At 41.7% G+C, this 204,537-nt stretch overlaps 2 protein-coding genes across 2 annotated transcripts; one reads left to right on the top strand and one right to left on the bottom strand.

The window, feature by feature from the left end:
• Positions 1 to 36,759: 36,759 nt before the first annotated feature.
• Positions 36,760 to 99,339, top strand: scaf11 (SR-related CTD-associated factor 11). Its single transcript, XM_078417294.1, has 15 exons — positions 36,760 to 36,962; positions 46,597 to 46,681; positions 60,837 to 61,003; positions 63,557 to 63,634; positions 63,871 to 63,953; positions 68,122 to 68,165; positions 68,372 to 68,475; positions 70,349 to 70,452; positions 71,622 to 71,741; positions 72,668 to 72,783; positions 74,430 to 77,897; positions 83,967 to 84,322; positions 85,785 to 86,021; positions 86,312 to 86,431; positions 94,597 to 99,339. The coding sequence occupies exons 2-15, from the start codon at positions 46,624 to 46,626 to the stop codon at positions 94,741 to 94,743; spliced, it is 5,202 nt and encodes a 1,733-aa protein (XP_078273420.1). The 5' UTR covers positions 36,760 to 36,962; positions 46,597 to 46,623; the 3' UTR covers positions 94,744 to 99,339.
• A 76-nt stretch (positions 99,340 to 99,415) lies between these two features.
• On the bottom strand, positions 99,416 to 176,330 carry arid2 (AT-rich interactive domain 2). Its single transcript, XM_078417295.1, has 21 exons — positions 175,556 to 176,330; positions 175,369 to 175,462; positions 174,652 to 174,749; positions 150,834 to 150,967; positions 144,267 to 144,485; positions 139,946 to 140,013; positions 131,851 to 131,920; positions 131,334 to 131,584; positions 126,845 to 126,941; positions 126,551 to 126,760; positions 121,781 to 121,951; positions 118,432 to 118,504; positions 115,558 to 115,692; positions 114,850 to 115,025; positions 109,018 to 111,827; positions 105,577 to 105,722; positions 104,530 to 104,668; positions 104,351 to 104,439; positions 102,214 to 102,334; positions 102,019 to 102,110; positions 99,416 to 100,823 (listed from the first exon to the last, which is right to left on the bottom strand). The coding sequence occupies exons 1-21, from the start codon at positions 175,657 to 175,659 to the stop codon at positions 100,691 to 100,693; spliced, it is 5,430 nt and encodes a 1,809-aa protein (XP_078273421.1). The 5' UTR covers positions 175,660 to 176,330; the 3' UTR covers positions 99,416 to 100,690.
• Positions 176,331 to 204,537: the final 28,207 nt, after the last annotated feature.

The raw sequence follows: 204,537 nt of genomic DNA on the forward strand, positions 1-204,537 counted from the left end.
AGGAACTGCAGGTGCAGGTTTACAAGGCACAGTGCTGGAGTAACTCAGCAGATCAGGCAGCATCCCTGGAGAACATGGAAAGGCGATGCTTCAGGTCAGGACCCTTCCTCATACTCACCTTACACATCATAACCCAGTTTACACATGGATGGCTCAGTAGTGCCGTTGGTAGAGCTGCTGCCTCACGGTGCCAGAGACCCGGGTTTGATCTTTACTTCGCTTGTTGTCTGCATGGAGTTTGCATGTCCTCCCTGTGACCTCGTGGGTTTCCACCGGGTGCTCTGGTTTCCTCCCACATGCCAAAAGACATGCGGGTTTGTAGGTTCATTTGGCCTCTGCAACCTGCCCCTTGTGTGTCGGGAGTGGGTGTGGAAGTGGGATAACATAAACTAGTGTGAATGGGTGATCGATGGTCAGTGTGGACCCGATGGGCTGAAGGCCTGTTTCAATCATGTATCTTTCAATCAATCAAGCCTTTTCTGGCCATCAATTGTGCTGGTGAACATGGTGATGTAAACCAGTACCGCAGTCCACATCACTGGAGGATCCACAAGGTTAATGGTAAGTCACACGATTCAGTAAAACAGATAAAAATGTATCTTTAAGCCTTCTTTTTAATCTGCATTTTGTGTGTTCATAATGTGATGTGCCTGCTTCTCAAACAAAATAATTACGTAAGCATTCGCATTTTTACCAGCGTTTTTACCAGGTTAAATATAAATGAATTACAGGTTAAACTCTGCACCATCATTGAAAGTCCATGGTAAAATGCTTGATATTTAATTGCTTAGGGTGCCACAGTGGCGCAGCGGTAGAGTTGCTGCCTTACAGCGCCAGATATCCGGGTTTGATCCTGACTACAGGTACTTTCTGGAAGGAGTTTGTACCTTCTCTCTGTTACCGCGTGGGTTTTCTCCGGGTGCTCCGGTTTCCTCCCGCATTCCACAGACGTACAGGTTTGTCGGTTAACTGGCTTCGGTAAATTGTCCCTAGTGTGCGGGAAATGGCGTGCTTCTATGTCGTTATGGTCTCATGATCTGTGAAAATTAGACCATCACTGTCAGGTACACTTAAGTAACAAAACAATAGAGCTCAAATTCTGTGTGGTGATAGACCAGGGGAGTATTTTTAACACATGTTGCTTAACTGATGTATCAATTAGAAGCTGAAGGGTTTGGACCAAGACATAGGTCAAAGTGGAAGAGGTGGTGGGGGGAGGGGGTTAGTTGCTCGGGAAATACATTATAGTTGCAGCAGAATGGTATCATAGAAGAGGGGAAATGTTATGGTGGGCAGAGTTTAGGTTAGTTTAGTTTAGAGATACAGCATGGAAACAGGCCCTTCAGCCCACCGAGTCCACGACAACCAGCAATTACTGTACACCAGTTCTATCTTACACACTAGAGACAATTTACAGAGACCAATTTACCGACAAACCTACGAGTCTTTGGCATGTGGGAGGAAACCAGAGCACTCGGAGAAAACCCAGGTGGTCACAGGGAGAATTGACAGCACAAACTCCGTACAGACAGCACATGTAGTCAGGATTGAACTCGAGCCTCTGGCACACTGCCACTCTACTGCTCTGCCACGCTGCCCCTAGTCTGTTGCATATGTGCAAATGTTGCTCAATTCTTATCCTCGATGTCTCTTTTTTTTTTTTTTTTGCGGTTGTTAGTCCCAGCAGAATGAAAATATCACTGAAGCCACATCAGGAAATAGCTCTTTTCAAAAGACTTGATGGAACCAGAAATTGACAAAGGCAGAAATAAACAAGATGGACCACATGACTAAATTAAGATCACAGTTTAAGAATAAAGGGTAGGCCTTTTCAGACTGAGACGAGGAAAAACTTTTTCACCCAGAGAGTTGTGAGTCTGTGGAATTCTCTGCCACAGAAGTCAAGTCAAGTCAAGTCAATTTATTTGTATAGCACATTTAAAAACAACCCACGTTGACCAAAGTGCTGCACATCTGACCAGGAAAAAAAAGAAACATACAGTGGCAGGCAGCCAAAACACAACGGCGCGGCCATCTTGAACAAAATGTTAATTCAATCACCCACAGTCCAACAATAAAAGCACTAAACAGGCACCCAAAATTACCCAACCCCAAAAACCCCCCAAAACACAGTCCAACAATAAAAGCATTAAATAGGCATTCAAATCACACACCCCAAAACCCCCAAAAACACAGTCCAACAATAAAAGCATCAAACAGGCACTCAAACCACCCAACCCCAAAAACACACAAAAAAAAGAAACATCCATCAAAGAAACATCCATCACAGTGAGTCTCCTCCAGTCCTCTCTCTCCTCACTGTGATGGAAGGCCACAATGTCTTTCCCTTCTCCCGCTGTGCCTCGCCCGCAGCCAGGTTGTTGTGGTTGCAGGCCGCACCGGACGGTCCACAGCGGGCCGAGCCCAAGGCGCGTCGCGTCGCAGCCGCTCCCGCAGCCTCCGAAGACGGCCGGCTCCGCCGATGATAAGTCCGATCCGGGGCGGGCGAACACGCTGCTGCCGCTGTTGTTGCACGTCGGGGCGGTCGTGGCTCCCGACATTGAAGCCCCCGCCCAGCAGAGAAATATCCCGCGGCCATCCTAGGCCGCGCCGGACGGTGAAATGTCCGCGCCCCATGCCCCGCGATCCGGGGCGGGCGAACACGCTGCCGCTGCCGGAGCTCCCGATGTCGGCATCCACGCGGCCCGAGCCTAAGGCGAGTCGCAGCTGCTCCCGCAGCCTCCGAAGACGGCCGGCTCCGGTGGTGGTAAGTCCGATCCGCGGGCTCTGCGAACCAGAGCCCTGGAGGCCGACAGCTCCAGGAGTTGGGCCGATGGTAGGCCGCAGCAGGAACGGAGACACGGCCCAGAAAACAAAGGTCGGGTCTCCGTTCTGAAGGGACACCTATTTACAGTGTTAGTTTCCCCCTCCCCCCCACATACACACATAGTACACAAACACAAAAACACCACATCACAACTACAATTAAGACAAAAAAAAAACAACAAAAACACAAAGACAAATGGACCGCAGGTGAGCGGCAGCTGCTAGGGCAGTGCCGCCATTTTGTCACAGAAGGCAGTGGGGGCCAATTCACTGGATGTTTTCAAGAGAGAGTTTGATTTAGCTCTTGGGGCTAAAGGAATCAAGGGATATGCGGAAAAAGCAGGAACCGGGTACTGATTTTAGATGATCAGACATGATCATATTGAATGGCGGTGCTGGCTCAAAAGGCCGAATGGCCTACTCCTGCACCTATTGTCTATGTTTCTATGTTCTCTAATCATATTGGAAATCTTTTGAATGTAGTTCCTTAAAATAAGTGTCTGTCTGTTCAGAGTAAGTGCTAATGAAAGTGCAATGTTGTCAATTCAAGAGCTTTTGAGAGTTCTCAACTCTTCATGACGTGAGCCCTTTTATACAAAAAGGTATCATAGAAGTTTATAATTTCTAGCAAGTGTCAATAACACTGTGAACACAAGGGAACTGAAAGCTGCTTACAACTTTTCAAGCTCATGACTGTTTTTAGCTATACGGAAGTACACAATGATATATGTGATAGAATATGCAGGAAGTTTGATGTGTGGTGTGTTGATAAGCTTTTACCAAATTGCTTCTGAGTAAAACCATAGATTTAAAGGAAGCGGCAAGCATCCTGCAAAAAGTAAATTTTGTTTCCCAGCCAAAATAAAGACAAGCACCATTTTAATTTTATTTTATTCACAGAATAATAAGGCTGGGGAGAAAGGTACTTAGCCTCTCGAACTTGCTGAGCCACTGACATATATCATAGCTGAGCCATACTCCAAATTTGTTTGTCAGGCAGCATCTCTGGAGAGAAGGAATGGGTGACGTTTCAGGTCGAGACCCATCCTCAGACTGATGTCAGGGGAAGGGGCAGGACAAAAATAGAATGTAGTCGGAGACAGGAAGACTAGTGGGAGAACTGGAAAGGGGAGGGGATTGAGAGGGAGAGCAGGGACTATCTGAAGTCAATGTTGTTACCGCTGGGGTGTAAACTACCCATGCGAAATATGAGGTGCTGTGCCTCCAATTTGCTCTGGGCCTCATTCCGACAATGGAGGAGGCCCAGGACGGAAAGGTCAGATTGGGAATGGGAGGGGGAGTTGAAGTGCTGAGCCACCGGGAGATCAGGTTGGTTAAGATGGACTGAGCGGAGGTGTTGAGCAAATCGATCGCCGAGCCTGTGCTTGGTCTCGCAGATGTAGAGAAGTTGACACCTGGAACAGTGGATACAGTAGATGAGGTTGGAGGAGGTGCAGGTGAACCTCTGTCTCACCTGGAAAGACTGTTTGAGTCCTTGGATGAAGTCGAGGGGGGAGGTAAAGGGACAGTTATTGCAACTCTTGCAGGGGAAAGTACCTGGGGAAGGGGTGGTTTGGGTGGGAAGGGACGAGTGGACCAGGGAGTTTTGGAGGGAACGGTCTCTGCCGAAAGCAGAAAGGAGTGGAGGTGGGAAGATGTGGCCAGTAGTGGGATCCCGTTGGAGGTGGCGGAAATGTTGGAGGATAATATGTTGTATGTGACGGCTGATGGGGTGGAAGGTGAGGACAAGGGAGACTCTGTCCTTGATACGAATAGGGGGAGGGGGGGCAAGAGCGGAGCTGCGGGATATTGGGGAGACCCTAGTGAGAGCCCCCGTTTCCTAAAGAATGAGGACATCTCCGATGCCCTAGTGTGAAACACCTCATCCTGGGTGCAGATGCGGCGTAGACAGAGGAATTGGGAGTAGGGGATAGAATTTTTACAAGAAACAGGGTGGGAAGAAGTGTAATCAAGATAGCTATGGAAGTTAGTAGGTTTGTAGTAGATGTCGGTCACTAGTCTGTCTCCTGTGATGGAGAGGGTGAGATCCAGAAAAGGCAGGGAGATATCGGAGATGGTCCAAGTAAATTTAAGAGCAGGATGGAAATTAGTGGTGAAATTGATGGTCAGTGAGTTCTGCATGGGTGCAGGAGGTAGCACCTATGCAGTCCTCAATGTCATGGAGGTAGTGTTCGGGGATGGGGCCAGTGTACACCTGGAACAGGGATTGTTTGACATACCCTACAAAGAGGCAGGCATAGCAAGGGCCCATGCAGGTGCTCATAGCTACGCTTTAGATTTGGAGGGAGGAGTCGAAGGAGAAGTTGTTGAGGGTAAGGACCAGCTCTGCTAGGCGGAGGAGAAGTAGTTTGCACCCCAGTGGTATGAACATTGGCTTCTCTAACTTCAGATAGTCCCTGCTTTCCCTCTCTCTATCCCCTCCCCCTTCCCAGTTCTCCCACTAGTCTTCCTGTCTCCGACTACATCCTATCTTTGTCCCACCCCCTCCCCTGACATCAGTCTGCAGAAGGGTCTCGACCCGAAACATCAACCATTCCTTCTCTCCAGAGATGCTGCCTGACCCGCTGAGTTACTCCAGCATTTTGTGTCTACCTTTGATTTGAACCAGCATCTGCAGTGGTTTTTTTTCCTCCAAATTTGTTTGCCTGCCATTGCTCCTTGAAACCACACGTGAGTTGGTTGAGTGATAGCCAGTAGGTTTGAAGGTTTAGAAAGGTTTAGGGTTTATTGTCACATGTTCACCAGTACAGTGTCAAAGAGTCATACAGCATGGAAACACACCCTTCGGCCCAACCTGCGCACACCGACCAAGATTCCCCATCTACACTTGTCTCGCCTGCCCACATTTGGCCCATATCCGCATTGTCAAATCAAACTATGCAGGGCTACAATCGAGCCGTACACAAGTTCAAGAGATCATGCAAAGTGAAAAATACCAGATTGCAGGATATAATGTTACAGCATTATAGTGGTGGACTGAAGGGTCTGTTTCTATGCTATCTATGGCTCTACAAATATGACTCCTCGAGTAGAGATCCTCACAGAAGGTGTATTTTATACAGCTGTCTGAATTCCTTAAGCAAGGTGCTAATCATTAGGAAATACAGGGATATAGTAACAAATCATTTAAGTAATAGGGAGGAAAAATTCATTGAATGAGTCGAGTATTATATTTAGTACAGGTGGACTTGCACAGAAGGATGTCAAGGGATTTAATCCATTTTCTCTGATGACTATTAGTGCACTGTGTTGGGTTTAAGGTTTGAGGATGGAAAAATAATAATAATTTGGTTGGCATTAGGAAATTTTAGTTTCCTTTCTTTGTATGAAAATTGTTTTGTGAGGCTAATGCCTGCCATGTTGGTTCAGCTGGGAATCGGGCTATTGTTTCTCACCACGGCACTCCCTAAGAAGTCAGGGTGCATCTGTGGAGGGGAATGGGCAGATGACGTTTTGGGTCAGGACCCTTCATCAGAGTGAAACATTGTCTCTCCACTTTGCTCCACAGATGTGGCCTGACCCGCTGAGTTCCTCCAGCAATCTGCTTTCTGCTCAATATTCAAATGTCTGCCTGCAGTCTCGTGTCTCCTGTGTGACCCCCCCCTTGCTCCTCTTGCTCCTGCCGCTCCTCAGGCACCATCTCATGGACTTCAGATTCCAGCAGTGACTACTGTCTTCCATTGGCAAGATGGTATGATCAAGATGTTAATTGGTAAGATGGCAAGATGACGATAAAGTCTCCGCATCTCCATGGCAATGTAGCTCACAATGTTCCCGGACTGAGGCAAGCATTGAAATCTGGTTTTCTTGAGATCTACAATGATTTCCACTGCTATTCTGACATGAAGGTCCCTTATTGCATCTGACCTTAGCTGCTATGGTTACAGAGAACATTAGTGTGAGGAGCCAGGAGAATAGAGGGTAACCACCCCTCACGATTCCAGACCATAAAACATAGGAACATACTCAGGCTATTTGGGCCATCGAGTCTGCTTTGTTTAGTTTTTAAGTTTAGAGCGGAAACAGGCCCTTCGGCCCACCGAGTCCGCACTGACCGGCGAACCCTGTACACCAACACTATCCTACACACTAGGGACAATTTGCAATTTTGACCCAAGCCAATTCATCTACAAACCTGTATGTCTTTGGAATGTGGGAGGAAACTGGAGCTCCTGGAGAAAACCCATGTGGTCACGGGGAGAATGTCCGCACAGACAGCACGCGTAGTCAGGATTGAACCTGGGTCTCTGGCACTGTAAGGCAGCAACTCTACCACTGCGACATCATGCTGCCGTATTTCGATCGTAGCTGATTCACTTTTCCCTCTCAACCCCATTCTCCTGCCTTCTCCCCATAACCTTTGATGCCCTTATTAATCAAGAACCTATCAATCTCTGCTTTAAAAATACCTAATGACTTAGCCTCCACAACTGTCCATGGCAATGAATTCCATAGATTCACCAGTCTCTGGCTAAAGAAATTCATGCTGTCCAGACAGTGCCATCCAACGATGTTGTCTGGAAGTGCAGATTCACTCAGGAGTCCCTCACATCTGAAGGTTCCTTGTCAGGACTCCTAATATCAGCAGAATGTCAGGAAGGTAAGTCAGGGGGTATGGGGAGAAAGCAGGAACGGGGTACTGATTGAGAATGATCAGCCATGATCACATTGAATGGCGGTGCTGGCTCGAAGGGCCAAATGGCCTACTCCTGCACCTATTGTCTATTGAAGGTGGAAATGAATATATATCTTCAGAGCACTTCTGCAGTGCTGTCAGGTAGAGGCAGTTACGTCCAGCGCAATCTGGTCCAAAGAGAGGTACAAAGTGTTGGAGTCACTTAGCGGGTCAGGCAGCATCGCTGGAGAAAAAGGATAAGTGACATTTCAGGTCGGGACCCTTCTTCAGTCCAAAGGGGTGTCCTGACCCAAAAGGTCACCAACCCTTTTTCTCCAGAGATGCTGCCTGGCCGGTTGAGTTACTCCAACACCTTGTGTCTATCTTTGGTACGAACCAGCATCTGCAGTTCTTTGTTCCTACAACCTGGTCCTGGCAGTGCAAAATCCAGACCGTACACTCACTAGTCACATCTCACCCATTATATTGCCTACCCATGATCTCATTTAACTCTTTGCTAACTCCTAACTAATTTCCTAACCAGGGCATTAGATTGTCTCCAATTTCATTCCCTTCCACTGTTTTCCTACAGCTCCTCCTATTCAGCATCGGTAGATTTCCCCCCGAATAATATCAGTTGACACTTCCTTATCTGCCTCGTCAGCTATCTTGGCATGGTTTGTTAGATGTAAATTTCTCATGACTAATCCGTGTAGGTTCAGATCAGTTCCTGTTTGCCAAGTGTTCAGTCGCCCTGTCAGATGGAATCTTTGTTGAGCATTCTTCTGTTGCTTAGCAATACGAATGTAAACTCAATCATTTCCATGTTATGTCATGGAAACCGCAAGTTTATTTGGAAAGGTGTTAAAAAAATCCCAGAGTATTATAAAGGACATTTCCCACCCCGGACACTCCCTGTTTGAACTGTTACCGTCAGGCAGACGGTACAGATCTACAAGGACAAGGACAAACAGACTTAAAAATAGTTTTTACCCCACTGCTATAAAGGCACTAAATGTAGCCGCCAAGGAACGCAGGGGCGATACATAATAAGAGACTGTGAAATCGACAGAAGGATGTAGGGTTGGGTGTTTATGCGTGCTATTTTCATGATATTTATTTTAGTTGTTTATCTTTTTTAAAATATTTTACCTTGTATGTATCGTTAGCTTTTAGAAATGTTTGAATGGTGCACTGACTGGCTGACATTTTACAATTTCGTTGTACATGGCTCATGTTACAATGACAATAAAGGAACTATTCTAAATGATTGCAACTGATATTTCCCTGCCTCTGCCTGGGACCTCTGGAATTCATTGACAAAGGAAATACAGGAAGATTAAAGAGGAACACAAGCCCTTGACAGGATTTGACTTTTTTTTTAAACTTCTGCAGGTAGTGCTGCCACGCAGCTCCAGCAACCCAGGTTCGATCTTGACTGTGTGGAGTTTGCATGTTAGACAATAATAGACAATAGACAATAGGTGCAGGAGTAGGCCATTCGGCTCTTCGAGCCAGCACCGCCATTCAATGTGATCATGGCTGATCATTCTCAATCAGTACCCCGTTCCTGCTTTCTCCCCATACCCCCTGACTCCGCTATCCTTAAGAGCTCTATCTAGCTCTCTCTTGAATGTATTGAGAGAATTGGCCTCCACTGCCCTCTGAGGCAGAGAATTCCACAGATTCACAACTCTCTGACTAAAAAGGTTTTTCCTCATCTCTGTTCTAAATGGCCTACCCCTTATTCTTAAACTGTGGCCCCTGGTTCTGGACTCCCCCAACATTGGGAACATGTTTCCTGCCTCTAACGTGTCCAACCCCTTAATAATCTTATACGTTTCGATAAGATCCCCTCTCATCCTTCTAACTGTTCTCCCTGTGTCCAGATTGGTATCCCCTATCCCCAGGTACTCTGATTTCCTCCCACGGTAACTGGCTACTGCAAGTTGCCTCTTGAAGATGGGGTGGGGGGAGGGGGGGGCGGGAACTTAGGGAGGAGTTGATGGGCATGTGAGAGAGTATAGGTTTTGGGAAATGTCAAAGAATAGGACCGTTTAAAAGATTTCAGATAAACACATGGAAGTGCAAAAAGTAGAAGGATATGGATCATGCACGGGCAGATTACATCAGTTTAACCTGGCATGTTCGGCATAAACATCGTGGGCCAAAGGGTCTGTTCCTGTGGTGTCCTGTTCTATGTTCTATGTTCTATGATGGGCTTGCTTGGAGAGCCAGCATAATCTTGGTGAGCTGAATGTCATAAGAAAATATGAACTGGGAAGAAATGTCACTACCCAGCAAGCAGTGAATCTTTTGATGTCTCTGACTAAGTAGCCCGGAGAGGCTGTCACAAAGTAAATTCAAAGTGACGATTCATCCACTCTTAGATATTAATGGAATCGAGTGTGACAGGGTTGCAGTTGAAAAATACAACTGAGGTAAAATTTCAGCATGGATCGTATTTAATGGTGGAACAGGCACACGGCGCTGAAAGGCTTACTTCATTGTGGCACTGTCACGATATGATGGTGATAAACGTTTCACTCTGTGTCCAATTTAGAATATGTTCGCCATAGATCCTATATTTTCTTTTTTTTTTCCACTGAGATTCTGGGAGACATGACAAATTAATGGGGATTTTTTTCAACGCTGCTAAATCTCATCATAGCACTTGCCTTACTAAAGCTTCCTTCACCTCAAAGCCGCCTTGATCAATTGCTTCAAGTCGCTATATGAAAGAACATATTCACTATTCTGAACTAATCTTTTGTACCATTGGCTTCACTAACCTAAATAGTGACTCAACATTTGCAGAATAGCTGCTTACAATAATTTTGCAATTTAATAAATGCTTGATTTAAGAATGGTAACAGTGATCTTCTTGACTCTTTGGGATGTATTTATGAAAATATTTTTTTGCCGCACAGTGGCGCAGCTGATAGATCTGCTGCCTCACTCTGCACGGGTCTCCTCCGGGTGTTCTGTTTTCCTCCCACATCCCAAAGACGCGCGGGTTTGTAGGTTAATTGGCCTCTGTAAATCGCCCCTAGTGTGTAAAGAGTGGTTGTGAAGGTGGGATAACATAGAACTGGTGTGAACAGAGCTGTGGAGAGGGATTTCAGTCTTATCTCCTGGGTCAGGTGAGATGAAGTGCCAAAGGACTTTTTTTTTTGCAAAGCCAGGAGCGACTGGGGTCAGCAGGGCGGAGTGTGGGTGCAAAAGGATTATTCTAATGGACATGCAGAAGGAGGTCAGCAGACATTGAGTTGGAAGGACACTGAAGGGGGTGGGAGAACCAGGGGATGTGGGTTCAGGGATGGAGGGTGTTGGCAGGGATTGCCATCAGGGATTTAAGGTCAGAAGGCGATTCTAACAGACATATCAGGAGAAATGGGAATAACAGAGTGTTTGCCAGGAGAAGGTGAGAGAAATTTGTGATTGGAGGCATCATTAAACAGGGAGGGTGGCAGAGGAGAGATAAGACTTGAGTAGGATATTCCGCATGTCCCCGACAACCCTTACACCTCTTACAGATACGCCGTAGAAAACATTTTATTGAGATGCATCACAGCATGGTTTGGGAACAGCTCCATTCAAGACCGCGAGAAATTGCAGAGAATTGTGGACGCAGTCCAGAACATCACGCAAACCAACCTTCCTCCCATTGACTACATTTACATCTCACGCTGCCTCGCTAAGGCCACCAGCATAATCGAGGACAAGTCGCACCCCGGCCACGCCCTCTTCTTCCCTCTCCCATCAAGCAACAGGTGTGAAAACACATACCTGCAGATTCAGAGACAGTTTCTTCCCAGCTGTTATCAGGCAACTGGACCATCCCATCAACAACTAGAGAGCAGTCCTGAACTACTACCTACCTCATTGGAGACCCTCGGACTATCTTTGAACCGACTTTAACTGGACTTTATCTTGCACTAAACGTTATTCATGTTTTTCTCTTTATCATGTATCTGTATACTGTGGATGGCTCGATTGTAATCATGTATTATCTTTCTGCTGACTGATTAGCACGTAACAAAAGCTTTTCGCTCTACCTCGGTACACAATAAGCTAAATTAAACTAAAGATTGAAGGAGGCCAAAGAGATCTGGATGGACGGGAGATCACATAGATGATTTAGGCAGGACAGGGGCTAGGTGGCTCATAAGGTCATAAGAGATAGGAGAAGAATCAGGCCATTCGGCCCATCAAGTCTACTCTGCCATTCAATCATGGCTGATCTATCTCTCCCTCCTAACCCCATTCTTCTGCCTTCTCCCCCAAACCTCTGACACCTGTACTAATCAAGAATCTATCTATCTCTGTCTTAAAAATATCCACTGACTTGGCCTCCACAGCCTTCTGTGGCAAAGAATTCCACAGATTCACCACCCTCTAACTAAAGAAATTTCTTCTCATCTCCTTCCTAAAATAACATTCCCTAATTCTATGCCCTCTAGCCCTAACCTCACCCACTATTGGAAACATCCTCTCCACATCCACTCTATCCAAGCCTTTCACTGCTCTGTATGTATCAATGGGGTCCCCTCATCTGGTAGGTGGCTGAAAGAGATCGGAGGCCAGGATGGGTATCAGGAGGGCATCAGGTCACAGGAGGGATCTGATCTGAAGAGAGGGTGATGGGTTGGCTTGGACAGTTGCGATCAAGATCTTCTACATCTCCCAGTTTACAAACAAGCAGCCAGGAAAGCACGCACTTCTTCGTGTGGTAGCCAAAGTGTTAAAACTGGCAAAGAATGAAACCGCACAGCTTTACAACATTTATTTGAGTGTTCTACCTCTCAGGAGAGTTTCAGGCAACTGAGTTTCTGTTGAAATCTGCAGTGGATGAAATCCAGGCTGGGTTTCACTTTTAACTATTTAACTTTGCTTCCACCTGAAACTCATCACATAACTGATTAAAAATTCACCCCCTGGATTTGACTCATGTTTATAAAGTTCACTGTTATATTCCAAAGGGTTTAATTGAAACTGTTCAAAGGTTTAATGCTTTCTTTGTTGTCACCTGCACCCAGGTAGAGTGAAATACTTTTTTTTTGCCTACAGCTCAGCAAGGCTAACACCATACATGAGCACAATTCCCTGGTTAGACCAGAATGTCTAGAATGATGAGAGGGGACCTGAAAGAAACTTATAAAAAATTTAACGGATTGGGCAGGCAAAAATGTTCCCGATGTTGGGGGAGTCCAGAACTAGGGGTCTCAATTTAAGAATAAGGGGTAGGCCATTTAGGACTGAGATGAGGAAAACCTTTTTGACCCAGCGAGTTGTGAATCTGTGGAATTCTCTGCCACAGAAGGCAGTGGAGGCCAATTCACTGGATGTTTTCAAGAGAGAGTTAGATATAACTCTTAGGGCTAACGGAATCAAGGGATATGGGGAGAAAGCAGGAACGGGGTACTGATTTAGGATGATCAGCCATGATCATATTGAATGGTGTTGCTGGCTCGACAGGCTGAATGGCCTACTCCTGCACCTATTTTCTATGTTTCTATGTACAGAACAGCCTGTTAGGAAGCAAGAGGCACCATTTGGTGCCATTTAATGCTCCCAGGTGCAGCTGAACACAATGGTCTTGGTATTGAGTTGTAAAATTTCAGCTTGCATGACGTCTGATTTTGCTCCTCCTTCAGACGCTGTGTTGCTGAAACCCTCATCTCTGGCCCGGCACGTCCAGCGTGCTGACCTGTAGTTACTGCATTGACTCTCGCTTTTAAGCGGCCTTTCCCATCGGAGTGGGAATCGTCTGCCATTCATCGAACAGGCAGCCTTCGAAGGGCTGATTTTGTCCAACCAACGAAACCGTGTCGGTGGGAGGGAAGAATCTCTCTTCTTTGGCAGGCAATCGGCATTGGCAATAAATAATCCTGGGTCTTTCTGGCCCGCTAAATGGTAGGAAGATACCGGCTGAGTGAGAAGCAACAGAATCACTGCCCGGGCATCTGGGACCACAGTTCGAGGCCTTTGATAGCAAAAGTTAACAATGTTCCAAAGCAGTTTCAGTTTGACAACGTTTCACCAAGGTTGTTGTGATGAAATATCATCAATGTGATACCTCCTCGCTTCACTGACGCTGCCACTTTTTCTAGTTTTTGTTTTAAGGGCAGTACAATGGCACAAACGGTAAAGCTGCTGCCTCACAGTACCAGAAACACAGGTTCAATCCTGACCCCTGCTGAGCTCTGTGTGGAGTTTGCACCCTCTCCCTGCAACCATGTAGATTTACTCTCAGCACTCCAGTTTCCTTCCACATCCCAAAGATGTGTGGATTGGTAGGTAATTGGCCACTATTAATAGCCCATAGTCTGTAGTGGGTAGTAGATTGCGGGGAGGGGATAGAGGAGGTTGGGGGGGGGGGGGGGGGGGGAGTTGATGTGAAAGTGGCCAGAATTTAAAAATGGGATTAATGTAGAATTAGTAAATGGGGGGGGGGGGGGGGGGGGGGGTGTTAATGGTTGGCATGGACTCGATGGGCTGAAGGGCATAGGTTTTTGTGCTGTATCTCCCTGCAACTCTTACGTTAGTGCAAGTTGCAAACAGCTGGGCGCAGCGGTAGAGTTGTTGCCTTACAGTTCTAAAGACCCTGATTGGGTCCTGACCAAGGGTGTCGTCTGTATGGAGTTTGCATGTTCTCGCTATGACCACATGGGTTTTCTCCGGGTGCTCCGGTTTCCTTCCACACTCCAAAGACATGCGGGTTTGTGAGGTAATTGCCTTAAGTAAGATTGTAAATTGTCCCTAGTGTGTCGGATAGTGCTGGTACACTGGTCGGCGCAGGCAGAGTGGGCCAAAGGGCCTGTTTCTGCAGTTTATCTCTAAAAGTCTAAAGCTGTACCATCAGCTGTTCAGCCGTCTTTGCAACAATCTAGTCAGCACCTCATAAAATCATGCAACATCAGCTGGTACACATCATCAGGGCTGCAGAAACTGACAGATGTGGTATTTCCTGGAAAGTCCTCTAATGTACTTGATCCTCATTGCTATTGACATGCCATTTTGCCAACCTTAAATGTCACTGTCTTACTAAAGTCTCTGTGATTGTTTTTTTTTAAACTCTCCAAATACTTTTTTTTGTTGTTGCAGGATACGGAGCAGTTGGAAATATAGGCAAAGAAATGGCAGATGGAATTTAATCCGGACAAGTGTGAGGTTTTGCACTTTGGGAGGTAAAGCTTAAGAAAAAACTAGAGAGAAGTCAGGGACTGAGGGGGAGTGGCATATCTAGGGTATGGCAGATATGGCACGTGCCCTGGACGCCACTTGAAGGGGGGCACCATGGAGCAGTTTCTATTAAAGTCAGACAAGCCATCCTCGGATAGTGAAAAAAGAATGGGACTGTAGGGATTCTCATCCCAAACACCTGCACTGTGAGGCTGGTCATAGTCGCCCGTAACGCTGCTTCGGGAATCCCAGAGCCAAACGCTGGTCCTTGGTTAGCTAGGACATTTGAGCAGGTCGGCGGTCACCCTGGCCAGTTATTACATGCAAAATGTATTTTGTTTATGGAGGCCGATGTGAGTAGATGTAGCGGGCCTCCAGGTCAAACATAGACACAGATTGGGGCGGCGGGTGGAAACCATCTCCGTGCAGGCGTTGCCTCACCGCGTCCACCCGCTGATGGCGGCGCCGGGAAACGCGCGCCCAGAGATCCCTTGATTGTAAAAATAATCCCTTGGCTCGGCTAAAATATAAATAAAGCAGGCAAGCAAGGTCGGAGGCGGCTATCTGCTGCCATGGCCGCAAGCAATGAGTATTTAGCCTTGACCCTGGAATGATTCCGTCGGGAAATATGTCCCTTGGAGACTGAAGGTCCGGCGCTCACTGCTTCACGCACTGACCGGGCCGACGGCAGACGTCCGCTCTTGTTTCAGTCCTGCCGCTTTGGTGTTTCCCTCCACCCGCCTCTGTTATGCCTAAGGTCCCTGCTTCACAAACTCGCCATCAAAACCCTCTGCTGACGTGGCGGCCCCGGTCTCTCCGAACCACAGGCCAACTCCCCCGGGAACCCTTCCTCCGCACAGGTTAAGGCGGTTAGCCGGGTGTCAGATGTTTGGACAGGGGCACAACTTCAGTGCTTGCCATAGGCGCTATTTTCCGTAGATATGTCACTGCTGAGGGGCATTGATGTACAAAGGCATCATGAGGACTAGTCCATAACTCTCTGAAAGAGGCAACACAAATACATAAGAATGTTACACTTACTCCAGCGTTTTGTGTCACTGAGTTACTCCAGCATTTTGTGTGAGTCTTTAGAAGAGTCCCGAAACGTCACCCATTCCTTCTATCCAGAGATGCTGCCTGTCCCGTTGAGTTACGCCAGCATTTAGTGTCTATCTTGGGGTTTAAACCAACATCTGCAGTTCCTTGCTACAATAGATAAGAATGATAAAAGTTTGAGCCTTTATTGGTCAGGCATTGAATGTAAAAGTTGGCAAGTCATTTTGCTGGTTTAGGAAACTTTGGTCAGGTCACATTTGGAGTATTGTGTGCAATTCTGGGTGCTACATTATGGGAAGGATGTGGAGGCTTTGGAGAGGGTGCAGAAAAGATTCACCAGGATGTTGCCTGGATTGGAGAATGGTATCTATAAAAAGAGGCTGGTTGAGCTTGGATTATGGTGACCTGATAGAAGTATTTAAAATTATGAGAGGAGTAGATAGAATTAATAGATAGGGTAGATAGTCAGAGTGTTTCAGAGTGTCACATACTAGCTGGCATAGGTATAAGTTGAGAGGGAGAAAGATTGAAGGAGATGTGCAAGGCAAATTTATTACAGTGAGTGGTAGGTGCCAAGAATGCATTGCCAGAGGAAGTGGAGGGAGCTCATATGATAGCAACATTGAAGAGGTATTTACACAGGCACATGAACAAGCAGGTAGTGGAACGATATGAGTCATGCGCAGGCAGATGTGCGGATGGACATAAAGTGTTGGAGTAACTCAGCTGGTCAGACAGCATCTCTGGAGAAAAGGAATAGGTGACGTTTCGGGTCGACACCCTTCTTCAGACTGACAGTCAGGAGAAAGGGAAACAAGAGATATAGACGGTGATGTAGAGAGATATAAGACAAATTAATGAAAGATATGCAAAAAAGTGACGATGATCAAGGAAACAGTCCATTGTTAGCTGTGGGCTAGGTGGGTACGAGTTATACAGACAATGAAACTCATCCAGAAAGTATTTGGAGTGTGGAGGGAAACCAGAGCACCTGGAGAAAACCTATGGGGTCATAGGAAGAACTTACAAACCCCATTCAGACAGCACCCATAGTCAGGATCGAACCTGGGTCTCTGGTGCTGTAAGGCAATAACTCTACTGCTGTGCCACTGTGCCGCCCCATTGCTTGTTAACTGTTAAAATTATTTCTGGTATTACCATTGTAAGGGGTTTCTGCGCCGAGCTTTCGCCCGACCTAAGGTCCCCGTGCCTTGCTCTGATCCCTTGACCAGGCCGCGCACACTGGTTCCCCCTGAGTGGTTCGACCCACTCACCCCCTACGGTTCTAGACACTGGACTTAGATGCAGGAGCGTTTATAGTGCAGAAAAATTCAACCAGACCAGATTTGAAAACCAGGGTTTAAATGAAAAAGGCTTTTAATTAGCGCTTGGGACTATTGTCCATGAATACTTATACAGTTCTATAAGACACGTCTATAAAACACATACCGAATCACATGAATACTTATAACTATGAATCATAAAACACACACAGTTCTACAAGACATATACACGACTGTAAGATGGGGAACGTACGACACATCGCAAAATTGACCAACACACATTCCTTTACACACCCACGTTTATTCAAACCACCCTCCCCTCTACACTAAACTATGCCCAGGATATGCAGAATTGGGGTACCTGCTCACCATGGGGCTATTACTGGGGTTACTGGCTGTTCGTCTTGCAGTACTTCTTCTCGAGTTGCGTGCCGGTTCCTCTTTCTTGCACTTCGCTTCTTCTTGCCTGTCTTTTCTTCCTCCTGCATCCGTTTGACTTGCTTCCTTGCATCCGTTTTCTTGCCTGCTTGTGTTCCTTGCAGGTTTGCTTCTTAAGTTTAAAACCCAAAAGTCGTGGCCAGTTATACTATTCTGACCCGTCCTATCTCCCACCAGATCTTGGAATCTCTTTGTTTAAAAAGATATGTATGAGTTTTCTCTCTGATCTGCGCTTATGTCCGGGGATACCGGGTATTTCGTTGCGAGGTGATGGGTTTAACTGGTTTCCCATCACCTACCAGGTAGTTTTCTATGGGCTATTGTGCCCCCTTAACGAGATTAACTGTGTAGGTCGGCTTGGGGGATTGTGAGTATGCTGATGTCAGTGCCCCAGTGTCTGGACTTCGACCTGGTTTCGCAGGTTTCTGCATGGCCAATACCCATCCATTGTTCTGGCCGTGGCTTTGCAGAAACCTAGAGACTGGGCTGTAAGGTTTTTGCTCTTGTGGCAGGTCACGAGGTCCTGCGGCCATTTTAGGACCCACGGATTGTGACATCCCTTGGTAAACTGTCCGCAGCCTTTCTCCGCTATCAGCCCCAGTCTCCCGTTTAAAATGTCCAAACTGCAGCTCTTTGGTTTGGTGTTGCTTTCAGAATGAGGGAAAACTTCTCAAATCTTACACCATCAAAACACATAATTTAAAAGGCTTCCTTTTATACTTTCCACAATTTTAAACATACTTTTGCTCTTCATGCCACTCACCAAAATTTGGTGAGTTGCACTGAGCTAATTTTCTACAAAGCTCACTGGCCTTCTATTGTGCTTCATCCATGATACTTATTTCTCCTTTCAAGTTCCCTCAGTACATTATAACCTATCACATCCCAAATGTCAGACGTCATTTGGGATGAAATTATGAAGCCATTCCTTTCTTTTGTGGGGAGGTGATAGATCATAGAATCATGGTGTCATACAGTGTGGAAACAGGATCTTTGGCTCAACTTGCCTACACTGACCAACATGTCCCATCTACACAAGTCCCACCTGTTTGACCCACATCCCTCTAAACCTGTCCTATCCATGAAATCATCAGTGTCCATGAGGGCCAGTCACTCAGAATGCAATGACCATCACAAGATAGGATTGGCTTCAGCCTTTAGAGATACAGTGCGGAAAAAGGTCCTTCAGTCCACCAAGCCTGTGCCAACCAGTGATCACCCCCTACACTGCACAATCCTACACACTGGGGACATTTAAAAAAAAACTTACCAAAGCCAATTAACCTAGAAATGTGTATGTCTTTGGAATGTGGAATGTGGGAGGAAACCAAAGCAGTGGGAGAAAGTTCACGCGGCCATAGGGTGAACGTACAAACTCCATACAGATGGCACCTGTAGTCAGGATTGAACGCGGTTCTCAGGCACTGTAAGGCAGCAACTCTACCGCTGTGCCACTGTGCGGCCCTAGAGAGAGAGATCGGGGAACTTCATTGAGTGGCATATTCTGTGGTCACTACTTTCAGGGACAAAGCTAGTGAATGGCAGACTGCACCTTACTACTCTATGACTGTTACCTCAAACCCTTGCTATTCCAAAGCATTCCTAACCCTCATCTATAAAAGTCAGTCAAAACCTTTTGTCGGTGGCCCCAACTTGCACCTTCCTCACCTCTAAGCTTGCTGGCTGATATCAATCCCTCTCAAGCAATACCTTAATTTCAAAATTCACACCCATAGTTTCAAATCCTTCCATGAATTCGTCCTTATTGTCTCTAATCTCCTGCAGCACTGTGTTCCTGTTGGTTATTGCATTCCTTACTTCTGGATTCTTGCTCATCTTGGCTCTGATCACTTCATCTTGGTCAGCTTGGACCAGCTGCTGAATCCTAATGCACTCCTTCCCTGATACTTGTGTTTCTATCCCCTCCCTTAAAATGTCCCTTAAAGCCTACCTTATTGGTCATCGGCTATCTCATTAGTATCTCCACACCTAACTCCATGTCAATTGATTGTTGGATAATACTCATGTGAGACTTCCAGGTTGGTCTTCTTCTAAGTAGCCTCATTTGTTCATGCTCCACCTTCTTCCTTCACATTTCATCTCGTGACACAGAGATGCCAATAAGACAAGTGCCACCCTATTTCTTCCACCGAAGGGATTACTAATCACAAGCGTTTTCGTCAAGATATTTTGTACTACAATCCAATCGAGAATTATTTTTTTTGGAAATTGTTAACATCCACACTTGAAAATCCTTCAACATGTTCCTTTTGAAACTTCCTCTTTACGATGTCTGACCTGTTGAGCATTTCCAGCATTTTTTTTACTTTGTTTCCTTCTCAACGGCCTTCTGATGGTATATTGGACTTGGAATCCTGACACTGTAACCACATCTCAGAGCAGTTTGCAATATCAATACCAGCCTTCCCATTTAGATGCACAGATTTAAGATAAATTAACACAGGTCTGCCACCAATTTTCCGGCAGCTGGTGGTCTGGCACCTCCTTTAATCCAGACAAAATTACGGGAGCACATTTGATATCCCCTCTGGAAGTCGCCCCAAAAATGTGATGCCTTGGCCTGGTTAGGCGACTGATCTCTTCCTCATCGGGACTTCCGCGCCGATCAGTGGGTTGAATTTGCCCTCTGTGGCCAGGGCTCTGGAACTCTTGCCCGGCCAGAGCAGGCAGATCCTTCTGAGGCCAACTTTGCATTTTTTTTGTTTTTAGCTTCCCGGCGACCCAGGCTGACCTTTCCAATACTGTTAGATTCCTCTCAGAGACCTTGGCCTCTCTAGATCCGGCAAGACGGATAATCCAGAAAGGCTCTGGAACCAAGGGTACCGGAAAATTGGCGGTGGACCTGGACACTAAAGAAATTTAGAAGCAGTCTCTGCTGTTTATGTGCGTATGGCTGGAAAAAAAAGACGTGTTGAGCTACCGTAAACAAAGCTTCAGAGTAGCATTGGTGTAGGTTCTAAATGTTGGCTTCAGAAGGAAGATACATTTGGAGCTCTCAGGAATGTGTGAGCATTGGAACACAAAAATATGCAGACTCCATAAAACGAAACCACAAATTCAATGTTTTCAAAGGACAACTGTTTGGCTGAAGGGCACTGCATTTTGAGGAGGAGATTCTAATAATAAGATTGGTATCATACATCTGAAAGGGGATATTAATCTGGCCTCATGGCCACAGCACAGTCGCTCACCAGTCTGGAACCAGAGCAGGAAATACAGTAACCCAGAGATTCTGGGTGCATTTTGCCGTTAAACTATGATTATTGCACTATGATTTCAGAAACACATCTGATACTTAGGAAACATATTTAGAAACAAATGACACTTAATTGATGCTTTCTGAAAGCTTTGAATTTGAGGTTTTAGTTTAGTTAAGTTCAGAGATACAGCGCGGAAACAGGCCCTTCGGCCCACCGAGTCAGCACTGACCAGCGATCTCCGCACATTAACACTATCCTGCATAGACTAGGGACAATTTCCACTTTCCAATTTCCACTTACACCAAGCCAATTAACCTACAAACCTGTACATCTTTGGAGTGTGGGAGGAAACCGAAGATTTTGGGGAAAACCCACGCAGGTCACGGGAAGAACGTACAAACTCCGTACAGACAGCACCCGTGGTGGTGATCAAACCCGGGTCTCCAGTGCTGCAAGCACTATAAAGCACCTAAGGCAGCCTACCGCTGCCTTAGGTGATAATAGGTGATAAGTAGTTCCAGAAGAATTTTACAATATCAGTAAATCAATTAAATACTTTTGTAATTTGTAATCCACACAGAATCACTAAGCTGTGCGGAACTGCTTCCCTCTCCCCTGACTCTCAGTCTGAGGAAGGGTCTCCACCAGAAACATCAGCTATTCCTTCTCTCAAGAGATGGTGCCTGACCCATTGAGTTATTCCACCATTTTGTGTCTATCTTCGGTGTAAACCAGCATCTCCAGTTCCTTCCTAAGCGGAACATTTTATTGTTTGTTTGAAGTCCTCTCACCGCTATGATGCAAGTTAAGGAAACAAACAGCTTCATGAATTAACTAATGATAATCCCGTGAAATTTAGCAGAGCCTATCTTTATAAAGTGAACTCAAGTGCTCAAACTCGTAAAGGACATGGCTTTGAGGAGGGGAGTGGGGGAAATGTAAATGAAATGTGTGGAAAAAGTTTATAGTTTAAGGTGAATGGGAAAAGATTTAATAGGAATCTTAGGGGTAACTTTTTCACACAAAGGGGGGTGAGTGTATGGAAGAAGCTGTCAGAAGAAGTAATTGAAGTATCACAATGTTTAAGAAACAATTAGACAGGTACATGAATAGGACAGGTTTGGAGCGATATAGGCCAAATGCTGGCAGGTGAGACTAGTTTAAATGTGACATTTTAGTTGGTGTGGGCAAGTTGGGCCAAAGATATGACTCTATCACTCTATGACTGGAAGTTTTTTTAGACAGAGTGGTAGTTGCCCTGAACGTGTTGCCAGGTGTGGTAGTAGAGGCAGATATGATAGTAGAGGCAGTTTGAGGCTTTTGGATAGGCACATAAATAAACGGGGAACAGAGTGATAACAATCATGTGCAGGCAGAAGGGATTAGTTTAAGTAACCATCAATCTCAGCACAGATACCTATGGCCAAAGGCCCTGTTCATGTTATGTTCTAGGTTCTTAGCTTGAGGTTGAGTCTTAAAGCTGTTCGTTAGTGCAGCTTACAGCCTATAGACAATAGACAATAGACAATAAGTGCAGGAGTAGGCCATTCAGCCCTTCGAGCCAGCACCGCCATTCAATGCGATCATGGCTGATCACTCTCAATCAGTACCCCGTTCCTGCCTTCTCCCCATACCCCCTCACTCCGCTATCCTTAAGAGCTCTATCCAGCTCTCTCTTGAAAGCATCCAACGAACTGGCCTCCACTGCCTTCTGAGGCAGAGAATTCCACACCTTCACCACTCTCTGACTGAAAAAGTTCTTCCTCATCTCCGTTCTAAATGGCCTACCTCTTATTCTTAAACTGTGGCCCCTTGTTCTGGACTCCCCCAACATTGGGAACATGTTTCCTGCCTCTAATGTGTCCAATCCCCTAATTATCTTATATGTTTCAATAAGATCCCCCCTCATCCTTCTAAATTCCAGTGTATACAAGCCTAATTGCTCCAGCCTTTCAACATACGACAGTCCCGCCATTCCGGGAATTAACCTAGTGAACCTACGCTGCACGCCCTCAATAGCAAGAATATCCTTCCTCAAATTTGGAGACCAAAACTGCACACAGTACTCCAGGTGCGGTCTCACCAGGGCCCGGTACAACTGTAGAAGGACCTCTTTGCTCCTATACTCAACTCCTCTTGTTATGAAGGCCAACATTCCATTGGCTTTCTTCACTGCCTGCTGTACCTGCATGCTTCCTTTCAGTGACTGATGCACTAGGACACCCAGATCTCATTGAACATCCCCTCTTCCTAACTTGACACCATTCAGATAATAATCTGCCTTTCTATTCTTACTTCCAAAGTGAATAACCTCATACTTATCTACATTAAACTGCATCTGCCATGTATCCGCCCACTCACACAACCTGTCCAAGTCACTAGTGGTATGAATTTTGATTTCTCTAACTTCAAGTAACCCCGGCATTCCCTCTCTCTTTCTCTCTATCCCTCCCCCACCCAAGTCGCACCAGCTTCTCGTTTTCATCCAACAAACATCTAACAATGGCCTGTTTCCTTTATCATCGTTACTTTTTTTGCATATCTTTCATTCATTGTTCTTTATTTCTCTACTTCATTGTCCATATCTCTTGGTTCCCTATTCCCTAAAAGTCTGAAGAAGGCTCTCGACCCGAAACGTCACCCATTCCTTCTCACCAGAGATGCCGCCTGTCCCGCTGAGTTACTCCAGTCTTTTGTGTCTATTTAAGATAAGGACTTCTTTGGTAGACACACAATGCTGGAGTAACTCATCAGGACAGGCAGCATCTCTGGAGAGAAGGAATGGGTGACGTTTTGGGTCAGACTAAGGACTTCTTTGGTTTGAGTTAAAGTGGACATAACGTTATCTGGTCTCTGTCATGGTATCTAAGGCTCCTAGCTTGTTCCAGATTGGTCCCAAGTGGCTTCCTGAGTTCATTCCAGTAAAGTCCCTTGACTTTGCACCAGGCCATTAGAATAGAAACATAGAAACATAGAAAATAGGTGCAGGAGTAGGCCATTCGGCCCTTCGAGCCTGCACCGCCATTCAATATGATCATGGCTGATCATCCAACTCAGTATCCCGTACCTGCCTTATCTCCATACCCCCTGATCCCTTTAGCCACGAGGGCCACATCTAACTCCCTCTTAAATATAGCCAATGAACTGGCCTCAACTACCTTCTGTGGCAGAGAATTCCACAGATTCACCACTCTCTGTGTGGAAAAAAACCTTTCTCATCTTGGTCCTAAAAGACTTCCCCCTTATCCTTAAACTGTGACCCCTTGGTCTGGACTTCCCCAACATCGGGAACAATCTTCCTGCATCTAGCCTGTCCAACCCCTTAAGAATTGTGTAAGTTTCTATAAGATCCCCCCTCAATCTTCTAAATTCCAGCGAGTACAAGCCGAGTCTATCCAGTCTTTCTTCATATGAAAGTCCTGCCATCCCAGGAATCAATCTGGTGAACCTTCTCTGTACTCCCTCTATGGCAAGAATGTCTTTCCTCAGATTAGGAGACCAAAACTGTACGCAATACTCCAATACGCAATAATAGGTGTGGCCTATTTACAGACATCCGAAAGACAATTTTGTGCATAAGTTGGAAAGTGCACTAAGATCACGGTATATGATAACCGTACCTTCACTGCAAAGAGAGAGAGAGAAAATGAGAGGGAGAGGGGGAGAGAGAGAGAAAAAAAAGACTAGTTCTGCAATTTGTAGGAACAAACATTACATCCATCAGATTTTTCAATGTAATAATATTTGAGGAGCTCATGCATTAAGTCATGTCAATTTTTTTCTCATATGCACGAGGACAGTGCGGTACGGCTGGAATTAAAATCTTGCATCTAGCAGAATAACTGCAAATCAGAAAGTGATATGATTTATTGCCAAACTGCAAATCAGAAAGTGCTGGAGTAACGAAGAAGACTTTATTCCATGGAATAGTGGAGACCAGGCTGTGACTTAAACTCATGAGTAGCATGGATGGGATGAGTGCATGCAGCTTTATTCCCAGGTAAGGTAGATCCCAAACTAGAAGCCATAGGTTTAAGGTGAGAAGGGAAAGATTTAATCAGAACCCGAGGGGCGATATTTTTCACTCAGAAGGTGATACATTTATGGAACGAGCTGTTAGAGGAACCGTTGACCCAGGAACAATCACAGTTTAAAAGATCTTTGGACAGGTGCGTGGATAGGAAAGATTTAGAGGGATAGGGGTCAAATGCGCAAAAAATCAGATTAGGTTAGATGGGAACTTGGACTAGTTGGGCCAAAGGGCCTGTTTCCATGCTGTATACCTCTATGAATTTACTTCCAAGGCCCCACACATGTAAGTTCATAAGTGATAGGGGCAGAATTAGGCCATTCGGCACACCAAGTCTACTCCACCATTCAATCACGGCTGATCTATCTTTCCCTCTTAACCCCATTCTCCTGCCTTCTCCCCATAACCCCTGACACCCGTACTAATCAAGAATCTATCTAGCTCTGCTTCAAAAATATCCATTGATTTGACCTCCCCAGCCGTCTGTGGTAATGAATACCACATGAATTGTAGCTGTACCACATCCTGAGACTACGTCCTGGGGAAAGAAACTGCCGGTTTGTAGATCAGGCATCCTGGCCCTTTTTTTTAACTGTTACAGTTCCTTTCCACAAAATCAGCAGCTTCAACAGAGGCCCAGCATACAGCGGCACATTAGCAGGAGTCTTTATGGAAGGACAAGTCTCAATGCCACTGTATAAAATGTAACTTGGTTTTGTTACTTTGTCAGCTTTCCTCAGGGATTCTTTGCACTCTGCTGATGTTTGGCACCATCTGGTGGTAATTTAAATTAATCACAAGGTTGTCGTTCATCACAGGGCAGTCGACAACCCAAACATATGAACATTGAATTCTCTAATCTTAGGTGACCTCTAACCATACCCCTTCCCCTACCATTTCTTCCCTACACACTTCCCCCCCCCCCACCTTTTTTTCTCCCCCCCTCCCCTGTGTCCCACCTGGACTTGCACCTATTTCTCCCCTCCCCTTCCCCCTCCTCCTACATTCCTTCATCCTCGAAGGGCCAAATGGCTTCCACCTGCACCTATTTTCTATGTTTTTCTATGTTTCACAATTTGCAACTCTTCAATCCTTCTCTCTTACACCTTCTGTTTTAGTCTCTGGCCTTTCCCCCCCCCAAACTTCTACCTATCAAAACTGCCCCCTTCCCCATGTCCCCTTTCACCTACCACGTTTTGTCCCAGCTTTATTCCTCCCCCTCCCCGCACCCTTACAATCAGTCTGAAGAAGGGTTCCAACCCAAAAAGTCACCTTTCCATGTTCTTCAGAGAATCTGCCTGACTCGTTCAGTTATTCCAGCACTTTGTGTTCTTTTGCAGTTCTTTGAGTTGGCTGTACGAATCACATCTGCTTCTTTGGCATTTCGTCAGGATTAAACATTATTTTAGTTTAGAGTTACACAGTGCAAACAGGCCTTTCGGCCCACTGAGTCCATGCTGACCATCGGTCACCCCGGCACTAGTTCAATGTTATCCCACTTTTGCATCCTACACACTCGGACCAATATACAAAAGCCAATTAACCTACAAACTTACAAGTCAGGATAGGACCTAGATGTCTGGCGCTTTAAGGCAGCAACTCTATCGCTGCGCCATCGTGCCACCCTAATTAGAGATGCAGTGTGGAAACAGGCCCTTTGGCCCACGGAGTCCTCATCGACCAGCGATCCCCACACACTAACACTATCCTACACACACAAGGGACAATTTACAATTTTACCAAGCCAATTAACCACAAACCTATACGTCTTTGGAGAGTGGGAGGAAACCGGAGATCTCGGAGAAAACCCAAGCAGGTCCATATTGTACCTATTTGGCCCATATTCTTCTAAACCTTTCCTATCCATAATATTTAGAATTGTCGACAATCAAATCAACTGTTCACAGTTTTCCAACGACATATGATTGTCATAGAGATATTGGAGAGCTCCAAGTTTCTAGGCGTAAATATCATCAATAATTTGTCCTGGACCAGCCATATTGAAAATGCCTCTACTTTCTCAGAAGACCAAGGAAGTTTGGCATGTCTCCAATGAATTTTTCTACAGATACACCTAGAAAGCATCCTATCAGCCTGCATCACAGTTTGATTTAGCAATAACTCTGACCAAGGCGGTATGGTGGCGCAGTGGTAGTGTTGCTGTCTTATAACGCCAGAGAACCGGATTCAATCCTGACTATGGATGCTTGTCTGTACGGAATTTGTACGTTCTCTCCGCGACCTGCGTGGGTTTTCTCCGGGATCTCTGGTTTCCTCCTACACGCTAAAGATACATAGGTTTGAAAAGTAATTTTGTGACCATGTCCGGGAGCAGAGCAAGGACGCCCGTTGGCTGAGAAGAAAAGTAAGTGTTAATTGCAGTGGAAAAGGCAGTTTAAAAAGAGCGCCAAGAGGACACTAGTAGTCAGTTTGAAAAGTCCGGGAGCAGAGCAAGGATGCCCGTTGGCTGAGAAGAAAAGTAAGTGGCAATTGCAGTGGAAAAGGCAGATTAATAAGAGCGCATAACTCCAAGCTGGTCAGGAAGGCAGCAGAGAAGTGAGATTGGTTGATCAATTAAAGCAGACGATTGGTAAATTGGCCATTTAAGTAATTTAGTGACTGATATAAGCAAGGCTTGCACAAGAGGTGCAGCCCTGTTGAGGGAAGTGCCCTGTGAGAAAAGTGCGAGTCTTTGGCTGCGAGTCTAAGTGCCCTGTGAGAAAAGTGCGAGTCTTCGGCTGCGAGTCTTCGGCTGCGAGTCTTCGGCGAGGAGGCTGAGGTGAGGAGGTTACGCTTGTTTTTTGAGCCGGAATTGTTTTTGACACCGAAGTGATGGCGCACAAGTTGGTGCAGTGTGTTTCCTGCAGGATGTGGGAAGGTAGAGACACTGCTGGAGTTTCTGGGAGCTACACCTGCAAGAACTGTGTCCAGGTGCAGCTCCTGACTGGACGTGTGGCAGAGTTGGAAAAGCAGCTGGTTGACCTCAGGGCCATCCGGGAATGCGAGAGTTTCCTGGACAGGACGTACTGTGAGGCTGTCACGCCAAGGGTCCAGGTCGAGCGAAGGTGGGAGACCGTTTCAGGGGGGAGCGAACGTGGACTACAGGAGACCCCGGTGGCTGTGCCTATTGCAAACAGGTACACCCTATTGGGAACTGTTGGGGCAGAAGACGCTTCCAGTCCGAGCGGCAGTCGCGTTGGTGGTTCTATCCCAGGCAAGGAAACACGACCGGGGAGACCGAAGTCAGGAAGAGCCATAGTAGTCGGTGACTCCATTGTCCGAGGTACGGACAGTAGATTCTGTGGCGACAGGTGGGAGTCGAGTATGGTTTGTTGCCTCCCTGGTGCCAGGGTTCAAGACATCATGGAGCGGCTTCAGAACATTCTAGCGAGGGAAGGTGATCAACCGGAAGTAGTTGTGCATGTGGGCACAAACGACGTCGGGAGGAAGAGGAAGGAGATACTGCAGCGTGAGTTTAGGGAGTTAGGAAGAAGACTGAGAAGTAGGACGTCGAGGGTGGTTATCTCTGGACTGCTGCCTGTACCTCGTGTTGGTGAGGGCAGGAACAGAGAGATCGGGGATATGAATGTATGGCTGAGGGGCTGGTGCAGGGAGCAGGGATTTAGATTTCTGGACCACTGGGATCTCTTCTGGGGTAGGGGTGACCTGTACAAAAGGGACAGGTTACACCTTAACAGCAGGGGGACCAACATTCTGGCAGGCAGGTTTGCTAGTGCTACAAGCGTGGCTTTAAACTAAGTAGTGGGGGGGAGGGGTTGGCAAATTGGGAATATGGAGATGGAGTTAAAGGGGAAGCGAATACAGGGGAAACTGTAAAGGACTCTCGTATGAATGGGAAGGGAAGTTCTAGAAGGGATATGAGAGTAAGGTCAGGGCCAATTGTGACCGGTGTGAGAGGGGAGGTAAATACCGAAGTTAAAGTGTTGTATTTAAATGTGCGAAGTATAAGAAATAAAGTGGATGAGCTTGAGGCTCAGTTAGACATTGGCAAGTATGATGTTGTGGGAATCACTGAGACATGGCTACAAGAGGACCAGGGCTGGGAGCTGAATATTCAGGGGTACACAACGTACAGAAAAAACAGGCAGGTGGGGAGAGGGGGCGGGGTAGCTCTGTTGGTAAGGAATGATATTCACTCCCTTGCAAGGAGTGACATAGAATCAGATGTAGAATCAGTATGGATAGAGATGAGGAATTGTAAGGGTAAAAAGACCCTAATGGGAGTCATCTACAGGCCCCCAAACAGTAGCCTCGACATAGGGTGCAAGTTGAATCAAGAGCTAAAATTGGCATGTCACAAATGTAATGCTACGGTGGTCATGGGAGATTTCAACATGCAGGTAGACTGGGAAAATCAGGTTGGTAATGGACCCCAGGAAAGAGAGTTTGTGGAGTGCCTCTGAGATGGATTCTTAGAACAGCTTGTACTGGAGCATACCAGGGAGAAGGCAATTCTGGATTTAGTGTTATGTAATGAACCTGACCTGATAAGGGGACTCAAGGTAATTGAGCCATTAGGAGGCAGTGACCACAATATGATAAGTTTTACTCTACAAATGGAGAGGGAGTAGGGAAAATCGGAGGTGTCAGTATTACAGTATAGCAAAGGGGATTACAGAGGCATGAGGCAGGAGTTGGCCAAAATTGACTGGAAGGAGGCCCTAGCAGGGAAGACTGTGGAGCAGCAATGGCAGGTATTCCTGGGAATAATGCAGAAGTTGCAGGATCAATTTATCCCAAAGAGGAGGAAAGATTCTAAGGGGAGTAAGAGGCACCCGTGGCTGACAAGGGAAGTCAAGGACAACATAAAAATAAAAGGGAAGAAGTATAACATAGCAAAGAAGAGTGGGAAGCCAGAGGATTGGAACTCTTTTAAAGAGCAACAGAAGATAACTAAAAAGGCAATACGGGGAGAAAAGATGAGGTACGAGGGTAAACTAGCCAATAATATAAAGGAGGATAGTAAAAGCTTTTTTAGGTATGTGAAGAGGAAAAAATAGTCAAGGCAAATGTGGGTCCCTTGAAGACAGAAGCAGGGGAATTTATTATGGGGAACAAGGAAATGGCAGAAGAGTTGAACCAGTACTTTGGATCTGTCTTCACTGAGGAGGATACAAACAATCTCCCAGATGTTCTAGTGGCCAGAGATCCTAGGGTGACAGAGGAACTGGAGGAAATCCACATTAGGCAGGAAATTTTTTTGGGTAGACTAATGGGACTCAAGGCTGATAAATCCCCAGGGCCTGATGGTCTGCATCCCAGCTTAAGGAGGTGGCTCTAGAAATTGTGGACGCATTAGTAATTATTTTCCAATGTTCTATAGATTCCGGGTCAGTTCCTGTGGATTGGAGGGTAGCTAATGTTATCCCACTTTTCAAGAAAGGAGGGAGAGAGAAAACGGGAAATTATAGACCAGTTAGTCTGACATCAGTGGTGTGGAAGATGCTGGAGTCAATTATAAAAGACAAAATTGCGGAGCATTTGGATCGCAGTAACAGGATCGTTCCGAGTCAGCATGGATTTACGAAGGGGAAATCGTGCTTGACTAATCTACTGGAATTTTTTGAGGATGTAACTAGGAAAATTGACAGGGGAGAGCCGGTGGATGTGGTGTACCTCGACTTTCAGAAAGCCTTCGACAAGGTCCCACATAGGAGATTGGTGGGCAAAATTAGAGCACATGGTATTGGAGGTAGGGTACTGACATGGATAGAAAGTTGGTTGGCAGACAGAAAGCAAAGAGTGGGGATAAATGGGTCCTTTTCAGAATGGCAGGCAGTGACTAGTGGGGTACCGCAAGGCTCGGTGTTGGGACCGCAGCTATTTACAATATACATCAATGACTTGGATGAAGGGATTAAAAGTACCATTAGCAAATTTGCCGATGATACAAAGCTAGGTGGCAGTGTGAACTGTGAGGAAGATGCTATGAGGTTGCAAGGTGACTTGGACAGGTTGTGTGAGTGGGCAGATGCATGGCAGATGCAGTTTAATGTGGATAAGTGTGAGGTTATCCACTTTGGTGGTAAGAATAGGAAGGCAGATTATTATTTGAATGGTGTCAAGTTAGGAAAAGGGGACGTACAACGTGATCTGGGTGTCTTAGTGCATCAGTCACTGAAAGGAAGCATGCAGGTACAGCAGGCAGTGAAGAAAGCCAATGGAATGTTGGCATTCATAAAAAGAGGAGTCGAGTATAGGAGCAAAGAGGTCCTTCTGCAGTTGTACAGGGCCCTAGTGAGACCGCACCTGGAGTACTGTGTGCAGTTTTGGTCTCCAAATTTGAGGAAGGATATTATTGCTATTGAGGGCGTGCAGCGTAGGTTTACTAGGTTAATTCCCGGAATGGCGGGACTGTCATATGTTGAAAGACTGGAGCGACTAGGTTTGTATACACTGGAATTTAGAAGGATGAGAGGGGATCTTATCGAAACGTATAAGATTATTAAGGGGTTGGACATGTTAGAGGCAGGAAACATGTTCCCAATGTTGGGGGAGTCCAGAACCAGGGGCCACAGTTTAAGTACAAGGGGTAGGCCATTTAGAACAGAGATGAGGAAAAACTTTTTTAGTCAGAGAGTTGTGAATCTGTGGAATTCTCTGCTGTAAGGGGTTTCTGCGCCAAGCTTTCGCTCGACCTAAGGTCCCCGTGCCTTGCTCTGATCCCTTGACCAGGCCGTGCACACTGGTTCCCCGTGAGTGGTTCGACCCACTCACCCCTTACGGTTCTAGACACTGGACTTAGATGCAGGAGCTCTTATAGTGCAGAAAAATTCCACCAGACCAGATTTGAAAACCAGGGTTTAAATGAAAAGGCTTTTATTTAGCGCTTGGGACTATTGTCCATGAATATTTATACATTGCTATATGACATATCTATTAAACACATATTGAATCACATGAATACCTTTGACTTATGAATCACAAAACGCACAGTTCAACAAGACATATACACGAATACCTTTTTCGCTGAATTCTTAAACACACAGTTCTACAAGACATATACACGACTGTAAGATGGGGAACGTACGACACATCGCAACATTGACCAACACATATTTCAATACACACCCAACGTTTATTCAAACCACCCTCCCCTCTACACTAAACTATGTCCAGGATATGCAAGATTGGGATGCATGCTCACCATGGGGCTATTACTGGGGTTACTGGCTGTTCGTTTTTCAGTATTTCTCTTCGAGTTGCGTGCCTGTTCCTCTCTCTTGCATCCGTTCTTCTTGCCTGTCGTTTCTTCCTCCTGCATTCGTTTGACTTCCTTCTTGCGTCCGTTTCTAGGAACCCGGTTTTCTCTGCGTGTCTTGACTCCAGTTTTGACTTGACTTTAAAACCCAAAAGTAGTGGCCAGTTATACTATTTCTGACCCGTCCTATCTCCCGCCAGATCTTGGAATCTCTTTGTTCAAAAAGATATGTATGAGTTCTTTTCTGATCTGCGCTTATGTCCGGGGATACCGGGGATGGCCAGACGGTGTTAATTGGTATTTCGTTGCGAGGTGATGGGTTTAACTGGTTTCCCATCACCTACCAGGTAGTTTTCTAAGGGGTATTGTGCCCCCTTAACGAGATGAACTGTTTAGGTCGGCTTGGGGCATTGTGAGTATGCTGATGTCAGCGCCCCAGTGTCTGGACTTCGACCTGGTTTCGTAGGTTTCTGCATGGCCAATACCCATCCATTGTTCTGGCCGTGGCTTTGCAGAAACCTAGAGACTGGGTTGTAAGGTTTTTACTTTTTGTGGCTGGTCACGAGGTCCTGCGGCCATTTTAGGACCCACAGATTGTGACATCCTTTGGTAATCTGACCGCAGCCTTTCTCCGCTATAAGCCCCAGTCTCTCGTTTAAAATGTCCAAACTGCAGCTCTTTGGTTTGGTGTTGCTTTCCAAATGAGGGAAAACTTCTCAAATCTTACACTGCCTCAGAGGGCAGTGGAGGCCAATTATCTGAATACATTCAAGAGAGAGCTAGATAGAGCTCTTAAGGATAGCGGAGTCAGGGAGTATGGTGAGAAAGCAGGAACGGGGTACTGATTGAGAATGATCAGCCATGATCACTTTGAATGGCGGTGCTGGCTCGAAGGGCCGAATGGCCTATTGTCTATTGTTTGTAGATTAATTGGCTTTGTATAATTGTAAATTGTCCCTTATGTGTGCAGGATTGTGTTCGTGGGCAGGGAGCGCTGGTCGGCACGGACTCGGTGAGCCATAGGACCTGTTTCCGCACTGTATTTCTGAACTAAACTGAAAAGACTGCAAGAAAACAGAGCGTTGTGAATGTAGGCCAATCCATCTCTCAAATCATTCTTCCCCCCCCTCACCATCGACTCCATCAGCACTTCATGCTACATCGGGAAAGCTGCCAACATAATCAAGGACCAATTTCACTTCTGTCTTTCCCTTTTCTCCTCTCTTTCATTGAACAGAAGACGTCACAGCTGCGGCTTGCCTGCAGTCCGTCTGTCTTTTGTGTTTTTTGTTGTTTTTGTATGAATTTGTATGAATTGTAGTTTTAATATGGTGTAGTGTTTGTATGTTATGTGGGGGGGAGGGGGTGGGAGGGAACGGGAACTGTAAAAAATTCTCTCTCCCGAACGGAGACACGACCTTTGTTCTGTGTCGTGTCTCCGTTCCCGTTGCGGCCTACCGCCGGCCATGCACCTGGGACCACCTGGGGCCCACGGCCCGGACTCACCACCTGCAGCGCTGGCTGCCTGCGGATGCTGCGGGAGCGGCTGCGACTCGTCTCCGGAGGCTCCGGCGCGGGCCGCGTGGACGTCGGAAGCCCGCAGGCCCCTGGGTGGGGGCCGACATCGGGAGCTCCGGCAGCGGCAGAGGCAGCGTGTTCGCCCGCCCCGAATCGCGGGGCTTGGGTCGGCCCGCCGTGGACCTTTCACCGTCCGGTGTGGCCTGGAGTAGGCCGTGGACCTTTCACCGTCCAGCGGGCGCTCCAATGTCGGGAGCCCCGACCGCCCCGACGTGGCAAGTTCAACAGCCTGACCTCGGGAGAAGACGGCAGGGGAGGAGAAAAGACATTCTGGCCTTCCATCACAGTGAGAAGGGACTGGAGGAGACTCACTGTGATGGATGTTTCTTTTGTTTGGTGTTAGTGTATGATTGTATGTGTTATTGCATTTTTATTGATTATTCTTATTGGTCTTAGTGTTTCAACTGCGGGTAATGTTTCATTTCACTACACATTTATGTGTATGTGACAAATAAACGACTATTGACTATTGACTATTGAAACCTTAAAAGCTTATACCACCAAATTCAGGAACAGCTTCTTCCCTCCTGCTATGACTGCTGAATAGTCCTTCCATAAGCAAGGGTGTAATCCCAATTTTCCATGTACCTCGTGTACCGTGCACTTTTTCTCAGTAATTGTAATGCTATTATGCTGTACTATTGTATTCTGCACCCCAGTAATTTTCTCTTTACACTGCCTGTTATACCTGTGTGCAGCTTGATTTTATTCATGTGTCATATAATTTGACTGTCTTACACACAATCATAGCTTTTCACTGTATCCTGGTACATGTGACTGTAATAAACCATTACAAATATTATTAAATCAATGAATCTTACTTTTAATAAACTGCTGTCATCCCTGAGGTGGCAATTACTATAACTGATTTTTGATTGTCTATACATTGATTTGCTGTACTTTTTGTTTTCCTCGACTTTCTTACAAAAATATAACTTGATCACATAAATGCCTATTTTAAAATAGAGATTACACTTTTACAGAGCACCATTGTTAAAAAAAATCAACATTTCCATTGAAGGTAATGCTTGTGTAAATTTTGCAGCAGTGATTCACAACATTCAGATTATTAAAATGTTTAATTTGTCATTTTAAAACTTTAAGACCACACTTAGCAGAAGGAAGGCTGCACCATTGGAAGTGCTTGTTTTAAACAATGAGCATTAAACACGGCACTGTTCAAAGAGAGGGGAAGCTTTCACTTGTACACCAGCATTTTTTAATTGCAAAGTAAACACTACGAGGAAACGATTAACAGTGAGGTCTAACTTGATTTGCGTGTTAATTTATAAAATTAACAGGGAAATATAAAGGCAGCACTTTGGAATGGTTTGATGTATTCAAAGTGCTATTTTCAACAAGATTTAGATTTTTAGATTTAGAGATACAGCGCAGAAACAGACTCTTCGGCCCACCGGGTCCGCACCGCCCAGCGATCCCCGCACACTAACGCTATCCCACACCCACTAGGGACAATTTTTACATTTGCCAGCCAATTAACCTACATACCTGTACGTCTTTGGAGTGTGGGAGGAAACCGAAGATCTCGGAGAAAACCCACGCAGGTCGCGGGGACAACGTACAAACTCCGTACAGACGGCGCCCGTAGTCAGGATCGAACCTGAGTCTCCGGCGTTGCATTCGCTGTAAGGCAGTAACTCTACCGCTGTGCCGCCTGTAGATGGCAGCCTCAATGGAGGCAAGTAATGAAATGTTGCCTCCACCAGTTGCTGAATCGATATCACTAGATTTCTTTCAAATGTTCACATAGGAAATCCAATTTGCGGCCCGAGAGTGAATTGTAACATACTGAATATTGAGGAATATATTGAAAGCTCCACCCTAATCACTGATGATGATTTGTGTCCTCTTGCGTTGTAATCCTAATATCAATGGTTTTCTAAAGATTCAATTGCAATCATGCTTACTTTCCAACCTCCAGCCTGTAGAAACCATAGAAAAACTGGTGCAGGAGTAGGCCAATCGCCCCTTCGAGCCAGCACCGCCATTCAATATGATCATTGCTTGTCATCTAAAATGAATTAATGAATAAGTTTATTGGCCAAGTATGTACACATACAAAGAATGTGGTGCTCCATTCGCAAGTAACAACACGAACATACAGTAAACAATCAAGAATAAAACATTAAGAATACACATTACGGTTTAAACATGTGAGTGAAATAAACCAGAGCAAAAAGAGACTACAGACTTTGGTTATTGAGTAGAGCTACTACACACAGAAAAAAGCTGTTTTTAAGTCTCGCTGTGGCTGCTTTGACAGTCTGGAGTCGCCTACCAGAGGGAGGCGAATCAGTACCCCGTTTCTGCTTTTTCCCCATATCCCTTGATTCCTTTAGCCCTAAGAGCTATATCTAATTCTCTCTTGAATACATCCAGTGAATTGGCCTCCACTGTCTTCTGGGGCAGAGAATTCCACAGATTCACAACTCTCTGGGTGAAAACGTTTTTCCTCATCCCAGTCTTAAATGGCATAACCCTTATTTTTAAACTGTGACCCCTGGTTCTGGACTCACCCACCATCGGGAACATGTTTCCTGCATCTACCCTGGGTCCAATCCTTTAATAATTTTATATGTTTCTATAAGATCTCCTCTCATCTTTCGAAATTCCAGTGAATATTAGGCCAGTCGACCCATTCTTTCATCATATATCAGTCCCGCCATCCCGGGAATTAACCTGGTGAACCTGCGCTGCACTCCCTCAATAGCAAGAATGTCCTTCCTTAAATTAGGAGACCAAAACTGCACACAGTACTCCAGGTGAGGTCTCACCAGGGCTCTGTACAACTGCAGAAGGACCTCTTTGCTCCTTGACTCAAATCCTCTCGCAATGAAGGCCAACATGCCATTAGCTTTCTTCACTGCCTGGTATACCTAATGCTTACTTTCAGTGACTGATGTACAAGCACACCCACCCAGGTCTTGTTGCACCTCCCATTTTCCTTTAGAGTATTTGGTGCCATCAAACCGTGCTCCTGCAGTGCCTGCATTGCGCCACCCTGCGGTCGCTCAGAAACCATAGGCGGGAAAGTCCCGACAGGGCGACGGCAGCGCCGCCCGGAGGTCGGTCCGGCACTGCAGGCCGGGGAGGGGATCGCAGGTTGACGGCAGCGCCACTGCGCGGCTGGAAGAAGCACTTGTTGGGGGCGGCAGCGCCATTGCGCGGCTGGCAGGAGCATTGCGGAGGGCGGTAGCGCCACCGCGCGGATGGGAGGTGCACCGCGGGCTGCCGAGGAAGAGCCGCCGCTCCCCCTCCCCCTCCCCCACCCCCAGCGACATGTGGACGTGAGGCTCGGGCCCGGCGCTTCCGCAGTGAGAGAGCGGCTTTCTCGGGCGGCGGATTCGGACTTGTCCTCGGTCTTGGACTCGGAGCGAGTCGGCGGTGAAGCAGTTGCGGAGACGATGATCACATGAGTGGCGGGGACTGTGGTGAAGCGGAGAGAGCGCGGCCCGGCCGGACTGAGGTGGGTGTGCGGGGCCCGGGCCTTTACCAAGTGCGTGAGCGGCGACGGCGGCCTCGGGCCTGAGGCCCAGGGAGCGGGTCTGTTGTTCCCGGCGCTGCCGGGCGGGAGGGAGGGAGGCCGGCCGGGCCTCCATTTTGTATCCCGGGCCAGGGGAGATCGGCGGGCCGGCCCGATCCGAGGGGGTCGGCAGCAGAGTCCGGGAGGGAGGGAGAGAGGGAGGCAGTCAGTGCCGGCCCTGCGGACAGAGAAAGGCCGCTGTTTGATTTCAGTGGGCAGCGAGTAAACAACACCGCGAGTAATAACCGACCTCTCCGAGCGAGGAGTGAGCAATAATGTGTCGGGACTGAGTAATAATGAGTATTGTGTGCACTTCTGGTCAACACGCCGCGGGAGGTGTCCGTTAACAGTGGAGGTGTCGCCAGGACTGGAGGGTGATGTTTCTAAGCTGTGCTTGGGTTCTGTGGGGGTAAAATGAGGTTAAAGTATGTAAAATAATGTGAGGCCTGGGTAGATCAACATCTCTGACCTATTTCTCTGAGCAAATATGTCAGTCATTGGAGGAGACAGATTTAATTGGCAAAAGGGTTACAAGGGTATTTGCTAAAAGAAATCCGAGTATTGGAGGCAGAAATCCTTGTTGGGTTTTCATTATGTATCAGGATGTAACCTGTTTCCAGATATTGGGACACAGATTAACTAGCATCTACAGTTCCTTGTTTCTCTGAAAATTGGGAAATGGGATTAGTCTGGTTTTATTTTTGCCACCATAAATTGAACGGGCAAAGTGTGCCATACGTTTTAATGATTCTAAAATAATAAACAAAGATGGAGAAAATATGATCATCCTGGAGATGGGAGGTAATAAAAAAATCTGATGAGGAGAAATAACCGATTGAATGCACAATTTTAGAGTGATGTTTGATGAGGCGAATGAGTAAGTAGAGTCAACCCTCTCCTTGTAAGCAAACCCACCCATCCCAGGAATTAATCTAGTACTTCCTCCATCTTAAGTGTGTTCTTCCTTGCATTGGGAGGTCGCTCATGTACATGATATTGTAGTAACAGCAGTAAGATTGTATGCTTGCATTCAAATCTTTGTGCTGCATACCATTTTTCTTTCTAATTCCAGTCACACTTGCATTTTAACTTCCCAAATGCTTTTCAACCTTTCACTGTTATATAGCAACTCTGCGTTTCTATCTCTTCTGCAAAAATAGATTACTTTATATTTTTCCAGCTTTCCATCTACTGTATCCTTATTTCTCGACCTAAACTGCCGATATTCCTGTAGTCCGTTGTTATAGATTCTAACATTTTCCCTATTATTGATATGTGCCTAACATGTTTATTATTCCACATTTTCTTTAACCGTTTCTTAAAATGAGGTTGTATTTGCCACCTTCCATTCAAAGAGAATTGAATGGTTCAGTGGAAATCTGGAAAATGACACTTGTGTATCCAGATGTCACAACTACATCTCAAAACTTTGAAATCATCTGATTTTAGGAAATACTTTCTTTCAGTCTCAATAATTTCTGATTCTATTTTTCCCAGTTACTGGAATTTCTTTCAGCTTCTCAATGTCTCCAGATCTGTTGTTCTCACTATTTAATGAATGTTTTCTACATCTTTTGTCATTGCCTTATTTCCTAATATAATTTCTCCAGTCTCAGTCAGCTGTTGCTATTTTCTTCATAACGTAAAAGCTTATGCATGCATTTTGTGTTTCTCACTAGATTAATTTCACAGTCTACATTTCCTTTAGTTATCAGTTTTTTTGGTGCTTTGCTAAATTCTGATATTTTCCCATTCACCAGGCTGTACACGCATGTACACTCTGTGAAATGGTCTTCCATACTTTTACTGCAAATTTGTTTTCCCAAACTATGTACAAATTAAAGGACGTAAAAGCTGGAGTAACTCAGCAGGTTAGGCAGCATCCATGGAGAACATGGTTAGGTGACGTTTCAGGTCGAGACCCTTCTTTAGACTCCACCACTATTGCGCCACTACTATGTATGAATTAAAGTTCCAGTAGATACTTTGTCGTCATTGTAATGTTTGGTTCTAATTTCTTAATTTAAACTGAACCCGACATTATCACTATTGTCTGGGAGAGTTCCCAAAATGCTTTTTCTTGTTACTGTTCTTAATTTCATCCAAAGCGATTCCCCTTCTTGATTTTGCAAGCAAAAATCTTTTTCCAGTATTGCCTTTTTGTCCACTCCCATGGTCCCATTTCTAAAAGTGAAGTGTCCTGGAATATTCAACTCTTAACCTTAGACAAGGGTCCCGACCTGAAACATCGCCTATCCGTGTTCTCCGGAGATGCTGCCTGACCCGCAGCACTTTGTGTCCTTTTGTATAAACCAGTATCTGCAGTTCCTTGTTTTTTCATTGCAGCCATCACTCTTAGATTGTACCCATTTATTTATATTTGTCATCAGTGTGCCTTTCTTCCAATGAGTGCTGTGTGCATTCAGAGATGGATGGTTTAATCTGATCTTTTTTTCACTTTTCCCTGCTCTGTCTAACTAGGCATGATTGTTTTTTATCCTCTATCCCTTCCCGAAACTCTTATCATTGTTAATTTCTTTACGCAATGTTCTCTCCTTATCAGTTCCCTAACATTTTTAATTTTTGCTTACCTGAACTCTCCTCTACACTGTTTAGTTCAATTTCTCATTTATAACCCTGGTAATTTGATTTGCCAGTTCACTTGTGCCTGCAGACGTTTGTACCAGTGGAATAGCCTCCTCCTTCACTGGCATTGGTATCGATGTCCTGTGAATTGGAACTTATTTCTCCAACATCCTTGAGCCATGTATTCAACTCTCTGATGTCATTGACCTTGTGTCAGTTTAGAGCTGGCTCAGTTAACTATTCAGTGATACTTACCTTTAAAGTTCTACTTAATTTGGATCTTACCGGCTTATGCAACTTGCACCAAGTTTTGCACAGCCCTGGTCCTACCTTTGTCTCACTAACATTGTACTCTTGCTTACTGTATAGAAGGAGGCAATTCAGCCCATCATATACATGCCAGCTCCCAGCAGAGCAATTCTGTCAGTCCAGTTCCCCCTCTCCTTATTTCCCTGTAAGTCTCTGAAACCCCCATTTACTCCCCTTTGGCGTTTCTGGTGCTATATGCGCCTACGGGTAATTTACAGGAGCCAGCTAACCTTGCAACAGGTCTTTGGGAGATGGTACAAAACTGCGGTGGAAATACACTCATGACGAAAACATCCAAATCTCACATCGGGCCGCACCCAAGATCACGTTCATCTCTAGGTCCCTGGAGATGTGAGAAGAGTCAAGATTATTTTATTGTCGGATGTCCGAAAAGGAAATAATGAAATTCTTACTTGCAGCAGCACAACAGATATGTAAACATACTACTCTGTAGACATTACAATAAACAATGAAAAGAAGTTTAATATATAAAAACGAAAACAATTGCTTGCATTGTCATGTAGCTGCTCAATGATGAAGAGCGGTACAGTGGCGCAGCTGGGAGAGCTGCTGCCTCACAGCGCCAAAGATCTGGGCTCAATCCTGACTTCGGACACTGTCTGCGTGGAGTTAGCACGTTCTCACTGTGACTGTGGGTTTCTTCTGGGTGCTCCGATTTCCTCCCACATCCCAAAGACATGTGAGTTGGTAGAGTAATTGGCCTCTGTGTTTCGGGAGTGAATGAGAAAGTGAATAACATCGAGCTAGTGTGACGTGGCGCCACGTTGGTTGGCGTGGACTAGGTCTCCAAGCTGTCTCTAAACTAAGCACCATAACAATTAGCTTGAAAACTGAGAATAATAGTTGACTCAAAAGAGCGAAAGAAATGATTGACCTGGGAATGGTAATATCATCCCAGAGACTGAAAATAGAACTGAAGGTGATAAGTGACATGGGGAGTTTGGTGTAAGAGTGGGGCTGAAGATGTTGAACACTAGTTATAGGGAGATGACTATTTGTCGACCTGTGGGTTGAGTAATTGCCAGTGAGGAGTCTGAGAAATGATAATCAGGAAACTGGGCATAGTAATCGTGTTCTCTTTGGTGGTGGAATTTCCATTTTACTATTAAAAATGAAACTTGCTTTTGTTATAACTTACTTTAAATTGCAATGGGCTGTCTGCCAAAGAACATTTACAAGAAGGCTATGAAAGTGCAGATGAATAGTCTGAGTGTGGAGCACTTCCATTTAACTACCATTGATATGATGTTAGGAGTGATGTCTCTATATTCCTATTCCTGGACCATGTTACACAAAAGGATTGTGTTCCCGCAAAACATTTTAAATTAAAATACATAAAGAAGATTTTTCCTTCCAGATTAAATGTAAAAGTTCTTATTGTGTTCCAAGGGTAAACAATAATTGTTGATCAAAATTTAAATATACATTAATATAACTATCTGAAATAATAAAATACAATCTTATTAACATTTTAAAAAAAAAATTAATAGTCATGCAGTGTGGAAACGGTCCTTCGGCCCAACTTGCCCACACCAACCAACATCTCCCATTTACACTAGTTCCACCTGGCCCATATCCTCTAAACCTGTCCTATCGAAATGTTTCTGAAACATTGCGATAGTACCTGCCTCAACTACCTCCTCCAGCAGCTCGTTCCATACATCCACAACCAATTGTATGAAAAAGTCACCCCTCGGGTTCCTATTAAATCTTCCCCCACCTTAAACCTATGCCCTCTGGTTCTCTATATCCCTACTCTGGGCAAGAAACTACGTCTGCTTGATCTATTCCTCTCTTGATTTTGTATTGTAATATAAAATAAACATGCATGTTCTGCTGTTTGGGGGTACTCGCCGTGAATCGTAGAAGGTTGTGAGAGCATTGGCAGTGGACAGGGAAAGAATGTGTCCTTTTGAACAAAGAGTTACTCATGAGCTGCAGTTTTTTCTTTGAGGGTTGTAAAAAAAATTTATTTGTTTCTCAAAGGCTAGTGGAGACTGATACTTTGAATATTTTTAAAGGCAAAAATAGGTAGATTCTTAAGGGCCTGTCCTACTTAGGCGATTTTAAGGCGACTGCCGGCGACTAGGCTGTCGCCGAACGTTCGCCGGGGTGTCGCGGGCATGATCGTGAGGAGTCTTCAATGAATCACAGCGGACCTCGGCATGTCGCGGAAAAATGTTCCAGATAGAAATTTCTCTGCAGCAGCTGGCTTGCCGCTAGGTATCGTAGCTTATTGCGAGCGCTGTCGCGTGCTGTCGCCAGGTTTGCTAGGTTGTTGCAGATGCATTTAGATGCACATAATATTAAATTAAGAAAAGGCATTTGAAGATACCAGAAGATAGTTTTGTTAACCAATTTATTTACCATCAGGACATTTGACAGGTAGATTGGAGGCGACAGTTTGACGGTCAGGTAAGCGTGGGAATTTCGCGATGTTTCCGAAGATGGTGTAATCTCTTAGCCAGGTGCTAGTTTCACAAAAAAAGTGACTTGTATCGACCTGACTCGGCATTGTTGTGGTCATTGTCGTAGGGTAAAAGAAAATTTTGGCGATCTGCTACGACTTTGACAGTCGCCTTAAAAATCGCATAACTGGGACAGGGCCCTTAATTAGCAATGGGGTTAAAGGTTGTCACAGTTAGGTAGGAATATGCAGTTGAGGTTGCAATCCGATGAGTCATGTTCTTCGTGAATTGTGGAGTAGTCTTGGTGGCCACAAAGTCCTTCCCTGCTGCTAATTGGCATTGTTGAAAAGTAGTACCATTTTTGGTTGATAAATTGGTGACACGTAAGGTATGAGGCTTAGTTTTTATTTGTGTTTGAATGATGATGGTAATAAATCTGAGCTTGTTGATAGTTTGCAATGTTGAAGCTAGGGTTTTTCAAGTGACTTACTAGGTGGCTAATCAATGACGCGTAAAGGAGTCATCGGTAGAAATCTGGAGGACACTTTTTCATTTGGGTTAAACAGCATGGCAAAATGTGACATTTGGCAGAATGGCAGGCATTAACTAGTGGGGTACCTACCGCAAGGCTCGGTGCTGGGACCGCAGCTATTTACAATATACATTAATGACTTGGATGAAGGGATTAAAAGTACCATTAGCAAATTTGCGGATGATACAAAGCTGGGTCGTAGTGTGAGCTGTGAGGAAGATGCTATGAGGTTACAGGGTGACTTGGACAGGTTGTGTGAGTGAGCGGATGCATGGCAGATGCAATTTAATGTGGATAAGTGTGAGGTTATCCACTTTGGTGGTAAGAATAAGAAGGCAGATTATTATCTGAATGGTGTCAAGTTAGGAAAAGGGGACATACAATGAGATCTGGGTGTCCTAGTGCATCAGTCACTGAAAGGAAGCATGCAGGTACAGCAGGCAGTGAAGAAAGCCAAGCTAGGCTGGTATACACTTGAATTTAGAAGGACGAGAGGGGATTTTATCAAAACATATAAGATTATTAAGGGGTTGGACACGTTAGAGGCAGGAAACATGTTCCCAATGTTGGGGGAGTCCAGAACCAGGGGCCACAGTTTAAGAATAAGGGGTAGGCCATTTAGAACGGAAATGAGGAAAAACTTTTTCAGTCAGAGTTGTATATCTGTGGAATTCTCTGAATGTATGCTAGATAGAGCTCTTAAGGATAGCAGAGTCAGGGGGTATGGGGAGAAGGCAGGAACGGGGTACTGATTGAGAATGATCAGCCATGATCACATTGAATGGTGGTGATGGCTCGAAGGGCCGAATGGCCTACTCCTGCACCTATTGTCACGACATATAATGCTACAGTCCAAATTGGGATTATCATCTTTAAAGATCACTCGTGCTTGCTCAATGTGCAAGAATATCTCCAACAGCCTTTAAGTAATAATGGTGGCAGGGCTTTAATGGCTTTTCATTCCTTTTGCAATCTCTGTTGCGCCTCCATCCCCCACCAGGAAGGTCTTAAGCCCTCTGTTTCTTCCACGACCGCAGAACCAGCCAATTTCCGTCTACCAATACGCTCCTCTGCCTAGCAGAGCTGGTCCTTACCCTCAACAACTTCTCCTTCGACTACTCCCACTTCCTCCAAATCCAAGGCGTGGCGATGGGAACTGGCATGGGCCCCAGCTATGCCTGCCTCTTTGTAGGGTACGTCGAACAATCACTGTTCCAGGTGTACACTGGCTCTATCCCCGAACTCTACCTCTACATTGACGAGTACATCGGTGCTGCCTCCTGCACCCATGCAGAACTCACTGACTTCATCAACTTCACAACTAATTTCCATCCTGCACTCAAATTCACAGACCATCTCCGACATCACTCTACTGTTTCTGGATCTCACCGTCTCCATCACAGGAGACAGACTATTGACCGACATCTACTACAAACCTACTGACTCCCATAGCTATCTAGACTACACTTCTTCCCACGCTGCTTCCTGTGAAGACTTTATCCCCTACTCCCAATTCCTCCATCTACACTGCATCTGTGCCCAGGATGAGGTTTTCCATACTAGATCATCGGAGATGTCCTCATTCTTTTGGAAACAGGGGTTTCCCTCTTCCATCATAGATGAGGCTCTCACTGGGGTCTCCTCGATATCCTGCAGCTTCGCTCTTGCTCCCCCTCCCCCCATTTGCAACAAGGACAGAGCCTCCCTTGTCCTCATCTTCCACCCCATCAGCCTTTGCCGACAGCGTATAATACTCCAACACTTTCGCCACCTCCAACGGGATTCAACTATTGGCCACATCTTCCAATCTCCACCCCTTTCTGCTTTCCGCAGAGACCGTTCCCTCCGCAACTCCCTGGTCAACTCGTCCCTTCCCACCCAAACCACCTCTTCCCCAGGTACTTTCCCCTGCAATCGCAGGAGATGCCACACCTGTCCCTTTACCTCCTCCCTCGACTCTATCCAAGGACCCCAACAGTCTTTTCAGTTGAGGCAGAGGTTCACTTGCACCTCCTCCTCATTTGATAATGTGTTTTAAAAAGGTTTTCAGATTCTTATATTTGCTTATGATTGACGCACCCCCCCCCCCCTCCCATTTCCATTTCCTAGGTAACCTGTTTCAATTCCTTGGGAAAATAACTAGCCATCTCATTATCATATCTGTACCTGCTGCCTTGCCAAGACTAAAGATGGATGTTAGGCAATTGAATTGCCATTTATGAATCAGGGTGCTGGAGATGCCCAGCTGGTGACTTGGCAAATTTATGGGGGAGAAAGGCAAGTTGGGGTTTGGTTAGACTATTTGGAACTAAAAGGGATGGACATTTAACAATTGATGGTCTTGGGGAGGGGTCACCAGTAAGAAACATGAATGAACAGCTTTTGTAATGGCGTACAATTTGCTTCCCCTAACCTAATGTCCTGGTGTTGCCTGCATGAGAGAGATACTCTGCATCATCAGCTCTGCTCTGTGTCCAAGTATCTTCTCTGGGGTGTCAAGCTGTCTCAACACAAGATTCTAATGAACCGGCTGTTTTCATTTGTGTGCCACAGAAAATATCTATCAAATTGTGGCGTTACCATTTGACATAATGAAATTGCACTGCCGGTTAAATTGGTCCATTGAATTAGACTTTTTTTTCCCTGGAGTCTATGTGTCTTTCTTTAATGAGAAGCAGGGTATTTGCTAGACTTTCCTGACAGCTGGTTGCATGTGCTTGCACATTGTAAAACGGTGCTCATAAGAAATGTGCAACTGGGGTGAGGACAAAGTAATGCTTCGTTTCCAATATCATTAGGATACATTGGAGACCACTTATAATATGATTAGACTGTTGGAAGTGCTGATAGATTTACTGCACTATTTGAATGGAGCCTAGTTTCTTCCGTGTACTTGCTTTGGAATTAGTGTGGATTTTAGTTCTTTAATAGTATATTTTCTGAAAGCAAGATAGACACAAAATGCTGGAGTGATTCAGGGGGACAGGCAGCATCTCTGGAGAGAAAGAATGGGGGAAGTTTTGGGTCGTGACCTTTCAACCCAAAACGTCACCCATTCCTTCTATCCAGAGGTGGTGCCTGTCCCCCTGGTTACTCCAGCATTTTGTGTCGATCTTCGGTGTAAACCAGCATATGCAGTTCCTTCCTATAAAGATTGGATAAGCAAGGGGTATTTTCTTTGGAAAAGGAGGCTGGGGGCAGGCTTAATTGAGATGAATAAAATTATAAAGGGTCTTGATGGAGTAACTAAGAAACCCCTCTTTCCCTATCAAAGTGCCAGCACAAAAACCAGGGGCATAAATTGAAATAATTGGTAAGAGGTTTGGAAGGGAGATGAGGAAATTGTTTTAGCCAGAGGATGGTGAAAGTCTGAAAGGGTGAGACGAAAAGTCAGTTGGAGGCCCAGCATGATGCAAAAGAGATGTTACACTGCTCACTTAACATCTACTGTTGCATATTAATTTTACTTTTATTTGGCTTCCTCATCTTTCTTTGGCATCCTTTAGCTGCAAGATGATGCAGCAGCTCTGCTTCTATGCTCCAACCTTTCTTGGATTGATAATGTTCAATGGTTCGTATTGGAACCTAAAATCTCCAATACAGGTGCATTGCAGACTCAAGATTGTGCGTGTGTTCTCTCTCCAGCTCAACACTGAGAACGCTTAACTATGTATATGGTGTTTTTGTCAATAAACTTATTTGAATTTTGTTTCATTCACAGTTTTGTGCTGTCAACTCTATGTAAAAGATGGGAGACAGGAAATTAAAAGAACCTACATCGTTTTCAGATAATGAAGATTTTGAAGGTAAATTTGTACTTTATTTCATACATGATCATGTGTACAATTATAGAAATATTTATTGTGATTGCAAGGAAGCAGCAGGTTTTGTATCTACTACTATGATTACAGATTTTTAGCAACTATACTTAAAGGGCTGCATTTGTGATGTTGTAAATACATGCTGAAATGTGGGTTCATCTTCCTTGCATTACTCTTTAGCTAGCTGGTACCTTTTGGTCAATGTTTGGGCCTCGAGGTACAGATGGTAAAGATAGATTTGGTTGTCTCATCTTGTTGGCAAGATTTAAATGAACAAGTTTGCAGAAAACTATAATAGCAAGTGAAAGATTAGCTGACCAATGAATAATCACAATTCTGCTCTAATCCAGAGAACGATTAGATGCCTTGTTCTTCAGATGTGGTCGGGCTGGGGAAAGGTTGATTTTACAGTGGATTGTATGAAAAGACTATTCCGTTCTTGGTCATCTGTACTTTTTGTTGGAAGTAAATATTTGGTTAAGGATGGATCTAATGGCAATCACAGCAGAAGCCCAGAATGAACTCTAAAAATGTAAGATTTACAGACAGAATTTTAAGCACGTTGTTTTATCGATGCCCTATGTGGAGATCTGTTTTGAAGGGAAGTTGTTGACTTTTAAAGTTGATTTTGAACAATTGTGGAAGCAATCAGCAAAGAGGGGGAAATAAACATTTCACCGTTTTTATTGCTGACCTTTAAGTATCTATCATTCCTAATCTTGTTTACCAGCACTTGGTCCGTTGCTCTCTGTGTTTTGATGATTCAAGTACTCATCCATATGCTGTTTAAATGTTGAGAGTAGCTACCTCCACCACCTTAGGCTGTACTTTCCAGATTGCGTTCAACTTCTTACTCGGATCCATACACATGCACGCATACCTCTCCCCATGCGGCATTGTGTTTGGTGCAAGGCATTTCAGAATGAGTATTTGTAAAATTTAATCTCACGATGTGCCGATCCCGTGTTGTCTTGAGGTGGTACTTATTCGCCATTTTGAACCACTAATGCTTTGATGCTCCTGAGACAGGTTTAGCCAAATACATTGATTGTCACATGGAGTTACGGTAATATTGCTATTGCAGAAACAGTAGCAGATTTGCAGCTTTGTTTTCATGTTTATAGGGTTCTCAGATAAATTATGGAATTTAAAATAAAATGAAGTGGTGACAACATTGGTTCTAGAATGAATTACAGTTATGAAGAAGGATGATGTATTAGGAGAATCATTAAACTGTTTGTTCGGTCATAGAAAGTGGGTGCCATTTGTTGTCTCTCCCTCTTTGCCCTTGCATGAAAGAAGCAAGTAAAGGTTAACTGCATTTGTGAGTCCTGAGTCTTGTGTTAGGCCAGAACTTTCCCTGGAGGATATTAGTGGGTCAGATGAGTTTTTACAGCAATCTAGTAGTTTTCAAGGGCTATTGTTCCTGATACCAATGTTTTATTCAAGATTTAATCAGATGCCTTAACTTAAATTCTCCATTTGCTATGCTAGGATTTGAACTTGTGTTTCCAGATCAATAGTTCGGGCTTTTGAATGCTAGCCAGTTATTTTTGATCAATCAAAACATTTTTGCATTGCACTACTGCAGCAGAACACTAGGATGTTTTTTTCATGGCACAGTGGCGCAGCAGTAGAGTTGCTGCCTTACAGCGCCAAAGACCTGGTTTTGACCCTGACCACAGGTGCTGTCTGTACGGACTTTGTACATTCTCCCTGTGGCCACATGGGTTTCCTCCCACACTCCAAAGAAGTACAGGTTTGTGGGTTAATTGGCTTTGGTTAAAAAAATGTAAATTGCCCTTAGCGTGTAGGATAGTGTTCGTTTGCGGGGTGATTGCTGCTCAGTCAGCTGAAGAGCCTGGATTTAGTTTTTCCAGGAGATCGCATCAGGGAAGGATAGCACTTTTGTGATTGTGGCTGGACTCATTTATAATTTGATTCGATTAAGCATGAATATTTAAAAGGGCATCAGTAAAATAGGAGTAAAAGTTGTAAATTGTGGCTGGACTCATTTTACCAGACAAGCTATTTAGTAAAAGTAGACTGGAAATTCCTACTTGCGGTGGTAGGATTACTATCACTTCCTGGTGGTAATCCTGCAACATGCAGCCCAGATGGATAATTAGACAAAAACTCATGGAACCACTGAGGAGCAATGAGAGGCAATCAAGAAGGCCTTTCAGAGAGTTCAGTAAATGTATCTTCAAAGAAAATGTGGCCTTTTGTGTCCTCCTACGCAATGAAGCATCTAGAAGGTAGGATAAGACATCACAGGGGGAAAACTGGAATTTAATATCATAGAAAGACTCAAAGTATATGGAAAGTGCAGTAGTGAAATTAAAGGAAAGTTGAACAAAAGGAGAGGGCAATAAGTATTGTTGGCAAGTAAAATCACATATGATCCAAAGATATTGTGCAAAGACCAATAAGGAAAAAATAGGGTCTATTAGGGATCAAAATGTATGCATATGTTGAGGCAGATGGTGTGTGTGGGGGTCTTTAATGAATATTCTGTAGCTGTCTTTATGAACAGGGAAACGATGATATAGTTAAAAGGACATGAAATAATGGAAAGAATAAACTGGATAAAAGAAGATTGATCATGGGGCTTAGCATCTTTGAAGGAGATAAACTGACAGATCCAGATGAAATCTATTGATGGCAATTAAAAGTAGCCATGGAATTTCAGGAATCGTCGTCATCAGTAGGTCTTGGAAGATTGGACTGCTCCTCGGGTACAACATTTGCATTATGGCATGGAATCCATGGGTTCTTCATTGACCCCATCATGTGATAGGATTACTATCACTTCCTGGTGGTAGTCCTGCAACATGCAGCCCAGATGGATAATTAGACAAAAACTCATGGAACCACTGAGGAGCAAGAAACCCACACTCGAGATTCACTGACTGCATCATTACTGCAGTCTGCCATTCTTGGTATTCTAGGATGAATGGTTCACTTCCTGAACCCTAAAATCCTGTTGCATTGTTGACAAGGCTCAATTCACTCATGAATGGAGATGCCCTCCTGTTCTACTTTGATAGATCTGCTGCAACAATATTTGAGGATTATCACCCAGAACGCAGCATTGTGTTTAGTCAGCACCTTATAACTGGACACTATTTACATCCTCCCACTGAGGCTGCAGGAAATATTAAGATTGTAGAAACTAAGCAAGCTTACTTGGCAGAACTCGTAGAGCTCCATAGTCAAGGATAAAATCGGCTAGATCACAATAAATAACTGTAAAGTCACTTCTAACTTCCTAAGTCATCGCAATTATCCATCATCTGTACATCAGAAATAATTCTGACAAGGTTATTCAGCCCTCATGTCCATTCCAGTTGAAAAAGAGCTACCCAACTTAATCTCAAATTCCAGGATTTAATCCGTGCCAGCTATGGCTTTGTGTACAGATTCAGGTGCACATCTAGGCACTTCTTTAAACAGTTTGAGAATTGCAGACACTATCACCTTTTCGGGCAGCAAATTCCAGACCCCAAACATCTTCCAGGTGAAATACTTACATCATATCTCCTCTAAAACTTTAAATCCATAACCGCTTGTTTTTAGTCCTTTAGCTAAGAAAATAAGGTATTTTCTGTTTACTCTACCCGAACTCCTCACCATTCCATACAGTTCAATTAAGTCTCCCCCACCCCTCTTTGCTCCATAGAAAACCACCATGGAGTATCCAATCTTTATTCATGGATATAATTTTCCAGTCCTTGCAACATTCTTGAAAATTTCCTCCTCATCTTCTCCAGTGCAATCACATCTTTCCTTCTGTGTGATAACTGGAACTAGACACAGTGCTTAAGCTATAGTCAAATAAGCATTGTATACACTTCAAGCCTAACCTTCGTGCTTTGTATTCTATTCTCTTCTTTGATAACAAATGAAAGCATCCCAGATGCCTTTTTAACTATTCTGTTGACCTGTCTGCTATCCTCAGGGACCTTTGCACATGCCCATCAAGGGTCTTTTGCTTCTCCACACTTTTCAATATCCTCTTAATATATATTCCCATGAGTTGTTACACTTCATAAAATTTCAACCAATGGGTGTACACCATCTCTACACCCACCTCCTTTAAAACCCTCAAGTACAGTCATCGAGTCTCAATGATTTGTCCATGAGTTCCATTATTCCTTTTTATTGGGATTTTCCTCTATTTTATTTGAAATTAACCTATATTATCTTGGAGATATTTGCAATATCACTCACAGTGAAGACTGGTGCAAACATTTGATGTAATATATCTGTCATTTCCTTATTTCCAGTTGTTAATTCACCAGCTTCATTCTCTAGAGGTCTTATGTTTACTGCAGCTGCTTTCTTCCTACTTATGCATCCACAGAAACTCTTACAGCTTGTTTTCATCTCAAAATCAAATTTCACCCTTGTTTGTCTTTTGTGCTGGATCCTAAATGTTCACAATCTTCCGTCAGTCATTGCAATTTTGTGTGCCCTATTTTCAATGTAACGCTATCCTTGATGTCCTTTGTTAACTGCAGATTGAACCTATTTCTTATGTAATTCCTCTTTCTAATTGGGCTAAATTTGAGCGTTGTGCACCAGCTGTTTTAACATCTACCACTGTTCATCTGCTGGGCTGCCTTTTAGCATATTTTAAGTCTACCTTAGACAACCTCACATTCATACCATTTTAAATTCCCTTATTTAAGTTTAAGGCACCAGCTCTGCTCCTTTGGTGTTCATCCTCAAACTGCATCTAGAATTATTTCACATAGTCACTACATCCAAGAGGATTTATAGCCACAAGACCTACTAATCCTTCCTCATTGCACATGGACAAATCTAAAGTAGCTTGTTCCCAGGTGAATTCTGTAACACACTGCTCTAAGAAGGAATCTCTGACATATCTATAAATTCTACAATGCCCTTATCTCTTTGATTTGTCCAATCAGTATGTAGATTAAAATTTCCTATGATAATTGCAGGTCCCTTTAAACATTTTCTTAAAACATTCCCCATTTAATCTCTGCCTTATTAAGCAGTCACCTTTTGGAGGCCAATAGACTACTTCCATATGTGTTCTCTCCCTACAATTCATGATTTCAATCCAAAGTGATTCTATTCACTATCTCTATATCACGGCTCAATACTGCACTGATACTTTCCTTAATTAATAGAATTGCTCTTTCCTCCTTTCCCTTTTGGCCTGTTCTTTTGGATCATTTTGTATCTGAAATATTGAGCACTCCATCCTGATAACCTTGCAAGCCTTTCCTCAATATCGCTAGTAGATCATACTCGAATCATGTTTTCTGTGCAATCAACTCATCTGTCTTATCGCAAAACCTACATGATTCAAATAAAGATGATTGGGCAATGATTTTATACAGTTGTTAATAACTCAGGATTTACTCTGTGCTACAAACTTTTGTTTACATTTACCACCCCAGCCTGTCATGCTTTGCTTGTCATTTTCTCCCTTGGGGTCCTGTACCACTGCTCTTTCATTACCTGAAATATTAGATATCTTGTTCCTAGTACCCTCCTATTTAGTTTAAAACCCAGCTTACAAATCGTTTATTCCATTGCATTCCTGACTTGTGCCTTGCAGATGGCGGACAAGTTTGGGTGTCAGGAAGGTGAATCATGCCAAAGAACACCCACCTGTTCTTGCAGCCACAGTATTTATGTGCCTGGTCTACTTTGTGTTTCTGGTCGTTGGCAACTCTCACCCCCACCCCAGGATGTTGATGGCAAGGAACTAATTAATGATGATGCCATTGAATATCAAGGGTAGGTAATTAGACTTTCTCTTGTTGGAGATAGTCATTGTCTGGTATTTGTGTGGCACAAGTATTATTTGCCACTTACCAGCCCATGTCTGAATGTTGTCTAGGTCTAGCTGCATGCCGACGTGGACTGCTTCATTTGCTGAGGAGTTGCAAATGGAATTGGACATTGTGCACTCAGCGAACTTCCCCACTTCTCACCTTATGATGGAAGAAAAGGTCATTGATGAAGCAGCTGAAGATGATTGGGTCTAGGACAGCACCTTGAACTCCTGCAGGGATATCCTAGGGCTGTGATGATTGATTGACCTGCAAATACACAGTCATCCTCCTATGTGCAAGGTACGATTCCAGCCATTGGAGTGTATTCCCCTTCGATACCTTTTGACAACTGTTTACAGAGCTGCTTGATACCACAATGAATCAATTGCTGCTTTGATACAAGCCAAAAGAGATCTCCATTTAAGACACAAACGACCGCAGATGCTGGAATCTTGAGCAAAAAAAAACAAAGTGCGAGATGAACTCAGCGGGTCTGGTGGCATCTGTGGAGAGAATGGACTGACGACATTTCTGTGTGTTGTTTTTTTTTCATCCATTGATTAGACTTCTGTTGTTTGGATTGTGTTTAGGGATTTGCAGGAGACTTTTCTTGATTTTATTTAGCATGACCTTGTTACTCTTCATAGGTTTGGGAAAATTTCCAGAGACACTTACCTGAGTGAATATCCCCACTTCTCAATATCGCTGGAACAAAATGGATCTATTTTGTTGATGGCACATAGCTAAACTGCCCTTGACCATGTTAAGGCTGCTGTGGTGAATGTCAGCTTTTTTGATGAAATCTCAGTGAGGAATTTTCAGAACGGTGGATTGCTACTGTGTGTTTTATAACTGAGTAACTTGCTGGGCTGCTTCAATAGGCATTGTAAGTTTCCACATATTGGACTCCTGGAAATGTATTTAGGTCAAATCAGCTGGATGCGTCAGCTTCCCCTTCAGGAAAGACATTAATGATGCAGTGAGGATGTTTCAAAGTGATCCAGCACCTTTGATCATTTTTCTTCGTTCTGGCCCATAAATGGCTAGATTTGGTGAATTCATATTCACTAAGTTTGAATTGTATTGCTGTTTTTCTGGAGCATCATCATAACCACTACAGCACTTTTATTAAGATACTGAGCCTGACAGTGCTTAAGGATCTATAGACCTTATGTCCTTTGTTTATCTGACTGAAACACTTAAGAAAAGTTTCCTAACCGCATCATTCATTTTAAGCCACTGGTTGATTCTTGTTTTACTGTTTTTCAAACAAAATTAAATCATAAGAAGGATGTAGTTTTTTAATGTTGAATTCAGAGGTGGTAATTTAATTTATTTTCTAATTATATTTGGAGTAATTGAAAACAAGCCCTTCGGCCCACCGAATCCAAACTGACCATCCAGCACACATTTTAACCAATCTCATTTTATTCATTCTCCTCAATTGCCCCTCAATATCTACCACTCATCTACATTTCAGGGGCAATTTACAGAGCCAATTATCTGTTATTTTACATATCATATTGGCCATGGGAGGGTACCCGATCATATATTTTTTATGGCATTGTGCAATATGTATTAAAAGAGGTTTTGACTGACAGCTCAATCACAAGAGCAAGGTCATTCATTTTATGTTGACATTCCTTAAGAAATAACAATGTTTCTTTCCCTCCCAAATTTACTCAATTTCCCAATAAAAATAATCTCTTTATGATTTTACCTGACCCTGTTCCACAGTTGTAAACCTGTTCTAGTTTAAAGTTCACAGGAACAGAGCCCTGTTGTAATGTGGGAAGAACCTATAGTATATTGGTTTATGTGTATTAGCTGCCTCATCTTGCCCAACTGCCTCTTCTAGTTTCTTGTCAGTTAAATTTGATCAGTTCAGATTATATTTTTAACTTGACGAGAACAGGACGGTTCAGCACTGGAACAGGTCCTTCAGCCCATGATGTCTGTGCCGAACACGATGCCAAGTAAAGCTAATTTTCCCTGCCCACATGTGATCCATATCCCTCCATTACCTGCAGATCCATGTGCCAATCTAGAACCCTCTTAAATGCAACTGTCATCATCGTACAATATCATTATTGTATCTGCCACCACCACCGCCCTTGGCAGTGCATTCCAGGCACCCACCACTCCAAAGACACATACAGTGCCCTCAGGTTGTCCAGGCCTGGCAGAGCATCACCAGAGAAGACACCCAGCAACTGGTGATGTCCATGAATCGCAGACTTCAAGCAGTCATTGCATGCAAAGGATATGCAACAAAATACTAAACATGACTATTTTCATTTACATGACATTGCTGTGTCCCAAACATTATGGTGCCCTGAAATGGGGGGACTATGTATAAACACAGCTGTAATTTCTACATGGTGAAATCAAAATGTATAAAAATGGCCTTTATTAAAATCTGACAATGTGCACTTTAACCACATGTGATTTTTTTTTCTATTACAAATCTCAAATTGTGGAGTATAGAGCAAATATATAAATGATGGGTCTTTGTCCCAACCATTATGGAGGGCACTGTATATTTCTAAACCTGTTCCCTCTAGTCTTTGACATTTCCACCTTGGTAAAAAGGTTCTGACTGTCTCCCCTATCTATGACTAACACAATTTTATATACTCCTATCAGGTCTCCCCTTATCGTGTGACGATCCTGAAAAAACAATCCAAGTTTGTCCAACCTCTCCTTATACTCAACACCCTCTAATACAGATAGCATCCTGGTAAATCTCTACTGCACATCTAAAGCCTCCATATCCTATTGCGGCAACTAGAGCTGCACAATGCTGCCTAACCAAAATTCTATTAAGCTGCGTCATGACTTCCTGACTCATATACTCAAGGCACCGATCAATGAAGGAAAGTGTACCATTCACCTTCTTTATCACTGTATCCCTGTGCTCACTTTCAGGGAGATATGAACCTAGACCCTAAAATAGATTTGTACATCAATGCTGTTAAGGGCCTTGCCATTAGCTGTATATTCTCCCTATACATCTGACCTCCCAAAGTGCAACACCTCCCACTTGCAAAGATTAAACTCCATCAGCCAGTTCCCTACCCATATCTGAAACCTTTGACAACTGCCTTTGTGGTTCAAAACTATCCCCTTTTCTGTGTCATTTGCAAAGTTACTAACCACACCAACTACATTTACGATCAAGTTGTTTATATGTATATGACAAGCTTAACTTCTGACAAAGTCGTCATATTAAGTAGAGTGAGAGTATGTGGTGTTCATTTACTTTCAAAAAGCAAAAATGGACTGAATAAAATACCTTATGCAAGGCAACAGTCCTTGCAGTGAGAATGATTCCCTTCTGGAAGGAAATAGAGATTGGTGGTACAACCTGTGTTGGTAGCTCTTGCTTGTCATATAAATATAAACAACTTGAAAGTATTTATTCACAAAATGCTGGAGTAACTCAGCAGGTCAGGCAGCATCTCAGGAGAGAAGGAATGGGTGACGTTTCGGGTCGAGACCCTTCAGACTGATGTCAGGGGGGGCGGGACAAAGGAAGGATATAGGTGGAGACAGGAAGACAGTGGGAGATCTGGGAAGGGGGAGGGGGGGAAGAGAAGGACAGAGGAACTATCTAAAGTTGGAGAAGTCAATGTTCATACCGCTGGGCTGCAAGCTGCCCAGGCGAAATATGAGGTGCTGTTCCTCCAATTTCTGGTGGGCCTCACTATGGCACTCGAGGAGGCACTGGAGGAGGCCCATGACAGAAAGGTCAGAGTGGGAGGGTGAGTTGAAGTGCTCAGCCACCAGGAGATCAGGTTGGTTAAGGCGGACTGGGCGAAGGTGTTGAGCGAAACGATCGCCGAGCCTGCGTTTGGTTTCGCCGATGTAAAGAAGTTGACGTCTAGAGCAGCGGATGCAATAGATGAGGTTGGTGGAGGTGCCATAGATGAGGTTGGAGGAGGTTCTGTCTCACCTGGAAAGACTGATGGGTCCTTGGATGGAGTGGAGGGGGGAGGTAAAGGGACAGATGTTGCATCTCCTGCGATTGCAGGGGAAAGTGCCCGGGGATGGGGTGGTTTGAGTAGGAAGGGACGAGTGGACCAGGGAGTTATGGAGGGAACGGTCTCTGCGGAACGCAGAAAGGGGAGGGGATGGGAAGATGTGGCCAGTGGTGGGGTCCCGTTGTAGGTGACGGAAATGTTGGCGGATGATTTGTTGGATACGCTGGCTGGTGGGGTGGAAGGTGAGAACGAAGGGGATTCTGTCCTTGTTACGAATGGGGGGGGGGGGGGGGGAGCAAGAGTGGAGCTGCGGGATGTAGAAGAGACCCTAGTGAGAGTCTCATCTATAATGGAAGAGGGGAAGCCCCGTTTCCTGAAGAATGAGAACATCTCTGATGCCCTAGTGTGAAACACCTCATCCCGGGCGCAGATGCGGCATAGACGGAGGAATTGGGAGTAGGGGATAGACTTTTTGCAGGAGACAGGGTAGGAAGAAGTGTCGTCCGGATAGCTGTGCGAGTCAGTGGGTTTATAGTAGATGTCAGTCACTAGTCTGTCTCCTGTGATGGAGATGTGGTCCAGAAACGGGAAGGAGATGTCGGAGATAGTCAAGGTATATTTAAGGGCAGGATGGAAATTGGAAGTGAAGTGTATGAAGTCAGTGAGTTCTGCATGGGTACAAGAGGTAGCACCAATGCAGTCGTCGATGTAGCGGAGGTAGAGTTCGGGGATGGGGCCAGTGTACGCCCGGAACAGGGATTGTCCTCATTCTTCAGGAAACGGGGCTTCCCCTCTTCCATTATAGATGAGACTCTCACTAGGGTCTCTTCTACATCCCGCAGCTCCGCTCTTGCTCCCCCCCCCCCCCCCCCCATTCGTAACAAGGACAGAATCCCCCTCGTTCTCACCTTCCACCCCACCAGCCAGCGTATCCAACAAATCATCCGCCAACATTTCCGTCACCTACAACGGGACCCCACCACTGGCCACATCTTCCCATCCCCTCCCCTTTCTGCGTTCCGCAGAGACCGTTCCCTCCATAACTCCCTGGTCCCCTCGTCCCTTCCTACTCAAACCACCCCATCCCCGGGCACTTTCCCCTGCAATCGCAGGAGATGTGCATATAAACAACTTGATCGTCGGCCAAGTACATTTACCTTTCTGAATCCATTTTGGATACTGCCATCAAAGTTATTAGAGGAAAGGTAATTATTGAGCATATTTTTTGCTTGGTCGGTTCCACTTGTTTGCGTGGCAGTAATGCATGACCAGTAGGTCGGTAGTTGCTTTGGTTTGATTTGTTAGCTTTTTTTGAAAATTGCACAATTTGACTATTTCTAACCTCAGAATCTGAGAACTTTCATTGACAATCAGTGGTTCATAAATACCTTTCCTTATGGGATTTGTTGTGTATCCTCCAAAATAGATACTTGAAGGAAGCAATCATTATATAATAGCTTTATTATATTTTATTCCTATCTCTATTTTGTGCACATTTCATCTTTTTGGACTATTTTTTACTCTTAAACTTTTAATATTTATTACCGCTTTTGTCTCCGTTTTTCTATTCTGTCTCAATCTCTTTGCCCTGTCAGAAGGTTGGCTTTGTTGTTATTGTGTAACTGATAACAGCATATTTTTATAAATCTTGGGTATGCATTTAATACCTATACCTATACTCTGATATACTTTAAAAGGGCCTAATTAATCTCTGTTGAAATGGTGTAAATCAAATGTCGCAAGAGCTGGAGTGTTACCAACAAAATATAGGCGAACGGTATAGTTTTACAGAAGATAAACATGCCATGTATATATAATGTGGAACACGTTGCATGTGAAGGTATTGGAGGCGGGTACTCTTGCAACCATAGAGAAAACGTATCTGGGTGATCATTTTAATTGACACGGTATAGGTGTCCATGGATCATGTGCTGGTAATTGGGCTAAGTATAGATGGATACTTGATGGTCAGTGTGGGCAAGGTGATGTGAAGGCTCTGCTTCTGTGATGTATGTCTCTATGACTGTGTGAAATATATGAAATAGTTTGATGCATATTTTGTTGCCTTCAAAAAACAGTATCACATTGAACTTGATTTTTTTTATTACTAAACCCCAAACGATATCATAATATCCATTTCCTGAATATTGTAAGATCATTACAAAATCAATGTGTTTTTGTTTCACTGACATGTTGTGTCATGACAGCCATCTGTTTCTTATATCAGCTTGCACTAGGAACTATTTGCTAGTCAAGTGAATATCTGTTTGCATCCTGATAGTTGCCTTTTTGGTAGATTTATTTCTGGAATATGAAATGGGAAATTTCAAATATTTGCTGTGGACAAACAAGCAGGCATCAAAATCAGCTGCTTCCAATAATGTACTTTCTTGGTGCTATTAAAATATGCATATTAATGACAAGATACAAAATGCTGGTGTAACTCAGTGGGACAGGCAGCGTCCCTGGAGAGAAGGAATTGGTGACAATTTGGGTCGAGACCGTTCCTCAGTCTGAAGAAAGATCTCGACCCGAAACATCACCCATTCCTTCTCTCCAGAGATGGTGCCTGTCCCACTGAGTTACACCAGCATTTTGTGTCTTCTATGTAAACCAGCATCTGCAGTTCCTTCCTACATATTAATGATGTTATTGCCGTGTTTCTTTATATGTTGCAATAAATGGCCTATCTTCACTTGTGTTTTATTGCAATTTAAAAAATGGAATTTGAACATTTCAAATGATTCAGAGATTAAATTTTTTGTTAAAAATATTGCTGAAAATGCATACTGTCCCTTTCTTCTGATCTACCAAGGTATTCTCTTAAATCCTGCTCTTTCCAAACCCCATCCCCTATAACCGTGTTTCTTTCTCCATCTAATCTGTATCCAACACTTTTTCTATCATCCGTCCCTTTTAGTTCCACTTTACTCCTTATTTATCAGATTCCATAAACTAGCCTTTTTTCTCTCCACTTCACACTTCCCGGTGGTCTCTGGAGCAATCACCATCCCCCCCCCCCCCCCCCCCAGCTCCATTTCCCAATCAACCCTTCCTCACCTGGATCCACCTATCGTTGGCAGCTGTTGCCCCTCCCCTTTTCCTCGCCTCGGTATACGGGATATTTTACCTCTTTCAATCCAGATGAGCCAAAACATAGACTATGCATTTTCCTTCCACTGAGTGGAGGAAAAACTCTACTGAATTCTTCCACTGGCTTGTTTTCTTTTCTCCACTAAGTTTTTGCTTCACTCATAAAATGAATTTGGTTAAAGGTTGAGCAATTCCACAGTAGCCCACCTGTCCTACACTGTTGGCAACATCCTTCCTGCATCTAGTCCGTAAAGGTTTTTATAAATGCCAATGAGTTTCTTGCTTATTTTTCTAAACTACAAATATAAGCCCAATCGCTACAATCTCTCTTCATTTGTTCATCTTGCCAATGCAGACATTGTTGCACTCTCTTGATAGAAATAAAACAACTTTCCTCAGATTAGGAGATCAAACTGCACATGATACCTAAGATACGGCATCACAAAAGCCCATACAACTGCAGTATGACATCTTTGCTCCCGTACTCATATTTTCTCACTATGAAGAACGACACACATTTGATGTGTAAATAGCTGGGATCTAAGCACTTCCTACACACCTACCAATCACTACCTGTCTCTCAAAAAAGGACCTGTTTACAACTCTTTATTTCCTTTCTCTCATTGAAATTTATATCTGCAGCAGCAGATTATTTCCAACCCCATGTGCTTTAATTCTGCATACGAGTCTTCTATGTGGGATCTTTACAAAACTTCTTAAAGTCCAAATACACCTCATTCATTCTATAGTTTATTTTAAAAATTCCAGTAAATTAGCTATAATCCTCTGGGTTTAGAGTAGATTGTTGTGGGGTAGTAGATAGAGTCGTAGATAGTGGCAGTTGTAGATTAGAGTCATCCATGATTACATTTGTTTCAGTTTTATGCCAGCCCCTATATGATCACTACTGTTTAACCCATGGAAGGTATTTATTCACAAAATGCTGGAGTAACTCAGCAGGTCAGGCAGCATCTCAGGAGAGAAGGAATGGGTGACGTTTCGGGTCGAGGCCCTTCTTCAGACTGACCTCGACTGTTTAACCCATAATCACCTACTGCAGTCCTCTTGAAGTAGTTTTGTCAATGCATCAATGATGTCCATCCCTAAAATAATTGTATTTTTATGTTAGATGTTATTGTCCTTAAGGTAAGAGTACATGTTAAATCTTTTTTTAATATGACTTCCTTGTCTTACTGTGAATTATTATTGCACAATTGGAGTTGATCACTTTTCTAATTTTGTTAACAGGTGAAGAAAATGAACAGGAACAAGCTGATAATGGATTGTTTGTTCAAACCACTGATAAAATTGACTGGTGCCCTATCTGTCTGAACCTCTTTGTGGAACAAGAGGTGGCTGTTCCTGAGAGTTGCTCCCACGTTTTTTGCCTGAGGTGCATTCTTACATGGGCTGAAGTAAGCTAATTGTTAATTGAATAGTATTATAAATAATTTAACTTTAAGAATGTTGTTATATTTGGAAATTAATTGGAAATGTAACAGTATTGAGAAGTGTTTATGTGACTTAGTCATGCAGGGTACAACAGAGGATGTAATTATACCAGTTGAGATGTTTATACCCAAATTATTTGTTTAGCATGATGGAAAAGAAAATACAAGCAATAGATGTATTCACCAAATTTAGAATAAGTATGAATGCTAATATTCTTCACCAGAGAAGTAGGCAGTTGAAGCATTGTATATGCTAAGTTCATGTTATCCTTGATGAATAGGGACAGACAGTTACTGTGGAATACCTACAGCATGTTTCAGCATGTGTCAGAACAAACATGGTTTGCTTTTGATTTGCGGAAATTTAGAGGGAGGACATTAACTAGCTTTGAACTTACTCGACATCTATGGCAGCTGGTAGCTAGTGGCAATCAGTGAAGCAGCAATTGGCACGGTTGTCAGCATAATTACCGGAAAGTATATCACTCCTGTCCACTTAATCCTACTGCCCAGAAAATCCACCCATCCCAGGAATTGAGCAGATGAAATGTGTAAGAAGGAACTGCAGATGCTGATTTAAATCGAAGATAGACACAAAAAGCTGGAGTAACTCAGTGGGACAGGCAGCATCTCTGGAGAGAAGGAATGGGTGACGTTTCGGGTCAAGACCCTTCTTCAGACAGACGAACTATTTTTGCATTCCTGCTATCAACTTGCTTCCTTAAAGTAACATGACTGGATGGTATTGCAGGTTCAACCCACGAAGGCTGTATTTCCACACTCCTTGTTCGGCTTATTCCATCCTCGCTAGATACGGTTTTCCCTAATATGATTTACACTGGCAATATTTCGGTTATAGTTAGTGATTGAAATCTCCCACAATCACTGATGCATTGTTTTTGCACATGTTTAAATTTTTCTCCTTTTACGTGCTGGTGTTTCTTTTGGATTGTGGGGAAGCAGTAATGCACTTCCAACAGTATGATTGTTCTGAAGTTCAACTTGTATAACTCCATTTGATAATCATAAGATCATAAGTGATAGGAGTAGAATTAGGCTATTCAGCCCAAGTCTACTCCGCCATTCAATCATCTCTTCCCTCCTCACCCCATAATCCAACCAGCCTATTCCTTCATACAGCAGTAATGGTTTCTTTAACCAATATTCCCCTCTCTCTGTGTGTGGATTTCCTCAGGGAGCTCCAGTATCCTCCCACATCCCAAAGACATGCAGGTCTAGATTAATGGGACTTTGTGAAATTGTGCCTCGTGTGTCAGAAGCGGGTGCGAAAGTGGGTTCTCATAGAACTAGCATGAACGGGTGATCAATGATCAGTGTGGACTCAGTTGGCCGAAGGGCCTGTTTTCATGCTGTATCTCCAAACTAAGCTAAAGTCTTGTATCTTAAAACCCCTTGACCAGAACAGTTTCTGCTGGTCTTTCTTCCTCTCTGTGCACCATATTTCTCTAATGACTAAAATATGCTTCAATATGCATCCATTGCTATATCTTTTGCCCATCTGCCTTGTTCATTAGCAGCATTTAGACGTGTACTATTAAGTACACCAGGACAATCTCTGTTTCTTTCTCCCTCCCCCCAATCAGTCTTGCATCACTCATTTTCTACCTTGACTTGTGCTATGCAGATTATTCTTTTGGAGAGTAAGGTATGATTCATATACTCCAGAAAACCAAATGCTTGACCTCCGATAGTGATAGTATTTACACCGTTTCTCCGTTTATGTGTCTGGTGACTGATATGATGGTGGGAGATATGGCAATGGCATTCATGGTTGCTAAACTATATGAATGATGTGAATGCACTGGGGGTGCAGAGGAGATTGATCAGGATGTTGACTAGGATGGAACATTTCAGTTGGTGGACTGAGATAGTTTTCCTTGGAATGGAGGAGACTGAGGGGGGTGGTTGATATATTAAAATGCGAGAAGCTTAGATAAGGGAGAAGTCACAAACATGTCCTCTGGCATATGTACACAAAACTAGAGAGCATAGATTTAGGATAAGGGTGTAGAGATCAAAGAAAGAACGTTTACACCCTAAGGCTGGTTGGAATATGGATCATATTGCCTGAATGGGTGATTCAGGTCCTCACTACATTTAGTGAGAGTCATTAAATGACTAGGGCATAGAAGGCTACGGATCCAGTGCCGACAAATGGGATTAGTATGGATAGGTACTTGATGGTAGACGGGAAAATGGTTGGCCGCAAAGCCTGCGTCTGTGGCGACTCTATGACTAATCTAGCAATGGTGTAGAATTCTGTGGGAATGAATGGGGAAACAATACTGCAGCTGAAGTTAAAAATAAAACTGTTGGCAATTCACCATTGTCCATTCTGCAATGAAATTTTGTGATGAAAATGAGAGTTATCAGCCAATGAATCGTTTTTTTCTGTTGATTTCATTGCTTGAATATAAAAACTGGGCATACCATGGAAAACAGAAGAGTGGCTTATACAGAACTTAAATCTGCATTTTAAAAAAATCTGTTTTACAGAAACTCAGTTCCTGCCCAATAGACAGAAAACCTTTCAGTGTGGTTTACAAACAAGACAATATAAAGAGTAACACAAAGGTATGATTGATATTATTGTTGATAACTGGGTAACTGCAGATATGTTAAATATTGAGAAAAGAATGAACCCAAACATTTGGGTAAAGATATAGTTCAGTTGAGTATTATTGAAGATCCAAGAATGTTCAATCTTAAATGAACAAAAAAAATCTAATGTGTGTCATGAGACTGTGAAATAGGAAGTATATCATGTTTTATTCAAAACTAAGATTCATCTCTTTTTCTTCAAATTTCAGATTCCAGTGAAACAGTGCTTAATTAAAAATTCAAGAGAGCAGAGGGATAGCAACATTAAAGGACATTATGTTAGCGTCACAAGGTTTGTAATGGCAGAGTCTTTAGAGAAATTCCTAAAGAACCTTTTGTAGTAACTTGTTCACAATGCTCTCTGCTTGGAGAAGACTTTTTCTTTAATGGATCTGGAATATTAAACTCGTGGACATCTTATCTTGTAGGACACGCAACTTTATCAATCCTGCCTAACTCTCAACAAAGTTCACAAGAGCACAATAAAATAGATTGGGAAGTAGTCCTGCTCAAGCCAGCCCTGCCATTCAGGATTATTATGGCTGCTCTGCCCTCGCTCCCCTTTTTTTGTGCCACTTCCATGTAATCCTTAATTCTGTGATCTTTTTAAAATGTATATACCTTCCGTTTAACTGCCTCATTATTCAGCCTCCTGTCATACCCACTTAGGATTTTATGCCTCGTTGATTGCTGAGGATTTGCCAGTGGAATTAAACAGTGTGCAATCATCACAAACTTCCCAGCTTCTGTCCTTATGATGGAAGGACATAGGTGAAGGTGATTGGGTCTAGGACACCATGCTGAAGAGGTCTGGAGGTAATGTTTGGGAGCTGGGATAATTAACCTCAGACTGTTGCATCATCTACCATTTTTGTGAGGTACAATTCCAACCACGAGAATGTTCTTTGCCTACTGACCTCCGTTTCACCAAGTAATTTGATGCCCTGCTGTGTCAAATGCTGCCTGATAGTCGAAGACATATAATCTGACTTTGTCTTTGAAATGCAGCTTTTTGGTCCAGTTTTGGATCAAGATTACAAGGATGTCTGGAGCTGCGTAGTCCTGCCAAAACCAAAAATTGGGAATGTAGGTTTTTGATGAGTAAACAACATTTAATAGTTCAACAATAGTTCCATCACTTTGATAATTGAGAGTAGACTGATTATCAAATGGACTGAACCAAATGGGCTGGAGAATGGCTTTTGTGATGGCAGGGAGCTTGCATGATGCTGTCAGTTAGCTTTAGTTCACTTTGGTAGCAATAAACATCCACTTTGAATTGCATACATGAAAAAAACCATAACAAAGCATACTTTGAAAGCAACTGAAGTAACATGCTATTCCATGGATAGCAGTGAGTCTATGATAATTTATACTGGTGTTTTTTAAAACGTAATTGTTGTTTACTTAGAAAAGATCAGCATTCATAGAATTTTGACCATGGAATCTTGGCCACATACAAAAAAAAACCTCAATTCTCATAATGGAACCCTTGTAAATTGGTCACAATCTCACCTGATACCAGGACAGGCCTTATCATGGCCCTGACAACTGTCAGTTTATCAATCCCACATGTCCTAACCTAAGCCAGAGATCTTGATCCTTTCCATGGTCTCAATCAGTTAGAGGTCTCACCATTCAGTAGACCAAATGCAACATTGGTGGTAACTGGATATCTGGTCGGGGAAAATACTCGTTCAAGCGAAGACCAGTAGATTCCAATCTCCAAGTGACATGAGGCCAGTTTGATTGGAGAATTAGAAGATTTTGGAGCTTTGGCAATCAATGCAGGCCTCTTCCAGGCTGCTAACTTTCCAATGCAGGCAGATGCTTGCCCACAATATTTTGAAGTATTGTCCATCAATCCTACCCGTTGTTAGAAATAATTAAACCAAGTTAAAACATTTTTAAATTACATGCTTTTTGCCTCCTAATCCGGAGGCCTGAATCGCCTTTGAAATCAATGGAAACTGACTCTAGGTCTGACCCGCAATAGAGTCTGAGAGATAATTTTCCAAACTTATTGTTGCAGAGTTCAAATAGGACTGCCGTGTAGAATTCATTAGTAGGATACCGTGGCTCATTGAATGTTGTAATTTCATGTTCAGCGGCATATGTCCAAAACTTACTGAACTTTTTGCTTCTGAGAACCGGTGATTCTAATCTACATGTTCAGTGCGGCAAGGTTTGTCCCATTTGTAATTCTGTGCAGGTTGGGAATTGTTTCCAGAAAATAGGAATGGAATGTTAAGGCACATTGCACATCATAGTGTAATGAAACCATTGGATTTTCTATGTTGTTGGAGCTAAAAATTGTTACTTCAATTCTCTAGCATAAGGGAATTTGGCATTCTTAACAGGAATATCCACAAGTGAGTCATTTTGAAAATATAATTAACCTTTTTTTTGCATTTCCACCTAGACGTTATAAAAGATTATTATTGTTTACTGTAATTAGAAGGTTAATATTTCCTGAATCTTTTTGTGGGGGGGGGGGGGGGGGGGTAATGCTGGACCAGTGTGAGTAGTGAAAGCAATTATATGTGTCCTTAACCAATTAATTTTATAAAACATTAATAATTCACAGACATTCTGAATCAGGAGGTAGGATACTGAATTCAATATCCAACTCAATAGAGAAAATAAAATGAGAGGGAAAAAATATGGGATCAAGGAATTATAACGAACAGGAAATGACAAAGAAAGAAAGAAATTGTTTAGATTTTTAAGTTCAGGAGATTGAAGTTTCTGCTTGTTGAACTACATTTTGAACATCAAAAAGGTTGTTTGGTCCTGATTAAGACCTGTTATGTTGTTAAAAATATTTGCACTAGAGTGGAAATATCCCAAGTTTATCTAGCTGAATTTAGTGGACATCTAATATACTAAAACTCAGAAGAGTATATATGTATGTAACAGGTTTGTAACAGTGATTTCGGCAAAATGGTGAACCGTAGCGCCACAATTTTTGCACCGCCTAATCACACCGCTGGACGCTTGCCGAAAATGATTTTTTTATTTAATTTGGTCGTATGTTTTTTAAGTTACAGAGGTTTAAAAGTCAACAAAAAAAATATCTCAGTTATTTCGGCTAATTTCGGCAAAAAAGGTGAACCGTAGCGCCACGGTTTTTGCACCGCCTTAATCACGACGCTGAACGTTGCTGGAAAATGATTTTTTATTTGATTCGGTCGTGTATTTTTTAAGTTACAGAGGTTTTAGTAAAATTTAAAAAAATTCCAGCCGTTTTTTCCATGGCCTTCAGCGTGTGACGTCAAAATGCCCATGTGACAAGAGCTCGTGCAACCCCCCTCCTACTGATTTATTGAAGGCTTTCAGCTCTGTGCGTCTGGGCTCCCCTCTCCTCTCTCCCCTTGCTTCTCTCCTCTCTCCCACACCCGGGAGACCCTCTCCCCGCTATCCCCCCCCCCCCCCCCCCCCCCCGGACCGTAAGAGTGTGTCTGGGGGAGAGAATGGTGGCGGGGTCTGAGAATGGGGACTGGGGAGGGGGACAACAGGGGTCGTCCGAAGGGGGCTTGGTGGTGGGGGAAATAGGGGTACTGGGAAAAGGGGAGGTCGTGGGGAAAGGGGGGGTGTGGGGAGAGTAAGATTGGGGTTGGGGGAGGAGAGAATGGGGGGTGTGGGGACGGGCCCAACGGGTCCTCTTTGCTAGTAGATTCTAAAAATAATCAAATACATGCCATTGCATTCATTTCAATGCCAAGTCTCTTCAGTGAGAAAATGAAGAGCCGTACCAATTTACACAGGTCCTTTCACCAAAGTCATGCCAGCTTATACAGCATCTTTCTGATCTCCATGTTTAATCACAGACTTCAATTGCTTCTGTCTGATTTACACTCCAGTAACAGTACAGGTCCTCCCGGATTACAAGCGCCTAACTTTCCTAGAGTTCATACAAATGAACAAGTGTTTGGGATACTCACGGGATGGGTTTGCCAGCTGCTTCAGGTATATTCTGCCAATTGAGAACCCTGTTCTCAAGAATTCTCAAGATGTTTTCAAGAGAGAGTTAGATATAGCTCCTAGGGCTAATGGAATCAAGGGATATGGGGTGAAAGCAGGAGCAGGGGACTGATTCTGGATGATCAGCCATTATCATATTGAATGGCGCTGCTGGCTCGAAGGGCTGAATGGCCTACTCCTGCACCTATGTTCTATATTTATGAATGGTTAAGATAAACGTGCTGTTTTAATTGTAGGTCACTCTTGGTTGGCTAATGTTTTTATTTCAATATATATATATGCATCTGCATTTCCAACTTATGAACTATTTAGGTTATAAACGATTCTGAGGGATAGATCTCTGTCGTAACTGGGAGCACTTGTAAGTGCAATTAGACTCTCCATTACATTACAATCGAGCCAACTTTTTTTAAGATAATGATGATTTTATGAAAACATCTCAAAAAACCTTGTTTATTTTTCTATGACATTTTCAGAGAACATGATGGAATATGCACTTGCATAAAGGACAGATGCAAAAGTAAGTGGAAAACTAGCTTTATTTTGATAGTATATGGTAACAGAAAGTAAATAATACTTTATTTTCTCTGGAGATGACCAGACGGGAGGGGGGGGGGGCTAGAAATGGAGCATGAAATCTTTGCTCCATATGATTGAGTGTTTTGGACCAGGGAATTAAAATCAAGATTATGTGCAGCACCATTCGCAATTTTTTTAATTAAACAGGGCACCGTGATGACTGGGAACAAACTGAATTTTGTGAAAAACATAACATATCGATCATCGCCTGCAACAAAAGGAGCAGGAGTTCCCAAAAGACTAACAATAAGGTTAGTTTAAATGTTGTGTAAAGCTTTGCCAATCTGTATTGTGGAAAACTATTTTATTTGCATTGGTGTTAAACATATTTCAGATGACATGGTATAAAGCAAAACTGTTGTAGAGCATTACTTTATTTTGAAGAACCTTTTTGATATTTATTACATTTGCTGCTACATCCTAACAAGAATCTTGATTTTTTTTTTTTAATATGACAAATTAGACACATAGATACCAGCAAATGAAGCAAACAACAGTTGCATATTCCTGACTACCAATCAGCAGAACAGATGTTTCAAGCAGTCACATGGACAGTAGTAGCTGGAGGGTTAGGGATCTGAAATATCACTTTTCAATAACGTGTGCATTGGATATGTCTGTACAAATTCTGTGGCAAACATTTCCAAGTTTCATCTTTAGTTGGTACAAGGATGATGCATGCAGTTTTATCAGGATAATTACAGTTTTGATTGTCTATTAAATAATACAAAGTGGTGACAGGCAGTCACAAATGCTCATTCTAAAGCTTTGAATATAAAAATATATCAAACAATGGTCAGTACTGTGGTGCACTTTCTTAAATGCTATATCTCAACATCTTTGGTAGTTTTTATATTCAATTTTGAGATGTTACTGTGAGAATATGGGGTTGGACCATCATTCAGTTAATCACAGAAGTGATTTAATTTAGCACAAAGTAATTCATCCATGTGTTAAGTGCCAAGAGTGATTTTGTAGCTTAGTTAGAACTGCTAATTCACAGTTTCAATAACTTGGGTTCAATCCTGAACTCTGCTGCTATCAGTGTGGAGTTTCCACAATCGTCCTGCGGCTGCATGGTTTCCCCAGGCTGCTCTTGTTTTCTCCCACACCCAAAAGAAGTTTATAAAATAATCTAAATTGCCCTATTATGTTTAGGTGAGTGATAAAATCTAGTGGAGTTCATGAAACTGTGGGGAGAATAGGAAAGAGGGGAAATTGGTTGGGGAATGGAGTTACTCTGTTGGTTGGCACGGACTCGATGTGACGAGATGGCTTGTTTTGTCTCAAGGAAATATGAGCTGTGCTATTGTAGCTCTGGTGTCATGCATAAGCCTGACAAGGTAAGAACTGTTTTGTTTTTCTTGCATAGATTTGTGCATTATTTGTGTTTTTTAATATCACTCCTGAGTGTTTCACAAACTATTTCACTGATCTAAGCGTGTCATTTAAAATTGAAAGTATATATTTCTGCCATAAAGGGAAATGCCGTTTAACCCTTATGAAACATTTTGGCCCACTGTTTCCCTTGTGTTTTTGAACTGAGTATTTGATTTTTATTTTGACTCTTCTGTCAAAATGCTAATTTTAAGCCTTGATAATTTATTTAACCCTTCAATTGTTATTAATGTTCCAGTGAAAACCACTATTATTTATGGCCATTTAGAAGAAATAGGTAACAGAAAAATATTTTGCTATATTGTCACGATTTCCGATCGGAAACGGACGCATTTCCGATGACAAATAACCAGTGGTTTGATACAGATTCCGCTTTTCTTCCTGCCACCCACCATGATCTCGCAGAAAGTTGCAAGTTTACACCTGCCGACAATTGTTCATGCTGTTCACCAGCAGAAGAGCTTCCGTCCGGGTAGTGCATGCATGATGTTTCAGAGCATGTGCACTATAGGCTAGTTTGTGCTTTTTGATGTAGTTCCAGCAGCCACTAGTGGTAACAAACAGCTGAGAAATTACCCTTGCCTTATTTGAGTCTGGACTTGCCCTTCGTTTTATTTTTCAATTTAAAAAAAAATAAAACTGATGTGTGTATTTGCACATCTCATTTTAATATGTGGCAATAAAGTATCTTTTTATTTTCATAAAGTTATTCTTTTACTTTAATAGGTCAACAGAAAAAAATATCACCAGCCATGCGTGAGGAATGATCTGAACAGTTTCTCTCCACAGTATGGGAAATCGGAAATGTCCCTTTCCCAGGCTGAAAACTGGTAAATCTCAGTGCTTAACTTAAGTTTACCCAGCCCAATAATATTTCAGAACGATTGAGTGAAAGCGAATGGCCTTGCATTCCATTGATCAATTATGTTATGTTAATGGTGCCAAACTATTTTTTCAGTGCTAAGTTTGCTCTAGGTCTAATTTGCTTCATTCATACATTATAAAGTGATTTCAGAGCAACCATGCCACAGATGTGGACCTGGAGCCATATGAAGGTCCCAATTGCCTTTCATAAAATCATGAATGATGGCAATTATTAAGTAAAATAGAAAAATATGTGATTGGTGCCTTTCAACTTTGTTTAAAGTCATAATCAAAAAATATGTCATGAGAATAAAACATTTTGCATTGCTTTCCCAAGGTGAGCTGACATAGTTATTTGTGCTTTATATGTTCTGGAATAGTTTACAAATTTGACTTTGTGACGTTTGTAGATTTCGGAAACCATTTTCTTTACAAATTGGACTGGTGTATGTAGACATAATAAAGATTAAATATAATTGTGAGGTAAGGTTATATGTAAATGAAGTTAACGGGAATTTATCATTATAATTTACATGTCTGTAGAACATTTAATTAGTAAAACATCTGAAGGTGCTTTAGAAGAACAAATGGGACTAAAAAATGGTGCTCAGTAAGTGTCACAAAGTAGAAATTAATGAATAACTTGTGTGTTAAAGTGGAATTTATCATCTCCATTTGATAATGTATGTAGCACCTCTTAATCTGGTAAACTATTCAAATATACTTTTCAAGCATATTTGACAGTGGAGGCCAGTATTCAGTTTAGTAGGCACTGAAGAAAATTATGAACGAGGGAGGGATAGAAAGGGGACTAGGTTCTGGATGCAAACTCATGATGAGAGACTAAATAGCTGAGGGGACTGCTGCATATATGGCCGAATGTTGGGATGTCTACAAGACCAAAACTGGAGGAGCAGAGTTAGAAGCAAGTCCTGGAAGGGTTTGAACATAAGGAAGAAAATGATATATCAAAGTGTTGTAGGTTGTCTTATGCGGGTGGAAATTAACCATTTTCATTGAGGATCAAAAATTAAAATGGTTATATTTAGGGGGGGGAAATTATCAAATATTCCCATAAATGTTTGGGGTGGAAACATTTTGTTCTAACCTTTCAAAATGTTCTCTCTTTTTGTAGCACAGAGTTTGTTGACGTTTGTGAAATTGCACCACTAATCAGACAGAAGAGAAGAGGACCTGAGTCGCTTAGATTGCCATGGCGAAATGCATTCACTGCTCTTACAACAGAAATGTTGAGGTACTGACTCAGGATGAAGTTAATACTTAAATTTATTTATGTTTTTATATGCGTGAAGCAGTTATATAATGTCTTGGATAACAATTTTGTTCTTTCGTACTGTACGAGATAATAGCATCAATTTAAAGAACATCGATTAGTAAACACCTATGACTTATTGGGTAGGAAGGAACTGTAGATGCTGGTTTAAATCGAAGATAGGCTCAAAATGTTGGAGTAACTCAGCAGGGCAAGCAACATCTCTGGAGAGAAGGAATGGGTGATGTTTCAGATTGAGTCCCTTCATGCCTTATTGATCACAACAAACTTAATGGGCTGAATACTATTTTGCATTAATGTGTTTGAGTTAGGTTTTTGGGATGTGGCATCTAGATTCTCTTTTGTCTGGGCAGACTAATTCCCGCAAGACCTCTAACCTGGTCATTGATGTAGCAGTTCTCATGTCTACTGCCGAGTTTCTAAAGGGAAAATTGTAGTGTAGTAGAAATGTGGTCAGAAATTCTCTCATTGTTCATGTTCCTGATTGTCCATAAGTTTTGATGTGGAAAATAAGCAAGTGAATGGATTCAGGAGTGTTGTCTCTCTTCTTTACTCACCTGCATTGTACTTCTCATGACCACATTATCTGTGGGCACAGTTTTTTTTCAGCCAATTTTCGCCAAAACAATATCATTCAAATAAATTACTACGTTAGTTATCGAGCTAATGATTCAATTTGCATTATAATTCCAGTAGAGTTAGACACTAAATAGGGTTGGAAATGGATCAGTTGCCTCATGAAAACTGAACAATTTGCTTTTCTTTGTTAGAAGAATGCAATTCAACTATTTCAAATGTAGCAATTTACCTTTTTGTGCAGTATAATATTTCACTCAATGTAGAACAAGGAAGCAGAATATTTTGTTAAGATTTTTGTTCTTTTACAGGCAAGAAATCGGCTTAATTTCTGTTGGACACGATGAAGCAGACATTGCTTTACCTCTGCGAGACCTGATGTCAGGAACTCCTTTTCTATCAAACCCACTCGAGATGGGACGTTCTGGTGAGATAATTATTTCCAACTCAAAGACAGCCTCCACCTAGGTACTTTCTGATTTTAAAACCTTTATGGTTTGCATTGTTCAGCTTTTTGCTTCTTGGTTATGTACCCAAGGATGTGAGGATTTGTTAACAGCTATTTTAAATTAACTTTCCCATTTTTGTTTTTCTGCAAATTATTTTGCTTAAAATGCCATTTAAATATTTTTATTCTCAATGGCTTTAAAAAATAAAAATTATGCATGGTCCTATCTTGAATAGGTGTTTTGTAATTTCCTTTGTTCCTTATGGGTGTCAACTTTGGGAAATTATTAATGAAAGAGAAAATTACAATTTTCCCCCAAGCTTGAAAATCACGTTGGTCTTTGTAATTGTGGTTTGAATTGTATAACAATTAGATTGATAATTTAAAACCGCAGAAAACACTGGATGTTTTGCTTCTCACCAAATGGTGCAATTGAAGCAGTATTACCAGTACAATTTCAGTCTGCTAGAGTAAATAATGATCTTCACCCAGCTAAAGATTTAAACATGGAAGCAAGCTTACTGATGTTATCTTGAAAGTGATAATCTTGATGCTATTTAAATATAGTAGGCTACCTGTTCCAGTGAATTTGCAGTGGTGCGTTAAGTTGTGGAAAATGAGCGTGCTTTTCTTAAATTCTAGATAACAAACATGATTAAGTAGTATTTCCCTTTATCACACAGTGAGAAATATATTTTTACATTACCCCCCCCCCCTTGGTTGAAAGGATCTGACTTGTATTTGTACACCACCTTATCACTTCTAGCTTAATAAAAATGTTTTCCATACTGTACAATTTTTGAACTGAATGAATAAGGACAGCTTGGTGTCATGCACTGCAGGGTTTCACGTATAGGAACAAAGACTTCTGCCAAAGGTGATTAAAGGAAAGACAGGCCAGGATACAGGAAGAACTCCGATTTAAAAATTAGCACCACGTGACCCTAATCCAAATCCTAAATGCATTTTGGACTTCAATGTAACATACCTGATTGGTGTTAGAAACTATTAGAGTAGCATCCTCGAATGTGCTTGAGTATTAGTTTCCTATTTAATTCTCCATCCTTGCTATCTAGAGGAACGGGACATTAAAATTCTAAGTGAGCATGACATGTTCGAAGACAAACTGAAGAAAATAAATAGACATTACTCTTATTATTCATTGTGTAAGATTAAGATGTGTATCAAATTGGCAAATAAGGATGCTTTGCCTTTGCGTTGAGGGCCCTCTTTAGTAAGTTTAGTTTGATAGGCTTTCCTATCTGTCAGAATGTTTTTCCGAGATGAATGCTTGATAAGTTTGTGATGTTTTTGTTCTTGCAGTGAGAATATTGTCCTGCCATTATTCAAAATCTGTGTTTAAAATGAACTGATGGAGAGAAAACATCAAGCTCCATTAGCGGTGAATGTTTGCACCCTAGTTATCAGAAGCTCTTCTTAGAAAACATAGAAAAAGGAAAACTGCAGGAAAATATAAAACTAATTGAAAAATTTACTTAGAAAATAAAGAATTGGAGATATAAGCAAATGGTCTTTTGTTAAAATCTTTTAATAAATTAGTAATATTATTTGCAGTGTTTCCATCAATGGACCATTATTGATTAAGTATTTTTATATTTATCCAGTTGATTTTCCTGGCAAGAAGTGTACACTTGCAGGCACCAGAGGAGGTGGAGAGAAAAATAATAAGTCTGGCACTTCAGGTAATACAAATGCAGGCAATTCTGAATCGTCACAAGGCAGAAGAAGATCAATGCGCATCAGCAAAGCAGAAAACTTGGACAAATCTGCCAGCTCATCTCAAAGGTCCCAGTCAGGTTCTGGTACATCTGTTTCAAAAGCATCTCTGGAGTGTGCACAAACTCCACCTAAAAAGGCTGGAAAACAAAAGACCAAGAGGAAATTAGAGAATGAGCAAAGTAAGATTCCCTCTGAGAAAAAGAAAACCAGAGTCACCCGAAGTTCCTACAAGAAATCTGATTCTAGTAGTTCTGACCCAAACGATAGTCCTTTTGTCAGTGAAACGGAGCCTCAACCTCTTACACCTATCTCTACTGAAAAACAGTTGATAGCTTTAGATAATAGTAATTCAAGCCATTTATCAGCTAATGGCTGCAATGAAAATATTACTTCAATAGAGAAGGATAAAGAGGAAGAAGTTACTGAAAAAGAGCAAAGTCATGGAGAGAATACAAACCCATGTGTTGATGATGACGACTGTGTACCAATTACTGACCCAATTAATGTTGATGAAGTAGGAAATTCAAACCTTCCACCATCTACTGATGATGAAAATTTTATGGAACTTAACTCGGGAAAGTCTACAAAACAAACCGGCAAAGAAATGGTTGAAATGGAACAGTATAACTTGAAAGATCAGATGTATTCAATCAATGCAGATGTGCCCTGTACCAGTGTGTCTAATAATGATAAAGATACAGGGACCATAACATATCCTGAAAGTCCATCAATTGAAGATGATGATGAGGTAGAAAGTAAGGCACGAGCAGAAGATAAATATTCTGAGCAACATAGAGAAGCAGAATTTACTGGGAGTGTGGGAGGTCCTGAACAAGTACCTGCATGTATGGATGTTACTGAAAATCTGTCAACTGCTGAAAGTACAGGAATAAACGTTGATGCTGCCCCCTCTGAGGAAAAAATGTCATTGAAAAATACTGATGCTGAGCTGAATAGAGCTGAATGTGCAGAGGTTAAGGATGATCCAACTGAGGAAGACCATAAATCTGACTATAATAGTGATATTGATAGAGAGGTATCTGATGACATTCCTGGAAAACCCACTGGCAGTGGTGACCTGATGTATGAAATGCCTATGGAAAATATAAAACCTGAGCAGCTTAAAAATGAGGAACCTCCAGAACTTTTAGGCACTGAGAAGGAATCTGATTGTAGAAGTAGCCATCAATATGCTGAGGCACCTGGAATATTTATGGAAGATAACAGCCTGAAGCATGAAATAACCTCAGAGAATCTAGAGCAGGAGCAGTTTGACATGGATTCAATGAAAGCTTTAAATGTACCGGAAGATATGCCTGATTGTAAAATAGGTGTGGATGAGCAATTACTACTTGCAGACCAAAGCAAAGACATGGAGAATGGCGGCTTGAAGTCTGAAATAAGCCCCAGGAATATTGGATCTCAATTTGAGATGGAGCTGAGTGGAGTTTCAAGTAATCCTAATCAAGCATCTGATCCAAAGAGTGGCTTTGGTCAGCAGTCACCTGATGAAATTCTTGGAGAGACTATGGAGGGTAAATGCCTAAAAAATGAACCGTCTTCAGATGTGCCAAGCCATGTTCACGAGACTACGGAGAAGCATGAAGATAAAAAGGTTGAAACTGATTTGCTTATTGAAGGGGTGTGCAGTAGTGGTCCTGAGGACTTTAATGTTGATAACAATGAGGTTGTGGCTATGGAATGCGATTCGCCTACCAATGACTACCAAATACCTGAAACCGAATCTGAATCTAAAAAAAACTCAAAAGTAGGTGGAGACGTAAATTCTACTTTATCCTTGGGTGTAAGTCATGAGCCACCTCTGCCTGATGCTTCTGCTGAAAATATCAAAAAGGAAGGACCTTTTGAAATCGAACTTGAGAAAAAGTCAGAACAGAAAGAGAAAGATGTTCCACGTCGGAAATCTAGATTCCATGCAGCATCCATAACATGGTCTCCAGAAATGGAAAGAAAACATGAGCTGACGAGATCTAGTTCAAAGTCAGAGGGAAGGTCCATGCAAACGGCTGAAGGAAAATATATGCCCACAGCCGAAGGAAAATCCATGCCCACGCCTGAAGAAAAATCCATGCCCATGCCTGAAGAAGGCTCTGCATCCAAATCACAGAGAAGATCTAATTCACGTGGGAGATCTGGCTCCAAGTCACGGGTAAGGTCCAGGTCCCGGGGAAGATCGAGGTCCAGGTCCCGGGGAAAATCGAGGTCCAGGTCTCGGGGAGGATCATGGTCCAAGTCTCGGAGAAGATCGAGGTCCAAGTCACGTGGAAGATCAAGGTCCAGGTCTAAAATAAAGGGAAGGTCTAGATCACGGTCACAGGAAAGGTCCAGGTCCAGGGGTAGGTCCAGGTCCCACTCATGGGGAAAAGATCATCATAGTCACTCCGACAGATCTGCACATGAACAAATTCGTTCATTGGGGGATGATGGTGACCGAAATATCCAAATGTCTCCATCCCACAAGAAAAGATCCAGATCTCCAAGTAAAGAAAAAGGAAAGGATGAAACTCCAAGTGAAAGTGGGAAGAAAGAATCAGAAGCAGACAAAGGAAGAAAAAGTAGGCAGCGTTCCAGGTCAAGGTCTAGATCCAGGAAAAGATATCATTCTGGAGATAAAGAGGATAAGCCTGGGTTTTCTCCAGGAAGAAGAGACAGAAATATGGATGACAGCTGGAGAAATGCTCGGGGAAAGGATAGATTCAGAATGAATGAGTGGGATAGACCCAGGGGATTTGATAGATTCCGAAAAGATAACAGGAATAGAGAATTTCAGCAAATGGGAAGATACCCAAATGAGCAGCCAGCTACAGATATGAACGAGTATGTAGATGATAGGAACCCAGAGTGGGTAATGGAACAATTACAGCCTTCATCTGATGTTCATACAAGAGAAAATGAATACAAGGATGATGCCAAGTGGGAAGAAAATAGATACGAAAGAGATGATTCTTGGGGTAATAGGAACTTTGCGCCAGGCTGGAAGCGTGGGCGTGGGCGTGTTCGGGGAGGATCATCTCGTGGTGACCAAAGTGAAATTCCATGGCAAAACCGGAGGTCAAATTTCTCAGGCGAAGAGAATAATTCAGGGAAATACCAGGGATCTGGGCCCCGCAGGTATAATGATCAGCAACCCAACAGGTGGAGAGACGATTCAAATCTATCTTCTGACGTCCGTGACCGTTCTGGGTGGTCTTCTTTCTCAAGTTGGAATGCGAGGAAAACGCTTCCAGCAGATGTACAAAATTATTATGCAAATAGGGGAAGGCAGTCTTCAGGCACGCAGTCAAGCTGGCAAGGATCGGTGGAGGAACAGTACCAGCCTACAACAGAGCAAGGTTTGGGTTTTTTTGTTCTCATTTCTTGTTTAAGAAAAACTTTTGAGAAGACATTTTTTATGAAACACTATGTGGGAATGGCTGATGTTATAAATAAACGTTATTGAAGAACATTCTTTAAAAATGAAAATGCTAAAAAATACTCAGCAGGCCCGTTTTTCCGAAATAAAACAGAAGAACTGCTGGAGGAACTTGGGCAGTCGGGCAGCATCTGTGAGAGAAATTGACAGATGTCATTTCAAGCTTGGAGCCTTTAACTGGACTGAGAATCCAGATTAAGAGCCCAGACCCAAAACATCAACTGCCCATTTCCTTCCTGACCTGCTAAATTTCTCCAGCAGCTCTCAGATTACAGCATCTGCAATCTCTTGTGCCTCCGCATTTCCAGAATGCTTTGTTTCATTTAGGATTTCCAGTATTTGTTTTCAACTATGCAGATGCAAACTGCTGGAAATCCTAAATAAAACACCACATTCTGGAAATACTGACCTGCTGTGCATATCCAGTATTTCTTTATTTACAAGAAATGGATAATTGAAATCCAGCAATTTACTTCACTGAACATCTACATTTTTTTAATTAAAGGGTGGGTTTACTTTTTTAAATTATTTGATGATGGCAAATTATTGAAATGTGCAAACTCTTAATCAAGGAAACAATTCCATGTTCAAAATTCCCTCACTGGCAAAACAGAAGATTGCTAATTTTAGCATCTAAATACTATCTCAATTATTGTAAAGACAGGAATGCCAATTTCATAATTAGTAGAACAGCTTAATATCATGCATTCCATTCCTTTGGGGTATCAAAGAACCACAGAGTCACAATTCAAATTAAAATAAAATCCCAAAGGGCCTAGACAAAGTATATAAAGAGAAATTGTTCTTGTTGGTCAATAATAAAGAAACTGGGACATGGAATTAACTCACTATCAAAAGTCTCAAAATTGACTTGAGGAAGCCTTATTAATAGCAGGTGATGATATGTGGAGGCAAATTCAACTGTGGCATTCAAAGTGGAACAGAGCTGTGGGAAGGGGGTGAGGACCAGCTGCATTGCTCCTGCATCCAGCATGGACCTGATAAACCAAATGGTCTTCACCTATGCAGTAACCTTTTATTTTGTAATCATTAATTTATAACCATGTGTGAAATTGTATGAAGGCAGAGCTATTTCCAGAGTGCAATTTCTGAATGTTAAGCTTTGTTTGGAGTAGAATTTCTTTCTAAAGCCAGTGATACTGTTGCAATTGGGGCAACAGTAGATCTGTTGTACCTGGGACAGGTTAAGTGGCACTCTATGCCATAATAATTCTGTGATTGCATGAAAATGTCATTGGTCAAACATGAAGGAATTTAATATAAAATAGGAAATTGGAGTACATTACTCTTTAACTCTTAGGGCTTGATTCAAAAGCTGCCTGGGTTGATGGGAAGATAGTTACAGAAGGAGCCAACAAGCAACAGCTGGAACTTGTGTGACATTGTACCAGGACTCTATACACGGCATATCCAGTGGTGCTGTGTGAGAACATAAAACATAAAATAGTATAGCACAGGAACAGGCCCTTTGGCCCACAATGTCTTTGCTGGCCATAATGCCAATTTAAACTGCACATTATCTATATGACTCCATCCCCTGCCCCTTAAATGTTGCTATTATATCTGCCTGTACTATTCCAGAGTTCCTGCCATCACGTTCCGGGCACCAGCCGCTCCCCGTTTACTAGGTACCTGCCGCTCACAATTCATTGTTAATTTCTGCCTGAGACTGCTGAGATAAATGAGACATTTGCTTTACCTTCAAAGTCTGTCAATATTTTCAACTCCATCACGTAAACTCTGGAATGGTGTAATCGCCAGATAATTTTCCCAAGACCATGCCAATATTCGAATCATATTCTCTCCATGGAGTTCCATCAAGTATTATTATAATGCATCACTCTGACACTGTGCCAGATTATCTGGTTTTAGACAAACAATGAGTGCATTTTGAGATGCAAAATCTTGAAGCTGACTTGAGCACCCAGCTTTTTCGTTCATCTCTTTAGCGGTTGTATGATTTCCAGAGTATGCTCAGCATTTTCTGCCTTAACATTTCGTATTTGCAACAGCCCAGGATTTTAACGTTTCTTTTGATTGCTGTATTGTAGAATGTAATCCAAATTTTACATGTGCATATGATTACTCGTAGATAGGAGTCACAGTGAGTTGGTCATGCCTAAGGTACAGGCAGAGAATAGATGGGTGACCACCAGGAAAGGGAGTTGCCAGAGAGTGCAGGAATAGCCTGGGGCTATTCTCTTTGACAACAGGTATACTCGTTTGGATATTGTTGTGGGTGGATGATCAGTCAGTGCAGACCACTGCATTAGTGGTCCAGTCTGTGATGTCAGGCCTGGCTCTGAGGCACAGCGGGGAACTGTAAGGCCAGACAGCCATAGTGATAGGAGACTCATTAGGGACAGGCAGAAAACCGGACTCTAGGATGGTGTGTTGCCTCCCTGGTGCAAGGGTCGAGGATGTCTCCGAGCGGTTGCAAGACATTCTCAGGGGGGAAGGGCGAGCAGCTGCAATTTGTGCACATTGACACAAATGACATGGATAGGAAAAGGTTTGAGGTCCTGAGGAGTGAATATAGGGAGTTAGGCAAAAGATTCAAAAGCAGGACCCCGAGAGAGTAATCTCCGAATTACTCCTGGTGTTAGTGGAGCTCGGAATTGGAATTTAGGACAGATGAATGCAGATTTTTAGACCATTTGGGATCTCTTCTGGGGCAGAGGTTATCTGTACGAGAGGGACGGGGTACATCAGAACTGGGGTCGGGGGGGGGGAGAGCGACGACAATATCCTTAGGGAGGTTTGCTGGTACTTCTCGAGAGGGTTTAAACTAGGGAGGCGGGGGTTGGGAATTGGAGTAGTAGGTCAAAAATTGGAATGAATGAATGATGGGAAGGTAGAGGTTGGGACCAGTAAGTCTCAAGAAAGGGCAGACAGGGGCAGCTAAAGGAATGTAATGAAGCTGATGGGCTAAAGTGTGTTTCTTTCAATGCAAGGAGTATCGTGGAAAGAACTAATGAACCGAGAGCCTGGATCCATGCTTGGGACTATGATGTTGTGGCCATTGTGAAACATGACCACGGCTCAATGTTACTGGATTTCAGGTTTGATAGATAGAGAGGGAGGGAAAAGGGATGATGGAATTGCGTTACTAATCAGGGAGACAGTTGTGGCAGCATTCAGAGAAGACATACTGCAGAGTTTGTTTGAAATAAGAAAGGTGCAAGTGCGCTTAATGGAATTGTGCTATAGGCTCTACAATGATATGTGGGAGATAGAGGAACAAATATGTAGATAGCTTATCAAAAGATGCCAAAGCAACAGAGTTGGCTTAGTGGGTTACAATAGACAATAGGTGCAGGAGGAGGCCATTCGGCCCTTCGAGCCAGCACCGCTATTCAATGTGATCATGGCTGATCATTCTCAATCAGTACCCCGTTCCTGCCTTCTCCCCATACCCCCTGACTCCGCTATCCTTAAGAGCTCTATCTAACTCGCTCTTGAATACATTCAGAGAATTGACCTCCACTGCCTTCTGAGGCAGAGAATTCCACAGATTTACAACTCTCTGACTGAAAAGGTTTTTCCTCATCTCAGTTCTAAATGGCCTACCCCTTATTCTTAAACTGTGGCCCCTTGTTCTGGACACCCCCAACATTGGGAACATGTTTTCTGCCTCTAACGTGTCCAACCCCTTAATAATCTTATACGTTTAGATAAAATCTCCTCTCATCCTTCTAAATTCCAGTGGATACAAGCCTAGTCGCTCCAGTCTTTCAACATATGACAGTCCTGCCATTCCGGGAATTAACCTAGTAAACCTACGCTGCACGCCCTCAATAGCAAGAATATCCTTCCTCCAATTTGGAGATCAAAACTGCACACAGTACTCCAGGTGCGGTCTCACTAGGGCCCTGTACAACTGCAGTAGGACCTCTTTGCTCCTATACTCAAAATCCTTTAACTTTTTCTTAACTTTCCCAATATTGACTGGGTCTTGCTCAGTGCCAAAGGCGTAGATAGGGCAGAGTTTGTTAGGTTTCTTGAAGCAATATGTGGATAGTCCAACCCAAGATGGGAATATTCTGTTGGGAAATGAGCCTGACCAGGTGACTGGTGTTTCAGTGGAGGAGCATTTTGGGGATGGCCACCAGTTTTAAGATTGTTTTGAATAGGGAGAAGGCTGGATCTTACAGGAAGGAACCAAAGGGAATAAGACAAATTATAATATTATTTGGCAGGAACCCGGGAGAGTACACTGTTCATCCCGTGCATCTTAATCTTCTGAGATTAGGGACTGTGAGGTAGGCTGTGGAAGTACACAGCGGGATATAGATCAGCTCCAGCAGTAGGTAGGGAAATGGTGGTCGAAGTTTAATCCGAGCAAGTGTGAGGTGTTGTACTTTGGGAGGATGATTGCAAGGGTTAATATGCATTTAATTGCATGATTCCATACACCTTTTCTTACCTTTTTTTGTGGTAAAAAAGGTGTGTGGTATACCTGCCTTCATTGGTTGGGGCATTATTGTCAGCAGGCCATGATGCAACTTTACAGGACTTTGATTAAGCTGCATTTGGATTTTGTGTGCAGTTCCAGTCATCCCGTTACAGGTAGGATGTGGAGGCTTTGGAAAGGGTGCAGAGGAAGTTTACTGGAATAATTCCTGACTTGGATAATGTTAGATACAAGGAAAGGGTGGACAGACGTGGATAGTTTTCTCTGGAACGCTGATGATTGAAGATAGAAGTATATAATTTGTGAGACATAGAAAGGGTAGACAGGCTGAACAATTTTCCCAGAATGGAAATATCAAATACTAGAGGGCATAGCTTTAAGGTGAAAGGGGCAAAGTTTAAAGGAGACTAGACTAAGTGGACCCGTTGGGCCCAAACCTCTCCTGCATTGATACAGCACCCTTCTCCCCCCCCCCCCTCTCCTCTCCCCCCCCTCTCCTCTCCCCCCCTCTCCTCTCCCCCCCTCTCCTCTCCCCCCTCTCCCCTCCCCCCTCTCCCCTCCCCCCTCTCCTCTCCCCCCCTCTCCTCTCCCCCCCTCCCCTCTCCCCCCTCCCCTCTCCCCTCTCCCCTCTCCCTCCCTCCCCTCTCTCCCCCTCCCCTCTCCCTCTCCCCCTACCCTATCCCCTCTCCCTCCCATCCCCTCTCCCCCATCCCCTCTCCCCATCCCTCTCAACCCTCTCCTCTTCCCCTCCCCTCTTCCCCCTCCCCTCTTCCCCTCTCCTCTCCCCCCTCCACTCTTCCCCCTCCACTCTTCCCCCCCCACTCTTCCCCCCTCCACTCTTCCCCCCTCCACTCTTCCCCCCTCCACTCTTCCACCCTCCACTCTTCCCCCCTCTCCACTCCCCCCATACCCTCTTCCTCCCCCTTCCCCCACTCCATCCCCCTCAACCCCCCCTTATCCTCCCTCCCCCTCCCTCCCTAGGAGATAAATTTAAACTTTAAAATGTGAATAACTAAAAACATAACACGGATTTCAATGAATCTTCCATTAGCACAAAAGGGACGACGGTGAGTAAGGTGGGGCCTAAAATTGCCGTTCTATCGTGTGCCGTTTTGGCTGTCATTCAGGAGCAAACAAACGAGAGCTTTAGTATATAGATGGATGTGCAGGACAAGATTTTTTAATTTTTACTTGTAGAGGGTGTCGTGGGCCTGCAATGTGCTGCTTGGGATGCTGGAGAAGGCAGATAAGAGCATTTTGGATAGGTACCTGGATATGCAGGCAATGGAGGGATATGGATTATGTGCAGACAGATAAGATTTGGTCATGTTCGGGACAGGCGGGGTGAGCCGGCCGGAGGGCCTGGTCGTGTGCTGTACTGTTCTATTCTCTATATTTTCATCAAATACTGTGCTTTATTAAGTTACTGCAAATGTGTTAAGAGTATCAGAACAAAATGCTTTGATCAAGCTTCTGAATAAAATTTTACAGAATTCCTCAATGCTTCAATCAGAAAAACTTTATGACTGTATCTCTACCTTTTCTGTTGTTTAGCAGATTCATCGCAAGGGACATCAGCCTTCAGTGACCAATCAAATCAACAAATAAATGGCTCTCAACAAGCTGTTAATGTTATGCAGCCTGTTGTAGCACAAACACTGAATCCCCCACCATCCCAATCAATGAGTGTCTTTCCTTATCCATTGAATGTTCATCCTCCTTTAATGCATTTTCATAATCCCTATATCCACCCACCTCCCCCACTGAATGTGCATGCAGGAATATCGACAGTGCCACCACCAACTGCTGCAGGAAATCTCCCAAACAGCCCACCCCCACCACCACCTCCACCTCCACCCTCCCAGTCAGTGAACTACACAGTCCAGCAGCTTGACTTGACGCAACCTCAGGTAAGTTCTTGACCGGAATTGAACATGAACATAATTATCCAGCGTTTGTTTGTCTTTAGCAGAGAAATTGAGAGAAAGTGTTCAGTATGTGCCTGCAGAAACTCTCTTGGTTGGTCCCTTTAAGACTAGGTTAAAGGCTTACACTGAATACAGGACTTTTGTGCTCACTGTTACAAACATTTTCTCTTGGAAATTGGATTTTTTTTTAAACACATGTTGGGATAATATTTGCTTTTTGATATTCATTTCTCTATGCTTAATCCAGATTTCTACTGTGTTCAAGGGACTTATGTTCTAATTTACCTGTGTTCTTTGACCTATCTCATTAACCTATTGGTTTGTCCCAGCATCTTGTATGATAATCCCACAGTAAAATGAAACATTGATGAGGTATAGATTAAGCTATCTGTGGCATAATGTCATTCTTTGGAATAGTCCAGTTATACACTAGAAATATTTGCAATACATCTGTAACAAGATTTTGTCTACAAGTCCTTCATAGGGGTAAAGGGCTGCCCTGCAATAAATCTATGGTGGAAATGGATAACTGATTTGTGGTAAATGCAGAATTCCAGATATTAACACGCCTTTAACTTGCTTCTGGACAAGGATGGCACAAAATCCTCTGACTCTGATGCAAAAATATTTCTCCCCTAAGATATATAGAATGAAGTGAGTTCTGAATCAATTGTACAATTATTTTTAATTGTCCAAATTTCTTCACTGTTGACAAACTTTTTTAGTTATATTTAGGGCTGAAATTTAATTGCATGCTATGTTTAAATACTGTCTTCCTCCTTATCAAACTGTTCTGTATGGCATTGCATCCTTCAGTTTGAAATAAAAGCTGCTAATTCATGTTTGGTCATTTTCATAATAGGAAGACGAATGTTCATCTTCCAGCAGTGTTGTTGAATTTCGGGTGGTGATTTTGACTCTTCTCTCTTGAACATCTGCGATAGAGTTAAGAAGTAATTGAGGAACAGTCCATAGTTGCTGTTTTGTCAATCATTTTCTAAAAGAGAAAATTTGGAATCTATGCCAACCTAAATATTAATAACAGATGACTAGTCTGCTGCCTTAATGTCATTTCAGATTGGATAGCTTTTTTTGATGTATCAAGAGATCTGTATGAGGATCTCTGTTCAGGAATTGGGGGTGTGTAGTACATTTAATTGTATTGGATGAAACTTTGATATGCACACTGAAGTTAGTGACATGAAATCACACCTGATTTAATTGCATTATGTAGTACAGCTCCTAAATGTTGAAATGAAAGTTGCCTTCTAGATATTTTTTTACGCATTTGACAGCTAATAAGTCTTCACTAACAACTCATGCTTTTATAAAACTTTTTTTGCAGAAGTAACTATCTTATTAAATACCATCATTTTATTCAAATGTTTATTCTGCCTTTGTGGATACTAGAAATACTTGATATTTTACTTTGCTTGTGTTTTAGACCATCCCTCCTCCTAGTGGTACATCTGAAGTGGATTTGCAGACCAGTGCTGTGAGTGTGCCCATTCCAGCCGGAGGCTCAGACAAGGCAGTGCCTGTTTCACTTCCTCTCGATATTTCTTCTTCTGCCTTTCAGTCTGTCCAACAGGTCTTTGCAACTCTTTCAACTGCAAAGACTACAGTGGAAAAAGAAAGCCTAAAGGAAGAATTTGAAGTAGAAAGGCCCAGAAAGGACAAGGCAAGTCCAGAAGTAGTGAATTAATTACATTTTACCAAATTACATTTCTCTACATTTTAGAATCAGAGATCAGGAGGAGGCAGTTCAGCTTCTGTTTTTAAAAGCCATTTGAACCTGTGAACGAAATAAAGTACCTGTGCTTTATGTAATGCAGTTTCATGGTTCCTTCATCCATATTAGTTTATTGCTACTATCTGTTGTTGATTCATTGACATCTTGTTCTGGGTTTGGTGTGATACCTTGATAAAAGCTGCTTAGTATATAACATACAACTTTGTTTTCTAATACAGAAAGGTACTATTCAGGAAAGAGCTGTAGAAGAGGTAAAACTAGCCATCAAGCCTTATTACCAGAAGAAGGACATTACCAAGGATGAATACAAAGAAATAGTCCGCAAGGCAGTGGATAAGGTAGCATTTTAAAATATATTGTGACTGTGTCATGATTATGTATGGTGGTAGAAGAAGAATTAGAAAAGTACTTTAAAGAAGGAGAGACTAGATACATTTCTTGCACAGTGCTGCAAGAAATGGAACATTTGGTCATTTTTGTTTAACAATCAGTTGTTTTAGGTTGCTAGTCATGGTGTTCTAAGCCAGAGAAGACTAAGTAGGTTCAAATTATCTATCACACATATATATTTGTTCTTCCATTAAGGTTATTTAAATTCTTATTGCTGGACGTTAAATCATACAACTATTAAGATAAATTCTAAAGAGTATAATAATTGCAGTGGCGAGCACTTACAAAATATTAGATAAATGGGGACTGTCACAATAATTTATAAAGACCACACTTGAACATGATGGGATGTGCAAAAGGAAATTAGTGATTGTTCAGTGTTTGGTAAAGGGTCTGCAATGTCTTAAGTAGAGACTGTTAGATAGAAAACAACAAGAAATGGACTAAAATTTGTAAAATGTCAACTGTTGCAATTGCTTGCTGAGGATTGTTACAGCATTTGTGTCTTCAAAGTGTGAGTTTGGACATAAGAATTGAAGATAAATATTACAATTTGTAGAACTCGAGTTATGTGACATTGCAGAAATGGCAGAGAGAAACTGCAGGAAGTCAATGGGCAAGGAGGATGATCTTATATAAAAAATATACAGAAGGTGAATGTAGACCTGCATTATTGATGAAAGTGGAGATATATCATAACTAGTATAGTGCTGACAATATTGGATTAATAATCCAAAGATTTGAACAAATGAAGTAGAGACAAGTTTAAATCCCACCAGTGCCTCTGGAAAATCTGAATGTAATAATGAAATGAATCTAGAATGGTAATGATGAAACCACTGGAATGTTTATCAAAAACGTGTTATCCGGTGCTATTTAGAGAGTGGAATATCATTATTTTGGATGGTTTATATGTGACTGCAGACTTACTAATATGGTTAACTCTGAACTACATTCTGAAATGCTTTTGAAAATCTTGCAGTTCCAATTCATTTGGAAAAGATTGCTTGCCTTCATCACATAGAAATGAATGAAATAAGTTATTGCATTGGCGACTCTCAACAGATGAACCAGTCTATCGTTAGGGTGAGCAATAGCCAGTAATATTTGTGCCTCGAGTGCAGGCAATGGCCATCTCCAGCAAGGGACATTGAATGCATTGCCATTACTGAGGGCTCCATGTTGACATCCTTCAGACTAGAAAGGGTCAGACACTGGGCATCCTGCAGTGATTGACTCATCTCATCTAAGGTATTTATTCACAAAATGCTGGAGTGACTCAGCAGGTCAGGCAGCATCTCAGGAGAGAAGGAATGGGTGACGTTTCGGGTCGAGATCCTTCTTCAGACTGATGTCGGGGCGGGACAAAGGAAGGATATAGGTGGAGACAGGAAAATAGAGGGAGAACTGGGAAGGGGGAGGGGAAGAGAGGGACAGAGGAACTAAAGTTGGAGAAGTCCATGTTCATACCGCTGGGCTGCAAGCTGCCCAAGCGAAATATGAGATGTTGTTCCTCCAATTTCCGGTGGGCCTCACTATGGCACTGGAGGAGGCCCATGACAGAATGGTAAGGCTGGGAGTGGGAGGGGGAGTTGAAGTGCTCAGCCACCGGGAGATCAGGTTGATTCAGGCGGACTGAGCGAAGGTGTTGAGCGAAACGATCACCGAGTCTGCGTTTGGTTTCACCGATGTAAAGAAGTTGACATCTAGAGCAGCGGATACAATAGATGAGGTTGGAGGGGGTGCAGGTGAACCTCTGTCTCGCCTGGAAAGACTGTTTGGGTCCTTGGATGGAGTTGAGGGGGGAGGTAAAGGGACAGGTGTTGCATCTCCTGCGGTTGCAGGGGAAAGTGCCCGGGGATGGGGTGGTTTGGGGAGGAAGGGACGAGTGGACCAGGGAGTTACGGAGGGAACGGTCTCTGCGGAATGCAGAAAGGGGAGGGGATGGGAAGATGTGGCCAGTAGTGGGGTCCCGTTGGAGGATGATTTGTTGGATACGCTGGCTGATGGGGTGGAAGGTGAGAACGAGGGGGATTCTGTCCTTGTTACGAGTGGGGGGAGAGGGAGCAAGGGCGGAGCTGCGGGATGTAGAAGAGACCCTGGTGAGAGCCTCATCTATAATGGAAGAGGGGAAGCCCCGTTTCCTGAAGAATTAGGACATCTCTGATGCCCTAGTGTGAAAACACCTCATCCCGGGCGCAGATGCGGCGTAGACGGAGGAATTGGGAGTAGGGGATAGACTTTTCGCAGGAGACAGGGTGGGAAGAAATATAGTTCAAATAGCTGTGCGAGTCAGTGGGTTTATAGTAGATGTCAGTCACTAGTCTGTCTCCTGTGATGGAGATGGTGAGGTCCAGAAACGGTAGGGAGATGCCGGAGATAGTCCAAGTATATTTAAGAGCAGGATGGAAATTGGTAGTGAAATGTATGAAGTGCTCATCTCATCTGATGCCTTAAATTTGACGAGACACATGAAGTGTGTCATGGAATGTTCTCCAGATTAGTGCAGTCCCAACTGATCTCGAGAAGATTGCCATTATTCCAAAATAGAATTAGCCTGTTTATTGGTACCCTATCCCCCACCCTAAACATTAATTTCCTACTCCCCCTGCACACAGGACAGTAAACCCTCATTATTACAGACCACTTTATTATGGATGTTTGTTATAGCGGACGGACAAAGACATATAAAGAAGGGAGGGTGGGGGTAATTAGTTATTTACAATTGGAGAATTCAATGTCCATGCCATTAGGTTGTAAACTACCTAAATGGAATATGAGGTGCTGTTCCTCCAGTTTGCGTGAGGCTTCACTGGCAATGGAGGAGGCCGAGGACAGAAAGGTTGGTATGGGAAGGGGAGTTAAAATGCTTAGCAACCAGGAGATCCAGCAGGCCTTGGTGGACCAGGCACTGGTGTTCAGCGAAACAGTCGCATGGTTTACCCTTGGTCTCATCAATGTAAAGAGCACCAAATACAGTAGGCGAGATTAAACATAGAAACAAAAAATAGGTGCAGGAGGAGGCCATTCGGCCCTTCGAGCCAGCACCGCCATTCATTGTGATCCTGGCTGATCGTCCACAATCAATAACCTGTGCCTGCCTCCTCCCCATATTCCTTGATTCCACAAGCCCCTAGAGCTCTATCTAACTCTCTCTTAAATCCATCCAGTGATTTGGCCTCCACTGCCTTCTGTGGCAGAGAATTCCACAAATTCACAACTCCCTGGGTGAAAAAGTTCCTTCTCACCTCAGTTTTAAATGGCCTCCCCTTTATTCTAAGACTGTGGCCCCTGGTTCTGGACCCGCCCAACATTGGGAACATTTTTCCTGCATTTAGCTTGTGTAGTCCTAAAACATATATAATTTTATATGTTTTATAAGAGAAAAAGAGTAGCAAAGTCAAATGTGGGACACTTGAAGGCAGACACGGGTGAAATTATTATGGGTAACAAGGAAATGGCAGAAGAGTTGTACAGGTACTTCGGATCTGTCTTCACTAAGGAAGACACAAACAATCTCCCAGTTGTACAGGAGGACAGAGGGTCTAGGGGGGTAGAGGAACTGAAATAAATTTTCATTAGGCGAGAAATGGTATTGGTTAGACTAATGGGACTGAAGGGTGATAAATCCCGTGGGCCTGATGGTCTGCATCCCAGCGTCCTCGGGGAGGTGACTCTAGAAATAGTGGACGCATTGGTGATCATTTTCCAATGTTCAATAGATTCAGGATCAGTTCCTGTGGATTGGAGGATAGCTAATGTTATCCCACTTTTCAAGAAAGGAGTGAGAGGGAAAACGGGGAATTACAGACCAGTTAGCCTAACTTCGGTGGTGGGAAAGATGCTGGAGTCACTTATTAAAGAGGTAATAACGGTGCATTTGGATAGCAGTAAAATGATAAGTCCAAGTCAGCATGGATTTATGAAAGGGAAATCATGCTTGACAAATCTTCTGGAATTTTTTGAGGACGTGACAAGTAAAATGGATGAACGGGAGCCAGTGGATGTCGTGTATCCAGACTTTCAGAAAGCCTTTGATAAGGTCCCGCATGGGAGATTGGTGACTAAAATTAGAGCACATGGTATTGGGGGTAGGGTGTTGACATGGATAGAAAATTGGTTGACAGACAGGAAATAAAGAGTAGGAGTAAACGGGTCCTTTTCAGAATGGCAGGCAGTGGCGAGTGGAGTGCCGCAAGGCTCGGTGTTCGGGCCACAACTGTTTACCATATATATTAATGATTTGGAAGAGGGAATTAGAAGCAACACTCGCAAGTTTGCGGATGACACAAAGCTGGGTGGCAGTGTAAACTATGAAGAGGATGTTAGGAGGTTGCAGGGTGACCTGGACAGGTTGAGTGAGTGGGCAGATGCGTGGCAGAAGCAGTATAATATAGATAAATGTGAGGTTATCCACTTTGGCGGCAGAAACAAGGAGGCAGATTATTATGTACAGTTTTGGTCTCCTAATCTGTAGAAGGACATCCTTGTAATTGAGGCAGTGCAGTGTAGCTTCACGAGATTGATCCCTGGGATGGCGGAACTGATATATGAGGAAAGATTGAAAAGACTAGGCTTGTATTCACTGAAGGATGAGAGGGGATCTTATAAAAAATATACAAAATTATAGAATGTTCTATGTTTCTATAAGATCCTCTCTCATCCTTCTAAAGGCAGTGCATGTGAACCTCTGTCTCAGCTGGAAGGCCGATAGATGTGAGGGAGTAGGTGTAGCACAGGTGTTACAGCTCCTGTGGTTGCAACGGAAAGTACCTGGGGATGAGGTTGTTTGGATGGGAAGGTATGAGTGAACCAAGGAGTTGCAGAGGAAGTGGTCCCTGGAAAGAAGTGGGGTTGGGAAGATGTGTCTGGTGAATGACGTTGAACGTGATGGAAATGTTGGAGAATGACATGTTGGATGCGGAGGCTGATGGGGGTGTTCCGGGTGAGCCAGAGGTTCGCAAGTATCTCCTCTAACCTCGTCTACTGCATTCGGTGCTCTTGATATGGCCCAAATGTTGGCAAGACCAAGCTTGGAGTAGATGACCGTTTTCTCCATTCTATTCCATCTCTCCCTACCTCTGGCCTCACATTTCACATCTCTCCTCTCCTTGCCACACGGCATTCTGTCTCCTTTTCATCTCTGACCATTGTGCACCCGTCTGTCAATGAATCTCCCTCACCTCTATCCATCTATCACTTGCCTGGCTTTGCCCCACCCACACCTGCCTTCCAGTTTTCTCCCTCCACTGCAGTCTGAAGAAGGTTCCCAATTCTACACATCGCCTAGTCATGACCACCAGAGATGCTGCCTGACTTGATGGGTTACTCCAGTACTTGGTTTTGTCGTTCCCTCTATCTAAATGATTGAATCGGTTCAGCATGCAAAAAGGAAGAGAGCTGGTGGCAAACAAATCTAAAGGCAAACAGCTCTAAAGTATCTACCAATACTCTCCTCTGCCTAGCAGAGCTGGACCTTACCGACAACAACGTCTCCTTCGACTCCTCCCACTTCCTCCAAATCCAAGGCGTAGCTATGGGCACTCGCATGGGCCCCAGCTATGTCTGCCTCTTTGTCGGGTACGTTGAACAATCACTGTTCCAGGTGTCCACTGACCCCCATCCCCGAACTCTACCCTCACTACATTGACGACTACATTGGTACTACCTCCTGCACCCATGCAGAACTCACTGACTTCATCAACTTCACCACTAATGTCCATCCTGCACTCAAATTCACTTGGACCATCTCTGACATCTCCCTACTGTTTCTAGATGTCAACCGCTCCATCACACGAGACAGACTATTGACTGACCTCTATTACAAGCCTACTGACTCCCACAGCTATCTAGACTACACTTCTTCCCACCCTGCTTCCTGTAAAGACTCTATCCCCTTCTCCCAATTCCTCTGTCTACGCCGCATCTGCGCCCAGGATGAGGTTTTCCATACCAGGGCATCGGAGATATCCTCATTCTTTAGGAAACAGGGATTCCCCTCTTCCATGAAAGATGAGGTTCTTACTGGGGTTTCCTCGATATCCCGCAGCTCCGCTCTTGCTCCCCCTGACCCCATTCGTAACAAGGACATAGTCCCCCTTGTCCTCACCTTCTACCCCATCAGCCTTTGCAGACAGCATATAATACTCCAACATTTTCGCCACCTCCAACGGGATCCCAGTACTGGCCACATCTTCCCACCTCCACCCCTTTCTGCTTTCCGCAGAGACCGTTCCCTCCGCATCTCCCTGGTTAACTCGTCCCGTTCCACCCTGTCCCCAGGTACTTTCCCCAGCAACCGCAGGAGATACAACACCTGTCCCTTTACCTCCCCCTTCGACCTTCCAAGGGCCCAAACAGTCTTATCAGGTGAGGCAGAGATTCACTTGCACCTCCTCCAACCTCATCTACTGTATCCGCTGTTCCAGGTGTCAACTCCTGTATATCGGCGAGACCAAGTGCAGGCTCGGTGATCGTTTCACTGAACACCTCCGCTCAGTCCGTCTTAACCCACCTGATCTCCCGGTTGCTCAGCATTTCAACTTCCCCTCCCATTCCCAACCTGAGCTTTCTGTCCTGGGCCTCCTCCAGTGTCAGAGTGAGGGCCCAGCATAAATTGGAGGAACAGCACCTCATATTTCGCTTGGGTAGCTTACACCCCAGCAGTATGAACATTGGCTTCTCTAACTTCAAATAGCCCTTGCTTTCCCTCTCTCTATCCCCTCCCCTTCCCAGTTCTCCCACCAGTCTTACTGTCTCCGACTACATTCTATCTTTGTTCCGCCCACTCCCCTGACATCAGTCTGAAGAAGTGTCTCAACCCGAAACATTACCCATTCCTTCTCTCCAGAGATGCTGCCTGTCCCGTTGAGTTACTCCAGCATTTTGTGTCTACCTTCGATTTAAACCAGCATCTGCTGTTCTTTCCTACACAACTCTAAAGGAAATTCATCAACTCATTAATGCAAACTCATTAAACAGGCATTTCCTTTCAACTAACACTCTCTGCCTGGTGGAACTTGTCCATGACTTCTCTTTTGACTCAAGTGGAAGGTGTGACCACGCCTGCAATGCCTGTTTTTTTTGTTGGTTACGTTGAACAGTCCTTGTTCCAAACGTAACTATCAGCATTCCCCAGCTCTTTCTCCGCCACGTCGACAACAGCATTGAGGCTCCTCCTGCACCTGTGCAGAACCTGGTGATTTCATTAACTTTACCACTAACTTCCACCGTACCCTCAAATTCATTTTGACTATCTTTGACATCTCTCTCCCCTTCCTTCATCTCTCTGTATCCATCATATGGATAGACCAGCGACTGACATCCACAACAAACCCACTGACTCCCAGTTATGTGAACTCCACCTCCTCCCATCCTGCCTCTTGCATACTCTGCAAGGGGCCTCTATACCCCTACTCTCAATTTTGCCATCCATCCTGCATCTGCTCCCAAGATGAGACTTTCCATTCTAGACACCCAAGATGTCCTTTCTTTAGTAAACATGGTTTTCCCCTTGCTGTCATAGATGGTTCCCTGACCCGCATCTCCTCTGTGTCCCGTAGTTCTACTCTTGCACCCCCCCCCCCCAGACAGGGGGAAGGATAGAATTCCCCAGGTCCTTGCCTTTCACCCCATCAGTCTCTGCATCCAACGCATCATTCTCTGACATTTCCTCCACCTGCAACGTGATTCCATCACCATCATGCTATCCCCACCCCTTTCTACCTAATGCAGAGACCACTCCTTCCGCAACTCCTTGGTCTCTCGCTGCTCCCCCTGTGATTCCTCCTTCCCTCAAAAAAAGATCAGTCTGAAGAAGGGTCTCGATCCGAAACGTCACCCATTCCTTCTCTCCAGAGAAGCTTCCTGTCCTGAAGTTACTCCAGCATTTTGTGTCTGCATCTGATCTGACATGATTCTTTCCTGCACACTGCAGATCAAATGCTTCTGTGAATAAGAGATTTATTGGTCCTTTTATGTGCCATTCATCAAACAGAATATTTCATATTTTAATCTTTACCGTAATTTTGCTTGTAAGTTGATTGATTTCCGGCCGACCCTATTTGCAGATGTACTGAATTAATCCACTGAAATGTGTGTGTTTATTTCTAAGGTTTGCCATAGCAAGAGTGGTGAAGTAATCCCAGGAAAAGTAGCAAACTTGGTAAAAGCATACGTAGAGAAATATAAACATGCAAGGAAAGGGAACCCAAAGCAAAATCTCGAAGAATCCAGTATCATTGGGAACAAGTCTTTTTAAACGATATAAAGATATAGCAGATTGATTACCAGTGTTAACATGAACCCAAAATAGAATGATGAGTAGGAAATTTGTTTTCCATTGGTTCATATAATTTTTCCTACAGAGATTGTGGTTTTTTTTTAAACTGATGCATTTGGGACACCACAATAACATGAAATAAAAGCATGCTGTTGTTAGTTCAATGGAGTTGCAAGGATAATATGATCTGTCCTGTCCCCTCCTGTGGGCTCTCTGTAGATCAGCTGTACAAATGTGATATTTGTTTAGATGATTTCCTAATGTATCAAAATATCTTACTGATTCTTTTTTGTTAACTCTAGTTAAATGTTTTTGTAAACAGTTTGTATGCTGTACAAATGCCTCCAGGTTTAACTGGAAGCATTGGATCATGTAGTTGCACTAAAGACTGGCAACTGAGGCTGTTCAGCTATTTTAGTGCATTTAGGGTCTAAACAAAAATGATTAATTCTGCTAGGACTGTTGCTCAGTGGGAAAATGTTTGATAAAAGATTTGATTCTATAGTTTCATTTTTGAGAAAAGCAGAAAAGAATGGTTTAAAATGTGATTGGAGTATTCTGTAATACTTAACCTCCACACCAAAATAAATTTTCTGCTGCTTGTCAAAACAGTTTCTGGGTCTTGATGAACATGTATATGGGTTTAAATTTATTGAAGATCAGATGAGAAATTTGTATTTCTACTCCAGAAGTGGAATCCTTTGTAAAAGCATTTTTGTTTGATGTCCTGGTGATGGTTTTAGAGTAGTACATTCCATTAGGTACTGACGTTGTTCGGTGAACTTTAAACACAATGAATTAGTATGGCAATGAACGATTCAAATACTGGGGTTGGATCCTGTATTATAAATGCCTATATAACTTACATATTGAATGAAGCTCATTTTTTGGTATTATCAACAGCTTGAGGTCTGTATTTCTACAGCTTTCAAAACACTATTGTCAGCAGTGCTTAATTGTTTTTTATATTATAGCTGATAATCATGTAGAACAATATCACATGCCTGCTAGTTGTTGTTTAATGGAATCTTGTAATGCATCAGACTTAGTTGTTCTTCCCCTTTTTCTTTTTTTTTTGATGCCCCTCCTCTGGATTTCCTTTAAATCCTTTAGGTTATATCAAAGAACCTTTAAACCTTTCACAGCGGAACATGCTTGCATTTTGGATAAGAGGACTAGCACATTTTATATTGGCAAATTTATTGAAAAGCTTCACACTTCATTCGAAAATGTAGTAATGAAAGGAATGAGTGCGAGAAATGGTTGGTACATTTTACATATGGTGAAAGTGCAGGATTAACATTGCGAAATAGTTTTCAGCCTATTTAAAGGTATACATTCAAAGTTAAGTGTATACATTAAAAATCGCCTAATGTTAATTATTGCATGTTTGTCATTCATTAATACTCAGACTATACAAGGCAGAAAAAGGTTTAACCAGAGTCAGAGAAAATAAATGAGTTGCAAGAAGTTTGTCCTGTAACCACAAATATCAGTCTCCTCAAAAGTCTGAACTTCCAATGTTGCTTTTGTAAAAAAAACAACCCTTGACTGACAAAGCAGTTTATTTGCAATGGGGTTTGAAAATATTTATAATTCATGTGACGCTGTTATTGATCTGTTTAGTTGAAATGATTTGGAAAGCGATGGGGCCTTTAATTTTTTCTGGAATAGAATAGAAAAATGCCTCGTATTCAAAAATATTGGTTGTAATTTAATCTCTAAAATTACAGAACATCATGGTTCATTATCCATTAAAAGATTAAGAAAAATATACTTAGCTGCGGAATTATTAATGAGGGGCAGCTTTGCATTCAGTTCTCTAAACATGCATCCTTAATCCAAAATTTATTTATCTGGAAATTAAATTAATCACTTTAATCCTAATGTGTACTGTACCTTGGGACTCAAGGATTCTCCTCTCAGTGACCAGTTTATGGTGGGAGTGGAGTTATCAGTAAGATAGGAGAAATGTAATTTTGTTATTAACCTCTAAGTAAATTTTGGCTTGGTATTTGACCATTGGATAATATCAACCAGTTTCAATCCTGTCCTTATGCAAATTTTCCAACAGACTTACCAGATAGGAAACATGTTTTCCCCTGTCTGCTGCAACTAAGGTGCGTTTGGACCAATTGTTCATTCTGCTGTCAGTATAATTGAGATTATGTGGTCAACACTGATCAGAAATCAAAGTGCACCCTCTATTTAGGCAGCTCAACCTCACACCTCTCAGAAACAGACCCATGAGGGAGAGGTGCCAGTTTCCATGCTGAGGATCAGCATTTACAGGTCATTGCCACTGTTCATCTCTGCAGAATTCAGTATTAATTATCTGGAAGTGATCATTGTGTATTTTGGAATCTCAGTAATTGCTTGGTACCAAAGGCTGCTTGAGTTTGTCTATGTCGTTTGTTTTGAGGAGGAAGTGATTTGCTGTGAACTAGTTGATGACTTATGTTTATTGAGCCACAATTTTAAATTAGATGTTTCAGCATAAATCTCAGTGCTCCAAAGGGTAAAACAGCTTTGTCGCCATATGGTCAGCAATGTTGATGATATGCCCTATCCAAGACAATTTGTACAATTCTTTCCACTGGTTGTAAATGGTTTTGTAGACATAAAATCATTGTACCAACTGGTTAAAGTAAACTAAGATTAGGTCGACTGTACTGGAGTAGGTTTGTCTCACTGCTAATCAAAATCTGTTGCTCATGTGTTGACATGCATTGTGGTTTATCAGCAGCTAAAATTGCAGGTGTAAGGCTATTAATGCATCTCACATGGGTACATACCAAAGGCCACGCATCTGCTTAATATTTTGAAAACCAAGTACGAATGTAATTTTAACCTGGTGGATAGGGGCATGAATAAGCTTTAGCCCTGAGCAGATCCTAATCAGATTCACCTTTGTTTTTTGATACCTTCTCTTCATACCAATTTATGTAGAGCAGAATAAATGGAAAAAATATGCTTACATTTATCTGTGAACAAAGAATTGTTGACCCTGGCATGGTGATTTGATTTTTTTTTCAAAATGGTAGATTGGTGCAGGTATTTCAGTCTCCTGGATTGCTCAAATTAATGTATTTTACCTATTTTGTAAAATAGTTCTGTTGTGTGATGTACATAGTTTAAACTAATAAAACCCTTTTGGTTTGCATTGTAAACATTTTATTTGTAAATATTTCACTGAACCCTTTAATGCTAAGGCATTAGATCAAACAGACTTGATTCTAAGCAAGTGCTCATCTTCCCCATACATTTGGTAGGAGTGGTTAAGAGAACTCTCTGCAGCGAGTGGCAGAAGCACCTTGTGTTCAAGTTTACTATGAATGTTGTACTATTTCTGAACCTTAAAGGATTTTTAACTGCTGTGGTAATTGGAATAATATTGAAAAAACATCTGCTCATGTATAATGTTAAATAGAGTAACAAACCCTAGACTGGTATTGTCCATAGCAAAACAATATTAGTTATACTAATGAATACTGGAATGTTAACTTCAAAGAATTTTGAGCAAAAACTATCTGTAAGAGGACCTTAGTGTGTCAAGCAGCATTAATGTGGAGGGAAATGGACAGTTGACATTTTAGGTCTGAGCCCCTCAAATCTAGCAGAAAGAGGTAGGGCAAGTGTTTGTGGCTAGTGGATCATTAGCAGATGTTGGCCAGGGGAGAAGGGTGGAGAAAACATGGGTGTACCTGGTTGAATCTGTTAAGGAAAGTGAGTGAAATTAGGTTGATTTGTAAGGATGTTACTAGTAATGACATTGACATAGTTTTGATTGAGTGTATATAAATAATCAAAAGCCATCAACGGGGACACAGAAAAAAACAATTTTCAATGAATAGCAGAATGTGAGACTTGCTAACTCCGTGAGTGGTTAATACATCAATGGGACACTGATGCAACGACCTCACTGCTATAATCAGAAAAGAATACTGCCTCAACAGTACTGAGTTGTGTTGCAATTTAGTAAAGGCCTGATCTCAATCTGTGAATGCAACAAGTTGTTTACAGACCTACATTGAGCCATGTGTGACGTGCTGACTAATCCATAAATAGCTGCAAAATGTATTCTGATACACAAACAGTAACTTTCAAGCCATATTCTGTGGAGGCACCACATTTCTGTACAAGCAGAAATAGCAAGTTGGATGCTCAACCACATTGGAACCTGTGGCTTTGTGCTAGAATGAAGTTCAAGACTGTACTAAGGCCAGGCACGGACCAGTTCAAGGCCAAGGGGGAAGAGCATTGATAAATCCAATGAAGAATGCAGAACTCGCTTCACCCAATACACAGGCAGTAATATGCTAGTAAGAGTAACTAAGAATAATCAGAAACTTAATATCCCAACCAGTACATCAAGTTACATTGTCACTTGTCAATAAATATCCCCAAATAAGGGTAACAAAAGATCATAGGAATATATTTTATCTGGACCATCAGTTAAAGCTTTTCAAAGCAGAGTGAAAATAGTTCTCTTTAATTCAAGCACTCTTCATTTGTTCTAATTAACTCTTGGACAGCTTCCACTGCTAATTAAGAATGAAACAAGCAGCGACACAATTATCAGTCTTTTTTTTTTTTTACTTGTTTCACTTTCTATAAATTATACTTGAAATAAATGAGTGAAAACAAAAACAAAAGTGTCCAGTCTTTTATTTAAAACTATAAACAGTCAAAGTAATTAAAGTTATCTAATGTAAAACTGTTTGTATGTCTTTACTGCACATTCTACAGCCACAGCAAGAAATGGGAGCGTGTTCCCTCCTTTGGATGCTAATACATCAGGCAAGAGGCAGTTATGAAAATCACCTAACACACCATTCAGGACATGAACAGGTTCTGAACAGGAATGTGATATGATACAATATTGAAGATGGAAGAACAAACACTAAAATACTGCACTATAATTGTATTGGGGGAAAAAAAAATCATGGATAATGGAGAAAATACCATGCCTGCACCCAAGATAAATATAATACATGGAGAAAAGCCTGTATAAAATTCCTCATATTTAAACCAATTTACAAATACAAAAAATCCTGTACAAGCACCGAGCTTGTACAAAGTGATATCTTTCAGTGGGTCCAAGTTAGGGTAAACCAAAAATACCTTCAATAGTTTTTTCTCTACAAAATGACATGAGATATATTATTCCATACTCTTTCAACCAGCAAATGAGTTCTACAAGGTGTATAATACAAAAAAATCAGTTCCACAAAACTGTTTTTTGACTTTACAGCATTGGTACCATCACAGAATTATTTACAAAGAATTAAAGAACATTCATCCACTGCAGACAATATATCACAATTACTTACAATTGGCAGGAAAAACACAAAAAGTCCTATACCCTAACAATAATGCTGTTGTGTTTCCAGTGATTGCAGTGGCATGAAAGTTGGTTAATTTTATTCACAAATATTTACAATTGATCATATGATAATAAATAAGTGAAAATATATTGGCTCAAGTATGAAAAAACAAGCTGCTGATTTCTAAACAAGAAAGCACATCACTAGAAATAAACTGCAACCTCTCGGATGGCAGGATTACATCCAGTGTGTCAATTTCTGTTCTATTAAACCCAGCTTAGTCACGAATTCTGAAATATAAAAATGTGCTCATAGGGGGTGCAGGGTAAAAATATTTAATGCTATTATTCTGTGTAGCTCCTCTGGTTCAGAATTTATTTCCAACTTTAAATAAAAAATTGGATTCTGATCACACAGTTGGTACTCCTATTAAAAGCTTGTCAACAGTTGACTCCATTTGTGACCAGAATGTTAAGATTCTGTGCATCATGGAAAAAGATTTTTTTTTTTTAACTGTTCACACTGCTCATTTCTCATTAAGACTTCTAGCTTGCTTCAGAACCCTGTAAACGATATTTCAGAATACATATTTCACTCTTTCAAAGTTTATTTTCTGGTTGTTGTAATTGTTCTAGATGGACAAGATCAAAAAGGCATTTGGCAAGAGTGCTGGAAGCTTCCATGTTACTAAGGGCTAGTACAGACAATTGGTTCTCGTGTCTTTTTAGTAGTCTGCAGGAAAAACAAAACAAAATCATGTTTTATATATTCCTATTTTGGTTAAGCTTATTAAAATATACTGCAATGGTGTTGCTCTTCTCAGAAAGTGTCTGCCCGAAATCTTAAATGAGATTTAACACATGAAACATTAACACATTGAATGAGATATCACAACGTTTAAGAAGCATCTAATAGGTACTATCACAATGTATCAAGAAACATTTAGACAGGTATGTGAATAGGATAGGATTAGAGGGATATGGGCCAGACGCAGACAGCAGGACTAGTGTAGATGAGGCATGTTTTTTGGTGTGGGTAAATTGGGCTGAAGGACCTGATTCCATGCTGTATGACTCAATTACTCTAAACCACGCAAATCATCGATCACCCATTTACACTAGTTCTATGTTATCCCACTTCTGCATCGACTCCTGGCGCATCAGAGGTCATTTACAGAGGCCAATTAACATACAAACCCACACATCTTTGGGATGGGGGGGGGGGAAACCAGAGAACCTGGAGGAAAATCATGCAAACTTCACATAGACAGCACCCAAGGTCAGAATCGAACCCATGTCTCTGATGCTGTGAGGCGGCAGCTCTCCCAGCTGCGCCACAGTGCCATCCTAGCTTAAAGAACATCCCCATAAATTCTAAACTGCAATGAAATGAACTACCAGCAATGTGTCCAGCTTGGTCACCATCCTTATTTACCGTGCTTCTCAGAAACCAAACACATTCATTGTGTTTTACATAATCTCCCGACACATCATAATTAGGAAATTCATTGAGTAGTGTTTTCCAGGATAGTCCTCAAGCTCCATTTTTTATTAAAATGTTTCCAAATACACAGGACAAGATGTTAGAAATCCAAAGTGCCAAATGTCAATTTGCTCCCGGTGGTGATGGGAGGCTTATGCACTCACCTATGCTCATCCAATGTTGAGAAAGGCTAGGCAGACACGTCATTGGGATTACTACATCAAAATACCCTCCACAAACTACAATCTTATGGATGCTTTAAAATGTTCTTCCACGTCATCTGAGAACATTTTCTCAGATGTGAGCAGCATTAACAAATCCAACAGAAAAGAACTAATTTTTTTACACTTTTGAAACAATTACTAGACTTCTTGACTACTTTACAGAATTACTTATCTGGTCATTGCCTGCAAAAGAATTTCATACAAGCAAAAATAGTTCTTACCTGCGACCATATTCTGAATACTTAGCAACATTTTTTAAGATTAAGGCAGCTGTTAGCCGTATGTGTTTTGTAATTGGGTCTTCTTTTTCATCCTGGAATAAAAAAATAAGAAAGTTAAATGTTTTTAACTGAGAACATATGCTACCTTTTATGGGGGAAATTATGTTAATCTATAACCCAATTTATTTAACATACCATATAATCTCTAAATGCAAGATTCCTTGATCCTCTCCTCAATGCCACCAGGGCAGCACTCGGATGATTCACAATAGTCTTCTGTGCTTTAGAAGTGGAAGTAGCCCCAGCAGGTGTCTGCCTAAAGAAACAAGGCAAATTCAAAAGATGTTAAAATTTTGCATTTCTGTCTTCATGTAGAATACATCAGAACAGAAAGTGCTGGAATAACTCATCAGCTCAGGCAGCATCTCTGGAGAGCACTTTAATGATCACAATTCTATCAGTTTTAAATTATTCTGAATAGAGAGAATGCTGGACCTTGCAGGTAGGTGCTAAATTGGAGTACAGCACACTCCAATGTTTTTAGGCAGGAGTTCAGGAGGGTTCACTGGGAGCAAATGTTATTGGGCAAGGCCACATCTGACATGTAAGAGTTTAAAGGTCTGTTGATCGATTATAGATGTTCAGAACTTGTATGATCCAGTAAGGATGAGGGTTAAGAATGGCAAAGGGAACCGTAGATTACCAAAGACATGGTACATACAGTGAAAAAGAAAAAGGAAACACATGCAACCTTTAAGGGGTTGGAATCAGACAGAGCCTTTGAGGAATATAAAGGAGGAAAGAACTCTAAACAGGTAATTAGAAGGGCCAAAGGGGGCTATTTAATGGCTTTGGCAAGTGAGATTAAAGACAATCCCAAAGCTTTATATACCTATATTAAAACAAGAGGATAACCAGGGAGGAGGTTATACTGTACAAGGATAAAGGAAGGAATTTGTGCTTGCAGTATGATGGTATAGGCGAGGTATTATACAAGTACCTTGTATCTGTTTTCACCAAGGAGGACAGTGAGATCAGTGTGGAGAATACTAATACTATTAAAGAAAGTATGATATTAAGGAAGTGTTGGTGCTCTTGAACCCTGCAACCCGACAGGTTTTATCCCAGGTTAGAGAGGAGATTGTGGAAGCCTTAACGAAGATCTTCGTGTCTTGTCTAGTCACAAGCGAGGTCCCACAGGACTGGTTTTTATTCACAAAATGCTGAGGCGGGCAAAATGCCCGCCCCCCTGACATCAGTCTGAAGAAGGGTCTCGACCCGAAACGTCACCCATTCCTTCTCTCCCGAGATGCTGCCTGACCTGCTGAGTTACTCCAGCATTTTGTGAATAAAAACTTCCGATTTGTACCAGCATCTGCAGTTATCGTCTTATCCCACAGGACTGGGCAGGGGCTAATGTTCCTTTATTTAAGAAGTGAAGTAGAGAGAATGCAAGACAGTGAGCCTCACATCAGTAGTGGGGAAACTTGGTGAATTTTCTTCAGAATAGTATTTACTCCCATTTGGAAGAGAATGGGTTAATCAGGGTCAATCAACATGGTTTTGTGCAAGACAGGTCGTGTCTTACTAATTTGACCAAGTTTTTTGTGGAGATGACAAAGGGGATCAATGAGAGTTATTGTCTACATGGATTTTAGTAAGGCATTTGATAATGTTCCCCCATGGTAGGCTGGTCTAGGTAGTTAAGATGACTGGGATTTACAATGACTTGGTTGTATGGATTCAGAACTGGCTTACAGCAGGTTGTGGTGGAAGGACAATATTCAGGCTGGAGATCTGTGACTAGTGGAGTTCCGCAGGGACCTGTGCTGGGACTGCTGTTTGTGATATAAATAAATGACTACTATGTAAACGTAGATAGGGTGGTTAGTACGTCTGCAGATGACACCAACATTGGTGGGGTCAAAGATTATGAGGAAGGCTGTCAAAGTATAGATGTATAAACTAAACAGATGGTGAAGCTGAGTTACAATATGGCAGGCAGGAAAGGAAGCCCAATATTCAATAATTTTATGGAACTGGGTAAAAAGAAGTAATGGGAGAGGGCACAAGATGAGAAAAAGAAAATAAACAGGAAAACAAAATGGTTTCAGGACGAGAATAGTCGACCTTTAGGGGATGGTTGACTTGGGACCAAGAAAATGGTAGAGAAGCAGCAGTACAAGCTGATCACGCAGCTGCAGCTGGAAATATTTCAGTTTGAAGTTGCTAAAATTGGTTAAATTAGCATCCCAACTGAATTTAATACTGACAAATTGTAGAAACAAATCAAACTAAGTTTTTCCATATTTAACTAGTAGTTCCTGCTTACTTGTTAGAAGATTGGTGGTTTCCATTGTGTGATTGCTCTTCAAGCTTCTTCAGGGCTGTGAGGAGTGCTTCTTTTGTGCAATGTTTATCCTATATATAAAATTGGGCCATGTCACATAGAGCTTTATTTCCAAAACAGGAAAAGACACACGTAACAAATCTCTGACACATATTACCCACCTGTAAGTGAGTAATGAAGGAAAATCTTTGCCGTGGGAATCGTTCACATGCTTCCCACATACATACCCCAGGATACACATCTTTCCCTCCATGCTCAGTTGCTGCGTGGTAGTACACCTGGGATGGAGAATCAAACCATCTAAAAATGTAAAGGAAAACTTTTAGTTTCCCCAAAACTCAATTGTAGTGTTCCTTATTTACGTTCTGCTTCATGTTCTTCTTTTGTTTCGTAGGGCTCTTCAGTATTAAGCAGATGACAGAATTCATTGTGTCCCAGCAACATTCTGAGAGTATGATAGCATTTATTTTCTATCTAATTCCTTGATTTATACTTGATTTTCATCTATGCATGAAATGTTTTGGTAAAATAGGACAGACGATTGCAAAAACCATTATAATACAAGAAATTAAAGGTTCCAAAATATAATTGTCACTAATTGAAAGAAATGGAATCTTTCATGTTAAGTTGTGGCAATCTACCACTGAGAGCCATATCTTCAGTTGTCAAGTAGAAATAAGGAACTGCAGATTTGTTTAGTTTAGAGATACAGCGCAGAAACAGGCCCTTCGGCTCACCGAGTCCACTCCGACCATTGATCACCCACACACTAGTTCCATGTTATCCCACTTTCGCATTTTAAACACTAAGGACAATTTACGGAAGCCAATCAACCTACAAATCTTTGGAATGTGAGAGGAAACCGAAGCACCCGGAGAAAACCCATGCGGTCACAAGGAGACCGTAAAAAATATGCAGACAACACCTATATTCAGGATCGAAACTGGGTCTAAGTCAAGGGTCTAGTTTATCATAATACTGCTTTAAAATGATGCGATGACTGGTCTAGTTATCCCAAAGTTAGCAATATCACTTGGTAGACTGCCTCGGTACTGAGCTATACAACCTAGCCTTATGTATATCCAATAGAATGGTCTATGTTTTGCTAAACAAAAAATGTAAGAGCTACACTGCACACCTCTTGATAATCTGTCTTTGATGAGTAACGTATATAGAATCATCTTTTAAGCATTGAAAAAGTACATCACCTCCTGCAGGCTTGCCACAAGCACTTGAAATTCTGTCCTGGTTTTCGTGTTAACTCTCCATTTTGTTGCAGTGATGGAATTTGCGACTGAAGGGACTGGAAACTGTTTTGTTGGATTGCTGCTGGTGTTGATGCTAAAGGAGAAGACTAAAGGAACATTCATAATTTGTAAATCAAAATAGCACATTACTTCTGAAATATACAGCGAGAGTTCAATTAAGTTTGAGCAATACATTCTAAACCAGTCTAAGCAAAGATAATTTCTGCACCTTAATGATACAAGATGAAAATGTGCCATGGGAACTTCAGGCCAATTATAGCTGGAGTGGAATGTCTTATAGTGCACCCAGGTTCTCACCCAGAATGTTCCCCGAGTGTGATGAAATATGTACTTTTTAAATCTTTAACTTGAAAGTCATTGTTAAGACCAAGTAACATTTTGGATGGAAATCACTATTGTTTTTTGCAAAATAATTTAATAAGACCATTTCAATAAAACCATTTACCTCAAAAAGATTTAAAAAGTTGCAAGCCTGAATAAAGCATGAAAAAATGAAACTCGGCTCAGTAGGGTTACATTTAATCCAAACAATGGTATTATGCCTAAATTTCATAATATCATTCACTGAATTTGAATCACACGAGCGCAATATCAAAGTTCAAACTTTAAATATGGTACAAATTTAAAATTCACACCAATTTAAACATTACATTAATCTTAGTCCGGCAAATGACCAAACTCTGAAAAGAAATAGTTCTTTAAAAATTCACTTTTCATAAAGAAATGTCATGTAAAGAAAGTCACACATGCCTTGCATGTTAATAACATAAATGATTAGGGAAAGTATTGTTAATGGCCAAGCCAAAAAGCAGCAAGGGGCCTAAAAAGCAAGCCCGGATGGGAGCAATTAAAATGTGCAACAAATTATTCATGGTAGTCCTTCCTCACAGTTGTGTCAAAAGGTAAATGTGCGGAATGTCATTTTTATCTTTTTTAAAAAAAAATGAAGTCTGACATTTGGTTCTGCGCACAAATGGTTTTTGATACAGCAATTAGATAAGCAAAGATACCAATTAAAGTATACGAAACTCTTTTTAAAAAAAAGTATCATCAAGTATATATTTGTAGCATCTTAGATGAAAGAAAAGGCACTAGTAACACTATTTTGGATTGCTGCCACAAAATTGATAATGTAGCACTTTAAATATTTAAAGAGTTTTCACGTTTTCTTAAATATCACGTTAAATATATAAACATAGCACAAAAAGTAAGGAAATTTGTGTTTGGTAGATTATTTCTTTGTGGTAACAATGCTTCTTGGCAATAAATCTTATACCGTTGGATAGCCTGTTTATTTCCCTTTTAAATGGTGCCACATTTGTAAGGAACATGCATTTGTGGGATGAGCAGCAGAGCTGAGTATGTGAGTTGCGCCCATGAATAATCTGCCAAATCTTCTCTGCCAATGCCAAACAGCTTATTCTGCCATTGACTCTTGTTCGGTGTTGTTTGGTGGATTGGATGATTGAAGTCTGAAGAAAAAAGACATATTGGCAATTTAACAATTTATTCATTTAATAAACAGGAGCCTCAGTAGCGTGTGGAAGAACCATACACAGCCACAACAGCCTGGCACCTCCTCCTCATGCTGGTCACCAGCCTGGTCACACACTGTTGTGGGATGGCATCCCATTCTTCTACCAGCACTTGTCGCAAGTCAGCCAACGTGGTTGTGTTGGTCACTCTGGCACGAACAGCACGCCCAAGCTGATCCCACAAGTGTTCAATGGGGTTGAGGTCAGGACTGCTGGCAGGCCATTCCATCCTCTCCACTCCCAAATTCTGGAGGTAGTCTCTGAGAAACCCTGCTCTGTGGGGGCGAGCATTGTCATCTTGGAGGATAGAGTTCGGTCCCAGACTGTGGAGATATGGGATTGCCACTGGTTGCAGAATCTCATCTCGATATCTCTCTGCATTGAGATTGCCTCCAATGATGACAAGCCTCGTTTTTCCAGTGAGGGAGATGCCGCCCCACACCATCACACTGCCTCCACCAAAAGATGTTACTCTATCGATGCAGCAATCAGCATAGCGTTCTCCGCGTCTTCTCCACACTTTAACCCTATGATCCAACTGCCGTAGGCAGAATCTGGACTCATCGCTGAACATAACGTTCCTCCACATGTTCAGGTTCCAGTGCACGTGTTGCCGACACCAGCGCAAACGGGCCTGACGGTGAAGGGCAGTCATGGCAGGCCTCCTGGCAGCCCTACGAGACCGGAGATCGGCTGCGTGCAGTCTGTTCCGAATTGTCTGGGCAGAGAGCCGTCGGCCATATCGTCCTGCAAACCTTGACTACAAATCTGTAGAAGATAGCCTACGGTTCCTAAGTGCTGACAGGGTGAGGAAACGGTCTTCTTCGGGTGTCGTCTTCTTGGGACGCCCACTTCGCGGCCTGTCTCTGACATCCCCCATTATGTGGAACTTGGCCTTCACTTTGGAGATGGTACTAGGGCTCACTCCAAATAATGCCGCAACTTGGTTTTGCATATCACCAGCTTGAAGTTGCCCTATCGCACTGGCCCTATCCAGATCAGTCAAACGTGGCATGCCGATTCTTGGAGCAGACACCTACTGACCACTGTAGCAGGGCCCATGCTCACAGATGCTGCCAATCAGGTGCCAATCAGGCACCTGATTGTCAGCACCTGGGGGTACCAGAAGCTCAAAACAAGAGTCAATAGCAACAGCAGAATAAGCTGTTTGGCATTGGCAGAGAAGATTTGGCAAATTTTTCATGGGTGCAACCCACATACTCAGTTCTGCTGCTCATCCCACAAATGCATGTTCCTTACAAATGTGGCACCATTTAAAAGGGAAATAAACAGGCTTTCCAACGGTATAAGATTTATTGCCAAGAAGCATTGTTACAACAAAGAAATAATCTACCAAACACAAATTTCCTTACTTTTTGTGCTATGTTTATTTTGTCCTATTTATAAAAAATGAGTGAGAACATGGTAATTAAATCTAGCATGGAAAAGACAAAAATAATTTGTCTAATCTCCATAGTAGAATTTACAACTAAATGTTCAAGAATGTGATCAGAAAGCTCTGTGATATTACTTCCAGGGCATGGTGTCATTGCCTTTTGCTTGAATATTTGACAATTATCAGGAATCTTAATACCTTCAAAGCTTATACAAGTCCCATATTATTTTTAATATCTTGAATACGCTAAGTTTGAATTTCTTCAGTGACACATTTATAAATTTTACAAAAGCAATCATAAATTACAGGTGTACCAAGTCTGATTCTGAAACCAAATACAAGTTTAGAACAAATTGGGACTGGACAATCCTCGATCCATTTTTAAATTCATAAATTTGTACGTGCAAAACTAAACACAAATGTATATCAATTATTTCACACCTTGCTTACCTGATTAATTATTCCCTGTGAAAGAACAGATGGATGTTGATTTTGTTGCGTTACGCTGTCGAGTGCTACTTTAGCTATACTATTGGAATCAGCTCCAACTGGCACAGCCACCATTGTTGAACTGCAACCAGCATTGTTCGGGTCACTGATAGTTACAATCCTTACTCCCACTTTATTTGGAATTCCTGATATATTATCTTTGCATTCAGTTGACCTTTTTAAAGGTTGACATTCAGTTGAACCATTGGTTGTTGGAGTCTGATAAAGCTGGACTGAATGTACAGCTACAGGTCCAGATTGGTGCAAAGCTGGAGAGTATTGCACCTGGGCAGAGTTAGAAACTGAAGACACAGCTGAACTTGGACACTGCTGAAGCTGAGGCACCTCTGAATTTATGCCAGCTGAAATAGGTCCATTGAATAATCCTGAGTTTATACCACTGATTTGCTGGTCGATAGAGTTAGATACCACTGCAAAGTTAATGCTAGAATTTCCTACTGAAACAGGTCCATTATGCATTTTGGTCGGTTGAACACTTTTGACAGAATTTTGCTGATTACTGTCTTTATTTCCCCATTGCTCTTGTGCAACAATATCACCATTTTCCACATGTTTGGAAGCTCTATGATTTGGAATGTTTTTGCTTAAGTGTGAACCATCCCCTTTTTCAAAATCACAGATCCCATTTACCATGGGGATCTTCAAAGGGTCTTTTTTGATTTCCTGCGCCTCTGCACAGTCTACATTCAGCTTCCCATTGATTACATTTTGACTTACTCCCAACAAAGGTCCATTTGAAGCCAATGTACACTGCATGGGCTGAGACTGAGAAATCCCTGAGTTAGATGGAGGTAGACGTGGATGATCATGTTCTTTTCCATTTACAAGTTTTGCTGCCTGCATATCATTTTCTTTTAAGCCACCATTGGTTGCAGCAGCAGCACCCTCTCTGCAGGAAGGGTTCTCCATAATTTCTATTTTACGTTCATGTAGATGTAAATCTGTCGTATCTTTTGCTTCTTCCTCTTTCTGACAAATAATTTTATCACCTGTGAATACAGTTTCAGATTCTGAGGTTTTTACCTGTCCACTCAATGGCGTCACGATAGGTGAAGGGGTTTGCACTTGGAGGCCGACTCCTGCTTGTGACCCACTAACAGCAAGTCCTGCAGGGGCTATGATCTGCGTTCCACTGCAATGACTTCCAGCTGGAGTAGTAAAGGTTGTATTTGGCACAACAGTTATAGTTACCTGGTTGCCTGTTGATCCCTGGAGAAGAGCAGCAGTGTTACTAGCAGAGATCAACTGTCCCGGTAAGATCTGCATATGAGGAATTGCTACCGTCTGCACTGACCCTTGGGAGTGGATGGGACTTTGAACAAGCTGTACATTTTGCTGCCCAACTACTAACTGTTGACCTGGGGCTTGAACTCCAACATTGGCTGCCTGATTGTGAGTCACTTGGTAGAGTACCTGAGGACTAGGAGCTCTGGCAGGGGAAGGGGGTGGCATTTGAGGAGCAGGTAATATAAGTTTACCTCCAGGAGTAGGGGGTCCCCTTTTTGGAAGTAGTAACTGTTTTATTAAACTAGACTCCCCAGACAGTGGTTGATTGGAACCAGTACCTGTTTGCTGAGACTGAAGCTGCATCTGGAACTGCTTCTGGGGATGTTGTTGCTGCTGCCGTTTCACTGATAGCATCCTACTCACAGTTTGCGGCCCCTGCATTTGAGGGGTGGAAGGCTGAGTAACCAACCCCATTTGTACCTGATTGCTGTTAACAGGTACAGGAGACGGCGAGGATGAAGGGGTCACATTTGCATTCCCAGCCAGATGAATAGCCTGGCCAGCTTGAACAGAAGCTGGATTTGTCAATAATATCTGATGAATCGCAGGAGCAAAATTCTGCCCCTGTGAAGCTGGCTGACTGACAATCATATGTACATTTTGCTGGGGCTGCTGCTGCATTAGAGTAGATTGAACATGCTGTGGTGCCATGCCAGTTGGTTTTGGCGCTATGTTCTGGAAACTCATCCTAGGGACTGGAGAGCTTTGAACACCAGTAATTGCAACCACTTGACCTGTTGAGACTTGGAAATTTTGTACCGCAGAACCAGATACAATAGCAGGACTGGGAGTGGATGAATAGTGTTGAGATGTCAACAGAATGTTGTCTTGCTGGTTACTTGTTTTTGGCTGGTGACAGGATGTCTGAATAGTGTGGGGTACTGTGCCCGATAACAATTGTCCCTGTGAAACAATAACAGCGTTGGCTGATATATTTGGTACTCTGTCAATTGCTGCATGACCGTGAGAGACAGCTTGTTGTATCACAGTTACGGTTGTTGTTGCAGAGGTATTCATCTGATTAGAAGAAACAATTGGTATAGAGAGCTGGTGACCAGGAAGCTGCTGTTGAAAGAACTGTGGCTGGTGAAGTACCTGTTGAGAAGTTGTTATTGCAACTGGTGACTGTGTTGTTGCTGTGGCATGGTTTTGGATCAATGTTCCATGGGAAATGTTGGTTCCAGTCAATGAATATGGTACTGAAGCTGGGGTTTGAGTATTGAAGGTTGAAGACGGCACCACTGAACATCTTGCTGCTTCACTTTTAACTGGAGCTCTTCCTTGTATAACAGTCACAGCGGCATTTTGGTGTAATTGTGCCAGACCAGTTTGATCTTGTATTTTCGTTATAATATTCTGAGCTGGGATACTTTGTTGAAATGTATAGATTATTGGAGATCCTGGTTGAGCAGTAGAAAGGCTCGCTGCAGGGATCCGTTGAAAGTGATTTACCACTGTCTGTGCTGAAAAAGTAAAAAAACAAAATAGCTTACATGGATACCACTCAGGAATTTCCAGAACAGTCAAGTTTCGACAGAGCTTTACAGAGTAATATTCTCTTACAATTCATAGTCCTAGAATTACAGAAGCACAGACATGCCGCTTTGACCCAATTTGCCATGCCAACCAAGGTGCCTTCCTGAGCTATTCCTATCTGCTTGCATTTGGCCCACATCCCTCTAAATCTTTCCTATGTAACGAATCTGTCCAAGTGTCTTTTAAACATTATAATGATATCTGCCTTTACCATTTCCTCATTCCATGTACATACATCTTCCATGAAAGACTGCCTCTTAGGTCATCTGAAATATTTCCCGTCCCACATTAAACCAATACGGTCACATTTTAGACTCACCTACTCTGAGAAAAAGACTATGAATGTCCGTTTTATTTATACCACTCAAGATAAAGCTCTACAAGGTCACCTTTCAGCCTCCTGGACTGGAAAACAGTCCAGGCTCTACTGACCAGTATTTTCAGTCTGAAGAAGGGTCTCGACCTGAAACCCATTCCTTCTCTCCAGGGATGCTGCTTGTGCCGCTGAGTTACTCCAGCATTTTGTGTCCCTTCTGACAACTATTCTGTCCAGTCTCTTATCATATCATATATCATATCATATATATACAGCCGGAAACAGGCCTTTTCGGCCCTCCAAGTCCGTGCCGCCCAGCGATCCCCGCACATTAACACTATCCTACACCCACTAGGGACAATTTTTACATTTACCCAGCCAATTAACCTACATACCTGTACGTCTTTGGAGTGTGGGAGGAAACCGAAGATCTGGAGAAAACCCACGCAGGTCACGGGGAGAACGTACAAACTCCTTACAGTGCAGCACCCGTAGTCAGGATCGAACCTGAGTCTCCGGCGCTGCATTCGCTGTAAAGCAGCAACTCTACCGCTGCGCTACCGTGCCGCGCTGAAAACTCTCCAGTCCAGCACTATCTTTGTGAATCTGTCTGCACTATCTCTAACTTAAATCACATCCTTCCTATATAGTAAGGTGACCAGAAATGCATACAATATTCTGGGTGCAATCTCAGCAATATACTTTGTACATGACATCTCAACTCCTGCATTCAAATTAGTTTAGTTTATTCAGAAACTAATACAGCTTATCCATTATCTTTAGAATAAACCAAATATCTAGTATCTGGAAGGCCAGCTCTTCTTCAAGCAAGATCTTTCTTGTGTGAAAATCAAAAACTGCTGAAAATCAGGATGCTCAGGAAGCATTTGAAAAAATAGGACTACGGATATTGATGAAGGTTCTTTGACCTGAAATGTGAATGGTTTATCTTTCCACAGATGCTGCCTGACTTCTTGTTGCTCTTTTGTTTTATTTTATCCTGTTGCACATCGTTGCTATTGGCATCTACTCTCAGCACCATCCTAAAATGACGGTCACTATATGAATAAGTGTTTAAAAGGATAAATTCCAGTAAGAAAATTACGATACTGCAGACAAATAAAATCTTCTGATAAAGTGCTCCACGGTAATAAACCCATCAAATAGAATACCTAAAAATTGTAAAAGCCATATGTATTTTTTCAGCACACACAAACATCTGTAATTCATATGACCCCTATACATAGTAAAATGCCACAAGGCACAACACAGATTTTATTAACAAAATATGACTCTGAACCAAGTATGAAAACATTAGGGTAGATGATCAAAAGAGCTGGACTAAAGATACACATTTCAGTGTGCTCCAAAATCTGAGAGAACTTTTGAACAATGGGCCTTTGTTGTCAATGGAACAATGCAGAAATGTCAAGGAAATTGTAAAAATAATATTCATCAGCTGTGTCCTTAAAATTGTTGTCATCAAAGAAAGTAAATTATTTCTGACAGTCTTCCTTGAATTGAAATTCATGGTTATACCTGGAGGAAAAGTGGCAGACATTATTGCCTCTATTTGGGACAAGAGCATCAGGAGGGCAGGTATCTGAAGTCAAATTACAGGACCATTAATATTGTGAGCTTTCGGGATGCTTGAAAGTTAACTGTTTAGAGATACAGCATGGAAACATGCCCTTAAGCCCACTGAGTCCACGCCGACCCGAGATCACCCATTCACACTAGTTCGATGCTATCCCACTTTCTCATGCACCCCCTACACACTATGGGTAAATTACAGAGGCCAATTAACCTACAAACTGTCTCTGGGATGCAAGAGGAAATCAGAGTACCTGAAGGAAACCCACAGTCACAGGGAAATGGTGTAAACTCTACACAGGATCGAACCTGGACCTCTGGCGCTGTGAGGCAGTAGCTCCACCAGCTGAGCCACAGTGATAAGGAAAACTATACAAATCGAGAAATCTAGTAATTGCTTTTGAAAAGCACAAATGACAAAGTTTCTCCCTACTGGCACTGAGAGAAAAATAATGCATCGAGACGAATGATGAATCTTATACAGTGTAAGAGAAACCAGTTCAGGAGATCAACTTGTCTCAGCCACTTAATCTCTTCCTTTCTGGTTTGACATTAATTTTTGTTGCATCCTCGCCTTTAATGTTTAGGAACATTTTCTCTCCCATATTAAATCGGTTATAAACAACGAAGTTATCCTTGATCAGTGCTAACCATAACAAGAAAGGTTTATATTTTAGGCTGCCAACATAAAACACAAGAAAGTGAAAAATATCATGTGCTAGATTTAGCATCAGGAACTGTCTTCAAAAGCAACGTAGCCATTACCATATGGCACATTTCACATATCAGTACATTAATTTACCAACTGTACAACTTTTATTTGTTTTCTTACAAACCAAACTTTGTTACTTTCTCGACAGAAAAGATAACATTCAAATAATCTACAGAACATGTTACTGTTAACATGCTGAAATTGTGAAGCAAGACAAATCGATAAAGCATAACACTATTGTTGTTTAAAATGCTCACAGAAACATCTAATGGTGTCAGTTTTCACTAAGTTCGTTGTTACCCGTTCTAATGAATAAGTAACCTGTTACCTGATGTAGGTGGGCTTTGGGTCAGCTCTGATGTGACAGAGAGAACAGTTGGCAACTGCTGGTAGTGTATCTGCATGGGAAGCGGTGTAGCCCTTCTCTGGATGCCCACTATGCAGATTTGCGCTTGCCCATTATTTTCCTCTATTCGTTTCACTGTATGTGCTGGAAACAGAGACCTTACAAAGGAAAACAAGCCTCATTAAGCACCCACATTAGTAATTTTTAAACTATAGCTATTCAGACTTAAAGATTAACAAATGGACATTTGGGGATGTTGTAACGTGACTTCCTTGAGATACTTTTCTTCTACAGGCACAAAAACATGAATCAACAAGAGGCAGGCAGGGATTTTAATGCAACCTCAGTGCAAAGTGCAAATATCCCTTTGTAAAAATTTTTTAAAATCAGAAATACCACAAAAGACTTTTCCCAAGCTGTACATTTGTTCTTTCAAAATTCATTTCAAATTGGTAACAATGGAAACAATTACACATAGCTACCGTCAAGTGCGTGCACTCTCAGTTAGTAAATAATATATAAACTCTTAAAATTATATATATTTTTGCTATTCTTGGAATTCGAGCATCACTGCTAAAGCCAACACTTAAATGTGTGTACTTACTGTTTTATCAAATTGATTTATAAAAAAACTAAGGCGAGGCAGATTATTCTAAACAGAAAATCAATTTACTCCTTTTTTTGATTTACCTGAGACATTTGTTAAATCCTGTTGATGTCAGAATTCCACCCCGAGCCAGTTTACTGCATAGAGAAAGATACTCAGAATATAGGTCCAATCGTGAGACGGAGCCTTCTAAATAGGTCTCAAAATGTGTGCTTAACCTGTAAAAAGCAAAAGATCACAAGTTCAGTGGGTTTGTATACCAGACTTGCGTAGATAAAATGTGTAAGAAAGAACTGCAGATGCTGGTAAAAGAAGCCCAATATTTATAATCTGGATAATGTTGCCACAAAAGGCTCTTCCCAAGTAAATTACTTGATTTAAACAATTCTCTGCTGTCCTGTCCGAGAATAGAATTTTTAAACTATTGGGTGCTGCTGGACTTTTGATTGGGCAGCAATACAGAATAAGATTCCAAGTGATGACATTCATATATTAACCGATGTCCAACCACAAACCAAGACAAGAAACGTCAGCCAAAATAGTGATTGGAAATAAATTATGTTGGTGCCCAATGGTGATCTGTGCAGTACGACTGTGGCATTCATAGAACACTGCCAAATTTTGAAAAGGAATGTTTTCTGTTGTTGGCAAAGATCAATCTTCTATCCTGTGCATAAATAGTTAAATCATTAAGCAAACAACATACAACTCACTGGATTGTGGAACACATTGTCCTCTGCCATAATAGTTTGCCAAAGGTGAGTTTTAAAGGTGCCCTTACATTCATGTGATAGCACCACAGATCCTTTTCATGTTCCAATTTACTCATCTTACAGTTTGTCACGTGTATATCGCCATACTTTTGAAATTAGTCATTAGGCCTGACAGATATCCAGAGATTTGCTCTTTGGCAACTCTGTCATCCAAGTCTGTCTGACAATGCCACTGGATGCATTTTCCTTCTGTAGTAGATACACTTCTATAGATCACTGTCCAGATGGCTCTGGGCATTTTCTGAATGAGCTTCAGAATTACTTTAACTGAGGCAATAAAAAACGATAATGATACATAATCAAGATTAATTTTTAAATGACATTGGTCTGAGCAAAACCTGCATTCCAATTTTGGTGGTCGAGTGAAGTCAATGTGTGAACACATATTACTTAAAATATCAGAAAATGCTTTATTACCAATGGTATCCCATTTGGCATTACCCTGCTGAGTGCTGATACATTATATTACTCTTGATTCTAGTGTCCAAACACTCATAACTATAACTGAACAAAAGAAAAAGGCATCCACTCAGACAGTGTGCCATGATTCTGTATGAACCCCAGCTAATGTGCTGGGAACTTGGATGGTGCAAACCACAGACCTTCACTGGACCTCCCAAGCAATAAAGCACCATAGCTCAGTGTGGAGACTGCCACTCAGGGCTGGTGTTGGGCATCCAATATTGCCACTCAGTACTATGGTTGACGGGCACAGGCATGGGTGAATGTGGCTTCTTGCTCAGCACAGACAGCACCAGCTCCTTGTGTTAACAGATCCTCATAGAAAATGATGCCTCCTCTTCTCATCATCTGCCTGCACATCTCTCACCAGCTCAGAGATTTCTCTACGATGACAGGATCAGTGGCCACTGGTTGCTTATCGTCTTACCACAAAGAATAAATATCTGGACTGTGCAGAGTTCTTCAAATAACTAAAGAGAGGTATAGCAGCTTCTACTCCATTCAACTGGTGGTGATGAGGAAATAATTATATAGGATAGTCCTTTCAGGTTAAATAGAGGTTCACTTGCACCTCCTCCAACCTCATCTACTATATCCATTGTTCAAGGTGTGGACTCATACCAAACGTAGACTGGGCGATCGCTTTGCTGAACACCTTCGCTCAGGTCCTACCCGATCTCCTGGTTGCCAAACACTTTAATTTCCCTTTCCATTCCCACACTGACCTTCCTGTCCTGGGCCTCCTCCATTGTCAGAGTGAGGCCAAACACAAATTGGAGGAACAGCACATCATATTTCATTTGTGCAACATACACCCCAGTGGTATGAATATTGATTTCTCTGACTTCAAGTTACCCTTGTATTCTCCCCCTCTCCACCTCTCCCCTTTTCTCCCTGTCCATCCCTCCCCCACCCAAATCATTGTAATAGTTTCAAAGTTGTCTTGTTGAGTCTCTTGGTAACTCATTTTCACCTCGCCAACAGCTAACAATGGTCCGTTTCCTTTACCATCGTTACTTTTTTGCATTTCTTTCATTCATTTGTTTTATATCTCTCTATATCACCCTCTATATCTCTTGTTTCCCTTTCCACTGACTCTCAGTCTGAAGAAAGGTCTCGATCTGAAACATCACCTATTCTTTTTCTCCTGAGATGCCGTCTAACTCGCTGAGTTACATCAGTTTTTTGTGTCCATCTTCGGTTTAACCCAGCATCTGCAGTTCCTTCCTGCACGTGGAGCAGTAATAATGACTCTCACACTCACTGTGCTGGCTAGTATGTAGCTCTGATCCCTACGTTAGTGCTGAGCAACCACACCACTCACCCCAGCCTGCCTAACACCACCTGCCGAGGCAACCCCTACACGTCAATCTGTGAGAGATTCATTGTTGCTGCAGTGACCATGAAGGACATGGTTTTGCGCCAGGTTCCCAGCAAAGAGCAACAAGAGTCCAGAATTTTGTGCCAAATTCTCGGACAGCAGTGGGAACGGCAGAAGATTGCAAAGACTCGTCGTGCTGTGGGAAATACATCTCTGACCTCTTTTAGACATGATTCCATTAGTGCTCTCATTCCTGGGAACACATCCTGTGTGTTAATGGGTACTTGAAATGTACTAATAGAATAAAATGGGATAATTATGAAACCAACAACATTGTTTCAATTTTTCTCATCATCAGTTGAAATACATAATATTAAACTGTAATGAAAATTTACACTTACCACTGGCAGCAAAACTTGTCTCCGTCAACTTCCATTCCTGCTGGGGTTGCCACTGCAGGGCCAACTCTTGGTGCTGTGCAAGTGAGAAAGAAAGGGTCAATAATGGAGAAGACAAGGAGGTGGAATACCATATCACACAATGAAGCCATATGGGGCAGTTTGTTTAAGTGTAATTTGAACAACAGTTCATAAATTGCTATTTACCCGTTTATTTTTATACTTTCAAACTACAAAATAAAGGGAAATTACTCCTCATTGTAAGTTCTGTTCTCCAAACATAACTATGCATATAAACACTTGGGTTTACCTAACTGTTTGCATGCTGGCAGAAACTTTCAAAAGCCACCATCTACAAAGTGGCACTGCTAGAAAAGGATCTGAAGTTGCTGATTGAAGTGACGTGACATGGTCTTAGCACCAGGACGCGGTGCCGCAAGATAGCTTCTGAAAATCTCTGGCCAATTTGAGAAGACACAGGGATTGTAAACAATTAAAGAAAGAATCAGAGGTGATTCTCAGCTGGTCCACTGTTAGTTGGTCAGTGTGACACTGACAATAGTCTGTTAAGAAGTTAGCCATCACCTTGCTCTTGATGGCAAAAGGCCAGAGAGAATGAGAATCTCACAACTTCAGAAAAAAAATTGCCCCAGAATACGCAAAATTATATTCTGATGTGGGTAAAAAAAAACATTGATTGAATATTAATGGTTAAATAAATAAATTATAATTCTAAGGGATATTAAATACACCTTGGGTAGCTTTTGGTGTGGTGGGTAAAGCTGAAACAAGCCACAAAACAAATCAGTAAGAAAGTAGAGGAAGAAATAAAGGTTGGAGATGAAGGGATAGACAATGATGTTCTCTGTAAATGGTCCAGTGATTTCTTTCCAGTTTGCCAAAGACAAAAAATCTGCTATATGATAGTTGGCAACAAACTGTTGGTGTTTTGCAGTTTAAACACCATTAAAGGAATTACCAATCCTTTTCCCTCACCACTGCCTCAAACCCACTCACTCACCTACCACTACCACCATGGCCGTATCAAGAAGTTTTGTCAAGCGAGGATCAACAGATTGTGTCAAAATTCTTTGGAGAACAGAAATTACAGTGGGCAACTTCCATTTCTCCTTCAAAAGCAGACCTTCCATCCATGGAAGCTTCTAAAAGGTAGATTAACAGGGACAGAGATATGCAAATCTAAAAAAAAAGTCAAAGTATACAGCAACCACAATGAACAAATCCCTACTGCCTAGTTTAAGGCTACAATGCTTCTAAATTTTGTCATAAGTTTATATTTTCTCCCCTTACACTTTTTCAGGTCTCCCCACGCCATAGACCATTCTCCAAGTCACGAGGAAGTGTATGAACATGGCCCCGGGGAAAACATCCCTCCAAATTTTCCTTCCTCTCTGTGAGAATATGCCTGGTCTCTGCTGTTAAACAAAGAAAGATGGCAGTCATTTTCCAGCAGCCGTACCATGTTCATGTTGGTTAGGAATAAAGGCCAAATGACTGGCCTAGCATGGACCCAAATAATTTGTTGGAAGGATAAAAATTGGGGAGGTATAAAACGAAATTGATAAACAAGTTTAGAGAACATCTAGGGGCCGAACTTTAAACAGTTGCCAAAATGACATTTTCTAGCTCTCATCAAAGATGGCCTGGTATCATAGTGTTATTTTGTAAAAAAAATTGTGGGCAACAGCCATCAATTTTATACAGCTATCCATTATATAATAAAGAGGTACTAATAATGCAAGAAATGTATAATTTCCTATTAGATAAATCTCGAGTAACTATCTTGTAACTGGATAGCTTTTATGTCTTTATTTTTATACGTTATTTTTAATTCAGCTTCTCTGAGGCACGGCATTCATTTCCTCAGGTCGAACCCTTAGTAGACATGTTCAGAACTTTACTACAAAAAAGCCATCTGAAGTAAAACTTCCCCGCAAGGACATGGGATGACTTGAAGATCTTGCTGTTCACTTGGTTTGTAACAAGTGAAATGATTACATCTATTTGGAATCATTCAACAGCACAAAGTTATGATCATAAAGGAAAAAGCAGAGAAAGATGAAATGTTAGAAAGAAGAAAATGGGCTATGCAGGCTTAAAATCTAGGTCAATGGTGAGTTTAAAACCAATGCCATGCAAGGGGTCCTGTGAAGAAGATTGTGTCAACCATTCATCATTGTACAATTACAGTTAGGGAGACCCAAGTGTTTGTATGTGGAAGATATAATCTGAAAAGAAAACATTTAAATAAAAAAACATGGAAACAAAATTGTTCACACAAGATTTACGCAGGTCACACAGGCAAATTCATGTGATTTTTTAAAAAGATGCAGGGAAAGTCCTTCCCAATTTAATATTTAAAAGCAGTTTCTATTCACTTTGATATTATAAATTCAGTTAAGATATTTTCCTTCTCAGTCGTGATTGTTGGTTAACTGGGTTCCAAGATGAATTGCTGATGGTTTTTGGACAGAATTCACAAATGGCTGATACGCAGTAGAGAATGAAACACTTTTAAGGTCATGCTGTAAATGTCGGATACAATTAGACAGAGTGCATAGTCTGTCAATTCTTGCTAAGCTAACAACAATTCAGTAGTATGGGCCTGCTGCCACAAGGAAACACGGTATGTTTCTGCTTGCCCCACCATAACACTTAAATTATTTTCTCATACTGTTTTAGGAAGTGAAATAGTTGTAAAGGTTCATTTTCATCCTCAGTGATGAAAAGAATCTATTGACATATTTTTTTAAAGTCACAGGATTTTACATCCATTTGATAAATAAAATTCTGGCTTTTAATTTTCTTGCTAAGCCTTAACTGTTTGAAAGCGTTTGTTTATCTGGTACAAAGAGTATTAGTGCAGATAACATTCCAGTCATAAAGGCTGAATTAGTTTCAGTATACTCCTATGGTTATGACTGTCCATTCAATGTTCTACTGTTCTATTCTCTCAATACCACTAACAGTTCACTCAAGTCAATCATTTCAAACTCCCCCAATTTTCTCCGCTGCATATAGAATACTGCAACACATATTCAACATATCATCAACAGTTTCTGTTTAAATCATAGATCCTACAAATACTGTGTCTGTAAGTGCCCATTCACTGTACACGAGTTAGAAGATAATTTGACTGCAATGAGGCAACAGGTAACCTGATAGTCCACTCGTCAAAAAGCCATTTTCCAGCACAGACCAAAAAAAGGAATCCAAGAGTATTTCAGTACAAAATTCCAACCCAAGATTTGATTTATTACAACAAAAAATTCTGGGATTCAGATTGCCAGCCCTTGAAATGTTTTGTTTTAAATCACTGTCGATAACGTACCTGGAGTTGGTGTAATCTGGGTTGGTGCTTGTTGTGAGTGCTCCATTGCTTGTGGTCTGGTGTCAGAGATTACTTGGTGGTTGGAACTTTGATATTCTATTAGTTTGACAGTAGTAGATTTATCAGACCCAAATGACTGGATATCCACTGACACAAGACACACTAATATATCTGACAAGAAAATAAATTGCTTATCAAAAATATGCAAAAGTAAATTGAAGTTTAACTATGACCAAATAATTCAACATTTTTAATATTCAGATTTGAATTAAAGTGGTTATTAAATTCATTTGATAAACAAGGTAATGCACTCACATTGTTGAACTGATATGAAAACAGTGATTCTTTTTCTTGGAAGTGTGAAATTCAATTATATTTATCTATCTAAAAGTATAATTCCAAAGCTCATCAATTGAATTGCATTTTCAATATGAACAATAAAGAATGTATTGATTACTGTAATACTGATTTAACTTACATCATCAGATTTTTTTGGAACATTCAACTTTACGAGCAAAGTTTGCTCTGCCACACTGTTGCACGAGAATTTGGACATTTACCACAAATAAAACTTCCATTCTTATATTATGTTACCGAACAAATTTCCAGTCTTAAAGGCTGGTCTTTCTACATTGCAAATTTGTATGGCAAAAGAAAAAGTTAACTATCCATTTCTTATCCTTTGCATATTATAATCAGCATCACCTTTTGAATCTTGCATAGAACACAGTGCTGGAGTAACTCAGCGGGTCAGGCAACATCTCGGGAAAACATGGACAGACATTTCGGGTCGGGAGCTTTGTTCAGACTAATTGAAGTGGGGGGAGAGAAAGCTGTGGGGGAGTCTAGGGAAGCAAGAGCAGACATGCGGGACAGAGGTGACATGGGTGAGGAATCCATTCACAACAGTAGGGGCATTAACTACGTTTACTAAAGAAAAGGGACATTTCAGAAGTCCTAGCGTGGAAAATCGCATGTTGGGCAGATACAGCGGAGATGGCAAAAGTGAGACCAGGGTTGGGCATCCTTGCAAGAGGTAGGTGGGAGGAAGTGTAGTCAAGATATGAGCGTCGGTGGGTTTATGATAGGCATAATTTGAAAGTCTGCCACTGTGATGGAGACAGGGAGATCGAGAAAGGTGTCAGAGTTAGTCCAAATGAATTTGATGGCAAAATGGAAGTTACCAATAAAGTTGATGAAATCAATGAGTTCTGCACGAGTGCAGGAGGCAGCCCAATGCAGTGGTCGATGCAGCAGAGGACAAGTTGGGGACTGGTGCCATTGTATGGTTGGAACAAGGACTGTTCAATTTAACCAACGAAAGGCAGGCATAGCTCGGGCCCACACGAGTCCCCATTTGTTTTGAATCATTAGGGTGGATTAGTGTCATCAATTTAACAATCCATTATTTTCTTCTAATCCCTTGCCAGGGATAAACTATTTATTTTAAACAAACAACTATATTCTTCTAACATCACAAGCTGCCCAGTCTCTGACAAAGCTTTGGATCACTTAATGCACTCACAAGAACTCACACGGTCTTATTCTTCCAAATGAGGCATTTTAATGTGTTGTCCAATATTAAATTGCACAAATTAAATACAAATTTCTCATTTCCTAATCAGTCCTATCTTGATATGCTTTTTGACCTTCTACATTCCTAACTGCAAAATAACTCAATTGGTTCAATATTTCTATGATTCTGTCACCCTCATCTATTTTGCAGACTAACTTGTTGAAAATGGCATGCTAAAAATAATTAGTATTCTTACGGGGTTTTTATGTCTCAAACTATTTCTCTCTTGTAATCCAAATTTTCTCACTTCCCCCATTTATTCGCCAATTTTTTAAATAAAATCTTCAAAGTTAGTTACATTTACAAAGCACAAAGTTAAAAGCTATGATAAATTGACTTCTTGAAACTTCAGTTTCTTTGAAGTACAAAAACACGACTGAAGTACACAAAAATGGGGAAAAATGCTAATTTTAAAACATCTATACTACAGTTTATTGCCTCATTCACAAATTCAAATTAACTACTATGTCATATAGAAGTACAAAATGTTCCAAAATATACCCATTTCAGGTAAAGCATGAAAACCAACAATTACAGTTAATAAGTAAATTTAAATTAAGTTGGTTAGTTTATATGTCTCCCAGTACTACTACATACAGGGTCCTTTTGTATAAGGGGAATTTTCTATTCCCCTTTTAAATGCTCTTTTAATCTGTCCCCCTTCAACGTGAGCACAATGACACCTTCCTAATGACTCTCCATCTTAAGTCCATTTAAAATCTTTGAATTTAGAAATGTGTTTATCTCCTTTGATACGGCTAAGAGGCATATTAAAAGTTACTGCCCCACAAAATAGGAACATTTAACATGCACCGAATCACTGGGACAAAAATAATGCTCGAAATCCACAACAAAAAAAGCAAATGCTGGAACCATTCTTCAAACAGCATCAATGGAGAGAAAGAGAGAGAAAATGAGTTGACTCAAAGTTGACTGGAAAGGGTGGCGCGGTGCCCTGGCCATAGAGCTACTGCCTTACAGTTCGATCTTGACTACGGGTGCTTGTCTGTACAGAGTTTTGTGCATTCTCCCCGTGACCTGCGTGGGGTTTCTCCGAGATCTTCGGTTTCCTCCCACACTCCAAAGACGGTTAATTGGCTTTGATAAAAACGAATAAATGTAAAATTGTCCCTAGTGCGTGCAGGGTAGTGTTAATGTGGGGGATCGCTGGTTGGTGCAGACTAGGTGGGCCGAAGGGCCTGTTCCCACGCTGCATCTCTAAATTAAACTAAGACTTTCCAGGTCAAAGACCCTCCATCAGAGCTGAAAAGTGAGAAATCAAGTCGATTCCTTAATGATGGGACAGTTTTATGACCAGGCCTGGATTGAAACACACACAATTCTAACAGGGTTAGAGAAACAGAATAAGAGGATGTTTCCCCTGGATTGTGATGGGGAGTTTAGAACAAGAGGTTACAATGCGAGGACATGGGCCAAGAAATTTAGGACTGAGACAAGAAATTTCTTCACTCAGAGGCTCAGAAACCTGTGAAATACTCTACCACAGAAGTCTTTGAAGACCATGTGGATAAATATATTTAAGGAGATGGCTAGAAAAAGGGCAGCTGGAGACAACAGAAACAAATTGTTCACCAATACAACATTTGTGGACACAGAGGTTACTAGAATTATATAAATCAAGATTAAATCTCAAGGGTTTTAATGTACCCAGATGTAAGATGAGGTGCCGATCTTCCACCTGATACTGAACATCACTGGTGCAACACAAGCTGTCAAAGTGAGAGTGGATGCAAAATTAAGCTGGCTAACTGGAAGCTTTCCAGTCCAAAATTGTCAAAGTAACGATTACTTCAAAATCTGTAGACTGATATGATTCCATTTGTTTATTTTCTGTCTCCAAATATTGTTTCGTAATTGACCATTTTATTCAGCAAAGCTTCCAGGCATCTGTCACATTAATTCTCCACGTCACTCTTACCTCTTCTCCCTACATTGTTCCACAGTTCTCAACATAAGCATGGAAGAAAAAGCATCTTACCTTCCATCTGAATACGTCAAATTAAATTTCAAATTTCAACCAAGCACTCCGTTTTGTTGTCCTCTACAGGACAAACTCTCAAATGCTTCTTTTTCTTTTCTATCACCAACAGTCAGTTTTAAAATGTAATGGTTACCTTAAAAACGTTCATCTGCACCCAATCACAGGCATTGTCTCAGTTCTCTCTACTTCTCCCCTTTTCAGCAATGGATCACTTTTCCAGTCCTGTTGAATGGATCCAAAACACTGACTTCCTCTCTCTGTCGCTGCTGTCTTTTCAATATATTTTTGGTTTTGTTCCACAAAATCATCATCCAATTTGCATACGCATGGGATGTTATAATCATCATTCAGTAATTTGATGCCATGTCAGCTGTTTTTTCCGGATAGATGAACGTCACAGTGGAGCAGCAGATTGTGTAGGTGCCTCCCAGGTTTAGCCTCTGCTACTGTCCATCTGGAGTTTGCATGATATCCGTGGCTGTGCCAGTTTCACTCAGATGCTTCAGATTCTCCCACATCCCAAGAAATGCTAACTGATACACCAATTGCTTATTTATATTAGACTTTTGGCTTTAGTTTAGACTTGAGATCCTGCATGGAAACAAGCACTTTGGCCCACCGAGTCCGTGCCAACCAGCAGTCACCCCATACACTAGCACTATCCTACATACTAGACAATTTACTATTTTACAGAAGCTAATTAACCTACAAATCTGTACATCTTTGGAATGTGGGAAGAAAACGAAGCACCTGGAGAAAACCCACGTGGTCACAGGGAGAACATACAAACTCCATACAGACACTACCCATAGTCAGAATTGAACCCGGGTCTCTGATGCTGTATGGCAGCAAGTCTACCACTGCACCACTCACTTTCAGTGTGTGTGGAAAGTAGAAAACTTAGACTGGAATTAAAGGGCACATGAGAGAAAATGGGCTTATAAGTGGGAGAATAGATATGAGAATCAAGAAAAATTTGATGAGCTAAATCGCTGCTTTTTTGTTGCCAAAGATGAGGTGGTGCCACATAAACACATCATGTATTAACTCAATTTAAAAAAACATGCTGCATTTGACTTTGCTATATTCCAATCTAAAAGTATAGTAATCTTAAGATTGTGAAAGATCAAGTTCCAAGAATATTTCAATAATAAAATTCCCATTTTTACCCAATGCATTTCTTTAAACTTACCCACACTTTTTTCCACACTAACTATCTTTGCACAGGGTACTTCTCCTAGTTCAGTGAGCATGTATAGCACCTCTAATGCAGAGATTACCAACAGCATATCGGGTAAAGTTAAATGGCATATGATCTCCTTGTAGGACTCCTGATCCACATATTCACATATCAAGTCTGCATTATCTTCAGCTCTACATAGGTTCCCTAGAATTTCCATACCTGGGAATTATACAAAAAAATAGGTTTCAGGGAAACGTACAAATGCCAAAAAAAATTTATGAAACTATTATTTAAGTTGCTTACCTCTTATCTTCAAACACTTGTCACAGGAAGAGAGACATTTTGTTACTGTATGAAAAATTAGATGTGTACTTTTAAAATCAATAGGATCCAACTGAAGCTGCAGGAGAAAAACAAAAAAAGGAAGTCAAATTACTGTTAATTTTAGTTTAGCTTAGAGATACAACGTGGAAACAGGCCCTTTGGCCCACCAAGTCCACACCGACCAGTGATTCCCACACACCTACGCTGTCCTGCACACACTGGGAACAATTTACAATTATACCAAGCCAATTAACCTACAAACCTGTACGTCTTTGGAGTGTGGGAGGAAACCGGAGAACCCGGAGAAAACCTATGCAGGTCACGCGGAGAAAGTACAAACTCCGTACAGACAGCACCCGTAGCCAGGATCGAACATGGGTCTCTGGTACTGTTAGGCAGCAACTCCATCGTGTCGCCAAGAATATTAATATGCAGTAATATTAGTATGCAATCTACATTCCCATCATTGACCACCTGTTCACACAAGTTCTGTTATCCCACTTTCGATATACTATGGGCTATTTAGAGTCCAATTAGCTTACAAATTTGAAATCTCTGGGAGCACCGGGAGGAAACCGCAGCCACAGGGTGAACGTGCAATCACCACACAAACAGCACAGAGGTCAGGAACTGAACCCAGGTCTCTGGCACTGTGAGACAGCAGCTTTACCATATGTTGGATGTATGAGCTCACGCAAAGACCCATTATTTACATGATCTATTCAAACCCTCACCAATAAAAGTAGCGTTTCACTGAACAAGCAAATGGTCAGTATCTTAAGCAGTCTCATTTTTTTCAAAAGCCTTTTATTACAAACGAACAAAATGATCTTTTTTCCTTCATTTATTCTTTTGAACCAACATCTCACTAAATTCACCCACTAATTTACTTTTGCTTCTCAATTATAGAGCACTTTTTCAAATTGCTTTCATTACTTACAATACTAACCACCTCACTTGCCAACTTCACACATGCCAGATGTCCTTTTTCTCTTAGTGGGTCAGACTGGTGATCTGCCGAGTGTTCATAGCATTTTGGTTTCTTTTTTTTAAAAATTGCATCTACAGCTTTCCTTAATCTCCCCAATTTTCTGCCACATTTTTTTACTGTGTTATCACTCATGTTCACACCAATTTTCCAGCAAAAATATTTAAAAGTTAAATAATTAAGTATGTTTTTAACAGCAGATATTAATTACATGTCCCGCAATCGCATAATGTCAACCATTAGACTGCATTTTTTTAATATCACAATATATGATTCTACAATAAAACGAGACCATGGACATTATTGCTGGAAGGCTATGCCCTGCTACAGTTGAGGTAGACCTCCTAGGCTGCATGCTTTGGGATCCTAATATATTAGAATTTTACTGAAAGGCTCTATTTCTCCCCTGGTAATCACTCATTTAGATGGTGGCTTTCTCCCTTAAATTCGATTTGCAGGAATAGTCAAAAACCTTTAGAGCACAACACTATTGCCTGGCTCATTTTACTTAATCCTATTCTACGAACAATAAACAAAAATAAATCTTGGGACGGAAAACCAGTGAAAAACACCTGTTCAGCTGCCCTTATTGTTTCCAATATCTTCGCTTTTTGATCCAAGTCAAATCTTTCCCCAAAAGTCATATTTTGCTGTTTGCTTTCTGCTGGGTGACGCTGGAAACTATTCCTGTTGTGTACTACTACTCTTCATTTTCAAAGCTGATATAATCAGTTGTTCTTTCCACCATAACAGCTCACACTCTTGCTCTCTGTCCTTGACAGAGGCACAACTCCAATTACCATTTTTAAAATTTTAAGCCTTAACATCTTGTGCTATTTCCCCAAAGGTCTGCCAATTTCCAGCAACCCCATTCCTAAAGTGCTCCAAGTTTCCATTCATGCCACATGATCAAAGCAGACGTAATCAAGGTCGTAAGTTACAGTATATTCTCTAACTGCAGCCATGATACATAAGCATCTCTTATCAAAATTGGCAGAAAATAAAAACAGATGGTGAAGAGTTTCAGGTTCCAAGAATTAAATATCACCAATAATTTGTCCGGGTCCAATCATATTGATGCTATGCCCAAGAAAGCACACCAACGTTTCTACTTCCTCAGAAGACTAAGAAAATTCAGCACGTCTCAAAATACATCAATTTCTACATAGGCAAGAAACTGCAGAGTTGTGGGCACAGCCTAGTACATCACATGAACCAGACTCGCTTTCTACCTTCCTACCTCCCACTGCACCCCATCCACAAACACACATTGTATCTCTTCTACACCACGTTTCCTCTGAAAACAGCCAGCATAATCATGGAACACTCGTGTTCTGGTCTCTTTCTCACCACACTTCTTGGCAGAAGATACAAAAGCTTGAAAGCATGTACCACCAGATTCAAGAATAGATTCTTCGCTGCTGTTATCAAACTCTTGAATGGACTTCTCATAAGCCAAGGACGTATTTTGGACCTCCCAAACTATTGAGCAACTAACTCAGCTTCTTTATTCTTTTTGCACTACCTGTTGTACTCGTGTATGGTTTGATTGTTATTATGCCTGGTATGATTTACCTGGATAGCACACAGATCAAAGTTTTTCATTTTTATCTCGGCACACATGACAATAAATCTATACCAAGAACATTCACATGTCTGGAACTTTTTAATATTAAAACCACTATGCAAATAGTTTATGATAGAAGCCCAGAGCCGTCAGGCATATTTTAATTCAAATAAATGGACCTGACAGCAAGGAGAATATATCTATGAATATAGACAGCTTTATATTTATTCTCTCTGTTCACCTGATTTCTAGTCAAAACTACATTTGGCGGATAATGACTGCACAGTCACATGTTGCGTACAAGAGGCAACAAAGAAATACAGGTGGAGTAAGTGAGTAGGCAAAGATCTGACAAATAGAATACAATATGGAAAACGTGAAATTGTCCAGTTCAGCAACAAAAATTAAAATAAAAGCAGTTTCTCTAAACAGCAAGAACCAGTGCACAATTCACATGTTAAGCCAGTACATCAAAAATTTAGAAACGCTAACAGAACAAAATCCATTGTCAGGTTAATTAAATGCAAAGGTAGAGAGATGATGCTTTAATTATATATGTCATTCTTGAGACTACAGCTGGATCGCTGTATACATCTCTGGTTTCCTTTCTAAGATAAAAGTACTGGGAAAAAATTCAGAGAAGTTTTATCTGAGGAATGATTAGGAAAGGACACGATTGGCACATATGCACTGGAGTTGAGAAAAGGCACAACTTGATTCAAACCTACCTCCCAGACAAACTTTATCTTCTCTAGAAACGAGGGGCGATCCAATTGATGTTTATAAAATTGTGAAAGGCATAGATAGGACAGACAGTCATAATCTTTTTTTGAGGGTGGAAATGTCAAATACTGAGTGGCATGGCTTTAAGGTCTGAGGGAGTAAGCTTAACAAAGGTGTGCAGGACAACATGTTTTTTTAAGAAACACAGTAGTAGGTGCCTGAAATGCCTTGCCAGAGTTTGTGGTGGAAGCCGATAAGATATTGGTGTTTTAAGATGCGTTTGGATAGGCACATGAATATGCAGGTATTGGAAGAATATGGATGACATACAGATAGAAGAAATTTGTTTAATTTGGCATCATGGTTGGCAGACATAATCGCCAAAGGGCCTGTTTCTGTGTTGTACAGTTCTATGATCTATGTAGGAAGGAACTGCAGATGCTGGTTTAAACTGAAGTTAGACACAAAAAGCTGGAGTAATTCAGCAGGACAGGCAGCATCTCTGATCTGCCTATGTGTCCTGAGAGATCTTTACAGAGAGATGTAGAGAAACTGTTCCATGTTATGGGAGAATCTAGAATTGGGGCTCACGGTTTCAAATATGAAAGCACCATTTGAGACAGAGATATGTTTCTTTTTTCCCTCGGTAAGTTGAAAACCTTTGTAATACTCTTCCTCAAAGGGTAATGAAAACAACTTTTAATTATTTTTAAAGCAAAGATAGAAAGATTCCTGATAAGCAAATGTTGAAAAGTTTTCACAGGTAAGCAGATATGCAGTCTCAAGTTATAAAGCACCAGGAGTCAAATTAATTTTATGCAAGTTACTAAAGGATAAAGCAAAGCCATCGGCTGATAAGGAAAACATTCTTGTTTGATATGGGCAGGATCCAAGATATTCAATTATTGAAGATTTGAAGAAATTCGTTAGAGAAGCCTAGGCCACATACTTATTCAGTAGAAAACTACTATTTTTTCAAATTGTCTCCAACTTTCGAAAGGTTGACCATATGATGTGTAAATTATTTTAAGGCAAGAAAAGGCAAGAAAATGTACAAATGTATTATTAGGCATCCATTTTTATTCAAAAATGTGTTTTGGTATCTTCTAATTTTAAAATCATACTTGCTATGAGCATAGAGTACACACAAATGTAATAACTTAAATACAGTAGTATGAATAAGTTCATACCTCAGCTGCAACATTACCCAAAGTATCAAGCCCCAGTTGCTTGAGAGAAGCATACTGACAATGGGAACACAACAGCAGAAAGCGGATGCATGTGCGATGAGCTGCCAATAACTTCATATTTCCTTCTTCAAACGACAAATTGCGAAGGATTACTGCAATCTGAACCACCCGTTGTCCCTCAACATCATTAATGCCAAGTTTATGAGAGGAGTGGAATAAAGACATCTGGACATCCATTTCTATATCTGTACCTAAATTACAAAAAAATCAATTTCATAAAATGTTAATGTAAAAAATTACATTGGCAAAAATCTAAATTTGCATGGAAACCAACACAATGTCTTGATGATCCTTCAGTCTCTATTGGGAATAGTCGCTGATCCCAAGGGTAGTCAGCTTGCTCATTTTCTTATCACACAACCGCAAGAATATAGTTAAAATTACTACAAAAATAACCTCAATTTTGTACACAAGCTTTTGCTTCAGCTATTGAGCCTATAGAAATGGTTTCACTAACCTTGCGATCCATTGTTCCTAAAAATAATGAGCTCCCGTATTTCATTGTCTTCAATATTGTCTTGCCAAAACTATGGAAGTCAAGACACGAGGCATTTTTAATTATACTTAGCAAAGCGAGTTTCAAATTAGAATTTAATTAAACTCTATACATAGTGCAAATGCTTATAAATGGTAAGTCACAAACTTATGAGTTGTTTAAAGTATACAAAGAATACTTCAAGTCATGCTCGGGTGCTTAAAAATATTTGCTTTTGACGTTCTGGAAGCTTTCCTTTTAAAACGTACAGAAAAATCATCACGTAGAAATACAACAGTTTAATTCTGCATAACAGCAGATATTTACATTAGGAATCTAACTTTATTATGTTAACAGATGCATTTAAGATAAATCGTTAAAATTTTCTTGCAGCCCAGAGGCCTAGAAATGAAGCAATAGGGATTCAACAAATTCCTTCTAATAGGAACTACCAAAAATATGCAGCATAGCCATGGTTTCGACAATTATGTGCACAGAATATGGTACAGCACAAGGACAGGCCTTTTAGCCCATGATTTCTGTGCCAAACATGCCAAGATATACTAATCTCACCAGCCTGCATATGATCCATATTCCTCCATTCCGTGCATATCTGTGTGCCTATCTAAACGACTCTTTAACGCCACTATCGCATCTGCCTCTGTCACCACCACTGGCAGCACGCTCCAGACATCCTCCACCCCCTAAATAACAAAACCTTGCCCTGCACATCTCCTTTCATCTTTACCCCATTCGCCTTGAAGCTATTTCCTCTAGTCTTTGATATTTCTACTCTGGCAAAATGGTTTTGAACGTCTACTCGATGATTGGTAGATACGACATTGTGGGGATGACAGAGGAGTGGCTGCAGGAGGATCGGGCCTGGGAACTTAATATTCAGGGTTATACATCCTATAAAAAGGACAGGAAGGTGGGTGGAGGTGGTGGGGTAGCTCTGTTGGTGAGGGACGAAATTCAGTCCCTTGCGAGGGGTGACATAGGGACTGACGAGGTAGAGTCACTGTGGATAGAGTTGAGGAATTGTAAAGGTAAGAAGACACTAATTGGACCCCCAAATAGTAGCCCGGATGTAGGCTGTAAGTTGCAGCAGGAGTTAAAACTGGCATGTAACAAAGGTAATGCCACTGTGGTGATGGGGGATTTCAATATGCAGGTAGACTGGGGAAATCATGTTGGTTCTGGACCCCAAGAGAGTTTGTAGAGTGCCTCCGAGATAGATTCTTAGAGCAGCTTGTACTGGAGCCTAGCAGAGAAAAGGCAATTCTGGATTTAGTGTTGTCCAATGAACCAGATTTGATAAAGAGAACTCGAGCTAAAGGAACCGCTTGGAGGTAGTGATCATAATATGATTAGTTTTAATCTGCATTTTGGGAGGGAGAAGGTTAAATCGGAAGTGTCAGTGTTGCAGTTGAACAAAGGGGACTATGAAGGCATGACAGAGGAGCTCGCCAAGGTCGACTGGAAAGGGATCCTAGCATGAATGACGGTGGAATAGCAATGGCAGGAATTTCTGGGCATGATCCAGAAGATGCAGGGTCTTTTCAGTCCAAAGTGGAAGAAAGATTCTAAGGGGAGTAGGAGGCAACCATGGCTGACAAGGGAATTTAGGGATGGAATAAAACTAAAAGAAAAGATGTATAACACAGCAAAGAGTAGCAGGAAGCCAGAGGATTGGGAAACTTTCAAAGGACAACAGAAGGTAACAAAATGCGCAACACGGGCTGAAAAGATGAAGTACGAGGGGAAGCTGGCCAAGAATATAAAGAAGGACAGTAAAAGCTTCTTTATATATGTTAAGAGAAAAAGATTAGCAAAGACAAATGTGGGTCCCTTGAAAGCAGACACAGGTGAAATTATTATGGGTAACAAGGAAATGGCAGAAGAGTTGAACAGGTACTTCGGATCTGTCTTCACTAAGGAAGACACAAACAATCTCCCAGATGTACTAGAGGACAGAGGATCTAGGAGGATAGAGGAACTGAAAGAAATTGGCATTAGGCAAGAAATAGTATTGGGTAGACTGATGGGACTGAAGGTTGATAAATCCCCAGGGCCTGATGGTCTGCATCCCAGGGTACTCAGGGAGGTGGCTCTAGAAATAGTGGACGCATTGGTGATCATTTTCCAATGTTCAATAGATTCAGGATCAGTTGCTGTGGATTGGAGGATAGCTAATGTTATCCCAATTTTCAAGAAAGGAGCAAGAGAGAAAGCGGGGAATTACAGACCAGTTAGTCTGACATCGGTGGTGGGGAAGATACTGGAGTCAATTATTAAAGAGGTAATAACAGTGCATTTGGATAGCAGTAAAAGGATAAGTCCACAAAATGCTGGAGTAACTCAGCAGGTCTCGACCCGAAACTTCATCCATTCCTTCTCTCCTGAGATGCTGCCTGACCTGCTGAGTTACTCCAGCATTTTGTGAAATAAATACCTTCGATTTGTACCAGCATCTGCAGTTATTTTCTTACAAAGGATAAGTCCAAGTCAGCATGGATTTATGAAAGGGAAATCATGCTTAACTAATCTTCTGGGATTTTTTGAGGATGTGACAAGTAAAATGAATGAAGGGGAGCCAGTGGATGTAATGAATCTAGATTTTCAGAAAGCCTTTGATAAGGTCCCACACGAGAGATTGGTGAGCAAAATTAGAACACATGGTATTTGGGGTAGGGTGTTGACATGGATAGAGAATTGGTTGGCTGACAGGAAGCAAAGAGTAGGAGTAAACGGGTCCTTTTCAGAATGGCAGGCAGTGGCGACTGGAGTGCCACAAGGCTCGGTGTTGGGGCTGCAACTTTTTACCATATATATAATGATTTGGATTAAGGAATTAGAAGTAACATTAGCAAGTTTGCAGATGACACAAAGCTGGGTGGCAGTGTGAACTGCGAAGAGGATGTTAGGAGGTTGCACGGTGACCTGGACAGGTTGAGTGAGTGGGCAGATGCATGGCAGATGCAGTATAATGTAGATGAATGTGATGTTATCCACTTTGGCGGCAAAAACAAGGAGGCAGATTATTATCTCAATGGTGTCAGGTTAGGTAAGGGGGAAGTGCAGCGAGACCTGGGTGTCCTTGCACACCAGTCACTGGAAGTTGGCATGTAGGTACAGCAGGCAGTGAAGAAAGCTAATGGCATGTTGGCCTTCATAACGAGAGGATTTCAGTATAGTTTCTTCTGCAGTTATATAGGGCCCTGGTAAGACCACATCTGGAGTATTGTGTACAGTTTTGGTCTCCTAATTTGAGGAAGGACATCCTTGTAATTGCAGCGTAGGTTCACGAGATTGATCCCTGGGATGGCGGGACTGTCATATGAAGAAAGATTGAAAAGACTAGGCTTGTATTCACTGGAGTTTAGAAGGATGAGAGGGGATGAGAGACATATAAAATTATAAAAGGACTGGACAAGCTAGATGCAGGAAAATGTTCCCAATGTTGGGGGAGTCCAGAACCAGGGACCACAGTCTTAGAATAAAGGGGAGGCCATTTAAAACTGAGGCGAGAAGGAACTTTTTCACCCAGAGAGTTGTGAATTTGTGGAATTCTCTGCCACAGAGGGCAATGGAGGCCAAATCACTTGATGAATTTAAGAGAGAGCTCGATAGAGCTCGGGGGGCTAGTAAAATCAAGGGATATGGGGTGAAGGCACAGGTTACTGATTATGGATGATCAGCCATGATCACAATGAATGGCGGTGCTGGCTCGAAGGGCTGAATGGCCTCCTCCTGCACCTATTTTCTATGTTTCAATACAATACAATACAATACAAACTTTATTGTCATTGTGCAGTGTACAAGTACAGAGACAACGAAATGCAGTTAGCATCTTAACCAGAGTGCATGTACGCCTCTCATAATTTTATGTACTTCTATCAGGTCTCCCCTCAACCTTCGTCATTCCAGAAAAAACAATCTTGGTGACATCTGCAAACTTACTAATCAACCCATCTACATTTACGTCCAAGTCATTTATATCTATCACAAACAATGGAGTTCATAAGTAGAGCAGCAGAATTAGGCCATTCAGTCCATCGAGCCTACTCCGCCATTCAATCACGGTTGATCTATCTTTCCCTCTCAACCCCAGCACGGATCGCTGCAAAACTAAATTGGTCATAAACCACCAGCCTGAATTACGCCCTACCTCCCACAACCTTCTGCCTTCTACCAGTATGCCAATTCTGAATTCATACGACTAAGTCACTGTGAATCCCGTGCATCTTAATCTTTTGGATCAGCGTACCATGAAGGATTTAATCAAATACCTTAAATTATCAAAAATAAACTGCTCTAACCTCATTGATCACCTTCGCCACTTTCTAAAAAAAAACAATCAAAATAGTCAGACTTGACCTGCCGTATACAAAGCCATGCTGACTGTCCTTAACTCGACCTTGTTTCATACCTCACATACATCGTCAGACTACACGCACTATCTTTTGGACTCATTAGAAAGCTTCAATGTTTCATATTGAAATAAAATCAAAATTTCATTCACCAAGAAAGATGGATCTCAATTATCACTGCAGAGCACTAAATTGGAACTATACCCCAGCTAAATACAATCATCAGTCTGAAGGGTCTCGACCCAAAACGTCACCCACTCCTTCTCTCCTAGATGCTGCCTGACCTGCTGAGTTACTCCAGCACTTTGTGATACCTTCGATTTGAACCAGCATCTGCAGTTATTTTCCTATCCAAATACAATCTTCAAGTATTCTTCAAATTTTCAAACTTTGTAACATGGCTTAGAAACCCAAATTAATCATGCTTATTAACTTTGGACCAAATCAAGACTGGTCTTATTTGTATTGTGACTCAATTTAACAACCCGATTACAGGAAATTCTCGAAATAAACCAGTTTGAAAAGCAGAACAAAATATCCCAAATCGGAACTGACACAGTGCACAAAATCTAAAGTCAGTTGATTGTTTCAACAGAGTCAGGTAGCGATGGCCAATTTCAGATCAAATGTATATGATCAAAATTATGAGAGGCATAGATAGGGTAAACAGTCAGAACTTTTTTCCCAGGGTGGAAGTGTCCAACACAAGAGGGCATAGCTATAAGGTGAGAGGGGGAAAAGTTTAATGGAATGGCCGGGGCTATTTTATTTTTACACAGAGTAGTGGAGGCCTGGTGCGCATTGCCTAGGGTGGTGGTGGATGCAGATACGTTTGTGGCATTTAAGAGGTTTTTGGATAGGCACGTGGAGATGCAGGAAATGTGGGGGGGGATATGGATCATGTACAGATAGATCAGATCAGTTTAACTAGGCATCGTGTTTGGTACAAACATTGTGGGCCGAAGGGCTTGTTCCTGTGCTGTTCCTGTTCCTATGTGTAACCCTGTATCTCTCTGTTCTTGAATTAAACCAATTATTAATGCACATCCAACCAGATACCCAGTAACCTCATTCATGCTCTGCCATAATGACCAGAATTCAGTTATTTCTGTTGAAGAGGAATTCAAAGTAAGATTAAACAATTAAAAAGTGTCAAAGTTACTGAACTCCTAGGTGTCTGTCTATTTGAGAGAAAATGTTTTATCTGCTTATGAAAAATAACACAAAGTAAACAAGTACTGAAAGTCAGCATTCAATGATAAATATAATCCATATTCCATTACATGAAATGAAACCTAACTTCTGTTTCAAATAACCAAAAGTTTCAGATATTGAGTGACAGTAGTTTGCTAATTATTTAAATTATGGTAAAGTTGAATGAAAATATCAACCTTACCATAATTTAAATAATTAGCAATCTCTGCAACAAATACATATTTTTTAAATGACATTAAAATTTATGAGATTTTGTAGCCTTCCCACGCTTTTCTGTATTGAAGTTCATATGCCCTTTCAACAAGTTCACTAGGGTCTGTTTCGCATTGGCTTCCTCTATATTAACCCCCGTCCCTGTGGATGTACTTCTAAATTCAGAAATTGTCCTTCTGATTCCCAAGTCCAAATCATTCTGAATCAACACCTACCCATTTTTAGCAGTCTGTGTAACTACCTATAACTGCTTATTTCTGACCTGTTTTGTAGCCAGCTGACTAGTCTGATAATCCTCTACTTTGCAGTCTGTTATGCAGTAGTTTAACCAAATGCTGCAGAAAATACAAATGTATTACATCTACTACATTACATCATCCAATTTTTCTTTATCAACCAAGCATGGCCTTCCTTTTTGAAATCTATGCTTATTATTCTTTATATTATCAGTTTCTGTACTTCTGTCTGCCACATCTCAGCTTTAAGTAAGGATTCTCTAATATTTCCTATAATTAATGTCAAGCTCTTTGGTCTATAATTCTTGGAGATATATTGGGCCAATAATTTGGAAATACTTCCTTCTAATTAATTTTCACAGATTTGTAAAAGTATTTCCACCATCTCAAACACAAGTATGCAAATGTTAAATGTAGATAAAACAACATGGATTGCTAGGACAGACACAGAAAGCTACAGTAACTTAGCGGGTCAGGCAGCATCTCTGGAGAAAAGGAACAGGTGAAGTTTCAGGTCGAGACCTTTCTTCAGACCTGAATAAGGGAACAGGAGCCTGGAAAATGGAAGTCATCAAAGAGACGAAGGGCATGTGAGACATCTTGGACATACACCGGGAGCGATTGGACTAGGGGGATAGGATGGAGTCAAGGTACGTGGAACCTACCTCGGGACAGGAGCAGGCAGAAACAATGGGTCGGCCAGGGCAATTGTGTTTATGCATTTTGGGAAGAAGGTAAAAACGGGCCTGGGAGGGCTGGGGAATGATAAGGTTGGAGGCTGTGGAGTACAGACAGCCGGAAGTGATGAAATCAGAGATGGTCTGTGCGCTGATGGCCTGGTGTTCATCTGTAATTCAAGGGTAAGTAGGAAGAGGTGTCCGAGAGCTGGCGCCTGGCCTCAGCATGGTAGAGGCCATCTCGCCAGATTACCATGGCACCTTCCTTGTCGGCAGGTTTGATGATAATATCGTGGTTGCTGCAGAGTGAACAGAGGATTATACATTCAATGGGTAAGGGGTTAGAGTAGGTAAGGGGAATGGAACAGTTGATATCACGCTGGCAGTTAGAAATGAAAAGGTCTAAAGAGGGCAAATGACCGTCCACAGGAGTGGGACCCGTGGAGACGGGAGAAGGGGTCATCATTGAGTGGTGAGGATTCCTTCATAGAAAATGGCAGGTAAGCAGTGGCGACGGAAGAAAAGCTCCATGTCATGGCAGACCCGGAACGCATTGAAGTGGGGGCAGAGGTGAACGAAGGCGAGGCCTCTGTTGAGGACATACAGTTCTGTATCCCAATGAAGTCTGAAGGATCTCTAACAGAAACCTATTCCTTTTCTCCAGAGATGCTGCCTGACCCACTGAGTTACTCCAGCTTTCTGTGTCTGTCTTCGGTTTAAACCAGCATCTGCAGTTCCTCCCTACACAAAGATAACTAGGATCTGAACCTGCACAGATAGGAAATTGCCATGGCACCTCAGAAAATTGTTTGCTGCTTGAAAAGGTGACAGTGCAGTCCACTTCCATCTCAAATGCCCACCACCACCTTGATAGTTTCCAATTTACGAGCATTGATTTATTATTGTCGCAGTTACTGAGTGAAGAGCTTGGATTGTGTGCTATATGTTAAATCATGTTATACACAAGTACAATCAAGTTATACACAAGTAAAGCAGATAGTGCAAAGAGAAAAATACCAGAGTGCAGAATATAGTGTTATTGTGTTAGTTACTAAGTAAAGGTCCAAGGTCTGCAATGAGGTAGGTTGGAAGACTACAGCACATCCTACCTTATGGAAGGACCATTCAGTAGTCTGTTAATAGAGGGGAAGAAGCAGTCATGAATCTGGTGGTACATGTTTGCAAGCTTTTGTATCTTTTGCCCAACAAGAGAGGTGAGAAGGAGGAATGACCGGGGTGAAATAGTTCCTTCATTATGTGGCTGCTTTACAAGTGGAAGGTCTGAATTCAAAATGTTATTTCATGTTATAAGCTGGACATAATTTTAAATTGTTCCTGTACACATCTATTAAACATGTTTTACCTTAATAAAATTTCTGCCTGTTTTTTCCTTCCACTCTGTTCCAAATACAGAAGATAAGGTTCCCATAGCTGTGAATATAGTAATATTAGGACATGTAAGCACAAAGTATAGTTTATCATCATAGTTTAAAACTAAGAATTGTTGGCCATCCAAAAGGACTGTTCCGTTAGGTAAACTTACTTTTAAAACAAAGCAAAACCAATGCAAATTTGATATTTTTGCTGGTCAAATAACACAACTAAATGAAAATTTATCAAGGCATTCAAAGAATTTGTCACAAATATTAGCTGCAGAAAAAATCCACAAATTATGCACATTGCTACAATTTACCCAAAACATTTAAACTAATCAGTGTGTAAAGTCAAATAGTAAAATGCTATATTGCCGAATTTGCACTTCTCATGATATAACATGTCTTCAAAATAATTGGATTGTTTTGATATTTAAATAATTGGGTTGCACAATTCTCTAAATAGATCATTGGATCTATTTTCTTCACACATAAAACGTACTTAAATTACCCCAAACCAATTTGAATTTCTAAATCAAATCTGAAGTCTATAGCAGTAGCAGTTAAAGTATCAAACACAACTGAACCGAAAATAGAGACACAAAAGACAATGCAGACACTTTCTTCAAATCAAATGTGTCAGATATGGACACTCACATGATTTATCTCTTTGTTGGCTACATTAAAAACACTCTGTTCCAAATATACTCCATCATCACACCCTCAATTCTTTCTTCACTATATCGACAACTTCATTTAACACTGCCTCCTTGTCAATGTCATTAACTTGTCAATGTCATCAACTTCACCACTAACTTCCACCCTGCCCTCAAATTCACTTGGACTATTTCCACAAGTTCATAAGTTCTAGGAGAAGAATAATCTGATTCAGCCCATCAAGTCTATTCCTCCATTCAATCATGGCTGATCTATCTTTCTCTCAACCCCATTCTCCTGTCTTCGCCCCAGAACCCCTGACATCCTTGCTAATCAAAAATCTGTCAATCTCCACTTTGGAAATATAATCTCCGATACCTTTAATCATTTAATTGAACTGTCTCCACCTCATGAAACAGACTATCTGTAGACAAACCCAGACTTGGTTACCTATATTACACTTCCTCCAACAATGTCTCTTGCAAGGATCTCAGATGTCCTCTTCCCTGCAGTGAATACTCATCCTCCTGTCCCCAGACAGAATGGGTATAGAAATAACCTAGTCTCCACCTTTCACTCCACCAGCCTCTGAGTCCAAAACCTTCTCCAACATTTCCACCAGCATTAATGCAATCACACAAGTCACATCATCCCTTCCCATCCCTTCCTTCCTTCTTTCTGCAGACCACATTCTCCGTGACTCACTGGTTAATTCAACCCAACCCTCCCCTTCACCAGACACTGTCCCCAATTGATCCCATATGCAAGCCAAATCAATTCTCCGTCCCATACAACCTGGTTGCCCTTAGCTCCTCGAAGTAGTAAGGAAAATACAATTCAACATTATTTCTTCCTTTATTCCAACATGCTGTAATCATTTAGCTTGAGGTTCTTTCAATGAATTTATATTTTTAAACTTATTAAAGTCAATTTCACACAGGTTTTTAACTAAAACCACATAATTGATACCAAACTGAAAGGCAATCGATAACGCAGATATTGGCCAGAAATAGTTGTTTTCCATTCACTGTACAATAATCAAAACTAAAGAGAAATTATTTATCATGCATGATTTTGAGATAACTCAACATTTTTCACAGCCAATGAAGAATTTGCAAAGTATGGCCACATTTGTAATGTTGCAAAATAGAGGAATCACTTTGCACACAGCAAACTCCTAGAAGCAGCAACATGATGAATTTACTTTCATCTAGAAATGAACATTGGCTATGATGCCATGGAGAAAAGAGCTTCTGAAATATAAACACAATGCAGGAAACATCCGTCATATCAGGCTCCATCCATGGAAAGCAAAACAAGATTATCATCTCAGAACAAAGACCATTAGAACATGATAACCAGTAACTACTGTTTCTGTATGCAATGGCCACCCTGAGCTTCAGATTGCATGCCATTCAATTCCCCTTCCCGTCACCAAACTGACCTGGCCATCGCGACAAATGTCACTACAGAATGAAGAGGAAAATACATCGACATTCCCAACGCAAGGATTAAATCAAGGACTAGAATTGCTGAAGTTAACATAAACTAGAAAACAGTAATTGCGAATTTTTTAAAAACTAGCACTAAAGACTAAGTTCCCTGAACCCAACAAATTTTTACACATGGTATTTACAAACTGATAAAAGTGTTATGGCTTTAAATTTAACATTCCAGAGTGTTGTTTCAGGAAATCTCAGTTAGAATGAAAGAGTGCAAAATCAAATGTTACTCCAAAAGGGAACAAAACTAGAAATTATAGATCTTACTCGAGTCTATCAACTGCTGCAAGGAGATTTCTGAAATCTATAACTAAGGGTACTAGTGAACAAGCACTTACTGAATTTGGATTGATTATAGAGAAACCCAATATGGATCAGTAAAGGGCAAAGCAAGTCCTTTGTACTGAACCTGAATGAATGGGTTTCTTTCTGTAATATTAAGAATATATTCCAATACCATTTGAAAACTACTTTATTTTTAAAATGGCATCAGGAAATTTGTTATTCCCTTCCTTTCCACCACCACACCACCCTTGCAAGTCTCATCATTATATTCAATTCCCTTTACACATGAAAATATTACTGAAGATAGGAAAATAGGCAACTCCAAAAAAAGAACCAATAATCCCATTAGATACAGTGAATTCTAGCACAATTAATCCAGAAATATTAAAGTTAGTAACATGTAGGTCTGCTGCCTTGATATCAACATCCACATAAAACTGAATGCATTGATCACTAAAATATGGAAAGGAGAAAGAAACCAACAGCTGGAGGAGAAAAGTGGAGGAAGAAACTGCAGATGCAGGTTTGAATCGAAGATAGACACAAAAAGCTGGAGTAACTCAGCAGGTTAGACAGCATCTCTGGAGAAAAGGATCTGAAGAAAGGTCTCAACCCGAAACGTCACCTATTCCTTTTCTCCAGAGATGCTGTCTGACCCGCTGAGTTACTCCAGCTTTTTGTGTCTATCTTCAGCTGGAGAAGAAAATTTACACTTCACCAGCCATTTGTATAACGTTTAAATGCAAAGTGTGACAATTGTACTGCACAGTAAAACAGCACAGGATCAAGCCCTTCGGCCCACGATAGCTGTGCTAAACATGATTCCAAGTTAAACTAATTTCTGCCTGAATGTGATTCATATTCCTCCAGTCCCTGCATAACCATATGTCTACCTAATAGCCTCTTAAAAGCCACTGAAGAATCACTGGGATGTTCCTGGGATGGACATTTTCAGTTACACGGTGAGAATCTACACTGGTGCAGAGATAGAGTTGCTGCCTTACTAGGGGTGCTGTCTGTATGGAGTTTGTACATTCTCCCCATGACCACGTGGGTTTTCCTCAGTTTCCTACCACTCCAAAAACATACAGAATTGTAAGTTAATAAAATTTGTCCTGAGTGTGTAAGATAGTGCTCGTGTATGGGGATCACTGATCGGCATGGACTTGGTTGGCCAAAGGGCGTATTTTTGCCCTGTATCTCTAAAGTAAACTAAAATTGATAGGCTGAGTTTGTCAGATTGCCAAGGGTGCAGAGGCAGAAACCTGAAATAGGGCATAGATAAAGTAGACCATAGGAAACATTTCCCCATTGTAGAGAAATCTAAATCTGGAGGGCAAAAGGATGGGGGGTGAGCAGTTTAGAGGAAAAGTTTTATCCAAAGGCAGGTTGGAATACAGGATAAACTGCCCCATGGTGTGGTAGAAAGGGGTATTCTTATAACATCCAAATATATAGATAAGCAGTTAAACCACCAAGGCGTAGAAGATGACATACCAAGTGCTGGTCTGCTCCTATTCAGTATTGTTCCACAGATACAAATTAGCATTAAATATTACTTTATTAATAGGGTGATTTTGAATGTTTGTTCTAATTGTCTAATAATAGGAAATGTTGCCGATCAAAGAAAACTAAATGATCAACTATTCCAGAACAAGACATTTATACTCTTAGTGGAAGAAGCGTGCATGAATATCTCATGCATAATGTATCACCTTTCACTTTAAATTTTAAGATATACAATCATGTAGATTATGAACATTTCACACATATTACATTATGTTTAACAGTGCCATATTTGAATTTGAACAATAAAAGCAACATCAAATATCGTTAAGGTATTTCAATATTAAATAAGTTAACTTACTATCATCAAAAACTCCAGCATTTGCAAGTAGTATGGTGGTGATTCTGGGGTCCTTTTCAAGTTGCATAATGTGCTTACTCTCATTTGAGAGAAGCGTGCAAACATTAATGGCAAAATCAACTTCATTAGGGAGTCCGGACATAAGGGAAAGCACCAATTTATTGTAGATACTAACTGTGACAAACTCTGTATTAAGTCCATAGCTTTGCCGAATATAATCTAAGAGAAAGAGAGCAAAATATAAACAGTAACTTTCATAAGTTCAATATTATTGACTTGACACAAATGAATTAATATGTTAAACAGCACAAATACATTGCACCCATACATTTTAAACTGGGGGTGAGTGGGGAGGTTGGGTAATATTTAATTCAATTTTCTTTTAAAATCTATGCAATGAGTTTATAAAGTAATTAAGTAATCGCTGGTTACATTTTCACAGAATATATATTAGTTGATTATTACTAAAACTACCATATATCCAAGAAAGCCTGATGGCATACCATTATTTCAAAACTTTACCACTGAGCTTTAAAATATTAAATCGAAGGTATCACAAAATGCTGGAGTAACTCAGCAGGTCAGGCAGCATCTCTGGAGAGAAGGAATGGGTGACGTTTCTTCTATCCAGAGATGCTGCCTCTCCTATCCATTCCTTCTCTCCAGAGATGCTGCCTGACCTGCTGAGTCATTCCCGCATTTTGTGATGCCTTCGATTTGTACCAGCATCTGCAGTTATTTTCCTACATTTAAAATATTAAAGATGATTGAGATCAGAAAAAAAGCCAAACCAAAAAAACACATTGGTGATTACTACTTTCCAATTTTAAAACTGTTATTGGAAATAGTTACCCATGATATTTACAAAATATACAGAAATCTTCCAAACTTTCTATATGAAAGCACATTACTTCTTTCAATTAAGTTACTTTACAATTCTTTTTGTAAGCTTGCAATAATTTCCTGTGATGTAACAGGTATGCCTCAGCAAATGAAAATATGTTTTCATAGTGCCACTAAATGTTAACTGAAAGCACCAAAAGCACAACCAATGTATTGAATTAGCAACACCTTGCCCATACCCAAATATTTACGTGGCTAACAAAACATTTAAATTTACTTTAAAATTGAAGATTCCATCTTCAAAACATCCTACATGGCAGCCTGCAGAGAAACTTCGATATTAATTGATGGATGGACAAGAATGACTAGTTCCACATTCGTCCATCTATCATAATATATTACACAGGTAACAAGAACCATTTTATTTTCAAACCGAAAAGCAGAGAGGTCATAATTTGTTTTGTCTTTCTGCTGCCTGTAAAGTGGTTTTGCATCCCAAAGGCCAAATTAATTTGTCCACAAGAAAAGTACAACAAATTAGGTCAGACTTTAATACTGACGCACATATTTTAGGGGCGCACCAGGAATGACTATAAACAATTTGAGAACAACTATCTGCGTTGAATCTGCTTAGGTTTTCAAATTACTGACAAATTGATCAGGGCCTTTCTTAATACTCTTGGATATAAAGCAAGACCTCATCTCAATATTAAAATGAAAACTGGTGTCATTTCCAAACTGGATTAAAAAAAGAATATATTCCATTCAAATAGTTCTCAATGTCCAGAAGCTTACTTTTTTATCTCTTACACCATCCCTCAAAGTACACCTCAACCCTACTACCCAACATAAGCCTAGTAAAGGGCCTGCGCCACTTAGGCGCTTTTTTAGGCGACTGTCAAAGTCGTAGCAGATCGCCAAAACTTTCTTTTACCCTCCAATGGCCACGACAATGCTGAGTCAGGTCGATACAAGTTACTTTTTATGTGAAACTAGTGCCTGGCTAAGAGATTTACACCGTCTTCAGAAAAATCGCAAAATTCCCACGCTTACCTGACCATCAAACTGTCGCCTCCAATCTACCTGTCAAATGCCCTGATGGTAAATAAATTGGTTAAACAAAACTATCTTCTGGTATCTTCAAATGCCTTTTCTTAATTTAATATTATGTGCTTCTAAATGCATCTGCGACAACCTAGCAAACCTGGGGACAGCATGCGACAGCACCCGCAATAAGCTACGACAACTGGCGACAAGACAAGCCAGCTGTCGCCGAGAAATTTCTATCTGGAAATTTTTTCCGCGACGCGCCGAGATCTGCTCCGATTCATTGAAGACTCCTCACAATCATGTCTGCGACACCCCGGCGAACGTTCGGCAACAGCCTAGTCGCCGGCAGTCGCCTTAAAATCGCCTAAGTAGGACAGGCCCTTTAGAAAGACAAAGCCACCAGGAGGAATCAAAATACTGCATCACAAAAGAGATGGTCAAAACACAGTTTTCCAGAGAAATCCTAATTTTCAGGTCTTGATGCAAAACCTTGTACCTTGTGTTTTTACAGTTTTGGACTAGCTACCCATCCCCCTCTTGAGGGGAGGCGATCCCAATGACCTATAACCAAATCAGGTCATTGGGATGCATATTACAGGCATATCCAGTGCAACCTGGCAACAGGTATAGGGAATGTGGTGCAGGGGTTCACCAGGGGAAGGTATCCCCCAGAGGACTTGGACAAGAGCCATGATTGGGATGTTTTCATGCCAACACTAACATGGAGTGCAAGATGATGCAGTGAAAACATTATCAGGCCCATCTGACCAAATGCATGAGATGACAAATAGTATGACAAAGTCTATCTATGTGTTTCAACAGGTGTGAAGACCCAAGAAACCATGAGTTCTTCCTGAAGGACATGCATTCTTCTTTACATGTTTCAGTATCAATTCCTTCACACACAGTACCTAGTGGTATAAGCAACAGCTGTGATATGTAAAGAAAAACGCACAACCATTGCCACACCATACTTTTTCAGTCTCTTTGTCATCTCGCCATGATCCAGAAGAGGTTTGGTCTCTGCCAGTTAGGAGTAGATTGAAGTTTTAACGGGAACACTGATATGTCACCTGGGAGCAGCTTATGTCATCACAGAGCATGGAGATGCCACCCATGAACAGATAGCCATACTCAATGAACCACAAAATGGCACTGAAAAGCAGATTGGTAGCTCTCAATGAACAGACGGTTACAACCTAGGAGATACAGCTGTCCAAGAGCAAAGGAATACTGCAAGTCAGAAGCAGCTGGTCTGCAAGAACAAAAAAAAATGTGGATTGGCAGACTGCACTTCTGCTTGGGAAAATCCAACAAGTCTTGAGGGAACAGAAATTCACCTTTCTTCTGCAAAGACAGCAGAATTCCATTCTCTTTCTCCTTCTCCACTCCCATCCCACCCCACCTCACACACCTCTTATGAATAGAGAGCTGGCTCCAAAGAGTGAAAGCAAGAAGGAACAGTCACTTATTATTCAAGATCCTTCCAATAGGTCAGTTCCAGATATTAAAATAATAATAGTGCAGCTTGAAAATATTTCCACTCCACGAGGTCACAAAACCATGGTTTCTCAGACAGTAATCCCAGGGCAGCAGTCCAAAGCCAACAAAGTCCAAACCAACCCAATCAAGGGCACAATGTGGTCTGGGTCATTATAGATATCTCTGCAGGCTAAAAGGGCCTGTCTTCCAGCAGCCATACAAAGGACCCTATAAAAACCACAGGTCATTGAAACCTAAGCATGCACCTCAATCTGCTCATGCATGTATTTGCGTTCCACCTGTGCCATCTTCTATCTTTCTTCATCTATCAACACAACTGTCTCTTTCCTTCTTATTCATGTCCTCACCTGACTTGCCTTTCAATACATTACTACTGTATATGCTAAGCCCCAAGATGAGAGGATTTTCCTGCTAAGGGAGGCTCATGTATTCCTCTGAACACCAAGGGAAAGGGCTAATTGATGACCTTATTCAACATCCTAAGGGGGCTTGACAGGATTGACGGTGAGATGTTTTCATGAAGGGGAAGTCACAAACGAGAGGACTTAGTTTCTTAAAACTGATTTACACAGAAATCTTCCACAGAAATTGTCTGAAGAAGGATCCCGATCAGAAACGTCACCTATCCATATTCTCCAGAGATGTTGCCTGACCTGCTGATTTACTCCAGCACTTTGCCTTTTTTCGTAAATTAGCATCTGCGGTTGCTTGCATCTGCACTTATGTTTCTTCCCTCATATTATATATTTATGATGTGGATAGATAAATATTTGAACGATTGAGGAATTGAGAGTTAATTAGCCTTGAATGGTGACATATGGAATGGTGGGGCAGATTTCTCATTCTCCACTCTCATTTTCTGATGTTCTTGTGTGTGGTTTCGAGATATACAGCATGGAAACAGGCCCTTTAGCCCACCATGTCCACACTGACCACCAATCACCCGTTCACACTAGTTCTATGTTTATCCTACTTTCTCATTCACTCCCTATACACATGGGGCAATTTACAGAGGCCAATTAGCCTACAAAACCGCACGTCTTTGGGATGTGGAAGGAAACCCCCGTGGTCACAGGGAGAACGTGCATTCCTACAAATAGCACCCAGATCTCGGGCACTGTGAAGCAGCTGCTCAACCAACTGTGTCACTGTGTATGCTTGGGCTTCAATGACCCATTGTAATGATAGAGCTGTAGTAGCAAGTTTCACATTATCCACAGAAGGCTGGGGAGGCAGTCAGTGGATATATTTAAGGCAGAGATAGATAGATTCTTGATTAGTATGGGTGTCAGGGGTTATGGGGAGAAGGCAGGAGAATGGGGTTAGGAAGGAGAGATAGATCAGCCATGATTGAATGGTGAAGTAGACTTGATGGGCCTAATTCTACTCCTATCACTTATGATCTTATGAACAATCATTCAGTAATGGTGTCAAATTTTGATCTACCCCACAATGTAAATATGGTGCTCTATCAAAATCTTCATGTTAAAGAACTGTACCAAGTCACTTTTCACTGTTAGATAAAAAGACAAATCAGGCAGCAGGGTTTCTAAAACAAATGGTTTTAGAAAACCATTTGTAACCATTTGTAGACATAATTTGTACCATTTGTAGACAAAAACCATTTGTAGACATCTTGCAAATAGCACAACGGAACAGGATCAAATATAAGAGTTCTGAACTTCTACAGATAAAAGAACAGGATAAATCAGTGCTATAACTGACAAGCTGCTCGTCCATTAAATGGAGTAGTGCTATTGCAATTTATCAACAGCAACTGAGTTACGGACTGTAAGGGAACCCTCAACCTTGTGGACAATCGCATTTACAGTCAATATAGTCAGAAAACACCAAGGGTCCTCTATTATGCCTGGAAATCTGGGTCGACAGGGCAGCCTGAAAATAAGACTGAAACGCATGGGACTATGCAAAACTCTCCCCCCGCTAACCATTCTACTGACCTACGTACATTCCCTTGAAAATAAGGTTGAAGGCTGCTTTAATCAAAGGGCTTAACTAGCTCACCCCCAACTCTCTAGTCTCAGCCCAAGGGTTTCTCCACATAGCATGGACGAAAAGCAGCACCTAGGAAAGGAGAGGCAGAGACATCTGCCTGATATTAAACTCTTTGTGGTGTTCGGATGTGGCAGCCCTGCTCAACACCTGCTCTCCTCCCCTGGACCATCTAGTGAAATGCTATCCCTTATACCTCCTGAAGGAATTCACCTCCATCATCATGACCACTGTCTACATCCCAACCCAGGCAGACATTCTCTAGAAACGGAGGAGCGGCACCCCCTGGCCTTCGTTTTGCAAAATCAGACCACCTGGCTATGTTTCTTTCTGCATATAGGCAGCGACTGGAGGGGGCAGCTCCAGTGGTAAGGACTGCACATTTCTTGCCATTACGTCACCTTGTAAATGCAAATAAGTTTCAAAAAAATGCTTAGGGTATCACTTGGCAATATTCCAGCTAATTTCTTGCAAGATCATTGGCAAAGATGTTCTACACCATTTGCCATTAATAATTCAATGTAATTTTGAAATACTCATGGGATTTGTAAGTTGCCAAAATGTAATTGCTGGAGCATTTTGTGTGCTACTATTTTTAAATAGCATTATGGCAGACAAACAATTCATTCAAAATTAGGATGATTTGACCTATACAATGTGCATGAAAGGTGAAGCCCTACCATTTCAGTAATTTATCTGTAGCATTTCGTTTATTACATATTCATAAGGTATTTGTTGCCTACAAGTCCTCTTCAATGAGTATTTGGGATGGATTTCTTGGATGCTGTAGGACTGTAGTCATTTTCTGCAACTTGGTACTCAGCACATGGCTGTATTACCTGCTTACAAACTGACCGCGTTATGAACAATTCACAGAAATGAAATCCTGCATAACCTGGGAAATATCCTGAAATCCACAAAAGGGAAATTTCAGAAAGTATGATCCGAAATATTGCAGACTTAAAGCCTGCTTTCTCTTTCCTTTTATTATCAGTACTTGAAGATTAATTATCTTTTTAATCAGCTACAAAATAAAGTTCCATAGATTTCCAGTGATGGATGTTAAAAAAAAAAAAATCGTAAAAGCTGCAAGATTGTTATATTTCTAACTTTGATGCAGTAGCGCAAAACCAGTAATATGATTGGATTATCATTTACCTGAAAATATATGCTGCTGGTAACTGTATGACGAAGGTACCCCACCAACAGGAACTTGGCCCCGCTGACCACCTGAACCAAGCTCGTCATCGTCTTCACCAAAGTGATGTACCTTTTCATAAGCTTCAAGGTAACTGCAATACATCAAAGTATTATCAATGCAGACCAGCAAATATCATTATCATCAGCAATTAAAGATATTGATTTTACAACTTAAAACCAAGCAACACATTTGCCAGAATCAATGTTATCTTTTGCTGTCGAGATTATACCTTTAAATTAATCTGAAGAAACAGGGAATACCTCATTATTTACTACAAATTCCCTTTTGCCGTTAAGTCAACGGAGTAAATTTACAATCTTTTCTATTAACATAGTGAAAATACAATTCAGCAGAATTGGCAATATCTTATTTTAGTTTCACGAATACTAGAGAATATTTGCATTAAATAAATCTCCATCATACTATTAATGTGGATGCTTTGCTTTTACACTGAAGTTCTCAAAAAGTCATCAGACCACAACATTTAACAGGTAATGAATTACACATGGTATAAACAAACAATATTTATATTTCTTTTATGCCATGACGTGAAGGGAAAGGAAATGTAATCAATTCTGCTCATGCTTTTAAATTTAGTTCAATGTTCTATAAACAAAATTCTGGAATTGGTTAACGAGTGCTGATAGGAGACAGAATTTCTTCTTTTACAGCTGCAACCAAGATGAAGAATATGAACCGCTGAACACGCCAAACAATTTCAAATCCTAAAGTTCTATTGTAAATCAAGAACAATTGTATGTCACATGTTAGAATGATTCCATACTTTAACCACTGTGATTTTTTCTATTACAAATCTCAAATTGTGGAGCACAGAGGCAAATAAATAATTGATGCGTCTTTGTCCCAAACATTATGGAGGTCACTATAAATGTAAAATTGTTCCTAGTGTGTTTAGGGTGGTGTTAATGTGCGGGGATCGCTGGTCGGGGTGGACTCGGTGGGCCAAAAGGCCTGTTTACACGCTGTATCTCAAAACTAAACTGAACACAGACACCCAGTAATTGGGACAAGGCTTATATGCCATAAATGAATTAATACAAAGTTGTGTACAATCACTGCCAACAGCACGTCCCTCCCTACGAGCCCAATGCATTCTATACTAATTTTGACCAGAGTAACATGCTCACCGAGTCAGCAAGATCAAACGCACACCGGGCAGCTGCCTTGCCGAGCACCTACACTCTCGATCTGTGGCAATCTGGATCTCCTTGTTGCCAACCAATTTAATACCCCTTCCCATTCCCACACTGACTCATTGTCCTTGGCTTTCTCCATTGCCAGGGTGAGGCCAAACATTTTGTAGAGAAGCAAAATTGAAAGTGTTACCGATCATTTTGTGAACAAGGCCTTCACTTAGCACATTTCTCAAAATATTCTTCAACTCTCCAAGCAGCAGGCAGCCATCAGGATTAATTTACTAAGACATCAGATTTTTTTTGCTTGCTGCTGTACCATTTAATGATAAATCTTACAAACGCTGAACATAAATGTTGATATTTTAAGACAATTAATTATCAAGCTAAAACGCAACACTGTTAATGAGAAATTTACTGCTTGAACATGTAATTTTATCTAGGATTTAAGACACAAAATATTCAAATCTCTCGGTTTTTCTTGGGCCTGATGGGATTCAAACCTAATTTTTCACAAACTAACATCTGACCTATTTAGAGCGTGGTTATTTTAATCCCATTACAGGTATTGACTGATTGTTGTGATCATATTTTGTCTAACCTACATCTATTTGGATAATATTTACAGTGGCTACTGCTTAAAATTATGAAAGTTACATCACAAATGCTTCCAGAGAGTTGGAGCGATTATTTTTCTGTTATGCAACAATCAATGCTGAATGTAAAGAATGACATCAATTGAATTTTTAATGTGCAAAATGTCTGCAGATGAGCCAAAAAAACGGTGATTTATGCTGCCATTCTATTGACTGCTAAACATAAAGACACGGAACACCATTATTAAATAGCCTAAAAAAATACAAGAATAAGTTTCACATATCTTTTTACATTTGCATAGTTAAATATTTTTTAAATCTCAAGGCTGGAACAGCCAATGTCTTAGTCAGGCTTTTATAAAGATAAGAGCGATACAGCACAGAAACAGGCCCTTCAGTTCAATGTGTAGGAAGGATCTGCAGATGATGGTTTAAACCGAAGATAGACACAAAAAGCTGGAGTAACTCAGCGGGACAGGCAGCATCTCTGGAGAGAAGGAAGACCCTGACGGATCTAAAGGGTCTTAAGGGTCTGAAGAAGGGTCTCGACCCAAAACACTGCTTCATGTTACTCATGGCTGCAAAGGTAACTGCAAGTACAGGCTATATAGAAGAAACATTCCAGTGCTTGAAATTTAAGATTAACAATACATGCAGAAAGTAGGAAATTTACAAATATTTTTAAAAGACGAGGAGAATGCTGCCCAAAATTGGATTGACAGACATTGGAACTACAGTACCCATTTTTGTTACCCTTTGGGCTTTGAAAAACAGAACAGCAAAAGTGAAGTATAAGTGAAGCAAAAGTGAAGTATAATTTATAGCACACTTTAGACTGCCAAATATGGGTTGGGTTTTACTGGAAACTTCGTGATCTTTTACTAAAACAATCCCATTTTGCCAGTTGGGTGAGCTTTTATAATACAAAATAAAAAACGTTTGGTAAAATGAGCAAGTGTCAGCAAGAATACAAGTTGATTTAGACTACATGGGTATTCATCAATTTGAGTAGCTACCAAATAAATTTTAGATTTTACTGTTTTAGTTTCTAGCAGTTTAATTAAATTGCAAACTGGTATAACAGCAAAAGAAAGATACATACACACATAGAAATAAACATTTAAGAAAATTTGGATTTTCTTTTGCAAAAGCTTATTATTGTATTGTATAAACTTCAATGTCTACTCAAATTGAATTACATTTTAAACTGGTGTTAACCAAAAAATATATATACTGTTGTTTAGTAACATCTATTTCAAACTTTGTGCATACACTTTGTGTATTTCTATTTCTTCATCTTTGTGCATACACTGCACCATCCAGAGCATCCATGTGGACACTACGTGAGGATATTTCAATATGTTATAGAATTGAATAAAATGATTATCCCACTGCATTCCTTGTATATCCAAAACAGATTAATCACTGGGGTTTACCAACAATTTAGTATCTTGAAATTAGATTACTTCTGTACCTGCAACATCAACACATATTACTAATGAAAAGAATGAACAGTTGGGATCTCAATTGCAGAAGCTGCCAGACGTTGCATTAACCTGCAGGTACAACATTTCTACAAATTCTGCAATTCTGATATCAAATATATAACAAGCACATCAGCCACCTTATACCATTTGTTTTATTTTTATTAAATCAAATGTAACAACAGCAGTTATTATTCACAAAACTGAAAAAGGAAAAGAACTTACTCTATGAGTTCACAGAATAGTTCTTGCGTTGGTATTTTTTTTAAATTTCCACTGGATCCTGGGAGACTAAAGCCAGGAGAGGAGAGGTATTGGCCTTTTTTTGGCAGTCTTCTGTAAGCATTCACTGGTATGAGGTAAATCAAACACCCATTTCGTGAGTGTGCAAGAGGAGTGTCCTGCTCATCAGCTCCGCATGAAGACGTTGAGGTTTGGATTAGTGCATTCAGGATTGAGGTTTTTTTAAATGGCACAATAAATGTTGATTATTGGTAATCCTCCCTGGTCTAGATACTTGTTCTCAAGTGTGGAATTTTAAGTACACAGAAAAAAAAATTAGAGCCAAAGGCTTTCTGATTTTTTGTTTAAAACTTTTTACCAGCCATCTCTGATCTTCTCTTAACCTTGTATGTAATTTACACAAATTGCAATGCATTCATAAATTAAAGTTCCTATTGGCTGAAGAGCCTTGCTATTCAGCATGCTGCTCAGAAACATCACAAATAGTTCAGGGTGCGACATACTGGAGTTTGCACCCTAAAATTAGTCGTACCTTTGGGCTGCAGTCAGCTATTTAGTGAATCAGTGTCCTATACGTAGTACTAATCTGATTTTTTTTTCCATTTTGATGCCATCTTTATAGAAAGAGAAAAGAGAAAGTTTATCTTTCTTTATAGAAAGAAACATAGAAAAATAGGTGCAGGAGTAGGCCATTCGGCCCTTCGAGCCAGCACAGCCATTCAATATCATGGCTCATCTAAAATCAGTAGCCCGTTCCTGCTTTTCCCCATATCCCTTGATTCCTTTAGCCCCAAGAGTTAAATCTAACTAAATCTAAAGAGAAATATAATCTTTTTTGTAATTAATAGCAGATCGATCTGAAAATCTAGAACTCAAACGCTTGAATGAGGAATCAATTTATAACACGAGATTGACACCATACCTGCAAGCTTCTGGCAAATTCTAGCTATTCCGTTTTATGCTTAATGCGTTGCCCAAATTAAAGTCTAAATGGATGACAGGAAAGGTACAAAAGGATAAAAATATATTTTTAATGATTTAAATCGTGTTAAGATTCTCTCTTTTTAACAACACAATGTCAAGGAAAGATAGAACAATCTTTACTGAGTCAGAAAAGGTGTGGAAGGAAAGACTATAGATGACGAAACTATTTTACCAGCTATGCAATTTATTTCTGAAGATTACAAGAGCTTTTTATTTTAAAAAACAGGTAAATTAAAATGAGGTTTTCAAAAATTATTCAGAAACCTTTCTTCTGAATTAATAGGATAAATAGCATTTGCAGATATCTAGTGTTGGCAAATGCAATATAGTAACCTGTTCCATAATATTATAGTATTAGAATGCAATCAACTCAATGATTTTTGCATATAACAATTATAATTGCCCAATTATTTTACATTTCTTTTATGTACATATGTTAATGTGTAATAATCAATATTAAATTGTTTCAGATGAAATCATTGGTATCGGTTTATTAGTGTCATGTTATCAAGATACAGTGAAAATATTTTGTTTGCATGCTATCCAGTCAAATCACACTATACATGGGTAGAATGTAGACTAGGGGTGTCAAAGTACCTGCCCACAGGCCGGATGTGGCCCACGAAGGGGTCCAATCTGGCCCATGGGATGATTTGGGGAAAAGCCAGCACTGTTAGATTATACACATAAAGTGAGCTACATGACTGCTTAAACTCGCAGGAAATATGAATTTTGCGCAGAAGGAAATTGCAAGTCCGAGCTGCAGCTGTCACCTCCCCACTCCCCAGCTCCCGGGGGTGAGTGGAAGCTACGCCCATATCCGGCCATGCGGTGACAATGTCTCTTGACATGCTCTTCTGAAGTAGAGGCTTTGGTGCGCTTTCTTGGCCACAGTTTCAATGTGATTGATCCAGGACAAATTGTTTGTGATATTCACACCTAGAAACTCGACAAGGGATTTCTTTACTCAGAGGGTGGTGAATCTGTGGAATTCATTACCACAGCGGGCTGTGGAGGCCGTCAATGGATATTTTTAAGGAGGAGATTGATAGCTTCTTGAATAATACAGGTGTCCGGGGTTATGGGGAGAAGGCAGGAGAATAGGGTTGAGAGGAAAAGATAGATCAGCCATGGTTGAATGGTGGAGTAGACTTGATGGGCCAAATAGCCTCTGCTTCTACAACTTATGAAGTTATAAAAGAGTATATTTTTTAAATCGACTCTTTTAATATAAGATCATGTTCCCTGAGTTTCCAGAATCTGGTCACTCAGTCTCAATGACGAAAATGTATTTCTATCAAATTATGAATTATTCCTTTTTTTAAAAATCCACGGTGAAAAATGATTGTATTGATAAAAGATAATTTCTTATAAAATAGTTTAGAACAATCGCTTAAGTTAAAAATGTTCTTTTGAAGTGCTTTGGATAATTAAACTTTTTGTAAGATTTTACAGCATTATGAGACGTTTGTGAAAATTTGTTAATTGATGAACACATGCAACCTGACCTCACCAATAGTGCATTCCTAGTGTAAATTCAGTTTGCACGGTATCCATACCTACCTCTCAAATTTTCTACTTAATTTTCATATGCTTAAAAGCTTGAAGGCACAAAGATGCAAAGATGCTTGCGGCAGCTGCGCATTGGTTAATCAACATAATTTGTCTAAGTCTCATCGCAGATGTTGGATTGTTTCCTTGGGATGAAGAAAATTAGTTGAGTTGTATACAATAAAGAGGGACCAGGATAATGTAAATATGAAGGATCCACTTTCAGTAATAGTAGTAGAAGAATCAAAAGCGAGGCACAGAAAGTAATTGATATAAGTGTCAAAAGGAAGTTGAGGAAAATATCCATTTCAGTTACAGGGTGATAAGAGACAATAAAAGTTGTAACCTGCAAGGCATTGAACCAAGTGCTGTAATTGGGAGAAAGTTGAAGAGATATGAACATCTATGGACAAACGAGATTGGCTGAATAGTCTCTTGTGCTTCTACATTTCTGATGGAAAAGGGTCCCCATAGAACTTTGGGTGACTTCCTTTGGCATCCATTCTTTATTTAATGCAACCAACCAGCAGTCCCAAATATTCAAGACTCTGTCCCCAAATTTTATAACACATTGGATCAATTTCTCTCAAATGCCTTCCATAACTCAATGCTTTTCCCAATACAAAACCACATTTCAGTGCTTGCTAATCCCATAATCCACTTCGAATCTCTCTTAATTTGTGCTTTTAGAATCAGAGGCAAAACCTGCCAATGCTCCCAGAGGGACAGATTTACAATTAAACAATGTTGTTATGTTATTAAATCCACAACATTCCATAGTACCGTCGTTCATTTCTCGGGGAATCAAATTACAAGAAAATCAAAAATTATTTTTAAACCTACACAGAACTTGGCATTCTCTCTACAATTCTGGTCTTCATAATGGAAAAAGCTCTGCAAGCAAGATAAAATGATTCTATAATGATAATACCAAAATGACATGGTATAACGACTAGGGATAGCTGAACAAGTACCATCTATTTCTCGAAAGATTGTGGAGAACAACAAAGATTCTTTAAAACAGGCTTAATCAGGTGGACATTGCAAAGATACTTGTCGGGGACTGTCCCAAGAGGATATAAATATATGGCAAGCCATAAAAAAATGTCACGTTTGAAAACTTTGTTTACATAAAGTGGAACTCGCAACATACAGATTAGTAGAAGAAAATAAGACATTTACAGGGATGCTAAACAATAAGCAAATATACAATGATAGGATTAGAAGTATACTTCAGTCTGCATGAGCCATCATTAAAACATCATAGACAGAAGCTAGTCTGACTGAACTGGTTCAACATACAACCATAGAGAATGAAAGAGATGTGGAAACTGATTAAGCATAAAACTCAGCTGTTACTACTTCTTTTGAAAAACAACTAAGAGGACAAAATCTGGCCACTTAAATATTACCATCTCAATGTAATTCTCTACAATTGGCATAGTTTTATCACCCAACATGTTACCTGCAGAACCATCCCTGTATTTTTCTTATTTTTAGGCTCACGTTACAATTTCTCTACCCACCTTCCCCTGTGGTCTTTCATTAAGATTTCCAATTAATTCTCGAGTCACAACCATTCAAACTACTCAGCATTGGATATTAAAAAGAACATTTTAAAATAATGAATGACTGCTTGGATCTTTTTTAAATCAGAACCAACATCCACACTGCAGTCCATCCCCTCGTGTTGAAACACCTATAAACATGCCCTCGGATATCTTGGGCATCACTATCCCTTTCCCACCAACACGCAACCATCCAAACCCAACCCCCCCCCCCCCCCCAAACATTTTTGACTCCATCGATCATACAATCTCCGACAACCTGTGGTAAATCGAGTATCACAGTACCTTAATTGGTACGACAATAAAATACCCTTTGAACCCCTTGCCTGTTTTCCTCTTCATGCACTTTAGCTGACCTTCTCAAATTCCTGTCTACTTGTACAGCAAAACTAACCTCCCCCACTCACTTGGCACCATCCTCCTCTTTTTTCAACTCGCACCATCTTTGCCCTCTAAACTTACCCTCTCCAGTCCAGTTAGCAGCTGCCACGATTTTAAAATCTCCTTGATCAGAATAATTCCTGCAGTTTCAACTCCCCACGGAACATCAATGGAGAAGGTTTGAGGTAAATGGTAACGTCACAGTGTTCGCCGCTGTCTTCAAAGATGGCAGCTCTTGAAAATCTTCACATATTTTCAGCCTGAAGATGGGTCCTGATCCAAAATGTTACCTTTCCAAAGATGCTGCATGACCTGCTGAGTTACCCCAACACTTTGTCTCTTCCCCCCACCCCCTTTTCCATAGCAGTTTACTATCAAACAATAGTACCATAGAATCCTGGTGATCCAGCCACAAAGAGATATCAGGCTGTCTGAGCAACCGATTGCAATGAATAATTCACAAAGACAGAAACCAGAAACTAAAGAGCACTATTGTTTAGCTACTGTGTTAAATACTTCATAAATAAAGCTAAAGCTGAAATATCGAGCTAACTTTAAGAAAACTATTAAAATCATTATATTTTTTAAATGTTACAGTACTGTTAAAATGATCTGTGTAAATGCTAGTTTGCCAAAATGTAATTACAATTTACTAAACTCCCTTGCAACATTTCCAGGGCATTTCAGAGACATTGTTTTTAAAAAAACCTTGTTCCAATACTTCAGAAGTTGCCATTACTTCGGATACTAAAGGTTGACTATTTCACCATCCTTGCCACCATATAGCAGCCACCCCAAAAATCTGAGACAAGAACTCTGAAAAGGCAAGACAAGCAAATGAATAAATGGAATAAATGCACTAGCAGTGCAGTTCCCAACCTTGAAATTAGCCACTAGAAATTACCAACAATTTGCTAGGGAAAATAAAACAGAAGTAGACTGAAATTTCAAACTGGGGTTATAGACTGGAGTTAGTATTCTCCCCAGAAGAAAATTGTTTTAAAAACAAAGAAATCCATCAAGTGCCAATTCTTCCCAAAATGGAAATAGGAAACTACTTCCCACAGATGTCAGCTTGAATTCAACACCGTTTCTACTCTCAAGTGACCCAATGCAAAGAGTTTTAACTATCAACACAGCATAATGTGCTCTCACTGTAGATCTAACACATCATAAATGCAGGTTCAATTTAGTCCTGGTAATTAATGTATAGATTTAAGAATAAATGTAATTCTGTTTAAAATAATTTATTTCATATATCAAAGAATGAACCTTGTGGGTCACTGATTTTTTTCATCAAAAATTATGTTGCACACATCTTTAATGCCAAGTTTTTGATGTGGCAAATATTCCTTCCAGCACACAACAGTAATACAATAAGACCTGTTAGATTTTACTATCCATGTCAAAAATTACAACATCAGCAATCCTTCAAAAGTACTGCAATGACTATAAAGCAGTTTAGGATACTACAAGGTTGTGAAAGGCACCAAATAAATACAAGGCTCTCTTCCTAATTACATTTATCTAGATGTTCTCCAAGGCAAGAAATGATCAGTCACTGATAACTTCCAAAATATTTACTTTCAGAAAGAATGGTACTATTAAAAAATAAATGTTTAATATATCAGTATGCATGGGAAGTAGACTACTCAAGATAACAACCTGTTTCTTATGGCCATTACCTCATGGTATAAATCAGTTCTTATTTTATTTTAGTTTAGAGGTATAGAGTGGAAACAGGCCCTTTGGCCCATCGAGCCTGCGCTGGCCAACAATCACCCATGCTGAGTAACTCCAGCATCTATCACTAGTCTATCACAAGTTCTATCCTACACATTAGGGACAATTTACAGAAGCTAACTAAACTACTTACCTGTACATCTTTGGGATGTGGGAGGAAACCAGAGCACCCGGAGAAAACGCACGCTGTCGCATTGAGAATGTACAAACTCCATACAGATAGCATCTGTAGTCAGGATCAAACCCGGGTTTCTAGTACTGTAGGGCAGCAACTCTATCAGTGCACCACTGTGCCGTCCATTTTTATTAGTATTAGATGCCGGTAACGTTGGAAATGGAATACTGATGCAGCAGGTGGAGATTTCTGGAATTGGGGCCATCTTATTAGGTTGGTCCAAATGCAACTTTATACTGTATTCAGAGGAAAGGCATGAGCAAATGATTGAACAAATGATATGGGAAGAGATCCACAACTCAAGATAACTCATGATAGACACAAAATGGAGTAACTCAGCAGGTCAGGCAGCATCAACCAAAATGGTTAGATGAAGTTTTGGGTTGTGACCCTTCTTCAGACATCTCATTTCAAGGTCACTCATGTTTGCTCCCCTTGTCAAGTTTTACTTGAGTAGGATGTCAATCAACATCACCCTGAGTGATTCAACACTAAACATCGATTAATAATTGTAATGTTGCAATTGTATCAATAGAATAATGAAAACTATTTTGACCTCTCTTGATGTTCATAGCACCATAAAAATTTACAACATGCAAAAATGCACACTTAACTAAAATAACAATAACACCTGCAGTCAGAACTTCGCCTGCCCTTTTTGCTTCACAGATGTTACAGGCAAAACGGAGTTCTTCCAGCAGTTCGTTTACACTCAAGATTCCAGATTTTGCTATCCTGACTCTCCATAGCAGTCCTTCTATCTCATCACTGTGTTATATCTCATTCAAATGCTTTTTAAATCTTGCTTAACATTTTAATGCAATCCGTATAGTAACAGGTTTTGTCTGTATAATTAGTTTATTGTTCTAAACCAAAAATTACATACCAGCTGTGATATCAATGACAATATTTACATTGTATTTTATAATAAAGATATGCAAAGGCAGTTTAATATGCCAGTATCAAACACAGTTTGATATCAAGCCACAAAGAGAGATATTAGAACAGATATTCAGATTCTTGGCCAAACAGGTAGCTTAAGAATCATCTTAAAGGGAAAAAATAGTCAGTGTGTAAAGAGATTCAGGTTAAAATACTAGAGGCTGAGACCTCAGCAGCTGAAGGCACAACAGTCAATGATGGCTTAATTAAAATGTGTAGACTTGGAAAGCAGTATCACCAGATAAGATTACTGAGGTATTGAAAGGCAAGGACATAAAGGACTCAAAGTCTCTACCAAAACAACTTTCTTTGGGGGAAAAAATCCATACATTTCAGCAACTTGGGAGAGAGAAATACATTTACCAAATTTTGCTTCCATTAAGTTTTGCAAACTAAAACATAGCACAAAAAGTAAGGAAATTTGTGTTTGGTAGATTATTTCTTTGTTGTAACAATGCTTCTTGGCAATAAATCTTATACCGTTGGAAAGCCTGTTTATTTCCCTTTTAAATGGTGCCACATTTGTAAGGAACATGCATTTGTGGGATGAGCAGCAGAGCTGAGTATGTGGGTTGCGCCCATGAAAAATCTGCCAAATCTTCTCTGCCAATGCCAAACAGCTTATTCTGCCATTGACTCTTGTTCGGTGTTGTTTGGCGGATTGGATGATTGAAGTCTGAAGAAACAAGACATATTGGCAATTTAACAATTTATTCATTTAATAAACAGGAGCCTCAGTAGCGTGTGGAAGAACCATACCCCAGCCACAACAGCCTGGCACCTCCTCCTCATGCTGGTCACCAGCCTGGTCACACACTGTTGTGGGATGGCATCCCATTCTTCAACCAGCATTTGTCGCAAGTCAGCCAACGTGGTCGTGTTGGTCACTCTGGCACGAACAGCACGCCCAAGCTGATCCCACAAGTGTTCAATGGGGTTGAGGTCAGGACTGCTGGCAGGCCATTCCATCCTCTCCACTCCCAAATTCTGGAGGTAGTCTCTGAGAAACCCTGCTCTGTGGGGGCGAGCATTGTCATCTTGGAGGATAGAGTTCGGTCCCAGACTGTGGAGATATGAGATTGCCACTGGTTGCAGAATCTCATCTCGATATCTCTCTGCATTGAGATTGCCTCCAATGATGACAAGCCTCGTTTTTCCAGTGAGGGAGATGCCGCCCCACACCATCACACTGCCTCCACCAAAAGATGTTACTCTATCGATGCAGCAATCAGCATAGCGTTCTCCGCGTCTTCTCCACACTTTGATCCTATGATCCAACTGCCGTAGGCAGAATCTGGACTCATCGCTGAACATAACGTTCCTCCACATGTTCAGGTTCCAGTGCACGTGTTGCCGACACCAGCGCAAACGGGCCTGACGGTGAAGGGCAGTCATGGCAGGCCTCCTGGCAGCCCTATGAGACCGGAGATCGGCTGCGTGCAGTCTGTTCCGAATTGTCTGGGCAGAGAGCCGTCGGCCATATTGTCCTGCAAACCTTGACTGCAAATCTGTAGAAGACAGCCTATGGTTCCTAAGTGCTGACAGGGTGAGGAAACGGTCTTCTTCGGGTGTCGTCTTCTTGGGACGCCCCCACTTCGCAGCCTGTCTCTGACATCCCCCGTTATATGGAACTTGGCCTTCACTTTGGAGATGGTACTAGGGCTCACTCCAAATAATGTCGCAACTTGGTTTTGCGGAACACCAGCTTGAAGTTGCCCTATCGCACGGGCCCTATCCAGATTAGTCAAACGTGGCATGCCGATTCTTGGAGCAGACACCTACTGACCACTGTAGCAGGGCCCATGCTCACAGATGCTGCCAATCAGGTGCCAATCAAGCACCTGATTGTCAGCACCTGGGGGTACCAGAAGCTCAAAACAAGAGTCAATAGCAACAGCAGAATAAGCTGTTTGGCATTGGCAGAGACGATTTGGCAAATTTTTCATGGGCGCAACCCATATACTCAGCTCTGCTGCTCATCGCACAAATGCATGTTCCTTACAAATGTGGCACCATTTAACAGGGAAATAAACAGGCTTCCAACGGTACAAGATTTATTGCCAAGAAGCATTGTTACAACAAAGAAATAATCTACCAAACACAAATTTCCTTACTTTTTGTGCTATGTTTATGACTTGTATATGTCGACGATTAAGCAGTGAAATTCTTATATGTTATGCTGACAGTTTGTTTATGGTCAGAGGTCAAATATGACTGGTCACGTGTGTGACCTCATGAGGTCACACACTTGACTAGTCCTATTTGACCCCTGACTCTAAACAAACATTGTCAGCGTAACATACAAAAATTTCACTTGATAAACTTCGACATACAAGTCATATAAACAGTACAAAACAATATACCTGTAATGCTTTCAGGATTAGAAGATATGTATTCCACAATTTTTCACATTTTTGGTCACACACATGACTAAGAATGGCCCAGAAGAATATTCAAGACTTGCAAGACTAAGGTTTACCCTTGAATTGTGAAGGTTAGTAAAAAAAAAAAATCCACCATACTCTAATCCGTTTCAGGAATCGGCAATCTAGTTTGATGTTCCTGTATCCATTTGCTTTCCTTCATTTTTTCTCTCTTAAAGGGAGAATCAAGCCATCTTTTCTAGTTGTCAATGAGACATCAGATTAGGCATACATCACTTCCATACAATTGATTAGTTCATTAAATGGCTCTTTTTTAATGTTCCAGCTGAACAGTTTGTTGAAAATATTATGGAGCTTAAATGACGTGCTCAATTTTAATTAAGATGTGTGTTAAACACAACTCTTACAAACAGACCAGTTACTTTTAATCACTCAATTATCAAACTGGGCAGTGACGAGGCACAGAATAAAAATTCAGAAGATATCCTGATGAAACATATTTGACAGCAGATCGAATATCAGTTTAAAAATTTACTAAGAACATGCAAAAATAAGCTGTTCCATCATACAAAATATTTGATCAGGTCAGATTAGTTATTCTAATGCACTGTTTAACTGATCTTCCTCAGCTCGTGTCAATAAATTACATACTTAAAAACTACCATGTACTCGCAGAAATCATTTAAGTTTCAATTAAGTTTTTTTATTAATCAAGTAGTACTAATCCACCAGTACTTGTTATGCTTGTGCATAAGGAGACTGAGAACTACAAATTATCAATAATAAAAACAAAATATGCAACAAATATACATTAGATCAAATAGCACACGTAGAGGGTCAGAAAAAGTGTTAACATTTTACACTGATGATTTGTCAGAATATTGATCTGAAATGTTAACTGTGTTTGCGCCTACAGATGTGTGATCTCTTGGAATTTTTTTCCTTTTTTATCTTGAATTTACTGCATAAATTGACAGGTGATCTTGCTAGAAAATCCAAAAACATAATTGACTATTTATAATAGCTAACATTTTAAAACGAACATGCCCTTTTGAATGTACTTGTGTATGAAAGAACACAAGTAACTCAACTGCACTGCTTATGGCAAAACAATGAGAAATTTACCCTGACTAAAGGAACCATGTGATTTTCTGCTCGTAACCTCATTTCTGTTCCACAAAGCAGTCTTAACATCCGCGAAGGAATGGTACTTTAAACATTATTCACCAAGTTTCAATTAACTGTGAATTTTGGTATTAGTCTCCAATTTCAAACATTGGACAAAAAGGCGAGTGCTATAAAATACTCGGTGCTGAAGAACACAGATTCATGCAAACTATGACATTTTTTCAAAATTCATTTTCGGAATCAAGGAATTACAGTCAAGGTCAGCATTTATTACTCACACCTAATTGCCCTCAAAAAAAGACCTTCTTGAACCACTGCAGTCCTTCCTGCTGTTAGGTACGGAGTTCCAGGATACATAGCCAGCAATGATGAATGACCAGAGATAGATTTCTAAGTTGCAAGAAACCTGCAGGCAAAAGTGTTCCCCCATGTGCCTGCTATCCTATCCCACCCTCCATGGTGGCAGATGTCACAGGCTTGGGAGATATTGTCAGAGTAAGAAAATGACAGCTATGCATTCTGGAGCTGGTACGCACTACTGATACTGTGTGCTAATGATCGACGGAATAAAGGTTTAGTGGTTGATGGGTGCCAATCAAGCAGGCTACTTGGTGTCCTGGATATCATTTGGTTTCATGGGCTTTTTGGTACTATATTCATTAAGATAGGGAATGTTCCATCACTCTTGACTTGTCCTGCAGACAGTAGCAGAAGGCGACTCATTCGCCACAGAATAAACAGACTGTTGTGTTCTTGTAGCCATATTTATACAAGTGGTCCAGATGTGTTTTTGATCAAAGGTGACTGCAGGATATTTACGGTGATAGCAATGGCATTGAGGAACAGGATAGGAAGTTAAAACCTCTCTCACTGGAAGTTTTTATTGCCTGGCAATTTTATAGTGCACAAGTACAGTAATACCCCAAATTAGCACTCTAGATATGTTCATAGAAAATAGGGCACTAAACGAAACCAAGCTCTACAGGATCACTGTAACGTAGGATAAATGGAGATACGATCCTAACGAGTTATTTTTAATGTCAAGTCAAGTCTATTTGTCACATACACGATGTGCAGTGAAATGAAAGTGGCAATGCCTGCGAATTGTGCAAAAAAAATTACAATTACAGCATATAAATTAAAATTAATACAGAAAAGAAAATGTAGTCCCTGGAGTTATAATAGTTAACAGTCCTGATGGCCTGTGGGAAAAATCTCCGTCTGAGATGTATAGTACTGAATATTATATTGTATACAGAGTATCAGGAATAAAAAACAGTAATGCAGTATTATGTATCTTTACTAATTAATGTACAATATTGAATACTGAACTGTCTAATGACAAATTTGAAATTTGAAGAATGACAAATGTAAAACAGCAACACGTCAAGCAGCTGTAGGAAGTAGGACAGCAGAAGCTGCATCAGGGACCAGTCTGTGGGTCCTCGCATTGGGATAAGGGTCACGGCTGTGGTTCCTCATGTTTTGGCTGATTTGTGAAGAATGGATCCAGGGTTGCCTGCCTTTTCTTGAATATTCTCTCCTGAAGCAATTCTCAGTAGCAGGAAATCTTTTCCAGAATACATCACGTTACCTTGCTGCTGCGCACAGTCAGGGTCATTCTAGGTAAACCACTCCATGATTTCCATAATCTTTGCGATGCTTATACTGAGGAATTAAGTGGTAATGTTTCTATCTGCTGTTGTCTCCTTCTCTGAAGCAGGGTCGCCAGGGTCACTCTGGATGTGTGGCTGTGCAAACTCCTGCAATTCCTCAACAGTCAAGCCCTCACTATGAAACTCCAATAACTCCTCCACATATTCAATGTTGACATCCTGCATTCCTCCTTCATTGGCCAGTTGGACAATATCATTAATGACTACTGAAGGCTCCTCGTCAAATTCCAGTAAATCATTGCAGGCTTCTGGTCACAGATTCTGACAGACTCCGTTCATGCAGCGCCAAGTTATTTCATCCCTGGCCACTCTGATATTAAGGTTTTCGTGATGTGGTAGTTTTTCCAAAATTTCCTGATTTATCTTGACCATCTGTCTCCTCAACAAGTCCTCTGAAGGTGCAGCAAAGGTACGAGGCTTCAAAATTAAAAATATCATGCTAATCCATTGATTGCGGGAAGGAAGTTATGTTTGGTGGAAGATTAACCACCTCCACACAAAATACAGCTAAGAGTGTCGAGATTCTCAGGGTGCCCTGGGGCATTATCAATCACCAATGACGCTTTAGGTTCAAGGTTACTATCTTACTATCTTCACAATATCACTTCACTGCTTGGCATAAATGACACACAAACCACCGTGTGAAAATCTGACGTCAGCCAGGTCTTGTTGTTTGATTTCCAATACACAGACAAATCATTTTTTGATAAAACCCTCATTGCTCGTGGTATATCTGAGTGATAAACGAGCATCGGCTTCAGTTTTAATGTCCTGAAGCGTTACCACCGAGTAGGAGTATTAAACGATCTTTTCCAGCCTTGAACCCACAAGCACTTTTTTCCTCCCTAGGAAATAAAATTTCAGGGTGGCATTCTCTTCAGAATAGGCCTCTTTTATCAACATTGAAGATAAGCTGGGATGGGTATTGCCATGCTCAACGATTGCTTTGAGAATCTGGGGAACTTCCTTGGTTGCATGCATGTCTGCACTTGCTGCTTCACCAGAGATATGGATGCCGTGCAGTTTACAGTGTTATTTGAACCCATCAAACCAAACTCTGCCAGCTGTTAATGTTTCTAAGCTATCCCATTCTTCTTGTAGGTGTCTGAAGATGCTCCTTGATTTTTCCATGATAGGAAGATGGCATAATGGCATGTTGTGTCGTTTCATCCACCCAAATGCAAAGTGTATTTTCCATTTTCTCCTTGAACAAGTCACCTTCTTTGTTGTTAAACGTGAGGTGGCCACAGCAGAAGCTTTTATCTTATCTATAATTTTAATAATGGTTCTAATCAAGAACCATTTCGAGTTAAGATTAAAGATTTACACACATCCACCTGCTTCCAATCGCCTCAACACTGCAGTTTTATATTCAACGTGATGCTTTTCTCAGCACCTTAGATGCACGTACAGCACTTGAAATTGCAGACTGTTTTCCAGAATAACAAATTGTGCAAGACAACCAGAATGTGGGCACACTGTAGCCACATTAGTTTGAAACAACTGAAGACTGAGGAAACTGCTGGCCAGATGTGAGCGCATGTGTGATGCTTTCTGATTGGCTACATGAATACAACCAAAGATTGGTACTTGCCACGGATTGTTTGAATTTGAGAATTTTGACTGCTTTTGTGGATTTGTTTGTTGAAAAAAAACTCCAAAATGAAAGAGCTCTTTTACAAGGCAGTGCTAAACAAGGTTTACTGTAATCTGCCACTAATCACCCCCATGCCTGAATGTTGACTAAGTCTTGCAGCATGCAGACATGTGTTACTTCATTTGTTAATGAGTTGTGAATAACTTACGGTAAATTAATAAGATTACCATAAAAATCGTAAGAACATATGATAAACAATGAAAATATCAACATCACACAAATTTGATTTGTTGTAAGTTTTGTTTTGCTTAAATGTTTCGTAGCAGAGTGCTATTCTTAGTCCATGTAATAAACTAATGACCATTCCCCCAACACACTCGCATTCAGAATTATTAAAATACAATCATATACTCTTAATTGTGTTAGGTATGCTACTTGTTATATGTTTTTTTTCAATCTTGGTCTATATTTAATTTTAGAAAGCTCTGATTACAGAAATATTGTAGCTAATTCGCAATATCGAAATTCGTTGAAAATATCTGAATTGTGGGCTATTTTCTTCTGTTGATACCAACTGATAATTAACCATTTTTTTTGTAACCGGCATCTGCAGTTCCTTGTATCCACATCCTGATAATTAAGTAAATTGTGCTTCCAATAAATTTAGCTATGGACTCTAATTGTGTTAAATTTTACAAGATAGAACTACAAAAATACAGAGGACAGTTTTTTTTCTGTATAAATACATAAATGGCCTGATATTCTGGCTGATGTTGAATCTACATATCAGAGACGCAAATTCAGATTCGTATTACTTTATTGTTAGATATACAACAGCCCAATGAAATTCCTTGTTCAAATGAATTTCTGAGTAAACAGTATACCTACAGTAACAATAAAATATAATTAATGCATTGATGTGCAAAACTGTAGTGCAAACCCAAAGCAGTGGAAAAAATTTTGAATTACAGTAACAGAATAACCCAATATTGTACGTGAAAAAAGCAATTGGTTCAGTCTGACAGCATCATGGTAGAAGCTGTTCTTAAGTATGGACATCTGACTTTTCAAGATCCTGTATCTTCTCGCAGATGGTGGAAGAGCAAAAAGGGAATGGCTAGGTAGGCACGATGCAATGCATCATGAAGATGGACTGAATAGAAGGAAGTGACAAACCTGTGATGGCTGGGCTGTGTTCAACACTCTCTGCAGGTTTAGGCAGATAAGTGCAGAGCAGTTGCCAAAATAGACTGAACTGCATCCTATTAGAATACTTTCAAGAGGGCTTCTAAGGAAATCCAAAAGGATCCTTATGGACAGTGGTATCATCAGCGAACTTAATATTCAACTTGGCATTGCACATGGCCAGACTTTCATGGCTGTAAAGGGAATAGAGCAGGGGACTGATCACACAATCACAAAAGAGCACCAATATTGAGGGTCAGGGTGAAGGAAAGGTTATAACCAATATTAACCAACTGAGATCTGCTGGTCAGAATGTCAAGAAGCTAGTTGCAGATGGAAACTTCAAGGCCATGTAGTTTGGGGATGACCTTATTTGGAATTATGGTATTGAAGGCTGAGCTGCAGTCAATGAATAGCATCCTGACACAGATGTTATTGTCAAGATGAACCAGAGCTGAATTGAGTATATGATCCTCTGGGAGATGGGGGGGGGGGGGGGTCACACGATGCAAATTTACTTTATAAATCATAGTTCATCTATGATTAAATAATTTTCAAATCATCTTTTCTCCGTTAAAGTGAAGGGAGGGTAGGAGTCTTTGAAAAGATAAATTTAAATAATTATGGTGAAAATTACATAATTCTCTGCACAAAGTCTGATGCAGATCAACTGGCAACAGTGATCTTTAATACCCTTATAACAAAACATAGTTTGGTAGAACAAAACTAGAAGTAATAAAACAGTACTTGCAGCATATATCCAAAAACATTGCCCTGACTGCATGTCCATGCTACTTTACGACTTAAGATCTTAAAGTAGGGTTAGGGATCCAGCATTGATGCTTGGCCTACATAGTTTATGTAGAATTTGGAAATGATACTACATTAGATTAGGATCAACATCCATTTGTGTACCTTTGTCCATGAGATGTCACACACATGTCTGGGGACTGATGGGCTGTCAATGTGCAAAAACTGCTGTTAATGCAATACATTGATTATGCAACAAAATTTCTTAGAAGGACCATCGTCCAAATCCTTCAAGTCCCTAGGTACTGTAATTGCAAAGTGTGCAGACAATTTGAATATTCTTTTTTTCCAAATGTATTTACTGCCTTTAAACAGCTGAAGGGATTGCCTATGTCAAAATAACAAACATTATCCTATAACACTTTGAACCAAAGATACACTACACAAATCAGAGGAAATCTGTAGGAAGAAGGGTCTCCACCCGAAACGTTACCCATTCCTTCTCTCCAGAGATGCTGCCTGACCCGCTGAGTTACTCTAGCTTTTTGTGTCTAACTACACAAATCAGATGTACAACAAAGGGTATGGCCACTGATTAGAGCCTGTCTAAAGTCAGTGACGGAAACTAGTTAAAAAACGTTGTCATCTTTATGCTGATTTTCATAATGCTGCTTTACTGATGAAACTCATTAACAACACGTATCCATTTCTCAAAAATCAACCTCAAAATAAAGTTTAGCCTGAAACAGCAATTCAGCATTCTTAATTTTTTTTAAATTACCATACAAAAAACATTTTGCAAAGATCATTACTTCCACCCAGGCAGCATAAGCAAACACATTGATTAGGCTCTTCAGTCTGATAATACAATTCTTGTAATGATTTTTAAAATCCATTCTGGTGCTTTAAAATAAATTCGAATGGAACAAAAGTTTTAATGATTCCCCTCAATACAGTAAATGTAACTGACATATGAAAATTCAGTGAAATTTTGTTTATTTTAGAAGTACAGGATGGAAACAGGCCCTTTGACCCACCAAGTCTATGATTGTCGATCACCCATTCACACTAGTTCAATGTCATCCATCTTTCTCATCCACTCCCTACACATTAAGGGAATTTTACAGAGGCAGATTAACCTACCTCTGGAGGGGAGGGAGGGGGAGGGAGGGGGGGGAGGGGGAGGGAGAGGGAGAGGAGGGGGGGGGAGGGGAGGGGGGGAGGAGGGGGGAGGTGAGGGGGGAGGGAGGAGGGAGGGGGGGGAGGGAGAGGGGGGGAGGGAGAGGGGGGGAGGGAGGGAGGGAGAGAGAGGGGGGAGAGAGGGGGGAGAGGGGGGGGGAGAGAGAGGGGGGGAGGGAGAGGGGGGAGGGAGGGAGGGGGGGAGGGAGGGAGGGGGGAGGGAGGGAGGGGGGGAGGGAGAGGGGGGGAGGGAGAGGGGGGGAGGGAGAGGGGGGGAGGGAGAGGGGGGGAGGGAGAGGGGGGGAGGGAGAGGGGGGGAGGGAGAGGGGGGGAGGGAGAGGGGGGGGAGGGAGAGGGGGGGAGGGAGAGGGGGGGAGGGAGAGGGGGGGAGGGAGAGGGGGGGAGGGAGAGGGGGGGAGGGAGAGGGGGGGAGGGAGAGGGGGGGAGGGAGAGGGGGGGAGGGAGAGGGGGGGAGGGAGAGGGGGGGAGGGAGAGGGGGGGAGGGAGAGGGGGAGGGAGAGGGGGAGGGAGAGGGGGAGGGAGAGGGGGAGGGAGAGGGGGAGGGAGAGGGGGGGGGGAGAGGGGGGAGGGAGAGGGGGGAGGGAGAGGGGGAGGGAGAGGGGGAGGGAGAGGGGGGGAGGGAGAGGGGGGGAGGGAGAGGGGGGGAGGGAGAGGGGGGGAGGGAGAGGGGGGGAGGGAGAGGGGGGGAGGGAGAGGGGGGGAGGGAGAGGGGGGGAGGGAGAGGGGGGGAGGGAGAGGGGGGGAGGGAGAGGGGGGGAGGGAGAGGGGGGGAGGGAGAGGGGGGGGAGGGAGAGGGGGGGGAGGGAGGGGGGGGGAGGGAGAGGGGGGGGGAGGGAGAGGGGGGGGAGGGAGAGGGGGGGGAGGGAGAGGGGGGGAGGGAGAGGGGGGGGGGGGAGAGGGGGGGGAGGGAGAGGGGGGGGAGGGAGAGGGGGGGGAGGGAGAGGGGGGGGAGGGAGAGGGGGGGGAGGGAGAGGGGGGGGAGGGAGAGGGGGGGAGGGAGAGGGGGGGAGGGAGAGGGGGGGAGGGAGAGGGGGGGAGGGAGAGGGGGGGAGGGAGAGGGGGGGAGGGAGAGGGGGGGGAGGGAGAGGGGGGGAGGGAGAGGGGGGGAGGGAGAGGGGGGGGAGGGAGAGGGGGGGGAGGGAGAGGGGGGGGAGGGAGAGGGGGGGGAGGGAGAGGGGGGGAGGGAGAGGGGGGGAGGGAGAGGGGGGGGAGGGAGAGGGGGGGGAGGGAGAGGGGGGGGAGGGAGAGGGGGGGGAGGGAGAGGGGGGGGAGGGAGGGGGGGGGAGGGAGGGGGGGGGAGGGAGAGGGGGGAGGGAGAGGGGGGAGGGAGAGGGGGGAGGGAGAGGGGGGAGGGAGAGGGGGGAGGGAGAGGGGGGAGGGAGAGGGGGGAGGGAGAGGGGGGAGGGAGAGGGGGGAGGGAGAGGGGGGGAGGGAGAGGGGGGGAGGGAGAGGGGGGAGGGAGAGGGGGGGAGGGAGAGGGGGGGAGGGAGAGGGGGGGAGGGAGAGGGGGGGAGGGAGAGGGGGGGAGGGAGAGGGGGGGGAGGGAGAGGGGGGGGAGGGAGAGGGGGGGGAGGGAGAGGGGGGGGAGGGAGAGGGGGGGGAGGGAGAGGGGGGGGAGGGAGAGGGGGGGGAGGGAGAGGGGGGGGAGGGAGAGGGGGGGGAGGGAGAGGGGGGGGAGGGAGAGGGGGGGGAGGGAGAGGGGGGGGAGGGAGAGGGGGGGGAGGGAGAGGGGGGGGAGGGAGAGGGGGGGGAGGGAGAGGGGGGGAGGGAGAGGGGGGGGAGGGAGAGGGGGGGGAGGGAGAGGGGGGGGAGGGAGAGGGGGGGGAGGGAGAGGGGGGGAGGGAGAGGGGGGGAGGGAGAGGGGGGGAGGGAGAGGGGGGGAGGGAGAGGGGGGGGAGGGAGAGGGGGGGGAGGGAGAGGGGGGGGAGGGAGAGGGGGGGGAGGGAGAGGGGGGGGAGGGAGAGGGGGGGGAGGGAGAGGGGGGGGAGGGAGAGGGGGGGGAGGGAGAGGGGGGGGAGGGAGAGGGGGGGGAGGGAGAGGGGGGGAGGGAGGAGAGGGTGCTGCACCAATGCAGGAGAGGTTTGCACTTGGTCCAGTTTTACTTAAATCCAGTGTGCATGAAACCATTGACTGGTACTAATATTTAAATGAGTGGTACATACCTGGCTATTCAATAATCAAAGGATTCCTAAAGTACAATTTTCTCTTTTGACCTTTAAATAGAAATTGCCTCCTTCCCACCATAACTTTCTCACTACTATTTTCATCATTCAATTAGCCAATGAAAATTCTTCAAAGCCATCTACCTGTTCTACTCAGTGACTATTTTGAAGTATTTTATTACAATAAGGCTGAAAGGCAGAACAATCAGCATTGTTTTTCTCACCCCTAGAGGGGCATATCATAAATGGCCTAGTATGTCATAATGGTGCAAAATTTTGAAAATTTACACAGAATTCACAATACCAATAGAAAACATCAAAGAATTACAGCAACAAAAATATGCCACAAATACACAAGCATGATGTAATTAAGAACATCTATAAAAATAAAAGTGTTTACCTAGATTTTTTAAATAAAAATAAAAACTGACCCGTGGCTTCTTAGTTCAGCTTTGTCAATCAAATGTGCTAACAGGCAGCACCTGCATTTTTTTTGTTAATTAGGCTATTTATTTCCTTCCAGGTAGTTTGTATACTAGCTGTAAATACGACAGAACTGCACAACTCCAAACTGTTACTATAAAAGTGGGTCACACACCTGTACAACATTTTGTTCAGTATGCTCAACAAGTTTGCTCAACTCTTCAAAATACATTTGAACAACGCACAGGGTGAACCACAGATCAGACATCAATATCCTTAATGTTTCTGCATTTTAGAAATAAAAATATTACAATCACCTTTGTATTTTAAAAGAACGAAATGAGGAAAAGGCTTACAATTGTAGTTTCAGATACTGGAATCCTTTACCCTATTTTAAACAGGTATGTATACGTACTTTAAATATAAGGAATACACAATATAAACCTTACCGTAAGTAATATTGCTTTAAGGCAAATGATGCATTCGGGCAACCTTTAGGAAAGTTCAACTCCTCTATTATCTGTGACCATTTGTTCTTATCGGTTACCTGCCCCAAAAATAATAACACTGATTAATTTGCGCACACATATTATCAGATATCAAAAATACACCATCTGTTCCTTTGCCCATATTAATAACGCGACCGGCACTATTTTACACCACGAGCTCTTAAACCCCCAAATCTTGTCTACTTTACTTGTTTTCATAAGAGTACTAAAATCTAAAAGATATTACATTTTCTCCGTCCTAATCATCCTATGGGCCTAATATGAGGCCTACAATTTTTCCCTGTACCACGAAGCCTGACACGGCGAAGAAATACGAAGGTCCGTCGCACTCGATCCGTCCAGGATAAAGGCAAACAAATGGTGCGAGCCGGTCCCCTGAAGAGCATTTCCTACCCCAGGCACACTCACGATTATCGATGTTAAACATGCCCGCTAATTTTGACTTCGCTGGAGTGCGCTCAGTGAAGCAGCAGCAGCTCAGCCCCACGCACCAGGCCAGGCGAGCAGCCTTACATGCAACAAATGCCGTTCGCATCTCTCCGCCACACAACCTCTATTCTTTACAAACATAAATTAATTTAGAAAAATAATCAATAAACCGCTTTCTTCGCCCACAACTAGAGAGGAACAAAAATTTCATCCCGTAAAGACAATTACCTTGGCGAATCCACCTAGACCGGTGACTCTGGTATAGAGAACGTGAAGATCTAGCTCCTTGCCACCCACTACTGGGATCTTTTTAAAAGGCGTCCTGAAAGACAGAGGGTAATCAGCCAAGTGTTTTTCATTTCAAGGAAAAAGTTTTAGGTTCCCCCTCCGTCAGGTATACGGGGTTATTTCTTACCCTCTGTTCTGGTGAAATTGCCGCAGCTCCTCCAAGAACGCCAGTCTTTTTCTCCGCGGCTCTAAAAGGTGCAATTTCCCCGTCGAATTTGCCATCTTTTTCATTGTTATTGTGTGTATGTGTATGTGTACCAAAAAAAAAAAAAAACGAACAAAAAAAAATAAGCCTCTCAAACAAACTTCCTTCACTGTCTAAAGGAGAGTGCCATTCCACTGCCGCTCAGTCATTGATGGTGGAGCGAGTGCGAAAGTTTTAAGAAGGAACGGAAAAAAAGGAGAAAAAAAAGGAGTAACGACTCGGTTCAGGACTCTTCCGATCGCCAGATGAAGAATAAAAAAATACAGAAAAGCATAAACTTACATCTTGTTCGCTATTGTGTGGCACTCACTGTTGTGGTTTGTGTGTGTGTATATGTGTGGGTGTTTTGCTGCTGCTTTTTTGACGCTGTTACACTGGCTGCGGTGTGGTAAGCGGCTCCATGCAGTCACTCGGCTCAACACTCTCGCACAGAAAAAAGGAGGAGGGGAAAGGGGGGAGGGAAAAAAACCCACACACACGAAAGAGAGGGAGAGAGAAAGGCGCACGGAAGGATTAAAACCACCCCGGCGACGCTGGTGTTGGCGGCGGCCAAAGGCACCGAACAGCAGCGGCTCGAGCCTCCCTCCGAGAAGCGAGACAATAGCGCCTCGTCTCAAGCAAACCGGCCACCACAGCCTGGGCCCCGGGAGGGGGTGCCCCTATTCAACCATTACACGACACCCCTCCCACACCGGCCGAGTTCGCCTCGCACAAAATGGCGGCCGCTCGCATCCCGCTGCTCGGGGAGAGGGGGGGCGGGGGAAACGCATCTCGGTGTGTGTGTGTGTGTGTGGGGGTTTTTTTTTAAAAACACATATCTTTATGTATTAGCGCTTTCGATTTATATCCGAAATAGTAAAATGTCTGCGAACGGTCGAGTCCGACCGGGGACTTATTTTTTTGTCAGTAACGTCGCAGATTGCGCCGAGGAGCAGCGCCGTCGTGATTCTGGTTTGATTTAGGAAACAAACATGGTGGCTGTGGTGGAAGGACAATTCTCCCAATGTGTGTGAGAGGCTTTTTTTTTTCCCTTCGGTGAAGCAGAGTGTAAGAAGCTCAAATGAGAAAGCTGCTAGTTATGGGCATTTCCAGATGAGTGTTTGCTGCGTCCAGTTACTAAACCTGAAGGAGTGTCAGGCTGTTGTCATCACCAGTCAATGCTCCTTGCTCGCTCACGGGTATCCCAGCTCCTAAACACTTTATTGAACGTATAAATTGACTGTTGAATTATTACAATTGCACAATTGAGTCAAAATGGATCATTATTACTTTTTAAACAGTTCCACAATTGTCATAGTTTTGTTTAGTGCTTGGTGATGCTTCCCTTTTATTGTCATATAAAACTTTTATTTATTTAATTAACGTCCAGAAATTTATTTAGTATTGGTGGATGTATTAACATTCATTTAAGAATGTTTTGAATCCTCACAAATGATACTGTGAGATTTTAGCACTGCCAATAACTTGCATTTGTATAGCACCGATTGTGCCCTAAGAGAGAAAATCAAAGAATGTTTGACACAGAAGATAGACACAAAATGCTGGAGTAACTCAGCATTTCTGGATAGAAAGAATGGGTGATGTTTCGGGTCGAGACCCTTCAGTCTGAGTCAGGGGAGAGGGAGGCACAGAGATAAGGAAGGACAAGGTGTGAAAACAAGACATCAAAAGAGATGTGGTCAAGGAAAATGTGGAATAGATCACTGTTAGCTAGGAGAGGATGACAACGAAGTATACAGAGATAAAATGTGATCAGACTGATCGTAGAACTAGTAAGGGGGAGGGAGGGGGAAAGCAATGATTAGTTGAAGTTAGAGAAGTCAATATTCATGCAGCTGGAGCGTAAGCTGTCCAAGCAAAATATGAGGTTTATGGTCCAATTTATGCTGGGCCTCACTCTGAATGTGGTGGAAGCCAGGTAAATCTCTGCTCAGAGCTGAGGCATCGCCACCAAAGAGAAACCTCAAAAACACAGACAAAAAAGAGGTCATCTTGGCTGGGGATGGGCCTGGAACCGTGGTAGGTACCGAGATAGTGGATACCAAGAAAGTGATGTGATTTAAGCACAATGGTAAGAACTTTTGAGAGTTACCGATCTACAGTTATGGTGTACTGACGCACAATTTTCATTTCACAAGTTTCAATGAAACTTGATGTAAGATAGGATACAAAATGGAGAATTTTTGGTGAACTGGTTTTGTAGGAGGGACCTGAATGTTCCTCAAGTACTGAAAAGGCTTGAGTAAAACACAAAAGAGTTCAGCTTTCAAACGCATGGTATGAGGTAGTGTTGAATGTTTTACAGTATTCATCTGTAAGCCAGTACCATGTTCTTAGATAATAGTGATAGTGTGTCAATGGAAATCAGGATGCTCTGATAAGGTGAAATAAGGTGTCTCAAGAAGGGTTCCGACCCGAATCGTCGCCTATCCTTGTTCTGCATGGATGCTGCTTGACCTGCTGAGCTACTCCAGCCTTTTAACTCAATGTTTGGTATAATCAACATCTGCAATTCCTTGTTATCACATGCTCTAAAGGTAGTTCTTTACGGGAACATGACAATTGCTGTTTAGCTGAAAAGAGGAGGCATTGATGGAGATGCTGTGATTTTAATTGGATAAAAAGAAACAAAACCAGGTTGAGGCAGTTAATGAGAATGAGATGTTGAGGGAAGGTGGTGTGGTCATGTATGCCAAATGTTATAGCGCAGATGAGAAGGGGCAAAATACATCATGATTATCATCCCAAATGGGTATCACTAATGACATTCAAATAAATAATGTAGTAATAAAGAGATTCAAGCAAAGAGTTACAGGAAAAATGGTTGATGACCTGAGTTAAAGGGATATTTGTGATGCATCGTAAGTTGTAAGAAAATTGGAACCTAGATGGCTTGTTCAGATGACGAGAATGGTTTAACTGTTCTAAGTCACCCACAATATTTCACAAAATTTATTAAATTACATTAAGTTCATTTGCACATACAATTCTTGAAACTTTGTCTATTTAGGTTTATGTAAGATGGTTTCCATACCTGCACAGTGTTTTTCCAACTGGCCAGTTCAGAACAGTAAGTGACAGAATCAGAACAGTTTCATTCCCGCTGTAATCAGACTAGAACGGACCTCATATGGGGTTGAATTCCTGATCTTCCAATATACCTCGTAGTGCTCCTTGTAAACTTTCTTTATTTTGTCTGCATTTTCTCTGTAGCTGTAATACCATACTCTGTACATGGTTTACTTTCACTATTGTGCTGTCTAATGGGCTTGTGAATGGTGTGATTTGCCAGAACAAAGTTTTCACTGTATCTGTACACGTGGCAACAATGAACCAATACTAATACCCTAGCTAATTTTTCCAGTGGTTAACTAAGCCATGGACCTTGACGGTCATTGGTCCAATCCTCAATCTACTTTGAGGTAACAGACTGTAGTCAAGGTGTAAATCAGAAATATTACAATTGGGCATTTTTATGTAGAAGAAAATTGGAGTTCCCATTCTTAAACTCCTCTTTTATAACCCATGGGGGCAGTATGTTTTTGTAGGCTGTAGAGTTGGCTATAATTCAACTCCACACAAAGTTTTACCGACATTTACTGTGAATACACATAATGTGTATGAAATACTGAAGAATGTTTGTGGAATTGTACAGTAGTAAAGAATCAAAATCTATAGGAATCAAAGGAAGGAAATTTGTAGTTGGAATGAAAAAAGTATCAAGATGTTTAAATTTAAGGCTTTTTTATTGGTAATAGTTTATTATAACAAGAGCAGAGGCCTGGAGTATTTATTTACCATGGTGCTGTTTTGCATGTGCTGCTCAGAACAGAAACACATAGAATGCCAGTTGTTCAGTCCCTTTCCCATGGGAGGTAGGGAAATTAGCAGATAAGTCAGCTCGTGGGTACTCTAATGTCATTTTCCAGCAGCTGGCTTAGAAGTAACATTTGCAGTTGTCAGCCTGCCTCTTCAACAAGGGACTAATCCCCTAAACTACATTTTAAACATTTTTTCCTTTTAATAATTTTTCATGTTTACTCTGACAGAGTTTAGAGTGTGAGGAGACTATTCCAAGGGTATCAAAACCGAGGCTTATCCTCCTCTCCTTATTTTGGTACCTTTCAGAATTGGAAAGTGAAGCAAGAAACACTATGCATATTTTCCTTTGCCACTCTGTGGCTGTGAGCCTGTTCCAATGATCTGACTGTCAAATTAATATTCCAGTAACCCAGATACACTATTATTCATGCTTGAATCCATGAGTAGGCCTTTTAAAATGGTTTGCATAATTCCTGGGGAAGTCTTCAAGGTTTTCCCTAAGATATTTGTGACCGATGACCATAAATCTGACATTAATACGTTATGGACCAAATTGAACTGCCCCTTTGGATTAATTCAACTTAAAATCCTGTCCAAAAAACACCCCTTCTTTCCCATCAGCTAGGCTCATGGCAAATGACAATCTCTTTAATTTTCAGGGAGCACAACATTAGTTAGGCCACAGCTTGAATACTTTACATGGTTCTCGTCACCACGAGATGTGATTGCACTGCAGGTGATGAAGGGGAAACTTTTGGAGATGGTGCCATGTCTAGAAAATTATAGCTGAGAGGAAATATTACATAAGTAAGGTTTGTTTTCTTTGGAACAGGAGCTGTGGGGAGGAATATCTTAATTAAGATGTAAAATATTATGACGGGCGTAAATAGAGTTGGTGGAATCCAGAACTACCTACATGATAGGGTGATAAAGCCAGAATCCTGGTTAAATTTTAAAATATACTGGGGTATGAAATTAAAATATACTGGAATGTAAAATTAAATGGCCTTGATTTCCTGGGCTACAGATATAATATTGGAAGGTGGGATTACGTTGTACAACTTAATCAACTGTTATAAAATGGTTCAAATTGCCCATTTGTCATGATTCTAAACGCTCTTTAAAAGCTGTGAAATGACTAGCATAATCAAGTTCATAATCAAGATATTTATTTAATAATTTAGAAATAACCATTGTGATTCATCTTCTATGACATTAACTGTCTTTTGCTTGAGAGTTAGTTGACCACACGAACATCAGTCATTTCAAAAGAGATTTATTTAAAGTCATATAAAAGTATCCATGCTGTTCATGCTTTGCTATCCAATTTATCTAAAGGTTATTTACTATATCAATAATTCTATTAAAGAATTCATTGATATTTTAATTAGATTGCAATGTACACTGAGGTTATCTTGTTAATTCACATCACTGGCATTACCAAAGTTTTTGTTGTTAATCCCCAATTACAACCTGGCATCCATTTTATTGGGCAGTTAAGAGTGGGCCAAAATGATAGGTCTGGATTTATGTAGCCCAGAGTGGGGTTTTTTTTACAATAGATTGGCTGTTTCATTGTTGCATAACAGATGAGAGCTTTTTTTAATTCCAGGCTTATTTTGGCTACTTGCATTTTTTAATTTTCTTAAACAAAGGGAACCAATTATTCTGATGGGATTTGATCTCTTATCTGGTCTAGTTACATACACCCACATGGAGGATGGTAGCTTAAAGGTTTGTGTTATGATCCTGTTAAAGTTCCAACTCCATATCTGTACTGTCAGCAAATTTCCATAATTTGGTCATTGTACCCAAGAAAATAGATTTTCTTTAGTGGGAAGAATAATGGTTCTAGTACTGAGCTCGAGAGAACACTACCATTTACTTCGCTACATTCTAAAAATATTCATTAATTGTGTCCATTTTCTGTTCTTCAGCCAACCATCTCTGGCACAACTTGAAAGATCATGATAATTTCTGCTATATGTGTTCATGGCAGCATAACGTTTGTCTTGCATTTTCTGTTACAGTTCCACTCAATATCTGTACTATCAGCAAATTTCCATAATTTGCCTATTGTACCCCCAAAAAAAACTATGCTGAGAATAGTCCTGTAATGATAAACATGTCCAATTTTTCTGTTTATAGCCAGCCAGCTCTGATGCAACTTGTTCATTCAAGGATATTTGAAAGATTATGATTATAAATTCTGCTACATTCACGTACATTTCTCTTAGCATTCTTCGATGCTTAGCATCTGCAAGCTGTATTAGCCTTTCACTTGCCTTATCTGCTGTTAGTCTAATTAGACCGTGCACACTTTTCATGTCTACAATTTCAAACTTCCATCAATACTGAAACATTTGGAATTTTCTTCCTCCTTAGGACATACTCATTCTTTACACGGTTTATCAATTTTAATATATGCCCTTGGAGTGAGTAATTTAATATAAATTATGGTTAAACAGCACAATTTTGCACAGATTACAGCAATTTATCTTTGAGAATATTAAAAAAACATCTTAATTATAGTGAATTGATACAATTTTCAGGCCTATCTGCTTGGCACAGTTTCAGATAAAGTCTGAGGTTATCCACTTTGGATGTGGATAAATGTGAGGTTATCCACTTTGGATGTGGATAAATGTGAGGTTATCCACTTTGGCGGCAAGAACAGGAAAGCAGAGCATTACCTGAATGGTGACCGATTAGGAGAAGGGGAGATGCAACGTGACCTGGGTGTCATGGTGCACCAGTCATTGAAAGCAAGCGTACAGGTGCAGCAGGCAGTGAAGAAAGCGAATGGTATGTTGGCATTCATAGCAAGATGATTTGAGTTTAGGAGCAGGGAGGTTCTACTGCAGTTGTACAGGGCATTGGTGAGACCGCACCTGGAGTATTGTGTGCAGTTTTGCTCTCCTAATCTGAGGAAAGACGTTCTTGCCTTAGAGGGAGTACAGAGAAGGTTCACCAGATTGATCCCTGGGATGGCGGGACTTTCATATGAAGAAAGACTGGATAGACTAGGCTTGTACTCACTGGAATTTAGAAGACTGAGGGGGGATCTTATAAAAACATAAAATTCTTAAGGGGTTGGAGAGGCTAGATGCGGGAAGATTGTTCCCGATGTTGGGGGAGTCCAGAACCAGGGGTCACAGCTTAAGGATAAGGGGGAAGTCTTTTAGGACCGAGATGAGAAAACATTTCTTCACACAGAGAGTGGTGAGTCTGTGGAATTCTCTGCCACAGAAGGTAGTTGAGGCCAGTTCATTGGCTATATTTAAGAGGGAGTTAGATGTGGCCCTTGTGGCTAAAGGGATCAGGGGGTATGGAGAGAAGGCAGGTACAGGTTACTGAGCTGGATGATCAGCCATGATCATATTGAATGGCGGTGCAGGCTCGAAGGGCCGAATGGCCTACTCCTGCACCTATTTTCTATGTTTCTATGTCATATTTATAAGTCTTGCATCTAAGACAAATTTATTACACTCACAGTGTAAAATACCAGAAAGAAAGAGATATGAGCCTCCCTTGAGTCCTGGAAAATGGTAATATATAGGTGCCCTGATTTACAGCAAATAACTTGTAAGTAATGCAGTTACAATATTTGCCCTGGTGATCTTAAAGGAAAGTTAGATAAAACATGAATTCACTGCAGCAACAAAATTGCATAATGTATTTTATATGGTATATTTCATCATAAAACATTCCACAAGCAGACCCACTAAGAGCAATGATACAAGATAGCCATCGAGAAACGATTTCATAAAATACACAAGATAATCTGCCAAATGTTCCATTATGGGGTGCGATGGTTTAAAATCACATGGCTTCACTTGATTGGTTCTCCTTAAGATTCTTTCCTCTTTGACTCTAATGGAGTAAAGACTTTACTTTAGGTCATTCCTTTCAAGATTCTATGAGCAAATCTTTGAATCCTTCTCCTGTTTATTGACAAACACCTGGAATTTTGTACTTGCAGGTTAATAAAGCTGACTTCTCTCAGGCCCTGCTTCCTTATGTGGAACAACTTTTGCAAGTTCTTGGAATGATCAATTATATAAACCAAACTCATGGAATTATCCAGAAATATGGATGTTTATGAATAGGTTGCAATAAAAATAACCAATACCACCACATTAAGTTTTAGTCTTTCAATGGTACTTCATTGTCACATGTACCCAGGTACAATGAAAGTTATTTGCATAGAGTTCAGTAACAATCTTACTGTACATTAGGCACACTCATACTTCAGTACAAGTGTAAGATAATAGATTACATCTACACCTTTTAGATGCCATCTTGTACTCTTCAAGTTCAGAGCTGTTAAAAGTGTTTAAGTCTTAACTTGGCCGTAAAGGCCTGTTACCCTGGCGACAGCACTGGGTTAGAGTTGCAGGGGTTGGCCTGGCCAGCCAATGCAGTCGGTCTCCTCCAATGCTGCTCCACTACTCTTCCGCGTCTGATCCGCGCACAAGGCCATTTTGAGCAGCGCCTGATCTAATTGAGCCCACTCCACCAACACATCGATCTGGACACAGCAACCGATGAATACATTGTTCCTAGCTTCACACGTCCACCACTCTGCCTCCGTGCTCTGGGGTGCCTCCGACAGCCGACCTCGGAACACTCAGAAAGCTTCTGGGGGTACAGGAGGTGAGAACCCAGCTCGTTCACTGGCACTGTTGTTTTCCTTTGTCCGCCACTGCCATCTTGAGCAGTGATACCACAGACTTATGTAATCTCAGCAATATTTCTTGCTCTTCATAGGCATATTTATGTTCTAATCAAAAAGTTAAAAAAATAAACTAATTGCTGGAAATCTGCAATAAAAGCACTGCTGGAATTACGCAGCGTGTTAGGTCTCCGTTGTGGAGAAACAACATTTCAGATTGATGACCTTGCATCACATAAAAGATCATTAGCTTCAAGTATTAAGTTTTCCTCTGTCTAGAGAGCTAGGTAGAGCTCTTAAGGATAGCGGAGTCAGGGGGTATGGGGAGAAGGCAGGAACGGGGTACTGATTGAGAATGATCATCCATGATCACATTGAATGGCGATGCTGGCTTGAAGGGCCGAATGGCCTACTCCTGCACCTATTGTCTACACATGCTGCATGATCTATTGATATGTCCACCATTTTCCATCTTTTTGCTCCAGCCTGGTTCACTAGCTTTACTGCTAAGGTACTTCGCAGAGGCTAAAGTGACAATACCCTACAAATTATGTGGTGATACTTGTATTTGATAATGTTTGGCTGTATTACACAAAACACAACATCAGTTTCCACATTTATGCTGACAGCAGCCAGTTCTATCTGGTCTCCACCTCTCATGACCTCTACCACTTGTTCTAAATTGTCGTGATTACTTTTCTGACAACTGGTTCTGGATCAGAAAACAAAATCCTCCAATTAAGTGCTAAGACTGCAGTTATTATTTTTAATCACAGTCTTTATTGCTTAAGACTCAACACTCCACCTCTCCCTCTTTCCCTGGTGCTTTAATGTCAAAAAATCTATATTCAACCAAGGACCCAAGATGCTGATTTAATATTTTTTGTTATTCACATCTTAACCCCATCACTAGTCCTGCATGTTTCCACTTTTGTAACACCCTACCTCACTTTATTTGTAACTCAAGCTTTCATCCCTAACTTTGTTACTCTAGATTTGACTATTCCAACTTGCTCCAGGCCGGTCTACCACATTCATCCCTCTGTAAACTTGAGTGTATCCAAAATTCTGATGTTCTTAGCCTTACTGGAATCGTGTTCACTCATAATCCATTCAATATTGGCCTTGAGTTAAGCAATTTTAAAATGTTCATCCTTATTTTCTAAATTCACCATTGTTTCACTGTTGCCTATCTTGCTTCTCTCCTCTCAACTTCACCCCAAGAAATCTACTATCCTTCAATTTGAGGCCCTACAATTGTTTGATGTGTTTCCAACTACCTAGGCCTTATGCACTGGGATACCTTCCCTGGATAACTTCATTTCCTTTTGTTTTCCTTAGTGTTGATCCTTAAACCTACCATTTTGGAATGGAGGATTGGAGATTGGTTGACAATCAGGGAAGAGAGTAAAAATAAATGCATCTTTTTCAAAGTAACAGCCGGTGACCAGTTCCACGGTGATCAATGCTGAGTTCCAGCTATTCATAGTATCAATGATTGAACAAGGTGACAGAATGAAATGGTTCTGGTAATATCTAACAGCACTAAACTCGATAGGACTGATAAGGTTTCAGACACTTGAGTGGATAGACATATAGATATAGATCCACTATAATACGATAACATGCATAAATTGAGTGATTTATGGTCATATGTCCTGAAATAGAACAATAAAATTTGTTCTTGCAGCAGTACAACCGATGTATAAACAGTGCTCTGTAAACACCATAATAAACAACAAAACAAAAACAATGGCCCTAAGTCTATAGCTCAGAGCCTAGTTTGAGGTTGTGTTTAATAACCTGATGGTTGTTGGGATGAAGCTGTTCTGAACCAGGACATTATAGTTTTCAGGCACCTGCCTATACCTTCTTCCCAATGGCAGGAATGGAATGAGAGTGTGGCCAGAGTGGTGTGGGTCTCTGATGATGCCTTTTTAAGGCAGTGATTACTATAGATTCCTCTGATGGTGGGAATTTATCAACTTCAGTAGGAAAAACAAAATGAGAGAACATTATTTAAATGGTGAGAAATTGGAAAACGTTGATGTCGAAAGACCTGGTTGTTCCAGTACTCCAGTCACCAATAGCAAACAAAAAAAATAAGAGTAGCTGGAAGAACTCAGTGGGTCGGGCAACATATGTGGAGGGAAATAGATAGTTGAGACCCTTCACCTTATTTGATCTCGACTAGATACTGTTTTGAAGCTGAACCTGAGAACTGAATGTAAACAAATAATTGAATCCATGAGGTACCCTGTTCCAATCCCATAATTCATTGAAGTTTGCCTGTTGTTATTCTGCTTCTAAGAAAATTAAACATTTTTTTATATGGAGCATCACTTAATATAGTCAAGTGTTTTAAAAATCTCAATTTGAACAATAAATTAATTCCTAAAGCTACAATTTTCCAATGGTTCTTGTTAAAATAATCACAAATGGAAATGGACTGGAAGAAAAACATCTAGAGAATTTGCAAACATTACATAACTTTACTAATATTTGGAAATAATTTAACACAAGATTACAATTGACAGATCTGAGTGATTGAATATTAAAAATCTCTAGCAACAAATTCAGATTGGTGAAGGTGTGAAAATCAAATCATTTTTAAATTACTTTTTTCATCAAGCGTTGGAATGCAGATGGTAAAAATCAGTTAATGGTTGATTTTTCAAGCTATTGAAAAAAAGATTATATTGTATGCTTTTTCCTGTGGAACTAAGGAGTAAATGTTATCTCCTGTTCAAAGCACAAAGCTAAAAACTGTCATTATATCTAGCAGTGTTCCTGATAGCTCTGTTAATTTCCTGTGATCACAGGTAATGCTAAAAGATCTGTGATCTGTTGGATAGTGATCAATTCTCTTCAAATATTCTACATGATTGTAATCCTCGGAATCTTATCATAAAGGTAATGTAGAGGATGATGTAAAAGGCAGTGTAAAGGAAGCAAGGACTCTGCAGAAGGACTTGGACTGGTTTGGAGAGTGGGCAGAGAAGTGGCAGATGAAATTTAGTATAACCTAATGCGGAGTCATGCATTTTGGCAATGAGAATAAAGGCATAGCTTATTTTCTAAATGGAGAGAGAATCCAAAAATTGGAGGTGCAAAGGCAATTGGAAGTGCTGGTGCAGGACTCCCAAAAAGTTAATTTGCAAGTCAAATCAGTAGTAAGGAAGGCAAATTCGTTGCTAGCATTTATATCAAGAGGACTGGAATACAAAAACAGATGTAATGCTGAGAATCTATTGGGCGCTGGTCAGGCCGCACTTGGAGTACAGTGAGCAAATATCTGAGGAAGGATGTGCTGGCTCTGGAGAGGGTCCAGAGGAGGTTTACAAGAATGATTCCAGGAATGAGTGGATTAGCATATGATGAACGTTTGACAGCACTGGGCTTCCACACGCTGGAGTTTAGATGGTTGAGGGGGTCCTCATTGAAACTTACAGAATAACGAAAGGCATAGATAGAGTGGATGTGGAAAGGATGTTTCCACCGGTGGGAGAGTCTAGGACCAGAGGTCATAGCATCAGAATTAAAGGGCGCTCTTTTAAAAAGGTGAGGGTGAACTTCTTTAGTCAGAGGGTAGTTAATCTGTGCAACTCATTGCCACAGAGGGCTGAGGAGGCCAAGTCAGTGGATATTTTTAAGGCAGAGATAGACAAGTTCTTGATTAGAATTGGTGTCAAGGGTTATGGGAAGAAGGTAGGAAAATGGGATTAGGTGGCAGAGATCAGCCATGATTGAACGGCAGAGTAGACTCGATGGGCCGAAAGGGCTAATTCTATTCCTATAACGTGAACTTGTAATAAATTTGATTGAAGTGAGATCCTGTTGGAAGTTATCAGTCTGGAGCATGAACGTTGTGTTCGTTGATTGACGTGTAATTTGCTGCCATAAATTGTAGGAGATTTATATTTGACTGCTTGGAGTCAATCTGTTGGTTTGTATGGATCCAGCCAAGTTACAGAGCTGGTCAGGGGACTTGAGTGCATGTTAAGTACTGCCCAAGAAGAAGCATTTCTCAAGTTTCATCTTGCACTCCATCCAGAAGCAGGATGAATAATCATGCTTTGACAAAGAGTAAACAGTCCAAATATTTCATGTGTGGTGTATGTCTATGTATTTACTTACAGTGCCTTTTTAATAATAATTAGTGATTGGGGCAACAGTCACGCAATTGTATGTTTAAATCTATTGAAATTAAGGAATTTGTCCAACATTATAGAATATATCTAGTAAACTGTAGTACATTGATAACCTTCTGTCTTTTGCCGCTAGGTTTTGCTCAGTTTATTTAGAAATTGTACGTACAAACATATATTGATTCACCAAGGAAGTGTATTGTTCTGCCAATGATGCTGAATGTAAGGAGAACTGCATTTACCGACAAAGATTACTCTTTTATTGTCAGAGACTGATTGCATATGTTGAGTTCATTATTTAAGCAAGGCTGCTGTCTGGGCATTAAGCCAGGAAATCGGGCTATGATTTTGGCACAGAGCATTTGTCAGCCTGGAGTGACAAGTTCCACAAAGAATCCATCAGCTTTTCTTGATCAATGCAGGGACCTAGAAAAACCAGCTAGTTCACCAGAGTCCTGAGGCAAGATTTTCTTTTCAGGTGCTTTTATTCTGGGGCAGACAATAATAGAATAATGCAAACATTGAAGTGGTAGATGAGAAATGCAACTTCCATCTGCAGTAAAACTAGGATGGTGGATCAATTGGAAATCTTGATGTAGCATCAGCCTTTTGTGATCATTTCTACTTTTCATTGAAGGTGACCAGCCATCTTGAATTGCTTGACTGGTGGGATAACTGGCACAATGCTACAATCCCAAGATTTGAAGAACATAAGAAATACAAGCAATAATAAATGATTAAACCCCTGTGTTTACTCCATTATTTTATCTCGTGGCGTAATTAGCAAGTTTGCAGATGACACAAAAGTGGGTGGTGGTGTAGATAGTGAAGATGGTTGTCAAACATTGCAGCAGGATTTTGATCAGTTGCGCAGGTGGGCTGAGGAATGGTTGATGGAATTTAATACAGAGAAATGTAAGGTGTTGCATTTTGGGAGCTAACATGGGCAGGACCTACACGGTAGGCTTCTGGGGAGTGTTGTAGAGCAGAGGGATCTAGGAGTACAGGTACAGTGTTTGTTGAAAGTGGCATCACAGGTAGACAGGGTGGTCACAAAGGCCTTCATCAGTCAGAATATTGAGTATAGAAGTTGGGAGGTCATGTTGCAGTTATATAAGACATTGTTGAGGCCGGATTTAGAGTATTGATGTTCAGTTTTGGGCACCATGTTATAGGAAAAATGTTGTCAAATTGGAAAGGGTACAGAGAAGATTTACGAAGATGTTGCCAGGACTCGAGGAAATGTTGAGGGAATGACTAGTTTAGATTAGATACAGCATGGAAACAGGCCCGTCATCCCACCAAATCCACGCTGACCTTTCGTCCCACATCAACCCTAGTTCTGTGTCATCTCACTGTCTACACATTAGGGGAAATTTTACAGAAGCCAATTTACCTACAAACCTGCTCGTCTTTGGGATGTGGGAGGAAACCGGAGCACCCGTAGGAAACCCATGCAGTCACAGGGAGAACGTGCAAACTCCACAGACAGCACCCAAGGTCAAGATCAAACTCAGGCCTCTGGCACTATGAGGCAGCGGCTCTACCAGCTGTGCCATTCTTCCGCCCCTAAGGCAACATTTTAGGTCGGGAGCCTTCTTCAGACAGATTGTTGTAGGGATAAGAAATCTGGAAAAGTGGTGAGAGTGGACCAAAGCCTGGCAAGTGATAGATGGATGCAGAAGAGTACAATTTGATGGCAAATGGGTGGATAAAGTGATAAAGGCTAGAGATGAAAAGGAGACAAAAGATTATCAACTGATAGAAGAGGAGTGAAATGTAAAGCCAAAGGGAGGGATATAGGTTGAGGGGGGTGGGGAGAGAAGGGCAGAATATTGGGAGAGGAGGTTGCACACCAAGGTGGGGGAAGGCACAGGAAGGAGAGAGCGGGAAAGAAGGGTGTTACTTAAAATTGAAGAATACAGAGTTCACACCATTGGGTTGTAAGCTACCCAAGCGAAATATGAGGTGTTTTTCCGCCAATTTTTGGGCTCACTCTGGCAATGGAAGAAGCCCAAAGCAGAGAGATCGTTATGGGAAATGTAAGGGGAGTTAAAATGGGAAAAGTAAGGGGAGTTAAAATGGTTATCAACCAGGAGATCCACCAAGCCTTGGCGGACCGAGACCACAGTCTACTCTTGTTCTTGCCAATGTAAAGGAGACCATGTCGTGAACACCAAATCCATTTAGTCGAGGTTTGAAGAGATGCACTTGGATCTCTTTCTCATCTGGAAGGGCTGCTGGGGTCACTGGATGAAGGTGAGTTAGCAGGTGTAGGCACAGGTGTAGCATCTCTTGTGCTTGCAGGAAAGTACCTGGGGGAGGGAAGGCTTGGGTGGAATGGGATGAATGAACCAAGGAGTTGTGGAGGGAATAGTCTCCACAGAAAGGTGTCGAGATGGGAAGATGTGACTGATGGTGGGATCAAATTGAAGGGGTGCGAATGTCTGAGAGCGGAGAACTTCAAAGTGGTCATACTTTGAGGAGATTGAACAGTGGAGAAGTAAAATGGAGACACGAGGAACTTCAAATCATTGTCAGGCATGAGGGACCAAACTTAGTAGATCATCCTGGGTTTATCCTGATCTTGCTACAAAAAAGGCATGAAAGCCATAATTAGTTGAAGAATTCTAAATGGAACTGAATACCATGCACTTTTGTACCCAGTGTTGGAAGGAAGGCTAATGAGGGATGTGAAATGTTATGGAGTTATTTTGTCAATGTCCTGTTGCTGGAATGATTGCCAATCATAGCTATCTTGCTCTGTACTGGATAGGCTTCAACGAATGACTTTGAAGAACTTTCATTTTAAATCAGACTGGATAGCTCAATATTTTTTTACAACTCCTCTCTTATGTATCAAATGTGATGTTGATGAGAATATGGGGACAATAAAATGATATGGGATTACATTAGTGTAAAAGTGGGTGCTTGATGGTCAGCGTGGATTCAGTAGTCTGAAGGCATATTTCCACATTGTATCTTGCAGTGACTCTTTGTGATTTTTTCCAATTCAGTGTGTAGTATCCTATACATTGGAGAAACCAAATGTAGATTTGTGTGCCAGCTTTGCAGAACGCACTGATCAGCCTGCAGGGGCAACTGATTTTCACGTTGCCTGATACTTTAATTCTCCATCCCCATTGCCACTCTGTTTTCTGTGTATTTGGCCTCCTGCACTAATCCAATGACTCATAATAAAAGCTTGAGGAGCAGTATCTCATCTTCCATGCAGGCACATCATTGACCAATTCTGAAGAAAGGTCATCAACCTGCAATGTTAATTCATTTCTTCTCTCTCGTAGATGCTGCCTGCCCTGGTAACGCGTTTCCAGTTTTCTTGCCATGCTTTTGCTCAGTCACTCAACATAACCAATTTTGAAGCCTTTCTGCATCCTTCTCAAAATCCACAATCCCATTCAGTTTAGTGTTGTTACTTCTCCGAGGGTCACCACCTAATCGTGGTGGAGAAGCGTGTGTGTGGCAAAGATCCTGAGAGCTAAACCGTCTGGACCTATGTTCTTGGCAAGGTCACCCATGGCGAGCAGGGAGATTCCTGACAAAGTGTTGCCCAAGAACAAGACCTCAATGGAGAAACAGGCTGAGTGAGTATGGTGGCTAGCCAGTAGGTGGAGACAGGCGAGAAGGCGGAAGAAGGCAGCAGCAGGGTGAAACTCACAAGCATCATGGAGATCATGTAGTTGGACTCTGCTCTGTCTCTGTCAGCTGACTGTGCACCAGGCTCCCCACATTGAAAGATATCACACACAGGCATCCGCCTGGTGGGATAAAAGTCTGTGGCTCCTCAACCATCTCAAGTCCCACAGAAAGGACCCCCCAGGAGGACAATCATGCTCGACTTCGAGTGATCACCAATAATGAGTGTTGTTACAAGAATTTGAAATAATACATTCATAAGATCATAAGCAATAGGAGCAGAATTAGGCCATTCGGCCCATTAAGTCTACTCCGCCATTCAATCATGGCTGATCTATCTCTCCCTCCTAACCCCATTTTCCTACCTTCTCCATAACCTCGGGCACCCGTCCTAATCAAGAATCTATCTATCTTAGCCTTAAATATCTATATACTAAAACGCTCGTTTGTTTGTTTGTTTGTTCCTGAACTACACCCAAAACGTACATGATAGCATGACAATTTTAGGCCCACCTTACTCACTGTCGTCCCTTTGGTGCTAATGGTTTCATTGAAATCTGTGTTACATTTTTTAAGTTATTCACATTTTAAAGTTTAAACCCGAAACGTCACCCATTCCGTCCCTCCAGAGATCCTGCCTGTCCCACTGAATTATTCCAGCATTTGTGTGTCTATCTTCGATTTAAACCAGCATCTGCGGTTCTTTCCTACACAGAAACAGACTGCAGCTCACTGAAACCACAATCATCAAGAATCCATTTATACTCTAATCCCATTTTATTCTCTATCAACAATCCCTATATTACAGTCAGGGTGCAATGTACAGAGGCCAATTAATCTACTAACCCATACCTCTTTGAGAGTACCCAGAGAAAACCCATGCAGTCACAGGGAGAACATACAAATTCCATATAGATAGCATTGGAGGTCAGGACTGAACTCGAGTAGCTTGAGTTGAGACAGCAGCTCCATTATAAATTTGATGAGTAACTTCAGGTAAGCATAATTCCCCTCATTAGGAGTAAGTGCATGTGAGTTATGAAGAAAAGCAGGCAGCTAACCATATCTCCACTCTTGAATGTCCTCGGTTTGCAAAATACTTTAGTAGATTCCCAAAGAGTCAATTGATGAGCAGGAGCAACATATAAATGTTTTTATAAACAACTTTAGGCACAGTTATCTTTACTTGCACATCTGAACTTCTCAAAAAGTAGCAAGCAATGGAGCAAGTAACATTTTTTCAGAATTCTAAAGTTCATAAAGTGGAATACAAAGTTGTCTATCACTGTCATATTGTTCAGAAAACTAACAATGATAGGTTTCTTTTTTTTTGCAATAGTCTGCTGGTTACATATTGCCTGGTTGCATCACAATCTGGTTCGGCAATTCGAACACCGAGGAACAAAGGTGAATACAAAAAGCGGTGAACACTTCCCAGTCCATCACGGGAGGTGACCGCCCCACCGTCGAAGGTATCTGTAAGAGGCGCTGTCTCAAAAAGGCAGCCAGCATCATCAAGTACCCACACTACCCTGGCCATGTTCTCATTTAATTCCTGCCATCGAGTAGAAGGTATCAAAGTCTGAAAACTATAACGTCCAGGTTCAGGAACAGCTTCTTCCCATCAACCATCAGGCTATTGAATACTATGAACTGCAATTAAACGCTGAACTATGAACTGAATTGGTTGCACTAGGGACATTGGGCTTTATTTTGTTTTAGTACTATATCAGGTTTTTTTATATTTATAATTTTCTGTTTATATGCTTTTTTTTTTAGTACAGTGTTTACAAAAACCTGTTGTGCTACTGCTGCAGGTAAGAATTTTATTGTTCCGTTTCAGTACATATGACAATAAAATGCAATTGACTCTACTGAAAACATCTTGCAATTTACTTAGTCCACAGCTATAGCTTGCGAAGGACAGCTGAGAACTTGCTGCCTTTGATGTCTATGCCCTGAGCAAATGAACCGTTATCTTCTGCACTTATAGACAATAGACAATAGGTGCAGGAGTAGGCCATTCAGCCCTTCGAGCCAGCACCGCCATTCAATGCGATCATGGCTGATCACTCTCAATCAGTACCCTGTTCCTGCCTTCTCCCCATACCCCCTCACTCCGCTATCCTTAAGAGCTCTATCCAGCTCTCTCTTGAAAGCATCCAACGAACTGGCCTCCACTGCCTTCTGAGGCAGAGAATTCCACACCTTCACCACCCTCTGACTGAAAAAGTTCTTCCTCATCTCCGTTCTAAATGGCCTACCCCTTATTCTTAAACTGTGGCCCCTTGTTCTGGACTCCCCCAACATTATCACACACTAATTTAGCTTAAATCAGAGGCTGAACTTTTGGGACTGAGGTGTACATAGCCTGCTAATCAATTACCAGGTCCAGTATGTGTAACAGGCATTACTGTGTTTTATTTTCCTTGGTGAAATTACTTACTCATTTTAGGATAATACTGGAAAGCAATCATGTGAAAGCAACTTTCTTACATTTTCTCCATTTCTCCCACAATCATCTTTAACTCTGACCAATTTTGCACTCGCATAAAGTGTTTTTTTAGATAGTCAAATCCATTTACAGAATGCAAACTAAAAACACCGAAGACCTGAAAATTAATTCTCAGTTTAAAATGACAAGACCCAGAGGTAAAAAGACAAAGTGTTAGAGGAAATCAGTGGGTCAGGCAGCATCTCTGGAGGGAATAGACAGGTAAAATTTTGAGCCAGGACCCTTCTTTAGACTGATCTGAAGTTAGTCTGAAAATGATCCTAACCCAAACCGTTATATGTCCATTTCCTTCACAGATGCTGCCTGGCCCGCAGAGTCCCTCCAGCACTTTGTTTTATTGCTCACAATTCCAGGATCTCCAGTCTCTTGTGTCTCCAAGCCCCAGGTATAAACTGGCAGAGTAGTTTTCCTCTTTGTATGGTGCTTCTGCAGCATCTGTGCACGCTATTGTACCATGGTTTGGTCGGTACACTTGTGGTAAGGTGGTGGTCAGATCGGACAAATTTGACAGGTATTCACATACCTGAGGTATGCTCTTTTGGTACTCACTCCATTAAAAATACTTAAAAGTTCAGGCTGAGTGCATAAAGTTGTAGCATATTGGAAATGAATAATGGGCATTAAGGAAACATCTATTTGCAAGGGTAGAGGGGAATGAGTGAAATATTTAACATTGGAACAGGCCCTTCAGTCCAACATCTCTGTGCTGATTACTGTGCAAACCTTGCTAGTCCCAGAAACCTCTATGCGGTCTGCACCCCTCTATACCCTGATTGTTCCTATATGTATAAATGCCTTTAAAACATTGTTATTGTGTCTACTTTTACCACCTCCACTGGCAGCAGATTTCAGGCAGATACAACTCTGTGAACAAAAAAATTACTTTAAACATTTTTCCACTCTCACCTTTAACCTATCCCCTCTGGTATTTAACATTTCCACCTGAGAAAAAGACTGATTATCTATCCCATCCATTCATCTCATAGTTTTATATAATTCTATCAAGTCGTCCCTCAGATTCCTTCGCTCAACGGAAAACAATGTAAGAGGTTTGTCCAACCTCTTCTTTTAGCAAATACACTGATATCCAGGGAATGTCCTGGTGCACTTCTTCCACGCTCTACCCAAAGCCTGCAGAGCTTTGCTATTGTTGAGCAACCAGAACTGCACACAGTATTCCAAACATGGCTTAACCAAAGTTTTCTAAAGTTGCAACATTGACTTGCCAACTTTCATACTTGGTGGTCTATCTGATAAATTCAAGCATTCTATATGCCTTCTTTACCACCCGATCTACTTGTGTTTCCGCTTTCAGGGAGTTGTGAAGTTGCACCCAAAGATCCCAGAGTTCATCCATGGTCCTAATATTCCTGCCGTTTACTGTGTCCTCCCAAAATGCATCACCTCACATTATTTCAGATTAAACTCCCCCTGTCATTTCTTTGCCCAGCTCGTCCATATCCTGCCCTTTGACAACTTGCCTCACTCTCCACAACTCCTGCTTCAGGTTTTTGTCAGGAAAAACTTTATCTTGGAAAGATAAAACCTTATTAAAGATGCAGAGACAGGGATATAAAGAGGCACAAAAGGACTGTGTCAGGATAGAGTGCGAGAAGTTAGGTGACAGAAGGAATGATAATGCATGACAAATGGGTGTTAAGGGGATGAATCAAACTCATTCTCGAGGGAAGACAGGAATGAGTCAAGAAACTGTCCATCGTAGAGGTGCATTTTGTAAGCTTTTATTGAACTTTATTGAAACACTGAAGCAGAGAATTAAAACAGCTCCTGTTAATAACCAGAAGCTCAGAGTCACTCATGCAGACTGAACTGGTGTGTTGCATGGTTTTCTAATTTGTTAAAGCATCTCAATAAGTAGGAGACTAAGTATAGACTGCTGAATTGGGAGAATTATCATTGTTTCAGGTGATAAATGAAATGTTTGGGCCTGGCCTAGTGAGCTGGGAGGTATTACTATTCAGGAAATACACAAGATATTTGAAATTTGGAAAGAATAGGTAGCTGCATACAATTTTATACAAAACTGCTTCAGAGTATAATTTGATTCTTTGAACAAAGTGAATCTCATGTCAGTTACTATTCACATGCATGTTATGTGTATAGAGCCAGATGAAAGATTACTTACAATGTGGATAGGCAGTTCCAGTATAGTAATATGCTTATTATTTATGAACCTGACTTTCAAACACCACTCTATTGTTAAAGCAAATTCAAGGCGTGGAATTAAAATATCACTTCAATTTGTGCCATAAAAACAAATTCTGTTTTGAAAATGCTTAGCTGTTGCTGTTTTCGTTTCTCAATAATAACATCAACGACATAAAGACATTTAAGCAAAAGAAGAAAATGATTTCTCTTCTTTGTTACATTTATGTTAACAAGGAGCAGAAAAAACAAGTTCTTGCAAACTCCAGGGTACTTAAGGAGGTGGCTCCAGAAATAGTGGAAGCATTGGAGATCATTTTTCAATGTTCTATAGATTCAGGATCAGTTCCGGTGGATTGGAGGATAGCAAATGTTACCCCACTTTTTAAGAAAGGAGGGAGAGAGAAAACGGGTAATTTTAGACCAGTTAGTCTGACATCAGTGGTGGGGAAGATGCTGGAGTCAATTATAAAAGATGAAATTGCTGAGCATTTGGATAGCAGTAACGGGATCATTCCAAGTCAGCATGGATTTACGAAGGGGAAATCATACTTGACAAATCTACTGGAATTTTTTGAGGATGTAACTAGGAAAATTGACAAGGGAGAGTCAGTGGATGTGGTGTACCTCGACTTTCAGAAAGCCTTCGACAAGGTCCCACATAGGAGATTAGTGGGCAAAATTAGGGCACATGGTATTGGGGGTAGGGTACTGACATGGATAGAAAATTGGTTGACAGACAGAAAGCAAAGAGTGGGGATAAATGGGTCCCTTTCGGAATGGGAGGCAGTGACCAGTGGGGTACCGCAAGGTTCGGTGCTGGGACCCCAGCTATTTACGATATACATTAATGACTTAGACGAAGGGATTAAAAGTACCATTAGCAAATTTGCAGATGATACTAAGCTGGGGGGTAGTGTGAATTGTGAGGAAGATGCAATAAGGTTGCAGGGTGACTTGGACAGGTTGTGTGAGTGGGCGGATACATGGCAGATGCAGTTTAATGTAGATAAGTGTGAGGTTATTCACTTTGGAAGTAAGAATAGAAAGGCAGATTATTATCTGAATGGTGTCAAGTTAGGAGGAGGGGGAGTTCAACGAGATCTGGGTGTCCTTGTGCATCAGTCAATGAAAGGAAGCATGCAGGTACAGCAGGCAGTGAAGAAAGCCAATGGAATGTTGGCCTTCGTAACAAGAGGAGTTGAGTATAGGAGCAAAGAGGTCCTTCTACAGTTGTACCGGGCCCTGGTGAGACCGCACCTGGAGTACTGTGTGCAGTTTTGGTCTCCAAATTTGAGGAAGGATATTCTTGCTATGGAGGGCGTGCAGCGTAGGTTCACTAGGTTAATTCCCGGAATGGCGGGACTGTCGTATGTTGAAAGGCTGGAGCGATTGGGCTTGTATACACTGGAATTTAGAAGGATGAGGGGGGATCTTATTGAAACATATAAGATAATTAGGGGATTGGACACATTAGAGGCAGGAAACATGTTCCCAATGTTGGGGGAGTCCAGAACAAGGGGCCACAGTTTAAGAATAAGGGGTAGGCCATTTAGAACGGAGATGAGGAAGAACTTTTTCAGTCAGAGAGTGGTGAAGGTGTGGAATTCTCTGCCTCAGAAGGCAGTGGAGGCCAGTTCGTTGGATGCTTTCAAGAGAGAGCTGGATAGAGCTCTTAAGGATAGCGGAGTGAGGGGGTATGGGGAGAAGGCAGGAACGGGGTACTGATTGAGAGTGATCAGCCATGATCGCATTGAATGGCGGTGCTGGCTCGAAGGGCTGAATGGCCTACTCCTGCACCTATTGTCTATTGTCTATTGTCTATTGTCCACATTATCCCACAATGATTCATCTTGATATTGAATGAGGCATAAAGTTCCTTTGATGGCGTTGTTAGTAATCTTTCATCTGGCTCCTCCCCTCTATACACAAAACATGCATGTGAAGTGCAACTGACATGAGATGCACAGATTTCTTAAATAATTTGGGCTTTTTGAATAAAAAAAAATGACTGACAAATTTTATAAAGCTTGTTTAGAATTTAAGTAATTTAGATCCATAAGGGACTTTTTGAAAGATTCACTGTTTTGCGAGAAGGAGGGAGACTGCAGATGCATAATTTTCTAAAACAGTCGATGTTGGAGAGAGCATTTTGATAGAAATGCACCACGTAAAACCTGGCAAAGAGATGATTTTCTTATCATTACATTGTCGTCTATTTGCAAATAAGTAAGATAAACTTTTTCAAATACTTTTTATGGAAAAAGCATCACTTTAATTTCTTACCTGGCCATCTGTTGTTGGGGTGATTTTCAACTGCTGTCTGCTTGTTAATGTTGGAAACTAAGAGAGATGCCAATTGAACATGTTTGTAAAAATGGTCCCCCTGTCTGAAAGTTACAGAATGGGCCCGGTGGGGGGCTTCAATGTCGGGAGCCCCGACCGCCCCGACGTGGCAACTTCAACAGCCTGACCAGCGGGAGATCACAGTAGGGGAAGAGAAAATACATTCTGGCCTTCCATCACAGTGATGAGGTGACTGGAGGAGACTCACCGTGATGGATGTTTCTTTTTTTTGGTTTTGTGTTGGTTTGTGATTGTGTGTGTTATTGCTTATTTTTATTGCTCTTATTGTTGAATTTCGTCCAAAAGACTTGTTTTTTTGGATAACAATAAAGGCGATTCTGATTCTGATTCTGGGCTGAGGTTGGCAGTTATCCCCAAAACCACCACCTGGAGTCCCTGCACTCCCATACACATGGGGACAGAAAATGCTTCTCTTCCGTTTGCAACTTGTGGCAAATTGCTTCCTTGTTGATGTATTCATATTTTTAATAAAGTAATAAAGGCAATGACATCAAGGAAATAAAAACAAAATTGATAGAAACATTCATTAGGTTAGGCACCATCTATGGAAAGGTCTGATGAGGATCAATGAGCTGAAGGTTAACTCTTTCTCCCTCCACAGATGTCTGACTTCTCGTATGTTTCCAATGCTTTAACATGGACATAGAATATAGAAAAATACAACACACTAACAGGTCCTTCAGCCCACAATGTCTGTGCCGAACATGATTCCAAGATAAATTACTCTCTCTCTGCACATGATCCATAATCCCTCCATTCCCTGCATATCCATATGCCTATCTAAAAATCGCTTAAATGACACTACAGTAATTGCCTCCACCACCATCCCAGGCAAAGTGTTCCAGGCACCCAACCATCATCTGATTAAAAAGCTTGCCCCGCATATTTCCTTTAAACCTTGCCCCACTTACCTTAAAGCTATGTCTCTAATCCTTTTTTCAGTTATTTCCACCCTGGAGAAAGGTTCTGACCGTCTGCCATGTCTACTTCTCTCATACTTCAGAGGTTTACCTTCAACCTCCAACATTCCAGAGAAGAAAACAATCCAGGTTTGTCCAACCTCTCCTTGTAACTAATATCACCTAAACCCGGCATCATTTTAGTAAAACTCTTCTGCACCCCCTTCAAAGCCTCCAATTCCAACCTGCGATGTGGCGACTAGGACTACACGATCTTACAGAATCTTTTACATTATTAGCTTCTACGGTTTTTGAAAAATCTATGTGCATGCAGCACATCAAAATTTAAATGTGCCAATGAAAATACAATTTATTGACCCTTCTTTAATTAGCACGAATAAGTATTTGCTAATGTGATCTATGCCAGGGCAAAGACATAGATCAGCCATGATCACATTGAATGGCAGTGCTGGCTCGAAGGGCCCGAATGGCCTCCTCCTGCACCTATTGTCTATCAAATCAACATAGCCTAGAGTCCACGCTGATTAGTGATCACCCCGTACACTAGCACTATCCTATACACACTAGGGACAATTTACAATCTTTACCTAAGCCAATTAACATACAAACCTGTACATCTTTGGAGTGTGTGAAGAAATCGGAGCACACGAGGAAAACCCATGCGGTCACAGGGATAATGTACAAACTCCGTACAGACAGCACCAGTAGTCAGGATTGAACCCAAACCTCTGGGACTGTAAGGTAGCAACTCTACTGCTGTGCCACTATACTGCCCTCATAGTCATGTTGCTTTTAATATCTTTGCCCTTTATTATAACTCTAATGTTGAAGAACTGAAGAACAAGGCAAATTGGGTGAGAGGAAACCAAAAACAATTATAAAAATTAATTAAAGGAAAAAAAAATCTAAAGAGCTCAAAGGTAAATATTATTTAACTGTAAATTACCACAGATCAGGCCTTGCAGTTAATAATGAAATTACCAACTGTTATTTGAAATGTCATATGGTTGGATGGAGCACAGTTTAGTGTGGTCTACCTGCTATCCGATCGTATTTCATTTGCAGTATAAATTTGACAAATGCAATCAGTTTGCTAAGTGCCTTGTAACTGACCTGGAGAGATGCAGAAGGGACAGCGATAGACCAACGTGAGAAAAAACTTTTAAAAAACAAATAAATCTCTGGAAACATGAAAGAACATTTTCTTTCAAATGGATGCACTGTGCATTTATAGTCTGACTTTTGCATCGATGACACCACCTTAACAAAACTGATTATTTAAAAAATTCTTGTTATTTTGATAATGCATTTTCTTGCAGTCATCCTATTTCTGTAAGCAAATGAAAGTTTCCTCTGTATTTGCTTTTCATAATTAACACTGTAGGCGCTGTAGCATTATAATACCTTCCGTAACCAGAGTGTGGAGCTGCTGTGCTAGGTACTTGGATTAATTTAGTACTTTCTGTCTGCTGCATGAACTGCTAGAGTTCTGAAAAGGCATCTGCAATCTACACACACATTTGTGGGGTAAGTCATGCCAAATGCCATTGTAAAAAAGAGGATTCAATATAGTGCAGTAAACATTCCAGTAGGCGCACACAGCACTTATCAGTAAGCAACCATGTCAACAGCCCTAGTGTGGAAACAAAGAACTGCAGATGCTGGTTAATACATAAAAGGACACAAAGTGCTGGAGTAACTCAGCAGGTCAGGCAGCATCACTGGAAAACATGGACAGGTTATGTTCTGGACCGAGTCTTAAGAAGGGTCTCGACTCAAAACATCATGTTCTCCAGAGATGATGCCTGACCTGCTGAGTTACTCAACAGTCCTACCATTTTGGAGCTCTATGGTTTAGCTAAAGCCCTTCTTTTCCTTTCTTAACCGATGACTCAGCAGTGGAAAAGAACGCACCTACCATCATTGCTATTTAAAGAGATTGGCTATTCATAGATTATTGGTGCAATACTGCAAGAGCCAGGTGCTTTATGTAGTTGTTTCAAATTATATAAGTCTAGAGGGAGTGGTATGCCAGATGCTGAAAAACTCTTTAGTGATACTCACACAACCAGTTGCTTTCAGATTCCCTTTGTATTGTATTCCCTTTGGTAGAATGAAATGAAGGGACAAAGAGCAGGGCAAGCTGCTGAGAAAGAAAGGAAGGAGAGCTCTGATACTCCAAAGACGTACAGGTATGTAGGTTAATTGGCTGGGTAAAAATGTTAAAAAAATTGTCCCTAGTGGGTGTAGGATAGTGTTAATGTACGGGGATCGCTGGGCGGCACGGACTTGGTGGGCCGAAAAGGCCTGTTTCCGGCTGTATATATATGATATGATATGATGATATGATATAGAGCAGCACCACTGTTTTACTAGATGCCTTCGTTGACCAATAAAACATTTTCTTTAAAATTCAATCAGTCTTCCAAAAAATAGTTTGAATGTAAGGTTTCAAAGGTCAAAGATCTTTCATTGTCACATGTACCAATTAAGGTACAGTGATATGTGAATTACCATACAGCTATGGCGAGTCCGAAACTTGCTAGTTGTAGACGAAGTTTATTGCAGCCGCAATACACGAATACAGAATCAAAACAACAAGTTACAGGACAACCAATATAAACTTACTGTCTTCCTTGAAGACTTCGCCGAACTGGCTAAATCGGGCGCCAAACGCGCACCTGACATCGCTGGCCAATCAGCGATGTCGTTTGCTGGACCAATCCTCATGGTCGCGTTCCCACGTGACCTCGCTGGCCAATCCGAGGGTTCGACGACCTGGACCATTCTCTATGGTCGCTACATGACCCCCCCCAGAACCCGAGGTGCGGAACCTAGCAGGGAGCCGGATTTCGCGACCATAACGAGTACGGAGAGGGACAGCCTGAACCACAGGAGCCGGAGGTTCCGGACTTGGTGGAACAGCCGGAACGGGAGGTTCTGGAGGAACTACCGGAACGGGGGGTCCTGGAGGAACTGCCGAAACGGGGGGTCCTAGGGGAACTGCCGAAACTGGAGGTCCCGGAGGAACTGTCGGAATGGGGGTTTGTGGACTGGGCGGAACTAACGGAGGTCGGCCTCTTCTAGGGGTTTGACCGACCAGGACTGGTTGATCTGGGTCCAAATGGGCAGGTTTGAGCCGGGACCGAGACGAGTTCACTCTTGCCGCCCATGTCTAAGGTGAAAGTAGCCGTTCCCTTACGTAAAACCCGAAACGGCCCTTGATAGACCCTCTGCAACGGGGCGCGATGGGCATCTTTACGCAAAAAAACAAACTCACAGTCCTTCAGGGAAGACGGTTCATGTACCATGGGACACCCATGACGTGAAGTCGGCACTGGAGCCAGGGAGCCCACCCGTTCCCGGAGAGCTGCTAACGCTGATGGGACTGTAGGGAGCAGGGCTGAAGTGTCCGGAAACAGATCTCCAGGTACTCGAAGGGTCGAGCCATATACCAGCTCTGCGGACGACGCACCGAGATCTGGCTTAGGAGCCGTCCGGATGCCCAACAGAACCCAAGGGAGTTGGTCTACCCAGTCTGGGCCTTCAAGCCTTGCACAGAGGGACGCCTTAAGTTGGCGGTGGAACCTTTCTACGAGTCCATTTGCCTGGGGGTGATATGCAGTTGTGGGTTGTAATTTGGACCCGTACAGTTCCGCCAGCGCGGCCCAGAGGGACGAAGTGAACTGTGGTCCTCTGTCAGTTGTAATAACTGCCGGGACCCCGAAACGAGCTACCCAGTGAAGGGCCAAAGTCCTAGCACAAGACGCTGACGAGATATCACACAATGGGAAAGCCTCTGGCCACCGGGTGAACCGATCCACCACCGTGAGGAGGTGGGTGTAGCCCCGGGAGGAAGGCAAAGGCCCGACCAAATCCACGTGGATGTGGAAAAAACGAAAAGCCGGGACTTCGAAATCCTGTACGGGGGGCTGGACGTGGCGCTGGACCTTAGCGGTCTGACAGGGCACGCAGGAACGTGCCCATCCCGCTACCTGTTTCTGCAGGCCATGCCAGACAAACCTCGCTGCCACCAAGGCAGAGGTGGAGCGGATGGACGGGTGTGCCAGCCCATGAATGGCATCGAAAACCCGGCGCTGAAGGGAGGGCGGTACTACCGGCCTGGGGCGAGGAAGAGAAACATCGCACCAGACTTTCGTGCCCTCCGACCCACAAGCTACCTGGGCCAACTTCAATCCCGAAGTGGTGGACTGGTACGTCGAAACGGTATCCGCCAGGAGCTGTGCCTCCGCGAGCTCCTGGGGATCCACTTCGCAGTCCACCGCCGAAATAGGGGGAAAAGCAGGTCTAGACAGGGCGTCAGCAACGGCATTCAGCTTACCCGCGATATGACGGACATCTGTGGTAAATTCTGAGATAGCAGTCAGGTGCCGCTGCTGGCGGGCCGACCATGGGTCAGACAATTTCAAAAAAGCAAATGTTAATGGCTTGTGGTCCGTAAATGCCACAAATGGGCGGCCCTCGAGGAAATACCTGAAATGACGGACAGCTAAATGGAGAGCTAGAAGCTCTCGGTCAAATGCGCTATATTTCAGCTCGGCCGAATTTAGTTGCCGGCTGAAAAACGCTAAAGGCTGCCAACGGCCACCAACCTGCTGCTCCAGAACCCCGCC

This window comes from Rhinoraja longicauda, chromosome 20, assembly GCF_053455715.1.
Source record: "Rhinoraja longicauda isolate Sanriku21f chromosome 20, sRhiLon1.1, whole genome shotgun sequence".
In the NCBI taxonomy this organism is placed as follows: domain Eukaryota; kingdom Metazoa; phylum Chordata; class Chondrichthyes; order Rajiformes; family Arhynchobatidae; genus Rhinoraja; species Rhinoraja longicauda.

Coding starts and splice junctions, on each gene's coding strand:
- scaf11 (XM_078417294.1), top strand. CDS start 46,624: ATGGGAGACAGGAAATTAAAAGAACCTACATCGTTTTCAGATAATGAA. Junction 61,004..63,556: donor GCATTCTTACATGGGCTGAA/GTAAGCTAATTG, acceptor TCTGTTTTACAG/AAACTCAGTTCCTGCCCAAT. Junction 63,954..68,121: donor CATTATGTTAGCGTCACAAG/GTTTGTAATGGC, acceptor TGACATTTTCAG/AGAACATGATGGAATATGCA.
- arid2 (XM_078417295.1), bottom strand. CDS start 175,659: ATGAAAAAGATGGCAAATTCGACGGGGAAATTGCACCTTTTAGAGCCG. Junction 126,942..131,333: donor TGGGTAATGTTGCAGCTGAG/GTATGAACTTAT, acceptor TTTCTCCTGCAG/CTTCAGTTGGATCCTATTGA. Junction 104,440..104,529: donor CCTTCATTACTCACTTACAG/GTGGGTAATATG, acceptor TTTTATATATAG/GATAAACATTGCACAAAAGA.